Source organism: Pholcus phalangioides, unplaced genomic scaffold, assembly GCF_987345545.1.
Source record: "Pholcus phalangioides strain wild (caught in Gottingen) unplaced genomic scaffold, Ppha-v1.0 ptg000015l_1, whole genome shotgun sequence".
NCBI lineage: Eukaryota > Metazoa > Arthropoda > Arachnida > Araneae > Pholcidae > Pholcus > Pholcus phalangioides.
This window is the reverse complement of record NW_028301608.1, coordinates 33,311,574-33,599,931: the sequence shown is the minus strand read 5'-3', so window position 1 is coordinate 33,599,931 and position 288,358 is coordinate 33,311,574. Positions and strand designations below refer to the sequence as shown.

Here is a 288,358-nt window from a genome sequence, read left to right as displayed (position 1 = left end):
TTTTTAAATAAAAAGTTGAGACGACCAAACAAAATTACGGAAACGTCCCATAAAATATGAATCATATGGTCACAATATATACATACATCATTCTGACTTGCGAGCCGAAATAATAGCGCATATCTAGCCAGTGGACTGAAATGGCCGTGCGTTCCTGCTATAGTCTTGACATCCACGTCATTAAAATTGAGTATCTAGAAATTTTATAATAAATAAATTTAAAAAAATCCACGAAATATTCTCTTTTTCATATACTTTAAGCCGTTTGTCTCTATCTTTAACAGCTTATATATTTTGTTTTTCAAACTGGTGAGGACTTCTGGATCACCCAGTATTATTCCAACTATATATAAACCGAAGAAAGTACCATACTAGTCGAAAAATCTGAAACTTTAGTTTGTGGTTTCAGCTAAAGTTTATTCACGCATTAATTTCGTAAGGTGAGTTCGGTAGGATATAAAAACGAGAACTAGATTTCACCGAAAGGATTCCCGCCGTTAAAGTTTCATACTTTCGGACCTTCTGTATGTGCTTATTCAGTGCATACGGACCGAGGGCTTATCTGACTAGCACATTTCAACGTTTTGTATCCTGTGCAGGAAAGATAATGATTTTTTGATTTCCTCTTCCCGGGGCATAACGAACTGTAACGTGGGTCTCACAGCCGTCGTCTCCTGACAAAAGTCGGGAAATGAAATGTATTTTCACTGTCGAGGGGTTCGGTGCAGGAGGAGGGATTTTAACTCAGATCTCTCTGGGTGTGTGTTTTATAGAAACATCTGGGGATGATGTGTTAGTAATGAGTAGAGAGAGAGAGAGACTCGGGACCGTTCGAGGAGATACCGATTCGCACGCACAATGACACACGCACGACCATCGGAATAACGGGTGGAATGAAATTAGTACAGTAGACAGAGAGAGAGAGCTAGGTACCTAGTAGCATGCGTAATGAATTTCTGTACCGTTCTCGCAGTTTGGTGATGACTGTCCGATAACACCCTGCCGTGCTTTTGAAAACTCTGCGTCATTAGAGCGCAGGTTCATTTCGTATTGTTGAAGGTAATGAGCGAAAATACTGCAAAATTATTAAATACCTATACCGTCGAACGTACACAACACATAACCAGCTCGTATATAAATATATCAATAAACATACTAACTAGATGCTTATGATTTAAAAGGTCAACGATGTCTTGTAGTCGAGATACCAATATTCAGTTTGTAATATTGGCTGAAATTCGGATTCGGAAGATGAATTAAATTAGGAGAACGTGGGTGAAGAATGAGGGATAAATGATGAGTTGGACAGGGGTAAATGAATCTACATTCATTTTATTTTATTGTTCAATTTTTTGTTCAATTTTTATATTTTCTAATTTCATCGTCTACTTTTAAACACAATTTTGTGTTAATATCTGTATAATATTTTGCTACTCATGCAACTTATCATATCTTGTTTGTAAATTTTGTATTTTTTCATTCTTGCTTATTGACTTCCAAAGCTTGTTTATCGCAAAATTGTCGGGGGAACTGATGGTAATTTTATGCCTATTAGGCTTACCATCATTAGAGACATTTTTGCAGTTTGGAGCAATGTGGGGGGTCTCCCCGTTGAGAACGACCTCCTCATTGATTCATATTTTTCCAATTTTTTAATCTCTTCTAATTTATTTTTTTCTCCATTTTTCTCTAATTTTATATTTATATATATATGTCTTCAACTTTTTCCAAATTTTAAACTAAAAAAATCAGGGCAGGGGGTGTTCCCTATACACGAGGGTTTTACATACACGTTAAAATACGGTAATTGCCCTTGACGCATTTCACCGGCCACCATTTTAGTGTCGAAGTACTAGAGGAAATCCTAGAGGAATACTTCCAATTAGGAAAATTATGCAAATGACATGTAATACTCAGATATACGTCATTTATGATCCCAAGAGTTGTATAGTTACTTTTTTTTTGTCAGGAAAAGGCCTTTATTTCTATGAATAAAAATAAATAAAATGACATAACAGAAACAAGACAACAAACAACAACATTATTAAAATATACAATTGATAAAACTTCTTATACGGAAACTATCTTCAAAAACATACTAGAAAGTTGCCCTGTTTTCCCCGAGGCCAACAAAAAAAACTTCCACGTTTCGAAGTGCAATATTCACTGAGATATTTGAATTGAAAAACGGAGGAAAGTTTGGAAAAAACCACATAAAACAACCTATAAATGCTTATTTTTCTTAATTGTGCTGTTCTTTCTCAACTTTTCCCGATTTTGATTATCGCGAGAGACAGGACAACAGTATTGATTATTGGGTTTTTAAACCCAATAATCAATAAAACCCAAGGGACAGGGTGTCCTTATAAGAAAAGTTAACATTTTTATTTTAATAACTGTACAAGAAACACCCCTTACATCATGAATGACGTATATCTAAGTACTACACCTTATTTGGATACTTTATCTAATTAGAAGTATTATGCCTCTTGCATCAACAGTTGAGCAGTAAAATGTTCAAGGGGGAATTAAGTAATGACCCTGTATAAGCATATCTATACGATATATACGATATTAGAACTTACACACGTTTACGATAAGAAGGAATACAGACAAAAGACGAGAAAATTAATTCCGTAAAAAAAATATTTATATTAGTAAACAAAAAAATTTAAAAATATGTATTTTTTTCGGAAATTTTTAATTGCAAAATTTATATTTATATCTCAGTCATTTTTACATCATTACTAAATTAAACTTTAACACCATGTTTCTAAATTTAAAAAAAAAATCACAAAAAACCAATCGTTATACAGATTTATTGTTTATAAATAAATTCAATAATTAACTACTGAGTGTTTGTTATGTTTATTAAAAAAAATACAAGTATAATATAAAATTCATAACTTCAGATTTTGCCTTTCTTCTATAATATTTTGTGTACAAATTAAAAATATTTAAAAAAAAATCGGAAAATCTCTTATCCAAGCCACATAAAATATTGAAGGACATATCAAATAGTTAAAATCCTTGATTAACTACACTATCCTGAAGCTATCGGGTACAGAAAAGTGATATCATTAATATCACCGAAAGCAAAACGATGAAGAAAAATTACACGCGGAATAAAAAATTATACCAATTTTTTTTTTCATTATAATATAGTAACAAAGGGGAAAAAAACAAATACTCAACTAATATTCCATTAGTAATGCTGGAAAAATGTATTTTTCAAACCAAAAAAAAAGAATACGAAAGGACATATAAATGAAATTACTCCTTCATATCGTGTAATTACGGAAAAAAGATAACGAAATATTTATGAAACCAAAGAAGAAAAAAAATTAATAATAATGGAAATTGGAAAATAAATTAAGAAAAGCATACTAATTAAGATGAGTTGAATCGTATCTGAATATAGAAAAAAAATCTGAAAAGTCTCTATGTATCAGATTTTTCTTCAAATAAAGTAAAAAAGTCAATACAATTATTTACTTCGATGTGTTTCCTTTTTGGATATTTAATGCGGAAAGAATGGTTTTTTTTTTAAATTTCTAAAAAAAAAATTGTTATTTTCACAATTTTATTTGTTTTAATATGAAAAAAATATTAATTTATCTTCACAAATATGGAGATTTTAATCTTTTGATCTTTTCGAACATTCACTATTCCCTTGATAAAAAAAAAAATAATAATTAAATTGAAGTTGTTTTAAATAATTAATAGTTTAACGGCGAAGAAAATTCCCTCTATTTTCTATGAAATTTTTGTTTTGTTCAAAAAATGAATTTACCGTTAATACGGATGAAATTTTATGTTGCTTCTCGATATGATTTGGGTTATATTTGTTGTTTTTTATAGGTTATTGTCGAGAAACTGTTTGTGCCCAAATATTCTTTTTTTATGAAGATACTTCAATGTGGTAAAATGAGCAAGTATTTATGACGGCCTCCTCACTAGAAAGCACATGCTCATCAACAAGCGTGTAAGATATGTTATTTGCTAAAACTGAAATTGAGCTACTTGAAATTTTAACATTGTCGCACGAGCACGTATTTCTTTTTACACGGTGTCTAAAATGTGCTCAATACGAGTAAAGTTCGAGATCACATAGGGTAATGACTTCTTGATTCCCCTTGCTGCATTTTATTGGTGAACCGTTGACCCAAAAGCATATTTCCAATTAGAAAAAGTTTCAAAATAACGTGCTGACCTCAGATACGTCATTCATATTGCAAGGGGTTGTAGAGTTATTGGCATTAAAAAAAAACTTTTTATATGAACACTTTGTTCCAGAAAATCTAATTAGAAAGTTGATACTCAGTCTGTCCTGAGGCCAACAAAAAAGATTGCACGTTTGTAAGTGCGATACTCGCAAAGATATTTGAATTCAAAAATGGAGGAAAGTTAGAGGAATTGGTTTTTTATTGGTGCAAGGATAATCAAGATTATGCTTTGCGAAACAATGATCAACAAGTCATCATATGACTTGTGGTACAATTTGCGTTACCAGGTTGCACCCATGAGAAGGCCTAACACATTACAAAACCCTACACTCCTTGAACGGTTGACTTTCTTGATACTATACATTTGTTTGACAGAATAGCAAGTTCAGCTACAAGCGTATCAGCAAAATAATTATGATGAATCGTGGTCTAAGAATCAAAGTCTAAATTGATATTATAGCGTCATTATCACGTCTGGACTCGATAACAAAAGTTCGGTTGGTGGCGGCCCGTCCGCGTGTGTGTTGAATGTCACAAGTTGTATCCGTTTAGGCCGTACAGCGACAAATCCACGTCACGTCTTTGTCACATGGAGTCCTGGTCCAAGTCGGGCATCCAGGTGTTTTAACTTGCTCTAGGCACACACTGCTGTTTCATAAGTAACTTACATCTTCATTCTCCTGGGCAGATAAGACAATTCCATCATTCCCGAAGCTACATTGGCTGGCTAGTTTGGTTATAGGTGACATTGTGATTCACCACGTTCATATGTCAAATGTTTATTATTTCGCCCATAGGAGTTCGCCATTTCATTTGATATATCATTTTCTTGAATTTTCAGTGGCCGCAAGTTGCAAACTCTCCCTGGTATCAGCTTTATTGATATGGAATAAAGCTGAAATTCACCCTGCCTTTCCGTAGTCCACCCGTCTTGTCGTGCAACAAATATAGGTTACGGTCTAAAAATTGAACCAAATTTTGAATCCACGAATTTTTCATCGGACTTTTTAGTACTTTTCCGTCATCTGGCTTTCTGACATCTGGCCAAAAACGTAATGCAGATGTGTGTGGACGTTGGCAGACGTAGTGTCATAGCGAGCCTGTAGGCACCTTTTTGTGATGATAAATAAAATTTAAAAAAGAAAATAATAAACATTAAATTTTATCGCTTTTTTGAATTCACTTAAAAAAAACGGCTGTAAAATCCAAATATTTACTTCTTAAGGAAAAAAAAAAGCCATTCATAACCGTATGAGTGTCATAAATTGTTTTCTTTACTATTTAAAAAAAAAAATAGCAAAAGAAAGTTGTACCTACGGTTTGTATCGTAGACTTATGTGTGTAATTCCAGACAGTAAAGTCAAGAATAATACCTAAATAAATATAGAAGAAAAAGAATAATGGAAAAGACTGTAGACTATACATCAAGTCAGATACGGAATCCTTTTTTGAAAGAAGAAAACAAGGAGCAGATTCTAGAAGCCGGTTGGGTTTCTTTCGCTTTTACGGGTGGCAGTCATCGATATATTGATTTCCCACTAGGCACTGATCGTGATCGATGGTGTTAATCGATTTTACCCGGTTTAAGAGCCGCAGTTGTTCCTATATTTATTTATTTTTTTTATATTCTTTTTTTTTATCTGCCAACTCACATACACACAAAACTCTTACTTACTGGAATATATATATATATATATATATATATATATATATATACAAAAAAAAATCTCTTCTTTGTTTAAAGACAAAATGAGAGCTTTTTTTTAGTTTTTCTTATCGATCCATGGGCTCGAATCTTGAGCTTTTCACGTGTGTTGCTTCAACTTGCGAGAATATCCCTACTTAACTTACTTCTTCGGGGGGGTTCTTAGTCTTTCTCTTATTTCAGCTATTCTTTACGTATCTTGAATATGGGTTGTCGAAGAGATATGTGTCACATGCAAAATCGCAAGTTCTTCCTGTGGAAATCGATCCGAAAATTTAGAAAATAAAATGTTTTGTTTGGAAGGTGAATGAAAAATTGCCTGAAGAAATATAAGCGCATATCAAACGCTTTGAAAAAAAAAATGTAGAAAAATGTGAGATGTTTTATCCCTTTTTTTTCGCATTGGATTCCATCACCTGCATACAAAACGAAATAATCCGTTTAACTTGAATGCTAATTTAATTTCAAAGTGAAAAAAAAAGAAAAAAACATTCTACGCCTACATATTTTGTGAATGGAAATTTGTTGATCGATACAAATCTATTTTTGGGATGCTTTTGTGTAATAGATGTATCGGATTTCTGGATAAAATGGCAAGAATATTCTTTGCGAATGGAAGAGTTTTAATTGCTATTCAATAAAAGGAACTATTAATCTTTGAAAATAATTGAAATTAGTAGATTAGTATTTATTTTGTATCTAAATGTCAACACGCGTATATAAACAGAATATATCAAGCTTTAAAATATCCAAATAATTATTAGCTTACAAGTTGCGCATTTGCTATCATCTCTACATTTTATTCAGTTTCCAATACATGTAAGTAGAGCTCCTTGAAATGACAGGTTGATTTATCCGCTACCATTGAGTGAAATTTTGACGTCAGTATTATCGCTATAGCCAATCGCTGTTCACCATCCTGTTCTTTTTTTAACGATTCGACGTCATTTGGAACTCCCCCCCTCCCCCAAAGATGGATGGACGATGAGTTCACTCTGGCTTACCTTTAGTGGAGGGTGACAATAATCTATATTTGAATTATGTACTTGTTGCCAATAAACGCAGCTGTAGAAAAAGAAAGTACTACAATATATGTTCTCGCCACACATTACCAGAATAAATTTATATCCCATGTACAATGGAACCTTCAATAACGGACAAATTCCATTACCGCTTGCTTTTTGTTGAATCACGTAAACGTTGCCTATCAACGGTCACTCCCAGCTAACAGACAGAACATTCGGTCACCAGGATGTCGGGGATTGGAAGATGCCACTTAAATTACCGCTCTCTCGTATTCTACAAAACGCTACGTATTAGAAAAAAGTTGTAGGATGCTTAGAGCCCCTATTGAAAAGTTGTTCGATTAAGACAGTACTTTGACGTTAAACGATGATGTTCATATTCAATTTCTTGGAGATTATATTTTTTTGAAACGCAACTGAACGTGAACAACTCAGTTTAACCATAGAATATTAACTAAAATAAACGCTGCATGTTCAGCACTTTCCGACTAAGTTTCTAAAACGTATAGTTAGTGTTTTAAGGTTAAGCAACAAACTTTTAACCTCTTAACGATTACGGGCGTCATATTACGTCGAAACACCGATGGAATAAATTCAAACAAGTTTTCTATGTTTTCTTTCGTCCCTCTACACCATCTGAAGCTTTATAGTAACTCTATGTATGAAAGTTGATTTTTCTTTCCCCTCCTTTCTTTCTATACTCCTTTTGCTGATTTTTTTCAACACATATGATGTATATTTCTATACATGTAAGAGCAAAAAAGAACGCGTAGGGTTGGATAGAGGACTGTAAAAAACTCTCTTATCTACTTTGTCTATTATAATTTTTCCTTTTAGACTTTTTCCTTTCCCCTTTCTTCCTTTTCTAACGGACCTTGTGAGGTTAGAATAAGGCAAGGTTACCCAGATTTATATCCGATCTCTTAAATAGAGATAATCCAAATTTCTCGTCAAAAGCATGTGTTTTAAAGTTTTTAAAGTTATATAAACGAAACTAAATAGGCTAAAAAAAATTAGTAGTTCAATTTAGGAGGTTGGAAATTAATTCTTTTTAATGTTTTCTCAAGTTGCGAGCAGCTATTTTCATGCCTGTAAGCGTGTGAGAATATCAACTGCATTTACCTAAGCTCTTAACTCCGGTGATAGTGCCATAGGACATTTTCCAACCGGTGGAGTTAGGTGGGAAATGAAGGAACCACCTATCGTTCGCCACACGAGGCTCGGCAAGTAAAGAACTTGTTTTCGCTGTTCTTCTCCCGGATTCAATCCCGTGGACCTTGACGGTAACCTTCATGGTTAAAGACGAGCCTAATGCCACTGCACCATTCGGGCATTTTATATTTTATACTGGGTTTCATCGCACTGGTATCACTTTATGCATTTTGTAGTCCTCAGTTTAAAATACGTAAAATTATTTCACTACGCTTTTTATTTTCTCGTATAATATTCATTTCACGCAAACCAGTATGTTTGTTACATTGTGAGCTAACCTGACTCCACTTATATAAATTATTAAACTCCGGTATTGGATATAACGATTCTTGTTGTGTGAGTGGAATGTAGGTCACACATACCGTGAAAGGGAAATGAAATAAATGCTCATCATATCGACCTGAATTTCCCAAGTTGAAATACTGCAAATTAAAATGAGGAAGAAAAACATGGGAAAATAAAAAAACGGAGTCTCGTTCATGTATCTTCACTCAACACTCTCGAAACATCGCTACACTAATTTCGCATGACACGGAATTCCAGATTTTTCTACAGAAAGAGATGGAGGGAAATATAAAGATAGGGGGAAAAAAATGAACAAACAACTAAAGTAGAAGCGACGGAAAACACCAGAAAACAATTAAGTCTCGCATCAACACAACAAACAAATTAAACTAACAAACAAACATTATAGAAGAAAAAAATTACACAGGAAAGGGCAAGGAAACTAAAATCTCGGGAGATGATGTTGGAAAGAGAGGGGGAAAACTAAAAATTCATTTGATGAGCAAACTCTTGCGGGTCTTATTAAAGTTAGCTATTGTGGTACAGCGAAAAGTGTATGTACGAGTACATGCGAGCAGCTACGGCAAGATTAATCACTTTGCTTTAATCGAAAAAGTAAATTGGCAACTATTTATCTTTTTTTTAATGTATCATGTGGTGAAATTTTAAATTTTGGTTAGACAAAATTGAAATACCTTAGTGAACGTTTCGTAGAACACAGCAAACAATGAAATCTTTAAGATTAGATTTTTCCTTTAAAATTACGATATCTTATCAATAGTTGATCTGATTATTATGGCTATAGGAATGTTCTCATTTAATATATTTTCATTTTATATATCAGTGATCTGGATTTTGTGATAGAAATAAACAACATAATACGGCGGATGTGAAATTTAAATGTGAAATATTTCCCTTTCAGACCCTACATGCACAAATGTGCGGGTTACTTAAGCTCTGACTTAAAGGATTGTGTTAATCCTGACGTAGGAATATAGTGAATATGTACTTTCGGTTTTTTCATCAGAGGGCAACGTTTAAAGTTGAACTCTCGGGGGGTTTTTTCAAAAATAATAATAATAATAATAATAAATGAATAAAATGAAATAAATAAATCAAGAGCGTGTGCCGTTTATTATATATAGTATTTTTTTTTGAAGCTCTAGGATGGACCAAATGGGTCCCTAAGAGCTGCATAGTGTATGTTTTGTCTTTTGTTCTGTTGTCTTTATTTATTTTATTTTCTATATTATTTGTATTTTGTATTCATGTGTATTATGTGTGCTTTTTTGCAATTTAAAAAAAAATTCTGTAAAAAATGTGTGTGCGTGAATATGAATATATTCTGCATCATCTTGGCTTAAAAATTTGGGCAAAACGAATTATTTATTCACAAAAAAAAAATGAATAAATAAAGATTTGCTGACATTTATGTTTTTAACGCATTTTTGGAGTATCATAAATGCGTTAAAAAATTAAGAAATTTCAAGAAATGAATTTTCGATTTTTCTTGTTTCTGATTGGACTATAGATGATATTATACCGCAAGATCAGAATAACACTAATCAAAACTCGCATAATAACATACATTAACTTTAAGTTTTGATAAGTATATTATATTTAATAAGAAATTACTTTTAGATGATACCGATTAGTGCACACATGTGTAAAGTTTATACAATAATGTGATCAGCAAGTATTCCCAAGAGATCGTTACGATATGTTCATTGAATTTATTAGTGTTACTAGACATCCATGCCCAACCCGCGTAATTACAATCCCTACTGTCTTAGTAACACAGGAAGCATTATCACGCCGCTGATTGGTTACTGCGAGCAAAAAAGCTAGCAATACGTTTCTAGAGGCGGAGTTTTGGGTGAAACTGAATTTCAAAGTTCATTGACGAAAAATGAAAGCATTTTTTATTTAATCAGTAAATGACAGCAAAGATGGAAGGATGGAAAAAAAATCGGAGGGGATTTCAGACCGAATCGAACACACAACCTTCGGTACGGAGTCTCGTACTCTAACCATTATTCCAACGGTGGATGCCGGGATCAAGCAGAATTAAATGTATCTGTCGTTAAAGGTCGCCATCAAAAATTTCACCATGAGCGACGTAATGGTTCATCAATCATTTCGGCCAACCACGATGTGCTAAATTTCTACACTGTAGCTAGAATTGGGTACTAGGGATTGTTTATAAGCGACCCGGGAATCGAATCCAGACCTGCACAGTCAGAAGCTAGGTCCCGAACCACTGGACTGCTTGTGGCAAGTCACATTTAGCTGATTTTTCAGGAGAGCATATTAAAGTTTAGTGTTGAATAAAAATACATTCACAGCACATCAGTGAATGCTAAAAAAACTGAGCTTTCCTCTCTACTTATCACTTACCACATTTGTGCATTACAATATCTGGAACTATGGCTTTTTTAACTCATACACTTACTCTTTGTTTGATTATTCCCGTTGCAGTGCAGGCTCCTTGTGAATTCTGTGTGTGTGTGTGTGTATTGCATATTCTGCAATTGGACAGGCAAAACTGCTCAGCACTGTGGACGGAAGCTTTGTTTCTTCGTTTCCCGTCACAGTCGAGGCGCTGTATATATGTAATTTGTATACATTGTGTATTGTGTATTTTGATCATTCTCAAAGCTCTCCCACTTCAACTTGCCAGCTTCTTCCTCTTCTTTCTTGCCCACAAGTCTTTTCCACATTTCTTTCGGAATCCCAGGCTGTGGTCTCCGGCCCTTATGTGCCACTGGGCGCACGTGCAATTTTTCTCCCTAGTCATTGGATTCAGTCACCCATTTTTGTCAGATGGCTTGTATGTTGCATTGGTTGATGGCTGTCTTCCTGGGGAGAACGACGCGAGTAATTCGAAACTTGCGGGCACGGGGCAAGGGGAGCCACTACTATAAATCTTTGCTAACTTTTCCGACACAACTCTGCCTCTTTTGAGGGAACGGAAGTAAGGTGCTTTGCATCAGTCCGGGGTTGTGAGCGGTTCTATCTATCTATCTATCTATCATACACTTACTGCCTCACTCCAATTTTGCAAAAGATGTCACTTAGCACATTTGTGCACTAAACTATCGAAATGTTATTACATGGATTTTATGACGTGATTAACTAAAACACTCAGGGGAATTTTAGGCTAGCCTTACGGCAGGGCCGTTGCCGGAAATTTCTTTTGGACCAGGAACAAGGACAATTGGTGTTTTGCGGACAGGGACCAAATTGATGGAACAATACACTTAACCATGTTATTTCATATATATCAGTAATTTTTCAACTCTTAAGGGGTTGGGGTCTTTAATCGTATTGAAACGAATATTTTAAAGTGAGATAATGGGAAGTTCATAGTCTATTCATATGACCAATCTGCGAAGAATTGCATGCGAATATTATTGCAGTTCAGTACGGCAGATCGAAAGTTTATATAGGTAACAATTGAATTAGAAAAAAATACAAACTCTCTCTAATGATATGATCAATTTTTTGATAATTTTGCAAAGTTATAAATCCTCGTATTTCAGCTTAGAAGATGATGACACGAGTCGATGATCTATTGCAGCAAATAACGATTTCTAAAAAATATAAATCGAACCAAACTACACCATTTAAAACCTAGTAGGGATTCTAAACATTTCTACAAATACAGTTCATGAGTATTTGGTTAAATTGGTTGGAGGTAAAACGGCTGGATTAATTTCAAGTATGTGGATATTTTGAAACATAATGGGAAAGAGTAACTTTAAAGGCCATATTTTGCCCTGGTCACCATATCAACCAAGGACAGTCAAGGCTACATCGCCTATCGGCAGTAATCAGCCTAAGCTTATGTGCAGGACCGGACTGAGATTTGGGCACCAAAACCATATCTCATGAGATACACTGGGGTGTTATATCACACACATAATATTGAACAGCCTCTATGGCGTACGCTAGATCGACTTTTGAGGGTGTCATAAAAGGCTTGGGGGGGGGGCACAAGTAGTTTCTTCCAGAGAAAAGTTTACCAACCTTCAATATTTAAAAACAAGTAATTTATATATAAATGATGTTTTCTTTTATATTTTAATTTATTTAGGAAAATATTCGAAAAAAAATTATATTTTTTTGACAGCTTGGGGGGAGGGAAGCATGGCCTCCCTTTCTCCTCCCACCCAGTGCTTAAGCCTCTGGATAGATATCTCTGTATATCATTTTTACTTTTATTGCTGCCATAAGAAATCTATGTAGAAAAGTCGTTGCTGTCAAACGCTACATGGATGATCAGCGAAACTCCAAACGAGAAAAGAACACCCAGAATTTTTGCGAATTTTTACTCTAATAACTTCTGTTGCCATATTTGCATTCGATTAATTATCCACGACGCTCTGCATCTTCAACATCTTCCCTCTGCAATAGACATTCATTAGGCTTTATCAGTCGGTACATTTGTAGTAATTTGCATTTGGAAAATAGTATAGAAGGAAGGGCATTTTATCAAAATTGTTTTGCATGTTATGCCATGAGACTACCCTTTTTTATTCACTCAAGTAATGAAATGATGTTTTAGATGAATGTTAGACATCAGAAGGAGGAGCCAGATATCTAAAGTGTGAGTATGCTTCATATTGACACCAAACGTCACTCATGCTTCCCTACGTTCGATCTTGTGCTCCCTCCCCTTCCTCCTTTCTTATCTGAAGTCCAGCAGCCGGGATTTAGAGCTTTCAAACTTCGCTACTCTACGTGGACTCCTGGGTGGACAATAAATGTCTTCCAGGCCACATTGTACAGTAAGAGCGGGAGTTGGAAGAGAACGGAGGGAAGGTCGGCACAATCGAGTTGTTGGATGTATGGATCCGAGAATGTGTTCAAGGCGTGATATCGGATTCTCGAGAGCATAGTAACAAAGCACGGAAGTCATCGGCACGAGCACATAATGTATGGGTCTTAGTGGATTTGCATAACGCGTTCGGGGTTCCATATAAATGAGGTGTCGTTGCTTCTTGATGGTATACTCTTGAAACCACTCAATTCCACTAACTAGTTGATTCTGAGTATATTTCTTATTTTCAGTTATGCACTTAAAGCCATCCCGACTGATATCTTCCTTAAACAAAAAAAAATTTGAAAAGACTCCAACCTTATTTCGAAGCCACTGAAAAACAAAAATGTATATGAGGATGGTTTTAAAAATGCAATCTCAGTATATCATTCAGAGTGAATAATTGAGTAAATAAATAAGAGAGAGAGAGAGCGAGGGGAGTAATTCTGGCTTCAGATTTGTGGGACAAGCCACAAACATTAGGGCCAGAGTTTGAACACAACCGGCACCACAGTGGAGCAGATCATTGCCTTTGTGGTGAAATCGACACTCCCATTCATTACTTGACAACAAGTAAATTAACTACACATCTAAAGCACATTGCTGTGCCCATTGCTAAAAATGCCACACTCTGGATCAGAGAGATTTTTAAAAACAAAAGTAGAACAAATAAAGTCAAGAAAAAATTAGATGGATTGAGGACAAAATGAAGACAAAGTGATCCCACAGATCAGCCAATAGCACAAGTATGAACTACACCAACTCGCCGTTCACAAAGAAAAAAGAAATTGATCAACTATAAAGAAAACTGACTGATGGCACAAGAACAGTATAATGCCGTGGAAATCGAACGATTTAAATTGAGGATGAAATCGGTTATGAATTTTTTATGATTTATTATTGATTTCAATATGCGATTTAGGATTTTATATTCGAATTAAGATTTAATATGTAATATAGGATTAAATGCTTGATTTCCGATTGTATACGTAGATTATGATCTCGCAACTGCTATAGATTACAAGCAACATACTTAGATTATGATTTTATAGTTGTTGTGATTGTAATGTATATTTTGTAATGTATGCTTTTTATGAATAAATTGCCAGAGGTATCCAGTCCGTGGGGACAATGAGGCAATATTGCCATATGGCGATGTGGCCTGGGTGTCTTTCGATTTGACGGTACCACAGTGATGGTCAGCTTAAGTTTGTTTTCTGTGGTTACATCAACTTTGAGGCACGAATGCGAAACGATCTACTCGTTAAAAGTCTCGCCACAGAAAGCAACATGCCAACAACGGTGCAATTATTCAATCATTACACTTCCCTCATATTCAGAAAAAATTATGGCAGATGGCAGCACTACACACACATACCTCCCGAGCGGTACGGTGGTACGATGCGCAGGTTGGGTTCAAAACTTCGAACCAGCAGGGAAAGGGGGCATAGAAAACATGTTATTTACCTACCGAGCCTGTTCGACCAAAATAGATGGTGCCTTCATTTTTCACCCAACTCCAATGGTAGTAAATTGCCTTGTGGCGATATGACCGGAGTGCTGCTAGCAGCACTACACACAATAACCATTACACGGAAACAAGCTTTACAAGTTCGCATCGCATACACGGACAGCTTTCAACATAAGCCCAGGTTCTCCTCTGCCAACTTCTGAAATCCCTTCATTAATACAGAACGGCGGGCCATGCTCTGGTTAGGAGGAACTGAAATTATGATACACGGAGAAATGATCAGGAGGTCCTCCAGTGTTTGGGAAAATTTTTGGTATACGGCATGCACGTGGTCTCAAAGAAAGAAATCGCACGAATTTAAATCCAGTGAATGCAGTGGCACTCAATCTTTCCTTTGATTGAAAGACGTTTATTTAGAACATCCCAACCTTTTTTTGTACCATCTCGCACCCTCTTCAGAAATTTATTTCTCCCATCGCCCCCCAACGCAATCTAACCCGTAGGATCCTATGCTTAAGCGATCCTATGCCCGTAGGCTACCCATAGCTTCTACCACCCCCTGGAACATTCCATCGCCCCCAAGGGGCGTTAACGCCCACGTTGGGAATCACTGGTTTAGAGAGATGAAGCATGCATCAATGTTTTTTGGCCCAAGAAATCGTTAAGTGTAGCAGCTCTACGATGAGGTCGTGCACTATCTTGCATGACTTCGGATGTCCTGGTTACTAACGCAATGCAGCTAAACCGCTGGACCGGTGTCTGTCCGAGAAACATTTCGCCAAAGTCTTAAATCCCCTATATGATTGCCGAACTGCATTGTTACTGGGTGACAAGGATGATTTTGAAACTTATATTTGTGTGGAAATACTATATGTCAGACGGATCAGTAAAAATATACCAAACAGAACAGACTAGAAACTAAACAGAAGAATGGAAGTTAATATAATGCTTCAATATCACAGAAATAACACTAAATTACAAATATGATTTTTTTTTACAAAGAAGCAGCGGGTGTTTAACTAGTAGATATTTTTGATTCGGTACAACATGAAATTACTTGCTGAAATTCTGCAAAAAAAACTTGGAAACATAATAACCGAAAAAAAAATAGTAACCATAAAATCTACACCAGTATGCAGAATTAAAATTAATTTTTACTGTGATACTATTATATATTATTAATTTTCTTGCTATACACCATTTTGAAACACGAGCCAACATCACGTGAAGAATTACAAAAATGATTTTTTTTTAATACGTGGCAGCAGCGGTCGAAACGTTTTATCGCATGTATGTTGTAATAATGCATCATGTTGTTGCTACACTGGAAACACTAATGTCATAAACAAGAAATAGAAAAAAATATTCATCGAAAAATGCGTTACTAAATATTTTTCACCTTCAACTATGTGTGTAGTCATATTCGGCATGAAAAAGGTGGTTAAATTCTGCGGCAAATAAAAAAAAAAACATAACAACCCCTTTATTTACACAGATATGCAGCATGAAAATGCACAATATATAAAATCATACCAAAATTGTCCACTTTCATGCCGCTCACACACACAAGTTTTAAATCTACAATCAATATTATTTCAAGATTCTATAACAAATAATTTTTTGTACTCGATAGGTGGCAGCAGGGTCCCAACAAACTACGTTGTTTCTTACTTGTGCAAGGCAGTAGAGTATAAATATGAAATATATAATACTCAAAAGGTTAGAACATTTTCCTCCTACACCTTCTTCTTTCCCGGTGGCAAAATGTTTCTGCGATTTATGCCGGTCCGCGGAATTATTCACTGAAGTTCACCGTTTCGCAAGTACAAAAAATTGGTTGAAGAAAATTGATCCAGCGCATTATGGATAAAAAAAATATCCATCACAAAGAAGGCAGAAGGAGCCTGTAGCGCTACCTACAGCTAAGAGTAATAATAAATCAAATAAATCTTAAGAATAATTGCTAAATAAATTTTGTTATTTTCCCTAGGAACTTACTGTTAGAATAAATTTTTTTTCCAACACAGAGTTTTTCTGACGTGGATTGATTATTACAAAACGATCATTACGAAACTGTGGGCTTTGGCGGATTTCATGAAACTTTAATTACACAATGTATGACGATAACATGAGGATTTATTTGGCAATAAATTTGTAATGGAAAAGTCAAAAAAGTCGGGAGCTCTTTGAATGAAACCACTTAAAGATATTCACAATATCACTAAATAATTAATTTTCTTGACATAATTACTTTTGAATCTTTTGAAAGGTATATCGCATAGTTTCACACAACAAGTTCTAAAACATGCAATGGAATTTCACAAATTCCTAAATGAACTTTTAAGCGAGAAATTTCAACATGGCAATCCTCACTAAAGATTCCTAGAAATGTTAGAGTTGCCCTGCAGTACAAAGTTTCTTCAATGCACGCCTTGATAATGAGAACACAACAAAGTGCACTTAAGGGATTCGCAGGAATTGTTGATCGTAACGGGAGCTCCTCACTGGTGCAGGATGGGCGGACCGACAGGCACAGACAGACAGTGGCGTAATGAAATCTCTTTTCATTTCGTTGTCGTCTATCGAAGTGCGGTTGACCCGCGAGCGTTCGCATCTGAGTCTCTTTCATAATTAGATTGCAAACAATCTGAAAAGGAAGCCGCATCTGTTGCAGTGCTTTCCCCTCAACGTGCTTTAATCAGAGTTGCTTCCCACCCCTTAAAGCACAAGAGAGAGGAGAAACAGGAGGGAAGATGCAAGCCATCATGAGTTATTGCCGCCAGGAGGAGGGTGTCTATAGCCTTAAGCAATGCCCTTAATGAGGAGTCCAAGTTGTTAATCAGTCTTAATTATCGTGGTTCCGAGGTCTCCATTGTGCTGGGATATTATCATGGTCTTTTCGCTCATAAACTTTCCTGTTCATAACCCTCTCCTTTTGCGTTCTAGCTAATTTGGTCGAACCTTGATACGAGGCATAAAACACAATCGCAGGTCTCTTCCAATTTTGAAAAAAAATTATTCCCCAAATACAAATAAGTTTTATTTTTTCCATTTTCTTAGTCTGACTGGCTAGCTGATAATTTCGGACTCTCCAAATACCTGCTATAGCAAGCTGTCAATCGGAATGGATGGTATAAATATTCATTTGTACATATATGCCCTACGCATATAAATGTATCAATTCAATTTAATGTCAGAATATAAAACAATTATTATAAACCCCCAAGTACCCTAAATAGTTGTTCGCGAGATGTTAATGGTGCTCCCTAGAGTGTGTAAAGTTGGCTTTTTTTACGGAGGAAACAAAGGCTTCCTCCGGGGAACCCCGTATGGTGTATTTGTTATATATTTGCCAGGCCGAGGGTTAGAATCTCTTAGCAGTTTCATTTTCGTTTTCGTCATTATTGGGTGGAATGTTTTTCAACCTTGTCAATGCGGCAAAAAAAAAAAAGTTAAAAAGTAAGATGTAAAGTAAGAAATGACGTCATCTTAGTTTACAATGCAAAAAACTATGAAAGGGACATAAATGAAGTTCTCAGATAAGTTCTTCTTAACCCTTCGCTTACAAGCAAGTGACAAAAAGTTCGAATAATCTCTGTTTGATGAATGGGTAATAAATATGGTAACCTTGTCCTAACCTAACCGTACGTTAGAAGAAGGGGTGAAGGGAAAAAAAAGAAAAGTGGGAAAAAACAAATGAAGAGAAAACAGTATAATACATAAGTACAGATAAGAGAGAGATAAGAGAGTAGATAGGTACACGAAGTAAATTTCTCTTTTCACCCTCACCCTACCTGTTCTCTTTCACAATTATATGTATATAGTAGAAAAATATGTCATATGTGGGAAAAAATCACTAATAATTGTGTTGAAATAGGGTGGAAGTAAAAAGAACAACTTCGTAGAGAGGAAAGAAAATTGACAGCTTGTGTTTGAATACATTCCACTAGCATTTGGACGCGATTTTACGTCCTTGATCGTAAAGTGGTTAATCCTTGATTATGTTCCAGACCGGTTTTTCTGGTCCTGAAGATGTTGGAGGACGTAATAAACACTTTGGCAATTTTTCTCCACTGTTTTGTTATGCTATCTTGCATACAAACAGAACTGGAAAATATGATTGTACGTGCAGAAAATTGTCCTTTTTTATTATAAGTTTATCAGAAACAATATCATCCCCATGGTACTCCAACAGACGTAAACTAGTATTGCGATAAAAAATTGAACTTTCAAAGTTTAAAATACAGTACCGCAAAATGAGGTACATGGAGTACATGCGCTATTTTTTATTTTATTTTATTTTAGATGACGCCACAAGCTGTGAATGAAATAGAGAAATGATTCCAGGTCCAGCTGCAAGAGTAAGGTTCCAACATTCAAAATTGTTCTGAATCTCCCATAATTATCCCATCTGTTTTTGACGCCTATTTTCACCACATAACGTGCGTTTTAAAGTTTCGTACAACCATTGCAGAGCTTTGTTTACAAAACTTTGTGGTTACATCTTGCAGTCCTGACAGAAATTTGCTTTAGTGGGTATATTTATTGTTTCGATATTATAAAAAAAATTCTTTTTTATCAGTGGTGGCTCTTCACCGAAAATTGTGGGCGGGGGGGCAGCAAAATCGTTTTGCGTTTTATGATAATGGGTTTTTTTTCAAATGTTTTTCTGTCTAACCTTTATAATCTAAACTGCATTAAATACCTAGATTTATTAATGTATTTCTCTTTAGATAGTGAATGGCAATGCAATAAAACCATTAGAAAGCATAGCGTTTGCTGGAAGTGCAGTTTTAAGGTGCAATGTTTGGTGGGCTTTTTCCGTGGGGTTTTTCAAGGGTTTTCGGTTGAACAAAATCCGACCAACCCTAATGATTAGTGAAATGTTTGAAAATGGCGATGGACTTGAGAGCAGTATTTCATATTCATTGCAGGCACACACATTTATACAGATGCTACGAACATATAGGAAAATGTTAGACTCAGACCCTATAAAAATTACATGTAAGGTCATATTATTTTTAAATTAATTTATGAGATTTTTATCACCACTTTTAAACACAAACACCAAAACAGGCATCTTCGACTAGGCAGATTTATATTGTAGGCATAAAAGAATAATTCCATGTATTTATATTTGCAATAAAAACTAAATATATGTAATTTATACATTTTTTTTATTTGTCCTTAATTATTTCCAGTAAGACCAGAATGAAAACACGCTTCGAAAGACGAAATATCAAAATAATAGAGTAGTGTACCCAAAGCGTCCCCACCTGAACGGGTGACTTGGGTACGACTTTTAATTCATTTTTTCCATTTAAAATCGCAAAGCAATTATGCTTGCATAAAAACATAGAGGAAAAAACTCTTCTTTCTCTCTCTCTCCAGTGATGCAACTTTTAGCAACCAAATATTAATTCGTGTGGAAAATAATACAGAAAATGTCCGAAATCTGTACCCATGTCAACCCAGTTTACGGTATCTTATTTTCATTATTTTAATCACTTGTGCATCAAAGCCAATAAGATACTTGATCGGGTCGTACGAGATCTAAATTGCTTCTTCAAGAGCCAAATATATCAAATGGAAATACTGGAGTGATATAAATTTATGTACCACAATTTTCATTAATGCATCATTATCATTACATCAATGCCATAATTAATGGCAATAATGCAAAAAAAAAAGTAATAACTTCATCTACGTACATATAGGATTAAACTACACGTTCTATATCATATTAAATTGATTCGTCGTGGGTCAGAGTTCATACATCCACTGCACATAAAGATCAAAAACAAATAAATATCTTGAAATTCTTTTCCATACGATAGGAAGCCGTACGAACCAAATAGCACAGTATTCACAACGGAGTGGAATTTCGGTCACAAAATTACTTTTACTATCATGTATACAAAAATGTAATTTTTATGCCATAAGACGTTGGTGAAAATTGAAATTCTGAATAAAACAGAAATAGAAATAATGAAGTAATTTATATTCATTTTCAATTTAAAAATTTTAATAAATAATCCATGTATCAAAAAAAACCTGAATTATCATTTCACAGTTAGGAAAATTTATACAACAAAGTACTAATAAATATTTTTCCGAACTTCCCATTTTATTTATAAAAAAATCTGAATAACAAAATACATTAATATTTTATAGATATATATTTTTTCAAATATAATCAATGGTTATCTCACCTAAGAGACCAATTCAAAACACTTTCCCTGTGGCAACCGATCTTAAATTTGAAAAATAAAAATAATAATAATAAAATTTTGAAATTTTAATGCTCATGCAATGAAATTGCTATTCGTTTTTACTATTATTTTAATTTTTAGTGTCACTAAATTACGATGTCAAATTGATTTCGATCCATTCCGATTCCTTTTTTTCTTTCGAAACCCGTTTGCCATGTGTTTTTTCAACCTTTAAATATTCTTTGCCGAATCCATCTCAATGATTTGCTCGTTTGTGAACAGAAAAAAACACTAAGACAAGTATCGTTTTCTTACTGTTGAAAAGAGTAGAAGGCGGGATAAAAAAAGAGAAGAAATTTCAATATATACCAGCGAATACTAAAGAAAAAAAAAATTGGAGTAAGGGTAAAGTGGAATTAAAAGGGTCATTATCAAGTGGAACAATAATTGTTGATCTTCAGTTCCATGTGTTATTCCTTTAATTAAGCAAACTGTCTGTTAATTGTTTTGAAACTTTTTTCCCCTCTTTATTTTGCTCTTAATTGGATAATGGGAGTTCATTGTACATGTCTTGTTGTTTAACGATATACCTTATTTCTTTTTTTCTCTCCTATTAGCCTTCGTGACAAACGACAATAAATAAAAACGTTATTTTTTTTTTATCCCGGGACCAAAGTTTGTGACATGTAGGCCATTTTCAATGACATCGAAGATACGAACGATTTTTACTTATTTTTATATGTGAGTCTTACGTTTTTATGTGAGTTTAAATCACTAGATGACGATTTTTATACTCAATTTTTGGTATATACATATATGCATGGGGTGGACGAGAATTGGTCACATTTTAAAAATGTAATGATAACAAATCAACCAAGTGACATAAAAAGATGTGGTTCACACTAAAATACTTATCATGGCCTAGGTATTTTTTTGATACATTAAAAAAATAGTGCGAATAGGTGGCACTGTAAAACAAAAAAGAAAAAAATCTCTAAAGAACACATAAAATGCAATACAATAGTACATGGCACCGTCAATATTTATGTCAATTTGCGAGATGAGAAACCTTCCATCCGTTTAGATGCATCCCGGCTCTCGTATTGAAATATGCTAGTTTTATGCAACGTACATCTTCCATAAACATTAATTATGCATCATTTGTGTTGCATTTGATGCGCTGTGCCGGGTTTTTCGTTTTACCGCGCCACCTGTGAGTGAAATCTGGATTTTTTTCTTAATTTATCAAAAATAACCCTTTTAGAAAGAAAGAGAAGAATGGTCATGATAAGTCTTTTAGTGCAAACCCCACCTATTCATTTGAACTGGTTATTAATTTTCAAACTGTGTCCAACACTTCTCGTTCACACTGTATACTTAAAAAAATTCAATTTTTTATTGTCTCATAAATAAAGTAACTTGTATAATAGTATGATACTGTGTATTCAGCGTTGTAACTGGAAATGTAGATGTAATGTTATAGAATAAAAATGAAACCCATGAATTTCAGACAGTGTCATGTACTGTCAAAAACCCATTTTTATAAGACTGAAATGAATTGTATCTGTTAGCAAAGGGTGGTGGTAGTGAAGTAGTGAAAGCAACAACTAGTATCAATACATCATTGCAGTCACCCCACTGTGTTTATGATTTATTGTTACACTACTGACGGGGAACTTTCTTTTTTGAAAAATATACGGTGACCATTTATTATTAAAAACGTCTGATCTTATTTTTATTTTTTTCAGTGGATGCAGGCGTTTTCCAGGTTTGATTCTCAGTTTAAACGGTGTCGAAATGACGCCTGCGTAAGCGTAAAGGGAAATGGAAATTCTAGGACGCAACTGCGTGTGATAAGGTAAAGAATTAACACTAATTTTCAGACCGGATCTGGCGATTTGCCATCTTGCAGGAGTCAAATGGTAAAAATCACATGTCAAATCTGTCAGCCATGGAAACACCGGAGAAGAAATTGGAGTAGACAATGTTTGGTGAAATTCATTTATTATCTGAATATAACCAAATACAGTACAAGTACAACGATCTTTATCAAAGATACAATCACCTAATAGAATAATCCGTCAACCGATGCATAATGTTTGGTATAAAGATTTTCCTGACTATTATTTTTGTATTATGATGTTAGTTTGAATAAACACAATGTTTATGGTTTGGAAAACAACATAAATGTTCGGGCTGCTCACGCTAATTAGACTCGTACGTATCTTTTTTGTTTTGAGAAAAGCGGTTTGGGAGAAATCTCAAGAGTAATGTATATGAATAAATTTCAATATCATTATTCTCATCTATGAACTTCGTTTTTTATCTCAAATATATGAATTCATTGAATCTCATTTTATGCAAGGTGATTCCATAATTCCTTTCACCGCGTTTTACTGGTGAACCTTTGATTCCAGAGGCATACTTTTTCAATTAGCAGAAATACTAAGTAACGTGTAAAACTCAGCTACTTCATTCATATTGCACGAGATTGTACAGTTATAGCTTTTTAAATTGGCACCCCGTCCTCACACACACAGGCTCACTTTGATTTTCACATAATGTCTATGCAAGTCTATGCAAAGTCTATATTTTAGTTCATACCTACCCGCAATCGGTAATAAATATAAGTTTGCAAGTCGAAATCTAAAATTAAAAGTTTACGTCGTTAGTGATCATCATTTAATGTTGAAGAAATTTCCAAGTCATTTATTAACAGGGGTTGACTCAAGAGCCATTGAAATAGAATTGAAAGTTATTTCCCACAAGGCTGTATACGTGAGCATTTGTTGTCGTCCTTCCAGCATATTTCAAGGATATAAGAACTTATAAGGACCACCCATATTATAGCGACCATTCCATTTTAACGACTTACATGACATGTCTCATATTTTTCGTCGTTTCCAACACGTTATTGTATCCAATATAACGACCGATGACCATAATTCAATTCATTACAACGACCGAATTCAATTTGCCCCCCCCCCCTTCGTCCCCGTTTTGTTTGCAAAGAAATTGACAAAAACATTCTTTAAATGGGTTTCGCATTGACCTTTGATACTTGGAGAAGAAAGGGTAAGAAACATAGATGATTTGAAGCAGGGGTTCTTAACTTATTGCTCTGGCGACCAAAACTTGGGTCTTAATTAAGGGGTGAGTTTGGCACTCCAACTAGTATAGCGCCCGGGGCATTCAATATTGATCATAAATGATCAATATTGAAATTGATCATTTTCAATGATCCGTAATCATTTGAAAAAGTCGGACATTTCCTGCCGTCAACAGGATGCCGATCCTCAGGAGGATCGTGCGGAAAGGCTACAAGGGCACCATCGACAGAAACGCATATCTGATGTTTCACGGCATCGTGGAGTACGTGGCCGACGAGCTCTGCGAGTGCCCTTTGTGCGCTTGGAGGTATCTATGGAGGCTCCAACGGAACTGTCAACCTGGAAGACGTCGCGACAGCTGTCCGCGACGAGACAAGGATCTGGGGCGAGTTTTCCAGAAGTCCGTCGATTTGCACATCCTCCCTGAGCTGGATAAGCAAAAGAGAGGTCATGATTAAGATGTTCATCGACAAAAATTCTACGAACGACCCTGAAGTCCTTTTGATTTATCCCGAATGAGGAAAAAGATTATTGAAAACACGTAAACGTTCGATTTCTTTTTGTAGCAGTATCTCAGAAACATATTTTATGTTCAGAAATATATTTTTTGCGTAAAAGAAATATATATGCCTCGTCTTTCAAATTACATTGTCAAAAAACTTTTTTCCCTTTAATAACCGTGAATTAATTAACGTGTATATGATTATATTGGGCTGAAGAAAGATCGATCGGGTGTACGTTCGTAAATGTGTTTTACATTTATCTTTAACCACTAATTAAACTTTCTTCGGAAATCGTTTATTTTCAGTGCCTTTGCGAAAACGAATGCTCTGGAAAATCAATAACTAAATGCGATGACATGTTTTATCAACATGATTTTTTCTATGCGAATATGTAGTAATATTGGATATGTCTTTTTCAAAACGGTTGATGGACAAGAGTTTAGAATATCAAAAAAAATCTAAAAAACACAGTTTAAAATACAGTTGACGCCGCTTATTAAAATCAAGAATAATGTTATCATTCTGGTATTTTTATCACTTTCACCAAGTCCGGAACGGACCAATGTCATAATACAGGAAAAATTACCAAGACTCCCGTTTATGTTGTAAGTTTTTTTCGTCAAAAGTTTTTTGTTGTTGTTTGTTTTGTGTGCTTATTTTGAAGCAAAGATTGAACCAAACTAATTCTTTCCCCTCCTATAAGTTATCTTTATCAATCCGCAAGACTACGTAGAAGGTTAGACGGCTCACTTATCGACTGTTTCCGCACTCAGTTCACAATGTCTAAATCTGAATAGTCTTCATCCCAGTTCCCGAGTGGTGCGATGTCCGCCTTTCACCATGAACGATATCGTCGAGAACCGTAGCTAGGGTGACCACCGATAGATGGCGCCTTCATTTATCACCCCATTCCACTGGTTGGAAATTGCCGTATGACGATATACGACCGGAGATGTTGTGCAGTCAAAAGAGCCACCTTTCTTCCATTCCGTCTGGATACACATTGGTCAAGGAACGCTTACAATCACCATAGAGCCAATTTCCCCATTGAAAATTCTCCCAACAGACCTACAACGATACATTTATTCAATCATTGCACTTCACTCATACGAAGAACGGATGATACTGGGCGATGGAAATTGGAAAGGAAAGTGATATTCCTCTGTGGGGAATCGAACCACCAACCAACCTCGCACTTACTAGGTGCGTGTAACTTAATGGTACAGCGCGCGCCTGGAAAGTGCGAGGTCGATGGTTCGAATCTCCACAGAGGAATGCGAATTTTTTCCCCTAATTATCTTTGCTTGGTATCCAGTCGAGGACATATTAATAATTATATTATCTAATAATTATTTTAACTAATAATTATATTATCTAATAATTATATTATCTAATAATTATACTTCGTATAATAATTTAAAAAAATTTAAAAATTTAATTAAAATTTTTTTAAGAAGTCAGGCATCCCTCCCTTTCTTTCAAATGTGTCTTAATAAAAGAAAATTTGTGGGAAAATAATTAAAGACATTATTTAGTGGAATAATTGACAGATGAATGAAGTCATGTAAAAAACCCATTGCTTTTATGAAGACTCTTTTCGTTGGTTTTTAAAATGCATTAATACCTGTTGGGGTCAAAATGGCCACTCGACGACAGTTACGCACAGAATTTCAGCAAGTGGAGGCAATCACTGGAAAAAATGTTTGCGAATGATTATTGGGACAGCCTGGACACGAGTGTGGCCGTAATTAGACTACATCGAAAATGATACTCATGGTCAGATATTATATTTCTGAACTGTCTCGCGAAAGACTATTAGATTTATCACGTTTTCCAAGGACCATTCAAAAATCGATCAGGACATATACAGGTCATTCACGAGACGTTTAGTCACTGCACGTATCTAAATATAAAAAGCTCAGCTAATAACCAATTTCCAGGTAAATTTCCATGCACACATTCATTCTGTTTCCGAGACATTATTTTATTGATATCCTTAAACCTTAAAAATCACGAATTCTTTTTACAAGAGATAAATCGTCAAACAAATAATACTAGATAATAAAAACAGCGAAGGTATAAAATGGCTGAATCTCATTACTTTCATTCCTATAAAAATCCAACCTGGAATATATACGTAAATATTTTTATTATATTTTTATTCTCTCTAAGAATAAGGTGAGAATCCATTGGAACGTGACTGTTTATGTCACACGTGAAATAAAAAAAAAAAAAAATAAGGATAAAATAAGATAAGTTCTGACAACGACCATCTTGCTATGGCTTCCCTCTTATGATCCGAATCCGGGAGCCAAAAAAAATCTTCACAACATTTAAGGTATTTTTTCCTCTCAGTAATGTATCGAAGGATACGTAGCATTTTTTCTTCTCTTATATGTCCTAAACACTCTTTTTTTTTTTAACATATATGTATTTTTCTTGAGGGATATTCGCGTACCGTCTTATCGTTGCTCACAGAAGCTTGAATGCGATCGATGATTTGTCTACTACGTCTTTCAACGTTCGACTCATCCTAAACACACACACACACACACGCATATATATATGTATATAAAGATGGCGAATCATCTGCACACGCCATCCTTACAGCAGCGTCAAATTTCTGCTGAGCTTTGACAATGTTTCCTTTTCCTTTTCACATTTTCATAGCATTATTCTTTGACGAAACGACAACGGAATTTTTAACATTTCATCAGAAAATAAAAGCGAAGCGTATCGCGTGTTGTTATTTTTACGTATGTAAGCGAAATTTCGCGCTCGTATATGACAAGAATTGCGATGTAAGTAATCGTCTCGCGCACTTTTGTGGAATATACAAATTTATAGCGTGTGTGCATATATATTGACGTTCGCTCAGATTCGTAGCGGAGGTTTTTCGAGATTTCGTCTGATAGTCAGAGATTAAATTCCGTACCTAAACGTCGAAACTCATCAGGAAAAGAGGATTCTTTGTTTACAAATCTTGAAATAGAAGATGAAGTGTTTACTTTATTTATTTATTTTTAAAACATAAATGGATAGAGTTCGTGTTAGTAATTCGTGATTTGTTTGTAAATCCAATTAGGAAGCTGTTGATTTTTCCCTCCTGATGCCAAAAAAAAAATCACTTTTCTAACAAGGAAATTGTCCCTAGGTGATTTCTTCAGAAAGTTTTGTAAGAATTACCACTGATTCTGCTCATGTAAACATGCACAAAACTATAATAATAATAAAAAAATCCGGCAGAATTTAGGTCACTCGAAACAAAAATATAAATAATAATATTTTGAACGCCAATACAGGCCAAGAATTAATTCAAATATCCAGTCATATTAGAGTGTGAGAGTGACGTCATTCAAACAACACATGATCAAGTACAGGACAGACAAAGAAAAAACAAAAACTAGTTTTCTTTTGCAGAACATATAGAAGTTGGAGAAAAGAAAGTGAAAGAAGTTTTTCTTATAGATAACGCCAAGACGCGCAAGAAGTGATGAGTCACTGTTATAATTTTTAACTGTTATAATTTTTAACAATTTTTCACGGCTTTAATAATTATATTCCTTCGGCAATTTTTTGTTTTTATGTGTTTCTTGGTGAGATGAATGTACTGAAATTTTTTTAAAGTGCAAGTATTCACTGAGCTATTCAAAGGGTATTTAATGCTATCTTTTCTTGGCTTCCTTGCCAAAATGTTTCGAGATTTCTCCTCTCTGATACTGAGAGATTAAATTTCGTACTGGAACGCCAAAACTCATAAAGAGAGAGAATTCCGCGTTTACATAACTTGAAAAAAAAATGAAATATATATAGTATTGCATTTAATAAAATGTGCAATCATAAATGTGTTTTTAAAGTTCGTGATGGTAATCCGCCTGTGTTTGTTAACATTATAACTTACTGTATTTACAATGTTAATGGCAAATCGATACGATTTTTGATTCTGTTTCGATAACAAATCTGCATTTTTGAATAAAAATACATAATTTCACCGTACTTTTTTATTTTATTTTAAAGATTTCAGCATTTGGTTTCTCACAATGTCCAAGCCTATGCAGATGCAAAAATGTCCCGTTTTCCTGCTCGTAATGAGAAGATAGAATTGTTCTCGATTTACATACATATACAAACCAGGAAAGGCTTACAACACCTATTCGACCGAGATGATGTAAATTTGAATGAAATTTCATGTCAATCCGTTTTTAGTCAGATATTCTAATTTTTTCACACAAGTTTCAAGATGTTCTAATTTTTGAAACAACTTTCGAGATGAGTTATTAACGGTTTTCGGGCTTTTAGGGCCCGGTCTAAGGGACTTTCTTCCTGACTTTTCGGTCAACTTTGTGGCAGGCGACTCTTGAGGTTAAACACACGTAGTTTTCTGGGACAAGCGAGAACGGCGTCGTAGAAACCAGGTGGCATTCTCCCCCGTACCAGAAACCGACTTGAGTAAAAGATGCCTGCCCATCTACCTCAGAAGATGTTTGCCACAGATGTGGGTGAAACGTCAGGCAGAAAATCCCTTAGACCATGGCCTAATAACCCGGGAATCGTTTGTAAATCACACAACGCCGGCCATGAAATCCTCAGACAATACTTCAACGTTCGAGACGTTTTTTTCTTTTTTGAAACAAAGTTTTTTTCTTTTGAAAGGAAAAAAGTAATTAGGCATTTTTAGGACACATTCAATCTACTTTATGCAAGTTTTCAAAAGCAATATGTCTGTGAAGAACCGGTTAAGAGACGGAAATGATCACTATACTGTAAATTTCGGCTTTCTAACTTCAGCATTTCATGAAACTGTGCTCGTAATTTTTTTTAAACAAACGTGTAAGTAATTTAGGAGAGAATCAATGGTTAAATAATAATTTTCATGATATTTCTACTATAACGTAGTCTTTGAAATTTTTTTGCCAAAAAAAGAGAAGAAACTCATGTTTCCTCAATTGTATTAATCATAAATTACGTGTTTGGAAATAATTTTCTATATCGCAGCAGATTTGTTAATGTACGAAAAATCGAGTAATTATGCCCACGCGTCATGATATTAAGATTCAAATATTGTAGTTGAATATTTCATCTTTTAAGTGCTTATTTGTCTGCTTATATGTGTCTAAGTCCTTATTTTATAAGGAAAATTTGTTCGTAATTGAGGGAAATAAAAAAAAAATACTTGAGGACAGAAATAAAAAAAATAGAAATTGATGAAAAAAAAATGAGATTGAGGAATTCAAGTGGAGTCAAAAAGATAGGAAAAAAAAAAATCTAGGAAGTGTATCCGGATTTCTGTTTTCCCGAAGATAAGACGAAATGAGGCACCTGAATTTCAAAACAATTTATTTGAGTGGCGTAGGAAAATTGTTTCTTTTCAAAAATTTATTATATTTTTTATTGAGATATGACACATTCAACTTCCACTATTATTAAAAAATAATAATGGGGAGGGGGGGGGGGAAAGGGAAATTTGATATTTTTTTCTTTTTTTTATAAGTAAATATTTGACAGGAAGAAAATTATCATAAGGTATTGAAAAAAAAAAATGTCACAGCTTCATATTCAAAACCGAGTCAATTTGTAATTAATTTTTTTCAGATTCAGTTTTTTTTTGTAAAAAAAAAAGTTGAAGTCAACTCATGGAATTAGGATTCACAGAGTTTATAAATTAATGAGTTGACACATTTTTTATGACTTTAAATGACAAGAAAAGAATTTTTTTTCTCCTTCAGTGAAGCGTATTGATTTCTTGATTTTCTAAGTGATATTTTGGGGAATTGGAATTCCTGTGTTAGTTTGACGCGTATTGAATTCAATTAATATATCACTTCGTAAAATAAAATTGTTTATAGATATGTTTTCGGGGGTCGTTACGATTGAAATTTCTCGAATCATTTCGATGGTTTCTCGTTCGAAAATATATTTTGATACCAGTCGTGAATGTTGAGGGATGAGTGAATTTTTAACGAAGGCATTTCGAAAGAGAAAAGCATCAAGTGAAGCAGAAGTTACTGAAAGGCATGAATTTGAATGTTTCAAGATAGAAGTTAAGCGAAAAGTCATCACTTATTCATGGCGCTAGGTGTGAACTAGAATTAAAATTTCTTCGGAGAACTTATATCGTGGATATTCTCTGAACGTGGAGGGGAGGTACATATACACATTAAAAATGCAACAAGACATCAGTCAACATGGAACATTCGAGAAATTTGATTGAAAATTCTGTTCATTGGAATTTATAGGCTACATGATGTCACTTAATTATTTATAATTACAAATGTATTAAATTTATTATATGTCATAATAAATTTAATTAATTTGTAATAAAATAATCGTTATTAATTACTTCATAATCTACATTTTCCAGAGGAAATTATTCTAATGTCATTGTATATTTATGATTATAAACTGCATTGTTTGTACCTATGTTTTCAGAATTTCAACAACAAAAATCTGAAAATACGTTCAAAGTCATACCAATAAATACCCTTTTCTGACGGCGGAGGGAGGGGATTCTATTGCTCTATGGAAGAAATGAAATTTTCTCTGGACCTTTGTCTGTGCTCCCCCCCCCCCCGCATTCTTCTGATATTCTGCTCCGAATTTTGAATTATTACCCTTTCCCCCAGACTTATTTTTGATATTCTCTCCTCTTTTTTTCTACGTGAAAATTTCCACTCCCCGGATTTTTTCTGATATGTTTGCTCCACTTTCTGAATTTTGTAACACCCTTTAATTTTCGGTTTGTCCCGCATCATCACGGTGACCAGAAAAAGCTCACGCTCATAATCAAAGGTCAAGCATAATATCATTTTAGCTCATGGTAGCAGAGGAATCATCACGACAGAGTAGGTGTATCCTCCGATACAGTCCAGATACTAGTTCAAAAGATTTTGACTCATTCTAGTACTAAGTTGAAGCAGCCTGAAGAAGTACACCGTTTTCTCGTCCCGGGAAGGATATTTTGCAGAGGGTTCCCTATCCATCTAAGAACGTAACGAAATCAGTAATCTCAATGGAATAGCAAATCTCTGAAAACGTTCAAACAAATCATCACTCCATAGCAAGGTGACCATATAATTTACGTGTACATTGCGAAAAATCACTGCCTATCATGGGAAATAAATTTAATAAAAGAGGTAGTTTGCATTTCTTATGAAATCGACTACGTGTGTCAAAATACATTTCAAAGTATAATATTCTCTGATAAAGTAAGATAGTGGCGTAACCTTGAACCTCCTACCTTCAATCGTATATCGGATGCAGTAGATGAGACTTCAACAGCCCATATCATCACTCTGACAGTTATACGTAGACCACGCATTGAAGCCATGGCTGGTATAAAAGAATAGGGATGATGATGCCAATTTAAGTCTTCTCGCACCATCTCTAAGATGGCGAAAATTTTATAAAATAAATGTGGTTGAAGGTACATCTTAAACCCAGACCTACCTCCACAGGAACTAATGGATAACATGTATTGATTATAATTGATGCAAATTAAATTATATGTGGTAATATCATGCAATATGAATAAATGGTGCTAAAGTCACCAGATTATGAAGATGCAACATGCTAATAGTGACGCGATTAACACCATATGGATATGATAATGAAGATATGTAAGTAGTAGTGAAATGTGCGTTTCTGGGCCGTAGAAGCTCCTATGGGCGAACCCTAATTTCTCTATGAATTTCTCTATGAAATTAGGGGGTTCGCCCATAGGAGCTTCTATATCCCAGAAAAGCACATTTCACTACTACTTATGTAAATAATGATAAATAATATTTCACTTGAAGTTAAATAGGGAATGTGATATGTGTGGTCATGAAGTATTTGCAATGCCATACATGCAGTGTATCAGTTCTAGTAGTATCCGAATGGAGATAATTATCTCTATAATACAAGTGTATGTTAAAAGCGGAACATTGGCTCTCGAGGAAATGCTTAGGCTTTCTAAATCTAAAAGTATCAGTGCTTATATAATCGGAGATTTCGCGAAGATGATCATAGACAAAGTTGACATGAGAATCAGCAATTTCTGGAGAACCTTTTGACGTAATCCATGATTATTTCATTCTTGATATCTCTTCGGATATGTTTATTTCTGATAAACCAGGGGGACCTACTAAAACTTGTTAGGTTTTGGAAACGTTCAAGACTAGTATTGTTAGGATTTCTAGTGCATACATCCAGACAGGAGCTGTGTAAAGTAATACAAATACAAATACAACACCACAACAGGCGAATTGCCCAACGAGGTGGCTGACTTAAGAACATCACGGATCCCCGAGCCCTTTTTTACCCTACCTACGAGCCCTACCTACTACTGCTACACCACACATGCACCCCGCCCACAACCCCCCGCGGAACCCCCAACGAATCGGTATATGCGGAATGTGCGTGTACATGTAGTGAAACCTGACGCGGAGTTTTTTTTTTATAAGACGTTTATATATAAGACGTATGATCAATTTACACACAATAAGTATGTTGTTGAGATATGAGGGCCGTGTATTCAACGTGAAAAATTTTTGCTGGGGCCTCCTGCTTGTTTGGCATTTTTAATACCTTTGGAACAGTGATGGGCGAACGAAAGAACCTTCATCTAAAATTTAGTGGCGTAGAAGTGGGGATACTTCCAGCTTTTATGAATTGATATATTTTTTAAAAAGAAAATCATTTGAAATTAAAATCGTACAAAAATGTGTTGAAAGCAGTTGTTCTATTATTTTTGCTTTTCTCGTTGAACGGAGACCGTCTTCGAAATTCACAAGGGAAATAAAAAAATAAATAAAATAATTTTAAATAAAATTTTAGAATTTCGTGCGCATTCGAACTTCACAGGTGTTCCTGTGTGTGCTTCCCTTTTATCTCCTCGTTCTTCGAGTTCGGAAGCAAAAACAATGGATTGTTTGCACAGGAACAAGTAACTTTGGATTCTAGTGGGAAAAATAATTTTTTTTGGAAAGGAATCAGAAGAATAAAAATAAATAAATGAAGTAAAAATCTCTCGAGACAGAAGAAATTCAGTCATTTTCTGCAAGGCTGCGCACTACGAAGTTCCGTTAATTAGTTCAAAACAGTTATTTTCGGATCATTTCAGCAATTTCACGGAAACCACTCGAATCACCCCCCTTCGTAAACTATTTGTACACCGGTTTTTTATTTTATTTATTTTCAATTTTCATTTTCTAAGAATTCCTTTAAAAATCATTGGAGGCACCAGTTTAATAATTACGCTTCACTGGCTTCTCAGTTTTTTATTTTTTATTTTTTTAGTTTTTCTTTCGATCAATGTAAATTCATCAGTCATTAGCTGCGTTTCCAAGAAAATGGAAATTTCTTTGAAATCGCGGCTAAAATACGCTATTAACTGGAATATTATTAAGAACGATTTTTTTTAAGCAATTTAATTCTTCATTTAGAAATTCAAACTTATTTTAAGATGTTAAGTATAAAAATGAATTTTCACCGAACGAAATGTATATCTGCGGTAATTTCTGGTAAATGAGCCGCAATGCGAAAATAGACGACGAAAAAAGCTTCCTCTGGAGATTTCCACCGTGGTTTTGAACACTTGACAACTTTATATAAGCCGCAGGTATGTTCATTCATTCATAACACTAACATTGAAATATAAATCAAATGTTTGGAACACCACTTATTTTTGGGAATTTTACAATATATTTTATTTTTTGGATTGGCGAAGAAATTGCGTAAAAAATTACTACTGTTTGCGCAACAAATTATTTTTTTTTCAAACTGTATAACGAATTACATATTTTTCAAAGCAATGTGACGACTAACCAATTATTTTATCTCAAATAACGTTTTTATAACAATATAATTTTTTTTAACATTACTTTTTTGGTACGTACAATTTGCTTAGGGAAACATACTTTCTGTATATTATGTCGAGATGAACTCGGAAATGAAATTCATTTGGCCTCCGAACCCAGGCCCCTCGAACCGGACAAGCATGTTGCCATCTATACCCGTCAAACCGAAAGATACCCAGGCCACATCGCCATATGGCTATATCGGCTCATTGTCCTCACGGACTGGATATACCTCTGGCAATTTATTTATAAAAAAAAAAAACATACATTACAAAATATACATTACAATCATAACAACTATAAAATCATATTCTAATTATAAAATCAGTTTTTAGATCACAATCTACGTATACAATCAGAAATCGAGCATTTAATCCTATATTACATATTAAATCCTAATTCGAATATAAAATCGTAAATTTCATAATGAAATCAATAATAAATCAGATAAAATTCATAATCGATTTCATCCTCAATTAAAATAGTTCGATTTCCACATTATACTGTTCTTGTACCATCAGTCAGTCGTCTTCTTTATAGTTGATCAATTTTTTCTTTGTGAACGGAGAGATGGTGCAGTTTGTACTTGGGCAATTGGCTGATATGGTGTCTGTGGGATCACTTTGTCTTCATTTTCCTCTGTCCATCAAGTTATTTCCTCGACTTTATTCACTCTACTTTTGTTTTTAAAAATCTTTCTGATCCAGAGTGTGGCATTTTTAGCAGCGGGCGCAGACGTGTGCTTTAGATGTGCAGTTAATTTACATGTTGTCAAGTAATGGATGGGAGTGCCGATTCCACCACAAAGGCAATGATCTCTTCCTCGTTTTTTGAAGCGGTGAAGGTAATTAGAAGGTCCGTGATTGGTTTGTGAAAAATACAAGTTCTCTGCTCCAATTTTTTGCGTTGTATGAAACTTTTAGTACTATTTTGTGGACACTTCTTCCAGTTTTGGCATCATTCCATCGGGTTCGATATAGATTGAGTATTTCTTTTCTTGCCTTTTGTTTTGCTATAGATGATGGAAATGATAATTTAATTAATTGTGTGGTACTGATTATCACTGATATGGCTATTGCATCGCTTCTTCGTCCCTCACTCACCCACGTGCGCTTTGATCCAAGATATGTGAATTTATGGTCTCTTGTGGAAGACCTGCCGACCCCTAGCCATGGCATTACTGGTCATTGGGTTATGTGTTGCATCTATACTCGAAAGGCTATCACTATAGAGCCATCGACACCACTGCAAACAAAACCCTACCTTCCTTATTTCATACTTGACTTTCTTTTAAGCTCACGTCGGCATAATATCGAGAAAGTATACGTTTCCTTGATATATTGGGCGTTATATAATAAAGCCGCCTATCTCACTTCCGGTCCACCTTGGGCAATTTGTGGAGGTTAAGAGGCATTAGTAGCCTCTCTTAACCTCAGGGTCTTGTCTCCAGCGATGTAGACGGCAGCATTCCAGTCCAGTTTGGAGGAGGGCCTGTGTTTGAGTTTCGGCGGAGACCAAAAAAATTTTCTTTATGAGTTAACCTAAGCATAATATTCAGAAAAAATCTGCTTCCTTGTTATATTGCACTGAGAACAAAGCCGCCTATCTCTCAATTCGCTTAAGAGATTGTTCGTGAAAACCTAATCTTAAAGGAAGTTTTTACATCATCGAACGAGGAGCTTATTCCACTATATATTTTGTGATAGAGTTTGTCTCAAAAGCAATGGTACGATAAAAACATAATAAATCATGATAGTTATCATAAAGTTGAAGAAATGACAGTGATATAAGAGTGAAGCAAAACATCATTTTTGCAAGTTACCCATTGCACGACTTTGATAAAATATTACTTTTGGATTTTCTCAAAAAATCGTTAATGCTGAATGAAATGCTCAAGGCAACAATCAATGTATAGTATTGAAACAGATTCTAAATAGGAATTGACATCAAAGTTATGCAACAGAATCCAAATGCACATATATATATCTATATCGTGCAGTGCTTATCACATAGTGGGATATCCACATCTGGCTCCGAGGCACTGACTAATTGGTCATAGTACATTGTGTACGACAGAATGTGTCTTCCTGAGTGAAACCATTAGCTGCAGCGTGCATCGGAAACGTTCTCTAACATGTTTGCCAAGAAAATGTATTGAGGATATACATTGCATGAGGATTAGTAAGAGATTTCACTGCGAGATTGTGGTTATTTCTCAAATATACACCGTATATTATGTACCAGTATGTGTACAGTGGTAAATGATCTTGGGAAAAGTATTTCTATCGGATCAGTATATATATGTTTATCACGGATTAGAATTTTTTTAATGTACCAACGTTTCATAGACCCCTTTTGGAAAGTCTTCCGGAAAAATAAATTTGATTCTGATCAATTGAAAGAAACTGATCAAGAACTAAATAAAACTGTTTTTTTTTCCTGTGATACATCAGGCTTCACTACAACAAGGTCATTGCCAAATTAGCTCCACACGTACACGGATCACAATGAACACTATGTACTGATTACAACACCAAAAACGGATATGTTTATTAACGAGAACACCTATCAGCCTACTAAATAAGCTTGCGGTCTGATAATAATAACTTACAAGAAGAGAAATAAAATAGTTTTGTTTAAACCTTAGCTTCGAATGGCCAAAAAAAAAAAAATTAATAAAATAAATAAATAAAAAATAAAACTGATGGAAAATAATAACATTATCCGACGTCCCGATAACTATAAACGAATTTTTTCATGCCATGATACTGGCCAGTTATGTTCTATGAAAAAGTGATAACAATATCCTATAGTAGTATTATCCCTGATTCTAATAAGCGGTGTCGACTGTTTTACTATAGGAATTTTGCATTTTAAACTATTTTTATGGGTGAAGAATGGTTGAAAAATAATTGAATACCTTCCTCTTTTGTATGTTCTGAAAAGCATCGCTTCATTTTGAGTATGTTTTCAATTTTTATGTAAATAAAATTTGCTTTTTTGGAATTTTTATAACCTCTTCCATAATAAACGGAGAGCAGAGAGAGAGATAGGGGGTCTTCGAGACTCTCAAAGCTCTCTTCGAAACAGATGCATATGTTTATATGTCTAGAGTCTAGTACATACTATGCTTTGAGACGATCATCAGGTTTTGGAGCTCACGAAAAGGTACTAAAATGATACTTATTTAAAGCGAGGCCACGACTAATATCACATTTACTTTTATGTTTGTTTTTTTTTGAATCCAAGTGTGGAATTGCAGCACTTCCTAAATTGAAGTTCGCTTTCGTAAGAGCGGATAACGGAAAAAGAAAATAATAATAAACAGAAAGACAATCTTATTTATTCTGGAAACCTCCGAGTGTCGTTAAGAAAAACAGTTTGGCGAGTTTAAAAGCCGGAGAAAGAGAGAGGTTCTTCGAGAGGGTGTTTATTCTCATTTCGAACGTGAGAGTTTGAAGAAATTCCAACATTTCGAAACTCTTGTGGACTCGAGGAAACGTTTGAATTCGATTCGTTGAAAAGGAAACAGAATTTGAGACTCGAGATTCGACTTGAATATCAAACTGAAGTTGATTAATCTCAATCAATGATCTTTAAACTTGAAAAGATAAGTCTATCATCGAACAAAAGGTTAATCAGACAAAATCTCACGAATCTAATTAAAACTTTGAAAGTTTAAGAGTGAAACTTAAAAACTATAGAGTTGATTGTGAAGTGTTCAATGTTGAAAAATCATGCAAGAATGCGTACTACTGTTATTTTTTGTTATCTTAAAAAAATATTAAAATAAGTTTATAGTAGATGTTAGAGTGAAATATGTGATTAATAAGAAAAATTTCTTTGATCATCTTTATCACACCACGGTTATTCTTTTGCATACGAGGGCTAATTAGACCGGGACTTACAATTAATTGCTGATTCCGAACTGCAGCGTTCAATATATTTGCCTTTTTATGCTCGCCGATAGGTTGCTGGATGTCTTATTTAATTTCAGTGACCTCCTGAAATATCCCCAAGGACCACCCCCACATGGTAAATGTCCGTGGACCCCTGGCTAAGAACCACTGGTTTAAACTGACAACTCTCAATTTTATTCCTAGTGTTTTTTGCGTCAGGACCCCTCCTAATTGTGTTAGTTTCGTAAATAAACAATATTCTGTTCATAGATGGTATCAGTAATAACATCATCAAGCTTATCCAGATAAAACTATTTTTCAAAAGAACTTTTTTTTTTCGAAACGAAAATTTGGATTTGGCTCTGCAATTACTTCGGTAGCTTTTGTAGTTAGTGAAGTGTGACTCTCGTAAATACCAATACTATTGAATTGACTCAAACTACTTACCTCCACCTGATGACGATAAATTGATTGTAATTTATTCCTGTTAAACATCATGAGAATGGATAATTTGTTAGTGCTTTTCTTCAGATTTCAAAATAAGTGGACCTATTTTTTTGATGCCAAAGATCTCAAATTCATCGAATGACTATCTCGCAGATTCTAATTGAATAACATGAACCACATATACAGAATATGAATTGAAGACATCTATAAAAATGGACGATAACTCTCTTGTAGGAAATAATTGAAAAAAAAAACACAATAAAGTGTCCTGAATAAACACGAGCAATAAACATTTTTCGAAGAACTCGAGTAATTCAATAAGCTGCAGATTGATCAATATCATTGGAATAGATATAAACGGTTGGTACAATCGCTGTATAAATATAAAAGTACACCCCGAGATGTTTAACTATGTTTCTACGGCCCATATTTTTACATACATATTTATAATATCTTTTACCTCAGTTATGTAGGGTATCAGCGAGTAGAAATGTCTATGCTTCATATTTGCAACTATTGTACAACTGAAAAATTGACGTTTAGATTAAACAAATTTTAACAAACATAGAAAGTATGTTTCTAAATTTAACAGCTGCAGAGATATCTGATGTGCAAACAATTTTAGACAGCATGTATTTCATAACACAGTATTCACAACAACGAAAAAAACAACAACTAAATAATATTTCATTAATATTTTTTTTCGCCAGATATTTTTGTTTATAATCATTTCATTCATAATTCAAATATTCGGTGTAAATACATGATTTCAAAGAAACGAAAGCCATCCATATAAGAGCTCTTTTTTTCTTACTAAAAGATTTTCAACTTTAAAGCAACCAATTAACATCAGAAAAAAGTCAATGAATAATACAGTTTAATTAGAACTTGGGACATGTTGCAGAGCTTTCAGAATATGATGCTTATTAAAACAAATGAAATGGTTGAGTTTATTCTAGTTATGAATAAACTAGTTTAAATAAATAAACATTTATAAAATTGAAACTTTTGAATCATACAAGAGCTATTTTTTTTTCTAAAAGATTTTTTCCTGAAAATAACCAATTAACATAAGGAAGGAAAGTTAATTAGTAATACAGTTTAGTTGCAACTTATCACATGTTACAGAACTTCTAGCAAATGATGCTTACTCTTTACTTTAAAAAAATAAAATGGGGGAGTTCATTATATTTGTGTACAGTCCCTGAAAATGGCAAATTTTGAACCAATGAAAACTTTCCAACACAGTGATCAGTCACCAAAACATAGTGATTAGTGAAAAAAAAATTCAAATTACGAACAGTCATTTGAATTTTTTTTTTTCAATTGAAAGTAAGTTTCTAAACTCAACAGTTGCAGAGATATCTGCTGTGCAAAGAATTTGGGACAACCTGTATTTCATAATGTTTCACAAAAAAAAAAGCTACACCCTTTCTCCAAGTACTCTCATCAAATAATTTTCAACTAAATTTTATTTTATGAATTTTTTTTTTTGCGTCAGAATTTCTTTTTTATAACTTCTTTCATAATTCGAATTTTCAGTACAAACACATGATTTCAAAGAAACGAAAATCATACATAAGAGCTATTTTGTTCCACTAGAATAATTTTTTTCTCTCTCGAAAACAACCAATTAACATAAGAAAAAAAAAAAACGTCAATGAATAATACAGTTTAGTTACAACTTGGCACATGTTGCAGAGCTTTCAGCAAATGATGCTTATTCTGAAACACAAAAAAAAGGAAAAAAAAGAAATATTTGCTAATCTCTTGCATGTAATAATTAAAGAATAAATAAGAAAAAAAATGTGATCATTAACTGGATCAATTGAAGCGTAAAAAACGTCCATTATCTAATTTACAGTAAAAGTCACCGTCATACAATTAGGACTTTAAATACAGTCCGTTTGCTTAATTAAAGGGTTATCACATTGAATGGGGGAATCGGCAATTATTTCACTTACTTCCCCATTTCTCCATTTCCTTTTTTTTCTACATTTTTTGTCTCTCTCTCTCTCTCTATATATATATATATATGTTTTAAGTAGATTAAGATATTTGTTCTTTTTTTTCCCTTCTTTTTAGTACTTTCTCCCTAAAGTGCGATACGATACACAGTTTACCATCTGTGAAAAGTAATCGAGCCGGAAATGGTCCAACAAAAAAAAAAGTCTTAATTTAAGCTAAATAAAAATCGCATTTAAAGTTGTAATTAAGTCGAATTCTAAAGAATACTGAGATATAAGAACAGGAGGGGAAAAAAATGATAATAAATGTAATCGGTACATTGAAGAGCAAAGAGAACAGTAGCTTTTACATACGTGAGTGTGTGTGGTCGAGAAATTTATAATTTACTGAGCGTGAATTTTAATCGCTTGTGCCTGCTGGTTCTTAATGTCTTAAAAAACATTGGAGAAACAACCGAACCGTAAGATTATGGTTGGATTTTTATGTAAGTATTCATTTTTTTCTTTTTTAATAAAAAAAGGTGAATTAGAAAAGCATAATCTCTTTTGTATTTGTTCGTTTAGTTTTCATTAACTTGAGAGTTTTCATATTAAAAATAATCGTTATGGAAAATTGGCTTTGTAATAAAGTTCTATATTTTTGAAATTTTTAAATTTCTTTTTGCCTGTAATTTATTTAAAAATAAATATTTTGTATTCAGAATTAGTGTGATTTCGGAATTTTTTTTTTTCATTTTTATTTGATCATTTCTATTTGATTTTTTGACCAAGATTGTTAGAATTAACTAATTTTTTAAATTGCTAATTTTTAATAATTGTTAGAATTGTAATTGATGTTAAGTTTTTAAAGTTTGGACACATTTTTAAACCTCATGTACCAGAAAAAAACTCTCACTGCCGACAAGGCCAATCAGATGGCTTCATGTAAATACCAACCACCACGTTTAGTGTACCGCCGTTTCAGTTTCTTTGTTAGTCACACCAACAAATTACTGTTAAAAACAAGCAAAAAGGAAGAAAGGACCATCAACAAGAGAAGAACATGTCTATCGAAGAATTAGTAGAGCTTTCACAACTTGACGTTAGATAGACGTGAGAGCGATGAGCAGCGTGATGACGTATACTTGGAATATATACACAAGAATGAGATGACTAAGGATATAATAAACATTTCTTTTTCAACAAGCATTTTTCTGCTCTCTATAACCACCAATAATTTCTTCATCTACTTTTAACGTAATTCATCTTACCATCATCTCAAATATCATAATTATTCAAATTTTATGCAATGTGTGTGTGTTCGGTATCAGAATTCTGCTCAAACTACATGTTTATGGGGATGAACTCAAGCCAAAAAAAATTACACAGCCATTTTCTTATTTGCTTCTTGAAAATAGTTTGGTTTGAGTTTTACGAAACATACACCATGATATAAAATTAAAATAAAGTTTCTATAATTGTAATTCAACCAGTTTGCATCTTCTCCGTGAAAACTAAAACCATAAGAGAGCGAGATTTTCGTAGAGATCATTTGTGAGACAAAACTATATGAAAAAGTATTGGATACATGTTTTGAAGGGAATTATTAAGCTCTTCAACATAATGTCGGTGAAGAAAAATAGAAAAAAACAAAAAATCGTGGTAGAAACTAAAAAATTGGGAAAACTTAAGGAACCGTCAAAGATTTCAAGATTTTCTTCTCGCCAAAGGGTCCCCTAATCCCAACCCCGAAAAACAAACATTTCTTTATATGACCTGACGATCATCTACTTTATTCCCTTATAACACTTTTAGTAACACGATCCGTGCCTTTCAGTCTGGGACCTTAAGATAGCAGTGCAATGTACTCAGGCTCTTTGCCTTCTTTAGAATATCTTGGTTTTTCGATTTTTAATATTTTATTATTATTATATTACTCAAATTAATTCAATTAAAAATGTAAATATGTGCATAATTATGCAAGATATATCATTGCCAAAAATGAATACCCCAAAATCCCATGAAGCCAATCTATTCAATACACTAACCTTTTCTTTTCTATATAATTAAAACTATTTTAATAAGTTAATGTAAAGCTATGATGAATTTGACAATTGAACATAACAGGACAAAGTGCTGTTCCCCAAATGGTTGTACGCAGGCTGCATACCGCGGTGTACACTAATGTTCTCCAACATTAGTTTATTCAACCATAGATAAGGAGTGATGTCGTTGTAAGCAGTAGGGAGAAGTAAATTATGTTTATAATATATTTTCATGAATTTTTAATGGGAGAAGCATTGTTCCCTGAGTAAAATGTGCATCGCTCGAGATTTAAATTTTACATTATTACAGACAAACAAACAAAATTGTATGGAACTCAATCGATATTTCCGGCTTGCTGATGATCTTACGGATATGATTTCAGATTAACTATAGAAACTTTTTAGATTTTTGAAACAGGTAATAAATGTACACATATGCTTAGAAATCGTCCTTCAAATTTAGGAATATTTCAGAAACGACAAAATATAATGTTGATCTAGCAATATTAATTTTGAAAATCTAATTCTCGCCAAAAGTTTTAATCGTTAATTCCGTAAACACCCTACAAGCAAAAATTTACCAAATACTACTACTGGTTGAATTAATCGGTAATATTTGCTATCGGTCAAATTTACCAAAAATCTTGTTCATTGCACCAGCTTTTGAAAGATCCTACAATAAACCATACCGGTATTTTTGTGGTTTGGAAATTTAGCCTTTCGTTCGCAATGCATCACTGAAGTCGGCGTTCGCCGAAGTAGATATTAGATAAAAGTTCGGAACTGGCGACAATTCAAATTTTGGTGACAATTTGATTTTGCAGAAAAAATCCTATTAGTTGACACCCCCCGTCTATCAGGATATCTGGATCAAATGGCGAGCTACAAGCGTTGAGAGATTGCTGAAGTACAAAATCGAATTTTCGCCAAAATCTACTAAGATATCTACTTCAAGAACGCCGATTTCACTAATGCAAAGCAAACAAAATGCTGAATTTATCCTGAACTAGAACACCAATATGGTTTATTGTGGGCCCTTTCGAAAGCTGGTGCAGTGGAAATTTGGTGAATTTGGCCGGTTGCTGTTAAAAAGCGGTATTTTTGCGGAATTTGGCGATTAAAACGTTTGGCGGCATTACGATTTTCAATTTCGATAACCGTTCAGCACTTGCAGCTTGCCATTATATACAGATATTCTGATAAAAATGATATCACCTTATAGGATTTTTACTGATCTTTTCAACTATGAACTTAATTTCTGTGTAAGCATTATAGAAACTTCACAACTTTGGGTTTTCCAGAATCACACATATTCTTCAATAATCGAATATCCTTGCAATTTGAAAACGGTTCCAAATAGGACAGGGTTGGTAGGGTGTTTCATAATCCACTTTTGATCGTCTATCACCCCCTTCCATTTGGCAGAACAGGTCGCGTTCACCCTGTATAAGGAAGAAATTTTACGAGACAATTATCGTAATTTTCTGTTTTTTCATGCTATAAATTCACAATTGTGGCCCATGAAAAGTGTGGCTTGGGGGCCCGTCAAAGAGGCCGTGGCCCAGATGTGGGAGCCATGGAGAAAATATCGAAAATATGGTAATTATTTTTCCGAGTTAAAAACCTGGTGATGAAGGCGAATAATGGATGAAATATGGAACAATGGACGTGTGTGCAATGGAAAATATAATAAAGAGGGATATGGGAATAATAATGAAGGAAATCCTATAATTAAAAAAAAATTATAACTCGAATTTTATTTTGTGTAAAACGTCTAAATATGTGACTTATACACTAAAAGTTATTTACCGCTTTTAATGTTATTATCAGTGCCAAAAGTTCTTTTTTTTTATTTTCAGTATTCTAGTCACCCAAGGAGCCAATGGTAAATGACGAATTAACAAACGTCAATCTCCTCACCACAAAAAACGAAGTTTGAGGGAGGAAGGGAATAATAATCATTTTCATGATTATCCAAGTGCACAGAGGGAACACAGAAATAACAATTTTAACTTGAAAATCATAATTAGTGATACGGAGTTCCGATGTGTAGTGATAAACCCATCAAACCCGCTTCATTATAACTCTGCCGATTCCATTAGCAGTAGTGCGCTTTGCAATAACTTTAATAAATAATAATGTGGGTGAATACATATGTTCACCTAATACCCAAAGGGGTTTTACAGAAGAAGAATTGTTTAAGAATAACAGGCACAGTGTCTCATGTGCTATGTATAGTTTAGTGTGAGTAAATACGATTAAAATAATGAGTAAATGCGATTATTGTGAGTAAATACGATTATTGTGAGTAAATGCGATTATTGTGAGTAAATGCGATTATTGTGAGTAAATACGATTATGCGATTAAATAGAATGCATTTACAATTTATTTACACCAACCAGGAAAACCAGGATCATTTCAACAACTGCAGTTTAAAACCGAAAAGAAAGCCACACACAAGTCAGCAAGAATAATAATATATATATATTTTTGATTTTGTGTGTGTGTGAAAAAAAAAGGAATCTTACCAGGGCCATTGGTGAAGTTTACCAATCATGATAATAAGCAATTTTAACCCAAGGACAAAGATAAAGGTTATTTTTTTTCTTTCGTTACATAGTGTCTTTTATCCGCCGCTGTGGTGGTCGAGTGGTCATAATGACGGACTCTCATCGCGGGGACCCGGGTTCGAGCCCCACCGTCACCACAGTGGTGGTCGGCTGAAGTTGGTTTTCTGTGGTTCCCAACGTCAAGGCCGATCTCCCCGTTAAAATGTCTCGCCACAGAGAGCAACAGTTCCTCAAACAGTACAAATATTCAGTCATTACACTACACTCACTTCACTTCTGAGATATAGATGGCAGCACTAAAAAAATCATACACAACACTAAATACGCACTCAGACTGTTAGGTACACATACTTACACTTCCGGCACAACTCACTAGGTAGTAAATTACCCATGGCGATAGACCTGAGTTGTTCTCGGCTTCAAAAAAAAAAGTGTATTTTATCCAAGTAAAGAAAATGCCAAATACTATACGATATAATCCTACACATGTATCATTCTTGCTTCAAATAGGCTAAATTTTCTGTAAATTTCTACAGAAAGCGATCTTAGGATTGGATCACGAGTTTTCTTCAACGCCATATAGATGGTGCCCCATTAACAACATGTACAGTTGATTTGTAGCCCATCTGTCTCTTAATCCTTTCTGAAAATCAGTTTCTTCCTACTAATGGACAAGTGATGTTATTGTCTTGTAGTCTTTCACGAGCATTTCTTGTTAGGGTGTGGAAGAAAAAAAAAAAGGTAGGTCTTGTCGTATTTGATCATCTCTCGTGTTAATCAGAGAAAACAATGAACGATATTGATGTAGACACTGCGCCAATTTTTTTCATCATCGTCTCTATATCTCTCTCTCGCTCTCTTTGATGTCACGATTTTCCTACCGTTTTTCCATGTTTCGTGGATCCGAATAAGCTCAGTGCACAATGCTAAGATTAATCCATTGTCGATGAGCGACAACAACGAACATCAATAATAACTCCTCGGAGATGATATAATGGTGAAACAGATTCAACTGACACATTCAATTTAGAATTTTTTGTTTTCAGTCTGAAAATGTTATTAAGATATTCCTTAGGAAGAAGAGTAAGAGACTTATTTCGTGAGTTCACTAAAAATTATAAATTTATGATGGAATATTTTCAGTTGTGCTCATACGAAAGCGTATTCAGTTTCCAGTCTTTTCAATTTTGTTGATTTATCAACGGACGGAAATCATTCTCACATCAAGTTAATCGATCTTTAAATTGTAAAACTATTCCTTCTGAATTAAAAAAAAATGTTTTCATCCTATTATTTTGCTGGATAGAAATTAAATTTCTTCTCTAATTAAATCCTCAAAAATGAAAAATGTTTTCTGTGGAATTTTTAAGGAATCGGTATATGCCGGAACGTGTTGCGTTGATGTATGTATATGTATAGGCCAGCTTAATATCATAGGTATGCTTGTTGCGTGCTCTTGCTGGTGATTCAAGATCGGAAACCGAACCCACATAGACCTCACCACTAAATAGTTATTTCTGCCGAAAGTTTTTGCTGGTGCTGCCACCTGTCTCCCATATTTTAAAATAAAGGTGGTAAATGTTTGAACTATCGTGTTGAAGGTCTGCCTGCTCTCTCAGAAATGTTTTTGCAATCTTTGGTTCGTCTACAAGCGGTAGTTGACCATGGAATTCTTTGGCCCTTGAACTTTATCGAACTGGCCAACCGTTCCCTCAAATAGCATTTCAGTTGAGATAAACTGATGCTCGATACGTCCGACACATGCACTTAGGAATGTTTAGTAAATTCAATAAACAAACTTTTTATTTGAGTTTACAAATTCATTTTGCTAAAAAGAAATGCTCACAATCCTTCCCGGAATCAACAGAAAATCACTTCCGCAAGTAACGTTGGAAGTTTTCGAAAACTAAAAGTTTATGCAACATTTGCACTTTATGCCACTTGCGATATGACTCATTATATAGTATTTTTTGGTGAGGAAAAGGAAAACAGCAATCACATTGTGGATATTTCTAGTCTAGAAATATTGATAGAAAAATAGTATTTGGGGGGGGGGGAAGAGTTTGTTTCGTTCGCGCCCAGCAGACGTTCAATAAAACAAATTCCGGCAATCCTTTGGCCCTGCTGCAACCTCTACTAGCAGATAAACAAACAAGTAAACGGACAAAAAATATATATAAGAAACAAATACGTATATATAAAGAAAAAAATAAATCCAATATTTTTCCTAGAAGTTGCGGTGATTTCGAGGAAACTCCGTCAGTTTTCCTGACACATTTCACACAAACTGCTCCGCTTTTATCCGTTTTTTTTCCTTCTTCTCTCCGTCTTCTTTGCGAAGTATTTCTTTTGTGTACATATATATATTTCCTTAGAGTCTTTACGCTTCACTACAACATGAAACGATTCCTTCTTATTTTATTTTTTTTTTTTAAAAAGAATCTTTTCCATCGTCAAAGAAATTTCTGGAATCGCCAGTGATGGCGAGGAAATAAAGTGAGATGGTAAGAGTTCAAAGAGCTTTGTCGCTCACAGGTTATCAGGAAATAAATGTGTTCTAGTTTTATTTCCAAAAAAAAAAAAAAATGCGATTTTTATATTATTTTATTTTTTTTTGGCTATTTTAAACCTTGTTCAAAGTATTTGAAGGAATTTCAGGATTTAAGTCCAAGTGGAGGAACTTGATTTGTCGATTTAGAACAATATTTCGATATTTCAAATCCTTACATTGGAATGATATTTTCCTCCAAACTGTATAGTGAATGAATTTTCCGTCGGAAACACTGGTTTTCGACATTTATTGTACCTACCTCAGTAAGTTTCAATTCTGCGCTCAGATGGCAAAATATTAAAAGTTACTATTAAAAAAAAAGTTTTTTTTGTATTCTTTGATGTAGTTTACTAATTTTTCAGATTGTGAAAAAATCTCGTCTCTTTCCCTTTATAAGAAAACAACGGAAGGCAAATTGTGATAAGTCAAAAATCCGCTAAATCGCATGTGACAGTAACGACAATCGACATAAACGACAATCTTCCGGTTTCAACACCTCTTCGCTGGTCCGCTGCCCTTACGTGTAAAATATTATTTCACGCTGTCTTGGGATGCATATGATGAATATAGATCTTGTTGAGAAAAAGTTACAAAATATCCTATACAAGAAAAGGCAACTTTTCAAGTTTAATTCCCAAAATTAATATGTCTCATTGCACTGTAACGATGAATAAAAAACATATTCACGTTTAAACTTGCGGTTATGCCATGACACAGTCTTTACCATTTTTTTTTTAGTTTTTTAAAGAGCCTTTTCCAACCTCAAAGAAACTTCTTGAACCAGCGATGGTGAGGAAATAAAGCGAGATGGTAAAAGTTCAAAGAACGTTTTCGCTCACAGGTGATCAGTGATCATCTCTTTTTTTTTCTTTTTTGTATCCTATGCATGGCATGTGTAAAATAACAGATGAGATAGCATGGGCCTCCCTTCAATTTCTTTTAAAATATACCTCCATCCTAATATGCGGACATTCATCCGTCTTAACGAAACTCCGAAACTTTTCTCCAACTCCCAACCCCATCTCGTCTGTAATCACCACAAAATTTATTAATCGCGACAGTACCTAGTTGTCCGGGGAAAATATGTTGTAAAAATTTTGTATGTTATTAATATTTTTTCTTTTTGACACAAAATAAAGTGTTTCAGGCTCTGGAACTAAGCTGAGCTGGAAGAGATCTCAGCAACGGGATAAGTCCAGTGGCAAAGTTCTGGCGTTCGCTCATTCATTCAGTCAGGTGATCAGGGAATAAATGTAAACCAATTTTATGTCGAAAAAAATTATTTGCGATTTTTATATTATTTTATTGTACTTTTTTGGCTACTAAACCTTGTTTAAAGCATTGGAAGAACTTGATTTGTCGATTTAAGACAATATTTCGGTATATCAAATCCTTACATTGAAATTATATTTTCCTCCAAAACTGTATAGGGAATGAGTTTTCCTACGAAAACACTGTCTTGCGACATTTGTTGCATCTTAGTAAGTTTAAGTTATTCTCAACTCGAAATCTATGTGAATATTTACCTCTTCACATCTTCACATCTGTGCCAAATCCGACTATTAAAAAATGATTTTCGATTAATGTATGTAAAACTGCCCATAAAAATTTAAAAAAAAACAAGTAGTTAATTTATTTAGGCCGATATCTTTAGTTAAACCATTTGATTTATGTACACGTGTGTACCCCTCGGGATTTAATTTGGAAAAAAGAATCATCAAAAACCATTTAAAACCGTTTTGGATATGTGTACTTCTGGAATGAAGAGTGTATGGCGTTATCTCCGTTTGGAGGAAACATTTTCTTACTGTCTGGTCATAACGCCGTATTGATATACTGCAGCAGTTTTGGATGATTTCTAGGCAATTAACGCGATTAGCAATTATCTTTTTTTTTCTGTCAACTGCATTTATTTAAGCAATTAGGTAAACGATTTCAAAGAGCTTTGTTTGTCACTCACAGGTTATCAGGAAGTAAATGCGTTTCCGTTTTCAGTTTTTCGGAAAAAAAACGAAAAAAAGTTGTTGTTTTTTTTCAAATTCATTATATTTTATTTTTTTTTACTATTTTGATCCAAGTTCAAAGTATTTGAAGGAATATCTGAACATAAATCTACACTGCTCAAAACAATTAGGGGAGCACATGGTTTTAACAAAATTACGCAAAGATGTATACCGATAAGCAACATAAAATGAATCATCCATAATTTAAAGCCTAGCAGGAAACGGAAGAAGAAAACTTCATATGCAAATCAAAGTTCATGACGTCAAAAACCAGAAAAAGGAGATAAGGGCAGAAATCGGGATGTTGCAGAAACGTCTGTTTTACTGCCGTAACTGTGAAATTCGATTGCGCAGTATTTTTTTTTGAGACAAGGTGACTTGAGAATGTCTCAACAACGTGATTTACCGGAATCCATGGCATGGCGTGTTATAGGCAGACTGGAATCCGGGCAAACACAACGTAGTGTCGCGGACGCTGTTGGAGTCGCCAGAAGTGTTGTTGCAAGGCTGTGGAATCGATTCCAAGAAACAGGAAATGTTAGACGTCGACCAGGGCAAGGTCGTCCACGTGCCACTACAGCAACTGATGACCTGTCTATAAGGTTAACAGCCCGTCGAAACAGAACAGAGAATGCTACGCAGCTGCAAAGACGGTTGCTCTTGGCAACAGGACGAAGGATGACCAGCCAAACAGTACGTAATCGGCTTCATGAGGGAGGGCTCTATGCACGTAGGCCAATGGTCTGCATTCCGTTGACCCCTCGCCACCGTGCGCCCCACGCCACGAAGATGGGCTGCTGAACATCGAGATTGGGAGCAACGTGATTGGAGCCAAGTCCTGTTTACAGACGAGTCCCGATTCAGTCTGGAGTGTGACACCCGACGTGTTCTGGTATGGAGGGGCAGGGGCACTCGAAATAACCCCACATTCGTTCGCTATTCAATCAGCATAGGCGGACGTACGGACCTGCATATATCATTCGGAATGGCACTTTGACGGCCCGAAGGTATGCAGACGAGATACTGCGACCTCATGTCATCCCTTACGCTGGGGCCATTGGAGATTCCTTTGTTTTCCAGGATGATAATGCCCGACCGCATAGAGCTCGTCTGGTGGAGAACATGCTTGAAGCTGAAACAATACAGCGTATGGAATGGCCAGCGTGCTCTCCTGACCTGAATCGCACCGGACGACGCATTGCTGCGCGACCAAGGCCGCCTGTTACTGTCCGAGACTTGCAGATTGCACTTCTTGAGGAGTGGAACAGTATTCCCCCAAAATCTGATCGATAACCTCATCGCATCCATGGCAAACAGGTGTGCAGCAGTCTTAGCTGTTCGAGGAGACCACACGCCCTATTAAAACTCATGCATCATGTCTGAACAGTACTTTTTTTATCGTTTACATGTAAGCAAATTGTTGCCCTAAATCATCTTTTCATGTTTTTTCCATATTTTCAAAGAATTAAAGCTTAATTCCAAATTTTTTTACGTCTTTTTTCTGTATTGCGCATTGATACGCGTGTACTATCCATTGTATGCCAATACGTGGCTGTCTCGCACGGTTTTCTTCACTTTTTTGCTTGCTCCCCTACTTGTTTTGAGCAGTGTAGTTGACAAACTATTTGATTTGTCGATTCAGAACAAAGAAAAACATATATAGGTTTTTCAAATCCTTTCATCGAAATATTTTCTGCGAAACTATATAGTGAATGAATTTTCCCAACGAAAACACTTGTTTTCGATATTTATTGCAGATCAGTAAGTTACAATTTTTCCCAACCATTATGCGAAAACTATATTAATATTTACGAGTGGAGGAAACATTTTCTTACGAAACATGTCTAATCAGAACGTTGCAAATTGATGTTTCGCGACGGTTTTGAATGACTTCTGTAAGTAAATTGTAATAGTGAATATTTCAAAGCAAAATTGTGAAGGAGTTGACTAATAAGACTGTTTCAAACAATATGTTAGTATTCCAGAATTCAAGACTGTGATCAAAATACGGAAGATACTAAACTGGTGGGAATATACTTGAATGCAAGTTTTCGTATGACGGAATCCTCCATTTCGAGGGTTAATGTCACTATCAACTATTGACTTCTGGCATTGAATAAAATATGAGTAGTCAAGATCTGATAAAATAGCACGAAAAATAAATAGAAAGAATGCAATGTTTGCCAGCAAATAAAATAGTTGAGATATAAAACTGAATAAATAGCATTTATATGATAAGAAAAGCTTAGAACTTCGTGTTGAGTAGGTTCAGCTGATAGCCTCTTGAATATATCTATGCTGATTTGAAAGCATAGTATGAACCATTTTAATAGGATAAAATAGAAAAAACTAAATTTTCTGTCACATTTCATTTTTTATGCTAGAAAAAACAGAATGAATCCAGTAAAATCAAGTTACACTGTAAGGGAGGAAGAACCATGACCTTACCAAGTACAACATTATCATAAGTCACGTAAGTAAGAAAAATGGTGATGATGATGATATTATGGGATGATGAACGTAAATGATGCAGGATAGAACTCAATGTATAAGCGATCTATAAGAAGATTGGATATGATTGATTATAAACAGGGTGCATAGGAAAGTCTCCCATGCCCCGCACATTACTATTTCCCATCCATCCTAGAGCCATCCTTCCAATTAGGAAAACATATCCATATAACATTTAGACTTCAGATACGTCATTCATATCGCAAAAGATAGAATAGCTATTAAAATATAAAAATTAAGTTTTTTATACTCACACCCTGCTCTCAAAAACCCATTTCAAAAGTTGTTGCCCTGTCTCTGCTGAGACCAACTAAAAGTTCCAGGTTACTAAATACAATTCACTGAAATATTTTGATTGAAAAATCGAAGAAATGTTAGGAAAAAACAGCATAAATGGAGGAGTTGGGTCAAGCATTTTCCGTTAGTTTATGTTGTTCTTACCCAATTTTCTCCGTTTTTTTAAATTAAAATTTCTCAGCGAATATTGTACTTAAAAACTTTTTAAGTGCAACAAATGAAGTAAATAAGAGGAAAAACAATAATAAATCGTGAAAGATGAGAAAGAGAATGACATTCCAAATACAGTGTGGGCAAAAAGTCCGTAGAAACTTTAAAAATTAATAAAAACCGAAAAATAACCGAAATAAAAAGCGGTTTGCAGGGTTAGCATCGCTGTCACGGGATTTTTTTGGCAAGAGAAAATAACTCAAAAAACAGCCGATAGGTGGCGCTGATGTAAACAAGTCAAAGAAAAGATACGCAAATAACGAACAGAATGTCTCCAAATCGTTTATTACAGCAGTATGTGTTTCACATGACCACCACCACAGGGGATAACACATTGCAGGCGAGTCCCAAAATCCAGCAATGGCAGAGTGTAGCAGGTCTACATACACGGTTCACAACGGTAAACTGATTGTGGATTAGGAGCGCAGGTTCTTATAACCGTCTCATTTGCATGCTTCAACCGAAGTCGCTCGTACCAGCGTCTTCTATTGGCTGTTTTTTAAATTGCTTTTTTCCTGTCTTAAAAAAACTCTCATGACTTAGCGATGCTAACCCTGCAAACCCTTTTCTATTTCGGTTTTCTTCATTTTTAAAGTTTCTACGGACTTTTTGCCCATACTGTAAATATAAACATTTTTTTTTGAGATAGTAACATATTAATTCATTTGTGTTTATAATTAGTTTAGAAAACTTTGCAATGCACATTCACGTCTACGGGCCAGATGCCATGGACCGTACATTTGTGTAATTTTGGAAGTTCAAACTCTTTATAAGAAATTTTCCGTTCTCTCTTATTTTCACTGAGGTCTGGTCGAAAAATCAAGAATTGAGATTAAGAAATCAAGTATCAAATGAGGCACTGGTTATAAAACATGCTATATGTTAATGAGCTTTTGTCCAATGGAAGCAATTGCAAACCTGTTGCGTTATTCCAGGGCACTTGCATTAAGTTTGATTGGAATTAATGAGCGACGGTCATTGAACGATGTAATCGCAGAATGTAATCGTCTTTTTTCAACGAAATCAGTTAACTTCGATGAGATTAAACTAGTCTAGCTGACATTGATCAATGACCATAACTGGCCATCCTGCCTCAAATCACGATTGGGTACGGAGTCTTGAGTACCTCTATTCGGGGGATAGTACGGCTCTGAGTAGGGAGGGACTAGACAGTAGTTGATGGGAAAGGTCTGCGAGAATCATCTCAGAAAAAAAAATCCCGGAAATATCAGTTTTATAAGTACATGCATTTATACAATATATATGTATAATACACACCATATTTTGTGATAATACATGCATTGTCTGTTTTAGTTGAATAACTCTACAACCCCGTGTGTGTGTGTGTGTGTGTGTGTGTGTCATACACACATATGAGTGACTTACCTGAGGTCTACACGTTATTTGGATACTTTTTCTAATTGAAAGTATGCCTCTAAGATCAATGGTTCGCCAGTAATTTGGGTCAAAAGGTACATTATTTCCTATGCATCTTTTGTATATGTATACCACCACTTAAAATGTTGTGAAGATGATGAATACCTACGTTATCAAAATAAACTGTGAATACTAATAAATGAATGGATCAGCTATTTACACATTATAATACTGGTATGTCAAGCCTAATGACCACAAGAAAATGTTTCTCCCTCTCTTTGCTTACAGGGATATGTGTGTGGGATAATTTCCATCAAATAAATCCAAAAGTAAAATTTAAAAATAAAAATCAATTTTATGAAAATGAAGCCACAAGAAAGTCGTTGATACATTTGATATTGTATTTATGGTACCATAAAAAAACTGTCAATGGATGCATTGTCTCAATTAATTTCGATGAAACCGTTAATTGCTAAATAATCGATTATTATGTGATTATATAGCTTGGTGTACTTGCGATAAATGAATTATAAAACGTTATTTACTTGCGAGAGTGAAACTAGAGTTTATGGGGGTGATTTACTGCAGAAGGATTCACGACGACTATTGTATTATGACGCGTCACAATAGAAAGCAGAGACCATCGATAGATTTCCACCATTAACATTTCCCTCATACTTGGAAATACCCTTCGGTTCTCATATATTCCGGTGATCTGATAATGCAAGCAAGGCGCTCAGAAACGGCTATTCAAGTTTATCTACGGTTCAGTTATAATCAAACGTTCCGATAAACCGACTAAGAAGGAGGGTGAACCATTATCGGGAAGCCAATACAGGCAATATAACCCCCCGGTGCTTTGCGTACCATAATTAGCTACTATTATCTGAATAATATCCCGTAATTTCACTGTCGATGAGAAGGGCAAGACATACATTCTATAGAGATTTCCCTAATTAACATTTGTGTGGAACCCTTCGGGATTACTTTGGCTTACATAACACTGTACTCTTCGAATCATTTGGTCTTAGGGAGAGGAAATGTTTGTACGTTTATAAATAATGAAATAAGTATATGTATTTTCATTAGGGAAGGACTTTTACCGACTTTTTCAGCTTATATCATGATCTAATTGAGGACATTCTGGCTTTTTTAATTTCAAATTACTTCCTAATTTTTTGGAATATAGAATATAGAATACAGTCAGTAACTGATGACTTTACATGAATGCAATTCTTAAAAAAAATGTTTTTTTAAATCATACCAAAATGTTTCACACTCATTTTCAGAGCTTAGAAATGTGTTAAGCATCTCGTGTTTTGGTAGAAATTACAGGGTGACTCTAAATTCATGGGACAAACTTTAAGAGGTGATAGAGGACTTCTAAACAAGCGTTTATGGTCAAATCACACACGCACAATAGCAAAAGGCAGTACAGGGCATTTTTGGAGAGAGTGCACAACCACACTCCACCAAAAGCATAATATTTTTCCGATGTATTTGCTGTAATAAGTGCTATCAGCCATTCGAGGGTCCATACGTATATTCGGATTATTGATGAAAGGATCATCAAGGTTATGCCGTGCCAAACAATGAACAACAGATACATTGGTTTGTGGTAGAATTTGTGTTATCCAGGTTGCACCGTAAGAAGTCCTGCCACATTGTAATGCACTGCACATCGCGAATGGTTGATTGCACTTATCCGCAAATATGTCGGAAAAAATACACATCTGCGTTTGGTGAGTGCTGTTGCACTCTCCAAAACACTCTCTGCCGCTTTTGCTATTGGGATTCGACAGCACATTTTACGACCAAAAATGCTAAGGTATGTCCCATTATGTAAGGTCATATGAATTCAGAATTCACCTATTCAGAGCTGCGTACAGCCGAGCAACCACTGAGAACATCTGAAACATTAAAACGTTGATTTTTGATTGTGTAAGTATCCAAACTAATAATTACTGATAGTATCATGAGCAGAAGATTACGATGCGAAAATAAATTACGATTATTTATCAGTACGGTTATTATGTGATTTGTTTATATTCGATTGCATATGTGGTATCCGTACTTGAATATATACAATTCGCCATACTCGTTGGTGAAGATTATATGAAGATTAATTAAGTGATGATATATATTGATAATGCGATTTTTATACAATTTTAAAATGATGTAATAAAGTTCCGCCATTGGCCGTCAAAAGATTAAATTGCTGATGCAACACAATCCCCGTGGGAACTTATGATCCTGGTCCATGGTCGATATTCAATGGTCATTGGCTTCCTTTCTCCGCCTTGTATTATTAAAAGGATTATATTGCTGTTAGTGTTGTGATCCTGATGATTGGTTAGTATTTTTTATCCGATCCTGTGAATAGCTGCAACTATATATTCGCTAGAAAGTTGTGAAACGTTATAAATACTTTTATATGAGAAACGATTGAAAAAACTGAGTGCAAAAAAAAATATCAGTTCCTATATTCACCACGAGAGGGTGTTTTCTATGCAAATTGTACAAGTAGTTAGCATGTTAGTTTTTTTGAAAACATGGGACCAAACAGCTCAAGATTCGTGGCAGGATATCTAAACATCTCCAGCAGCACAACATTTCCATTCCACTTTCTTCGCCAAAGAGTGTGACGTTCAGTTTATACAAAAATGCGGTTTTTTTTGTTGAAAGTCTTTTATGAAAAACGGTGATCCAGTGCAAAAATCTATGCGAAGATTTTTTTTTTTGTTCTTTAGAAGAGCTTCGAGAGAAAATTTTTCTCACCCCATCATTAAGACGTTGCTGAAGTTTCATAATTTTCTGATGCTGAATTAAGGCTATGACTGCTCAGAAAGGAGGATCTTTAATTATGTAAACCCTGTATTTTAGCCAATTCAGTCACTTAAAATTTAAGCGATTGACATTCAATATAACAGTTTCAGCCTTTTAAGGTGATACTTATGTGATTCTCGGTGGCCGGCAGGCTCCTTTATATCATGGTTTAAATTTGTCAACATATTTTTTTCTTCTTTACACCAAGACTCTCAACTCCCTATGATTCACCCCATAAATACGTATTGAAAAAATATATATAGTAAAAAAACGGATGTAAATCGATGCAGCATATTTCACTTGATACAATATATTAACACATAAATTTAATTAATATTCCAGTGAATATTTTTAATTTCTTAAAATAGTTAATTAGGGGCAAAATGTATATACAGTTTGTAAAATCTTGCTGCGCAACGTTGTTTTTATCTTAAACTAGTTTTCAATCCCCTCTAACTTGTGTCATTTTATAAATTTTTGAACACGTAAAATTTCAACAACTTTCAAAAAAAAAAAAAAAAAAAAGTTACCAACATGGAAATCAACTCTCTCTAAATAAAAATAACACTATGGCACCTATGTAGCCGTATTTTGCATTGGAATCATATTAAAAGATGTCCTTTCTAAATTAGTTATGAGAAAATAATTTTGTTTAATGTGTTTTTGATCATGTGTTTTCCATGTATATTCGAATATACACGGGATCTAGAAGGTTTATCAAATTTTTCCAACAAAGCATCATACATAAATTGCGTATTATAGCAAAAAAATTCCTCAAATATATTTTTTTTTCAATTAAGAAGAGGAAGAATCCTTCGCTTTAGAAAAACACACATTTTATTGACATCAAGCACTTCTTTCAAACAAAAATACTCGAAATGAATCAAATACTGCAACTGATTATTGCATAATTATCACAATATAGTCAATTTTATATATTCAAGTATTACATCATACATTTACAATATGTTGTGTGTGTACATATACATATGTATATTATATAGACTTTTTTTTTCCCTCAAACGAAAGTGGTGGTGGTCCCGGGACGGCATCAAACACACATTTAGTTACACTAACAACATCGATAATTACATGAGATAAACCCACACAAGAATCAACGATTCACATCGATGGCTTTTTTTTAGGGAAAACATCATTTACAACGGATGAAATCAGAATTGAAATCAATCGAATTTCTTTCCCCTAATCATTCTAGAAACACATAAAATATTTCCTTGGAAAATTATTATTATCTTTCGCACATATGAATTTCTATAATACTTAAATTATGTAAGTTATTAAGAGAGAGTAAAAGTGAAATTAAGTAGGGATAGCTTATTTTATATTGAATTAATTATACAATTTATCAAATTGTATAACAATTTGTAAATAAATTAAATTAAATTTTCGTGAGAGATTTTTAAATTTTCTAAATATTGAAGGTTATAAACAGTGTGTATTATATGCTTGTTATCGACATTAGCACATAAAAATTTGAGTATGAAATTTGAACAGGCACAAAAATATTATAGAATAAGAATCATGCTGATTTTTTCTATTACTTTCTTTCTGTGTGCCTTAATAATGATATTAAAATTTGGAACTTGTGTTATTCTCAGATTTTTATATATTTTCATTTAAAAAGTTTCTGTAATGCGATCTTAATTAATACTAATTAATGATATTATGAATTTAAGGTATCACTAATATTATGACTTTTACATGTAAGCAATAATATGACTTTTATATTCACACTAGAAAGACCACGCCAGTCATTTTGACCGTTTCTGATCTTTTCTCACGATTTCCATGATGAGCCAAATCATTTAGAATATTGGATTTTGATGACTTATCCTAAAAATGCTTGAATATTTCGCTGTCCAACTGTCATAAATTTAAATATAAAATCGGCGGAGATATTTTTAGTTATACCTAGAAGGACCATATATCACCGTAAAACCATGCATAGCAAATATTTCGTCGAATTATGACCAAATTTTTACTAATATAGATATTCTCACTTAAGCTAATTAAGAGCATCTTTAATGATCGAATAATTACAAAATAAAAATAATAATACGGTCAGAATTATAGTGATTCAAATCAATGACACTTATCTGAAAGGTAGGAGAAATTCGAGCACGTGATGATTGTTTTTCTTCATCAATACTTGCTATAATAGTGAAGCACACAATAACGTTACTGGTACATATAACAATGAAAGATGGAGAATAAATTTCCAGTGAAATTCATCAGGGACTTCTTTATATGAAACGCGTTTGTACATAAAGATATTATATTGTATGCTTTCTGGGTAAGAAAAAGGAAACATATATTATCCAACTACGTTCAATGCATTAAATGTAGAAATATATATTCTCAACGTGAGAAACAATTTCTGAAACCGTCCAGTTTCTACGATGGAACGACGTGCAGTATAGTGTTGATGAGATGGTTCGAAATCATTCAGTGCGCATATCATTTATTTGCCAGTGTGCGTTTTCTGAAATATTTGGCGTAGCTTCAAGAAATGCTTGGGTGATTTGTGAAAAATAATAAAACTGGGAAAACCAATTCACTTCTTGTTGAAATTAGCTGAAAAGCTTAGAGAATCTCATTTGTCCAGAAATCAGAATTTTGTGTTACGAATACAACAAGCGCCACTGCATCAGGAAAAAACTTCGATGCCAGGTCCGGCTATGCAATAACAAAACAAGCGGTAAGCTTTGAATGCGTAAAATGTGTTTCTAATGTAATGAAGGTATTGAAAAATGCAGAAAGTGTGAACTCCGAATACAATTCCAAGTACAATATTCAGAATGTAGATATTTTTTTATTAGTTATGCAAAGATAACTTTTGGGTAGGTATTATTCTCTTCAAACCTGAGCCAAAACAAACCATAAAAATTGTTTTCGATTGATTTGTTTTTATTGAATGTCGAAATAACCTCTAAAAATGAAATAAAAAATTTCAAAAATTAAATTTAATTAATTAATTATTTAATTAGGTGAACTTGAAAAAGAATCATTAAAAACCATTAAAAACCGTTAATAAAGTGGAGCACATGTGTGCCTCTGTAGCGAAAAGGCTAAAAAAAAAATTTCATTACACAATTTTATTTCGGAAAAGTCCGAGTTTTTATATTCTATTGCTTACCAACACTGTATTTAAACGAAAGAAAACCAATAACAACACGAATACATAATCAACCTCCGGTCATTTTTACCGGCATCGGTCCTTCTAGGTAGAACGAAATACGTCGGTCCTAAGTGTTAAGTTAATAATATGACTTTTATTTTTTTAAAATAATATGACTTCTATATTTAAGTAATAACATGATTTTTATATTTAAGTAAAAATATGACTTTTATATTTAATTAATAATATGTGACTTTAATAATATGACATTTAAAATTTAACATGACTTTTATGCATAAATGTTAATATGACTTTCACGTGTAAATAATAATATGAATTTTATATTTAATTATGACTTAATGTAAAAACAATATGACTTTTTATTGGGGAAACTGTAATATAGGCCTATAGTTCCAGAATTCTACTTTTTTGTCTCACTAACATTCACAATTTGAAAATCCTATCAGGAATCCCTCAATTTTTTGCAGTCAAAAAATTATTTTTTTAAACAGGTGTCCTGTGGAATGGAATTCTTAAGATTAGTTCTTTCTAGATGTTCTTTTTTACCTGAATTTTTTCATTTAAATTAAAAATACATTAATTTATTATTTTTGATTTGGTGCCGGCAAACGATGATACATGTTATATGCATGTGCGAGTTACTCAGAAAAAAATATCATAATTGTAATAATCATAGCAATAATAACCACCGAAGACATTTCTACATTTTACAGAATCATCTACCACGTAACACCGACTCTAATTTACTTGACATTTATTGCGCAAATATAACTATGCGTCTCACATCACAATTTACAACGTCCTTTGTCGTCTTCATGTAAAAAATAAACAAGCTTTCCTTTTTTCATTTTTCTCAGAAATTTTGTATAAAACATTTAATTTCTACAATATTTAATGCAATTGTTTTTATTTTTATTTTGACATTGATTGTTCATCCACACGGACATACAAAAACAAGCGCTTTGCGCATGCGCTTGGTTTATACTTTTTTTTTTTTTAGCTGACGATGACTGACGAAAGTTGGATATAAATAGTTTCTTATTTATACAACATTGAATTTTACACGCGTTTCTCACATCATGAGTGTAATATTTTTCTTATAGTCCACGATATTTTTCAGAAGTACAAATAAATCAGTAAATTAAAAATAAAACATCTGCGTAATTTTTAGACCTCGAATAAATCGTTTAATTTTTGATTTTACTAATGAGTCTAGAAAATATTTCTGTAAAAAAAATGTGATTTATACGTTTAATTTGAACCAGGGGTGCACAAACCTTTTAGTCCTATGGCCAGATATGCGGTATTTCTGGGTATGTATATCTGGTGACCATGCTACCCGTATTTTACGAGCTATTCCCGTAAATTTTGCCGTCTGACTTTTTTCTTAATGAAATGTCTCGTTTTTTATAGTATTTCCTACGAGATATGCTTGAATTTTCATTGTTTACTGAAATCAGTTAAGATAATTTTCATGACATAAATTATTCTATGATAATTACGACTAATTATCAAATATACTTGTCAAATATAAAGTTGTCATATAATTATCAAACATACTTTTTTTTTTTTTGGTGAATTACATTGCGAATTGCAGTAGCACCTATTTTTCCGTCAATGGTGAATTCTCAGAATTATTCAGTAAGAGTTGACAACATTACAAATTTTTGAGAATTTGTTTGGCTATAATTGACACTTTAATTGCATCTGCTAATTGTATTGTATGAATAGTAAGTGGCAGTTTTTCTTGTATCTGACATTTTTTTTTTTGTTCTATAGTTATCGGTAACTTTGTACTTTTGCCAATTTTTTTTGCCTATAAGAAGCACCTCTATTTGCATTTGAGAATTTTTTTAGCTATACTGTAATTGGAAATTTAACTTGTTTTTGTGTGTGACAGTTTTTTAGCTATAACTTGCAAATTTACTCGAATTCGACATTTTTTTTGCAATTGGCGATGCTGCGTATGGATACAGATTTCTCGTATTTTTATAGTCAGCATAGGTATTTATCATGGCATGTATTGATACTAAAAAGTCACTAAAGAATAAGGCAAATACACGAGATATACAAAAATTCTAATTTCGATACCAACTGGTGTCGTCTTCAAAGGAAAAATAAATTTGGTGTATTTGCCTTATTTTTTGGTGACTTCTTAATATTCTTGAGCAGAATTGATCAACTCTTCCATGTATTGATACGTTAGAATGTGATGATACTTTTTATCAGAACACCTTCTGCGGGCCGGGTGGAACCCCTTTGCGTGCCAGAAGGTTGTGCACCCCTGGTTTAGACAATATACGTGACCGCTTTTTGTTAAATACATGGCAAAGGGATTTATATTTAGGATGTAAGAACTCAAAAAATGAATCAAATAATTCTAAGAAAAATCAAAACATGCTATTCAATGAATTATATCATTTTCTGCGGCGATTGACTTTGGTAGATTTTTGTGTATTCGATAATTAAATGGTTTTGAGGAATATGAGAAAAAAAAAAATTTCTTCGAGGTGATTTCATCGTTTTCAGAGATTTTTCAACAGCAGTCAATGTTAGTCACTAGCAGTCAACTTTGTAGCAAAGTTCCACTTATGTACAAAAATAATGAACCAAAAAGCACCGATCTCAAAATACCCTTATTTTTCTTAAAATTCTCACAGCATTACATTCACTTACGAGACACATCGCGAGCACGACACACACACACACACTCACAAACAGTTTAACGTTTCTCTCTTTCACAATATTCCAAGAATAACATTCCAAAACAAAGACGATACGATACATCAAACAATTCCCACACACACACGCACTAAATGCCGCGAGTTGTTGCGTTCTCTGAATTTTTCCCATCAGCAGGTATAGAATAAATAATTCTTAATATTGTCTATCTACATCCATGTGATTCATAGAATTCACCACTTTCTTTTTTTTCCAGTTCCAAGCTACAACGGAACTTTTTTGTAATGTGCTATAACCAGAACCTTGGCACTATAAATTCCAGAAATAAACAATGAGCAAAATAACAGGATTTATTATTGATTATTATTATTTTCAATCTTCTGAGCTTTTTCAGGTATTGTCATTATTTTTGCTTCTTTTTTTTTGCAATGTCCGGATACTAATAAATGTCCTTTAGCTGCAGTCCTATTTTTTTGCACGGCTTAAGCTTTATTTTATTTTATTGTAGATCCATCACAAGCGTCGACATTTTTTCCCGCAGTCATATGCCTGGGAAATTATCTGTGGATCTTTCACGCTATATGCGTAAACGGCGAAGATTTTATGGAACTTATAAGTGAAAAAAAATCTCTCCTTGAGAAATCGATTCCATTCATTGATTGAAAATAGTGATTCTTCTCGACTGGTAACGACGACATCATTGGAAGCCACAAGAAGGATCAGACCACCAACATCGTTCGCTTGTTTCAGCAATTATCCGCCTCTGGAGTTTTTTCATATTGTCCAGGAGAATTGTTGGTGACGAATCCAAGTTATAAGCTTCTTGATAGTGTTTCTTGGCGGATGTATAATTGCCCTAAAGATTCATAAAAATAAGGAAAAATCGCAAATCATTATTAAAAGTTGTTGTTAAACACAAATACAAGGAGATTATAAATAAACTGACACTATTCAGATGTATATAGCACTTTATTCTGATGGAGATGTTTTGATAAAACTTGGTAATATAAGATATATGGACCGTGGGTAAAAAGAAAGACTCAATTAAAAAAAGTTGAATTTTTGACCACCAGGGTGAAAAAGGGTTGCTTTTTATTTATTATATTTTTCGCAATTATATTTATTCCACGGTCTAAATAACGTATATACCAAGTTTCAATATACGTTCACCGCATTTTAAAATCTACACTACTCAGTTTAATTACATTGACACTACTCAGTTTAATTATGTTGACACTACTCAGTTTGATTATGTTGACACTACTCAGTTTAATTATGTTGACACTACTCACTTTAATTATGTTGACACTACTCAGTTTAATTATGTTGACACTACTCAGTTTAATTATGTTGACACTACTCAGTTTAATTATGCTGACACACTATGACCTACGTAGCGCTCGTACGTTGGGCTTATTTCATTGAAACTTGATATATGCGTTATTTGGACCATGGGAAAAGCTAACTCTGCGATCAAAAAGCAACTTTTTCGCCTGGTGGTCAAAAATTGAACTATTTCTTATTAGGTCTTCCTTTTCCCTCATGATTCATATATCCTATACCACCAAGTTTCATCAAAATTCTTCCATCAGAATGGGTGCTACATACGTCTGAGTAGTGCCAATCAATTTATAACCACTCTGCATGTGTTGAAATATTCACAAAAATTTCAAAATTCTTATTTAGGTGTACAGGGTGTCCTATAAATTAGTAAATAGTTTAAAAATTAATGAATATTGAAGGAATCGGTACATTTGAATGTGGTTTGCATAAAGTTATTCTCATGAAGAGGGATTTTTTTTCGGTACAGAAAAGTAAAAATTTCGTGCAAAAAATAGAGAGAGCACTTCACGAAAGTAAATCAGCGGAATTTTACAAATCAGAATCCTATAAAATGTAGTGTGTACAAATACTTAACAGCTCAGCGGTTACATAAGGTTATCATTTCGGCATTAATGGCTTGTTGAAGCGATTGTCGGCATCATTTGCGAGGTTGTTTCACCTCAGCGATAATTCGCCGAGTGAAGATTTACGAATGTTTCGGACTAAAGCTGTATCAAGAATTTACTTTAAACCAGATTTGTTTCGGACACAGAAGATATTGAAGAAATGCTCCTGTTCAATCACTACTGTTGAACTTTCATGTAGCGCCCTCTATCGAAAAAAACTGACCTTTTTTGTTCGTGGGGAAAAAAGTTTCGTGAGAATTACTTTTTCGCAAACCCAATTCAAACATCGTTTGTTTCAATTTTTATGAATTTTTTTAAATTTTACGAGTATATAGGACACTCTGGTTTTATATTTAAGAACAAAAATCAGGAGCGTGTATAAATTCTATGGGGGTCTTATCTCAAATTTTGTGGACCAAAGTGGGTGTGGGACACCAACTCAAGAGCAGCAGTATTTGAAATTATTAGATTTATAAGGACGCAATGCCAAGTATAATGGCGAGTAAGCTAACGGGCCCGGAATTAAACGGGGGAAGGGGGGGGGGACGGTGAAATTGTTTCTCCCACCAAATATGAATTTTGAAATTCTTCTCTTTTAACAAATACGGATTACCCTATTATAAAATTGTTTATTTGATTAAATATGCATTTATGTGTTCAAAAATGATTTATTTCATTAAATATGGATTTTCGTTTATTTTGAAATTATTTCTTCACCGAATCTGAAAAACAAAATTGATTAATTTCTTTTATTAATTCAAAAATAGTTTTTTTTTTTCAGTTGTTCTAGAATTACGTTTTCATTAATCGCAAAACTATTTTTTTCCACTACTTATAACATTAATTTTTCATATATGAAATTTCCCTGGTAACTACATTTTTTAAAGTAACTCAGATACCATTTTTAAAAGTAACCGCGGAAATCTCTAAAATCTCTAAAATTATATGTCACTTTTCATGCCGACATTTCCCTCCTGGAATATATAAAATGGGGGGGGGGGCAAAAAGTTATTGGCCCCAGGTTTCCACAGCGTTATAGGTGAAAGTAAAAAAACTCATAGTTCTAAATACTACAGTATATCCTCCCAGTGACCTTCAGACTTTATCAAAAAATTGTCTTCGTTGAATAGTCTTTCTCTGTTAAATAAACATTGTTCTCGAACTGGTCGGCGACCACTAGCGAATGCAACATGTACACTCGCACAGGGCCCTCTTGGAAGTGGGGGCTCAGAATGGGCCTAAGTGGGCCATTCTCAATCTCTCTCTCTTTCTCTGGACCCAAGAATGGGCCAGAAGAAGCCTAAATGCAAATTCTCGCACAGGAATGGCTAGTTATGGCACTAGCGGCCACGACCAAGTCGCTCGGTCAAGAACCTCGTAGAGCCACATTTGACTCACGAACTATTGAATATTCGAATATCCCTGATTCACATGAAGCGTTCATGAAACCCAATGTTTCATATTTGACCACTTTATCATAGGAGTGAATTTAGGTAAATTCGTGCAGTTAAGAAAGAGAGGTTTAACAGGAACACTGAATAATAAAACACATCCGTGTTCCCATCTCAGATATAGATCTCTTTCTTAGATATCGCATCAGAAAATTAAATTCATTTACCATCATAGTAGAACACAAATTGAAAAAAAAAAAACTAATTCCGAATTGAATTACTAAAATTAATCGAAAAAAAAATATGCGTAAAACACTGCAGTTAATTTACACGAATTTTAAATCATATATATCCATGTATAACAATTTGTAAATAAATTAAAATTAATCGGTGAAGAACATGGAAACAGGTATAAGAAGAACATTCAAAATCGATTATGTTGATAAATTGTTTCGCCGAATTCTTGCGGTAAAAGCCAATTTAAATGTTGGAAAATTAATCTCGAGTCCACGGCAACGCCCCGTTCAAAAAAATACCCCAAGAAAATGAGAAAAAAAAGTTAAACTAAAAGAAAAATACACGAAGTATGTAAAGTTGAGTTTGAATATTCCACGAGCATAAGAAACACGCGAATAAAACAAATTATTCTGATATCACGGGATTAGAAGAAAATTTCATTAATTAATTCTTCATTACCGAAAAATTTCTCTTTCTATTTTTTTTTTTTCTGTAACTTATCGATCGATTATTTTTCCCCCCAAGGAATGAGAAGAAGAATCCGATTACGCACATTTATCGATTTTTGAATTAATGATGACTGATGTCATTTGCAGTTCGGATCATATTTAAATAATCCGAATTTTCCTCATCAGAGTGGGCCGAGATTTAAAATATATATACATCAAAGCTATTTGATTTAATTTGAGATATTAATTTGAATAACATAAATTTGAATTTAATTTCTTTAATATGGATGATAGTATAAGGGAAAAATACTATTATAAGAAACAATATAAGGGAATTTTATTAGCATAAATTCGTATCGTACTGAATCATACTGGATACGGGAAGAAATATTATCACAAAATAAAATAAAAGTGAAGCATAATTGCAAACCCCGTGAATACGTAAATCTTTTAAATATTCATAAACATTGAAGGAATCAATATATAACTAATATTTGAATAAGGTTTGCGAAAAAATTATTCTTTTTAAAGGGGATTATATTTTTTGATATTTTTATTAAAGGAAATTCTTTTTTTTTCTTTCAGAAAAAAAGTTATTCAATTTTTGGTTCATAGAAGGCACTGGCCGCAATAAAATCACTGTATATCGAATATTTTCTATGATTTTTATAAATTTCATTGAACATTATAATAATGTAATTTTTATATTATCTATCTTGTCCGATGTAACAAATACAATGTGGATAATCCTAGACTTTCAATACTACAATTTTGAATTTCCGAAAAGTTTAAATTAATTTTTATATTGATAAACTGTTTACTTAGTTTTACATAAATTTGATATATGAGATTTTTGTATTGTAGAATACTTGGATACATTAATATTGCATGGCACTCACCTTTATATGATAAATCACGGCCAGATTTAGATGAGCTCTCGCAAGTGATGGATCCAATGTTAAAGCAAGTTTATAACTCTGTGAAATATAAATTAAAATGAAAATTTATAAACGATAAATGAATCGTAGAAACAAACACATACCATTGAGTATTTTGTTCATAATTAATTGATATATTTTATTCCTAAATGATAATAAATTCGAATTATATTCTATTGAGTTATATTCGGTGAGGATATCGTTTGTAACACGTGTTTTTTCAAGTTCCACAAAACTCGTCTTAATATAATATTTAGTCATCATTATTTTCATGCATTTGTAACTAAATACAATTGATTCATTACATTACATAACAATTGATTGTCAAAAATGATTCGCAAATAAACGTGGGGTTTTAAATTGCAGAAATGAACGTAAAGACCCGTTTACACGTGTAAAGTGGTTTAGAGTTAACTAAATTTCAAGTCGTCAAGTACTTTAAACCCCGCCGTAGTGGTGGTAGGCTGAAGTTGGTATCGAGCACTTGACGACATAAAGTTCACTTAACTACTAAACTACTAAACGCGTGTAAAAGGGTCTTGGTGCATCAACCATAAGACGCAAGATTGTTTTATAAGTTCCACTGAAAAATATGGGAGAACAGTTGACACCCGTTATAACGATCAATGCATTTTACGGAAAACAAACGTGATATCTAGTGATTGGCGCATCTGAAAATTGAAAGAAATCATATATAAAAAAAAAGCTTTTAAACAAAATTTCACTTGGGACATAATGAAAATTTTTATCAATTTTTGTTATATAGTGTTGTAGTGAAAATACAAATGAAAAATCAGAAGCTATAACAAGCAAATTTCTCAAGAAATAGACTGGGAAATGATAATGAAAGCAAAGGTAAAAAAATATCAATACACATCTAGCAGATTAGGAAATGATAAAATGTATATTCATAATATACACACTTTAGATTTTTGAAAAAAAAAATATCACGTAAATATTTTCAATATTCTGTTAATTTCTCGCAAAAACTGGGGTGTGAAAGAGTGTATTTCGGACATTTTATTGGATTGAACGATTTTTAACATCGTTATATTGGATAAAAAAAAACATAGAATGATTATGAAAACGTACGGAACCTATCTCGTGCCTGTCGTTGTAAAGAACGATAGCTATGACACATGGTCGTTATAACGAATATCGACTATTTTTAAAGCATCAAGTGAATTTTCATAAGCTCCACGTTTCTTGTCAATGGCTCGTAAGAAACACAAACACAAATATAAAGGCCACAACAGGGAAATTGCCATAAATTTGCAACAATCTCCAAACAAGATCAATGCATCAAGTTACTAATAATAATGAAGTTTCACTCAATGCCCGAGGGATGTCCCTTATTTCCAAGGACAGATAAGAACCATTTCTGTGTGTGTGCGCGCATACACATACGTAAAAAAAGAGAAGCGAAACATATATATATATACATACAAGAAAGTGCTAACATTAATTTACCAGAGAAACTGTTTTACCCTCGAGACAGGACCCAGAGGTAAACAACTCATACTGTTAGGCGTATGCAATGTATGTGAGCCATGCACGAAAACCCTGCAAGTCTTCTTACCGGAAAAAAGCAAAAGAAAAAGGAAAAAAAAGGATAAGGAAAAGTTGCGATATACGCACCGGGAAAAAGATCTACGACTTCGGGCGAATTGGTCATGATTTATGGATGTCTCAATATATATATACATACGCCACAAGACCTAGCTAGACCTCACGAGACAGTCTCTGCCTAAATAACGATGAAGCTGCTGCTCCTGTTACTATCTCTCTGACAGTGTACCACTTTTCTCGAGAACTTTCTTTTAGCATGCCAGGCGTGTAACTCCCCCCCCCCCTTGCTATCCCTGCTGTGTTATCCTTTGTGCATTTTTCTTAATGATTTCAGTCAGTTGGGGCCCGAGCTACACTTGTTTCAACAAGAAACAGAGGTTCTTGATTGGATTGCTGCAAGTTGCAAGTGATTCCATCCACACGAAGAGCGAAGCGTTGTTACAATTGCGATTTGTTATAATCTAAACTTGCATGTTGTTTGCTATTTTAATCATCACCATCAGCATTAGTGCTACTTTACTATGAGAAACGTAGAGATGATAATCTACACTGTGTTGTATAAATATAGTCGTGGTAGATTGCCTCACTTTACCAAACTTCCATACCATACAAGACTAAAGGAAGTACTAGATTATTGGTTGAATATTAATGTACAAATTAAAGTGATAAATAACGTGTCCTATAAAACTGTGAATACAGGGTGTTTATAAATAAACTGGCACTACTTAAACGTATGTAGCACGTATCCAGATGGAGGTATTGCAGTGCTGCATCTTTGAAGTGAAGCAAATGTCTGAAATTTGTTTGGATAACCTGATTATTAATTGTATATAAACCTGAAAATCATAGGATATGTCAAGGGAAACCAATAATTCCAATAATTCACAAGCAATTGCGCTTATTTTGTGAAACCTCCTCATCAGAAAAGCTCGCCGTACAGTCTGGCAACTTCGGCAACTTCTGTAACAAAAGCCGCGAAATTTCCATAAATAGCTTGAATAATTAGCAGACACTTGAGAGAGAAAGTGTAAGTGCTATTCGTGGTTCCCGATGAACATATATGAAAGTTTGCACACATAGATTCTTAATTATTTTAGTTTTAGGTAAAAGTTTGGATTTTAGTTTTAGGTAAAGTTTCGTAGCCGCGTGAAAGTCTTCCAGATAAAAGAGGAACTGCACTGCATAGACACGCGTTTCATCCCATGTTGTTGCATAACCGATAAAGACTGTCCCATGAGTGAAATTAAGTGAAAATCTCAAGATCACCGATAATGAGGTAATAAGACGATTCTATGGATTCCATGCATATGTATGTTTGCGAGACCGTGATCATTATGACGCGAGACGATCATTCATCATCATTACGGTGCTTTATCATTCTAATGTGCGAGAGAGTTGCTTACCTCTTCAGCCGATTCATAATCCTCCATGTCCTTCAATATGTCACCGTGCTCAGCATAATACCTCCCACATGACGAATCAGATAATGAACATAAATCTAGAGCTTTGATTATGGATTCCAGGGCCTGCAAAATATTCCGTGCATTTTCATTAGCGACAATTACGAACGCTTACTGCATAAACTTTACTAGAAATTGCATAAGCTTCACGCGTAATAGAATTTTCATTTTGATACATATTAGCAAACTTGCCCAGCATAATCCATATATATCATGTGAACCCAAAACTACACATATATTCTGAATATCGGTGTAAATTACCCATTTCGTTACATTGTGCACATTGTGCCACAAATGTGTGGGTTGCTTTTTCTTACTGTAGATTTTTTTTACCTTAGGGTGTTGAGCTCTGACCTCAAGGATTGTGTAAGTTTTCAGTTAGAATTTGGTGAATATGAGTTTTAGTTGGCTTTCATCAGAGGGCAGCAAGTAAAGTTGCAGTTTAAGGGGGTTTTTAAGATGGCTTCTAGGAGAAGTGCTCCCAGGAAAAATATGGTTTTTTGCATAAAATTTAGCAATTAAATTCTGGAAAAAATTGTATGTGAAGATTAATATAGCCTGCATCATCTCGAATGAAGTGAATTATTTATTCACAAAAAAATGGGAAAAAATAAAGATTTACTGACACATTTATGTTTTCAATGCATTTTACAGTATCAAAACTACAAAATAATTTCGAAAATGTCAAAAATTAAATGCGTGTGTCTGAAAAGTTTATTGTTAAATCTACTGACATTTAGAAGATCTTCGGAATTTCAGTACAGAATTTTTTTTTAATTTTGTGAGGGATTTTCCGATATAGCTATTAATCGTTTGTATACGGGTACGTCTAAAACTGCGAGCTAAGTTTTTTCCTTGAATGATTTGCTGATACTCCCATCATTGGGTATGGATGTCACGAAAAATTTCATTGCGAGCCAAGCAACGCACACTAAACGAGCGTAAAACTTGGGAGGATTCATGGATGGTTGGTACATCAGATTGGTCGTGCCTCTTTGATTTTGTATTGCGGAGGCTATGGCGCTGCGATCACAACAGAGTTGTGCGTAAGAGGAAGAAGAAAAGAAAAAGAAAGCAAAAAACTTTTAATCTTGATGAAATAAACGAATTTAGTTAATTATCGATTATCCCGCTGTCAAAAAGTACGCACGATTAGACTGTAGTTTCACCTTTAGACCATTTCCAGCTTTAAAGTTTCAGCTTCATAATGTTATTTGTTAGCTTCATAGTATTCGTTGACAGTGAATTATAAGAGTGGGTTATAACGGAGGTGAAGCACATACTAACCAAAGACTCTTTGTTGTTCTTGATGACAAATGCATTTAACCTAGTTCAGACACCATTGGTAAATATGAAAAGCTCGTTGCGGATGCTTGCAAAAAAATCAAAGAGCAATTCTAGTTCAGACAACAAGGTCTTACCTCAGCTGTTCTGTTTGTGAAACTGTACAATGAGGCCAACAAATGGAGGACATCACGACTGAGCTTATCACTGGAGATTTTTAGGGACATTAGCAGAGTCTCTGCCTGTTGGTAGCTCCTTTCTTGCATTAGTAGTTGGGCCTGAAAAATTATCGCAGAAAGGTATATATCTTTAAGAAAATATATTTCTAGGAACACACGTGCTGACTTTACATTGAAAAAAAAATCGAATTAACTCAATACAAAATGATACCTAATTGAGATTTTATGAAATTTGCTAATAAACGATTGAGTGGCATCGCAGAAAAATTCTCACGCATAGATAAGTCTTTTAGATAATGATGAAGAACAAGGAGTGTTGTTCTAATCTTACATTAGCAGAACATCCGAGCATTTTCAAATACAAAGGATACAGCAGGCAAACTGTCATATTGAAGATATATTATCATTGAAAATGAATATTCTAAATAATATTATTTAGATGATTGCGAATGGCAGTGAATACACAGAGAATATAGTTTTATATAAATTTAATTCATCGTTCTACAAATAATAATTAAGATTGCTTGTAATAATACTCTAGATAAGCGCTTCACATCAATAAATTCTAATTATTAACTTGCCTGTTGGTTACAATTCATTAAATTTATTCAATTATTATTAAAACATAAAAAAGTTTATTATACTCCATTGGTACTTCGCTTTAATTAAGAGCAATATGTGAGAATATTGGAAATGCATATTGAATGAAGAAGAAGTTATAATTAGAAATTATTAGAGGAAGATTTTGCGGAAGTTTACATAGTACAATTTAATTGTATTAAATAAATATTGGTTCAGATTTTTGAGCGATATTCTTGGAGTCCTTGTGCCATAATGAACCATTGGTTGACTTCATTATGATAGCAATGAGGTCGTTAATAAATGCATGATCATGAAATAAAGCATTTAAGAAGACAATACCGAAGTTATACATTCAAAACATAATATGATTGTACCGGTCGATACGGTGAATCAATTTGAGTATACGAACTGGAAAATTCTAATTCATTTTTATTATATTTTCGGATAAGGTTACCACGTGTAGAAAAATTAGTTCGTTTACCCAATCAGGTTTCCATGGCCGTCGTTAAATTGATGAATGGTTTTTCGAAACGAATTCAATCAATTCTCTTATAATTGTTTATGTGTGAATTGTTCTTCCATTTGTCAATATGTATAGCTGGATGAACTGATCCTGGCGAGACACTGGCAAATTATGGATGAATTATAAACCTCAACAATCAATTTTATAAAGCACATTGGGTATAATCATGGCATGTCAGTTTCCACTCAAGTCGATAAATAAATATGACCATGAGATTCCGAATGGACCATTTCGTCAGTTTCAACGAGAACAGAGAGTATCGGCTAATGATAGAGAATAAGGCCAAATATATGGACTAGCTGTTGAATGAGCAAGTGTACACCACTATATTAGTTTTGCGAATACACGCAACTTTTCCGCGGCATACTTTCGCTCGTTGTAACTTCCAGTGGGTGACCGGCCTTTACGGTCAAAAAAATCTTGAAGAAGAGGCATACAGTCGTCTCTCGGTATTCACGAGGGTTACATTCCGGGGGCAAACGCGAATACGGAAAATCCGCAAATAACACGAATCATGAACTTTTGTTTATACTTATTTTGTGCAGCAGAAATGACTTAGGCTTTGGGTTAGGGTAAAAATGGGGATGCCATTTACCTTGATTTCCAGAAAGCATTCGATCCGATCTAACATGGTAAGCTCTTCAAGCGTTTGGGATTCCGGGCAACTTGCTGAATTGGATAGAATCGTGGTTAAGTAATAGGTCACAACGGGTTGTGGTGAACGGGGAATTTTCTGATTTTGCAGGTGCCACAAGTGAAGTCCCTCAAGAAAGTGTACGTATACCCTTTTCACTTTTTATCAATAAACTCGATCAGGGTATCGATAGGATTGTTAGCAAATTCGCAGATGTTAAGCTAATGAGGATAGTCGGGAATCAAAGCGATAGAGAGTTGCTCAAGACCAACCTATACAGGATTGCAGCGTGGACAAATGAATGAAGCATGTCTTCCAGTGTTGAAAAGTGCATGGTCACTCATTTTGGTTTGAACAACCTACGTTTCACTTACAAGTTCAATGGTATTACTATCCCGGATGCAACCGATTTGGGAATTCTCATTGACGAGCGGCTTAGGTTTTCCGAACATTGTTCAGCGGTGGTCAAGAAATCGAATGGAATGTACGGTTTCACTCTCAAAATTTCATTCTCTTTGCGCTCTCTTTAAGTAATCCTTCCACTTTTCCGGGGTTTAGTTCATAATTTTTTATATTGCTATAAGGTTTTGGGGACCATACTTACAGAGGGACATTGTCAGGGACAGTGGTCGAGGGGTGCAAAGGGCCACGCGTGCTCCTGATGGTACACGAGGCTTAAGCAATAAAGAGAGACCTGATATTTTGAAAATGTTTGCATTGGAAGAGTATAGATGTCGGGGGAGGTGGTATGACTGAAGTACATAAAATTTTCAACGGGATGGATAAAATGGACCATGGGTTATTAATATATCGTCAATCAACTGCTTCGACAAGGGGACACCAGTACCGATTGGTGAGGGACAGTTCTAGATTGTGGCGCAGCAGGAAGTTTTTCTTCAATAGGGTTGTGAGTAAATGGAATAACTTACCTCCGGGGGTCGTGGATCCTAACACAATTGGCACGTTTAAAAAGAAATGGTATAACACATTGGGATAAATCGAGAAGCTATCCATAGTTAGATGAGACAACCATAATATCTTGTGGGCAATATATTTATATTTTATCGTAATTATTGGTTTTTATTGCCCTTATTGGGTTGCTGTATTCTGGATATAGTTCAGATACGTATTCGACATACATATTTTTTTATGGACATCTTTTTTCAGCACACCTCGTTGGACATTTTGTCTGTTGTGGCATTTATATTTCGAGTAGAAGGGGCCGGACAGGGATTGTCGATGATGATTTCAGAAAGAATATTATAATTACTGTTTGCCATTTCTTCTTCATTTCAGTTAATTTAATAGAGTATGGTAAGAAGACTTCGTCTAGAATTTTTCTAAATGTCAAAAACTTACCATGGATGTCATGGAAACGAATCTATTGCTAATTTAAATTTACGAAGCGCTTGAACTATGGCATTCACAATGTACATAGCGAGCAACAAATGTTCGGATAACATTCGGTCAAACATGTACTTTTCTTATTTTTGAAAAATTAAAAAAAATATTTAAATATTTAGTTTAGGGAATTTTATCGAATTTATACCAAAATGTTCGGTGATGATGCATAATAACCGGACTTATTAGACTTATAGGTAGTAAATTCTAACACGAAATTGACACGTTTGAAAAGAAATACGATAAACATGTTGGGGGTAAATCGAGAAGCTATCCATACTTAGAATGAGACAACCATAAGTATTCTTCATGGAAATTGTATAATATTTTATCATGTATATATATATATATTGTTATAATTTCTGTGATTGTGTTTTTAATTGTGTTGCTGTATTTTTGTAATATATGACATCCATATTTGTATGAGCATCTTTTTCTCAGCCACCTCGATAGGGCATTTTACCTGTTGTGGCGTTGTATTTGTATTTGTATATCACATTTACCTCAACATATACAGTATAACTGGCCAGACTTCAAAATGAAACATTGGACCCATATTCGGACAATCTTTTCTGACGACCACCGAAGATAGAGAAACGTCTAGAAAATAATTTCATAACCGATCATATTCGATTTACCTCGATCAGATTACACTGATCATTCTTATTCGAAAGCCAGAGTACTCCACTAATAACTCTGAAAACGATTTTTTTATTCAATTTAAGAAAACCTAATACATATATTTTTTTTTCGATTTGAAAAATTAAAGTAAATATTCACATCGCAAATGCTTTAAAACAAATTAAAGGACACAAGTACATAACTAAAGATTATTATTATTATTATTATTTCAATTTTTTTTGAAGAATACATAAATATACGGTTGTTTTTTCCTCCCTCATCATTTCATTCGCCTGTCTGAGCACGATTTCGAAAAATCGCGAGGCAAATGGATGTGCTCCGAAATAGAAGGAGAAACCCAAGAAAGTGAAAGAAAAAAAGAATAAATAAATTTTTCCAAGGAAAAACGGGAAAAAGCTGCGCGTCTTATCTCCGGTGTCTTTCTTGGTTCTCTGTTTTATACTAACGACACGATAAAACCAATATCTCTTACGCAGTCAGATGTTTCTGAAACAAATAATTTTTTACCTCCTCGATCAATTTTTTTAACGGTTAATTTAATTTTTTTTTCCTTTTTCTCGACGTAAAAAAAATAAATAAATAAAAATGCCTTGAATTTTATTGATTTTTACTCCGGTTTTCTTCTAGCGGAAAATTGTCTTCGGGAAATTGCTTCCGTCATTTTCCTCCTTCACTCATTGTCCTTGTGTGTTATTTTCTTTTGATATATATATGTATATACGTGTTTTTATATTTATTTCCTTCTTATTTAGGCTAAATCCTTGTATTTATGGATACTAAAGGGGAGAAGAAAAAAAAAAAAAGGATGGAAAAACTGGATTTCCAGTCGTTATCGGAGAGAAATTTTCACAGTAAGCCATTTTTCCTTAAAGCAATTTGTTTTAAATGTTCGCGAATAGGATTAAATTACACGTGAATGCGAAATTTCAAAGACATACGTTCGGAATTTTGTACGTTGATTGCGGCGGCTCTTAGAAAGTTATTCGACGTGACGTTCTCCGACGATGAGATATTAATCTCCGGCTCAACAACCTATACTTATTGCGTGGATGTTTCACTCATTGTCGATGGCGAGAGGCCGCGCGTCGAGCAATTCGTTCGACATTACTTAATGCTCGAGTTCTGCGAGTAATTGGCGAAATTTAACGAGTTTCCTAGCTGCGCATACTTTAGAAAATTATAACTGTTCAAACCAAAATCAATCGTTATGTTCTCGTTGGAAAACAGCCCTTTCCGTCTACGTACATGCATACATCGTTGAACAATTTGAGTCTCTGATTCATGGGTACTTTGGTAATTGCCGAATGATCTGGAATGAGTATCGGTATGCGCATCTATATCAGGCTAGACTAGAGTTGTTTTTTACTACCAGGAAAAAAAAATAGTAATAATAAAATTACTCTGAAAGCTATCATGGTTACCATTCATGCTCGATGGAATCAATGAAAACCAATATGGGTATATTTTCACACATTATATTTTCAAAAGACACATGATACAAGAAAATTCATTCTTTATTTTTAAAAATGGGAATGACATTTAATCATTTATGTACACACTATAACTATTATTTAGTGAGATTTTCTAACGAATGATGAAATAAATTTGTACAAATAATAAATCGTTGTTAAATATGTAAGCTTTCAAACTCATATGTGAATTCAAATTTATTCTAGCATCCTAAAAAATGTAATTTTTGCGTTCTCAATGTATGTTTCGCATAACATTTATGATATTTGATGGGTTTTTTTTTTGTTTTAATCAAATTAGCATTTTTTTAATATAATGTATGTTTTTTCATCCCTCTTTATTTTTGAATATGAAAAAGTGTGATTAATCTAGAAAAATATGAAATCACGTGAGACATGGAAATATAAAATTCAGAATGTTTTTGACCTGCTGAACACGAATATCGCAAAGTTTTACTGGCTCTGGCTTTGGAGATATTACCAAGTTAAAAGTTGAAAAAAGTAATTTACGAGTGATATCACACTGAACAACAATCAAATTGCGTCCGATATGGAAATATACATTTCTGAATAGTTTCTGAATATTACTTTCTGAATACTTACCGAATATTAGCATGAAGTTTTGTTTGCTTTTGTTTTTGAGATGCTGACAGTTAGATGGTGCTTTTCGAACATTGCTGTGTAGTAAGTGGTAAGAGAAAAGGTAGAAATCGGTAAGATCATAGAACAATGTTACCAGGTAAAATGACCGACCTCGATGCTGGCTAAGTGCTTTTGGACAATTGTGAGAGATGCTCGTTATTCCAGTACAAAGGTGATGCAAAACGAAGTACGTCTTAGACGTCGATAAGTGAACTATTGTGCTGTATTTGCGTTCCTATGCATTTGTGTTGGGTTTTTTGAAATATTTATTTTGCTTTATATATATATATATATATATATATATATATATATATATATATATATATATATATGTGAAATAATGTGTAACAAATGTGCAATTTCATAGAAAACCGTAGCCAATCCGGCCTCTTTTTTATGATCAAATTTGTGTTCAGCACACCAAATTACATAAGATATGACTATTTTTGTTTCAGACGGAGAAACTTTATCAAAATTTGTTGTTCACTGCATTATCGAAGCTACCCAATTAACATTAACAGTTAACACTGTATAACACGACTATACCTTATATCGACTGTTTCGATACAGGCCCAAATTTTTTTCCTATCATCCCATGTTATTTTTGTTATTTTCACCCAGAAAAGCGGATTAGTCCGAGTGGCATATTGGTAAGAGATGCTCGTCTTCAACTAAGAAAATGACCGTCAAGGTCCACGGGTTCAAATTCGGCCTAAGAACACCAGAAACACGTTCGTTACCTATCGAGCCTGGGCCGACCACCGATAGATGGCATCTTTATTTACCACCCCTCTCCACTGGTTGGAAATTGGCGTATGGCGTATGTATGACACTGTAGTCCGTGTGCGGTATAGTAGTATAACGACTTACAAAAATCTTCAGTGCAATAGATCGTAACGTCCAAACTCATCTCTTCTTCGCCTCTTTTTTGCAAAGAAGTGTAATTGTAAGGTATTGGAGAATTCGTTAAAAAGATGAGTGTGATAAATTATTACAATTTTATCATTATTTTCTGACTTGATTCATTTCGTACATTTGTTAGCAAAAATTTATCACATACGTTTTTTTATTTGACCGCATGTCAATTCCTTTAGGGATTTTTTATTATATTGTTCTTTATTGTAAAAGGTTTGATATAACTACTTCCCGATAAAATGTCTGTTTTCTGCGAAAACAGATCAGTGTTATATCAAACGTTGATTGTATACAACAAACGTTTGAAATACGGTGTGCTTCGAAAGTCCATTAAAAATTTAAAAATTAATTAAAAAGGAACGAATGATGATTTATCGACTGCTTTATTTGCATACATCTGAATCGCGAATAATTCATCTCAACGATATTTATCATTGACTTCATGAACTTTTTTTTTCTTACCCAAAAACCCATTCTACCTCTGATTCTACATTCATGCAAACCATATATTTTTTTTACATTTACTCTTTTTATTTAATTTTTTAATTTTAACGAATGTTTGACGCACCTTTCATGTATGATAAATTATAGAAATAAATTATGAAATACTGTACGATCAAAACTTTATGCACGTTACTGCCAAAGCACGAAATTACCAGCGAATCGACCAATTTCGTTGTAAATTGACTCAGCCAATGTCCGAATACCACGCTGTGGCTAGCCAGTTCGCAAAGTGGCCGGACATCCCTAGCCAAAGTCCACTGACAAAAAATTTATTCGGGGAAACCACCAAGTTGGGCTATATTTTTCGTGATAAGTATGTCCACGTCAGCTATGGGAACGTATCAAACCGCAATCACGATTCGGTGATAATTTTTTTCTTGAGATTTAACAGAAAAAACTGTGTCTATATTTAATTTTAATCGATTTTTCTCACAAATTTCCATTTTTTTTGTCTCTCGCTTATTTCATACAGCTAATATATATAGCCATGTATCACACGTTGGCTATGAAAGAAATAGGTTTGACACTTACCGGACCATCTTACATCAGCACATTGAACTTTGGCCACGGATCTCCAGCCGCTTCGTGAATCGGCGGCACTTCGAGCTTTTGCAGTAACATGTATTAAACACTCGGTAGAATTCGATAATGTATATTCATATGAAATACAGTACTTAACTTTTAACATATATCGGCACTTCTATATTTAAAAGTTTTATTTAGAAATGCTATTATATATATAAAACAGAGATGATGGTTGATTTTTGCTCAGCTAAGACATATGAAATGGACATTACACCGAGGTTAACAGGAAAAAAAGTGTCACTTTACACTCATACCCTAGAGAGAGGGTGCATTTTTCCTTAATACACGCATAGTAGCATGACTTGAGGAATAGAGACATTTTAGTCTTTCAACTTCATCTAACGGCTCCCATGGCTGAAGTTATGCACTTGTCTTGTTTGCAAGAGATCCTGGGTTCGATTCCGGGTGGAGAGAAATGGTATTTTTTTAATGTTCAACTCGGCATAATATCCAGGAAGCCTATTGAGTTCATGTATCCTAGCAGACCAAACAAATCATCATCCATCCGCCGCCTGGTGGCCATTAGATGAAGTTAAAAATAATGCAGTGTCTCTACTCAGCAAGTCTCTCTATGGTATGATGGTCAGTGCGCTTGCCCATTTGTTTGGTCCTGGGTTCGATTCCCGGTGCAGAGAAATTACACTTTTTTCTTGTTCAACTCGGCATAATATCCAGAAATCCTATCGATTTTTCAGACTATTACAATATTACTTTATAGAAAACATTTTGATTCTTATTTAAAAAAAAAAAATTATATATGTTTTCGAAACGTGTATCTTTTTGCAAAACAAACAAATTAGTTCGCGAAGATGAAATTTATTTCATTTCCCTACGACGTATATGCAAATAGTTTAAATAAATTTCAAAGAAGATTTCAAATGAGGAAGAAAAAGTATCACAAAAAACATCATACAACAAACACAAACGTAACGGTGTAATCTAATTAGAGAGTTCGTTACTATATTTGTACATTTTTTTTGTTGTTCTTTTTTAATATTGACGGATATGTAAATGAATAAATAAACGCATTCGTGACTTCAGTTGGAAATTTAATAATTAAGGACTTTTTTTTTTCCTTATTGATCCAACGTCTAAGTAAAAGGAACATGTTAAACTTGAACCGAATATTACGATGTAGAAAATTCTTAATAATCCGAAGAAGATTTCGTAATTGCTTTGCAATATTTAATTTTCTTCCTTTCGAAGAAAATAAATATACAAAGTACCATTCATTCCTCTCTTCTATTAGTTTATCTATTGAGTCTTTTTTTTTTTTTGAATAAATTGGTGAAATATAAAAATAACATTTCAGTTTTGATCTTATTCGTGGAAAATGTAAGCTGTACACTGTGTAATTCAAACGTGAATGGCCACCATTGTCAATAGAGGCTCAGTTTCATTATTCCCGTCGCAGTGGAAGCGCTGTGTATATTTTTTCATATATTGTGATTTAGACCATTCTCAAATCTCTCCTAATTTAACATGACAACTTATTTTTCTTTCTTGAAAACAAGTCTTTTCGACGCTTCTTCCGAAATCCCAGGCTGCGGTCTCCGGCCTTTATTTGCCACTGGGCTCACGTGCAATTTTTATTCCCTAATCATTGGGTTCAGCTATCCATTTTAGTCAAATGGCTTGTAAGTAGCATCGAGTTGATGGCTGTCTTCATGGGGAGAGCGACGCGAGTGATTTGATGCTTTCGAGCTTGGGGCAAGGGGAGCCACCACTATAAATCTCCGCTAACTTTTTCGACACAACTCTGCCTTTTTTGAGGTAACGGAAGTAAGGTGCTTTGCGTCAGTCCGGGGTTGTGAGCGCTTCTATCTATCTATGCTATACACCTGCTTATAAAGGAAAATCAAAGGTTACGACGTTTTCAATTTTAAACGTGACTTTTGCTTTTGTCTCCAAATGAATTGTAATTTTAGGACTGGAAATAAATTAAGAAATCCACGAATGCACGTTATTAAAAATATTTAAATCGATCTATTGCGTTCTGCTACTCCAGTTAACCAGTAATAGCACGGATTCGAATTCGCGACGTCCTGTGTTCGAACCCTACTGGCGCCACAGTGGTGGTCTGTGGTTTCCCACTTCAAGGCGCGAATTCGAGCCGATCTCTCCGTTAAATAGTCTAGCCAAAGACAAGAAAGCAACAGGCCTACAAACGGTACAAATATAAATACAGCCGTTGCACTTCCCGTTTGAAATATAGATGGCAGACACGATACTAGATACGCATCCAGACTAGAGTGTTAGGTACACGTACTTACATTTTTAGTACAACCAACTAGGTACTAAATTACCCATGACGATAGACCTTAGTTGTACTCAATTTGAAAGAAATAAAAGTAAAATCACTGGCAGACATTTCACAATGCACTCACGAAAATTCGAATATTCAAGCAACAGCCGTTTCCTTTTCTTATGTTGAAGCTAGATGACAGCAGTTCTCAAGCCAGAAATATTCATGAATAAAAGACCAAGATACGGCTATGAATTTCGGACGTCTGTATATACGGGAGTGAAAGGCGTACACCAGTGAAAGGGTGGATTTTTTTATTGCATTTAGAGATTTTAATTAGTTTCAAAAACGGAAATCCTTTATTTCCGGGAACATTTTTCTAATTTTAAGAAATTTCATGAATCTATGACATTCATGCAGATTTTTCAGAATTTTGCTTCTATTGAAAATTTTAGCGTCCCTTTTGGCTGTAAAGAGAACAAATATAATATGAAGCAATTAAAAGGTACGTACTGATGACAACTTGAATTGTTATAATTCTTAAAACTTTTTATGTAATAAAAATATTATGTACGTAGTGGTTAACATGCATTTACAGTTGCCGTGCCGTGTGAATCATAGTATTTGATAAAAAAAGTAAGAGGAAAACCCAACATTGTCGTCATAAGAGAAATTTTGGTTTGCGGGTGGTCTTATCTGTTACCCGATTAACCGAGACGGACAGTATCTCATTCATTCTTTGATTACGCATAGGAAAAAGAGGGACAAATAGGCGTCCCGAAATATTTTTTTTGGGACAGTGAATTTAATAATGAAAAACCGGGAATCTGGACATCCAGTGTATAGCCCAGGCACGTCGTTCGGGGGAAGGGGCCGTTGTCCCCCACCCCCGGCTTTAGAAAATGCACTAGAAATTATATACCGTATATACTCGTGTATAAGCCGACCCCTTCCCCCCCCCCCCCCAATTCAGGACCACCAAAACCACAATAAATTTTGAAAACCCGTGTATAAGCCGACCCCAAAAAATCCGTGCATTTCAGAGAAAAAAATGTTATATTTTCATGCAAATGCTTACGGAATTGCTTACGGAAAATGCTTACGGAAAATGCTTACGGAATGCTTACATTGCTTACGGAAATTTACAATAGAAAATGATTCAAACTATTTAATCCGTTTCTTCTGAGTATCCAAGCTCATCGTAATCTATCAGGTCATCATAGGGTGTAACGTCTTCGTTTTTATCTTCATCTGGGCTGTCATCGTCATTGTCACTTTCAAAGAGGATATCATCTTCAGTTCCGTCCATCGCATTGCTGATGCAACACTTTTTGAAGGATCGGATGATAATTTTGGGAAAAAACAGAATTCCCCCCCCCCCCCACTTAAGGAATGAATATTTCCACAAAAAAACTAAAAAACGCGGCTCATACATGATTATATACGGTATATATACACACACACATATTGATTACATATTCCATATTCTTTGCCCCCCCCCCCCCCCTCAGAAAAGTTGAAATGACGGACCTAGTATATCCACTGAATATCTATGTATATCCCTATTTCTCAGTTGCCTTAGACCATGGGTTCTCTAACTGCTCGTCGGCCTTGATAATGGTTCGCGGAAGCAATTCTCTGTTCAGACTGCTTTAGGGAGCCACGGACAAGCGTTGATTAGGGGTAGGGCTCCGACGGGGTAAATAAAAAGTTTCAGAATCCCTGCCCTATACAATGATTGCATGTTGCTGGTACGTAAAATTTTCATGTTAAAAATTGGGAAGAGCATGTTTCAAAAGAGAACTTGATGATAAATTCAGTGTATTATGTTTGTATAAATTTACACTGTATTAAATTTCAGACCAATGCGAAATATCAAAAATTATTTTTCAGTCATGCTTATCGGTTAACGTGAAAAATTTCGGAGGAACCTTGACTTTCACGTTAAAGAGGTTCGACTGTATTTGGTAAACAATTTTTTAATTAACCTCATGTTTTATACCATATTTTAAAATATTTTTCTATCACTTTACGGTCGGATTAAAATTATTTAATACACCGAAATAAGCGCATCCATGCTCAAGTTGTCTTAGATTTAGATGGCAGAATTACCCTGTCTAGAAGATTAGTGTAATTAAAAATTATTTCAAAATCATTTCATAGAGAAATCGTGACATTCATATGCACCTCGGTAAGATTTAAAACTCGCAGTACAATCTATATCTGCAGCAAAGAAATAGCATCATGAATGCCAAATACGATAAAAACATCCCAAAAATTCGGTGTGTTATCTCACATTGTTGATCGATCGCGGACGTCTTTATGTATATCTCCGCCTGCAAAGTCACTAAGATATCATTTCGTGAAATAAAAATGTTAAAAAGAGTGATCTCCATGAGATAATTTAAGATGTATGTATTTCATTAATTTTAAATTCACAGTACATCCGTGTGAATCTAGTATCTGATAAGTAAGTTAGATATATATATATACATACGGCTCACGAGAGGAAAATAATGAAAAAGAGAAAAAAAAAATCTTTTTGTACGACGAGAGCTCCATAAAAATGATAGGAATGTACGGATTCATTGTCTTCTCCTTGGGATGGGGGAGAAAATAAAAGACTGGTATAAATTAGCTGACAGAATGTTATTAACGGTTTACACAATGATAAGGAATACGGAGATGGTTCTTCCTTTTCGATTACTTAACAAGAAAAAAGACGGGAGTGTAAAATGAAAAAAAGAGGTTCAATGCGACGCCTTTTCTGTTTTGATGCTCATTTATTTAGGAAAGGAACTTGGTGTGTAGTTTGTCTTGATGCAGAACTCCAATTCACTAGACTTCTGAAGTTGGAATCACTCGCATGTAAGGATTGTATGGAAAGACGAGAGGGTAGGAAAAATGGGAGGTTGCCATTTCCTGCACCCATCCCCAACGAACCGAGAAATGAGATGCGAGTCAAGGTGCCGGTTGTTTTCCGGATTCCGGATCCGGCTCTAAATCAAAACAGCCTCAGTTCCGGGTGAACCTTACGTACGTACGTAGATGTACGAAGGACGCCTTCGAATTCCTTCTCTTCGCGACGCTTCACAAGATTCACAGCTGTGCTGAGGTGTTCTTCTTCAACATTCACTCTTATCTTACCTCCTCCTCCACCCTTTGCTATTCTATTCGTATCTAGTAGTAGTAGTTCTGTGCGAAAGTTTTTGGTACAGAATGGGGTAGGATTTATGTCGGAGTTTTGCCAGCTTTGAGAATTTCGACCAGAAAGATGAATGGTCCTCGTGCTCTGAAGCAGTTTGCGTGAAATTAAGAAAAGGGTGGAGAAACATTCGGCGAGTAAAATGGGGAGCGTATTCGCATAAGTTCTGCAGGGATGCGCAGATTTTTTTGGTTTACGTAAATCATACATTCCCGAAACTCAGGATTTCAAAAAAGAGTTAAGCTCAGCTACATTCAATTGAATTCAGTTAGGGTGATCCGAACTGATACAATTCAAATAACATTGTAACGTACGCGCGCACACATATCTTCCTAACATTTTAAGTGATTTTAAAATTTCCCAGATCCGCATTATAACTGCCACACTGGAAATTACGAAATCCTCTGTAAACTGCCACCTGCTTTGAAGAAGAACATTTTTTTTCTCGATTTTGCTCAGCTGTAAGTGTTTTCCCCCAGCCACGAAAATAATATTGTAATAATTAACAAGAAAGAGAAATGCTCTATCTTTATTTATACTACACATATTCCTACACTACCTCAAAAGGAAAGAGAAAACACAATCTTTCTCCTTCTGTTATAAATACAAATACAAACAAATAGGCCACAATAGGTGAATTGGCCAACGAAATGGCTGGAAAATGGTTCGCATAAAAAAATATGGATGCCAAATATAATAAAAATACAGCAAAATATGGATAGCTTTTCGATTTATCCCACTATGTTTATTGTAATTCTTTTTTAAAAGTCTCCATAGTGTTGGAATTCCCGACCTCTCTAGGTAAGCTATTCTAATTATTAACACCCTGTTAGAGAAAAACTCCCTGCGACACCAAAACCTAGAATTGCCCCTTTCGAATCGACACTGGTGTCTCCTGGTCGAAGCAGTTCATTGACGGCGTATTAGTTACTCATGGGCATTATCAATAAAATGGAGGGAAATATCGCGTTTCTTTCTATTTTGGGAGTGTGTGACGGAATGAAACCCGTTTCCTTTGAGCGAAAGCTGACCCCGCCCACCGAAAGTTTGTCTGACAGATTGAGAGAGAACTCTCCAGCATGTCCTGACCCACAAGGGTAAAGGGCTTATACCCCGGAACGGACAGAGCTTGGACCTTGTCTGGTCCAACACGTTGAGGGAGAATGGAAAACACGTTAAAGAACTGCAATGCAGTAATTGGACTCCTCGTTGCCGAAATAAGAGGATTTTAAGAAGGCGAGTTAATTTCGTGATTGCCAAAATAGATGGCACACCAGTTTAGGAGAAATATCCCGTCATTGCCGCTGTAAGGGTAGTAAATATTATTCATAATCGTGAGGAGTTACAAAACAATGCAATGTAGTGTGAAGTATAGAAGGATATTTCATGCGAGTACTGTTTTTCTAATCTTTTGTGCACCCATTATATGAAACTATTTGACTATTGGAAAAATATTATATTCCAGAGAAAAGGTGTATGCGCCACTGGGTTGAACCATCTCAATTCATTAATTAGTGGAATTTCGTGGAAGTACTCACGTAATGGAGCTTACTCTCGTTGTGATGAGGATATCGTTCGGTCAGGTCTTGGTACAGGTGTCTGGCTTCCCTGTATCTGCCAGAGCCATAATACAAGAGCCCAAGATTGTCCAGAACCTGAGGATCTTCTTTGATTTCCAAAGCTCTGAAAATTCCGTGAAAATTAAGAAAACATCTCAACACAATTTTGTGTTAATTAATAATGAAAAAACATAAATGGCCAAAAAATAGACTTAATTTTTACTTATATGATAGTAATTTATTTTTTCCCACGTTCACGAAATTCATTTTCTTATTTGATGTTTCATCTTTATTGCTTTCAAAATGCTAGCAAACATTGGAATTTTGAACTATGTAAATGTGGTGAATGGCAACTATAGATTTGTGTTATTAAATTACTTTGCTCACAAGCAACTGTGAATCAATCTTTATGATTGAGATACTACGAGTGGAAAAATGTGTTCGATCATGAATACCAAAACGCATTATCAATGGTGCGTTTGAAACGAAAAAAAATACCCAGGAAAAATTTTTGGAAATTCAATCATTCTAAATATGAAATACACGAAAAAAATCAAAAATATATTCCAATGTGACCTTGAAAAATGAATTTGGTTCATGAACTGGCAACACCCGGGAAAGAAAAGTATTCGATATGCGCTTTGATGGGAAATAAGTGTTTGATCACTGTTTTTTTAAAATATGTTGACTCGAAATATGTGAATGAAATAATGTTAGCGCAAGAGCAGAGTAACCAGAAATGTATAAAAATTGAATGGTACGGGGTTTTCGTAATTATAACTTCCGTGAAGCACTAAGAGATATCTCCCTGAACACATCTTTCTGATGATCTCAAAAAGCTGATTCTTTCCATGTTTCGAGACAAGGTTCCTCAAAAGAAACTTTCAGAATTCTTTAGCTGTGTTTGTAGTATGGTGAGCTTTCTTTAGAAAAAATATTAGGGGACACTTGGACATTTCGCACACTTGGAATCTCAATGAGAGGCGATAGAAACTGACTTCACTAACCAAGAACAATCGTCGCGCCACCCCCGAAATAATTGAATGTGGAGTGGGTTAACGTCACGGTTTAGGCAAGGTTCGTGTCTGAAACCATATTTTACGAATTTTTTTTACGAGAGGAAAAATAGGTTATTCTAATGAATACTTAAACTTTAGTTAAATTTGCAGCAGAAGAGATCTTGGTTGTAATGGTGTAAGAAAACACGTCAGCTGGAAAATGGATGGCAGGAAAAAGATGCCTGGACAGACTCTCAAGAAACAGTTTGAAAACTGGAGATGGCTACGATAAATTCATATATAAAAGAACAAGACAACAGCTTAATAATGAGTGCCCTGATAAGAATTACAACAACTAATGTTTTTTATGCCATTTGTTTAACATTTGGACAGGCGTGACAGCTAACGGATTACGAAAACTGTGCATCTTGAAGCATGATGAGAGTTCAGACATCTATATGAACATTACAGGAAAAAATGTGATTCCTTAGAGCCCATAAGTGGTTTTGGGATTCAACTAACTTTACATTACAAGACGACACACCATCTTGCTATCGCAGCAAAAACACCGCCAGTCCTCTGATAATTTTTAAAGAAAGCATATTGTACTTTGAACACAGTTGAACAATTCCGAAACTTCCTTTTGAGGAACTATGTCTTCCAACATGAAAACTATCAGCCTTTTGAGATCATCAGAAAGATGTCTTTTGGGAGCCATCTTTTAGTGCTTTAGAAAAGTTGTACTAATGAAAAACCACTGACAATTATTTTTTATACAGCCTGGTTACCCCTACTCCTGCCAAAACATTATTTCATTAACAGTTCGAGCCAACATATTTATGAACAGTGATAGAACGCCTATGTCCCAAAAAATTGCTGCACATTTTTCCCGGGTGTTGAAGGATCAGGAACTGATTTTGCAACATCACATTGGAATAAATGGAGTTTTTCATGCATTTCATATTTAAAATGATTCATTTTACCAAACAATGGGAGAATTTTTGTTCCGTTTTAAACGTATTATTTGTTGTGTATTCGTTATATGATCACACATTTTTTGACATTGATAGTGTTCGTTATAGCTTTGACACCAAATTTTGTCGTTTCAATTTGACTCGCTGAAAGAACATGTAATCGGAAATATTGTGTTAGTATTATAATATTGTTAAATTATAAAATTACCGAATTACTTTGAATAACCACCGTCGGGAGTATGAGCCGCGACTTACCAGGATAAAATTTAACTTCGATTTCATATATTATTATATTAATGCTGTTTTTTTAATATATATATTCTACAAAGAAGTGTGTCCGAGAGGGCTGTGTATCAGAGAGTGTGAATTGTGTCAGAAGTTTGTGTCAGAGAGTACTTGGTAAATGCTCAGAATAATTCATAAGTGCATACATATCTGAAATGAAGTTGAATCGACTAGTTTTAATTTGAATGTTCGCAGTGATTTTCTTGTACATTGTGTTCTTTGAATAAAAATTAAAGGAGGCACCAGGTGAGTGTACCGTTAATTCTCCAGAATTATAAATTTTTAAAAACAATACCAGCAATGTGGGATAGGCCAGAAATACCTTACCCGTAGTGTAGTATGTCACATGGGAATGAAATGATTAATTACCTTTTATAAAACTCTTCGGCTTTTCTGCCATGTTTGAGCGATTTGAATGACCTCGCAGCATTTACTATGGCTACAGTGTGATTAGGTTGTACTCCGATAGCCTTTTCATACATGGACATCGCTTCATTAGTACGACCTGAAACATTATAGTAAACAGCACATGGTTGTATTTAGAAAGTGCGAGTCGTTGCGATATCACTAAATTCTGGCATAGCATATTAATTAATTTAGCTGAAAGATAATGTTTTCTAGAAATTATACAAATGCAAATACAAAGGCCACAACAGGCAAATTGCCAAACGAGGTGGCTGAAAAAAAAAGGTGTCCATAAAAATATGGATGTCAAATATAGCTCAAATATAGCAACTCGCAGCAATTACTACGAAAAAAACTACAGTCGAATCCCGTTATAACGAACGCCAAGAGGCCGAAGAAATCATTTAACTATAACGAAATTTCGTTATAAAGGAATAAAGGAATTCCAGGTTTATGCATTGTTCCTATATAAGCTTGTCTGGGGAATTAGAAAAGTGTTCTTTATAACGAGATTCCACTATAATTATTAATAGCATATAATACACTGCCCATAAACAAATTATGGTTCCCTTATTCTAAGTATGGATAGCTTCTCGATTTTATCCTACTATGTTTATCGTAGTTATTTTTTTGGGTGTTTCAGCACAAGGTCGATAAGATACTCGCCAAATGATGTTCAGGTGTGTCACGAGTTCTTTACCCGGTTCATCCTTTTCAGAAACTGTCCGGATACAGGGGTACTGACATGACCACAAAGAAATATTGCTACCGCAGAGAGTCCTACACCGAGGAGTTAGCCCACCAACTCTCGGTGAATATAAATAAAAGCAAAATGTCGAACGCTGCCGTTCGGAATCGGCAATAAATTGTGGGTCCCGGTCTAATTGGCCCTCGTGTTGAAAAAATGACCGTAGTGCGACAGAAATGATCAATGATCTTACTTCTTTTTAAACGAGTCAATTTAGAGAAAAAATTCACGACCTAACTTCTATTCCATTTATTGTCCACCCTATGACAAGAAAAACATCTTGCAAGAAAGAACCTGAAATTGTCCGTTACTAAACGATTTTGGAGAGCCCTTGTCGAAGTGGTTGGTTGACGGTGAGTTAATAACTCGTCGCTGTATTAATAACATCTTATCCATCCCGTTGAAAATTGTTAAACACTTCAATCATACCTCTACCCCGACTTCTGCGTTGTTCCAATGTAAACATGTTCAATAAATCAGGTCTCTCTTCATAGCCCAAGCCTTTTGTACCAACAAAAGCACGCGTAGCTGTTCTCTGCAACCCCTAACCAAGTGTACGTACCTCTGCAGATATGGTCTCCAAACACTTATATGATAGAAATATAAGCCACGGGAAAGCGGAAGAATAACTATAGGAGAACGCGAGAAGATACTTTTTAAGAATGAAACCGAACATGCATTTTATTCGCATTTCTCACCACCACTGAACGATGTGCAGAAAACCTGTGCAGAAAGCTCGTCAATGAGAATTCCCAAATTGATGACCCTAGTTGCATTCGGGATAGTGATACCATTCAACTCGTAAATGTAACGTGGATTGTTCGAACCAAAATCAGCGTGTAGCAAATATAATGGGGTTTTTTTTGGTATCTAAATGTCATAATATTTGAATCACATGTCATAGCACCGAGTTTCAGATTTTAAAATACTGAAAACACACTACACTATGTATAATGAGATAATATAGATGATTCTATGAAAAATTATGAGAGAGAAAAGAAGTCTCACCAAGTTTCTCTAAGAAAGTTCCGTAGTTGTTGAGGGCATCGGCGTTGTCGGGTTCGAGTTTTATCGCCCACCTGTGCAACCTTTCGGCTTCTTCTGTTTCCCCTTCGACTTCGCTGTACATCGTCGCGAGAGCGGTCAGTGCGGCGACGAACTCTGGATCCAATCTGATGGCTTTAATTAGGAATGACTTGGCCGTGTCGTAGTCGCCTCGTTTACTAGGAAGTCAATGGAGCGATTTGGCATCAAATTTCACCAACGATCACCATCAATCACATACCAACATACTCGTAAAACGCACATAATTTCGAAATCATACGCAAACATCCGTTTAAATTTACGTTAGTGGAAATTCAAGAAAGACAGATGCGTTTAATGTGTAGGTTCTAGATTGAATATAGAGAAAATCTAAACGATATACAGTGACACCTCGACATAACGATTGTCTTGGACCAAGAAAAAAGTAAAGAGGTTACCGTTATATCGAGAGGTGGTATTGCCATCAGGTGCCGTCAAATTTATGCTAATACTGGCATATTTACTAAATTAGCGATATTAGTACCACACCATGAAATGAATTTATTAGTATTTATTCACAGCAAAAAAAATGTAATTGTATATGGGATGAATGAAACTCAGTTATTACATACTACTCTACCAGACATGCATCTCGTAAACATTCCTCCGGGGAATTTCTAACGAATTGATGCATGTCGGAAAGTGTTGTGTGTATCGAGTGGCTCGAATAAGTTAATGATGTCACAGTTTCTAAAATTGGCGATATACGACAACATCTAGCCTCAGTGATTGCGGCTGTGCGGTCGTGTGAGCATCGTGCTGGATTCTCCACCTGAGAATCCAGGTTCGAATCCCGGTGACGGCACAGTGGTGGTCGGCTGAATTTTGTTTGCTGCGGCTTCCAGCTTCGATTCGCGAATGCGAGCCGGTCTCCTATTTGAAAAAGTCTCTCCACAGCGAGTAGACAGACTCACAACACGATGTTGCCAAAACATGAAAGTTTGAGCATTTCCATCTTTACTTCCGAAAATGAAAGACAGATGGCAACAGGGGCACGAAACAAGCGCAACTCGAAACGTAAATACGTTAGGGCCACACATACACTCAGAACACGCATTCCGATGTGTGCCGATTCGTTAGAAATTCCGTCAACAATGTGTACAAGGTGCATGCACGGTTTAGTAGTAGTAGTACCCTCAGTGGTTCCTCTCTTCTTTACATCTCTCAATGCTCACACAGGCGCTGCCAATTCATGGCTTCTGTATCTTTCAGCTTGTCGTTGTTCATTCAACTTGTTCCTGTGTAGCTGTCATCCTGAAGCCGCAGCACGTATGTTCGCTCTCGATCTACACCGAGTAACAGGGGGTGATCATTCCATGCTGTTCTCTAGAGTAAAGTCGTTTACCGCATAACATTATTATGTACTACACGCAAAGTAGCTTTACAGCAACTCTATTAACACTTTCAAAGTGTAGATGGCGGAAAATGCCGATGGTATATATTGGACACCTTCAAAAAACCGAAAACTGCCGAAAAATTCGAAAATATATTGAAGATCATTTTAAGTGATATATATGAATATCGCTGTAGCAGTTTCCAAATCTCCTTGAAAAGTATCGGTATAGAGAGATTCATGATCGTAAAGGTTACCGTTATATCGAGAGGAGCGCAACATTAGACTATATGACAAAAAAAGATGTCACTCTTCCCCCTTACTATAATATCCCTAATACGACAGATACGGAAAACTACCTGAGTGAGGAGATATCGATGTTCCAGGAAAAAAGGAAAATTCATCTCTGCCCCGTAAGGGAAGAGATGAATATATATAGCTTTCCGTATATCTGTCGTATTAGACTATATACAATTTCTCAAACACGATTTGAAAAAAAATATATAAATATATATATATATGTATCGTTGTAGAGGGATTAATCTTTACATCGAGTATTGATATAGTGAAATTTCACCGTGTGTGTGTGTGTGTTGAGAGAGAGAGAGAGAGAGATTATCATATCATTTTAATCGATTCCTTAGGGATGTTATGACGAACGAGATGGTAATTTTTTGTGATTAAAAATATATGAATTGCAATGCGTTTGCTGAACATGAAGCTAATTTTATAATAATACTAGCTATAATACCCGGCGCTGCCCGGGTTTTCTTCAATGAGGCTTTTTTGGATCACGTGACATGCCCCTCTTTCTTTGAGGGACATACAAACTGTGTCTAAGTTAACCAATATAGCGACGTCCTGCGCGACTCATGAAATAAACAAATCTAAATTTAAAGAAACATAGAAATGAATAGTCCCCCCCCTTTTTTTATGGGTGTTAGGTATTTCGATTCCCTCCCCCTGAACTTCAAGTCATCCATCTCTGCCTGTTTCAGCTTCCAAAAATGCTTAATTAAAGCTGTGGAATTTTTTCGATGCACTTTACGGGGCCCATAACTAATTTTAAAAACATCCTGAACTATATGAATTTATGCAAATAAATATCAAAAGACAATACGGAGACATTAATTTTCATGCTTTAGAAGATATAAATAAAAAGTTGAAATCAATGTTATTGCATTGGATATTCAACTCAAAATTAGGTCCGGCTAATTACTTCATACTTAATTTTCTGGGCTTCGTATCTCCAAGCGAATTCAATATTTCAAAAATCGAGAATTCAATTTAATTTTTAAAATTATTGATGTGGCAGGAAACCCCCCCCCCCCACTAAATTTCCGTATTTATGCAGTTAAATCGGCAATTTTAATACTGATTTCTATGAGGATCACCCTTTTCCTGACCCTCAAAGCGATGATGGTGATGATTATAACGTCTACTCAAAAAGCCTCATTACTGAGAGTATTGAAAATGTGGCAAACCATTATAAAGGCATAAACTATTATACATAACTGGAGCATTAAAGAAGTGACAAACCATTGTAAAGACATAAACACGTCTGAAACTCATCGCTAGGGAACCACGGTAACCAAAGTAAACGTTCGGGAAGTGATTGTTGAGGCCCAAAAACCATTGTTGCCGGACAGTTTTTTGCCCATTTGGGGCATTTGCCCTAGTCTGACGAAATTTTAAAGTAGCCTATCGTTCAAGTCGGGTCCCATTTGGTATATATGCAAAATTTGGCGACGATCGATCTAAAATTGTAGATTTGTATAGAGAACATACACACACACACACACACACACAGACACACACACAGAAAATCAATTTTATATATATAGAAGATTGTGAATATATGTCTGTTGTTTAGAATATGATTTCATAAAGTATGAATGACTCGAACTATTTTACAAAATATAGGATCGTTCCAGATTCCTCATACTCAAAGGACGATTGCAGTCAAGTGCTTATTAGTTTAAGCGATATAGCAGTGACGATTTTCGTGAATTCTGCACACGAAATTCACTGGGATTCACACAATAGACCTACTGTGTGTCCTCAGTATTTCGTAAATATTGATTCGAATGGATTGCGCTGGATATGCAACACATACCCGATGAAGTCAAATCACATATTTGCTTGCGGTGCACGTCAAGGGACCTATTCGAAGCAACTTAATGAGACTGCAATGTAAACTTTGCACACATTCAACCGGGCAGCATAACTGGTGAAGACCCCAATTCTGGAGTGAAGTAATGCGATATAACCAGGTCGTAAATTATGTTTGCTTCATATCATAACTTGCAAGAGCTCACTATCTGTTAGATATTTCAGTTTGACTTCGGTTTGATATGCTCCATACACATACATCTGATCGTATACATACCTGTACACACTGGCGAGGTTATAGTGAGCTTTGGCGTGACAAGGATTTATTCTGAGAGCCTCTTTGAAATGATGTTCCGCTTCCTCGGAATCGTCTAACAGCGTGCCGAGGTTGTTGTGTGAACTTGCGTGTTCCGGCCATAGACTGCGAAAGCAAATATTTATATTTAAAGTTCACAATGACTACATACGTAAATATATGTAAGGTGCAAATACCATCCCCTCTAAGCAAAATCAATAATTCTGAAAATTTGTTTAGAATTAAAAATAATTAAAAAATTGATTTAAGTAACTCTCAACTCCATACCTAATAGTGCTGCAAGTGTGATTACACCAAATAATGTTTTTCTAATTAATATAAATAAATAAATGATAATAAAAACAACGCAAATTTTGTATTTTCATCAAAGGTGTGTGTTCTAAATTCGTCCCGCCTTTCCAGATGTTATCTACACATTTATTTTTATTGGAAGTAATCTAATATTGATTATATATGATGTTGCAGACTGATATTTATTTTCAATGATGAGACTTTTCTTAGTCTTTGATTAGAATTGTTTCTCCTTGAACACTTCCACAATGTTTTCTTTTCCCATAGAGTAGTTTAAAGATGTTTTATGGGAACTTCCTGGCATCAAGTATGAGGTCGCGGCTCTTTAAGTTATTAAAGCTAGATAACTGGAAATTTCTTGACGTCTCTTGGAAGTACACGTTGGAGGATGCCTCGCAAATACATTATATGAGTAAACCCGTCCCTGGGACGTATTTGAGATACTAATAGAGGACGGATTTAGGAATACAGATATAGAGAAAAAATTGTGACTCCTGCTTACTATTATATAAATGACTACGGCGATTGCATCGCAATATTCACGTAGCGATCTATGACTAACAATCGCTAACTGATGAAAAATTTACCGTAAGGCAAAAAAAAAGCAACTTTGTCACTGCAAGTAGTTAACTGAATAGTTCTGAACAGTTTCCTGGCACTCTCGCAAGATAGCATCTCTGCACATGCAATTAGAGAGGGGAGGGGGCTTCAATTTTTAGCAGGACATGGATTTCGCTCATTTTCCCTTATGTCAAACGAACGCGAATTAATCCCATACATTCTATCCGACTTATATTATGTTAACAGATTTTGAAAATCAACATCAATTTCGATGAATTTCCATTGATATGTGCATTAAAAACGGATATCTATAAACCCAAAATGAGATTTTTTTATCAGTTTTTCAAGACATTCAATCACTTTTTCATGGTTAATTTGTCGGAAAGAACGATGGCGATATGTCTAAGGACTTTCGATGTTATGACTCTAATTTGTTTCATGCAGAAACGTGTTGTGTGTGTTCATATGCGTGGCTCCGCCGTGTTTATGTTGTCAGAATTGTTTTGTGTCGAACTTGTGCTGCCATCTGTCTTGTGAAGTGAAAACATCAGACACCCGAATTTCCATTTTATGTTACTATCGTGTTGAAGGTCTGCCTGATCACAATTAGTGAACGAAAACGAATATCGAATGAACGACCTACGCTTAATGCTGTTCCATCTGGAACTAATGTGAGGAATTCATCGTTAAAAACTGAAAAACACATTCATCAGTATTGAAGAAGGAAGAATATTACCTATTTGTGTGAGAAAATATAATATTACCTCTAGAGATACAATCTCTTAGTCGTTGACTATCGTGAGTAATATGATCTCGCGATAACTACGCAACTACTCCATCACGAATAACATGTTTTGACTCCCGATAACTAAAGAGTAAGACGTCGCATTTATTTATGACAAACAAGAACGATACTGACAGTTTTGATTTCCAGAAGAAAAGAAAACGTAACAAAAAGGAGTAAATGATGAGGAAAAAAAATGCGAATGGGGGGAAAAAAAAGGAAGATAAAGCAGATGCTTTTCCACGCGGGGCTCTGCTGGGACAGTGGAAAGTGAAAAACGCGAAAATCATATTTGAGTTACATCGAATTCGCATCAAGCTTCTGATGCTGCCATCTGCTTTAAAATAAATATATATTGTAGAATGAAAGATAAAAATCGAGTTTCCCAGGCAAAAAAAAAAGCTTCATAAAACGGTCACGAGTAGAAATATGTGCCGGAGAAATATTATTTTTTATTATTTTTCTTCTTCCAACGGAGTATCTGATTCCAAGCATCAAGTTATCTTTTGCATCGCACGGTCGCGTTTTCTCTTTGTTCTTTTCTAATATATATATATATATATATATATATTTGACATTTCTCGTTTGAAAATGCATAAAGGAAGGAAAGAAAAAAAAACTACACATATGTTTTTAAAGAAGATTTCTAGTGCATCAACTTTTAAAAATGCATTTAGAAGCAAATATGACCGACCGTACTGAGAATTCCATACACTATCTAGTAATCACTGTTTACGTGAAAATTCAACGACAGCAGTTCATGGGCGCGTTAGCCCAGGTCGATAATATACTCGCCTAAAAGTACCAAAGGGTGTTAAGAGGTGTCGCGAGTTCGATACCGGGTTCGTCCTTGTCAGAAAACTTTCCTGACACAGGGGTGCAACAGAAAAGCGAAATGACCGTAGAAAATAATTGCTACCGCAGGGGGTGCCCCATCGAGGGGTTAGAGTGCCAACCTCTCGATGAGAATAAAAAATAAGCCTGCCGTTCGGAATCGGCAATATATTGTAGGTCCCGGTCTAATTAGCCCTCGTGTGCAGAAAATGACCGTGGTGCGACAAAAATGAACACACAGCTGTTCATCGATGAAATACTTAACCGTCCATGCTTTTGTAAACCGGGGAAGTTCTAACGAATTGCGGGAGCATTTTGTACTTGAGTGCGTATGCGTGACAATATTTATATTAGCAAAGTTATTGCAGGTAGAGAGCTTGTTTTACGTTATATTTATGCTGTCATATGTCTTCTATATTTTGAAGTGAAAATGCTGAATTTCGAAAAGACAAATTTCAATTTTTCATGTTGTATATGTATCGTGTTGAAGGTCTGCTTGCTCTCTGAGGAGAGACTTTTTCAAATAGGGGACCAGCTCACATCTAACCTCAAAGTTGGAGGGGGGGGGGACTGCAGGAAAAACAATTTCAGACGAATCCTATCCTGCTGCGCTGCCAACGGAAAGACACGTTAACTGACGAACACGTTAACTGAATTCATCAACGGAGCATTTTGTACTTAACCGCAACTCCGGCCATATCACTGTACGGGAATTTACTATCATTGGGTAGGAAATGAAGTGCCATCTATCGGTGGTCACGTCAGGTTTGATAGGTAAAGGACTTTTTTTATGATATTTCCTTTATTCAAACCTGCAGACTTGACGGTAACTTTTATAGTGGAGGGCGACATTCTTACCACTGCACCACTTGGACGTGATGGAACATTCATTGACGCACAACTAAATTCATCGACGAAACATTTATTGATGCACAATTGAATTAATTGGCGTAACTATCCATTTTTATCCGGTTGAACCATAGATTGTTAAGGTTGCCTTGGCAGACAAAACCAATTTTCAGTGTTCATGAAAATGAGAAAATTAAAATTATCGACTGTTTAGTATATAGATTGTGTTCGCGTATGGTTGCAAAACCACAATCATGAACGGAGGTTTAATATTCATGTAGAATGTCCAACTCATAAAACTACATACAACTATGAAGATTTTGTTTCCAGAGTCCTGCTGTGAGGACACACAATAATTTCTAACGAAAGACCAAACACAAAACTCTTTCCCATTTACTTGAAATGTTTAAAAGAAACAAATATTAAAAGCACTCGCGCTAAGATTTCGCGAAGCAATCTGTTATGTAGTGAAACTAAATACCAGGATAAGAGATTTCTCCGCTTGATCCTCTTTCCTGGCTTCTAGTGAGGAGAGGAGGGAAAACAAAACTTTCGTGTGTTTGTGTTTAACTCGTTAAGCTCAACCGATGTTGAATTTTTGGATCCATTCCAGCACAAATGACATGCTGTACAGAATAAAAGAAGAAGAAAATAAAATAGAGAATTTTTTTTGTGTGTGTTTTGTGCCTTCCATCTCAGTAAATACTTGAGGGGAAAATTAAAGCTGACCATAATGAAACAAAAAGTAGGATGAACAACATCCAAAGCAGAAAAATAAAATGAGGAAACTGTTTGTGTCACTGGCGTAAAAGCGCACCGTAACAAATCCGTCGGACTCAAGTCCAACTGGCTTTGCAATCCCCGTAAGAAAAACGACCCATATTAGTGAACCGAATCTCAGTTGGGGGGGGGGGTGGTTTCTACCGTCACATAGAGAATCCTGTTTTCGTCTCCAGTAAATCCTATAGAGATTAACCTTGTTCAGGGTGAAATACAAAAAGAATAAAAAATTCTGAACATTATTTATCCTCTTTATATGTCTACGCTAAGGGACTTTTCCTTTCCATTAAACCATGATGAGTTATTTTTCTGTTGAAAAGCAACTTCTTCCCATGACCTTTTTTACTGGTACAATACTCCTACTTCTGACCGCATTTGCACCTCGTACACATTACTGCGCGGAATTTGTAACGAGTTGCGACATGCAGGAACGTGTTTTGTGTGTGCGTGCGTGCGTGTGCATGCGAGGTTAGAAGGTTTAAGCCGGGAGGGGAACCCCAAGGATATGTAATAATAGCTGTCTCACGGGGGCGCTTTCGTCGGTACCAGCTGGCGTCATTGCTCAAGCAGAACCGAGAGTGCTCCCGCTTTGCTGCCCTGTAAATTATTATGGCTTGCAATAGCTGTACTGCCCATTTTACAGAATTATTTCCAAAATTATGTTTTTGATTACTGCCATTATTATTTGTATATTTATTGGCTACTTCGTCCAACCATTTAAACACTAAAGAAAGAATGTATTTGTCTTATGAGGTAACTTCCACAGATAATATTTTTCTCCGATCCATTTCAGTTGAATCAAGTGCGTTAGTTAATTTTTATTGGGTTGATTCAAAGCTATCTCGAGACATAATTTCAATTATTTTTTCAACTTTCTATATTTTTTAATTATCTCTTTTCATTTTCATTTGATTTAGGTGTAGGTTTTAGAAGTGTTATCAATACAATTGAAAAATAAAATCATGAGAAGCAAATATAAAAAAAAAAGTTATTATAATAAAAACAATTATTATTCTGAATGCTAATATAAAAGATATTGTAATAACATTAGTAAATAACTGTTTCATGGATTTAATCCATTTGCTAGTTTTTTCCTTGCTTCCCTAATGCAGTATTTATCCCTAATGAAACTTTCAATTCTGATAAAATTTCTTATCCTTGAATAAATGTGTGTATAGCTTGTGGGCATACATGAGGGAAGTCCTTTGTATATCTCTCTTTCAGCTCTTTAATAACACTTTTTCGTGGTTCAATGTCTCATGGTCACCATGGAGAGATTTAAAAACTCTTTTGAAGCTATCAACCGTTCTTTTTCCATGTCTTTGATGGCACTGTTAATCCACCAAAGGATGGAGTATTTATCCACGAGTCAAATATGAATGTACTTACAGTTTATTGCTCGAGCCTTTTTATTTAGCCACTTATATTTTGTTAGTCTCTAGATCTTTAGGGAAAGTATGATAAGTAACTTTAATCCCAAGATTCTTTGTCCTCCGAGTATAGATCTTGCACGTTACAATATCACAACAACTCATAGTTGTTTATCACTCATTTTCCCAATACTCGCAAAAAAGTATGAAAACACCACATGCGCATACTTGTGATACTAAAACATAACCATAAACGGGAGACTACTGACTTGAAGCAGAAGAGAATTAGCAAATGAAATTTAAATAATCCTGTGGAATACAGTACGTCTCTTTGCTCCGATGCCATCTGCTACAAAGTGCTTGAGCAGTGACGTCACGCAGTAGCTCCGAGACTAAGCCCATATGAGCCAAAGTGGCAAGCGCGTTTGTAAAGACATGGAAAAGCCCTTACTATATATATATCCCCTGAGGGGCCCCCTCCGAGACAATCAAAAATTATATATATAAGTTGGTAATCAAGAAATCTCTGGAATAAATTCATTGGGCCTCATCTAAACACGGTGTGCCCTACAAAAATAAATCCTGCGCACGCCCCTGCAAGGCTCTAGCGTATTCATATTTGTCAAAGATATGAATGTTTAGTGTTCTAGTGTGGTACTGTTATCCGTCTTCCATATTTTAAAATGAAAATGGCAAACGCTTAAATTTCAACGTTACGTAAGTATCGTAATGTGAGCTCTACAGAGAACAATCAGACCATTAAACATTAGTCAGGCCAAGAAAACATTTACGCATGACACCATAAGCAAAAAAAATGACCTGCTGGATTGTCTGTTTCCGAATTGAGAAACCAGATGGCAGCACTTGATAAGCAACAAACAACCAGAATTCCTCAAAAACGAACCTCACGGCAGGTTCACAACACAGACATGCACATTCCAACATGTAACCATTAAGTTAAAAATTCCGTAGAGGAATGTGGACGAGGTGCATGTATGGTTAAGAAGTGTAATGTGCTCTAAATGTATACTCTGCCGCTGTAGTGGTCGAGTGGTTATAGTGACGGACTCGCGATGCGAGGATTCGGGTTCGAACCCCACAGTGGTGGTCGGCTGAAGTTGGTTTTCTGTGGTTCCCAACTTCAAGGCGCAAATGCGAGCGGATCTCCCCGTTAAAAAGTCTCGCCACAGAGAGCAACAGTCCTACAACGATAAATCATTCAATCATAACACTTCACTCATAGTTAGAAAAACTGGTGGCAGATGGCAGCACTACACTTAACAAGCATTACAGAGAAACATAAAACTTCACGTCAGGTTTCACTACACGTACCGGCACATTCTCGCATGTACCGATTCGTTGGGGGTTCCGCGGGGGTGGGGGCGGGATGCATGTGTGGAGGTAGGGCCTCCAAAAAATGGCTCGGGGATCCATGATGCCATCCAAGTCAGCCACCTCGTTGGGCAATTTGCCTGTTGTGGCGTTGTATTTGTATTACAATTTCAAATAGCCGCACTTGATACTTGCTCCTGAAATCAACTTCACCAATGTAGAAGTATATGCAATTTAGGTGGGGGCATAAGGAGCGCGTGCTACGGTCGTAACTTAGTAAAACTCGTTTTTAAAACAAAAAATGAAAATATTATCAGAAAAATAAAATAATATCATAGGATGTTTTCAATTCTTCCTCTTTTTTTAATTAAAAATTCAACATCTTTTAATGTTAGCGAACTTATCTTTCACATATTTTCTGAAAGTGTTTTCCGCAACTCCCCCCCCCCCCACTCCATTTCTCGCCAAACCGTCGGTGCCGTCCCTCCACAACGGTGAGTCCTGTGTTTACGCCAATGATCACTAAGCCCATCATCAAAGGAACTTGAAAGAGACTCAGTTCCCCGTATTAGCTACAATTAACTTCAAGGTTAAATTACAAATCCTTTGGCATATACGTGCCTTTCCACAATGGTGGGATTTCTAGAGTATGCACGCGTATATACGTTCTCAACCTTTGTTACTCTGCTTAGAATATGATCATAAACACCGTTGGCCGAAGCAAGCAACATTGTAGTGACGCAGATGGAGTTCGTGCGGCTTGAATTCTATTGAATCTTAATATTAGGAACACAAAAACAAGGGAAAAGCTTTGAAATATTTTTGTTGCATTCGTTATTCGTAGACAACTGTACTTTTTATTTCATTGAAGAAAAATATACAGAGAACGATTCAGAAAAGATGAGTAATGATAAATTTGATGATAATTGTAAGTTTTATGAAGGGATAGATGACACCGAAACATTTTGAAAATATGTGTTTTTTTCACACACATAATTATCCTTGAATGCCTTTAGCATGAAAAGCTTTCAATAGCTTCCAAAAATCGTTCATCTCATGAAAAAGAAAATAATTATGAATAAGTAACCGCTTCTCATGCAAGGGCAAGATATATCGACCTAGAGTAGATAAAAGTACATTTGAGCTCTCTTTCCCTTCTTCCATCTCCACATAAAGACACTTCATTGGTTCATGATATTCAAGAAACTGGTTGTTATGGAAAGATGATAATTGGAACCAAAAAATTCACGTCTGCCTCTACTGGGTAAGTAGTTCGTAGTAGTAGTTCGCTCCCGTAGTTCGGGCGAGTGTGCTTTTATTATGCTATAAAGAAATAAGAAATTTTCCCTTGGGTCGTATATATGCGGAACGGTACCGTGCGACAGACAGTGGCAGCAATATGAGCTAATGGCCCGTAAATAGCAGCAGAGCTACCGGTTTCCCCGTACATATCTTATATTCACAAGTGAAGAGGACATTTTCGTCTCTACATATATCTCGCCATCTGGTGGGTTTTGAAGTCATTTACTAGACACTAGCTGATTACTGCCATCGTTCACATCGCGAAGTATTTTTCAGGATATATGTGTTACCGGTAAAGTTTAAAATCTGGTATTCTATAGAATGTCTGGTCGTTTTACGCAAAGTATGAAATACCAGTTTTATTCGATACTTTGCCTAGAAAACCAGACAAAGTATTAAACTCTTCTTCCGCGCGATACCAAATGCGTCAAATAAAGAAATAAATTTATTAAATTATATAAATTTCAATAAATTTTTAACGAATAAAGACGCCCGATCCTTTTTGGGTCCTGGAAATATTCCCTTTGACAATCGTCAGTCAGGATTTGGTGAGGAACGATATGAAATATCATTTCTGTCGAGTGTTGAGATATCACAATTACAACGTGCATTAGCGGAGGTGAGATATGCAAATGATTAGAATTTCAGCGCAGACGCACATCACGCGCGCCTGTGGCGCCACTTCAAAGCGCTATGTAAGGCTTGGAGATTTCGACGATTTGAAGTACGGCAATTGTGTTTTTCTTGTGGTTTTTTTAAAAAAACGATCAATTATGCCTCGTAGAAAACAGCGATCATCTTTTGATCAAGAATCCGAGTTCGACAGAGGAAGGATAGTGGCCTACCGAGATTGTGGATTATCTTTCAGGGAAATCGGTAGTCGTGTTGGACGATTGGACGACGCATACAAACAACTGTAATGCGGATATGTGATCGTTGGATGCAGGAGGGTACGACGGACCGACGTGTTCGATCGCATCCACCTCAGTGCACCACTTCACGTGATGACAGGCGTATTGTGCGTCTGTACCGCATCATCCAGTGTCTGCGCGTACCATTCGACGCCGTTTACAGCAGAGTGGTCTGTCCGCAAGACGTCCATTGCTTCGTCTACCCTTGACGCAGAACCACAGACGTCTCCGCCGCCAATGGTGCGATGAAAGAAGGATGTGGACGGCACAATGGAATGAAATTGTCTTTACTGACCAGTCACGCTTCTGTCTGCAACACCACGATGGTCGGATTCGAGTCTGAAGACACCGTGGAGAGAGGATGCTGAACAGCTGCGTTATGCACCGCCACACTGGTCCTGCACCGGGTATTATGGTATAGGGCGGTATTGGATATCACTCTCGCACTTCTCTAGTACGCATTGCCGGTACTCTAAAAAGCCAGCGCTACATCTCCGAGGTGTTGGAGACAGTTGTCCTTCCTTACCTTCAGGGCTTGCCCACAGCCATATTTCAACAGGATAATGCGCGACCACACGTGGCACGCATTGTGCAAAGGTTCTTCGTCAATCGCCAGATTGAATTGCTTCCCTGGCCAGCTCGCTCTCCGGATCTTTCGCCGATAGAAAACATGTGGTCCATGGTTGCTCAACGATTGACCCAGATTACATCCCCAGCTGCCACACCAGATCAACTTTGGCAACGCGTGGAAGCTGCTTGGTCTGCTGTACCCCAAGAACACATCCAAAGTCTCTTTGAATCAATGCCGAGGCGTGTGGCAGCGGTGATCTCCAACAATGGCAGCTACTGTGGCTACTGATTTTGGCAGGAACCACACTTCACAGAAGTCTATAAATTTAATCATTTGATGCTTGGTCAACATGTTATCTACAAAATAAATATTGTTGCGATATCTCTTGTCTTTCTTGGTGTTGCAATTTGGGTGGCCAGCAGTGTATTTATTTGGTACATTCGGCATCGTGAGGATGAAGAATTTAATACTTTGCCAAGTAAGTCTATTGACATTCGATAAAATGTCTAGGTCCAGTTGAAATAAAACCGGTATTTCATACTTTGCCTAAAACGACCAGGCATTCTACCGGCCTGTCCGACTGTTCTGTTATCCGGCGCACCCTTCAAACACACGTAGGCTGAAAGTCTACTGTATACTTGACCACACACCAACTCCGGTCGCCAATATATCGCCAATTTCCAACTAGTGGAGTTGGGTGGGAAATCAAAGTTCCATCCATGGTCACCCCCAGGATGGTAAGTAAAGAACTTGCTTCTGATGTTCTTATGCCCAGATTCGAACCCGTGAACCTCAATGGTAACCTTCATAGTGTCAGACGAGCATCTTTCCACTGCACCACTGATTATTTCAATTTGTACAACTGGTTCTTGAGTTAAGCATGGCCCACATTTATAATCAAAAACCTGTACGTGAAAGGGATGAAGTAAGTGTTTCAAATAATAGCCACCAACTTGTAATAACCAACAGTAACGAAAGGATTGGGGGAATATTACGAGCAAAGCTACAGCAGTGACCCAAATTCCAGCTCATCGAATTCATAAGGAATGTTATCATAGAAACCCTTGGGGGATTTCCCAACAAAAACAAATTAATCCCTTACGATCACGGACGAAATATTGCGTCCAAACTCTAATTGAATAAATTCAAACAAGTTCTCCGTGTTTTCTTTTCTCTCGCTTTATTATCGCGAAGCTTTATAGTAACCCTATCAATAGTTGCTTTTCTACCCCTCCTTTCTTTCTATAGTCCTATTAATGATTTTTTCCCCACATGTATACACAATGTAATTTTCTACTATATACATGTAAGCGAAAGAGAACTCGTGGGGTGAGGATGAAAAGAGAATCCAAAAAAAGCTCTTTTATCTATCTCAAACTTTACATTTTTTTCCTTCTCGCTTCTTTCATCCAAAGTTCGGTTATTTAGGACGAGGTTACCAGATTTATCACCGATTCGTCAAATATACATAATCCAAATTTGTTGCCGAAAGTTTACACGTGAAGTGCTTGATACATACACGATATATCAGTCGGTTTCTCTCAGGGCCGTCATTTCAACTTTTTCCAGATGGGGGGGGGGGGGGCCCACCTGGAAAATCTATCAAATCCGCCCAATCTATCAACTTTTTACAAAGACTAGCACCTTTGTTGCACTCTCGATCATACCACTCTATGATATAAAATGGCTTTTTTTTGGTACGTTTTAACGTCCTTTAAATTTTGCTCATCTTTATGAGTTATTCAGTATTTATCGCCGAAAATAATGCACACATCTTGATGAATCTCATTTCATGAATTTCCGAGGTAATAACATTTGTTCCTGAAGCAGACATTCATGAAAAACAAGTCTTGATTTTATTTCTCAATTCTATTATATTATTATCATCACTGAAAAAAAAAAGTCCCATTAGCCCAATACCCCCTATTACCTCTAATAAATTTTTCATTGAGATATAGTTGGAATATTATTGAATCGCTTTTCCCCTCTCAGAAGCGTGTCGTATCGATCGTTTTTCTTTCACGTTTAAATGCAAATTGTTGAGAGGGAAAAAAAGTGCAGCACAAAGTAAAAAAACAACATCCCAAATTGTCTTGTGTGATGATGGGCTACGTTACTAAATCCTCCCGTGCGCAATAAACACGCGACGTGGCGTGTGTTTGGAAATTACAGGAAAAACACCATTTTTGTGGCAATCTATCACATTTACTATCGGTGCTAAGTTTTGCACTAGTCAAAACATTATCCGTGAAGAGAGCGTTTTGTTTCTTCCTGTCCAACTGGTATTCATAGAAACTCATGCAGTTGTTGCTGTTGTTTTTTTAGGGCATTCATCATACAATTTGCACGTGGATAAGGCGCCCAAGTGGTTTGTTTAGCAATAGTATCGTTGTTATTGACCTGATTTATAGATTGGAAATTTTGTTTTAAAAGTAGTTTCTCTGATTCGTGCAAGTTTATTGGAATGTGGCTATTTAACCTGGGCATTGTATTTTTTTGTTACTCGTTCCTCAAGTTGATAGAGTTCTTTCGCCATGCTATATAGCAGTTTCACAGAGGTGGTCAGCAAATTCATTCAGGTTTAAGGAAAGCCGACATTATTCAGTCAGTTTGATACGTATAGTATCTGCTATTATGCATCGACAACACTGTGAGGAATCGTGTAAATATGAGCGTAGCACCTGAATTAACACAGAATACGGCAATAAATTTACCATGGAACATTGTTCAAAACACAGAAAGCCTCAAATGAGGCAGAGTGGAACCTCGATATTGGACACTCCCCGTTAGCGCACACTTTCGAAGTATGTGAATCAGGGCGTCAATGTATTAGCGGTCTCTCCGTCAGTGGACGAACTTTCGATCTCCCGATGCCCGATACCGAGAGGATCCACTGTACTGGGCTATAGTACGGTGCCTAATTTGCATGTGCAGGATTATTGGACCATCTTATGACATCTTTCGCGCAATTAATAACTTTACCAACTTATTTCCATTACCGATTTCAGTGTTGTTATCAACTTCAAGGAGGGCATGCGAGCAGATTACACCATTGTACAGTCTCACTACAGAGAGCTACAGGTCTACAACGATATAAATATTTAATCATTACACTTTACTCATAGTTGAAAAAAATAGATGGCAGCACTATGGCAAGAATTACAAAAGAAACGAAATCACGCCAGATTCACAACACATGCACGTACATTTCATCATGTACCAATTCTTTAGAAGTTCCATAGGGGAATGTAGACGAGATGACTGTGATTTAGTTGCAGTAGCTACTGTCACGTCCGGCATCACCGTGAGAAAAAGTAAGGAACGATGTTTCCGTCCATATGTGAATTGCACTCCATACAATAACCTTGCGCCCATCATGAATATACCTGTAAAGTCAATGCTTCTGATGCCCCCCTGACCCACCCGCAGAGAGCATACAGATTAAAATTTTTATAGATTCAACCGTCATCCGTCATCATCCTACTTATCCAGTACGGTGCGACAGAAATAAATCCCGAATCGAGTGCCGGTGGGGATGAAGTTTGTGGGGGGGGGAGGGGGGTGCCACCCAATTTATGCCCGTCGTTGTCTGATTTCTTGTTATAGATACAAATATATAGCCCGCAAAGTCAAGTCACTTTAACTCAATTTTTCATCATCACCACCCATTAGTTTATGCTAAGGTCGGAATTAGAGCGGGAGGGGGGGCAACTGCCCCAGTTTCAAAATTTAAGAGGGGGGGTGGCCGTTTGAGGCGGGAACAAAGAATACCGTAATAAAATAATCGAATTTTAGGGGGGGGGGCCCAGAGAATATTAAAGAATAAATTATATTATTTGAACCATTCTATGGAATTTTTACAGGTTGCGACTCGTATGCATTCAAACTCAGTGACTATACACGGTGGTTAAGCTAAACCTTCTCAGACCTATGTATGAATTGTTAGAAAAGTTACGCTGACCATGGGGTTGAAAGAAAACTGCAACAAAAAAATAGCAGTTCCAATTTCGGCGACCAGGCGAAAAAGTGGTGCAGCAAGAACAGGCACTCAAATCAGAAGTATAAAACTTCATTTAATCACATTTGTTCAATGGGTGTTCCCTATTCGCTTCAATTGCATGCTCAAAGAGGGGTCTTAAGAAGTGGCTCTCAAAAGCGGACCTTCACAAGTGCCCATCACCGGAAACTTCTACAGGAGCCAGTCTTTCTGCCCTTAAAGTGTTGGTGACGATATATATATATATATATATATATATATATATATCGCCTCTTTAAAATTGCCTCATGTTATCATCGACAATTATTTTGTAAAGTTTTGTAAATATTTTGTAACGTTTATTTCTCAATATATATATGGAACACTTTTCCCTTATTCCCCCTTACTGCGAACTTACTGAAAATCAGAAGAAAGCCTAATTCCTTAAAATATATCTTTTTTTTTGGGGGGGGGGGAGAGAGGGGCATTATTGGTTTTTTTTTTCTGTGCCGCTTAAATGATAAACAAGAACGAGAATGCTTAGAGACTACTGTCTTCATGCAAGATGTCAGACTACTAAAGGAATCGCTTCGAGCTCACTTTGGAGATGTTCGGGTAATTTCGGGAAATTTTTTCCAAATACCTAGGCAAAAAATACTTGACACTTCTGGTTGTGCAGGATTCTTGAAAAATCATGTCGATGAAGGAATCACACGGAGTTTGCCTTAATCGAAAGCAAACATACTGTTTACAAACAAACTCTATTGCAAGAGTTTCTTAAGAAATCCTTCGCGCTAACTGTGGAACATGCTATAACGTGCTTTGAACATGTGATTGACACAAATGTAATGAACAGTACACAAATACTGCAATTAGTATTTTTAGTATACAAACAAATACTGCAATTGGTATTTTTAGTATACAAACAAATACTGCAATTGGTATTTTTAGTATACAAACAAATACTGCAATTGATATTTTTAGTATACAAACAAATACTGCAATTGGTATTTTTAGTATACAAACGAATACTGCAATATTGTATTTGTATTTGGTTGAAGTTTTGTGTTTCATATTAGTGTTTCTTGTTCTTCATGGATCGCTTTTCACCTATTTGTTGAAATCCCAACTTCTACTTTTTATTACAGTTTTGTTCTTCTTCATGGTTCATGTAGCGTACATAACAAGTTTCAGCGGAATATGTCAACCGATACGGGCTCTACACCGGTCTGAGTAGGGTTAGTTTAATTATAACCACTCTGCACATCCACGCACAATTTTGAAAATTTTCCTAAATCAATATCTGCATTTTGCATAGACATGATACACAATAAATGTGTACCTATTTAGAGAAATAGAGGCCGGAAATACATGTTTGTTGAGGCTTTTTCAACACAGTTCAATATGATTAAATATCTAGATGTGAAACTTCTGTAGGGAATCGAAAATCCAGTCTTTGTATCTAATTCCATTCCCATGGATAGACGGAGAGATATCCGTAAATGTACCGTGAATAATGTCCAAGAAGAATCCTCGACACCGGATCGAGAATTTTCGATGTTTCACCGTCAAAACGTATTTCGAAAATTTCTTCATCGATCTCTTATGTACATTAAACTATGATTAAGTGTGGAATGTTACGGTCACCGACTTGAAATACCCGCGAATGCCGTGAAGACGTCTCCGATCGATACTCGCAGCAGCAGTAACATAAATTAAATGAAGCGTATGTCGTGGCAAGTAGTCATTATACAGGGACGACGCCACAATTTACGGAAAAATATATTAGCCTTTCGTATATATATACTGTAGTAGATAGATGTCTAGTGAGAGGAGAAGGAAGAAATAAGCCAGGGAAAAGGCCAATCACATTTATCTTAGGGTGTGAGAAATATCTATGATAAAATGACCAATTACCTTAAAGCCATTCTGTAGTGTTTAACGGCTGAATTCTTGTCACCGATGTCTTTTCTGTAATTGGCGTAGTTGTAGTGCACTTTGGCGTTGTTAGGAACGGAGTGTAGCCCTGACCTGGAAAGTTGAAAGATTTATCGAGTTTTACTCGTCCGATCGGAGCGAAGATAATTTACACACGGCGCATACGCCATATAATATATAAAGACTATCATATATAAAGCAAAAAACGTATTTTTAAAACTCACTGAAATAGTGACTCCCTTGAACTCCAGGCGGTATTTCTCGTCATCGTCTTCAACACGAAGAAAAATATTAAAATTACCGCGCATGTCCTCGCGAACCAGGATAGTGCCGGCCCACGCTGCATCAGTTTCTGAAGACCGTGACTGACCAGGAGGCAGAATCCAAGGCTGAAAGACAAACAATAAATGATATACTGTACAGACACACAAAAAATTTACATCGTGATGATGATAATAATAATAAAGTTCATTATTATGCGGTTCCAAAATTTAATAAAACCGCAATGATTAAACATCATGGGAAGAGAAATGGTTCTCCGCTCTTATAAGAGCCGTGGTTCCGCACATGTTGAATTTCAAGATGTTTTGTCCACACTTAAAGATACCCTTCAGGACGAAGCGTCTGGAAGTTCACATTTGAATACTACTACTCCTCATATTTGCTGGAACTTAGGGGTTCAGACTCTTTGAGACCCCCCCCCCCCCAATAATTCATCAATATACAGTACATTCCGCTTATAACGTTTTCCCGCTAATACGACTAATTTTTATCATCACTACCCTTTCTTATGTCATTCTCATGAATAAAGCCGGGATTATATAGGGCCTACACTAAAACAGACGGGAAATATGATAAAAAAATGTTTAAATATGTACTTAAAAATGTTTAAATATGTACTCAAAAATGTTTAAATATGTACTTAAAAATGTTTAAATATGTACTCAAAAATGTTTAAATATGTACTTAAAAATGTGCACTTAAAAACATCTTGTAAACTTAAAAATTCTGAAATATATACCGAAAATGAGAAAACGTGAATTTTTAATTGGGGGGTTGCTGTATTTTAGAAATATAAGACATCCATATTTGTTATTGACATCTTTTTCTTCAGCCACCTCGTTGGGCGTTTTGCCTGTTGTGGCCTGTTATTTGTATTTGAAAAAAATCAACTTGCAAAAAAAAAAAACATGTTTTTAAAATGCATATTTTCTATTTCTTAATGCATATTACAAAAAAAATAATTCGAGGGTAAAAATATGCCCCACATATGTATACACTGGATATGCGAATAAAAAAATGTTTAACACTAGTAAAAACACTTTTATCTTTTATTTACGCATTTTTAATTTCCAGTTTGTTGAAGCTGTTCAGTAACGAAACGCCAGTAACAAAAGAATTTCGACACTGTTTTATAACAAAACTGAACACTTCCGACATGTTTCTAGAAACAGTGTTACAATAAAATGGTTGATATTTGGAAAAAATAATATATTGCAAAATATCTCTATTAATTCACTATAAATCCCAATGAAGGAAACAGGTAATTTTCTGGATATTATGGCAAGGTGAACTCGGAAATAATAGTTTGAATAAACGTTATATAAGCCGATCCACTGTTCAAGGCAACGATATCCTCCCCTCCTTCGTACAGGTTTGAGTCCAGCATATACGGAATGACTGACACAACTTTCAGCTCTAATCAATGTTTTCTTTATTACTCCGCTGCTGCTACTACTTAACCACGCATGCACCTCATGAATATTCCTATGAGGAACTTCTAATGAATTGGAGCAGGTCGGGTTGTGCCATTCTCAGAAATATATGGTATCCATATTTGTTATGGGCATCTTTTTCTCAGCCATCTCGTTGGGCGTTTTGCCTGTTGTGGCCTCTTGAACTGTGTCTCCCCAAAAATAAGACCCGTTCTTATATTAATTTTTACTTCAAAAAATGCGTTAGGACTCATTTTCGGGGTGGGGCTTATATTAGGGTGCATCCTGAAAAATAACGCTAAGACTTATTTTTTGTAGAATAACTTTAGCTTTCTGAAGGCATTTTTGAATGATGGTTACACAAAAATAGACAGAAAATTGCAACTTCATGAAACATTTCTCATGGGTGTCATCGTTTAAAGTAAATACGAGTTCTTTTTAGATTTTCGGGACCAAACTAGGCGATGCGTCCTTGCCCGCAAGAAATGCTCGTCGCTTCATTCGGGCCTCAGCGTTGAACTGTACCCGTTGTTTACTTATTGCCGGGTTTACACTATATAAGTCTGATAAAAGATCGTTTACGAAATTTGAAAAAAAAAAACAACCACAATAAACCTATTGGTTACATTCGCTCGAATGTAATAGATACACTTATTGGTTGCATTTTAAGGTTTTTTCAAAAAACATTTACAAAACGTTTATAGTGTAATCCCGGCCTATGACAACGGCATTTATTGGGTAGCCGCAATATGTCATGGTCCTGGATTACACTTAAATGCTTTGAAAAAGTTATTTTGTAAAATTTGAAAAATTACCCATAAGCCTATTTGGTTACATTTGCTTGAATATAACCAACACACTTATTGTGGTTGCATTGTTTAAGTTTTATAAAGGAACTTTTCTGAAACTTTGATAGTATGATACCGGCCGTATGTTTTTTTTTTTTTTCATCATCAGAAACGCTGTGAGTAGAAATTTTCTTCGTTTTGTTTGATAAAAGTCGAAGTCCCAAACTTATCGTCTTACTTAGGGGTTCATTTCTCGTCCAAGGAGACCTGCTTGGGTATTAACGAAAATCAAATTATAATTTATATAATAATTTATTTTTCAAGTATTAATTTGGATTCTATCATTGTTATTTGTATTTTTATTTGACAATAAATAATAATAAAGCGTTATAATTTTGTTCAATACATCCGTCGTGTAATGTAACGACATGAATGTGCCTGATTGACGATTTTAACTAGGGCTTATTTTCGGGGTAGGTCTTATTTCCTAAGAAACACAGTATTTGAATTCGTACAACGTGAAGTTTCTTTCTGAGATCGTCTGTCATGTGTCTAAGAAGTGCTGCCATCTGGCTTCCGAATTCTGAAGCAATCAACCCGGTAGGTTCAATTCAACTTAGGGTTATCAGATTCGAAAACAGATGGAAGAAGACGCTTTCTGGTTCACAATTCGTAAGGTCACTTTTCTTAATTCTCACAACATATATATAATATGACACCACTATACGAAAAACCCGTCTCTCTCTCTCTGTGTGCCTCTCGACACAATTAATTTTTGCCATAATAAATAAATAAATATAAACAGAACCTCTAAAAAACACAAGAAAAGAAAAGAAAAAACAAATAACGATCCTTCTCCCCCCTCACTTACAATCTGGTCAGTTTCATAACTTTGCCTTGAGCAAAGAGAGAGAAGTTTTCTTTCTATATTTTCAGAAGGTTTTTTTTTTTCGTTTTTGGAAAAACAAAATTCCGATGCGTTTTTTTTTTTTTGTTTTTTTTTGCCCTAGGTGATTTCTCCATAGGAATCAGCATTGAGTGTTGTTTGTGCATCCTATCTTCTTCATTTCTAAGAAACATCCCCATCCCCCTTCCCACTTCATTCATTAGCTGTTGGTGAGCAAGCAATGATATTCTCGGGCGTTGTGGTTTTGTTCTTCCAGAGCGGTTTTTTTTTTGGCAGACTGTCTTTTTCATATTATTCTGGAGCAAGCTGCGTCATGTTTGGGGGCAACTTGGGTTCCGGTATTCTGGGAATTTTGACGTAGATTGATCAAAGCATGGGAAAAGCAAACGGGCAGGAAATGCACAAGATATAATATACTGCTTGTTTCAGTATGAAAAAAAAAGAGAAAAATTCTGGAAACCTGAAAAAAAGGAAGACCATGGGGCGAATTTTCTAAAAAGTAGGAGGATGCTTGAAATGACATATAAAGGAGGACGTCTGGTAACCCTACTTACTACAACACGGTACCTTATCGGTGCAGAGAATTATTTTCTCATGAAATCCTAGATTTCTCTACCAATTTGTCTCTGTTTAATCTGAAATGGGAGTGTACCATCATATACCATGTACCATCGTCTCATCTATAGATATACCACAGGTTCGGAAGATATGACCGGTACGCAAATTCGATTCAACTTTATTTTTTCGTCCTTGGCTTAATAAGAGTGTTCTTAAATAGAGTGTAAGAACTGATTGTTCCTGTTAAAAGCAAGAAGGCGATACGCCGCGGTTGATAATCCGATTATCTGCCAACTCACCTTGGAATGTACAACACTCTTTCCGCTACCACGAATCCCACAGTCACGAATAGGTTCGAAGCCGGCAGAAACGGGAAGAGAAGCAAAGACAGCGACAAAAGAACTCTTTTTCTTTCTAAGCTCTGTGTGGAAATGAAAGCAGGGGGAAAAAACAGACACTGTATGTTTATCGTGTAAGACATGCGGAAAAGCAAAATGAATAATACACATTCAAAATTTAGCAACAGAAAATAATTGTTATATTTAATCTCAATTTAATAATTTTGATACTTATTTGAGAATTATTGGAGAATTCGACAAAAAATAATAATAATGATAATGAGTGAGTGCAATTGTAGGCCGGAATAACCTACCTTCTCTTACCTGCCCGTCTTTGTGTTGGAAGTTCCCTGCTACCAGCAAGACAAGAGTCGCGACGTAAGTTAAACTGACGAGATTTCGAGGATCCCATATCGTCTCGACGAGGTGTATGCTTCCCATTTGCCAGTCGTACGACAAATTGAAAGGACACAGCAGCAGCCAGAGGTTGAACGCCGGCAGGTACACGTACGTCAGGAACCTGTTGTGAAAAAAAATGAGTATCAATGACAAATATATACCATTTTATATAATATTAGTATTATTTATTGAAACGACAGTTGAAAAAGCTGTCTTTACATTCTGTGGATCGTATACACTGTATACATTATATACAGGGTAAACTGCGAATAATTTGCCAAATAAAAATGGATGATGGTCCAAGTGGAACATAAAGCAACCCCGTCCTATCTTTAAATGTTTTCGAGTTATGCTGGAAAATGGATTTTGGAATAAGAATGCATCAAGTCTGACAAATCGCAAATTTGCGCACTTTCTGACAGACCTACACGCAAGCTAACCACATATTTGGAAAAAGAAGAAAAAACGTGTAAAGCGTCACCATTTCTATGAGGATTTAATAGCGGGGTTACAAGTGTAAAAGTTTGACGAAATTCGAAATTTAATTTTTGCAAACATTTTAATCGCCAATTCCGCAAACACCCTTTCAGCAACAATCAGATAAACTTACTAAGAATTTATCCATCGAACCAGCTTTCGAAAGAGCCTACATTAAACCATATCGGTGCTCTAGTTCAGGAGAAATTTAGCGGTTTTTTTTTGTTTTTTTTTTTGGAATACATCACTGAAATCAGCGTTTGTCGAAGTGAACATTTGTGTAGATTTTAGCGGCAATTCGACTTTGGACTTCGCCAATCTCACATAGTTTGTAGCTCGCCATTTAATCCTGATATCCTGATACAGGCGGCGTCACCTTATAAGCCTTTTGCCTGCCGCGAAATCTGTAAACGCCAATTCTGAATTTTCGTCGGATAACTGCTTCGACAAACGCTGATTTCAGTGATGCATTATGAATAAAAGGATAAATTTCTCCTGAACTGAACTACGGTTTATTGTAGGCTCTTTCGAAAGCTGTTTCGATGGGCAACTTCTTAGCAAGTTTGCTCGATTGTTGTTGAAAGGATGTTAGCGGAATCGGCGATTAAAAATTTTGACGGAAATTCGATTTTGTACTTCGCCAATCTTTTACTCTTGTAGCTCGCCACTAAATTCAGATATTATGATGGAAATACCGACACCTTATAGATTTTTTTGTCTTTCCAAATACGTACTTCTCTTGCATGTAGGTCTATCAGAAACTGCACACGTTCATGTTTTTCAGACTTGACGCATTTTATTTCTATGATCCTTTCCCCACCATAAGTCGAAAACGGTTTTTTGTAGGACAGGGTTGCTACGGTGTTTTATGTCGCACTTGGGCTCGACTATCACCCATTTTCGTTTGGCAGATTATTCATAATTCAGCCTACATTTTTACATCAGTGTATGATCCAAATACTTCGACTCAGTCGACTTACCGATCGAATAAAAGTGTTAAAATCACAGCTTTACTGGTGACAGCTTTACTTTAGAGCTGTTGAAATCACAGTTTAACTGGTGATTCAAAAAAGTAGAGCTATGAATACTTTCAGCCCCCCCCCCCAAGCACTAATTTGTTTTAATTACTATAAGTACTGTAATTCCAAACCGTCGGTATAAGATTCTCCGTAGAAAGTGATCTCACAACTGAGCAACACCGAATGCTTCACTGCACATTTTTAATGCTAAATTGAAGTACTAGAAAGGCATTAATTTCAATCTGTGTAATGGCCAAATAACTTTTAGTCAAAATAATGATATATCGTATCAGATATTTCTGATCCGAATTTAAGAAAAATAAATAAAATAGAGATACATCATTTGGAAGATGGACGGATATACACGTTCGTAACAAGTTGGAGATCTAGACAGCATCTGTGAGATAGGTTTTTTTTTCTCTTTTTCGCGGACAGCACATTGCTTTTCACACAGGTTACATCGTGTAAAAGATTTATTTTTTTTCAAAAGAGGTTCTTCTTCTCGCCTTTGAAATATGGTAGGTACCATTACCTGAATCACCAGGCCGTAACATTTGGGAATAGGTATCGCGCTGACGAGACGTTTACTGGGAACACTGGCTATTACACTGATCGTTAGATGGGAACGAAACAGCAAGAAAACGAAATCTTTTCGATCATTCTAACGATCTTACTCTCTTTTTTTTCTTTTTTTTTTTTTGTCTTTCTTTCCAGTTAACCAGGAAAAAGTAGGAAAAAAGAGGGAGGAAAAACCAACCACACGCAAGTCCCATTTTTTTTTCTCCTGTTCTTTGGCTTCGTTTCGTAGATTGCGAAAAAGGTAGAGAAAAAAAAATATCGAAAACTTCAAGCTTCGTTATATCTGATTGATATATATAGAAAAAAATTTCCAGTTTTTTTTCACTCCCGTTCCTTTCTCGTTACTCTCTTATGCGAGTTCCAGTTTCCGGTTTTTCCCCCGGATACTTCCGTTTCTAATTCCTCTACCTTTCGACTTCTAGTGAAATCCATATAGTACTCTGGTTTTTCTCACTTTTCTTCTCGCTTCCGTGTACGTAACGAATCGGAGGTAGAAAAAACTCTCAGCTTCTTTTTCTTTTTCGCTTCAATGTGTGAATGAGCATCATAAGGACGTCTGTAGAAAAAGTTCCCGGACTAAATGTTTGATCGTATAATTTTCTTCGCTACGCATTAATCGATTTCTTGACAAGGGCGAGTTAACTCGTTCTACTACTTTACCACACACCAACAATATGGTCCTATCGCCATACGGCAATTCGCCACCGATGGAGTTGTGTTGGAAGTGAAGGTGCCATGGATGGCCGTCCCAGGCTCGATAGGTAAAGAAATTGTATTCCCTATATTCTTACCCCGGATCGAATCTGTGGACCCTGACGGTAACCTTCACGATGGAGAACGAGCATCTTGCCATTGTGTGCACCACTCGGACGCCGTTAACACGTTTGGAAGCTTTGTTATTAGTCCTAACCCTGAAACTGCTAACACCTATCGAATCCTCAATCATTACACTTCACTCATAGTTCGAAAAATAGATTGCAAATGGCAACATTATAATAAGCATTGCGCAGAAACAAATTTCACGGTAGGTTCACAGCACGCACATTCCAATACGCGCCAATTCGTTATACGTTCCGCGGAGGAATGTGGACGAGACGCTTGTGAGCGATGCCATTTTTGGAAAAACATATTCACCTCTGCCTCTACGGCGAGTAGAACCCACTCCCTCTCGCATTTCAGATGTGTGCGCTACCACTATGATACAGGCGCAGTTATAATATATCTCTTTTGTAGTGTATATCCACTGAAAGGTACAGTGTGATGGAGGTGACAGCAATCCTCTAAATCAGTGATTCCCAACGTGGGCGTTAACGCCCCCTGGGGGGGGGGATGAAATGTTACAGGGGAGCTACGGGTATAGCATAGGATCCTATGGGTTGGATTGCCTTGGGGGCCGTTGGGAGAAAAATATTTCTGAAGAAGGGGGCGATGGGACAAAAAAAGGTTGGGAAATTATGCTCTAAATGCTCGTAAATGAAAACAAGTATTAGCTAGAGGAAATGACATCCTTCTGTTTATGTATATCGCCATCTGGTGTCATTGATATAATTTCCGATTCGATAGATGATTGCTATTGCCGTCCAACGCACGGTAGATTTCCGCATGTATCCGTTTCAAAGAAGAAAAATTCTATTTCTGCTTTTGTAGTGTAATAGTAGCGCATCGGAATGTAGGAGGGCGCGGTTCGAGTACCCCGTGCATGTAGAGATTTTTTTTTTCCCCTCGAAAAATCTGCATCTTCACACAACAGTCACTTTCCTGTAAATACTTGAAATGAAACTCCCGGAATGACTATGCATGAAGTTATGGATGTTCTAATTTTTATTATTATTTTTCTGACATCCATATTTTTTTATGGGCATCTTTTTTCAGCCACTGGTCAATTTGGCCGTTGTGGCCTTTGTGTTTGTATTTATTATTATTATTTCTTTATTTCCTTGTTACGTTTGCTTCTGCTATATTGAGCCCAGTGTTTTTTATGATACATTGCACGATTCTTTAGCAAATAAAATGCGGTTTTAGTATTCATATTTAGCTTAATTGTTCTATACATGATAAACGAGTTATTTTGTAATCTTCGGATGAGGCGAGGATTAGTAAAGAGACAGATATTCCAACAGCATTCTGCCGATAAATAGGTTTGTGCCCCCGTGTGTACAACTTGTCTGAACATGGCGCCTGAAGGACCTTCGCATTTACTGGAACGAATTAATCTTCGACGTGAACGAATTTAGTTTCCTTCGCAAATCGTTTGGCTTCATTCCATGGAGACACATACACAGAGAGAGAAAGGGAGAAAGAGAGAGAGAGAGTGGTCAGTGTCCCTATCTCTAATTGAATTTTCATCCGTCCAGTGTATACGGGGAATGGATACAAAGCCTTTACTAATTGAATGTGATAGAAAACTTTTACTTTAGAGAAGTAGCAAAAAACTCGCAAAACACAAGAAACATTACCTGGTGGACAGAGATGAAGAAAAAGCGGCCGGGTTATCTTGCTCTGTGAACTGTGGAAGAGTACCATGCAGCAGGCAACCTCGGATATACAAAAGCAACGCCATCTATAGACACAAGAAATAATTAGGTGATATACAGAATACGCTCGCTGTAAAGAGTACGGCTTTTTAAAACGAGAATATTACTATAAGGAAAAATTCGCAAGCGAGTATCAAAAAGAGCTAATGTTGAAGATACAAAAAATATCCACTTATAGCGAGTTCATGAACCGAAACCAGAACACATTCGCTATATAACGACAACGGAAATTCTATAGTAAGGCTTATTTTTTCCTCCCATTTTCAAGAATTATACATAAAACTGAGACTATAGAAAGAGAGGCATTTTTTTTTCAAATCTCTTCACCCTATTCGTTGGTGATTATGAACGTTGGCATGTCAGTACCTTCCTACAGAAGAGATGACCACATGGTGTATCTTATCTTCTTGTTATCTACAATATGATTATAATTAAAGTTCCCGTACTCTGAGTACTACTCATCCGAATACAGCCAAATTTGCAGGGCATCTTAATTTGACCATGGGGAAGAGATATATAAAATGAAAAACAGTTAAATTTTTGACTACCAGGTAAAAAGTTGGGGCATTTTAATGAATTCTCGTTTTTTTTTCATAGGTCCATATATAGCCTAAGGTCTATACAGGATAAATCAGAAAAGATGGGAAAAACTTTAAGAGGTGATAGTACAATTTTTATAAAAGAATTCATTTTCTAACATTAAACGCAAACGCGCTAGCACGTTTCGAAACTGCCGCTCCGCAAACATTAAAACGGCATTCCTGTTGAAATTTATCGGGACAAAAAGAGCACCATGCATGCAAATGTAACCTGGGAAAGAAGAAGAAACCGTATGCAAGTCCGTTCTGGCAGTTTTTGTACGACTCCGCGTCAAACTGAAAAGTAAGAAAGGATCCCGTTTCGCACAGCTGCCGATGCAAGTACGGGAATGTTTTCGGATTGGGCAACCGCCTGTGGAGAAATCACTCACCGTAAATTCGTGCGTCCCCCGTGGTACTTCCGTTTACAGCTCCGTAAATGAAATGCGGGTCTGCCTTTTCACTATTACTAAAGTCGCCATTATCCCGTACGTTACAACTGTTAGAACGGTTGCATGCTGGAATAACTTCACGGGCCGTACCACCACTCAACTACTCAACTTAATGCACTTAACCGTGTATTTGAAACGACTTCGTACATGCCGGAAAGTGTGTTTTAAGTGTATATTTGGCCCTAACAGATTTATGCTGACAGAATTGCGCTTGTTCTGCGTTCTTGCTGTTGTTGCCACCTGTCCGGTAATTTGAAGATGGTCCGGAAACTTGAATATTTCATCTTATGTCAGTCTCGTGTTGTAGATCTGCCGACCTACAGCAGTTTCAGAAACTGCTGCATTCCACAAAGTGCAAAATGTTGTTATACAATCAACAAATGTCTATTCATAAAAACAGAGAGAGAGAGAGAGAGAGAGAGAGAGTTTACTCTATCTATCAGTGTTTTTCAAAGTGTGCGTCGCGGCGAGCTGGAGATATGGATTTGTATGCCGATTCATGGTTTGAATTGGGTTTTTTATAAGTAAAAATATCTAGTATAAAATTCTGGGGAACCTCAGGTGAACCAGGAGCTGGGCAAAGGAGCTGCAGGTGACTAAAGATTGAGAGCCACTGCTCTAGATGCATATTTCAGCAAAAGTAGTTGAAAATAAAGTTGAATTTATCTAGTTCGTTGCGATTTTTTTTTCGCCATTCATAAGTTACTACAGTGAAAAAAATTAATTTATAACGACAGATTTTCCCTGTGATTGTCGACTGTCGTTATAACGGACTTCTGCTGTCTGTATTATCAAAACTGTTGCCTTAGCAACTTCGTATGATTAACTATTATCGCTTATGAGAATAGAAAATACTGTCGTGTGTCCAACAGGACCAGTATTCATAGTCATATCATTAATATGACTATCGAGCTCGCTAACAGATCATTCAAATATTAATGGGTATTTTGCGTATGTGATATTGAATTCAAATATCCAATTCATTTTTTTCCGACTAATTCCTCTAAAATGATCAGCAGAAACGAAATAAATCGTTTCCAGTGAAATGAAAACATTTAATTTCCGCCGTGTTTTTAAATTGAAATGGATTTCAGATCATCAAATTTTAATACGAATAACTTGAATTCAATTACGTTCGTTTTTTTTCTTCTTTTGGAACCTCACGTTTTTACATTTAATGGATATTTCATTCCAAAATTTTTCTCTCATTCTTTTTGCCTGTATTGGTGGTATTTAAACTAACAAATCGATGACTTGGAACGGTATGAAAACTATTTTTTGAAATATGTATCTGATTGAACGTTCTGAATAAATAGAACAAATCTCTCTCTCTCTCTCGGACTTATGAATAAAAAAATTCATCTTTTACATCTTTCTTCGCATTTCTCTTCGAAAATCAATTAAGGGGTCCATAATGGCAGTGGAGAAATGACACAAATGTCAAATAACTTGGATTGTTTTGAAACGTGGATTTACTAATTATCGTCAACATGATACCGGGGATTCGCCACATAATCTTGGTCTTCAGCAGGTCCTGGGGAGCAAAAGTTTTGGCAAAAGCCCAAACCAATGGGGTTTTTTTTTCTCTCCGAACACCCCCCCCCCCGGGTTTTTTACGAAACGAATTCCTTATAAATTCATAATGGAAAGAAATATGAGAAAAAGAAACCGGTTATCAGTAACAGAGCCTGGAATCCGTTGGTGGCACAGTGATGGTCGACTGAAATTGTTTTTCTGCGGTTTTCCAACTTCAAGTTTAACGTTCCTATTCTAAAAAACGCAAAAAGCAGCGCAGTCAACACGATACTTACGCAACATGAAAATTCAGGCATTTGTCATATTCACTTCAAAATATTCAAAACATATGGCAGTTCCGACAAGACCACGGAAGAACACGAAAACCCAACAATATCGATGAGTTGGGTGGGAGTCACGCAAATACTTATTCAACATGTACCAATTCAAGTATGCACCACTTAATCAGAAATTCCGCAGAGAAATGTGTATGAGGAGTATGTACTACTTTACCGCACACCAACTCCGGTCATATATCGCCATACGGCAATTTCCAACCAGTGGAGTTTGGTGGGAAATGAAGGCTCCATCCATCGGTGGTTCGGTAGGTAAAGAACTTTATTCTGATGTTCTCATGTCCGGATTCGAACCCATGGACCCTGATGGTAACCTTCATAGTGGAAGACGAGCATCTTTACCACTGCGCCACTGCGCAGGAGTATGTACTGTCAAGTAGTGTGGCCGCTATGGTTACCGAGTGGTCGGTGAACTCAACTGAAGAAGAAGAAGTTGGCATGTTGAAGTGGGAGAGATTTGAGAATGGTCTAAATACGCAATATGTACAAAATACGTGCACAGCGCCTCCACTGTGACGGGAAACGAAGAAACAAGTCCTCCATCCACAGTGCTAGGCAGTTTTGTTTGCCTTTCCTTTTACAGAATATGCAATATACACACACACACACAGAAAACACACAGAGCCTGCACTGCGACGGGGATAATCAAACAGAGCCTCCGTTAACAGTGCTGGGCATTCACATTTGAATTACATTTAATTATATTTACATTTGAAGGCAACAGTAAAAAAAATCAGACATTACACAATATTGCATGGGGTAATAAAACGCTCAACGATATTCAAGTGGAAGACGTGGAGGTCCTAAATCTTCTAAGAAATGTATGTGCAAGCAAAGCACCAGGACCAGATGATATCTATCCCAGGGTTCTCAGGGAAGGTGCTAATGAATTGTTGGGGCCAGTCGCACAGATATACAGGAGTAGTGTTGCTGAGGGTATCGTCCCGAGAGATTGGAAACTGGCTAACGTTGTTCCGATATTTAAGAAGGGTAGTAGAGAAGTGGTGTCTAATTATCGTCCAGTGAGTTTGACGAGCTCCCTCTCGAAAATTTTGGAAATTATCATCAAAAGGCAGTTTGTGAAGTGGATAGACGAGAATAATGTATTGTCGGATAATCAGCATGGGTTCAGGAAGGGGAAGTCATGTGTAACTAACCTCCTTTGCTTCTATGATTACGTGACTAAGGCTTTGGGTAAGAGCAAAAATGTCGACGTTGTTTACCTTGATTTCCAGAAGGCATTCGATCGGGTCCAACATGGCAAACTCTTGAAGCGTTTACACGAGATTGGAATAGGGGGCAACTTGCTGAATTGGATAGAATCGTGGTTAAGAGATAGGTCGCAACGAGTTATGGTGAACGGGGAATTCTCTGGTTGGACAGACGTCACAAGTGGAGTTCCTCAGGGAAGTGTCCTTGGCCCCATACTTTTTTCACTTTTTATCGATAAACTCGATCAGGGTATCGATGGAATTACTAGCAAATTCGCAGATGATGTGAAGCTAATGGGGGTAATCGGAAATGAAAGCGATAGGGAGTTGCTCCAGACCAACTTAAACAAGATTGCAGCATGGGCAAATGAATGGAGCATGACGTTTAGCGTAGATAAGTGCATGGTCGCTCATTTTGGTTCGAACAACCCACGGTTCTCTTACGAGTTGAATGGTGTCACTATCCCGGATGCAACTAGAGTCACCGATTTGGGAATTCTCATTGAGAGCGACTTAAGTTTTCTGAACATTGTTCAGCGGTTGTCAAAAAAGCGAATAGAATGCTTGGTCTCATTTTCAAAAAGGTCTCTTCGCGTTCTCCTAAAGTCATTCTTCCGCTTTTTCGAGGCTTAGTTCGTCCTGGACTGGAGTATGCTGTAAGGTTTTGGAGACCATACCTACAGAGGGACATAGACTTGGTTGAAGGGGTGCAGAGAAGAGCTACGCGTGTCCTTATTGGCACACAGGGATTGAGTTATGAAGAAAGACTTCATTTTTTGAATATGTTTACATTGGATGAACGCAGGTGTCGAGGAGATATGATCGAAGTGTTCAAAATTTTCAATGGGATGGATAGGATGGACCATGAACTTTTAGTACACCGCCAATCGACTGCTTTTACAAGGGGACACCAGTATCGATTGGTGAGGGACAATGCAAGGTTATGGTGTCGCAGGGAATTTTTCTCCAATAGGGTTGTTAATAAATGGAATAGCTTACCCCCGGAGGTAGTAAGTTGTAACACAATTGACACGTTTAAAAAGAAATACGATAAACATGTTGGGGTAAATCGAGAAGCTATCCATTCTTAGAATAAGACAACCATAAGTATTCTTTATGGGCATTGTATAATATTTTATCATGTGTATATATTGTTTGTAATTTGTGTTAATTGCATTTTTAATTGGGTTGCTGTATTTTTGAAACATATGACATCCATATTTTTATGGACATCTTTTTATCAGCCACCTCGTTGGGCATTTTGCCTGTTGTGGCGTTGTATTTGTATTTGTATTTGTATTTGTATAAGAACTCAGACTGCTAAATACTCATACTTCCGGCTCAACTCATTCGGCAGTAAATTGTCCATGGCGATAAACCGGAGTTGTGCTAGTTTGAGAAAAAAAATATGAAAGTAGTATTTGTCTCGGAGCACTTTCAACTGTCCATGGTCACCCATTAAAATTAAGGTTCAGTAATGCAGTATAAATGTCATTGCCGCTTTGGTGGTCGAGTTGTCGTAGTGACGGACTCGCATTGACTCTTTACGGATATTAGACGCAACACGAATCGGGTACCCAGTATGAGAATTCGTTAGCATTTGGTTCACAATGCTTGAAACACATTTTTCTTCTCAATCCGCGGTTTTACACAAAAACGGGTAATTTCAAAAATGTTCTAAATGCGATAAGTATTCCTATCATAGTACATTTGCATGGACAAGTTAAATATATGGGAAAATGACAAAATTTAACTTTATATATTTTCCCTGCCCCCTCCTCGTATTTAGAAAAAGTGTGCCTTTCAAGAAATTTGTAAAACAAAAGAAATTGCGTACGACAATTACCTACCGAGTTATTTAATTATAAAGTTTGAGAGAGAGATAATTTAGGGGTCGTTTACAAATTAAGCAACAGAATATCGTAGTCGAACTTTTACTGACCAAATATGATGAGGTATCAGTAATAAGTAAGTCTCTGCTTTTAATATATTGATTGATAAGCTTACTTACTTACCGAACACGGCCAGGATCTGTCGCTTGCGCAATTTAAGCATATTGCCCACATTTAAGCACATTCGGTTAAGAAGAAAAATTCCTGCTTAAAGACTTTCTGAACACGCTGTATAATAATTGTTGGAAAGGAAGCAACGTACAAAACACGGCCATTTAGATAATAAGAAAAATATTAGTCCTATACATCAGGGGAGGGGGTGCACAACCTTTTCAGTCCTCGGACCAGATATGCAGTACTTCGGTCGCTCGCGGGAAAGAAACTCGTATATACAAAGTCACCATATGACCCGTATTTTACGGGACGTTCCCCGTGAAATTTTTTTTTATAATATCAAGTTTTTCATCTTATTTAAGGCCAACTTAACTTTTTGAAATACAGAATTAAGATTACTTTCATGACATGAATTTTATCATGATAATTATGACTTTATCATAATTAATTATGAGATGTTATAAATATATAAATTTCACATTTTTGTCAAACATACAGTTTACGTTTTTTTGTGAATTACTTGCCTTTTTGAAAATTATTTCGTTTAAAATTGAAAACTTCCACTTACCTTTAACATTTTTTTTGTAAAATCTGACAGCTTTACCTGCTTTAGTCTGTTTTTTGGCTATAATTGGCTATTTTTTTGGCTATAATTGGTTATTTTTTGACTATAATTGGCTATGTTTTGACTATAATTGGCTATTTTTTGACTATAATTGGCTATGTTTTGACTATAATTGGCTATTTTTTGGCTATAATTGGTCTTTGACAATGCTTGTTGCTGTAATTGCCAGTTTTACTTGTCATTGAAAATTCTGTTGACTATGGCAACTTTATTTGCCTTTGACAATTCTTTGGTGATAATTTGTGATATTCCGTATGAATCCCGTATTTTGATGAAATCAATGTGGTCTATCTGTATATCTATCGTATTGTATGTATTTTACCGGAACACCTTTCGTGAGCCGGATGAAACTCCTTGACGGGCCGCATTTGGCCCACGGCCTAAAGGTGCGCACCCCTGCTCCACATACGCGTTTCATACAGTAAATGGAAATGCCTCAAACTAAAACATTTCTTAAGAAATGTTTGATCGTTCGATGCAGGTGCAGAAAACTTCTAGCCACCTTCTTGGTATTTATTATTCATTCAAATAACGTATGAGCATTTCTAGAGAAGCGGAACTCTTTGGCCAATTAGGAATTTTACGCTACGTCATCGATACGCTCAATCGACGAGTCTAAGTCCGTTCGGGAACTCTCGGTATTAATTAGGTTCAGACGAGAATTAGTCGAGGACGAAGCCCAACAAGTCCCGTAAGATATTTGGTATGTCATCTATCTCGTTTAAGGTCAGTATTTCTCAAGCCACCGCATTCAAATAAATGATTTGTCGAGCGAAATTAGTCAAGAAGTAATTGCTTATTCATGACTCTTCTGCAGTGGGTTTATATGGTCTGTAATATAATCGTTACTGGGTGAATAATTATATTTTGAAACTCGGAATGAAACTTTAGAAGGAATTAATGGACACACGATTTTTTTTTCTATCTGATGTAAATACACTGTTTCAAATAATGGGAGGATCAAGTAGTTTATGACCCATATTCAAATTCAAAAAAACTTAAAAGAAGCCTAACTTATTCGTACGTACATTAGAATGAAGGCTCGTCATTTTGGTGATGAGGTAATTTTTCACGAGGTGCATGTACAGCTGAGAAATAGTAGTATCACCCATCTTAAGTCAATGCATAAGATTCCGCGTTGTACCCACCGCTTCAAACTGGTTCTTTCCAGAACCCTCCTCCAAGTGGCATACCTTGGAAACTCTTATCCAAAAGTAGTAGATACCGATTATCTACTGATTCAAAACTGAACTCAACGTAAAAACGAGGAAAGGTGGAAGGGGGGGGGCAGCATTAAATGCGGGTAAAACAGTTTCCATGCATATATTTTAATGCTGTTTTTTCACAATTTTACTCCATTTTTTGCATTGGAATATATCAATGAATATTGCACTTAGAAACGTGGAATGTACCGACAGCTTTATAATGTTTCGGTGATGAGGTGGGGCAAAATATCGATATAATTAGATGCTTTGAAAAAAATATATAACAAGAATAGAGTTAAAAATTATATTGAAGGCGATTTTAAAGGTGATATACAAGTTGTCCAGGTTAAAGCTACCCAAAAGAATGACCTGAGAGTCATGCTAGTCACAAAAATGTGCAATACTACACCATAGCTACAACTCGAAACATTCCTTTGCGGGATTTTGAAAGGATAGGTCCATGCAGGAACGTGTGTGTGTGTTTCTTGCGGGTGTTGCCATTTCTGGTCAGTGCTTGGATTTTTGTGTTATATAATAGTATCGTGTTGAAGGTCTGGCTGCTCTCCAAAGAGAGACTTTATCGAATGGGGAACCATTTCACATTCACGCTTCGATGCTGGAAAACCGCAGAAACCAACTTGTTCTGTCAATGAGGTTCCATCCTCACGTTGCGAGAATGGAACACAACGCCCACACGACCGCATACCGGTTTTATGTACATGCCACATTGTATGCTAAGTGCATGCTTTAGCCACATAATGTAAGTCAGTTAACACCTGTTAAATGATATTTGAAGACCGGAAATGGTAAACGCAGTAAGGGTCGAATCGCAAATTTTACAGTAGAGCGAAAAACATGTTTCACGCGCCATAGACGAATGTTTTAAATGGCATCTATTAATGCGTTTTTCAACTACTTGGAGTGAGGTGAACTTTCACATTGTTCCCCAGGGTGACAACCTTGGTTTATCAATATTTACTACGTTTCGACACGAAAAAAGAAGAAAAAAAATGGTACTGAGTTTACCATTTCTGGTCTTCAATTATCACCAGATCTGGTGGTGCGATGCTAGCGGACAGTCCACCTGTGCTACTTCTTGACCGACGGGGGTTTCCGGGAGCTTCCCGGAGTGTTGCTGCTGCTGCTTGGAATGGAGTGGGGTCCCGGCGGGGGTGGACCCGGAGGCTTGCGAGTCGGGGGGATGTTCGTCGGGCCCGGATGATAGGAGAGTTCTTCGAGCATGGCCCAGCCGCAAGGTAATCCGCTTATATCCCGCAAGGGACAGAGCGGGGGCCATGTTTAGTGTTATGGGTCTTCAATTATCCATGTACGAACTGAATAGAATTCTGAGCTTCCCACATCCGTATCAACAGCATATTCTATGAGATGGGAAGCGGGGTGTGTCCGGTCTTAAATGGTCAAAGCATATATATTTGAGACAGTGATTCAATAACACATCTAATGCTAATAAACACTTGGCAATCAATCAAATACCATTTTCAAAGCCGCAGAGCCGCTAATGTAGCTCATATTTAATTTTATTAACCTGCTGATGTTCTTGAGTAGTGTTGCTTTCTTTAATTTAACTAAAATGCATTACTAATCCTGGGTGCTTCTTCAACAATCAGGTTAGGAAAACAATTAACGTAAGCTCACCAACGTACCAAATCTCTAATGTAAAAGGTGAAACATAATTTTGGCCAAACAATTTTTTTTAAAACATCTGAGCAAGAAAAAAGAGGCTTAGCTTGGCTGAATTGGATTGAATGATATTTTTAAGTCGATAAAATTGGACGAAAGCAATATAGGCTGAATAGGAAGAATTTTCAGACATCATACCGATCGTTATAATGAAATGTGATGCATGGCGATTTGAAAAAAAAAAAAAAAAATGTTGTCCAAGGATTTATCGTTATATCGAGTGGCGTTGTAGCGAGGTTTCACTGTATTTTACTTCAATTTACAAAAAAATCAACCTTAGAATTTTTATTCCTTCCGCTATATAAATATATCGCAGCGGAAAAAAAAAAAAAAAAAAAAAAAAAAAAAACTAGTCATAGATTGGTAGGTATATTGTTCATTTCAATCCAGGTCTCGCACACAATTTAAGGAGATATAATAAGAATGCATCGGGTCTCGGGAGCAAAGATGGTGGATTCCAGGTCGGAGGAAAAGAAGGGTAAAAAAAGAACACGTATATACAACGCGAACCTGGAGAAAAAAAATAAAAAAGAAAGGGACCAGGAAAATCATCTGTCTGTCTGTCACGTTCTACGCGAATTCCATTTTTTTTTCTTCTTCTCTCCCTTTGCTGTTCTTCTTGCGCTTGTCTTGCACACAAAAGGGATGCCCGGTATTCCTTGTTCGTAGGGCATGTCGCCTTTCCCATGCCATTACCTTGATGAGGTAAGTCTGCGAGATGGCTGCAAAAATTGAGAGACATCCTCCTGGAGGTGAATGCGGTAGAAGAAAAGGGGGCAAAAGATTTTCTTTTTCAGAGTTTTTCTTTTATCTTCTCTCTACCTACCTACCTACCTAACATAGCACTATCTTTATTTCATTCCCCTAGTAGTTGCTGACTTGGCTTAAGGGTTAGGATCGTGGTCTTTTCTCTAGATCTCTTTTTTTTTTCTCATCTCTTGAACTGTGGTAGAAGAGAGAGAGAGAAAGAAAAAAAGATACCATATTGTATTGCTTTTTTCTATTTTCTCGACTTTCAGGGGTGAGCGATTGTGGTTTCTCAGTATTGAATTAGGGAGAATACTTTTATTTATTTATTTTTTTGGTTGAAGAGAGATAGAGATAGAGAGAGAGAGAGAGAGAAGAGGCATCGTACTTGATTGGGTCCAGGAATATCCTCGGGATTCCTCGTTATTATATTCCTTATCTTTGAAGAAGTATTTCCTTACTTATATTTATAATTTTTCTCATAAGACGTCCCTTTTCTGCTTCGGCGAACCCGCTTTGGTATCAATTATCCGAACCACAACGTACCGCACGCATTTATGTGGGATCAGTGAGAAGGTCCCTTTCCTTGCCTCCGTCCAATTCCTGATACTTATATGGTGAACTCACACACTCTCATGGGCGATTTACTCTGAAGCAAGATCTTTTCCTTACATATTACGATGTAACTACAGATCTGATGATATATGTATTATTACCTCTGTTTTGTTTCTTACGGGTATATCACATGTATCAAGAAAATGTGAAATAAATTTTTCTGCCGGAATTGAAATCAATATTTTGACATGTAAATTTGAGTTGAAGTAGAGAAATTTTAGTGGATTGAGGTAATTGCATGCATTTCACCCTTTTATCAGCGTAGCAGATATCATTAAAGACCCTGCAAAATATTATTTTTTTTTATGAAATAGGCTTTCTTTCGATTTTCAGCAAGTGGAAAGTAAGGAAGATAGGGAAATGTGTTACATTAAGAAATGGGTTTTAGAAAATACAGGTGGGCCCCGCTAAATCGCATAACAGATAAACGGATGTCTTGCTTGAACGGATAAAATCCTCCGACACCAAACTTTTTCCCATAGAGATAATGTTAAAGTTCCCCCGCTTGGTGATAATTTCAACGACTTTATCCGCTTGGTGATAATTTCAACGAATTTTATCCGCTTAATCGATTATTACGCTTCACAGGTCAACTCTTAATACATATCAACCACTATACACATATTGTCTTTATTGTATACGATTTAGAATTAATTAAAAAATATGTTACACTAAGTTAAGATTAAAAAAAAACTACAGGTACTTGCCTCCAAGTATTCTAGTTATTATAAATATATGCATTTGAATATTTCATATTTGTTTGCTGTTTTGTCAATAGAGGGCAGTAACTTTCTTAATGAAAAGCAAAAATCTTAGGTATTGTGATCATGGTAATTGAATATAATTTCCATTTCTGATGTCTGATTTATTAGAAAAGCTTTATTAATATTGATCATTTATCCTGTTTGCAATATACAAACAATACTAACGTTGCAAAATAACTATTGAATAGTTCCCCGCATAATCGGATATTGTGCGCTGGAATCGTTGATATCCGATTAAGTGGGCCGACTGTGTATGGGTGTCATTGCCTTAAATAAAATAATTTAAAAAAAGTGAGATACTGATGTAGTAGCGGTCCTACATAGTGGTCGCCATCCCGCCAAATTGGGACTCGTATATGTAACAGATGAAAATCCAATCTTCACTTCAAAATATGGAAGACATGTGACGACACCAGCAAGAGTACGAAACAAGAACCATTCTGACATCATAAATAAGTCAGGGGACATACATGCACGCAGAACACACATGAACACACATTCCGGCATGGATCGATTCATAGGAAGTTTCGCAGAGGAATGTGTACCAGGTACATGCACGGCTTCAGACAATATTCCTTCTTTTCTTCAATCACTCGAAGTACAACGACTACTACCACTGCTTAAACGTACATGCAAGTCGTGCGCATTTCTTTGCGGAATTTCTAGCGATTCGTTGTATGCCGGGATGTGTGCCCGCTAATACGCATCTAGATGCACGATTCATGCATCAAAATGCAATTTTGCTCCTCCGAATTTCCTTGAGAAGTGAAAGTACTCCAAAACCAACCTCCTAAAAATGTTAAGTAACTTTTTTGATAGTTACATATTTCTCACTGATAAAAAAAACTTCCCTCTTTATACAAAAATACCCCTTAAAGTTAGGAAGCAGAATAAAGTTACTCCTAATAATTTTTTTCGGATAACACTAGTTCTGAGAGTGAATGCGTGGCTTTTTTGTTTTCAGAGTTGTGTCGATTTCTGTGTTCTTGATGGTGCTGTCCACATTTGTATTTCACCTGGCTTCCACATTTGTAGTGACTTCTACCATTGAACCGTACACATGCTGCCACTAACCATTACACTGAGGAATTTCTAAGAAAGCGGTACGTGCTGGAACGTATTGTACGTGTAGCCTTTCGTTTCTGTGATATCTGAAGTATTCATGAAGGCAGAACTATGCGGTTTTCGTGTACGAGAAATCCTGCCATTAAGCAAAATGATTGGTTTTGTTTTCATAAGATAATATGACATTTAACCAACTTATCCATTTGATGAGTTTTAAAAGTTTAAGGAATGAGATGAAAAGTGTGATAAAAAAAATTATCTCGATTTTTCAATTCGATTAATTGTTAACAATATTCATCCTCATATGGGATTATCAGTATGTAAACTGGATAATTAAATGACTCAATTGAGTGCTGAAAACTAATTTTGTGAAATAGTCAATTTCTTTTTCTTTTATCAGCTGTATGATGTGAGTTTTCACAATTTATCAGGTAAAATGTGAAATTTTATTATCGAAATCAGTCAGCATTTTTGTAACTCTGAAGTATTTTCCGTCAAAACTGATTCGATAACATATTTTGGTGCTACGGAATGGTTATGCTTTTTTTTAAGGGTATAGAAATTCTCATCTCTTCGAAATTGAATCGCAATAATGACACCAAAAAGCACGAAACCGAGAATTTGAATGACTAAAATCAGAAGTATTTTTGTACGTATGGAATCCCAAGAAAATCGCTTTCTTTACAAATAGGTAGTAGAATATTGACAAGCAATATTTTTGGTTAAAAAGGCTCCGTCTTTCTCGCTCTCTCTTAGGCAGGTAACGTTATTTTGGAAGTTTTCGTGCCGTTTCAGCCTCCAATCGACCAAACATTACCGCTTCCGCAAAGCACGCGAAAAACCGATGACGAAATCAGTGCGGAACTCATTTAACCTGGGCAATGCCTAAAACATTAAACGCGTGCCATCTTTGTGAGAGGCAAAAGCAATTTTTGAAAGAGAGCTAGCGAGTTTTCAGTTTTCAAAATTTTCCACTTCCTCATTTCCGGTGTACGCTTTCTGGTCGCGTAAACTACCAATATGCTTGAATATTTGACGAAAACACGCGCAAACGATATCGTTCTTGTTCTGTACTGCGCTCTTTTCGGTTTGGTTCGGCTCCTTTCAGTTTAATGAGCCGTCTTTTCTCCAAAATGCCAAAACAACATCCAGAGCTAATGGTCTTTCATTAATCTTCGTTTTACTACTTCGATTTTGAAGTAGGAAAATGCATGCAGTTAAGTTTCTTGGATGCCACGACTCAAAACATCTTCCAGTACGAGCAAAAATGTGAAAATTTTACCCGTGGGAATCACTTTATATCGGAGCAACATGCAATTTAGGACCTATCGCGAATCATTTTATAAAGAAATTTCAGATATATCAGAAATTATATTCAATGTTTTTTTGTTTGTTTTTTTTCAGTTTCAAACGTTATAACAAACGTATTACTTACTGCTTTTTACATACTTTTAATGATTGGTTATAATGTTTTTAATATCGTATGAATTGTAATTCGTCGATGCATTCATACTCACTGTGATCATAATTATGGCGATACGTGTTTTTATGCGAGCGGATGTTAGCTCCTTTGGCGAATGAGAAGAAACATCTTCGCTTTTTGCTCTGTAAAACAAGTAAGAATCAATTATAGTCAAGCTAAAACCCAAAAATATTTAACATCGATAGTAATTAAGACATTATAAAATTTAAATGGATGGAAACGAAATGAATTACTGCATAGCGATTTTATATCTACGAAAATGGGGAAAAAATATGCTCATTGGTATTCATAAGTAAACTCAAGAAAAATAAGAGAAATATCAATACTCCTCGTGAAAAAGAAAACTATTTATTATAGAATTTGAGAAATAGAGTGAGACAAAAAAAAAATAAGTAATGGCAATAAGAGTAAAACAATGTAATTTTGTTTGTGATCGTGAGGTAAGAAACCTGGTGTAGGCAATTTGGGATACCCAGTCCCGGGTAGGCCAGATTGGAGGCAGGCAGGATTAACAATGACTTGATCGTTATATGCAAAGTAATCCATGCTTTATAGACCTTGCCAAAGATTTTTAACTACAGATTTGGCTTCCCAAAAAACTCAGCAAAGAAGATCTGGGAGGAATGCCGAAAACAGGATAATTGCCGAGAATGTATTGAATACTTCAGTTGAGACTTTTATAAAAACTTCGCTTTCTTTCTGAGCAACTTCTAAATCGGTTGATGCCATTTTATTACGGAACGTTAGTGTATTTACAAGGTGTTGACGAAGCTAATGTGTCTACGTCAATTGGACCCTTTCATTATTTATATAATTGATAATTCTCCAAACCCGGAGAGAAACATTTTAAATATGAGCTACTAACTATTAAATATGTAGTTATTCTGATGAAATCGAGGAGCGAATTCTTCAATATTCAATATTAATATACAGTCGCCCTCATTATAACGACCACAAATTCCCCCTTAATATTGACGTTATATTGGAGATCGTTACGTCACAAGTTTGGAAAGAATCAAATTTTCTGTATGTACTGTAGTTATCTGTTGTAAGTTAAGTATGACAAGGGGAAAATGCATACATGCTATGCAAAACATGTCGACCGTCGAATTATTTTAGAGTACAAACTGGTAAAATTCTGAGCAGGTTTACAAATTAAAACTTTTGTTTTAAATAAATATGTAACGAAACATCCGAAATGACATTTCACTTTTTACTTTATTTCTATTCATACGCAACGGAAGTGCGATAACAAAAACCCAATGCAAAATAAGAAACACGGTGTGAAATAAAAACCCAAAATAATGCATCATTTCCAATACAAAAAATATAGTTTCAAACAAGGATGCACATGCTCAATTTCCGGACCACCGCGTACTGCCCAAATGCGGCTCGTCAACATGTTCAATTCGGCCCGCGAAAGGTGTACTGGTAGAAAAGTATCAATACACCCAACACGATAAATACCTAAGCTAAACATATTTCCTTCATAAAAATATGGGAAATAGAAAATTCATGCGATTCAAAAAAATATTCACTATATAGTAATAAGTATCGTGACATAACATTCACGATATAGTAATAAGTATCGTGACGTAATATTCGAATCGAAAGTGCGAATCGTTGAAAGCAAGAAAAAAAACGGGACATTTTCTAAAAAAAAGTTGGAACGGCGAAAACTATACGGAAATGTACCGTGTTGTACAGGCCATGTGATCACCTTATACCTACACGTTTCTGGCCCGCGAGCTGACGTAATACTGCATATATGACCCGCGAACTGAAAAAGTTGTGCATCCCCTGGTGTACAATAAAACGATGTAATGATTCAACCAATAACGAAAAACGGTAAAAACACGTTCCAAACTGAATTTATAATCCACTCTAAATCTGAACGCAATTATATTTTCATTAGACTGGATCAACCGATAACAAATCAATACTTTGAGAAGTAAAAATAACGTGGAATATAAATGAACCATATATATAAAACAAGAAAGTAAATGGCACAGGAAAAGTTAATCAGTCCATTTCAGAATAAATTAAGGTTTAAAGAGAAAACGAAATGAATTTACTGTTCCCACACTTAAACGACCAAGTACTTGCAGAAAAACAATTCCAGAAAACACTTAAAAAAAATAGGAAAAGAAAATCCGTAATATCCTCATTTGAATTTCGTCGGTAAATGAGAAAAGAAGGGCGTAACATAAATTGAGCAACAAAATTAACACGGACTCGAACTGCCTTTTGCTTAAGATTGAATGAATGAATAAATAAAAATATATAATAACAATACTAATAACTAAAATCTACATCATGCAACTGAGCCATTTACGCACTAAAAATTCAAAAATTTTGTTATTCTTCTACCCTCCCTCCCCTTACGCTCAACCCCCTTCCGCCTTAATGTATGAAATATTAATGATATCAATTTTCCTAAACCTTTTAAAAAGATTGAGATTGTAATGGCATAATAATGGCGGACTATTAGAGAGGCTTCAAATTTTTACTCTGTTCTTTTTTCCCTCGGAGAAATTTATATAATGCTCAGGAAATGGGAGGAACCGGGAGGACTAAGTAGGTTGGTAGGCAAAATCTTTAAGGGCAGTTAAGTCCCGTGTGCCATTACGGGCATTTTAGCCGCCTTTATATCTTACTCTGCGCAAATAGTGTGAGAAATTTCCTACTTCTTTTCCCCTCGGGGGAGGGGGGCTGTGAAGAATCTGTCTTAATGAAGAGCTGACAGCGCAAGAACGAATTTGAATTTTAATGATCCTCGCACGGGAGTGTTGGCGACATCCAAAGATTGAACGGAGATGTGACTTCCATCCCTCTTTTCTAACACACCCGTGAGAGAGAGAGAGAGAGATTCTCACTTTAAATGGATTCTCAGATGAATGTGAGTGTGATGAAAGAAGATTATTCTGCACCCGAAGAGATAGATAGATATACGTACAACGCGTTAACGTCTCTACGTGACTACATTGAAAGATACTTTATCTAGAAAATTTGACAAAGCTCCAGGGCGACATGTCAGAGATGAAAATTTCACTGAGAGCCAAGGCTGTTAAATGCGTGATATCGTATATTAAGGCATTTCCTTTTAACCTCCTACATAATGGCGGGTTAATGATAATCTCGTGTTGTTAAATATTCTAGTAATCGAATAAATCATTTTTGATGCTCTCGGTAATGGGCACTCCCTCCCCTCATTTGATACTTTTCATCTACAATGCGTCGATTGATTGTTCGTGAACGATATTAATAAATAATACTACATATTAGAGTAACGACACATACAAGAACGTGCAGCCACATAAAGGTAAGAAATCTGCAATAGATGATGAATCTAAAAAAAACTAACAAGCATTGTTATACAGGGTGTCTGTGGTAAATTAACTATCCTGAGTTGTCTGCAGTCGAAATAGTGTTCATTGCAAGTCTTTGAAAATTCGGGATAATTTGCTGTCTTTGTAAAAAAGGGTTTTCAAGTTTTTTCAAATGATTTCACACTAAAGCATTCCAGATATTTTAAATGATACTCGTATGAATAAAAGGAATTATAAATTAATTGTATAGAATGTTATTTTCTATCAAAAAATTGCCGTGATTTTTGATTGTCTCTCTTTGCTTTGTCTTTCTTTCGTGAGAAAGTGATTCACATTTTGCAAGTGGACAAATGTGTGTGAATCTGCTAATTCTATTGTTAAGTTTTGAATTCTGTTGCAAAATGTTGAATTATATTGCTAAACGCTGAATTCTGTTGCTAAATACTGAATTCTGTGGTGCTTTTATTTATAATTTATAATTGCTAAATGCTAATTGCTAAAGCTAATTGATAAATGCTAAACTATATTTCTAAATTATATAGCAAAATTTTACTTTTTACATTTCTGTCATTCCGGAAAATTTCGAGTTACGGGAAAGTTTTAGCAGTAAACTATGGAAAAAGTTGTGGACCTGAGTGAAAATTTCAACTTAAACAGGTATTCGAGTTATCGGAGTTCGACTTATCGCAAAGTTGACTGTATACGGGATGACCAGAATTCTACTGCTAAAATTATACGGCGATAATACACGTCAAAGTCAAACAAGTTTTGGGAGGGGAATTATTAAAAAAATGTCTTCTCTCTCTCAAGTAACGCTAGGAGGAAAAGAGAAAAAGTTAATTTCTCCCCATACGCAAAATCCTCTTTAGGAAGAAGAAAGAGACAAATCCGTTTGCTCCGTAATTGTCTATGACTCTCTGGAAGGAATTTCCCTGTCACGCCTAAACATTATCTGTATTGTTACCATTTTTAGAGTTAGGTAATACATATATCCCAAGAACAAGAGGGGTTGGACCCTAGGTTTATTTGGATAAATTTTCTGTCTTACATGCGCTATCACTCATTTTAACAATATAGTTTTGAGACACCCTATACATACGCATATAAACAGCTATGGATGTAAATCACAATCACAGCAACCCAAAATAGACACAATGAAGGCACAGAAATGAATTTGCGAAACTAAAACAAGAAATAAGCTAAAAATAAAATGCAATATGAACGGCCCGTAAAATTATAATGATCATAAATTAAGAATACAGATATCTTTCCGATTGTGAATCGTGGTAGCATTCACGACAACCGAGGCTAAGCTATTCCATTCGTGCGCAATCCAATTAGAAAACAACTCCCTGTGGCACCACAACCTGGTATATATATATATATATTTCCCATGCCAACAGTTACGGCTGGGAGCAGCTCAGAACAGGAGAACTTTGAAACTTAAATGAGCAATTTCATGGTTGAAGTTGGATTAATATTTTCACATTATTTCAAATTATTCTTGAAATAACAGCGGTAAATAATATAATCAAAGATTTCTCTACTGGAAAATTTCAATGATAGAGTTCGAATTTCCTTAATGTTTCGTTTGATGATTTCACGCCCGTTTGTGTTTGTTTAGTGACATTACCTTGCGATTTATATCCATCATCTTTAACGTAATCATCAGACCGTGCGTTTAGCGACCGGGGGTTTATATGGTATGAGAGACATGTTGTGAATATCGGAGGAATTCATTCACTATGACTGATCGAGATCGGGTCGCGTTCGGTAAACAAGATCAGCCGAAACTGTTTCGGAATAATTGACGTGGAAGCGAACTCACGCTAATACAGCAACGACGTCCGTACCTTAGTTGAATGCGGCACGCATTTCCAGCACACACATATATTCTGAACATATTGCGTATGCTGGACTGTGATAGAGCTCGATGGCGGAGTTTCTATCGGTCATCGTCGACATTTTCGTCGAGCGTGTTGCCACACAAGCACATGGCAGTTCTATAATAGTTGCACGGATTAGTGCTGCGATCATGTTATCATTTGATGAACTTCACGTCAATGTTACTTTTTATATATTGCGATGAAAGAAATCTACAGCAAAGGGTGTCCCATAAATTCATGAATAGTTTACAAATTTATGATAATTCAAGGAAATGGTATACTTGTATGTAGTTGCGGAAAAACCTTATTCTCACGAAGGGGGGGGGGGCAGGAGGAGGAGGAGAGGGGGGGGGGTCCTAATTCTTGTCGATAAAGGATGCTGCATGATAGCAAATGATATAATTCCGGATCTAAATATTTGTTAAACCTCATCTGTGTCCAAAACGTTCGCAATGCTTTAGCCACCTTATCCTTCTAACCAAATCATGTTCCGCCGCTATGTCTAAAAAAAAGAGCTACAGCCGGCGATTCGTGACCGAGTTAAAACGACATATATTTTTTTTTTATTCGATATAACATTCACATAGAACAGGACAATAAAACGAACAATGAAAGAACGAAAACCGAAAACAAAGAAAAGAACAAAAACCGAAAACAAAGAAAAGAACATTGATCACATACATTATGTGCCCCCAAGGATCAACCGTCTTTCCAGGAGGCCAAAATTGCTAAATAATTGACATTGACATTCACCGCACCGTTCGATAGATCAAGTGCGTAACATATTTGCGTATTTACATGTATAATAATTATCAATTGTTTCATTTTTCCCTGAGAAGCATGGAAAAAGAAAAAGTTGCTTAAAACGAATAAATATATATTTGAAAAAAAAGTTGTTGGTACACATAACAGTTGTGACACAAATACACCGTATAAAAACATTAGACTTTGTATCGTAAGTGAACACATACATACATTTAAGCAAAAATTATGTTAATATGTTTTTACAATTTAAAATATATTTTTGCATAATTATACACTTGGATCTTATTGAACGGATTATTTGCCATCTGCTGTTTCAACTGAAATTTATTCATTAATTTGGGAGCAGTGAACGTAAAAACTGTTTTTTCAAATATATATTTATTCGTTTTTGGCACTTAAAAAACAGGCTTAGCTCTTATATCGCTGTTCTGCCTTTTTTCAATGATAACCAGTCGGCCTTTTCGTATCATAAAGTTAGTTATTTTATAAATATGCAGTAAAGCTGACGGCTGATCACCCCATTAAAAAGTCTCGCCGCAGAGAGCAACAGGCCTACAACAACGAAACCATTAAACATTGTACTTCACTCATAGTTCAAAAAATACATACCTGTATATATTAATCGATGTGTTTGCCACGAGAAAACAATTTTGGTGTTATTTTCATGGATCTGCCCTGGACGGACATGGGTCCCTTGGGAGATCACACCCTTGTATACAATTTGTGTGTAGTTCATGTGTTGCGTTGTATTTTGGTATGTTGTTGTAATTAGTTTATCCATACAAATAAACCTTTACTCTCTCTCTCAAAAAAAAATGTGGTAGATGGCAGCAAAATATAACAAGCATTGCACAGAAACAAGTTTCACGTTAGGTTCACAACACGGACACGCACATTCCAACATGTACCAATTCCTTAGAAGTTCCGCAGAGGAACATGGACGAAGTACATGTGTGGTTGAGTAGTAGTATAGCTAGAGCATGGCACTGCATATTATTGCTGTTATCACTGTCTATATTATCATGTCCCTTATTTTGTTGTAAATATTTCAACTTTTAGCTATTGTTAGCTATTGGTCTGAAATGTTCCACCCCCATGCACAAAATCCTTCTCTAATACTTTTTTATCTATACCAATGATTAAGATTAACATCACAAAGGAAAAGCGCCAGTGATAGGGGAATTCAGAAATGAGCTGTTAATCGCACATTCTGGATTATGTAGGACTCTGATATGCATATTTCCGGTAATTTTCTGTTGTGCTGTGTCCTCTATCGACAAAAAAGTGCACTGATATAATTTGGTTTTTCTTGTACCAAAAAAAAAAAAAAATCCTTTCATGAGAATAACTTTTTTTACAAATCGCATACAAATATTCCAATTCCTTCAATTTTCATGAATTCGTGTAAACTACTTACGACTTTGTAGAACACCCGGTATAATGAAGTTGTTGTTCTTGTTCGAATCAATAAGTGAAAAAATAATTCATTGAATCGCTTTCCCCCCTCGGAAAATGTTATGTGGTAATAAGTGATAATTAGTTTCAGATTAGTTTTGAATTAATTTTCTAAAATTGCCAGAATTAACAGTTAGCCATATTCCAATAAAAAAGAAATTAGAAAAATCATAAAATATTCCAGAAAAATTAATCAAAGCAAATAATAGCAAAAATAAATAAATTTCACAACAAACAGAAAACTCATTATCCAAAGATATGCGGAAAGGTAGATTGCATCGCACTGGGGATGCAGGAGGAAAAAGTGGTTAAGAGCCAATGAGATGTAATGGAATTTTTGACCATGTATTTGTAATATACAATATATTCAAATATACACCGAGCCATAGAGGATAAAGATTCAAAATTTGTATGGAAGAAAACTTTCATGTATATCAGTAGAAAACTAAACTGTAGAATAATCTTTTCGAACTGAGTTTAAAGCGCTTTTCTCGTCTATTTAGATACTTAGATGGAAGTGCGCTAGAAATTGGCCGTAATCAGAGCTAACCAAAAAAAAAAGTAGAACACTTTAGCATTTTTCTTTGCTTAAAGAAGAGGAAAGTCGATATAGGATAACTTGTGTTTAAGCACCTTACATTCTTTGGTAAATAATAAGCCCCCCTAGTGTTTGAGCATATGTTGTTCGTTATCTTTGGCTTTAAAATCGAAAACAAGCACAATAATTTTCGAACGAAGGAAGCCTCTTAAAACTTTACCTGTCTCGAAGCTTCGACTCTTCATACGTTTGAAGGGCTCCAAGGCCCAACTACTACCTCAATTTTTATCTGAAATGGAAGTTTGCCAAATTTTAAATCGATATGAAAATATCCTACTTAACGTCATCGTGTGGGATAACTATTAATCAACTTTTCTCTTTCCCTAGATGGCAACCAAGATGGAGTCAGGGGTGGGTTGGAAGAACCAATGGTTGAAGGGAAAAGAAGGACCATAAGAAGAAGAAGAGGAAGGAAATCGCATATATCGATCATCAGGAATAGCTGTCTACAACGGTGTTATAGATTTCTTAAGCTGGAATCTCTTTCTGAAGTCATCCAGGTCGAACCAGTTTAAGAAGGAACGGAAAGGAATAATAAAAAAAGGGGGGTCCCTTATTGATTTTTCTTCGAGAAAACGGCCATTGTTTTCAACCTTTTCTTTCGTGGATCAAGCGAGAAGGCGGTCCAAAAAGAAACCAAGACGAAAATAGAAAACGTCCACAATTCTATTTCTCTAACATGTACTCTTGATTCGGGCCTACGAATCATGCAACGGGAATAAAATGGTATAAGTGCTTTGTTGTAATCGTGGAAACGTTTACAATGAATAATGCTCTTAACAAGAGCTCCAGTGAATGAAATTCGAGAGATTTGCAATATTTGTTGGCATAGCAATCGCTTGACCAAACAAGCATTGTCAAAGAGAAAAAAAAACAATTCTTTTTCGCATATGCATTTTCTTTCTACAACCGGTTATTAAGGAGATAGAATTTATTTGTATTTGGGTTTTTTATTAATACCCATATCGATTATCAACTGATTCATTTATCCGAAATTTAACCATAAGAGTTTCGATGTCAGCTTTAAATAACATATTTAATGAATCTAATAAAACTTTCTGATAGCGAGATTTCCGATAACTATGTTTCGCGAACACGGAAGGATCTGAAAAAGCTTGAACTAAATCAAATATTGTGTTTTGTGTAGTGATAATTCATATTATATAAGCCATACAAACAAACAAAAGAAAAATGTCAGGAACATAATATGCTTGAATCAACACACATATGCTATAAACGTTATATAATTAACTCTTTAGTCGCGGGGAATGCAAATATCACATTTTACGTACGCTATGAAATTTCGTAGGTTTGGCTATTATCGCGTTCCAAATACATAGCGGATAAAAACAACCCGCAATTTTGTTCAGAATAATTAAAACAAAATGCTGCTAGAGGGTCAATATACATGAACTGAATTTCATTTTAAATAAAAAAATGGAAATAAAATATTCAGATTATGTTCGTTTAAATGAATTCTTATTACAATATTTATAGTGTTAATAGAGATAGAAATATCACTCATGATGGAAAAAAGCTATCATTCTGCTAAGTACACTAGCTTGTGAACTAATTAAGACGATGAGGATAATTTTTTTATTTCCAGATATTTTACGTATATAAGAATATACGTAGTTTTATACGCATGGTAATAACAAAATGCAAACTTTTTACCAGTTTTGGTGTTTATTAAACCAGTGTAATAATTATGTATCCAATATCCAATTTCTTCATCATGGTGAGAATTGCATTTTATAAATAGGTTTATAATTTAATATTCTTCTGTATATATATATGTATTAGGTTATGAGAATATTTCAAACTAAATTAAACTCATAATTTTAATTCCAGCGTGAAAATGTTTTTGACAATCTTCGAATTGTTGCACGTTATCAAGTATGGTACAATTATATAATCAATGATTTGAATAATATTACATAATTACTCATCACAACAGGGACGGAGTTTTAATTACCATCAGCTATAACCCCCCACTGACCTTCAAAACACTTGCTTTTCAGGTAACTATACTGTTTGTCAGGCACATCTACGTCAGTTACAGAAACCCGTTTAAAACTCAGCCACACTAATTTCTATGATGGTTGTCATTGATATCTAACACGTAATAACAATATCCATCTACCTATCTATAATCAAATCTATCTATGATCAATTTTCATAGATATACTAAAAGTGCACCTTAGTCCTTCGAGTTACAAAGTGGATTTTTACCTTAACTATGCATTTTTTTGGGTTACTGTTCTTCGTAACTATTGTTTTTTCCTTTTGTACAGTTTGTCATGTTCTTGCCCGATAGAAAAAATAATAATTTGCACGCTATTGTAAATGTATCTGTAACACATTAAATAAAGAAAAGATGCTCAAAATTTTGTCCTAAACTGAAAACAATTCCTATTTTCTTCCCGGTAATACGCAACCCATATTCCGGACTTCAGGGGCGCAAATGTAGCTTCATGTCAGGATACTTATTCTCAATATCACACGCTAAAACATAATAAAGAGAACACGCCACATAATTTATCACTATCTCTTGATATATTTTTCAAGTTTTTCTTTCTTCTCTCTCTCCTTTTCGCATTAATTTCTCCTTCGGAATTCATAATTCCTCTCACACTGACGGTAAAAAAAAAATTAAAAGAGTAGCAACTTTAATAAAACCCATTAGTATTTTCATAGCGCGCTGCCGGCATTATCAATCTACCTGCTCTTTCCCCTGTACCCCCTCCCTTTTAATAATATATTTCATTATTTTATTTTTGTTATACCGGAATAACTAGTAATTCCTTTTTTTCCCCCTTCAACATTTCCTGCACCCTCTTTCTCCAGAAAAAAAATATATTTAAAAGAAGAAGAGAGAACCCTGTCTTCGATGAACAGGTTTTAATGAGTGTTAATGAAGTGCATTGGAGTGAGTAATGAAGGAGGAGTAGGAGAAAAGGAGAATTATTTTTTTTTAAATTATCTTATTAGTTTTTCACTTTGCACATCTATATAAATATTTTTTTTCTTCGTTTTTTTTACTTCATTTACTTCGTTTCCATTTTCGGGGGAAAATATGCCGTTGAAGCAGATGAATTAAAACCTCCTAACGTCTCATTTGCAGTCACCTTATCCGTATGTTGCATTCCTCTATTCATTTACTTGTTATTATTATTATAATCCTCTATTTCTCATTTGGAAGTTTCTACAGTTGAGAAGATATTACGTTTTTACTATTGCCTGTTTTACTATTTCTGTCATTATTCCTCTGGCTACGAGCCCATTTTTTTTTTTCAAGTTATTCCACCCTCTTGGTTTTGCTTGTTATTAGTTATTCGAAGCTTAATGATTAAGCACCCAAACTTTATTTTTTTTCCTCCTAATAATATTATTTATCAAGTACTTGCAGTATTTGACGTTTTTATGGGTATTTCAAATAATTCTAAAATATTTATGCTTGTTGTCCATTTTCATACGTCACTTATCGTTGGGGGAATAAAACTTCCGTGAAACCTTAATGATGGCTTTCTATCAATAGTGAATGAATTTATATATTGAGTTGCTGAGAAATTCGTACTGTTATACTTTTTAATATATATTTTTTTATTAATTTAAAATATAGAATGTGTCCCTTTCTTTATCGCGTGACTATTCCTCATTATTTATTTTAATGCGTATATTCGGTACGTTTCTCCTCACTCATTTTTGTTTTGATTCCGTTTGTGTGTTTTGGTATTTTTTGTTTTGGTTCCGAATAATCTGGGGGGAAAAATCAGTATTTGAATAATTGATTTTATTGAACGAAATTATTATTTTTCTAATAATCTTAGTTTTCCACACTTTTTTTGGATCGACATAAATATATTTTTTTTCTATTTCTTTTCTTTCATTTTTTTCTATTTCTTTTCTTTCCTTTTTATTTATATCTTTTATACTTTTATTTTTATTTTTACTTCATTCATTTCGTTTCTATTTTAGGATGAAAATAAGGCGTTGAAACATGAATTAAAACGGCCTAACATCTAATTTTCAGTCATCTTATCCGCATGTTGCATTCTTATATTCATTTACGCGTTGTCATTATTTTTAATCATTTATTCTTCATTTGGAAGCTTCTTACAGTTGAGAAGAAACGTGATATACAAGAAAAGAGACGTTGTATTACGTTTTTACCATTTTCACTATTTCTGTTATTATTTCTCTCTGGCTACGGTCCCATTTCTTTTGTTCAAAAATATTCCACCCTTTTAGTTTTGTTTGTTATTAGTTATTCGGAGCGTAATGATGTAGCACCCACCTTCATTTTTTAATCTTTTATCATATCATTTATCAAATTATCAAATACTTCCAGTATTTTGACGCTTTTATGGACTGTAGGTATTTGAAATAATTCTAAAATATTTATGCTTATTGTCCATTTTTATTCGTGACTCATCATTCTAGGAAAAGAAAAACTTCCGTGAAACCTAGATGATGGCGTTCTATCAATAGTGGATGAATGAATATACCGAGTTGCTGCAATTCGTGCTATGTATACTTTTAAAGCTGTAGCGACGAATGAAGAATGTAGAATGTCTCTTTTTTTTTTCATCGCGTGACTATTCCTCATTATTTATTTTAATTCGTACAATTATTGCTCTCATTTTTCATTCTATCGTGTTTTGATATTTTTGTTTTGATTTCGAATAATCTAGAAAAAAATGAGTATTTCAAAGATTAATGGATTTTATTAAACGGAATATATATCACGGGATATATATAACGGAATAGTATATCATACGTTTTTTTTTTAAATTTAATGAATATTTTCTTGCATGTAAAAGAAAATATGAAAATACCGATAATTCATGGTGATATAATGTAAACTCCTGGAATGTTCAAAATTAGGTAAAATATAAAATATTATTATATTTGATAATTACACATTATATCATGTGATCTTGCGTGTTTTTTTTTAGAGAATGATGTAATATTGGCATTAATAAATATTCTACATGAGCTCTTAATAACATTATGGAATTTGGTTATGATTAAAAAAAATAAAATAATAAAATATATATACAATTTTTACAATGTTAAGGGGGTAGGTGATAGATCCTGGCTTCCTATGCCTTCCTATGGGGGAAAATCACCTGCCTTTAAGGAACAAACAACTTTCTTCGAATCATTTTAATAAGAAATCCTCTTGTTGTAGCTTCAGGGTCAAGTTTCAATATATAAACCAGTTGAGTTTTGAGAAATATCTGCCAAAAAAAAAACCCCCATCGTTTTGACAAAAGCGCGTTTGAACGGATAACCTCAGCATAAACGATGTTTGAAGCAGTTTATATTAAATTATTTAAAAATACCTTTGGTTTCAGGTAGAACCAAAACTGGAATGCGGTCAGGCGTAGAAAAGTTAATAAAGTTGAAAACAAATTAAAATGCGTTTTTTTTGCAAACTTTCACGTACCCTTAAAAAATAAAATAATCATCCTTATAATATTTAACATCCTTAAAGTACGAAATATAGATTGTGCTTTGTGAATACGTTGATACTATCAAGTGGATATTGGATTTCGTTGGGACCGAAAGCATAATATTCACTCAAGTGCATTAAGTTTTGTATTATGCCGACTTATGTTATTCAAATATGCAGTCATGCAAGATAGAGTGACGCAGCTTCACTGCATTATTTTCACTCTGTCAATTAGCATCTTATGCAAATAAAGCATATCTTCTCACATGTGCACGTATGCTCACTAGAAATACGCTTTGTACAGAGCTTATGCAAACAGGTGAAGAATAAAATCCTTTGCCCAGTTGAGAATGTTATTTATATAGCGTTTGGTGATTTTGCACCAGCGACATTCAGATCAATAGTTTTATCCACTAAAAAAATATTTACTTATCAGAAAATGTTTTCAATGAAAAATAGAATTGAAAATATTATTCATAGGCTTCTCCTCTTCTCTCGTATCCATCTAAAGAAAAAATGAAACCTCGAGTATAATCTGTATAGTTTCATCAGCCCACGTTGAAATGTCCTTGAATATTTTTAACAAGAACAAAGTGGAATATGATTTTCTGATCACCAGTACAGGTATTGACTACGATACTCACTGTGAACTTATCATGTATAAAAAGAAGTAAATATAAAAAACAATATTTTTGCATAATCATCCTCTCGACAGCTTCAAAGCTCAAAAAAAAATAATAATTGATTCAAAACTTTCACAGACTAATAATCACAAGCGAAATTTCATTATAACTTTCTAACTTTTCGATAAGTAAAACTTTTTATACTTTAAAATGAATATATAAGAAAAGAAACATTTTTTTTTTCCAAAAAGAAAAAAAAATGGAAAGCAAAAAATTAAGTCTCTAAGGACATTTCTAAATAGAAAATTCCAAAGAATAGATATGCATATAAAATATGTAAAAAAAGAAGAAAGAAAAAGCTCTTTACTTTTATTTAATTATTTCCGCACTCGCACCAGGGAGTAAATTGTGGGACCTGAATTACGGGCGGCCATCGCGTATTACGACAGCACAAGCAGCCATTTCTCGCAGCCGCTGATTTTCATCGAATATTAAACATGGGAAATAAATAAAAATAAAATAAGAAAATCTTTAAGGGTATAAGGGAGGAAAGAAAAATGCTCATGAAAAATTCATATATATATATATATATATATATATACATATATATATTTTTTTTTTCATGTTGCACTACCCGTTAGCTGTCCGACATCTCCGCTCAAGGAATTTATATAGCCTTCCCATCAGATTTCATATTTAAAAGAATTCCCCCCCCCCTCACAAAAGGCAATCGATTCTTTTCAATTCGGAAACTCTTCATTTTACAGTTTTCGAATATTAAAATTTAAACTTACACGTATATATAGCAATGCCCCCCACCCCCAATCCACAAACTCCAATATTTGCTATTTTTTTTAAATATTATTTTCTTGTCCACCTTTTTTTTTTACCATCTCTTTTGAATTATTCTTGGGACGTTCATTTGCATTTTTATGGCCCTTGGAGTAATTTTCAATCGTAGAGGAGAGAAGAAAAGATCTTTCTTTCTTGAATCTTATCTTCTTATTTTTTAGTTTCTATTTTACTTTTCTATTCTGTATTCTTCTCTTTTGAAAGTGTTTGTCATTGTTTGATAATTATATTTTTATAGCCTCTTTCTCTCTCCAACCATTTTCTCAGCAATTCCTTTCTCTCTTTCTATTTTGTTGGTTTTCTTTAAATATATAAATGTATATATATTTTCTATTCGTATTCCATTTCGGACACGGAATACCCACGTTTCACTAATGTATGCATACAAATGACCCGAATTTGCATATCCTGGATCGAGATTTCTTTATTTTATTTCACGTGCATTATTTCCGGATTTATGTTGGATCTTATGGAGCATGATAATAGTTTCGCAATAGAATTTTTTTTTTCATCCCGGATGCCCTTCAAAGATTATGGAATCCCATTAATCTCGTTGAAATTGTTGCTTGGAACTTTGAAAGGAAAGGAATTATTTATATTATTTCATAGATGTTGGGACTTTTGAATAAGACAGCATGGGATCACTTATTCGTGGCACATTTATAATATGTGAAATTAAAAAATTAAATTGTTTTTCAGTGACGTGTAACCCATAGATGAACTAAACTTTATTCGAGATTTCATCGAAACCATGTTTGGGGATTTATTGAGACTAACTAAAAGCCATATGTGACGGTGTGGTGGGATTAAACAACGCAATCTATGAGGAAGCCATAATGGATTTCCGCTGATTAGAAGTCATCGAAAAATATACACGCGTCAAACTTTTCAAGAAGCCTTCTATGTGGATACCGTCCTTGAAGAGAACGTCGGTCGGTTCGTAAAAACGACGCTTAATAGGCAAGCTACCTAAACTTATGATAACTGAGAGATTCGGTACGCTTTCACGATAATGCTGGTTGTCATGCGATGGTTATTGAAATCAAAACTTTAAAAAAAAAGTAATAACTGTGTCAACTAGATCCGGTCTTTTGTACAAAAACCGTCGTATCACACATCGAAAATTGGTATAGCTTGAGATTCCCGACCTGCTATCGTTTTATGTGAGCTGTCGTTGGATTTGTCTTGGAAAGCTCAACAAGAATGAAGTGAGCCAATAAGGAACGTGTAAAAATAATATGGTTGAAAATTTTGAGAATTTTTTTTCGAGACATCGAAAATGATTTAACAGGATAGATCGACACAACTTGTGGGGGTTCCACAAAAATAAATAAATAAAAAAATTCAAATCCGATAAACTTCATAGCATTAAGCCACCTACCTGCTCTGTGCTTAATGCTAATCCTTCACTAATTTACGTATCCAGGTTGAAAACCTGCGGCCGTGTCTAGAGGCAGCAATACGCTGATTTTTTTTTCTGCGAAGGAGGGGGAGGGGATGTCAAAAGAAAAGAGTTTTGAAGACTGATATAACCCCTCGATCTGTCACAACGAGACTCTCGTCTATTCTAACCTCTGAAAATACTTCAAAATTTTACGTGGAGCAGAATGAGGATTACTAGAGAATTCGCATAAATGTATGACACCAAGCTTGTTAGCTTGCATTATTGATACCTCTTTATAAAGACATCTTGCCCAATGCATGGGCCGTCAAACCGAGAGATACCGAGGTAACATCGCCAGATGGCAATTTTGCTTCACTGTTCTCACGGACTGGGTATATCTGTGGTAATTTTAGGGGCTGATGTACGAATCAAAAAATGTTGTTTTCCATGAAGAACATAAGACATTCCCTCAAGAAAACAATTTAGATATGTTTCTTTCTTTTTACCGACCGCATCTCCGGTCATATCGCCGTACAGCAATTTACTATCGATCGAGTTGGTTCGGAAATATTTTTCTCCCAAAAAAAGTGAACCTTACTCGTCTTGAGCACGAAGGGGACTCTTTTCAAAGCCATATCGAGAAGGTTTCATCAATAAGTTTCGTTTCAGGTTCGATCGGGAAAGAACTGCCAATCCCGGACCTACGGACATTACGATTGCTTTCGTGGTGATAGACGAGAAATTCATGCTGAAGCACATCTATTCAGGGCACGAGTAAGATACCCTGAATAGATGTGCTTCGGGATGAACTTCGATGACTTATTTCAACGTAAGCATGTGCGTTCTGTCTTCTGTTTAAATTATTTTGTTTAAACCCACCAAAGAAAACGATGATTTTTTTCTCACATATCTTAAGAAATCCCCACCACAATCATATGATCCAACCCCAAAGTAATATGAAATCAAATTCTAATTACATTCTGCGTGATGAGACTTGTTTTAGAACAACGTCCATGATATACATAGGTAGCCAGTTTTGAGATATTCACTAATGCGTTCAGAAACTCCTAAAAGCTCTGGCGTCTCACGCGCGTTCACAATAATATCCATAGAGTCGATTAACACAGATAGATGTAAAGTCATATGTATATGAAATACGTTGTTATATAGTTATCAATGTGAAGTCACGTTCTTTTATACACACGTTATAATATCAAAAAAAATGACTGAATGCTACGTGATTTCATTTTCCCTTCTAAATAAAAACGAAGTGTTTTCGTCATTGAAATATACCACTTCAAGTCAGTGAACTAATGCACATTAATGGATAACCTATATGGTATTATTGGAAATGCGTGTGACGTGTTACCCGACTTAAATGAACGATTTGAAAGGGTATATTTTAGGTTATTTCGTTGAGGAAAATAGGTGATTTCAGTCTATAATAGCAAAATGATTTTAAATATCCAGAGAGAGATGAATAATATCCTGTTCGGTAGATTAATTTTCCTCGCGAAATTAAGAACGAGGGTGCTGTTGCGGATTTTGAGACCAACGTGGAAAAACCCTTTATGGCAAAGTTTCCCACCCCTCTCTCTCTCTCTCTACATCTTTCCTTGGCTTTCCCAACGCACAACGTAGATGAACGAGGGGGGGGGAGCATTTATCGTAGAACTGTGCCAGATATAACCACTAATGTATTTTCCATTAAACGCGATTAAAAGAGAAGGTCTCTGTTCGCCCATTTCCGTGACAACAGAGACTTTTGTAGAAAAGTCCGGTATTGGTTAGGGTGGGGTGCACCGAGCACGGTATTGAACCCGATCATTTTCAAAAGGCTTTCACTAAAGGCAAGTTTTAATGGTTTTTCCTTCGTACCCTTCTACCTTACCCTCTCTTTGCTGGAACAAACGGTGATTGTTTTCGACAACGCTTTTGATGGTCGAGTTCTGATGTTTAATGCTATGGGGGGCCACGGCGTTTCCCAAATAAGCATGTTCTGTGGGCATGTGGGTGGGTAAACGACTTTTGAAGGCTTCGAAATCGAGATTTCCAGTTATAAAAAGAAAATATTCCACGACATCAAAGTCCGTCTATTCCACGGGTGAGATTCGTTCATTTCCATGGCCAGTTCCACCGATAATAATATGTGGCCACCAGCTTTATTATTTTTAAATTTTCTTTTTCACCTATCTATACGTATTTTTCACGAGATCGCCCTTTTTTTTTTTTTCAAATACGTCAAAACCCATGTCTTTAGTTAATCAAGTTTTGCAATTAAATTATAATATTTTAATAAAATCAGAATCAAACTCAGAAGAGGTTCTAAAAATCGTTCTATTTCCGGAAGTATTTAGTAACTCTGATGATTTCATGTCAAAAATTACGTTAACCCTTTATTTGGCGGATTTGCACTCAAGCATAACATGAATTTCTTATATTCTTCAAATAAAAACATCTTATATTTTGAGCTCGTTTGGTATTGACGATTCTAAGCAACTCCTAAACATTCGTTTTTTGCTTGCGAGTTGTTCATGAAGTTTCTACAATCGCCAGCAGAATGGCTCGAAGGTACACAGGTCTCTGCTATTTCTTGACAAGTAAGGATGATTTTTGCTCCTTGCATTTTGAAGAAAAATACCATGTGCGGAGGATTCTTCAACAATGATAGAGAAAAGTAAGTTAACCAATGAATGCCATTTTTAAACCATTCAAATCTACGTAAATCATATAAATACAGTATTATAAGGGGACGTCGAGTCGGAGGTGCGTCTCTTTTCCGTGAGGTGGCGGAATATCCCCAAGCTCTTGATATTGGAGGGGTGTCCAATTTATACACGAAACTACGGAACTTAACGAAGAAGCCTTTATTTTGAAGCACACTCAAAACAGACAACCGTACAGAACGGAAGCCACATTCCAACTCACGTTCTCTTCTCTTGGAAGATAGATTTTCTCGTCTCACCTTCTTTTAGCAACGCATAAACAAACAAAGCATATTATGTGCTGTAAAGCCACAGAGTTAGTAAAAATATCCATACATGGGAAAATAGATTCGTTACAATCTCCCCCTCTGGCTCCGACGACGTCTCGGCGAGGAGCCAGTAAGAGTCATCTTTCCTTTGGGAGTAGTTCCTGACGAACAGAACGGGAAGCTCCGGGCAACTGCTGACACTCCTGTCTCAGGTCGAAGTTCAGTTTTCGAGTCACACCGGTTCTGGGGACGTCGACTAGGGTTCGGATGCACTTTTGAAGGACGCCACTCTCTTGGGTTCCGGGTAACCACGGTTGTGGTCTCAGCATCTCGTAATGGAGTCAACTCCCCTTGGAATCGGTACTGCGTTACGGGATTCAAGACGAGTTCTTGTTTCCTCCCGTTCAGGAAATCTTCAGCTTCCTGAGTAGATTCAACGTTTTCAATGATCTTATCCAAAACATCATTCCCACTTTGGGACTCGCGGAGAGTCCGTGAACTCTTCTCCACTACAATGAAGTTCAACAGCTCACACTGCTTGGCTCCTTTACCAATCGGGCTGGATAGCTTATCAGCGTGGCTACCTGGACAGTTACGGGCAATATGACCACGATTTTTACACTGGTAACACACTATCTGATCCCAACATCTTCGGGCAACGTGTCCACGTCGACCGCAGTTATAGCAAGCATGCCTTCCTCGCAAGGTCGAGCGAGAATTTGAAGCACTACACTTTTCGTAGCCTTCTCCAGGGCCACCTTTACAGCGGTATACCCCGTCATTACCACTCTTGTTGATCTGGTGCTTGAGGAAAGGTCTTCCTCCCCCTAACTTGGAGCATCTATGGGATTCTTCTGAGAAGGAATAAAGTTCTCGCTGCTCGATGAAAGGTATCGGGCCTCCCCCTGGCTTGAAGCATCGCTTGAACTCCGCCGGGGATGAGTCAAGTTCTCGTTGCTGAGAAGTAAGGTGGGTACCTTTATCTTCACGAAGTCGACACGAGGGTGACTCAGCAGGTAGTGCCAGGAGGGCACTGCTTTCAGATGGGCTTTCGACGAACGGATGTCGCTTCTCAGGAGCTTCAGAGAAGTACCACTTTCCTTGCTGAACATCCAGGACGATTCCAGCATCACTGAGAAAGTCGGTACCGAGGAGGGTTCGGTTTTCTCTGGCCTGTGGTAGCACCATCATCTCGGTGGGAATCACTTTACCTTGGACATTAATGTCCACAGTCGTAGTTAGGACTTCGGCTCTACGAGCATATCCATCGGCTAGTCTCATAACGATAGTCTTGCGGGAAAAGGGCAAGCCATGTTCTTGTAGGAGATGGTATAGCTTCTCCCCTGCCACTGAATGTGTGGCACCCGTGTCAGCACACACTGCTCCGCGCCTGTTACAAATAATCACTTCGATAGCATTTTTTTGACGTCTCTCAGTTGAGAAACTGTAAAAGTCCAACTCGTCGACACTAACTTCTGGGGTGTTCATGGCAGGATTGCACATTCGACATCGGGACTTGACGACACCAGGTTCTCCGCACCCGTAACATCTTAGGATATGACTGCTACTGGCATCTTTCGATTCCATATTAGGATGGGATGATAAACTGTATAAGTCCAAAGCGTTGACACTGGGTCCTGGTCTATCCGTTGGAGGATTACACGTTCGGCATCGGGACTTGGTAACACCAGGTTCCCCACAACCATAACATCTTAAGACAGGATGACGTCCTGCATCTTCCGATTCCGGATTCGCACGTTGATTAGAATGAAAGTCTCTTTGTCGCACTGGAGACCTAAGGGGTTCATGTTGCTTTGACTGCAACTTCTTCCTCTCACATTGTATCTCGCTCTTTTTGTTTCGAAGGTTATCATAAGCATCAAGCTTCTCCACGATTTCATCAGGGGTAGTCCACTCACTCCAAACATCCAGAAAATGTTCTTTTACTTCGGGTGGAATCCTCTTCTTCATCTGATCCGAAATCATCAGATCTTTCAGCTCGTCAAAGTTGCTAATGTTCAGTTCGGACAGCCAGCCTTCGAAATAACTTTGGATTTCAAAGTGATAGTCCTTCCAGGTACTTCCAGGTGATTTTCTGTGCGTAGAGAAGAGCTGCCGGAACCTTTCCGCACTCAGCTTGAAACGGCGTAAGAGAACCTCCCGGATGTGGTCGTAATCATGGGCCTTATCTTCAGGTTCTCGAGCAATGAGCTTAGCAACTTCATTCGGCAAAACTCCCAGCAGATACGCAACCCAGTTCACCTTCTCCACTTTCAAGAATTTTAGCTGTCTTTCAAACAACTTTAGGAATAGCGACATATCATCTTCACTCGGATTGAAATTCGGGATCAACCTCTTCACGTCGAACTTGGGTTGATCGATGAGAGCGACGGATGGCTCTTCTGCCGGTTGCGAGAGTCGTTGAAACTCAAGCTGCAACCGCATCTTTTCAAGTTCAAACGAACGTTCTCGTTCCTTTTCTTCTGCGATCCTAGATTGTTCCTCAGCTATTCTAGATCGTTCTTTTTCTTCGTCGATTCTAGCTCTTTCCTCAGCTATTCTAGCTCGTTCTTCTTCTCCCTCTCTTTCTCCGATAATAGTAGACATCAGGGATTTCACGAATTCTTCCTCATAACCGGAGGACTTTGTTATTATGTGCTTGAGATCTACTACACGCGAATCATTCGGAACTTCCTCTCCTAATTCTAGAGCGAGTAGGATCAAATCACGTTTCTTACCTTTGGCCAAGTACGCCATTTCGATTTTAGGAGCTATCAGGAACCTCACAGTTGAGATCGAATGTCCGTTTCGTACTGCCTTGAGTTCGAGCCACGACGTTGGGCGCCACTTTTACAAGGGGACGTCGAGTCGGAGGTGCGTCTCTTTTCCGTGAGGTGGCGGAATATCCCCAAGCTCTTGATATTGGAGGGGTGTCCAATTTATACACGAAACTACGGAACTTAACGAAGAAGCCTTTATTTTGAAGCACACTCAAAACAGACAACCGTACAGAACGGAAGCCACATTCCAACTCACGTTCTCTTCTCTTGGAAGATAGATTTTCTCGTCTCACCTTCTTTTAGCAACGCATAAACAAACAAAGCATATTATGTGCTGTAAAGCCACAGAGTTAGTAAAAATATCCATACATGGGAAAATAGATTCGTTACAGTATGTTATTTGAGGAGCAACATTCCATGTCTTTATAAATAATAACAATAATTATTTATTATCGTGCAATAACATTGAGGGTACCTCATTTGCTTGATAGCCCCCTCAAAACTTTTTTTCCTCCGGATATTCCACTGCTTTTCAGTTAAAGGGTTAAAGTGTAAGATCCTATCCATAATGGATGGTGTAAAAACCACCGATATTGATTTTTGGACTCGTGAAATGCTAACATCCATGGCTTACTATATTCGATTGCGACGAAAGTGGGACACTAAGATGGTTTGCGCACAGCAATATGTTGCAAACCTGTGATTTTGAAACTTTTTCAGTCCATGGCTTCCCCAATTCGTGACCTCCACCCGTCTTATCCAGGGATCCTTACCCTCATCCCAGAATGAGAACATTTCTACTTATAGAACTGAATTTAATGAAAACTAAATTTTCATGAACGACAATATTATAAATAAAGTCGATCTCTTGAGCCATGCATGTATTCATAAAATGGGTGATTATCCATCTCAAGATACGGAATAAATGTGGAAAATAGGTCTGCGTAGATTCTATACAGGTAGTTTACCGTTAACTACTACACGATCAAGGATGTAATATTGCGTCCAAACACCAATGGAATAAATTCAAACAAGTTCTATGTTTTCTTTTCCTCTTTCGTTTATTTTTGTACATATAGGAGAACAAGGGTTGGCATTTTTAATGCTATCAAGCATAGCCACCCTTCAGAAACGCTTGCACTTTTCGAACCATGCCTGGGGTTCCCCCAGATGACGACCCATGCATAGGTTCTATTTCACGCTCTCATATATAATTCTTTTTTTCCCCCTTTTTCTTAAAATAATTATTTGTGTGTGTGTGTGTGTGTGTAAATATATATAAGTGAAAGAGAACAGGTAGGGTGAAAAGAGAAATTTACTTCGTCCCTACTGTTTTATCTACTTATCTATCATACTGTCTCCCTTTTTTTCATTTGTTTTATCCTCCCTTTTCTTCTACTTTTTCCTTCTTTAAGTGCGGTTATGTTAGGACAAGTTACCATATTTATCACCGATTTGTCAAACACAGATCATCCGAATTTGTTGTCAATGGATTGCATAAGCGAAGAGGTTAAATATCATCACACTGACCGAGCATCTATATTGGATTAGTTACCGAATTCGTTGTTCAGCAGAATAGAGAGTATATCCGTAGAGGTCAGAGAGTCTTGTCAGAAGGAAGTGATATAATTAACAGCCACTTGAGAACCACACACGCTCCCACGTTAACATCCCAACAGGAACTTCTAACGTATAGGGTACAAAGTACTACCTCTAACGTAAATGTAGGAGCACCGTCAGATCTACCACGGAGGCCCAGAGCACCCCATCAGGCGCAGAAACTCAACCCATTCCCCAACAAACATTCACTGCAACCACGTAAGCAAAATTACTTCGAGTGAAACGGCATCAATTTAGGACGCGGTAATTTGTTGTATAAAATGGAATTAGCTTCTTATTATTCGTTGTTTTGTGTTGTATAAGTTTACAACTTTAATCACGATTAATTTTTTTTTTTTTTCATATCGCATGAGTCGGGTATGGGAAGTACCATCTATAACAGGCCTCCGCGCGGAGCTCGTGACGTCACTTGAAGAAGTCTATTCCACCTATAGCCATATTGGATATAGCAGGTCGACGCATGCGGTATCTTTAACTTTTTTGCAGTATATCCAATGACTATAGGTGAAATGACTTCTTCAGTGACGTCACGAGCTTCGCGCGGAGGCCAGTTATAGATGGAGTTGGTATGGACCCGTTGGAAGGGGTCGATGCATGTTGTGTTTTTACACTCGGGCATTTCGCTTATTTCATATGTACGGCACAAACGCAGACATTTTTTTTATGGATTATCTGTGATAAAGACGGACGAGTGGTCTAATAGAAATGTTTGTGTTCTCACAAAGAATCCTTTACATCCAAACCCATAATTTCGCTGGATATCGCCTCGAATATTTTTGCGTGTATTTGGTTGGAAAAGAATCGGAATGACAAATGGCATTTCAATTAATGAATTAGGATTACTCTCACATTTAGCGGAAGGGGGGGGGGAATATCCCTCCAAAAGAACAGAGCGTAGATTCTTTCATTTTTTTTTCAGCGAAAACGAATTGCCTCAATTAATCTCGGCAACAGATTCGCAGTAATGGTATTCATTTTCGTTAATTAATGCAGCGATATTTTCTGCAATTTTTCATGCAATGAGTTGCTTGTTGTGCTTTTAAATAAGCCGTGGAAAAAAAAATACGCACATGTATATAAACACGGAATATTTATCGCAACGATGTCATCAGTTCATTTCGCCGATGAATCAAAATAAAATTTCGAGTAAATAAAATATCTCCGAACATTATTTAAAACTATATACCGTTGAATATTTCATTAAACTTGGGCTATTCGATCCGAAATTTTATAATCAGTATTCGTCCTGCTAATTATAGATCTAAGTGGGTCTTGACAATTTTATGGAAATATGATTTTGGTTTGTTATGTTTATTATCAAACATTTTCGCCGCACCACGGTCATTTTCTACACACACATGGGCTAATTAGACCGGGAGCTACACTTTATTGTCGGTTAAGCACGGCAGTATTTTTATTCACACCGAAAAATTGGTGCGCTTACCTCTATGTGGGACTCCTTGCGGTAGCAATCTATTTCTGTGCTCATGTTGTCACTGTTTCTGTTATACCTCCGCGTCAGGAAAGTTTCTGATAAGGAAGAACCGGGTTTCGAACTCGCGACATGATTTTGGTATTTTAGGAGAGTATCTTATCGATATGGGCTGTATCGCTCCCTCTGTTACGTATTGAATGAATCAAATTCGGTATATTATTGTAAGGCAACCAACAGCAATTAATCGATTTACACGACAACTAACAGCAACTATCCAAGGATGATGTCACCCTCCGCTATTTATACGAAAGTCTCAGCACTAAGGAAAGATTAGAGATTCGTTGCCTTTGTGTAGTCTAGTGGTCTAGGGAGTAGGTTCAATTCTCCGTGAATTTCTCTCTTTCCTAAATTCATCTTTGCATTAGCCATCTGTCGTAACGGCAATTAAATGCCCATTACATGATTTTGTTAACACTATTTTATTGTGTAACAGGAGTAAGAAATGAAACATATTCGTGCCTCAAATGCGACAATTTCATTTGGAGCGAGCAGATGCAGTTCCAGAAAATGCTTACATTAGATATGGATGTCATATATTTCCAAAAAAAAAATATAGCAACCCAATTAAAAATGCAATTAACAAAAATTGTAAACATTATATACACATGATAAAATATTATACAATGCCCATAAATAATTTATGCAATTTAAGATTTTATATATCCAAAAAAAAAGTCTCTATTAATTTTTAGGTAAGAAATTTTCGCGAGCGCGTAAAATATTTTATTATTTAGTGCCTAAATTATATGACCCATAACCACCGGGAATATGGAATATGCCCATATATCAGGCATTAAAAAATATTCAAATTATTAATGTTAATACACGATGTAGACTCTTATTTTGGTATTTAAGAAAAGGAAAAAAAAAATATCCACCTGGTAGGTTTGCCATTTTATAATTATAAATTAATTCAGAGAAAGAAACTTCCATTGGTTTACGTTGTATTGTAAATTAGTTTTTTTAAAGGTGTTATTTATTTTGTATTTTTATCTGGCATTAAGAATGTTATCTTATTTGCTTTGTGTATGTTTCTGTTTTATTTTCGTCATCCTTTACTCCATATTTCTAAAAAAAAATTCAACTATTTTTATATCGTCTGTGCAAGTATTTATCTGCATTTAGATAATAGATGTGTTTCACCAGAATTGATTTTTTTTTCTCTACAAAACAAAGCTAATTTTACTTGACGTGCGATCAAAATACAAATTCTAGATTCTCACGTATCCGAGAGAATGTCTGAGTAAAATATCTAACAAGACAATAATTTTGGGCGAAGTAACATAAAGTAATCCACACCACCCTCGTGGTAGCTTGAACTAATTCTTAGTGTACTTATATAAAAATTTTTCGCTTTGTGAGTATTATCAGTAAAGTTCGTTATAATATTTCGAGCTCTTAATTAAAGCTATTAAAATTTAAATTTTCCTCGTGGGCTTGAAACGCTTCAACTCCTTGCTACGCAGAGTTTCTACAAGTCTCATATACACACACTTTTAATTTACTTTTCCTGCATCTGTTAAATAAATTTTCCTGACACAATCAGAGTGTGTCAGACAGAGAAGGAGGCCTCTGTTTCTGTCTTTCTCTCTCTCTGCCCGGCTAACTTATTATTCCGGGCTCGCTTTGGCCAGTGTTTGTTCGCGTTGGTGTAAGAGTTATTTTCTGCCTTAGGTACGCTAGTAGCAAGTATTATACAGATACACACACACACACATATATATATGTATGTATATATTCGCACTGAACGATGTCAACGAATCTTTGCTCCGGGCAATTTGTCGACATGCTCCGAGCAAACATTTACTCAGTGAATTGAAATGCTCGGAGATTCGCCATAACTTCGAAACGATCAAAACAAGACAAACAGTTTGAACGTTTTCCGAGTATCCTTTTATGTTGGAGGTCGATTCTTTCTTGGATTCAGTTATGGCTCATTACGAATTCGCGGTCACGAATTTCATGTTTAGTTTCGTCGCAACCAGAATCGAGTTATGCTTCAATTTGATATATACGTCATGGTGTATATATATATATATATATACACCATGACGTATATATCAAATTATATATATATATATATATCTATATATAATATATTATATATACAAGAATTCTTGCCCCTTATATATATATATATATATATATATATATATATATATATATATATATATATATATATAAGGGGCAAGAATTCTTGTTTTCATTTCTGTATTATTTCTTCTTTTGGATGGACAAAAATCTCGCTTGGGCGATTGCGATCTCAACGGTCCGTTCCACTTTTGTTTTGTTTGCGGAAAATATCTTTATATCTCCGAGATATTTTTCCCTTCAATTTATCATATTTATTGTGCAGAAAGTGAATTTTTTCAGTGTCGATATGGTCCACTCTTTATTTGGTTTTAAATTCGCCTCAGTTCATTGAAATTGAAAAATATATACAGGGTGTTTCAAAAAGAATCACCCGATTTGAAATGTGTATATTACGAAAAATATTGAACACACATAGACACTTAAGATTAATTGTGTAACCTAATTTTATAACCTAATTTTGTAACTTTCTACACCCCTGACATTCAACAAGACCAGCTGAAATCGCGGTAAATACTGAGGTTATTAACGAATGTTGTCATTGCTGTAATAGTATCGTGGGTGTGTACCACATCCACATCTTTGAAAAGAATGCAGTCTCCAAGTACTTAGCTAAAGGTTGGAAAATTAATTTTATTTGCAGAACTGTGACGAATTGGAATGTGAAAATGTGACGAATTGTTCTTATCGTCTTACCACTGGTTCAATCCCGATCCCGTCCCATCTGCTCTGAAGAAAGAGCAGGGGTCACAGTCGATGTGGTGTTGTTCCTATCTGAGGGACAATGTACCCTCCCAACCCCCATGATCTGTATCTAATGTTTCTGGTACATCATAAAATCACCGACTTTCGTATTTTCTCATAAATTAAAAAATAAAATATATCGGAAACTTTATATATACATATAACGTTTTAGGGAAGTCCAACGAGCAGCTGTTGCAGGAAATCGTGATTCTGGGCACATGCTCATTCATTACAGGAACACATGTGTGCATTCGTGATGGACTCGGCGGCTCTACCACCCCCACTCGCTGACAAATGATACGCTAGATTATCTCCACCAACGTACATATAACAAACTAGAAGAGGCTTTCCAGAGGTTAAACTAGCGAATATAATAAACAATGCTCAGCACAGCACACTAATGAAGGCCGGGTTTAACAAGAGAGGGAACACGGATATGATTTAATGCGGCATGGAACCCACTAACCTCTGCGCAGAGTTGTCTTCAACTGCCTAAAACGAATTCCGGGTATGACAAGATATGTGCTTATACAATGCACCATTTGAATTTTAAAGTGATTTATCCTTTTGGCCGGCCTTTCCTAGTCCCTCACATCCATCTCAACTGGTACTAACTATATCGGTATTAGGGAGGCGGTCTGTTTTGAGTAAACTCTCCTCTCTCTCACCTCCTGGTAGCTAGCTACACGTTGTTACTTCGCAAATTAATTCCGGTTCCAGGTTTAAACAGCTGAAGAACACGCATGCAAATCGGAACGTTTTCGCTTCCTCCTCAAAGCTGCGAAGCATCAGAGTTGTTCACTTCAAATCTTAATTATGTACATTTCGGTGACGTGATTAGGTTTCGAAATATTATAAATTGATAATACTCTACTGTACATGTGTGAGTCTCTACTGCTCCGCACTCCACATTCCTCTTCTATCGCCATTGCGAATTGTTCTCACACGTTTCCAGCAGCAGCAGGAAGCTATTTGAGACTGAGCTGCCAAACATCGTTTCCAGGTCGTTTATCTCTTTCCAATAAGCTAACATATCAGCGGGAACGATGGATGCGTGAAATCGTCGGACGTTTTCAAAGGAAAATCTCAGTAGCGAATTAGACCTCCAAATGTATAACAAACTTCTACTCGACTCCTACAAGACGTATGAACATACAAATAAATACTAGTATAAGTATCGATAGGCCTGGTCTGAATCCCACATCTTTAATGGCAGCTATTTTCTAATGATATTAATCAGATCATTAGCAGAACACCTTCCGTGACATATTCAAATCATTGTTCAGCAAATCCGACATTTGAAACGACGGAAGCTTTTCATTCTCTTTATCGGAAGGTTTTAGATCAAATTATCACATACGAGTATGGGGATGAAACTATGAAGTGATGGACTGTTTATTAACATGAAACATCTTTTATACAAATGATATTCCAAATTGACTGTTCGTTCTCAAAGTAAAAATTATGGGTGGAGGTTGGGGCAGCTGCAATGTTTCAGAAAAATAAATGTATGCAGTCTTTGTAAGAATATATCTTCCAGCAACATATTATCGTTATACATAGATCGAAAGATTAAATGTCTCCTTGTGGGCCTTGGGAAATTCTATCATGCCATTTTGGAGGCTTATCAAAGTATAAACCCTTTATCGCCATTGCATCCAAATTTTCCGAATTCTATGTATGAGTAACCACTAAGAACGTAAATATATGTAATCATTTATCGGTCGAACTGTTAATTAGCGATGGGTGATGAATCCCATATATTTCACGATAACAACAACGCGTGAATAGCAGCAGATCTACACCAAAGAATATGAATATAGGATAGCACATAGAATCGAAGTATTGATTGATTCTCATCCATCATTAGAGAAGGATTTGATACGTGTATTCTAGAATCAAATAGTTAATTGTTGCCTCAGATGGGAAAAAAAACTGCTTGCAACAGCTGTCGATCTGGAAAAATTTGAACATGTGATTCTTGGAATAAATGCCATCATCAATACTGATGACGAATCTATTATCACCAATCAGTTTCAATCAGTTTAGAAGTAATCACCGAACTGCCAATATATTTTTTTCATGAATTAATAGATATTATTTAATGCACGAATTAAAGAACAACTTTACTCAGTAGTTGAGGGCATTGAAAACATCAGTTATTTTAGTTGCAGTAGGAATATCATCATTAATACAAAGCGCAATCTCTTATCACCATTACGCTCTAGTGACTAGATACTTCTAGTCTAATGCATTGTGCCTGGCCAAAAGAAAAAGTCTCACGCATCAACGCTTTGTTGGATCATCTTTACCAAAAACTAAGCACGTATCCTTCGTGACATTAATTTTAAGTGATCAAATTAATATGTTACCACTCATTTTTAGACAGAAGAGCATCGATGTTTCGCGATTATCATTCAAATATCCAGCAAGAATCGATTGACTCCTCTCACATCTAGGATAAATTTGCCGTTCCTTAGAACTTGCTACCTTTGTATCAAAGCTGGTTAACCAGCTTTGCTTTGTATATATCACGCTACCCCCCCCCCGTAAATACACCTATGTCTGTCTGCTGTATTTAGAAGGTGACTTCCACTACGTTAATCCAAGAGACCGACTGATGACTCGTGCTCTTTCAACCACTCTTACACATTAAGAAAAATAATAAATATAATATCACATTGCTGTTCTCTGCTGTGTCATTATTTTTAGAGAGCAAAATACCCACTAAAGAGGTATTTATGGTTATTAAGTATGCTAAAATAATAAGAAGACTCCATTTCAATGCTGACCCCCCCCCCTCCAATCCAGTATAGCGAATATATTAACTTCTCTTTCTTTCTTTTCTTTCAAACTGAGCACAACTCAGGTCTATCACCATGTATGGGCGATTTACTACCTAGTGAGTCGTGCCGGAAGTGTAACTGTGTGTGTACCTAACAGTCTGAGTTCGTATGTAGTGTTATGTTCGATTTTTCAGTGCTGCCATCTATATTTCAGAAGAGCAACAGACCTACAAACAATACCCGCGCCCCCCCCCCCCATCCAACACAACCCCGGACTGATGCAAAGGAAGTAAGTAAGTCCGGGATTGGGTGCGGTTCTATCTATCTATATTTCAGAATTAGTGAAGTGAGCAATGTGTTATGATTGAATTATATTTGTATTGTTTGTAGGTACATTGCTCTCTGTGGCAATACTTTTTAAAGGGGAGATCAGCTTCCATTCGCGCCTTGAAGTTGGGAACCACAGAAGACCAGCTTCAGCCGACCACCAATAAGGTGACGGTCGGGTTTGAACCCGGGACCTCTCGACACGAGTCCGTCACTATGACCACGACCACTCCACAACCACAGCAACAAAATAACAATCCTAGATCACATAAGCTTAAGACTTGCATACTAGGTTGAGTGAAATATGCTTGATTGTTTTTTTTTCTGGCCAGAAGCATTTACAGTGTACGAATTCAGTTTAAAAACAACCACCAAAAGTATATGTAATCATTTATCGATCGAATTGTTAATTAGCGATGGTGACGGATCCCATACTTCACGGTAACAACGACGCGTGAATAGGAGCAGAACTACACCAAAGAATATGAATTGAGCGCACATAGGGATCGAAGTATTGATTGACTCTCATCCATCATTAGAGAAGGAACGATTTCTTTCACTACGTTTTCCTATCCGATTCAGGATTTTTCTTCCGGGCGCTAATTACACGTAATATATACTGTACAGACATAGAAAAAAAAAATTGAATAAATTCGGAGTGTGGAGTAACGCGGGACAGCAAACATTTGATGTGTGCGGCCGCATTCATTTGACTCGAGAGAGAGAGAGAGAAGAAAAGTTGGAAAAGACATCTTTCTCTCAATTCTGTTTTCGTCGCCTTTTGGACGCGCCCCCTTCTTCTTTCTCCGTCACGTCTTTTTCCGCTGTCGGCAGTTTTCCTTCAGTAAAATGCTAATATACGGTTCGTTAAGATCTTGGGTGTTGCCTTAATTAACTCTGTTAACTTTTGAAGCTCCATCTGCGCTGAGACAGAGCGAGCGAAAGACGGACATCTCTCGCTCTCTCCTCTTCTCCTTGATGTTCAAAGTACTCTGAAATGTACGACCTTCTTTCCCTCCTGCTTTTAAGTTGGTTATGCGATGTTGCAAGCACTCGGCAAAAGTTAAACGGATCTCTCTCTCATACATTCTTTGCTCCGTGTGTCGCTCTTTGCAAATTAATTTCACGGACACACAATCAGTGTCGCATGTGCTTTTCCTTCTCCTGCTTCTTCTTTTGTCGCGTTTATTATTATTATTATTATTATTATTATTCTACGCGTGTTTCAGTCTTTTTCTCGTCGTTGGGACATTGTTCTGAAGTTTTCTTTTCCCCTCCTAATTATTTTATTTTTGAGGCTTCATTTGATTGCTTCTTTGTAATTTGTAGATATCGTGAATAATACCAAAACTAATAGAAATACAAACATTCAAATGTCTCACGAGGTGGCTGAAAAAAAAATGCCCGTGAAAAGTATGGATGTCAAATATAACCCAAATACCGCAGCCTAATATAAAAGCATGTACCATGAAATGAAAAATGATAATTGATAATATATATAATATATGGATTAAGCCCATAAAAATGGGCTAATCTAAGTATGGGTAGCTTCTCGATTTAACAAATTATGTTTATTGTATTTTTGTTAAAGTGTCAATTATGTTAGAATTCACGATACCCCAGAAGTAAGATATTCCATTTATCCATAACCCTATCAGAAAAAAATACTCCCTACGACACCATAACCTGGAGTTGTCCTTAACTAAACGATACTATTGTTACCTTGTCAAACAGTAGATTGACGATGTATTAATAACTCATGGTCCATCCCATATAGCCTGTTGAAAATTTTAAACACTTCGATCATATCTCCCCCGAGACCTGCGTTCCACCAGTGTGAACGTATGATAAGACCATAGCGGAGGGGGGACGTGGAGGTCTGCCCCCCTCCCCGAAATGTGAGAAAATGACCGAAAGAAAGAAAAAAGATGGCCAAATTTATTGTTGTATCACTTTGGTTCCCCCCGAACGAAATTTCTGCCCGATGAAACAGATCATGGCTTCCCTCATAGCTCAAACCTTGTTTGCCATCAAGAGTGCGCGCATAGCTCTTCTCTGCACCACCCCCCCCCCTACCAAGTCTACGTCTCTCTGTATGGGTATAGTCTCCAAAACCTTACGACATATTCCAGTCCAGGACGAACTAAGCCCTGGAAAAGTGGAAGAATGGCTTCAGAAGAACGCGAAGAGACCTTTTTAAGAATGAAACAGAAAATTCTCGCTAATACAATGTCATATTTTTTTCATTATGTAATATCTGAAGAATCAGTAACCCGTTCAGTAGCACATTATGAAAAAATGAAATAATTACCATGGAAAAATTTGGTAGGCCATTTTAGTTTTAATTAAGGCATAAAAAAAAAGACGTTTTCGAAAAGTTATTTAGTAAACGACGAATTAAACAACCTGGAACGTTGATTGACCTGAAAGTTTCGTCACCGCTGTACGCTACAATAAAAATTAAAAATATCAATTGAAATATATTGACTAACACATAATAATGAATATTTATTCATTTTTCCATAAAAGGAAGCCATAGTTTGTCTCAACGAATATTTTGTAAAAGCAGTGTTTTACTGCATTATATTTTTGTATAACGCAGTAAACTCTTTTACGGACGAGGGTGAAACATCTGAATGAACTTTATTAATTAACATATTACAAAAAAACCAATAGTCCTACACTTGTGCTGTCATCTGGTAATCGTATAGTAATTATACAGCCCTTAATACTTTAAAATACATGGCGCCAGCAACGTATGTAAGGGAAGTTAGGGAGGTTAAAAAGTTGATGTTACTCTAAAGTACCGTCAGTACTGAAAGGGTTAATGGTATTTAAATTCACAGTCCATTTTTAGGGCATATAAGTTTAATTCTTTCAAAAGGAAAAACTTTTTCACAAAATTTTAGAAACTTTCAAAACTTTTTCTGATTCAACACTAGCGTTACCAGATGTTATCCGCCTTATAAGAAATAACGGTGAGATCAAAATGAACGCTGGGTATTCTTATGTATTAGAATGCTTTGCTTATGTATTTGCTCGGTATTCAAGTGTAGTATAATGCGTGCATTTTCTCGGTATTCAAGTGTAGTATAATGCGTGCATTTTCTCGGTATTCAAGTCTAGTATAATGCGTACATTTTCTCGGTATTATAATATTCTAATATCAATGCACATTAGAAGGAAGAGCAATATCTATCTAACCGGTGGAAGGGCTGCACTCCCGCGGTAGAAATTACTTGTTCCTGACCTGTAGACTTAAATATTGGTGCACCGTCATTTAAATAATGTTTTTTATGCTATCATTAAGTAATTAAATTCCGATAGATGCTTTCATATATTCTTATTACGCTCATAAAATTAAATATATACGTATACTACAGCGTGTCCTGTAACTGCTACACGGCCTTTATCTTATCAACTGTTCTTCGTAGAGTTATGATTCCAATTTAAGAAATGCTCAACAGACTTTCAAAACTTACCGTGTATGAGTTTTGAGATTGAAAATAGAGTATGTAGCAAAATAAAAAAAAAATCTAAATTTTTTTACGGTTCCCTGTGCTCTAACTTCCAGTTAGAAAGTTCCCTGTCTCTCCTTATCGTCGTTGTACGGCCTACACGACTAGTGACATCCAACGAACGCGGACGGACCGCCACCAACGGAATTTGATTGTCGAGTCCGGACGTGCCAAGGACGTTATAATATCAATTTAGATTTCGATTCTTAGATCACGATTTATCATAATTATTCCGTTGATTTATACTTCTGTAATTGGACTTGTTATTCTGTTATACAAATTTATATAGATATATATACATATACATATTTAATAAAATTCCGGATGCACCCATCTTTCGGGAACGCTTTGATATCTCCTTGAGATGGGAAGCGGGTTGCGTCCGGTCCTTCAATGTTCAATGTTCAATGTCTCTCCTTATTCCAACCGAAAAAATCTATGTTTCAAAGTGCAATATTCCCAAAGACATTCAAATTCAAAAAACAGGAAATTTGGAAAAAAAATCAGCTTTAAATGCAGAAAAACCGTTTTACCTGTATTTCATTACCACTGTTTTTTTTCCCAAATTTCCTCCGTTTTTTGAAATCGAATATCTTTGTGAATATTGCATTCAGAAACATAGATTTTTTTCGCATTGGCATCAAGAGAGACAGGGCACCAACTTTCTAACTAGAAATTACAGCACGGGGGGACCGTTTGAAATTTTAGATTCTTTATTTTTTTACATACTGTATTTTCACTGTAAAAACTGCTACAGGGTAATTTTCGAACGCCTGTCGAGCATTTTTTTAAATCGGAATCATACCTCTACGACGGACGGTTGATGAGATAATGGCCGTGCTAGCACTTACAGGACACCCTGTATAGTCGGAAACCATTATACTGCATATCTTCACATTTGTAAGCACAAAAAGAATTGTTTCCTCAGTTAAACACACACTTGAGAAATTTTCAAAAATAATTATCTCTCTCTATCTCTCTCTTATACAGACATAAATGATTTCTCTCGGCAGGAAACTACTCGCTTTCGATACCCCATGCATTTTGTTTAGTTCCGCAAAGTTAAGTCTCAATCATTATAATGCCCAACTAGCGTGATATGCAAATTATCTGATAAGAATTACTTATTACGAATTGTTCGAAACAGCACGTCCCTCATGTTTTTCGCCGCGAGCCTAGGAACTCCGCCAATGGACATACACAGAACACGCAAATACACACAGATAGGCAAATACACATTCAAAACAGAGAGGGATAGAAATGGAGAGATAGAGATGGGTAAAGGAGAGTTTTCGTTGAGATGGCCTCTGGTTCGTCTTCCCAATTTCAACTGAGCCCCGGGGCTTCTGCAAAACGCCATCATTAATTACACTGACAAATCAAGAGAGATAAGGAATTCCTTTCCCCCCCAAAATACATTTTGCTCTATATGTATTTCGTTTCCCCACTCCTTTTCCCATTACTTTCTGGGGCTTCCGTTTTCATTTATTACGCTTTTGGAGCGCGTTAGTTCTGCGAAATTTAACTAATTTGACAGAGGCCATTACTTTCGGGATCGCGAATCCGTAAACTATCGTTCGAATCATCTCGTCGTCATCATCATCATAGGTTGATGCGAGGGCGAAAAAACGTTTTCAACCTCTGTGATTTTTGAAATATTTGCCGCGTTCTGTTTTCTGTAATTTGTTCATCGAACTCACAATATTCAGTGCAAGTGAAACATTGGTGCAGTTCCTCAGTTCCTCTAATGGTGCAAAATCTCGATTCGTTTTTTCTTTTTAATTAAAAAAAAAATGTTTTACTCAATCGAGAATCAAATGCCAAAATTTCCACGTCAATTGGTTACATGGTTCTTTCAAAATAAAAGAAAGAAATAACGTATATGACAGTGTAAAAAGTATCCAAGAAACAAACTTTGCACGCGGTTTTTTTAGATCAAATTTTCCGTAAGTGTCTGCAGATAGCTCATTTGTATAAAAAAGAAGAAGAAAAATGCTACCGTATCAAAACTGCTGAAATTTGTAAATTTTTGTTTGCTATGTATCAGTAAAATGATTAGCAATTTTCCAATGGGGAGAATTTTAAAAAAGGAAAATGTTGAAATTTAACTTTATTTTTTCAACTTCATGAAATATTAATCGAATGGTCAGGAATCTACATTTGAGGTTGATTTTACTGGCATATGGGTATAAACATTTTTACATAATTTCAGTAATTTTTTTGATGTGGTTTTTGTTTTTATCTTACGGGCAAGCACCGAAAGCTGCAATCTGAGAAAAACGCCTTGAAAATTTTTTTTCCACATTGAAATTTTAAACTCTTTCGTGGTCATTTGTTTCTTTTTTTTTTTTCTATTATGAAAGACAAAATTAACGGATTGACATGAAGTTTTTAGCATTCGATTTGCAGTTGAAGATAACATTTTGTCAATTTATTTTTTCAAAATAGGCTATTTGAAGCCTTTGAGGTCGGGCATCTCACGATTCAGCGACGCTAAAAGCCCACTTTATTCCAAGGGACAATTATGCTTGTTTCCGAAGCTAGATGTGAATTCTTATAGCGAAAGCAGATTTACAAAGCGGACATTATTTGAAAATAAGCAGGTATGCAATGCAGAGCTACAAAACCTTTGAATTGACAAAACCAACTTGAATTCATTCGAGACGCCTCCCTCAAAGAAACCTTTGGAGGTCTGATCACCCGCCTCTCATAGTCAATGAGAAATAAGATTCACCATTTTATAATATCATGAATTTAACCATTCAAGGGCAACGCATAGAAGGTGAATGTACACTTTACAATGGATTAGGACAGTGGTATTCAAACATTTTTAACTCGCGCTCCCTTGCCCTATTCATGATTAAGCTGCAGATGCCTAAATTATTAATTAGATATTGAGCATTCATAAAGCAACCACTTTAAATCATAAATAGGCACAGACATCAACAATCCCAGCTATTCGCGACGCCTCTGACAAAGGTTGGTGACTCCCTCAGGAGTCACAACGTACACTTTAAGGAACGCTAAATTAGGGATATCAATAGTCATTCGCCCTTCTAGGATCTCCTAATGCTTACTACGTACCAGCGACGTATCTATGTATGTGGTGGCATACGTATTTTTGTTACTACGTATCTGGTGATGACCCATAGTGTCAGAAACAAAGTATTTTTCCCCCTAATGATTTCCTTAGATTCCTTAGTTTCCCATCACTGGGAGGAGAGATGCTCGAGACATCAGAGATAGATCTCGAGTAAAAGACCCATCCATCATGTTCAGTGTATTCAAAGCATTTATGTATATATCCCTCTCATTAGACTCGGCACATGACAAGAAACCTCCCAATATCGAAACATGTTCTACATGGAAGTTCATATTTCGTGATCGTAATAATTTTGCCCGAGGGAAAATAATCGATCAGAGAAGTTCAGACTCGTGATGAAACTGTAAGATGATAAGGAGGAGTACAGGAGGCGCTTCTTTTGACAGATATATAAGTTAGATTCCCGTGCATTACACACAGAACTCGGCAGATGTGCGCAACACTCCCTTCATTAAATATGGAAAATCAAGCTTTCGTTGCGTATATACCACCGAGTTTATTTATAAAGCATTTGGAGATCCCGGATCGTCCTCCAATTCCGCTCCAGATGCATCATTTGAAGTGTAGATATACAACTATATTGGATTAGATTGCGCATTTCAGAGAAGCAATGCCTTCATATTTCGGAGATTATAAGACTGAGAGAATCAGTCTTGACGTAAGATCTTTCCCGAATTCAAAGCTTGACCCACACTCTCTGGATGGATTTCAGGAGGGTGATCGGTAACCGCCTTATCCGAGGGTGTTTCCGAACATCGACAGCAACAACGTACAAACTCATTACAGGGAGCACCTTGCACACACACGCGTCACCTACTTCTACCTCCACAAACTAACTGTCCACGAAAATTAACTAGCGAGTGTGTGTGTGTGGGGGCGAACAGAAGGATGATGATTATGTCGGCGTAGTCTCATGAATATAGAGAAGCCAAAGCCTCCTTCCCCACCGTCCTGTACTTGTGGCGGCGGCCACTATGAGGATATAGCGTGTGCTTTCGGATTCCCCAGCGAGAGATAATTAAAACGCGCGTAAATTCGTCTCTCTCTCATCGTCGTCGTAGTTCGTCGTCGTCGAACTATATTTGGTTCTGCAACAATTTACTATTACATGGAAACAGGTTTCGAAACACCCATTCAGATGCAATTTACATGCTGCTGTTGTGACTGGAGGAAACTTGTTAACGTACAGCTGTCGAGTTATTACCACGTATTACAACTTGTTGAAAGGCGTAATACAGTGTACGATTCATTAAACACCTACTCAACTCTACCACCAACTCACTTACTTTTCTCTATAAACTTCTGGTCGTTTTCAAAGCATATAAACTCCCAATATTGTTTTCTACACGCGTGTAACACTTTGAATTCCTTGACTAATGTTGGACAGCGTTTTATAATAACAATGGTTTTTATTGAACAATGCTCTTATTTACAGACCCCCATGTGGTTATGAACTTGGAAGAGTAGATCAACTTCGCCTTTTAATTGTGAAGCGATTTATAATGTCATTAGAAATTTTACTACAATCGTGGTTCGTTATAATAACCAACCTCGTTCCATTGAAATGGACATTATATTGGGAGGTCGCTATTTCAAACGAAAAAAAAAAAAGTTGTCCCTTCAGAAAATTCATATTTGGATGGAATAATTATATATTTGGAAGGGAAATAATTGTACATTTGTTGCAATTATAATTCATTTTGTAAAAGTGTCAGTCAGCAGCTATAGTAACAATAAACCAGGTTAGAAAATTCAATTAAGATTTTAATAAATCATTGTATGAGAGCAATTGCGTACCGAATTCTTCACTATCAAAGGTTAACCCTTAACGGGCATTGTGAAAATTCTGCGCGTAACTAGCGTAGTGGGGTTATTTTGACTCCAGAAAGTATGAATGCATTTTAACAATCAACAAAAGAAATTTTAATAAAAGCAATGGGTTTTTTACACGACTTCATTCATCTATCAATTAATTCACTAAATAATTTTTCAAATTTCTTTAATAATTTTTCAAATTTCTTTAATAATTTTTCAAATTTCTTTAATAATTTTTCAAATTTCTTTAATAATTTTTCAAATTTCTTTAATAATTTTCTCAAAAATTATCTTTTATTGAGACACATTCGAAAGAAATGGAGGGGTACATCCCGTTTAGATCCCTATAAATTATATATTAAATTTTTGAACGCAATTTTCATGACTAAAAAATGAACATATATGATTAAAATATACTGAGAGAATAAAATTTACAAATTAAAATAATATTTACTATATTTTCTTAAGCACCAAAATTAGTCTTATTCCAAGTCGGAAACAGTCCTTGCAAACAACACAGTATGTTGATCACACAACACACTTCACTGACAGCACTAACCTCATGCTCAACCTCGGATACCCGAAGTTTCATGATTACATTGATACTATTATCGAAAAAACTGGTGCTCTTCTGATACGCCATTTCAATCTGAACACTCCGGTCGTCAGATACAAAAAAGACCAGTTTTGAGCGTGAAAATAGAGTGTCACACAACAGAAAATCTTGATTTTTACAAGAGGTCCTCCCTGTATTTTAACTTCCAGTCAAAGAGTTTTTGTGCTGTCTCTTCTGAGCCCAGTAGAAAAAAGTTCCACGTTTCCAAGTGTAATATTCGCTGAGGCATTTGAGTTCAAAATCAGAAAAAAGTTGGAAATGAATAGCATAAACAAACGGATAAAAAAATACTCTTTTCCCTCATCTGTGTTGTTTTTTCCCGACTCTCTTCTCCGATTTTCGAATTCAAAAATTTCTCTACGAATATTGAATTCAGAAACGTGGATTTTTTTTGTTGGCCTGAGGAGAGACAGGACAACGGCTTTGTGATTAGAAGTTAGCAAACAGATGAACCGTATTAGAATTTAGATTTTTATTTTTTCTATTTTCACTATCAAAACGGGTGCAGAGTGATTTCTGAACATTCTTAGAGCATTTTTTAAAATTTGAACTATTCCTCTACGACGAACGGTGATAAGATAAAAGCCGAGTTAAGACTTACAGGGTATTACTATGTAAAGAAAATATGTACAGTTGAAAGCCACATAAGTGAATTTTTCGCTTGCAAACAAAGAAAATTTTATATGTATGAAATTTGGAAATTGACCGTGAATTTTAGCCGAAAATTGTACAAAATGATCGTGGGATAGCTTGAAGAATCCTATTAAAGTCTGGAACTTTTTCCCTTCGTTCGAAAACTTACGAAGCAAATACTCAAAACTTTCGAAAAGACTTAATGCAAATGAAGCATTTCTTTTCTTTTATTTATCAAAGATGAGTGTAAATAAATAAATAAATATATATATTCATTCCACACTAAAGACTTAACGTTGTAAGGAATTTCTCAAATTATTCAAGTCATTACGATTCACGGGAAGTGATAGAAACGCCCGAAGCATGGTAGAAGCCTCAGCAAAATAGTAATAATTAATAGTGACCAAAACATAAAACTTAGCCAATCACTCCAAATGAAATTATCTTAACTATCAAAGTAATGGACAAAAAAGTTTTGTCCCTTCCACGGCTTTAAGTATAAGCAGTATACGAATCATAAGAATAATTATATCGCAGCAAAAGCTCTGATTATGTAGTCAGTCCACGCACTCATTTCCGCTACGTAACAAGATTTATCCGTAAACAAACGAAACTACTTCAAACGCAAACAAACCAGCAAGCAAATATTCGCGAAAAAGCCCTTTCGTTAGAAGAAGAAGAAGAGCAAGAAAGACTCGAACGAAGGGATTGTTTGGCTGTTAACACTCGGAGCCGTTGATTAAAATGCAATAAAGGCAACACACTCACAATAAACAACAATAAAGTTACTTGAAAAAAAAAAGAAGTGTACTGAGAGGATAGTAAAAAAAAAAAGAATAGCGACTTTGTGTTCGCTTTCATAATGAAATTTTCGTTACCATCGTAGTTTTTAGAAAATCTTGTTGAGAACTCATCATCACACAAGTTTTCGGACAGGTTCGTTAGTGGAATGTCCTCGTATGTGTGTGCATATACATATATGAGTACGCGTACGCACTCTCAGAGAGTTCCCACGAGCGGAAACTTTCGCCCGGAGGAATACAGATCGATAGCCCGGGCTGCGCTCCAGCGAGCTCATTATTTATAATTTCTAATTATGTTTGCTCCATATATCTAGAATTTGCTCCTTAATTGCGTTTGCGGAAGAGCAAAGACATTGATTTCGCAAAAGTCCTTCCAACCACCTTCTCTCTTTCCTACATTTTTTTTTTTCTTTGCTTTCCTCTCCCTTGACTAAAAACCTCCATCATCATTCTCCGAGTCAAAATGCGAAGTTCGTAAAGGGAAAATAGCCTAATAAGCGGGGCAATAAATTCATTCGCTAATTTTTACGACTGCCTCCGTAGTACTTTTATTTATTTGTTTTACTTGCTTTTTTTTTTTTACTTTCTTATCATCTCGGAACTTAATGCACTAGCGTATACCGTACGCGAAACTTCCCTCTTGCCAAAGTCTTTTGCTGTTGGCGAAATGGCTATGGCGTGTTATTATTATTTTTTTGCCATTTCTTTTCATCGAGAAAGATAAGGAAATCTCATTACGTTTTCGGTGCATATGATTAATTATAAAAAGACTTTACGTGATCAGTTAGATGAGAACTCTCAGGAATGAAACTCTTTTCTCTTATTTATTAGTCGAAAGATTTTTAGGTGATATATTATTTGAATCGAAGCAGAATCTCACTAATCTCCTGAAAGAAGAACAGAGAGAGAGAAAAAAAATAAGCACATATACTAAATTACTGAAGTTTGGTCAAACAAGAAACTTCTATTTCAAGTTTTTGATCTTCTGCCAAATATGCTTCTGGCCGGTTATTTCTTCTTTTTTTTTACGAATTCTTTCTATACTTTTATGAATTGCTTTTGTCAAAGGAGAGGAGTAGGGACATTAAAAGGAAAAACAATTACGATTTGACGCAAACGATTTTATGTCAGAAATTAGCTACCATCTCTAGCCTCACGGAGAGATGTCATCATCATTTTGGAGGACGTATCATCGAAACATTTGGTCTTGAAGACATTAATATGTCCGACTTTTATCATTAAAATATTAAATCAGTAGAATCCATTTAAGTCGTGTTTGAATCGGCGAATTCACTTCAGTCATACGACCGAGTCGTCCCCAATGTTTTGAGTGTTTTATGGATCGAACTGTTTCAGCTGCTGCTTCTTGTGAGTGTTTTTTTTTATCATAAAAATATACATTTAATGGATGACAGAAAGATAGAGTTTACACAGTGGGAGTTTACTTAAATGTCCGGTTTCGCTTTACATCCTACCCTGTAAATTTCGGAACATTCAAACAGGGATGTTCAAATAGCTGATAAAGAATTACATTTTGGGAACTTTTATTTCTTTGCTGTTCAAAATATTTTTGTGCAAAGTTTTAGAAACATGTCTGAAGACTGTCGAATTAATGCTTTACATTAGAACCAAAGCTAGCCGGTAATCTACGTTATGACCTACTTATATTTTGCCTATCAAAAGTCGACTACTATACCCTTACTATTTCATTTACATATCTGTATACCGGAGGTAAAGAGCACCATGTCACAAAAGGGGAATTTTAAAGGAGAGCTGTTAAAATGATTTTTTTAGTATGTCTTTCTATGGATCTCGCTTGTTTCATAAATTGAATATATCTGTTATTTATTGAAATAAGGCATAGTGTCATACACCTATGTATAGTGCAACGGAAATGCAGTAGACTTCAGACTATCCGGCCTTAATGAGGTGGAAGAGCTGGCCGGATAACAAAGCCGGATAGGCTGGAGTGATATAGATACTCACTTCCTCACCCTTTCACACAATTTAGAAACACCCAGTTCGTTTTAAAACCAATACTTATTCGTATTTCCTAACCTATAAGTAGAGGCCAGTATTTTATGAGTGTTTGTTATGCACTGTATTGTACGTTGTAAAAATTTATTTCAGGAAAAGTACGTCCAAGAAAAAACAAGTATTGTACACATTGTAAGATAAATTTTAAAATCTAACTTAATTGTGTGCTGAACCTAAAATCGTATACATTGTACAGTATGAATATGCACACTTTCAAAATTAACAAAATATAGTGAAACGGCTACAATGATACTCGATGTAATTATAACGATTAATCTCTCTATAACGATATTTTTTTTTTCATATCTTGGTTGGAATCTCCCATAGCCTAATGTAAAACTTCTCTCCATGCAATATCCCTCACAGCGATAAACCCTGCTATAACGATATTATTCTTAAGATTTTGAAACCACTAAAATGATGGCTTTTACCCCCATTTTTCGCTCGAAATACCCTTCAATATATTTTTGAACTCGTCACATATTTTAATTATTCCGAGGACATCCAACAATATCGGTAACTGGCACGAACTGATCACCGAAAGTATTGATAAAGTTTTTTTTGAAAAATAAAAGTTGATCATCAAAATTTTTAAGAGATTCTAAATATCTGAAGTAATCGAAAAAAGAAACATGTATCGATCGATGTTCAATGTGGGACATCTGAAACTCGTCAAAAGAGCCCTTGTTTTACATCGGTCAAAAGAAGTAACAAAAAACCCATGAAAGAGTGGGTTTTTTATTCACCTCCACCACACTAACTAGGCATAATGATTTCGTTTGCATGTTTAATGTTTCAATTAGGCTGAGCTGGCAGTTGTTGGCAGAGACAACTCCGGTGTAACTTATGAAACAACTACCTGAACTCCACAAAATAGGAATTTCGGGAACATAAAACCAAAAATAAAGCTCAAAAAGTTAAATTATAGTTACAGTAAAACCTCGATAAGTCATCGCGCGAGCTATCAAGAAATTATGACGGCCTAAACAGAGTGGAGACTTAAATGAAGTGTGTAAATTTCTATGTTTATATATTGAAATTAATACTCCATTTATCAAAGTATCAATTAAAACTATTATATTGATCAAATTTATAGATAATAATATTTGATGAATATTTGAACTTTTTAAGCGTTCAGTAATCAAGTTATATTGTATTATGGTTAAATACACCGGTAAACTTACGATTTATACCAGTATTTTTTGAGTAATCTCGAACAAATTGCTAAATTTGGACTTGAGTGTTCCCTCGGCAAATCAAAACATTCATTAGAAAGCCTCCTAACTGGGGAAAAAATGTCTTAATTATCAACAAAGATATTTTGTTTTTTCAAGCTCTAAATTAACGGGGGCCCCCATGAGAGAATTAGATCCACCTCGAACAGTCCCTAACGTTTCAAGAACTTCTGTCCTTTTGTCGGAAAATGAACTTCCTCGGTGTCACTTTCTTTGTTTGAGCTGTTCTTTTTTTTGTACATAAGACTTTTATGGTCACTTCAAACATACACCAGTGTTGTTATCAACATTTCTCTTCAAAGGAAATCATAGAAATCATCTGCTCATCTCTCTCTCAAACTTTTCCATAGTGACGAGTTAATCGAAATTAGTGACGAGTAACCGACGGTGTAATAACATTGTTTTCTATGGAAGTCAGACGAGACCGAACGAAAATGACGATTAAACCGGAGTGATGACTTACAGAGATCCTACTATAGTGAGTTCTTAATTACTTTCTTTCGCTTGAAACGTAGAAGAGAAACACTTATAACTTTTTTTTGGGGGGACGGCAATGTTTTGATTCTTTCCTTAAATAACTTTCAACAAGAGTCGGTCGATTCCTCAGAGGGAGTTTGTGTATTCTCCAAAGATGCAGCTGCGAAAACAAAAATGCTAGACGACAACCAGAATATATTTCTTTTCCTCCGGTAAGAATCTTCCGCTCTTATTTGCTTTGTTTCAAGGACATACATCAGTGTGATTTAGGGTGTTTTTGGGAGAGGGGTAGGGATTCCCACGACCGATGGCTCGTAACACCCTGCGGTCAGGATGGAATCTTATCCGGTAATGGGTTTGTTAGCACATTAGCTGATTGAAAGCGAGGAGACCCATTTTATGATCATTTCGAAAGAGGCTTCGGATTTTGAGGTGAATCATTGAATGGGAAGGAGAATAACTTTGCGGGTGGATACTCTCTTTCTCTCTCAGACAATGTTCCTTTTGAAATACATATACACGCAAGGGATGCGCTATAGGAAATGCGTGTGTTACGCAAACATGACTCTTCTTAATCACCAACGGCTACTTCCCATGCGTATTCTTAACTTGAGTGCCGGGGTATAATTTCAATGGCATAATACTGAATGGTGTTAACGTGAAAGTCTGATATCGCACAAGTTTGGCTCCCCTTCATAAAGTAATTAGTGGTCACATATGAAAAGCTCCGTTTAAATATATTCAATGAGAAATTCGCTGGTAGATGAAACCACAATCTGATGAAACCTCTATCACAAAAGAGACATTGAAAATATTGGACGGGACTCTTTTCTCGTTCCATCATCTCTTCTTGACAAATCTCAAAAACCTATGGACCCTAATGGCATAACCGTTAGTTTTATTAGGGAACCATTTCCTACCGTAGACTTTTTCCAATTGAGGTACATATTTAAGTGAGGGGCTGCATGTGTTGAATATTGTTAGAACTCTTTTATATATTGTATGGCGAAGAAGCAATTGCTCTCTTTCATCAATAATGGCTGCCGGACATCCAATTCAGAAAAAAAAGTAACGTCACAAGTTTATTTACATAAGAGTAGTATAATTTGTGAATTTAAAAAAAAAAAAAGAGTATCAATACGTACATTCTTAACTTTCGTTCCTGTAGGTGGAGCCACTGATACAATATGCATATGCCTAGAACCGTTACGCCAGTTTCCTTGGCGAACAGTGCTAGAGATGCGCATATCAAACTGACGACTTGAGAAAAAGTAGAAGTTCTGTAAAAGAGAATGTTAATACTTAAAACTTTATACTGAATAAAACTACTTCAAAATATTGTAGATAATTTCTCTAATGCATAAGGTGAAATATATTCTCATTTGGAACCGATACACAAATTTTGATGACAGAGTATTTTAAAAGAACAAATTACTTTCTAATTACTAGCGCGCATATAAGACCCCCCCCCCATCCTTTTTTGTATCTTCAAAATAAATGTAAAAAACGTGTGTATATCGCTTTCTCTTATGTGCTAACATTAGGTGTTTGATTGAAGGCACCATACGTGGTCTGAAAGTAAGGGGTATATTTATGTACTAACAAATAATGTGGTAACATTTACACGTTCATTAGCTAAAAACGTATGGATTCTTACAATCTTGACCGATCGTCATTTGTTTTGTCTTTAATGTATCTTTTACTCTCGCTATAGTATAACTATAACTACTTTAACTATATCCGCTAGAGCGGATATTTTTCTGAGTGAAACATATTTCGACTTTCTCTTGGAGAAAATCACCAATCTTCGCCAACTTATACGACGATTCGTTTCGTCTAGACGAGATTTCCTTCTGTATGGGCTCGTGACTAGTTTCAACACAATCTACATTAATTGAGTACAAATTGTTTTTCCAACTCTCTTACTTCGATGCTTACTTCAAAGACGATACGAAATAGCTTCGTGAGTGAGAACAAAAACCAAAAAACTTCTTGTTCGTTCTGTGAATAGGGTTGGGTCACCTTTTATACATCATAATTTTCAGCAGCAGAAGATAAATTGAATTTTTTTATATTTAAGACTTATTTAAGTCTTAATAACTCAAAAATAAATTCGAGAAATTTCAGGATAATACAACGTAACATTCTTGCCATGACTTGAACAAACCTCAACTTCAAAATCCAACGAACATCATTAACCACAGACATGGAAGTCATAGTTTCCGAATGGCTGAAAACAAGGTCGTTTTAACTCCAACAACGAAGGATTTCTACGTCGAAACATGTATAAAGATTGAACCACGAACGTCGCAGTAATCGATGGGATTATTTTAGATTTCGAGAGAAACGTGTAGATATACGAAGCGTCAAAGGGAGAAGTCATTTCACGAACTTACACTTTTCCGATTCGCAATTGGAATTTCGTACGGCAAGTACAACAAACACACGTTCCACAGACTTCGCTTCGCCCTCTTTGGAAATGAGTGCCGCGAGTGGTGGGTGGTCCGTCGTTATTCTCTGAAAACCCTCACCACACAATTCACAACTTCACCACGTTGCCAGCCACCGTGTCGATAGTCTGAGGAGGTGGGGACGAAGTTATTAGATTGACTGATAAATTAACGAGTTTCGGGGACAGTGTTCAATTCCATTATGTATCACCATAGTGCTGCCGTAGCGTCAAGCTGAGAATGAGTTACGGTATGCAAATGTTTGGCGCGGGACTCGGTGCGAATGAATTAGCGAGGCGATGATTGAACACTCTTAGGTTTATACGCATATACACGCACACCCATCATCCTCTTTTAACGTTTAGGGTATGGTCGGCTGCAGAGAGCTCTGTAAACGGCATAACTTTCTCCGGTTGCTAATTCTGCGAATGATTAAAAAGAATTCATTCACTCTCTTTCTCTCTCTATCGACTACAACATGGGAGGGGTTGGCTAACATTTACTCAATGATAATTCAATATATCGCTCGACCTCAGCATAAGATAGCCTTCCTTTCTCTTTCAGGTGACATTGGATATCGATTCTGGAGAGAAAATGGGTATCGAATACTGTTATCATTAAACGAGTTTGGGCTTGTCTATCTTTATGATATTTTCTATCGCATCGAATTAAATGAAACATACTAGATGGATTAAAATTCAGGGTGTTAAAAACTTGTACGAAGTTTTAAGAGGTGTTCGTTGAATTAATTTAAATTGAAATATCTCTCATACACAGTAAAACCTTTCTTTTTCGAAAAACATCATATCTCGAAGAAAAATGAAATCCTGAATTTACTGGAATTAATGAATGCGTTCTTATTTGTCTGTGTTGAAGATTTTTTTTTTTAGTCCTTTTTATGTAGAAGGCTCAGTCACGATGATAGTAAAAAAGTACAAAAATTCGTTTTTTTTTCCAGCATAGATATGGCTTACACCCGCTGGTGAAAGAAACTAACAATAAAAAAAAAATACGTGATGATAGATATACTGTCACTCAATAGATACGACTATATAATTAACGGGACGTACACCGGTACGAGCACATTCCTCGGCGGAATTTATAAAGAATCGGCAGATGGCGGAATGTGTGCTCTGAGGATGTGTGTGTGGCCCCTAACGCCACATTTACCTCGTTCGAGTTGTGATTATGTCGTGATCTTACTGCCGGTGTCATCTGTATTTAGTATTTTCAAGTAAAGATGGTAAATGATTGAATTTTCGTGTTATGTAAGTATCATATATACGGAAGACAAGATAATGGAAGACAAGAATCATATTGAGGGTTAACATTGAACTGACTTGGACACAGATGGAGGTCAAAAAGTACGATTCAACCTGTAGGCAGAAAAAAATCCATAGCCTCTTATCACTTGTAGTGGTGAGAGGTTATGAGCAAATACTATTCATTTGTTAGTCAATTACTGTGAGCAGCTGAAAACTGAATCTTACAACATCGCACTTCCAATAGGAAGAAAAATAGATTTAATGTTTCCTAACGTAAATTATTTCGCGAAGTCTCGGCTAACATCGGAACGCACCGCATTATACTTTCAACAATAATCGGAAACGGATAAAGACCACCCGAGAACACCCTGCATAGAAGTCTTACAGAATTGAACTAATTAATTGTTGGGGAAAATTATCTTGATTTATTTGTCTCTACGATCCAGGATGATCTTTAGAAAATTATTCAGCTAAGATAATGATCACAGGACTTCAGTAGAATATTCAGATTTAGTCAAAAACGTAAAATATATGTTGAAAAATTGGATTTATCTTCACTTAAAATTCATTTGTTTTTTCACCCATGCAAGAATAGTTATGTCTATAATACATCATAATTATATTCTGAACACTAGAAAGACAGATGGAGTCTGACCCCGCGTGCTCGTTTTGCTCCCATACCTCAAACATGAATGATCCAAAGGGTTGGAAATTTCACGACTTTTCCTGAATTATCATCTTTTTATTGCACACGGAAGCTTTTTTTCATCATCTTTCTCAGCGACAGAGATATGAACGGATATCCCTAGAATGACGGAAGGGGGTCACACTGACCCTGTCTTATATTTTGGAGCACATTCATCGTATTATACTGCTAACGTTGTCAAAATTGATTTTGCGAGACCAAAAGACCTCTTTGTGCATCTAATATGTTGTGTAATCCCCTATTCGTGAGACTTTTTATTACCTTTATTCTCGTCAGAAGCTTAGAATACAGTAAAACCGCGTTAAGTCGTCACCCTGATAAGTCGTCACTCCCGTCGTCATTTTTCTTCAGACCCTTCCAGCTCTCATAGATCACAATGTTATTAAACCCTCGTTTACTCGTCGCTAATTTCGGTTAAGTCGTCACTATGAAAAAGTTTGAGAAAGAGGAACAGACTATTTTTATGGCTCCCATTAAAAAAAGAGCTTGTGTTAGCAGCATTGCCATATGCTTAAAAGTCACCATAAAATCCTATATACCCAAACGGAACAGTTCAAGTAACGAAAGTTACGCTGGGGAAGTTCATTTGCCGACTATGGTTTTTGGAACGTTGGGACTATTCAAGCTAGATTTAATTTCTGCCTGGGCTCCATTGGAGAAACTGGACAAACCGCGAGACACCCAAGCTCTGTCGCAAGAAGCAACGTAAGCACTTCGGGAGGGGGGGGGGGGGCAGGGCATCTCCGGCAAAACCAAAATTTATTGATATGTCAAAGATTACATATAGTGCAAGGAAATCAAAAATTATGTGAATCGAAGAATCAAATTAATCAAGTTAAAGCCAAAGTGCAACGCGGGCACGGATAATAAATACTCATAGAAAGCATGGACTCTACTAATTTAGGGCTTGGAATTTGAACAAAATATCTTTGTTGAAAAAAATTTGACATTCTTTCCCAAGTTGAGGTCTTTTGTTTACTTTTCCCTGCCCAGGGCCTCTCCACCAAGTCAAAAGTGTTCGAGATTACTTTGTAGTTGCATCATGAACTACTGATGAAGAATTCAAACACTAAAATTATATTTCAGTAAATATAATTTTTATCATGTGTATATATTGTTTATCATTTTTATTATTTGCATTTTTAATTGGATTGCTGTAGCTTTGAAATATATGACATCCATATTTTTATGGGCATCTTTTTCTCAGCCACCTCGTTGGACATTTTACCTGTTGTGGCGTTGTATTTGTATTTGATTTATATGTAAAATTAATGTGCGATAGTTATGAAGAAAAAATACTTATTCAAAAAGTTGCTCTGTTAGTCTAAATTTAAAATTACGAGTATAAATCAAAGTGTACAGTACATTTCTCCACAATTATTTAAGTAATAAGAGATAAAAAAAAAATAAAAAATTGGTATTATTTTTTCTTTCACAATCTATAAATTTTATTAATATTGTTATTTTGATTCATACTTTAATAAATGTCATATTACTTTAAATTTATACGATTTTCATAACATTGCACATTAAAACTGACTGAACTCGCTTCAAGTCGTCACTCCGCTTAAGCCGTCATAATTTTTCGATAACTTGAGGTGACGACTTATCGAGGTTTTACTGTATTTCATATCTTCAAAAATGGGTGGTTGATGACGTTCGCAATCTTTAAACCCCCCTTCCTACTTGTCATCAAAAGTCAGCAAATCCGAAACCCCCTCCCCCCTCGATGCTGATGTAATACTTGAATGACCCCAAACCTAGAGGCGATTTAACACTGAAATCCTATCGGCAGTATAGAAAATACAAATTCCCCGGTCTCGAGTTTCCTCTACACTGAAACACATCGAGAAAGTTTGCACAAAATTCTTCAAAAATTAAATAATAATAAAAACATATTAGTACATCTCAATAGCTTCCCTCCAAATAAATCTCTGTGTTATAACTCTATTCTATTATAAAAATATTATACCATTCTCTAAAATATATAAATGTTCAAAAATTTCCGGAAAAAAGCTATGGTGGTCATACTGACCCCTGCCCCTTTCTTTCTATTTATAGTCTCCCGACCTATCTTTCTAGTGTTAAATCTAAATCACTCTCGGTATAACAATCGCATGACACGCAATAACCACATACGAGGAGGGGGGGGGGATATTTCAAGACTCTGTAATTAGTCGAACGATGAATCGACAAAACTATTGATGAATTATTCATACCCATACGTCTAATTACGCTATTAATTCAAAACTTTCGCCACTTTTTTGTATTGTTTTTTTCGTGGTTATTAATTGTTGTAGGATTCGTGCCAATAACACGTGATGTGAAACATATGCCGAGGCAATTAATTTCTTAATCAAACGGAGAAAAAGGTCAGAACTATTTCATAAACCATACATAACTATTTCATATATCATTTATACTCGATTTTAGTTCGTTTTAAGTAGGTATATAGTCCATATAAAATATGTTAATTCGACTCTTGCCAACGAATTATGTATAAAATGGAGATAATTAGTTACTAAGCATATAATTGGAACATAGAAACAAAAATGCACATATATATTTGAGAAATGATTGCGAATAAAGAAGATAAAGAAGACCTAATAATATTTAATATTCAGTGTATCTTGTAAGATTTCATTCCGATTTCATTCAGATATGAGAGTAATATAAAAATATGATGAAAAATTGAAGAAATGTGTCGAAATAAATCGAGCATTGGCGTCAAAACGTAGAAACTTGGAAATTTGCCGAATATATTTTTAAATAGAATTATATCCGAATTTTCATGACTTCTTTGAATTATTATGGAATACTTCATTCGCACTTTTTTTTGTAACGCATTGTATGAATTCCTTACAATACTTTATTAACTTGGGTAAAAATGTTGAATCTGTCTATATTTAAACCGTAAGTGAAATTGTGCAAGGGTTGTGCGTAAGTGCTTTGTCACACAGCCGATGACAATAACTATCAGTGTGATAGTGGTATTTGCAATATAAAGCGAGAAACGTACCTAGAGCACGCAATGAGAGAAGTGATGTACAAAACGCAGCACAGAACGTCAGCTCGTCCGACTATACTGCAAACCTATGGGAAATAAAATTGTAATTATAGATAAAGTACAAATAAATCGATACGCAAGTGAAAAATAAGTATTATCCGCTTACTTTTATAAATATCAATCATAGAACATATCACAGGTAATTCTTGATTATTTATATTTATTCGTTTCCGAATAAATCCAAAAAATAAATAAATAAAAGTAGGCATAAACGTCTTTTTCACGTTCTTAGTACCTAAGATCCGAAATGGAGTTATTTAATCATACTATTGTAGAATGTTTTCAATATTTTCGATATGCTATAGTTTCATTATTTCTCTGCATCATAATTTCATTATTTCTCTGCATCATAATTTCATTATTTCTCTGCATCATAATTTCATTATTTCTCTGCATCATAATTTCATTATTTCTCTGCATCATAATTTCATAATTTTCCTCTATAGTAATTTCATAATTTTCCTCTATAGTAATTTCATAATTTTCCTCTATAGTAATTTCATAATTTTCCTCTATAGTAATTTCATAATTTTCCTCTATAGTAATTTCATAATTTTCCTCTATAGTAATTTCATAATTTTTCTCTATAGTAATTTCATAAATTTTATGTGTAATTTCGTAATTTTTCTCTATAGTAATTTCATTATTTTTATGCAATATAATATTATTATTTTTTTTTATTTTATATCTAAATTTCATGAATTTTATGCGTTACAACTTCATTTTTCTGTGTTATAATTTTATTCTATTAAAATGTTATATTTACATCATATTTCAATGTCATATTCTAATTACTTTTCGACGTCATGTTTTAATAATTTTTTGGTGAAATATTTCTATGCATTCTCTCTCTCTCTCTCTCTCTCTTGAAACATTTTGATCAATAATTAGCGAATGCTATTAATTTCTCTGTGAAAATGATACAAAAATTGTTTAGAAACAAAATTGTATTACAACTCGAATTTATACATGCATTTTCATCGGTGCGTATACGAATTCAATATTTTCTATATTATTTAACTAAAAATTTCTTCACTCTGGAAACAGAAAAAATTCACTTTTTCATGATGAGCACCATCAAATGAATATCGAATAAAATTGGAAAAAATAAAATAAAACAACAATTCACACAACGTTAAAACATACAAGTTATATTTCGATCATTCGGAATAAAACTCACAATGGAATTCGCAACCTGTTACGTGTTGTGAAATTGAAACAACGGCAAGAAAGAAAAAGCTGTTCATTACACGCCGTTGTTTTACTTCACTTTTACTTCTTTCTCGCACATCTTCGTGCATAAAATCGAGTTTTCACGCATGATTAATTCTTTATATATTTTTTTTTGTAGAAATTTCATTTTACTTTGTTTTTATTCTGTCTGTTCGGGACCGTTTCTGAAAATCGTGTTGCCAGGCAACAGCACGAAACTAATGCAACACCTTCCCTCGCGCCCTCCTCACCATGGAACCTTCATACGTACATACAGAATGTATAGCAGGGGGGGAAAAAAATGTTTATAATAATAATAATAATCCATGGAATTTTACTCCGAGGCTATTTTGTTATAGAATTTTTCAGGACGAGAACTCACTGAAATTTACCAAGTGCGATAGTTGCGAAACTTCACGCTGCGAGAGAGATACGAGAATTTCCGAGAGAAATAAAGCGGAGTATATACACAAAATAAAATTACTGTGTTTACTGAGCATAGAGCGGCGGCTATCGAATTTCGTTCCCTCTTGACGTGAATAATTAGAGCTGAATTTTCCCTAAGCGGATATGAATTTCAGCAAATAAGCTGTATGGGTGACCATAAAAGAGGCTGGTAGGAAAACATGATTCGTCTCAAATTATTTTACCCTCAATGTGTTTGTAATGTTGAAAATTTCCGTATTATCCCGGATTTTGTCAATGAAATAATTAAATTCATTAAAACGGGACAAATGAAATTCTACCAAGTTTTATACATCTCAGGAAAAAAACGTCATGTTTGAACGCACCGATTCAAGTATCCAATAATTCCAAATAGCCTATTCACATCTAATCTGACTACTGCTATTACTGACCCGTACTTGCGGCTCGGAGTAAATATTGTGCGGAATTTCTAACGAATTGGTAAATGACGGAACGTGTCGATATACCTCGTGGTAAAAGCGTTGCCCCTACGTGCTTCTGTTGTCAGAGTCACGCTTGTTCGTGCTAGTGTATGTTTGAAAGTTCGTGTTACGTAAGTATCGTATTAAAGGACTGCCTGCTCTCTCTGCAGGAGGACCTTTTGAAATCAGAGACCGGATCAAACTTGCACCTTGGAGTTGTAAAACAGTTAGTCTGACTACTACTACTACTACTACTACTAAACCATAGATGCACCCAGGGCCGTCATTTCAACTTTTTCCGCCGGGGGGGGGTGGTAAAGAACATGTACTCAATGTATTTATAATTATACAGCTGTATATATATACCATTTTTAGCGTATTTTCAAAAGCCAGGGGGGCAACGGCCTCTCCCTGACCCCCACAAATGACAGGCCTGGATGCACCTCGTCCAAATTTCTCTGTGGAATTTCTAAGAAATTGGTGCATGATGGAACGTGCGTGTACGTGTTGTAAAGTTTGTCAAAGTCTAATGCTTGTTATGCATAATGATTTCTTTCAAACCGAGCACAGCTCAGGTCTATCACCATGTATCAGTGATTTCCTACCTAGTGAGTTGTGCCGGAAGTGTAACTGTGAGTGTGTATACCTAACAGTCTGAGTGCTTATGTAATATTGAGTTTGATTTTTCAGTGTTGCCATCTATATTTCAGAAGTGAAGTGAGTGATGTGTTATGATTGAATTACATTTGCACTGATTGTAGGTCTGTTTCTCTCTGTGGCGAGACTTTTTAAAAGTAAGATCGGCTCACATTCGCGCCTTGAAGTTGGGAGTCACATAAAACCAACTTCAGCTGACCACCACTGTGGTGAGGGTGGGGTGCTGACCCAGGACTTCGCGACGCGAGTTTGTATGACCACTCGACCACAATATATGTGTAGGGCTGCCATCTGCCAGCAATGTTTCTAACTATGAGTGAAGTGCAATTATTGAATAATTGTGCCGTTGTACGTACAGGCATGTTGCTCTCAGTGGCGAGATTTTTCAAAAGGGGGGGGGAGATCGGCTCGCATTCGTGCATCGCCATTCTTCTAATTTGATTGCCCAACTCTCTTCAAATCATGTAGTAACCGGACAAAAAGGTAGACCTCCATGCAGTATCCAATAAGACAGCCACTAAACTCTTTGAATATTCATACGGTGCAGTTTTCTCTTCTTGACATTCGATACGAAATTGATGCTGGTCTGGTCTGCTGGTGAAATTGATGAAGAATTTTTTATTGAAAATTTTCAGCACAGCAATTTCGTAGGATTACAAAGCGCAGACGATATCTAGGGCTGATCCTTTTTGTGTCTGTTGGAATCTTTTCATTCATTCATTTTTTTCGTTTTGAACCATTTGAAGAATTCGTTTTTCTTTACTGCCGATTAAAGCGATTAACAATGTTACATAACACTAGCTCCATTTCATTAATTTTATTCATATCGTAGGAACACAATCACATTTTAGAAAATTTTAAAAGTCATAATTTCTTCCTACTTTTATCCGCATATATTTTTGTGACCTACTTATACAACTGACGCGCTTATGCATGAAGTCATGTTTTTATGCTATGAAAGACTCAGTCTTAAGACGCGAAAATGAGATTTTGAGATGTGCCAGTAATAACCTAGGCACCCGTAAAGGGGAGCGAACGAATCTCTCATTTTTGAATAAAGAAGAGGTTTGCTTTCCCAAGTTTTGAACCAGAAATCGTTGTAAAAAGGATAGGGAACAGTGACTGACTATAACGATAACGTTACATTTTTGCTGAGATGACGGATTTTGCGTTATAGTATTACATGGAGCACTAGTCCTTGCCAGCGTGTCGCCCGAGTGGCATGGCGGTAAGATGCTCGTGTACCAACGTGAAGGTTGCTGTCACGGTCCTAGGTTCGAATCCGAGATAGGATATAGATAAGATATTCTTCCTACTTGAGGCGACCACTGATAGACAGACGTTTTCAACCCATCTCGTTAATTGCGATATGGCCAGAGATAGTGTTTGGTGAAGTAGTGCTTGCTAGCAGATTTGTATAGAACCCGAGTGGCAAGATGCTCGTCTTCCACTATGAAAGTTACCGTCAATGTCCACGGGTTCGAATCCAGGTGAAGCATCAGAAACAACTGCTTTACCTAAGGAGCCTGGGGTGACCACAGATAGATGGCGCCTTCTTTTCCCACCCAACTCCACTGCTCCGAAATTTTCGTATGGCGATATATGACCGAAGTTGGTGTGCAGTATAAAGTAGTAGCAGATTTGTAGATGATTGTTTAAGCGGGTATTCTGGAAGAGGTTTTCCTTCATAAGGAGAAGAGCATATATTTTTTAACATAAATTAATCGTATCTAAATAATCTTTAAAAAAATTGAAGATTCAGTTTGATCACATGCTAATAAAATGCAATGACATTTTCAAATACTGAAGTAGTTACAGCTCTTCTGTATTATGTTTTTCAGGACTGTTTTTCAGGTGTGCAATCAAACTAAAATTAACGACTATGGTGGATCTCTTTCAACATGAATGCATGCACCTCTCTTACTATGCTTCATTAAGAAATATCAATACATCATATTACAAAAATTAACGAATAAAAAATTTAATACGCGTATCGAAAAAAAGAGGGTAATAATAACACAAATTTAAAAATCCTAGGCTTGTAAAATTGTGGGAAGAAATGGTGGAATATATTATTCCTTCTAGAGGCATTGAGCAAGTGTATGACGTTTCTTGCGGGAAGAAATGGATGAAATAGAAAGATAGCGGGGAAAGAAAAAACGAACACCAGTTGTCAGTAACTGTCATCCCAGCATGAAACTTAGCAAAGAAAAGGGCGTCCAATTACTAAGGGATTACGACGAAAAAGCGTCGGTACCGAATGCAGTGGTAGTGCAGACAGTCACAAGGTAATGATTTGCTTGTGGCTTCTCAATGAAAGGCAAGAAAATTGGGGAAAAGGAATTCGAAGTAAAAAAAGATTTCAGACGAGGAAAGAGTGGGTGTCTATAGGCCAGAACCTAAAGACATGGACATGAGTACTGAGTAGGAAAGTGATGGGATCGTGGAGAAGGACGGATAATCCTCAAAGAAGACTAAAGATTTGACGAAAGAGACAGGACTACTTTCTCAAGCATGTGGGACATTCAACTAATATATATATATATATATATATATATATATATATATATATATATACACACACACACACACACACACACGCTCCAAGGTTGAAATAGTCAGTTTCCATAGCTTAGATGGTAGAGCACTCGTCCGGCAAGCGAAAGACCAGGGATCGAGTCCCCCTGGGGGCAGAGATAAATTTTCTTCCTTGTAATCTTCATCTCCACAAATAACAAGTCTTTCAATGAATCTTGTAAGAAAGACGTGCCGTAACATGGGGCTGAATTTGAGAGTTTATTGAGAAAAACTCATGAGACATAGCAAACATGTACAATTATTTTTGAAAGTGATGCTGATAATTCCAAGATGATGTGAGAAAACAGGTATATTACCATAAAAAGCCATTACAATTTTTTCTTTGTGTAAATTTTTGAGCTTTCTGAAATTGGTCCAAAGTAACCCATACGAGCGGGTTACTTTGCACCACAGATTATGATGATTATTTCAAGGCAAGATAATACTTTGGATCAATGTCGACCCAGTTAAAATTTATTGTATTAGTACATAGTACCGTGTTTCTCCGAAAATAAAACCCGGTGTTATATTAATTTTTTCTCCAAATAAGGAATGCACTAGGGCTTATTTTCGGGGTAGAACTTATATTAGGAGCACCTGAAAAACCACGTTGTTTACTTATGACAACTTCATTCATTGGGTAGCCAAAATACATCATATTGCTTTTTTATTTATTGTTAGACAGTAAATCGCTGTTAGCAAACGATCATCAAGATGAATCCGTAATCTAATGAAGCCACGAAGAAATGTTCAAGATCTTCAACAGTGCTCAAGAGTGAATTAGACTGGGTGGATTGAACTGTTCGAGTGGAATGGAATGCTCCTCCCTTCTGCCATACAATCCTTGGTCGATCAAACTTCAGATTGTGCCTTTTGCGATTAGACTTTATACAACTTTCTACGATTGTTTAATATTGGGGCGCGTTGCACTTTATTTTAATTAAGATGCACAATATGCAATCTTTGACATATGAATAAATTTTGGTTTTGTCAGAGATGTCCGGGTTACCCCTTGGGTCGAAGTGCTTACGTCCCTTCTTTCAACAGAGCCAGGGTGTCTTGGGGTTTCTCCAGAAATTTTCTTCATTTTGCTTTGATAAAAGTGAAAGTCTCAGATCTGTCTGTTTACGCAGGTGTTTATCGCCCGTCCAAGGATGCCTGATTTGGTACTAACGACAATTTAATTATAGTTTATATTATAATTTATTTCAAGTGCACAGTAAAACCTCTCTTGATGCACCCCTTAGATGCAGTAATCATTTTTTAACGGCAAAATAATAATTCCCCCAGTATAATAAAAGCATGGATTTTAGATCCCTGATTAACGGTCACCACTGTTTCACATACGAATTTTTTGATACCTCCGGTTCCTACAAAAGAGAGGTTTTACTGTATTAATTTGAATGAAATCGTTCATTACAGCATTTTTGCGTCTGATTGACGATTTTAACTAAGGCTTATTTTCGGGGTAGGGCTTACATTAGGAGAATCCTGAAAAATCATGTTAGGGCTTATTTTTCGGGAAACACGGTACTACAGGAAACTGAGAGGAAATGGATTTTCTTGGTCTTGATGAAATCAAAATTTACCAAAGTGCAACTAATCTCATTTAAAGTGTAAAATAGGCAACTAATATCAATGGAATCTGATAATATCAGAAAAAAAAAGAGACAAGCAATGTTAATTTTGAACGTAATAAGATTGACGTTGAATTAAGCATAAAACGAAATTAGAAAAAACTACTTTCGATTCTCACGATATTTCGGGTGGTGAAAATTGGCTCCAGTTTTCCACTACCATCAAATAATCGAGCACATAATGTAAATAATTATTCACATGCCGATTATAATCTGTGAAGGGGGCGGTAGCCCAGGTCGATAAGATACTCGCCTAAAGTACCAAAGGATGTTTAGAGGTGTCACGAATTCGATACCCGGGTTTGTCCTTGTCAGAAACTTTCCTAACACAGGGGTGCAACATAAACGCTGATATAACCCCAGAAACTACCGCAGGAAGTTTCACATCGAGGGGTGAGAACACCTACCTCTCGGGGAGTATAAAAAATGATGCCATTCGGAATCGGCAACAAATTGTAGGTCCAATTAGCCTTCGTTCGTGTGCAGGAAATGACCGTAGTGCGAAAAAAAATGATCAATGATAATCATTAAATTACACATTTTATAGGTATGATTTAAACGAAAAATTATTTTCTTATATTTTTATAATTTTAACGATAAACCTGGGTAATTTGTACAACCTATTTCTGAATGGAACACGTTTTCCTATCGTACTTACTTTGCACTAGCTAAAAATCGTAAGAAAGCATATTTCACAGATAAAAGATATGGCATTTTACTAGAGAATTAAATAATATATGCGTGCTGGTTAAAGAGTTCAAAAAGTAGAAAAAAAAATCGGGAGTGCCTTCCTTCTAGGAATTATGGTATTTACGCACTCCTCCATCTCGATGTCGAACATAAGTTATATTAAGAAAGCATTGGAGAATTCTGAGAATAGCCTTTCTTCGAATTTTAACGCTTGAAAACCGAAAATACAAAATATACAACTCTTTCATAAACCGTGATGATTTACTTTTGCATACAGTTTACATAGCAGGTAAGTTATCGTTTACAAAATCACATACGATCCATCTCAGTAGTGAAGAGAACTTCGCAAGCGTAGTTACTGGGGATATGTCCACCAAATTATCTTCCCCCACCATAGAATGATCATTATAATCAAGCTTGTACACAAAACTTACAACGAATTTTCTTTATTTGGTTTATCCCTGAATCAAGATAGAGAAAAATAAGAAGGACATTTCTCGAGACCGTAACACGTCGGTTTAAGCAACCATGCTACGTACATCGATAAATCAATGAAAATAAACGATTTGAGACAGAGAACCGCGAACACCCTTCTTTCCAACTTCGTATCATGACAAGGCAAATAATGATAAATCCATGTTGCACATGAAATAATGTCAATATCAAAGGTTTGCATAGTAGGAACCTCCTCATGAATAGCGAACAAAAATGCTCGATCAAACACAACGTACATAAACGCGCACGGATAACAACATACAAAGAGTATATTGACGGAGTAGCTCTTTTTTCGGGAGACACATATCGGGACGCAGTTGGATACGGTGGAAAAAAAAATGGCGTAAAAGGAATCGGTGTTGACAGGTGGCGATGAAATATACGGAGTATTTAAGCTAGTGAGCTATTGATTGCAACGAAAACAGTTCAACATCTGTGAACTTCGGAGAGAGAGAGAGAGAGAGGGAAAATCCGAGCCAAAACTTAAGCGGACAAACTTTAAAGTAAATCGATATAGAGTCGAAAGGATTAAGAAAAGAAAACGAAAAAATAATAAGAAAATTGGAGTGCGAATAACGAAATTGAGTGTCTGCGTTGAACAAATTAACGTGAGAGAGTTCAATAAGAAGGGAGAGAGAGAGAAAGAGATTTATACGAAACTAAATTAAAGGGATCCGAAGGGAGTAATTGAGAAGTTAAGATCTCCTGTGCCTGCCTGCCTGCCCTTGCAACGTTCGCTGGCAATGACTTTTCACGAGAAGAAGAACGAACGAACGAACCAAGTCAATGTTTCAACGAGTGAAATTAAGTGGCAAGTGAGAAGTAATTTTCTTATTTTTACGCCTTTTTTTCCTGCAAGAAAATGAGTTAGAAGGATAAAAATAAAAATGTACAAAATGGTACGTTTCTCTATCGTGATGTCCTAATTTATCTCGTTATTTGTAATGAAGGCTGAGAAAAAAAAAAAGCACTTCGGAGAAAGATAAACTGTGCTCTTTCTTTTATGCTGATGATGGTGATGTGATGATTATTGCACAATACGATTATCACGGGTTTTGTTGTAAGAATGTTATTTGTGTATTTCTTTTCCTTCCAGGCGCTGGAGGTAATTACTTGAAATTTGCCGATTTTTCCGAATTAACGTTTCTAATCGGAATGCTTTGTATTTTTATCCATGTGCGTACTAGGTATATTCTGAGATGATGAAAAATTGGCAGATAAATTTTTATTCGAAATATTATTTATTGATTAATATGCACGGGGAGGGTCAGATAGAAGCTCTGCCGGCTTGTGAAGGGCCGTGCGGGTAGCTGCGATGAATTAATTTTTACGAATCTCGGGAAATCTGATTTGTTTTCAGTATACGTGCTTCATATCTGCTTTTCTGCTGTTTTATATGTGTTTTGGAGACGGGGGGGGGGGGGAATGGTTGGTCTCTATGACGTTCTGTTACTAATATTACAGCACTATCTAACCGTGCATGCACCTCGTTAACATTCCTCTATGGAATTTCTAACGAAATGGTTCATGCCGCAACGAGATGCGTGTGCGCGGGCTCATGTATGTGTGGTCGCAACGTATTTCTGTTGTCCGTGCAGTGCTTGTTTCATGTCATGCTGCTGCTGCCATCGGTCCTCCATATTCTTAAGTGACGATGGCAATGCATGAACTTTCATGTCATGAAAGCATCATGTCGACGATCTGCCTCCCTGCAAAAACACTTTTTTTTTTCAAATTGGGGGTAGTGTCGCAATCTATCCTTACAGTTGGAAAACTACAGGAAACCAACTTCAGCCGACTACCACTGTGACACCAAAGGGGTACGAACTTGGATTCTCGCGATGAGAGTCCAGCAAAGAATCCCACGCTACCGCACAGCGATCGCAGCTTCGCTATTATTATTTACTACTCAACTACACATTGTACGTGCAGGAACATGTTACGTGTAACCATGGCCCTAACATTAAAGTTAAGAGTTTAAAGAATGAAATGGCAACACCTAAATTTCATCGTGAAATCGCAACAATCACAGAACCACCAATAGCGCAAAATTTCGTTTCAAATATAGATCTGTATAAAATTCCCCAAAAATTCGCGAAATAAAACATGGATAAAATAAGGTTTTCACGGCAAGTGTCCCTATTGCCAACATCCACCGTAAATTTCTCGCAAAAATACGAGAAAAAACGCTTTGCAAACTTATCTGGCTGGAAATAATCGTTCACTGATCTACTGATGCCAATACAGATCAGTCTGAGTGAGTGTTCGTCAATTTTTTTACAATTGTGGACCGCTGAAAGTAATTGAACAATTTCGCGAACAGGGAAAAAAGTAAATGAGATAAATAATTTTATATAGGCAAAAACTTAAATAAATTGCAGAAATAATTTGAGAACGTGTGAAAAATAAATAACAAATAGAAGCAATAATATTTGAGGACATGCAAAAAATAAACTAATAGGGAAAACAATCGTGAACCAAATAAAAATAAATGAATAAGGTAATTAATTAGAGAAAGCGCAAAAAATAAATAAACATTAGAAATATTTTTTTTATATACGACAAAAAAAAAAAAAAAAAAAAAAAAATTAAAGGGAGAAATAATTCACAAATCTGCTCACACACATTTATAAGATCTAAACAAAATCCCTATATAGGAGACTGTAATACTTATTAAATCTAAGTTTATGTAGCGACTGTATTAATTGGGTGAAATATTTCACGTACCGGCTCTTCTCCACGGACCAGCGGGTGGAAAACAATGGTCTAGATGTCGGAATCCAGCTTCTCTCATTCATATAACCACTTTTCAAACTGGACGTTCGCTCTCCGATACTGTCGTCGTGAAGTCATGTCTTACTAAGAAATATCCCTCCAAAACACGCAAACTACAAGCTAACAAGCCCGGAGAGCATTTGGGGCAGCAAAGCAAGTAGTTTTACGCTCTCCCGTTGCAAGTTCTAACCAAGTCTAATAAATAATTCGAAACGTATCTCAACCCTGAGGAAAAGATCTTTCCAGCAGAGGAAAAATAGTTCTAAATACCTCTCTAGACCATGTTCTAGACTTTTCCTAGAAGCTCCTTCAAACACCTTGTTTACACCTTCGGCACTCCGTAGACCACGAATATTATTTCAGAGGTTTCGCCTAAACGGAAATGTGGCAAAACCCTGCCAAGTGTTCTATTAAATTAACGTGAAAGGAAGCAGTGAAGGAAAAGTGTGAAAATGTTTGGTTACCACTTCTCCATAATTTCGGAGAGTTATAGAAAATTGTCCGGCTAGTAGATATTGCTTATTGTTATATAAGGCTTGTAATAGTAATTTTTGAATTCAGTTCAACTGCATGGTAGTGCAGGCGACTTTTTATATCCCGTATTCATTTGCGCGTGATCTTTCAACAAACTTGCGATTTTCATGACCAAAGTACTAACTGGTTTTTTCTCTCTCTATGCTATAAAATAGAGGTATTTGTTCAAGTTTTTGTAAACGGTTATTTCTCCATGCAAATCGAAGCTCTCACCAATGAAAAAAAAAAAGAAAACTTTTGAAAGAATATATGCCTGAAGTTGAAAATCATACGAGTACTGAATCAGGGTTTGTAATAATGATTTTTACAATAATGATAAAGAAATTAAGTTGCAAGCAGAATTTCTTTACTTTCTTTAGTTCCTCTACTTCAAGGAGAAGCAAACAATAAAAATCTATAGTACAACATTTGTATGCTTCAGTAAAATGTCTCTCTTGAAATTTTCTGCTTGATCTTACTATCAGATGCTTCGATAGAAATGTTATGAAATAAGACGCAACACACAGAAATCAGATCAGCTTTAAATCTAAATATTTGATGATAAAGTTAAATTACGAACTTTCCCAGACTCTAAATATCGTTTGTGAAAATTGTACATCGGGCGATCAATTAGGTGTTGGCACCTTCGAAATTGTAGAATAGCTTTAGGGTATTAAAATACAAACAATTTGTACAGCCCAAATACACTTGAGCTGAGACTTTGCATAGCAAATATATGGAGTAAAAAATTGAAAAACAAAAAGATTCATCCCTGGGCCCACGACTTTCTATTTGTACTACAGTCAGATCTAGGTATAACGTCATACGTGGAGATCCAATAAACATGGCATTTGCAAGTATGACTAACGTGTTATTTTTAAGAAAAAAACATTTTCAAAAAACCGACCTTATACGCGAGGTGAAGATAAATGTGAAAGTACAGCAGAGTTGAGAATCATTTCACATGATTAATCATATGTATGTCCAAATAAAATTTTTTGTGCTTTATGTTTCACGGGAAAAAAATAATATATATATATATATATATATATATATATTTTTTTTTTTCTCTCTAATCACTGGTTGAATGTGAGCGGAACCCAAAATTTGTATGCGTAATATTCGGTAAGATTGATCGCTTATCCTTACACGAAAAAGAACTTTTAATATTGATCTCAAGGACGAGAGTAACAGAAATTACAATAAAGACGTTGAGCTCGTTTTTCTATACCGCATTATAGAACATCGCATCGGATTCAAGTAAAAGATTCTTTTCTTCTCTTTCTCTCCCCGATTCCGAACAGCACAAAGCACATCGAAAATACTATACGTATATATGTATATAGCGCATCCATACATAACAGAATCCTCCAAGAACTTCCTCCAAGTATAGAGAAAGCCAAGATCAAAATCAGATTAGGAGCACATCTCTTCCCTTGTGTGTGTGTATGTGTGTGTGTGCTGTGTTGGAATCGGTTGGGCAATATGCCAGAGAAGACCTCCGCCACATAACCGATACCATTTACATGTCTTCTGGGGGCATTTACTGGGAGATGGATTGTGGCAACCGATGCGGGATCAACATCCGTGGAACGAAGCAGTTTTCCTCCTTCTCTTCCGAAATTGAGGCTTCCGGTTGGCTTGTCCCATTTCCAAGATAGTAAGTGGCAAGTTTGAAGTTCCGAAGCAGTGGCGAGTAATGCTTTCCTCCGAATAAACCTCTCCTTTTACAATAGTGCCAGACACAGACAGAACTTAATAAATATAAAGCAGCATATCGAAGAACGTGATCCGAAGGACGAGTAAATGTCACAAGTAATGCCGTATTCGGTACTAAAATCATCCAAGTGTTTGTTTGTATGGACGTATATATATATATATATATATATACAATTTTCTGTATGGTATATAGGTGAAACCTCAATGAAACGATACTCGATACAACGATAAATCCCTCCAGAATGACATTTTTTTTCCTTTCAAATCTTTTTCGGAATAGCTAATAGTTAAATGTGTGAAACTCCTGTCGATACAACGATATTCTCTACTATGACAAATCCCTGCATAAATGCTTTTTTTTTGACGATATTCGAAAACCGCTATAATTTCCAGTATATGTTGGAATTCCTAAGCAGTTTTTTGTTCGTTTGACGGTCTTTAATAACACAACGGTATTTTGCAAAAACCTACTCTCCGAAAATGTTAATGAAGTTGCGGGAAGCTACTTTTTATGTAACACGAAAAAGTGTTGTACTATTTTACAGGGTGAAATAATTCTAAAAATTATTTTCATCAACTAAAATCAATTAGAATATTTTGGCGCGAGTCAATACAATGGTGCCCGAGTGGCATGGTGGTAAGATGCTCGTCTACCATCGTGAAGGTTGTTGTCAGGGTCCCGGGTTCGAACCCAATGGAGGATATAGATACGATATTTTCCCAAACGAAATCGAGGCGACCACCGATAGACAGCACCTTCACTTCCAACCCACTAATGGCAGTAATGGCAGTAAATTGCAATATAGCGATATGGCCATAGTTGGTGTTTGGTGAAGTAGTAGTCAATACAATGCAACTTAGATAATTCCAATTTCGGATAATTCGAACCTTTATGAACTCTCCTTGAGTTTTCCACGTAAACTAACGTTAAAACTTATTGATTAATTCGAACTTTCTAATTTTTGACCAAAACAATCATAATTTTTGTATGAGGAAATGTTAGACGTCGACCAGGGCAAGGTCGGCCACGCGCCACTAAAGCAACTGATAACCGTTATATACGGTTAACAGCCCGTCGAAACAGAACAAAGAATGCTACGCAGCTGCAAAGACGGTTGCTCTTGGCAACAGGACGAAGGGTGTCCAGCCAAACAGTACGTAATCGGCTTCATGAGGGAGGACTCTATGCACGTAGGCCAATGGTCTGCATTCCGTTGACCCCACGCCACCGTGCGGCCCGAAGAAGATGGGCTGCTGAACATCGAGATTGGGAGCAACGTGATTGGAGCCAAGTGCTGTTTACAGACGAGTCCCGATTCAGTCTGGAGTGTGACACCCGACGTGTTCTGGTATGGAGGAGCAGGGGCACTCGAAATAACCCCACATTCGTTCGTGAAAGGTCACAATACAGACGAGCTGGTTGGATGGTATGGGGTGGAATCAGCATAGGCGGACGTACGGACCTGCATATCATTCGGAATGGCACTTTGACGGCCCGAAGGTATGCAGACGAGATACTGCGACCTCATGTCATCCCTTACGCTGGAGCCATTGGAGATTCCTTTGTTTTCCAGGATGATAATGCCCGACCGCATAGAGCTCGTCTGGTGGAGAACATGCTCTGCTTGAAGCTGAAGCAATACAGCTTATGGAATGGCCAGCGTGCTCTCCTGACCTGAATCCAATCGACGCATTGCTGCACGACCAAGGCCGCCTGTTACTGTCCGAGACTTGCAGATTGCACTTCTTGAGGAGTGGAACAGTATTCCCCAAAGTCTGATCGATAACCTCATCGCATCCATGGCAAACAGGTGTGCAGCAGTCTTAGCTGTTCGAGGAGACCACACGCCCTATTAAAACTCATGCATCATGTCTAAACAGTACTTTTTTTTATCGTTTACATGTAACCAAATTGTTGCCCTAAATCATCTTTTCATGTTTTTTCCATATTTTCAAAGAATTAAAGCTTAATTCCAAATTTTTTCACGTCTTTTTTCTGTATTGATACGCGTGTACTATCCATTGTATGCCAATACGTGGCTGTCTCGCACGGTTTTCTTCACTTTTTTGCTTGCTCCCCTAATTGTTTTGAGCAGTGTAGTTATATTTAGTCTACGACAGTCGTAATTTTATGGGCTTTTCTTTCTGATACTGTTTGCTTTTATTTCTCCTTTTACTTTTCTTCCAGCCACCTTGTTGGGCAATTCGCCTGCTGTGGTTTCTGATTTTGTATATATGTATTTGCAGTAATTTAACCCTTAAAATAGCTTTGCAAACTTGCAAAGAATTCTTCAACGTTCATTACTGCAATTGATCATTTTTGTCGTACCACTGTCGTTTTCTGCACATGAGTGATAATTATACCGGGACATGCAAATTATTGCCGATTCCGAACGACAACGTTTTTTTAATACTCACTGAGAGGTTGGTGCGCTAACCAATCGATATGGGACTCTCTGCGGTAGAAATTTGTTTCTGTGGTCCTGTCGACGTTTCTGTTGTACCCCTGTGTCAAAAATGTTTCTGACTAAGACGGAACAGGATATCGATCTCGCGGCACCTCTAAACATCATTTCTTACTTTAGCGAACATTCATACGAACATCAGCTCAGCTGCCTTTCTTTAACACACAGTACGAGCAACAGAAATGGCGTCTGTTTCGGTCGCTATCGAGAGGTCCGTAATCGAAGAGAGCAGTATGTCAGTCAATAGACACATTCAAGTGTCTACAGCAAGCTTGTTGGTTCAGGATGCTGGAGAGCCAAACCCTCTAGAGTCTAGACCACGTCCGACCGACCTCGCACTTGTGTGCAAATGAAGCAAGAGCATTCACGATGTTATAGTAAACACCATCGCCCACTACAGGCAGTTACCGGTACACACTGATGCCTCTTGGGCCAGTCCTCCACTGGAAGCTACTTCGAGCTAAAACAAGCCGCGTGCATGCGCAATACTACAAAAGTAATCGGAAAATAAAAATACATGAGGAAATGCAAGATTGTTTTGTAAAATGCCGGACACAATACTCAAGCTGTGAATTGGTGATGCTAATGAATTGTTTCAGATAAATAATTGCCCTTGGGTACAGGAAGGTTGAGAAAATCAGCTGTCAGGTACATACTTTGTTTTAATACGTGTCTATCTTTCAGGAACGCTCTGATATCTATATCAGATGGGGAGCGGGACGCGACTGGTAGTAAATTAATGTATATAGTTTATATTAGTTGTGTGTGTGTCCTCAACGTTTTTACACCTGCGGACCGATGGAAATAACTGAACAATTTCACAGACCAGCAGAAATGAGATAAATGGTTCGCAGACCAGAAGATAGGGTGCTATGCACATGAAAACCAATATTTCTGTGGTGTTTGGTCAGAACATGATATCTCCAAAAAATGTCTTTTTTAAAAATTTAAAAGTAAGTCTAGCTAATTATTACTAATTAGAAGTGAGACAAATGAGGGAAAGTTGGGAAAGACCATCCATCAAAAATTAACGGAAAATTCTTCTGTTCCTCCGTGAATGGTGTTATTGTCTAACTTTTCTCCGGTTTTTGAGTTCGAATATCTCAGCGAATATTGCACATAAAAAATAGTATTTTAGTTGTTGGGCTCAAAAGAGACAGGAAAATAGCTTTGAAATTGGAATTTAGAGGACGGGGTGGGGGCAGTATACAAATATAGCTTGTTTTTATTTTGTGACAATTATTTTTTCTCTCAAAACTAATATAGGGTGATTTCTGAATACATTTTGAGAATTATTTACAGTGAACTATACCTCTGCGACGAACATTTGATGAGATAAAGGTCACATTAGCACTTATAGGACACCCTGTAGAATGTCTCATCAAAAAAATCTCCAAATTTCTTCGATTTTGATGAGGCTGCTTGTCCGTTTTGGCTCATAAAAGAAGGAAGGCCAGAGCATTAAGATGTTTTCTTTATTGAATACAAATTATCTATAATCTGTGGATCCTCTATAAAATTTGAACTTCTTAATCTTTTTCAATATTAATTTTTTAAAATTAAAAATTTCTATATGTGATTCATGATAACATTTGACAAATTTTTATTTCATTTGGTTGTAACGATAAGGGAATCAGACATTCGATAATGATAAGAGTGTAGATTAATATTTTTATACTCACTGCTTCTGTGTGGATTGGATGAGAGGCAAAAAGGAACGCGGCCAGAGCCGTAGTTTCTCGCTGCCATGAGAAAACTTCTTTGCAGAACTGCATCAGTAGAACTACGACTAACGAGTGAAGGACCACGTTTGTTATGTGAAAAGACACGGCGTTGTCTAAGCCCCAGACAACTGCGTTCAGTCTGTAAATAAACGAGACAAAAAATATACATATAGATATATAAATAACATTCCTATACATAGATTCTTCAAAATCTCATTATCATGTTACAAGACGGAACATGCGGAAAAGTCATTTCACTGAAGCGTTTTTTACGAAGTCGCTCGAGGGATTTATATCCATGTTCGGAATGGAAATACAGTTCCCAAAAAAACCACAACAACATATGCTTCTCATAATTGGTTTCTGATAGCACATTGAATGCAGTTTCTTTCTGAATACCTAGAAAGCGGTTGCAAGAAAAACAAAATTTATTTCGCCTCGAGACGTTGATGTCGATTGAACCGAAAATTCACGGTAGAGATCGGAATTTTCCTATAAACTGAAAGCATACCCAAGTCCAATATTTTCTATTCAATGTTATTTTTTTTAAGCTTTAATGAAAAGGGAATAAGATCTCATCTTGTTTTCAAAACACCTGGGGTTCCGCCTGTCTCCTTATTCTTCCTCAGTCCTTTATCGTATTTCAGTCACGTGACATTCAGAGATATGTAAATTTTTAAACCGGAGCGTAAACTTTTCAATCTGAGTTGAATACTAATGTTATCCTTTGTCTTGTCTATATTATCAACCCACGAAGGAAAAAAAAATGTGGAACCGAATCCACGAAAGAAATTTTCTATTTCAATCATACGTGGATGAAGCACAGATGCCAACTATACACCTACGAATTCGATCTGCTTTGAGAATTCTCTCATGAGCAACAAGCACGACAGTTCTATGTTTTTCATGAAATAATCCCAGTTTCTTTTCCTCTTTATCTCGGAATTTTATACAATATAATATATAATATGCGGAACACATATGAAATGTTTTCCTTCATAAGTGCATCTCGTCCATATTCCTCAGCGGAACTTCTAACGAATTGGTACATGTTGGATTGTGTGTGTTCGTGTAGTGAACTTGAGATGAAGTTTGTTTTAGTGTAATGCTTGTTGTGTGTAGTGCTACCATCTGTGATCGATTTTCCTTACTATGAGTGAATTGTAATGATTGAATAATTGTATTGTTGTAGGTCTGTTGCTCTATGTGGCGATGCTTTTTAACGGGGAGATGGACTCGCATTCACGCCTCGAAGTTGGGAACCATAGAATGCGCTAATACAGTGAAACCTCAGTACAACGGTAGTCCATACAATGATAAATCCCTTTATAATGATATTTTTTTCAAATTTCATTTGGAATTATCTACAGTCTAAACTCCTCTCAATACAACGATATCCATTACTATGATAAATACTTCTCTACAACGATACGTTTTTATAATCCGCTTAAAATCATCTTCAATATATTTTTAAATTCCTTACCAGTTTTTTTTTAAAGTCTAAAAGCATCGATATTTTGCACTGTCTACCTTTTAAAGGCGTCAAAATGAAGTTGCCGTGAAGTTACTTTCTGTGCAGTACAAAACAGTGTTTTACGGTAAACTGCATTGCAAAGAAATTAGGAGAAGAGTGACTAAATTTTGCATAAATACAAATGCAAACACAAAGGTCACAAGAGACAAATTGAACAATGAGGTGGCTGAGAAAGGATGCCCATAAAAAAAATATGGATGTCAAAAAAAAACCCAAAAAATCTAAACTACAGCACTAAGAGCGTGAAGAAAAATTTAAAAAGCTTACTTCTTTCTAAAGGTAAGCCATTTTACTTGAACCAACCAGTAGCTATTTCATTTAGCAACCCTGCTAAAGTAAAACTCCTTGCTTTACCACAACCTGGAATTGTCCCTGACTAAACGATACAGGCGTATCCTTGTCAAAGCAGTTTATTGACAATGTATACCCCCCTCCCGCTGACACATTCGTTCTTCCAATGCAAACACATTCAAGAAATCAAGTCTATCTTCATAGTTCAAAACTTAAAAACTTGCGTGCCGTCAATATGAGCACGCCTAGCTCTTCTCTGTACCCCTCTCAGCCTAGTTTATATCCCTCTGTAACTGTGGTTTCCAAAATTTTATAGCATACTCCAATCCAAGCCTAGTTTGTCTTGGACTGGAATTTTACGCTGGAATGTAGCGTAAATGCAGCATGAATGTACCAAACAAAAAAAAATTCCGATATTATAACCACATATTCGTTTTAATGCTGCATACCAAAATAAACAGCCGATAACATTTTAAGAATTATAACAAACAAATATTTTTTTATTGGATAGATAGCAGAAAAAGCCGAGCTCAATGATGTTTTTTAGCTCAAATTTTACAACAAACATAAAAACACAGTAAGCGGTAAAAAGTTGTATAGTTGTGTAGCATTACAAAAAAAAAAAAAAGGTATTACATCATATGTTGTAATATATACACTGCACTGGTTTCGAAAAAAAGAAATTACAATTCGGAATGGTGGGAATAGTTTTCTATTTATTTTATGTGACATCAAGAGTCTAGGAACGTACACTTTAAGCTGCAATGAGTGAAATAAAGTCGCGGAATAATCCTCGTGTATAAGCAAGACCGATAGTAGTATCGTCTGCGCACGACCTGTTTCTCGACTAATATGTGATTTCAAAATATTAATGTGTGATTCCAGAATCAGTTTTAGTTGTTATAGAATCATAAATTAGTCCCTTGGGGCGACATAGTGTATGTATTATATGTGTGTGTGTTTTGTGTCGTGCAACATATGTTTGTATTTGTATATTGTATTATATATTTATACATTGTAATTTGCTGTTTGTTCGTTTCAATAAAATATCTATATATATGATTCTATATAGAATCTAAATATATGTGATTCCAAATCTAAATATGTGATTCCAAATCTAAATATGTGATTCCAAATCTAAATATGTGATTCCAAATCTAAATATGTGATTCCACAATTTACCTAATTTTACTAATCCCGGAATTAATTCAAGTGATTCTAGAATCATAATATAATCAGATCATTTGATCATTTTTTGTCGCACCACGGTCATTTTCTGCTCACGAGTGATAATTAGACCGGGACCTACGATTTATTACCGATTCCGAACGGAAGGCTTATTTTTACACTCATCGAGAGGTTGGCGCGCTAACCCCTCGATTTGGGACTCTTCGCAGTAGCAATTGTTTCTGCGGTCATGTCGCCGTTTCTGTTGCAAACGTGTGTCAGGAAACTTTTTCTGACAAGGACGAACCGGGTATCGAACTCGCGACACCTCTAAACATCCTTTGGTACTTTAGGCGAGTATGTTATCGACCTGGGCTACAGCGCCCCAATATAATCAGATGCCTTTAATTACAAGAAAAGAAGGACTTGGAATTCGAGAACCACTGTGACAATCGATGGCTCTGGTAACTTGGCGCAATAAATTTTTGAAATAATTACAAAACTACGTTAACAGAAAATCATTACAAAAACAAAATAAATAAATAAATAAAACATTTTCCCTCTCCTTTAATTCGTTTATGTCATTTCTCCTCTTTTTTCCTTATTCCTCGCGGATCACGTCAATACCCATAACTCACAATTTTTCCAACCGCTCGACAAACAAAGAAGAAAAATAGCAAAAAGGATTTGAAACGGGACACCTCCCATCACATCATTTGAAATGACATAGCGACGATTCCGATGCAATTTTTCAATTCCATAATAGAAAGCGAAGGACGGGGAAAACAAAACAAAACAAGAATTACATAGAAAGCAGAATATGTGTGAGACTGAACAACAAACAAGCAAACACGGATCCAGGAATTGAGACGAACAAAAAAAAAGAAAAGGAACAGGAAACGGTCCGATGAACAACAGAAGTGATCTTGGCATTTCGCCGGCAAAAATCCCGATTCCTTTTCATGTTCTGCTTTCTTTTCACCTATAAACCTATATCTACCAGAGAGAGAAAAAAAAGATCAACATTGCTTCTCATTATTTCTGCTCGATACAAAGTTCTTACGTTGTATATTACATGTATTGTGCACAGTCTAGGACCAATTGATTAGGATTTCGTTTCGTTCCAGAGGTAGAATTACCTGTTTTTAGTTTCGAAATTTTATGCTTGTCAAAGAGTTGCTGATTGCCTATCAACCTTCGATTCTACACGGCTGTATATGGAGGAACTAGACCAATCTTCGATGATTTAGGATTTTAACCCTCCTTAATATTAGAAGTGAAAGTATAGCCTGGATCTTCGGGTTATGTAAAAACAGCCGGATATGTCATCCTACATTGTTTAGTTCTTATTTACAAATCTTGACAGCAAGTGCCTTACAGAACCCTAAATTCAGCTTGGAGCTTATGTTTTTGGTCACATAGTGTTGCAAGCACACATTTTGAAAGCTTTGACATAGATTACAGATGACACATATTCACTAAGTGACCAGTGCTTGCCCTGGAATCGTTTTCATCCCGTTTGCATTTCACCTCCTTTTAATTTTATGTAAATTTTTTCAGTGTTGGTTTAATGATTGCCATTGGTTATGGTATGCTCAGGAGATTTTTCAAACGTTCACACTAGAAATATTCATAGTCCCAGGATCATATCATTCATTTTACATTGATTCCTATGAGAAAAGTCATTTTGGTTTACGAACAGGCGTTGGGTAACGAATTAAGTTTGTAAATCGAGGGCTGACTGTATCACAAAAATTCAGATATCTACCACTTTGACTTCTAGTATATAAAATAGACGGCACCGCTACTTTAAAACAAATACGCCTAATTCTGACATCCTAAATACGATAGGACCGCATATACATATACGCACAATCACTTCCGGCATGCATTAATCCGTTAGAAATTTACAAGAGAAAAGTTTACGAGGTGCATGTACGGGGTGAAGTATTCGATTCGGCAGATGTCGGATGAATCAGTCACATTAAACTGTAGAAATCAAAGCAATTGGCGTTAATGAATCCTATTATTCCCGACTGAAACGGCGACATGACCGCAGAAAAAATTGCTACAGCAGGGGTTTGAGGTTCTTTCGAGATTTGCATCAATCCGGGGTTGTGAGCTGTCTATCTATCTATCCTCAACCTCCGATTTGACAATGTTGTGTACGATTCAACCACATCAGCACATGGAATTAAAAAAACCACATTAATTTTCCGTTTGGCACAACTGGCTTAAAATTCATTCTCAAATCGACTTTCGTTTCGAAAGATGTCAGTTCAGGTCTAACAAACCACATAAACATTAAATTAGACGAAGTTGTGTCCGAATTGGGCAGATTTCCGTACAAAAACCTAACGGCAATCTTCAGTTCGACAGACGAAATCAAGAACATCGCCTTCGTCCGATATTCCTGAGTTCGATTTAACCACACTAGCCATCACCTCCTAAAGGTAGAAGACCTCTGCAGTGTTTGCCATAAACGTCATTCAGACTACGTAGCAAGTTTGCCACAAAGCATCGTATTTCGTTTCTTCTTTTTTTGGCGTCGCATCTTCCTGCTTGCCTCACAAAAGCCGCATAGTGATTGGATGTGGGGCATAGAAATCACCAATCCATCATTTCTTTTCCTCACAACATTGATACTGGCACGAGCAGGGAATTTTTTTTCCCTGAATATTTTAAGGGAAAATAGACTACTTACTGACGTCATGAGCAGAGTGCGGGAGCCTTCTATCGCTAGGAGGTGATGCAATAGCCCGTTCTAACCATCTACATCAGCACGTGAACTCATATCAACACACGAGTTCTAATCAACCGCAGCAGAAAGAGAGTTCTAAGTAACCTTATACCCACGCAAGTTCGAATCAACTGAAACAACACGTGAGTCTTAACCATCTACATCACCAAATAATTTCTAAAAAACCAAATCAGCAAATGAATTTCAATTAACCGCCTCACCAAGTGAATTCTGATCAACCGCATTAGCCCCTAAGTCGACTCAGCCACGTCCATTTTCGTTTTGAAAGACCTGTGTTTACAATAAACCACATGTATTTTCGGTTCAGCAGATCTTGCTTTCAAACAACGACATCCGTATTTGGTTCAGCAGACACATCGGTTTGAATCAACCTCATAGACCTCCGATTCGGCATCACGGTCCGAATCAACCACGTCGATCTTCGGGTTGAGCACACTTAGGTTTGCATCACTGATGTGGCACATCACGTGTGTCAATGTCAGTTCAAGAAGAAAAATCCCTTGTTTCGATTCTCAACGTTTTACGAGCGAAAAATTTTACTTTTATTTCTATCGAATCTCGAAATAATGTAAGAAAATAATTTTTTTTCAGTTCTTTTAGAGAGAGAGAGAGAGAGACATATATCTGAATGAGGGTTTTATATAGAGTGCAAGTGGAAGTGTGTCTTCACAGACATTCACACCAGTAATCCCTGTACGAAACTGACTTCCAAATCCCCCACGTTGCTGGGGATTGTGCAACGTTGTGATATCGCACAAATCCTGTTTGAGCCCATACCTTGCAGATGGGTAAACACTGATAAGAGTTCAACCTGAACGACCAAAAGCTCCATGTTTACGATGCCCCTCTTCTAAATCTTCTCTGGTACAAAAAAAAACGGAAATCCACGTTTCGTGTTCTTTTCCATCCCCCCTATTCTTCTTGTAGCGCTCTCTTCCTCGAAATTTAATGTCGTACCGTGTTTGTTTTCGATTGAGGCTGTGCGACAATATATTGCGTACTCACAAGTGTTTCATATCCCTCGAAATGAAATGATGAACATTCAATGTGGAAGAATGAAGTGATAAACATGACTTATAACCAAGAAGATTTTACGTGAAATGACGAAACCTGATCAATAGAGCCTATGTATTTCAAAATAAAATATTATGAGGAGAAATCCTGGATTGAATCTTTTTTGGTGCCATACTGGCATGTGTTTTCGTATGCGTTGTTTGACAGCCCCAACGCCGGATGGCGCAGCGAGTCTAGACACGATCAATCAATAACGCTTTATTTTTCGAAAATCGGTCTCGCACCAAAAGTTTCGAGGGAAATAGTTTCCTAATCTAAAGTACCACAAATTATCCCGATAAACATTTATTAACACTGAATGATATGTTTTCAAGGGCAAGGCTGTTTTTTATATACATCTAATCGTATATGACTTAAAATCAAATTATCCAAGATTTCATCGGCTATTATCTCATAATAACGATGACGATATTGAATGGAAAAAGATAATAATGACAGAAAAATATAGGGTAAATTTTTGAGTGAGTTAAATGTCTGCTCACGGTATTCAGTAGCTGCAACTGATAAGTTGATACAAAGATACAATGCAATCTAAAAAAAAATACACACAAAAATAATTTTAAAATTGAAATACTTGGTAAATATGCACCGATAGGGTGCGTTTTAGAGATACTCGGATAATAATAACTATAAAATAATGCTGTGAAACCACATCTTTTTCAGTATCAGATTACTGATACTTAAGTCATCTGATTTAGGATCAATATAAAACGTTTGTTTTTGTTTGTTTTGGAGAAAAGAACTACCACTACTAACAAACCTTACATGCACCTCGTACACATTGCTTTACGAAATTTCTAATGAATTGGTACGTGCCGGATCAGTGCTGCCATCTTCCGTCAATTTTATAACTATGAGCGGAGTGTAATGATTGACTAATTGTGTTGTTGTGGTCCTGTTGCTCTTGGTGGCGAAACGTTTTAACTAGGAGATCGGGTCGCATTCGCGCCTGGAAGTTGGGAACCACAAAAAATGAGGAAAAATACACACTAAATTTATTGATAGCGCACAATCACCCATGACGTTTCGCACATGCAGCGGATAGATAGGGGGTATCCCAAATTGTTTTCCCTGCAGATATCTCAGCAATCGTTGATTTTAGCAACATGATTCTAATTACAAAAAACATTTCAAATGGATTACAGTTACTTGAAATCTCGAACTTTTTGAAATAAAAAGGTAAGCAAAGTATTTTTTTATACAACAGTCCTCGTATTCTATAACCTCCAGTAATTCAAATGTAGATACCGCTCTCAAAAGTCATTTCCACAAAAAGTTAAATTTGTAAATGTAATATTTGTTTATGAATTAAATGCAAGAAATGTTTTGGCAACTTATCAATGGGTTGGCAAGTTTTTATTGGCTCTAAATTTGCCATTTTTAGGGGGAGCGTACACAAATAGAATGAAACTGCACCATATTATATTTTTATTCACATTAAATAGCAATTGCATTTTTACACAACTATTTTGATACAGAGTATTCACGATTTTGAATCTAATTTGCAGATATTTCCGTTAATATTGCAGTGAGAAGTATGCAGTTTCTTTTATATGGTTTCTGAGACCGCATTTACATTTCACTAATTGTAAATTTTAGCACACATGGTCTGCATAAAAAGTTCATTTTGCTATTTTTTATATATAAGGTACCTTGGAAAACTTAAGACATCTTAAGTAACCAAATGCTATTTTAAAACTTTTCATAATGAAAATAACCTTTTGAAAGCATGTTCCAAAGTCAAAGATTGCAAGGATATTTGCTGTACAAACAATTTGCGACAGCCTGTATGTCTTTGGTGAGGACTGATTCGTCATCCGTCTTTGAGCAAATGACAGGGTTGCTGCTCAAAATGAAATATTTAAAAAAATGCAGGGTAGAGAACAATGTGGCTATAGTGATAATAATTACGTCGTACTATTTTTATTACTAAACGATTTCAGATAAGCGAATCGGTTGTACTTCAAGGAACTCTTTGGTTCTGCTATATAATGTCACTATTGTTTCCCGATACACTGAATAACTGAGGTATTCCCTGTACTGAAAATCGCATGGGTTTCGATTTTGAGAACGTGAAACATTCGACTCCAATCTCCCGAATAGTCAGTCATTCCTGAAATGTTCACGCAAAAAAAATTCCCAATGTGAGAAAGGGCATTAGTATCGTGAATAAATATGCGGAATAAAACTGTTTGTCTGCTGTTTCTGAGGTATTCCGAAGAGCGAGTACACACTGGACAGATACGATAAGCGACACAATCCGCATCAAGTTAAAATAAACCTGAAATTCTGGTTTTCAACCAATCCGTGTCGAGTTGTGGGTTGTACCGCTTATCGTATTGGTCCAATGTGTACCTGGCCAAAGTTTTGAAACATGTAGCAATATCTGATCGCACCATGATTTTGGTAGTCATTTCCATGATGAACGAGTACGGGAATTCACACCAGACATACATGAAGCGTCCTCTATTATTGACTCTTGTACTTTTTTTTTTCAATTGTAGAACTATTGAGTACATCATTTGAAATAGCTGTTCTATGAATAAAGTTTCTAGCATCGATCCGATCATTAATTACTGTTACAGAATGTTCTGAAGAGGTCAGTTCCGTTCAGAGAATTGGCCTTTTCATATTTTCCAAATTTTTATGTTCACCTTCTACATACAAATTATCTTAAACCAGATTTGAGAGATATGATGATGCATATGTTACGATAAATGAGATAAATCGGTTATTATACATAATAACCCGGCTATATTGTGCATACTTACCAATCGTCTTGGTAAGTTTCATAAATTCATCACTTTTACCGGCGAATATGTATAATAATCAAGTGTTATTGGCAAATTTGATAAATACTTGCAATTTATTGCCTTTTCCTGTGATGATGCATGATGCACTTTGTAATTGGCGAATTTGGCAAACATGAAAAAAAAAATCCAAATGATTATGCGTATTATGTTTGATGAATATAGTCGGAGCCCGATATAATGATAACAAATTCCACAATCGTACCCAGGTAAAATGATACAATTGATGTATGAATTATCATATATATTATATCATATAGTACGATTTATCACATTACGACGCGATGCTTGGGTATCATGAGTATTATGCATAATCACTGGTAAAAGCGATAAATTTAGGGATATTTATCAAACTCAGCGAAAATTCTCATCGACTATGCATAATTAACCGGTTATTATGTATAATAACCTGATTTATCACACATTGAAACCTATTTTTTTCAATAATTATCTCGAATTAAAAATACAAATATCGACAATACCTCATTCCAAATACCGCATGGTAATTTTTCACCGAAAAAAAAAAGCAATATGGTGACGCCCACAAGCGATATAACATCAAGGGAAAATATTCGTAAAAGTTTACCCAGACAAGAGAACTTAGGTGGTGAGAGCGAGAGATATTTTGGGTCGAGAGAGAGGTGCATAACGTATTGATTTTCAATTTGCCTATGTATTTCAGCACTTGAATAACCACAAAAATATTCTCGAAATTTTCTTTAGGCCACAAAACGTTATCTTCGAGCAGCAAAATCTACGACCACGTCTCTCTCTCTCTCCTCTTTCCTTAAAAAAAAAACGGGAAATAATAATAATAGAAGAAGAAGAAAAAAGAATCGACATGAAAATGAGCGGATTCAGGAGATGATGGACGGCTATCGAATGATTGATGAATGCGCCTCGCTTTTGAAAAGCACGCGGGCGATACTTCCTGACAATAACAGCGGATTTATATTCGAGGAAATTTTTCATTTTCCATCATCATATAATGGCGGGGACCATTTCTCGTAGTTAGTATCGTGAATTACATTTATACGTTGAACTGGTTGCATGCACAACGAGATGAATACGTGGAGAAATATTTTATAGTCGGTTCTCCCAACATGTATTTTCCCTACTTAAGTGGCGATGCCGCTATAGCCTCGATGCTTTTGATTTTATATGATCGATAGGGATACGTGAATTTCGCGAATAAAAAATCGATATTTCGCAAAAAATTGTTTTGAAATCGCAAAAAAAATTGCATTTGTTTGCTATAAAAGCGACTAATTTTTGTTTTTCCTCTCAAGTATAATTACGGCTGTTTTTTTTAAGTATGGCACGTTTTTAATTTGAATCAATAGCTGGCCTTGAAGTTTCAAGTACCAACATTTTTTTTTCTTTTGCATTTCGCATTTTGCAGTCTAGTACTAGAATTACTTAACCATACGTATAATATGCAAACTTTGCTCTGAGAAACTTCGACGAATTGGTACATACTGAAACATGGTATGCGTGGTCCTAACACATTTATGTTGCCTAAGTTATGCATGTTTCGAAATATGTATACTAGAATAGCATTTGGAATTTGCATGACAGCCTAAAGTCTGTCGGTTTACCAATACAAGTAGTTGTGTGTTGATATGATCGTTCCCCCCTCCCGTGTCAAGTGTTTGAAAAATAATTTTTGCAAAGGTTTCCAGTAATAAATTTGGGTACAAAGATGATGTAGGTGCTGTTATTGCTTCAGATGTCAAAATATCTATTGCTGATAGGTTTCATTCGTAGCGTTAGTTCAATTCAGTTATCTGCTGCTGTCTTTAGCATCATATTTTGTGCCTTTCTTCAATTCACTATTTTTATTTGCCAAAATGTTACTGTATTTTCTCGAAAATGACCTTACTTTGGCACTCGAAAGATTTCACAAGACCATTTGCTCACTCCACAAGGCTTGCGCGAATAGGTTGTTTGGTTGTGCCGAATTGCCGATAGTTCCGTATTTTTCTTAGGCCAGTGTGAACCCGGTCTTACAAAACTAAAAAACACAAGCCAACCGAACACATTATACGAGTTAGAGCATAATTTTCAAAACTGAAGGAAGATTGGATGAACTAGGCATATTTACAAAACAATCAACAGTACATATTTTGAAAAACAATCTCATGCAAGAAAGGTGATCTATTTTTTAGAAGAGAGTATTGGCTTTGAAGCACATGAGGACGCAAGGCCTAAGTACTGAGCAAAATTATGACCAGTTTTCACTTTTGAGACTGCAAATTATTAATATTTCACGGAAAAGTAGTAACAAATCAAATTTTTGAGTATTTATTCATCAAAATTCACAAACTTTTCATCGCATCTATTGCGTAAATACGAAATTTACATATCTCTAATGATCGATTGTATCAGCCTATAGTGAGTGATTTATGCAATTTAATGCCTACAAACGGGAAAGAAATGAATGTACGCCGTGTTCGGATACACACCTAAAAATGATTTATGAGCCGAAATCCAATTTTTGAGATTTGGAAATATTCAAAAAGCGGATAAGAAACTCATCTTAACAGATTTGTTTACAGGGTGGATCCGTAATTCCCTTGCTCATTTTATTGGCTAACCATTGATCTTAGAGGTAGAATTACAGTTAGTAAAAGTATCCAAATTACGTGCAAAACTCAGTTACGCCATTCATGTTGCAAGGGGTTATATAGTTATTAAAATTAAAAAACAAACTTTTTATACGCACGCATTATTCTAAAAACCCAATGAGAGAGTTGTTCCCCCTTTTCCTGAGGCGAACAAAAAGTTTCAAGTTTCTAAGTGCTGAGGTAATTTTCACTGATGTATTTTTCAACTCAAAAATCAGAGGAAAGTTAGGAAAGAACAAAAAGTTGCGTAACGCTTCTTTCCATTGGAATATCAAAATCGGCGAATATTGCACATTTAGAAACGTGGAATGTGCTTGTTCGCCTCAGGAGAGGCAGAGTAACAATTTTTTTTTGAGACTGCAAATCTTTGTAGGTTTCTTATGACAAAGTGACCAAATAATAAGTTAATTTTCTTTGTTTTAGTAACTTGACAACCACTTACAACACGAATGACTTATCGTAGGTTTACACATTGTTTTGATGCTTTTTCTAATCGGAAATATGCCTCTAGAATCAACGGTTCATCCCTGATTTGCGGCAAGAGGAATCACCCTGTATAACTAACTTTTAAATGCGTGGCTTTAAATGCATATGTGCGAGAAAGGTCCTTAAAATATCCATTACTTCAGCCAGTTTGAAGTTTGGTTCACAAATTGGAGGAGCAAATGCGAGCCGATCTCTCCTTTATAAACTCTCACGAGAGAGAATCAGGCCTACAACGGGACGGTACAGTTATTCGATCATTACACTTCTCTCATAGTTGGAAAAATCGATGGCAGATGGCAGCATTACACATAAAAAACATTACACACAGAAACAAACTTTACCTTAGATTCACAACACGTACACGCAAAAAAATTGCATGACACACATTTTAATTTTTTTAAATCAACCAATTAACATAAAATATTGGGACTACATCAAAATGCTTATCATAGCGTAGATATTTTTTTAATAAACTTAAAATAAAGTGTTCATATTTACATAACGTAATATGATTCTTACACACAGATGGAGCCGTATAACGAAATAATTTACATAACTCATAAAATTTGACGTGAACAGTGAATGTAATGTTTAAAAGGCTTTGCGTTGTATAAACTACCGCATTCGATATGAACATTTTTTTAAATTTATGAATTGGGCTACATGAAAGAGACACTTGATATTTGCTAATACCTATTACGTAATACAGTCGATCACTTCCGTGATTCTTGACTTCACTTCCTCGATGTTGGTTACACGTGAAGTGTAAGTTATATATCCCCCGTTGTGGCATATATCCCCCCCCCCTTTGAGGAATCCAAAGGAAATTTAATCTAGTGAGAAATTTTCTTTGAACTGGGATAGCAGATTTTGTTTCGAAAAAAAAAACAAACCTATGCATTTCGATATGCATAGTATATGTGAAAATATCGTCATAGTATAGGCGATATTTTCAAATAGCATTCCATTGTGCTTAGCAACTAGCTCCAGAGAAAAGATGCCAAAATGCAAAACAGCTGACTTCTGGAATCTGAAAAATAAAGTTTGCAAATGTATTTGATATTACGCACCCACCTACTACTATTTACGTAACTTTTTATAGGCTAAGTATTGTAGTGTATTGATATTATGTGTCAGTATTTTCTGAGACTGTGACATCTAAGAGTGAAATTTCGATTTTTTTTTTCAATTTTATCAAAAAAAAAGACGCACTGTTCCATGTTCCAATTTGAAAAGGAGAAAGTTTCACTCCAGGAAATTATTAAGGAAATAAAATTTCGTTGTATGAGATATGTATTCATCGAAAATTCCCAAGTAAAAGTGAAATCGATCTAACGAGTATTTATTTCATGATCAAACATTTTACTACGGTTCGACAACGTACGTTGTCACACACAAGATTCGATTAGCTTTAGCTTACTTCGAAGCACGTTTAATGACTTACTTCGTTACATTTTGGTTACCTCTTTCTACTTCATCATTATTCGTTCAAGCAGAAAGACATTCAATATGGAGTTGCTACATTTTAATGTCAATGTTTCTAAACTTTTCAGTTCTCTAATGAGACCGAAATGGAATTCGGTTTCACGTACTCTCAAACGAGTTTTACTCATTAACGTCCAGGGGCCCGTGCTTCTCCAGCTTCAAAATGAAATAACTTACACCGTTTAAAATACAGGGTGATTCTAAACTCATGAAATTTCGAAACTTTAAAACTTTAAGAGATGATATAAGGCTCCTAAACAAGCGGTTTTGATCTCAGAATGTACGGTCGAATCACAATAGAAAAAGTAGGAGATCGCCACCGCTAATGAAAACACCGTTAAGGAAATCCCAGCATTTAAATAGAAAAGAACCTTCGCAAAGGAATTGGGAAAAAGGTCCACTGGATGCGCAGTGCCACCTTGATTATCATGAGCCTTTGAAGCTTCTACAAGCTTTCTGCATTTGACATTAGTTTCACCCAAGTGCTATCATTAGGTCCCTCGTTGGCCGGGACGCGGTCTTTCATTGACTTGAGATGGCCATGGGTGATAAGGGGATTTTGTATAGCTTGGGCAGTTAATACATTAAATGTATAATATTTACGAAGAAGTAAGGAAGAAACAATATAGGGCGGGAAGGCTTTTCTCTATCCATTCTGAATATTTGACACATATTTAATTTTATTATTCTCAGTCTGACTCGGTATGTAACTGTTTAACCCTCAGAGCACTCCCATCATCCACAGATGATAAGCGTATAAGCCTACTCAATCATCCTGCGATGATTATAATTTTTCCTTTTTAAGATGTAGTTCTTTAAATGGCGTATACATGGCGAACGCTTATGAAGAATAGTTTTTTTTTTCTATTCTCTGACAGATTTGCTTGTACTGACACAACAAGTACTCATAAAGGAGGACGTACATGGTACTGAGTAGTGGTATGAGTGACTGGCTTTAATCACTATCATGTAGATGACTTCGGGTTCATACCCAAGATCTTGCGTTTCTCACATCCCGTTTTTTTTTGATTGTATTGAATTGTCTGAGTTTCATTGTCATTTATCGCTCACAAAAGAAAACTGAAAAAAGAAGGATTTTTTTTTAGACTTCCGCGGTGAAAGAATCATATTTCCGATTATTCCCGGAGCCAAAGGGTTAAAGATATTTTTTACTCCAATTGAAAAAAAAAAGTCTCCATACATCTTTAGGCCTCGGGCAACGGAATTTATTCCGAGATCCCGGAATCATGAGGTCTTCAAATTTTGTGAAAAAATACTACGTTCAGAAAACGTCTTCCGTCCATCCGATTTTTTAGCTAACTTAAATAGGATCTGGTCCAATCAGTTCGGATTATTAGTCACGCATACATTTTAGATGAACGAAACAGAAAAATATGTGCGCACATTCGCATTTCATAAAGCTGTTATACAGCTAGTTCCAAAATAAATTATTTGTATATTAGTTTTTTTCTTTCCTTTTTTTTTCGGAAAAAAAACCAAACCTATTGCGCCTGTGATATGCACGTATCCCAATGGAATATCCGAAAACGACTTCATTACTCACTTATATTTCATTCAAATGATCTGTGACCATAACCAAATATTATGGAAGAAAAATACAAGCATAAATCCATCATGGAAATTGATGTAGAGTACTAATGGACAACACACGTCAGAAATTCAATCACTGAATTATCAATTCCCTGAAGCACGCGATCTTATTATGGGTGAAACTCGACGAAAAGAAGAACAATTTCAAAATAGGAAAAAAAAACCACCCAGAAACATATATTTATTTATACCCTTGATATAACGTCATCTGACTGAACGTACGATGTCGCAGAAACTGGAAACTGCCCAAAATACACCCCAGACCATCTCAACAGCTAATAAAAAAAATAAATATATATCTATCTCCAAGTATCGGGAGCTTTCAGTTGACTATTATTTTTGCAGCTGTTCTTTCACGGCTTTTCCCGAAACGATATCGTTTTAGAGAGACGTGACGGGAATCTAACTCACTATAACCGAAAAGAATATGGGAACTACGTGATTGCTACCGTAGTAAATATCGTAGCTGGCGAGCGAGAGAGAGAGAGAGAGAGAGAGGGAGAGAGGAGAAATCATCTGCAAAGGACATAAAAATCGAGGCTTTCGATAAAGTATTTAGTACATACAACACCAATGAGAAGAAGCGGGGTCGGTACCTGAAGAGAAAAGGAATCCAATATGAACTATAAGTTCTGGACGTTGTCCGAGTAGCCATCACGACCACCACCACGCCGGGTGTCAGTCCATAACAATGTTTTCAATGAGTTGAAAAAAAATATATATAGCACTTATATATTGCCGACCTTCTGTAATCGATCTTTGAAGTTGAAAGAGTCGTACTGACAAACTAAAAAACAAACAAAAAAATCAAACTGCGACTCTGTCTCCCTCCCCGCAGAATGTCCAATAAGAACAAAACTGTTCAAAGTATTAGGTTCCGTCAAAAAAAGAGAAGAAGTAAAGGAAATGTATGTATTTGTAATGGATATCACGTACGAAATGAAACGACGTGTAAACCCAGTTAACGTTCAGATGGCGTGATAGGATCTAGAAATCATTTTTTGCTGCTTACAATTTTTTTTAGGGGTCTGCTATATGAGCTTACGGCTCGGTTTTTTTAGTGTTTCTGATGGACAAAAAGTGAAAACTGTTTGCCATTTCTTGTTTTTCGTAGTGATATTCCTTGAAAGAGACATGCTTCCGTTGTTCATGATCGGTTTTAACCTTATTAGACATTACTGTTAGAACTCCAAATAAAAGTGACAGAAGTGACACTTCTATGATCAAACCATTAGTATAATGGATTTTTTTAAATGTATTGTCAGGGTGTGACGTTTTGGAATGAGTGTAATTCGGAGGTATTGTTTCGCGTTGGAAACATTAATGCCTGCATATGTGTATGCAAACTTAGGATTAATTATGAGATGTATTTCCAATATCTTGCTTGTGGCAACTAATAAAATAGGAAAATCAAATTAGGCCTTTTTAAAAAAACATTTAATGTTTAATGAGAATACATAATATATATCGATTAATGTTATTACTTCTCTTGGTCAACATGGAATCAGTAGCTGTAGGGCTGCTGCTCTCTGTGGCGAGACTTTTTTAAAGGGGGAAGGTCGGCTCGCGCGTTCGCGACTCCAAGTTTGGGAACCACACACTATTCACATAGTCAACAGTGTAGACATACGATCATGGCCACCAGCTTATAACAAAAATAGCGATTTTGTGTGGTATGTGATGCAACTAGATGATGTGGACGTCACATTTTAAGACGCTAAAGGGTTGTCACAGGAAAGTGAACACAGAAGCAGATAGCCACGAGAACACACACTGTTGAATATCCATTAAGCGAACATTGCCATCGAATTGATTCTACGTATATTAAATTGAGTCAGAGTCTGTGCGGGAATCAGGAAAGCAAGTGCTTAGAAATCTTGATCATGCTCATCCAACCGGACATGCCTGGTTGTATGAAATGTCAGATTATAGTTCTGGAAAACCTCATGCATCTCAGGGAATTCAATTAACATTTATGAATGCATATGATATGCAAGGATGGATTCATAACCATTTCTGGAAGTTTGGGCGAGCACAGTTAATAGCATAATAATACAGGGTGATTCACAAAAGAGTATACCGTTTCTAGATCTTGCAAAAAAAAGAAAGTTCGTAGACACAAACCCAACTTCTGTGGAAGAACTACGTCTTCTAAGTAGTCTTCTAGTTAGATATATGTGCCCCGCCACCGAGAGAAGTGCGAGTAGGCGATGGCGTATGTGTCACGTGACTAGTCAGTCAAAATTGCTCCGTGTGTTCTAAGAAAGGTGTATTTCGTAATTGAATGCAGCAACATAAAATTCGTAACTATTGTGCAATGATATTTCTATTCTAACTTTAAAGTAAAATTGCCACTGTTCCTGCGACTGTGGCAACGGAAGACATGAAATATATTGAAAACAGTTCCCCCATGACCGTTTTCTCGTCCAAAAAGAAGGGCAGTATATTTTTCATAAACACAGAACACAACCCTAATACAGACTAATCACGTGACAAACGCGCTATACGCCTTCGTCACTTCCTTTCGGAAGAGGGACACAAACTTTGTGAGACACAACTACATGTAACCTGATCGCACTTATGGTCCGCACTTACCGCTTTTCAGCATCTGGAAAGTTTATGCATATTTCTTTACGGATCACCCTGTGTTTCACTTCTACAACCAGTAAATGCTACTTCTACAGTATAACCAGTTTGTCTCCTTTCAGTAGTAGTTGAGGTAGGGCGTTTGTTCTCGTACATATGTTGCCAAATTACACAGCAGCCATACAATCCACACAGGATCCAATGTGGCTCATCGGATTAGACAATACTTTACCATATTTCACCAGGAGTAAAAATATAAATAAAGGGTCCTGGGGAGAAACGACTTTACCGCAATTTTTTTCGAAAATGAGATAGCAGTGTCTTCTTGTATTTTTCGAAGAATACTGTCCCACGTTCTTCATTTTTTGGGTACAACAATTTTAAAGCCGTAAAAAATAGCGATAAAGTTGTGGTTTAAATGACGAAAACCATTACTGTATAACCCAAACTTTCAAACTCATTTTATCTCAAAATCTAATTTTTGCTGTAAAGTCGTTTTTCCTCTGGACCCTTCAAGTGATTTTAAGAAATGCAGGTTTTCACATGTCCGGTGCCATTATAAAAAAGTTTCCGGGTGTAGAACAGTGGCTAAGGTGAAATAATAGCACACGAAACTTAAGGGTTTTCTTTCACAGATATTTTGAGTTACTCACCTTCAAGAAGCATTTTAAATTGACGGAAGTTTATTCAAATGACATGTATTACAGTGCTGCTGTGTAATTTTCCAGTTTATGGTTTTACTCCCTTTTTTGAATTCAAATATCTCAGCGCATTTTAAAACGTTGAATTTGTTTTTGTTTGTCTTAGGAGAGACAGGGACAGAAATTTTTAGTTGAGGTGTCGGTATAAAACGTTATTTTATTTTTATATATTTCGATAATTATACAACCCCTTCAAATATGAAAGACTTATCTGAGGTTAACACGTTATTTGTGTGTGTGTGGATAATTATTCTAATTGGAAGAATGCCTCTAAGATCAATGATTCGCCAGTAATTTGCGATGCCTTATATAAAATAAACTTTAAACTATTTAAACTATTAAACAATATTTTCCCAGCAATGTTTACCGTTCACGTTCATCATAATAATAACTCTCAACAATTGAAGAATTCTATATCTAATACCCGATGTTAATGCTTACTTCTACTTTTCACTAAATGTTTATAGCGTCACTTGCGTTTGTGTCCACCTCATGATTTAAAAGTAAATTATAGTAGACTTTAGACATTTCTTCAGGGAGAAACACTTTGTAAGTGTGTGTAAAATATTATCAAGACCACTTTTCGAAGGAATTTAGGCGGGGGAGGGTATAGGTTTGCGATTCAAGAACTTCTTATATAAATCCGGGTAGATGGAGGAGCGGCAACATCGCACTTTGGCGAGTAGCAGCAGCATCTCTCTTGGGATCAGTAGCAAGGTTTTTCTTACCCCACGTTAATCAGATCGTCAGATGTCTACAGGGAGTTTAATTCCACGGTATCTACGTGCCACTTTCGGGGGGAAAAAGTTCCAATCCTTGATAGATCTTTCGGGCTCTCGGTTAGTTTCAGGCCCTTCAGGCAAAAGCCGCTTATCGAATTAGGTTAACTAACTAAAATTCTCTCTATTTAGGTCTTTTATTTTTTCGCTTCTTTTCCGCCTCGTGGCTCGTTCCAGGTGCTCTGGATGGGTAATCGAATTGTTTCTTGTGTGTCTGATGCGATATAATAATGCAACCTCAATAGAATGGAAGTTTTGTCTACTTCTCTTCTTTAAACCATCTCCTATCGGCTGTGTTATTGAAAATGAATTATGAAAGAGTCGGCTTTGACCATCGGCGCAGTTGATTACCTTAATTTTTCCACCTAGTTTGTCAATTCAATTAAATTAGAATTTTGATTACAAAATTGGAATTTAATTGTATCGAATCAAGAAAATGCTGTTTCTAACTAGTCTGAAGCAATTCAAAAACTTTTGAACTATAGTATCTCATGGTTTAGAAGTGTTCGTCTTTGAATTCTTTTTCAGCTAGAACAAGAAACTTTCTTCTGGCCATGGATACGAGGGTGATTTCGAAAATAATGCAAAAGTATTACAATTCTGAAGAAAAAAGAGTAATCTCAATGGAAATGAGAACGATTGTTGAAGATTTTAAGAAGCCGGACATGTTCTTGTAATGTAGTATTTCGGTGTTAGTGTACAAAATTCTGCATTGAAAAATATCGTTCGCAATTTTTCGGGTATTATTATTATAGTCTGACTTGACTGACATAGATAGATGCATTTTCACAGGGCGTACCGAGTCTATAGGGGCCCACAAGCTTCCCTGTTCGATGTTGGTCCGTACGAACTGGACGAAGAAGATAGGAAACAGTTTGTATATGATAGTTGAGATTGTGTACGTGTATTGTAGTTGGGAGTGTACGTGTATAAGAGAATGTGTCAATATAAGATAATAAAATATGCAGCCTGAGCTGTACTAAGAGAGTCAGTATAAATCAAATCAATTAAAATCCTTTTAGAAAATTGAAAGTATGAATTCGATAAATTGTGGCTTACTTATCATAGAAATTTGGAAATTGCAGAGCTAAGTCGGAAGGAGTTCGAGAACTCTCTATTAGATGTTATAGGATTATGATGGAGAAGGGTGCTATAATCTACTACAATCTCTAGGGAAGGATGTTATAATCTGCATAAGAAACCTGGGAACCCGATTTTTTTGGGTTCTTTTAAATACAACCCCTTAGAATTTTAATATTTTCTAGGGAAAAACTCGTATGTTCTTATTGCAATTCTTACTGGAATATCGAACTTCAAAAAAGCCGAGTAAACTCGATGCATTTTATTGGCTAGACCCATGATTTTCATATGTAGTAACAGAACTTAACTATCAGTTACCTGAGCTAATAACTGATAAATATGTGTGGAACCCTCCACTTAATGGTAACAGCAGAGTGTATATATATATATTAATAATAATTTCAATGAATTGCGGGATTAAAAACGATATACCTGATTGCATGTGGATACAGGATTAAATGCGATAAATACGGTACTAGCGTTTAGTATATATGCAATACTATAGCTTTAATCAATGATAGTTAAGGATCAAAAATCACTTTGATACTGCAACTTTCTGAAAGAAACAATTGATATTTGAGGTCAAGCATTTTCCCGTTTCAAATCATTTAAATAAATGAATTGCGTGTCAAAGACTTTGAACATCAGATGAAATTGCAGATGACTAAGTGGAGAAGTTCATCAATTCCATGACCCCTGAACCTGGAAGACTGGATACAACCCACCTCGTATATCCTTAGGGAGATATCGAGGTGTTCACAGAATATAGGCGTATATTGAGCAATATGCTTCCCAAGAAAATATTAATATGTTTCTGGAACATAGTTGCTGAAAAATTCCCTGGAAGGTATGTCCTCGTATGTATTAACTCGGTGTGTCCAGGTTAGCCATCTGCAAAGATCAATCATGCGAACGTCCTTGCCGCTAATGAATTGTGCCCCCTCTTTTTTTGAAACAATAAAGTTAGCGATGCAGGATAATTATATCCTGATCTAATCAATCAAACAACAGTAGTTGGCGGAGAAATAGAGAAATTGCAATTGTCCTGCAATGAGCTTCCTTATTTCGCTCCTAATAATCACAGGAAACTCACTATAATGGACAGAATTCCATGATAAATAAAATAAATACGTGAAAACACCAATTTTTTAGGCATAAACACAGCATTACATCTATGCACGTGCCAATTCATTAGAAATTCTCCAGAGGAATCTTTATGAGGTGTATATACGACCGGCTTTCTTGCCCTATAGGTCGCGACCCAAACTTGGGTCGCAGGGAGACTTCCGAGATATGTCGCTCAAGTTCACTTAGTCCTGTTATGAATGCACTTATAGCGTCACTGGTTTTAATCATTTCGAAAAACCGTTCCAATAAGTTACGAAGCTGGTTTTGTTGTCAATTTGGGTCAAGGTTAAGAACCCCCCCTGGTGTATGGTTAAATAGAAGTATCAGGATAGCATCAACAGTCCCTCAGGAAAATGTACAAAATGAACCAGATTTATAGGTTAAAATATCTAGAAAAGAAGCTCCATTGCTAGTTTTCTCGTGGAAAAAGAAGGGCTGTTTACTTTCTTTAAGGGCATACTGCTGCAAGAGACTAGTCACGTGATACACACACACACACGCGCGCGCGCGCGCGCGCTTTCATCTACGTCACTTCCCTCAGTAGCGAGACACACATTTTACCAACTGATAACAAGTGTATGTCTGTTGCCTTCAACTTTACTTTTTATACAGCATGTGGAAACTGTGTACTTCTTTATGAATCACCCTGTATACTACATAAAACGGAATTCTAATTTATATACCAGATAAATTTTATTGCAAAGTTAATTGCTACTTCATGGATGCATTTTTTGTGATTTTTCCTTCATTTACTGTATCTATTAGGTAGTTTGAAACTAAAACAAGTAATTAGTTATACAGCTAAGAAAGTGGTAAAAAAAATGTCACTTCGTAGATGGTCAACACAAAAGAATGCTCGTTGAACTGGAACAGCATGACATTCCATGAGTAGAACGATCTACTAAAGCCTGCTTCTGCCATTAATTACTACGAGGTCATCATTCGCCCCAAAAACAAAGCTTATCTTTTATTAATTAACGCTGATGAATGTATTAATTACCCACTTTTCCGGTAACAACAACCAGGTCCCCGTGTTTCCCGCGATACGACAAAGAAATAAATTGACTGTCCCAGTCACTTAATGTGTTACCGATGCTTTCCGCTGCTTTATACAACGTGTATGTATACACGATATATATACGTGTATGTATGTATATATATGTGTGTGTGTGTATCGTGGGAAACAGGTGTCGCCGATGGTATTCGACTCGGTACATCATTAAAGACGCTCTGAAATTCACCATTTTTCCGCTTCAAAGTAAAATATTTTTACCATCCTTTAAGAGTTCATTTACCATGACGTACTGGCACACACAAGTATGTATTTCTCTCTGTCTTTCCAGTAAAACCGAAGCGACATGCTTTAGAGGACTCCACCCCATCCATCATAGCGATATCGCTTCGGGTTCTGATCGATTACCAGAGGAGGTATGATCGATTAATCGATTGTGTTTATGAAAGTTATTATCGAGAAAGAGTTTTCTCACTGCAATGTTTCATCTGCCCCCCTTATTGTCCCATCTATTCCCCACTTTCAGTAATAATGTGGTGAAGACAAGAGAATATATGCAGTTGAGAGAAAGAGAGAGACTGTCCCTCTCTTTCCGACCACCTCTGTTTCCAAAGCCCTTCTTGTCTTCTCTATGAATGGTGGAAAACCCTCATTAACGAAGTGGCTTTGTCAATTTTTCTCTCGGATTCTATGTATTTTTGGATTCGTGAGTTCGACTTTAATTGGAAGTTTCAGTTAGTTCCTTAATGAATAGGGTGGAGAGGAGAAAAAAAAGGCAAACATCGTAAATGACAGCTTTGTCTGCAGATGATAAACAAACCTTTCATGTTTTAAAACACAAACACAGATGGAACTCTTTTGCGTTTGTCCTATTCTAGGATGTCCTATATAATTCTCCCCCCCCCCTCCCCATGATGTTTTATGCACAGTTTTACAAATATTTCCTCTCATTTAAGGAAGAAGAAAACCAATATCAATTGAGAGAGAGAGCGACCAAAAATGCATAATTCAAGGGACTACCATTGCCTTTTGTCCGGTGATTAAAAACGCATCTTTTCTCTTCTTGGCGCGTTCTTTGTTATAAATGAGGCAGATATAAGTTTACAGTATCAATTCATTATCATTTTTCGTGTCTTTTATATAAAATACGAGAAATAGGGGGGTTCGTATCGAACTTAATATAAAGTGTTTTAAAGTGAATTAGAGATGCAGTTTTATCGGTGATTCGTTTTCAGCCCCACAGGACATGGCAGAGGACACGGAATCGAGTATTCGCGAGAGTGTCGCTTGTTCAGCCACGATTGTCGATTTTGCCACTTGTACCTGAACATACGTATTTCCTGCACATATAATTAACGCTCTTGAGTTCATCGGTTATTGAGTATTCCCTCAAACTATTTGGTTCAACGAAAACGCGTTGTGTACCACTTTAGAATTTAACAAATAACTGCATATCCGCTGGAAGAAATTTTATGTGGTTGAGGCTTATACGTGTATTTGAATTTAATATATGGAAATGTAGAGATGTGAATTTGTATATTGCACAGTTAAATAAACGGAGTTTTATAAGTTACTGGAATAAATGTTTTTTAACTCTTCATCACTTTTTAAAAATGATATAATTATCATCTGAATTTTCGGTAGGCCATTCAATTTCTAATTGGAGCCTAAAAGCAAAAATAAAATAGGGTGCGTGCGGAGCCCAGGTTGATAAGATACTCGCTTAAAGTACAAAAGGATATTTAGAGATGTCGCGATTTGGATACCCGGTTGGTCCTCGTCAGAAAATTTCTTGACGCGAGGGTACAGAAGAACCTGGAGCGACCACCGATAGATGTCGCCTTCACTTCCCACCCAACTGCATCAGTAGGAAATTGTCGTATGTCGATATGACCGGAGTTGGTGTTTGGTGAAGTAGAAGGCAAAGGGTTAACAAATTAAAAATGTTTTAATCAAGAATTATGATAGGTTTTTTAAAAATTGTAATATTTTTATTTTTTATATTTTAAATCACGTAAGGTTTAGCAACGCTCTTAAAAATATGTGCATAGTTTTTTCCAGGTATGTATGGATCACAGGACGACTTTAGTGATGCAATTTAAGTACAGAGTGATTTGTTATCGATTTAATTGGTTTAGAATTATTTTCTAGAGGAGGGTTTCTGACCCATAAAAACGTATCCTAATTTACAGATTACATGCACTAAAATACATTTCCAAAGAAATTCTGGCCCTTCCACTTATAAAAGAAAAAAAAATAACCAGTTCAGATCAACCTATGGTTCAGAACCTCTGCTTTGAAGAAAGTGGTTATACAATGAGAGTACTTGGTTGACTACAGTAACACAGCTCCCACGTATTTATAATTTCGGGGCGCAAATACGAGTTGATCACTTATTTGAAATAGTTTCTCTACAGAGAGCAGGCAGACCTCCAACATGATATTTACGTAACAATGAAATTCGGGGAGCCGTCATTTCTACTTCAAAATATGGGTAGCAGATGGCAGCATCAGTACAACACGAAACAAGCATAACTCGTCAACATAAATATACACTATTTTCGTTCATACACACGTACAACACGTTCCGGTGTGTACAAGTTCATTAAAATTTCCCCAGAGTAATGATTTTGAGGTACATATAAGGTTAAGAAGTAGTACTAATAGCTATCAAACCTATGAGACACTGTAGGTAACGAACTAAGATTAAATTTCCTACTAAGCGCAATTTGTATTCAGAAAGGGTTTTTATTAATTTGCTCTCTAAATTGGAAATAATTTTTCTTCCATTAATATTCTATATAACGAACTTCTTTGATGGGACGCAGTAGTTTTCTTATAAAGATATTCATCAAGCTCCATGAACACTTAATCTCATCATATAAAGTAAAGTAAACATAAATTTTCAAATACGCATTTCCTTTTACTCGGATCTTAAGCGAAAAAATAAAATATTAATCCGAAATGACTCGGGTTTCTAAAACGCATTCTTCAATGAATCGATGCCAACAGTTCAATGGCAAATCTACGTGTTGGATACAGATCAAAGGTTTTAAAACTAATGAAAGGGCAGTGTCTTTAGTTTAATACCAGAGAAATACTATTTACCTCCCACGAGAATCTGACACCATATTTCTTTAATTATAATTCAAAATCAGAGAACTACGGAACACCAATAATTACAGGGAACCAATCTAAAGACATGAACATTCATTATAAGTTTAATGATTATTCCTCGAGTAGCATCTCACGAGGGAAAAACAAATTATCGTCAAATCTCATTTCACAAAACATCCAAAATTATTTCCATATATATATTTCTTGAAATTTTTACATCAGTGAGATTCATTAAAAGAACCAAAAAATGCCTTTTCTACGCATCTTTAGAAATGAATAAATTATTTTAATTTTTTGAAAAAATAGATTTTTGCGGTAACTTAAAGAGAAATTTTCAATTTATTTGGGAATTTTCTCGGTTGTGTGTTAAACATATAATCACGTAGTCGATTTATGACTTTTTCAGACTTTTTCACGTTTGAAAAGAAATACTTTTTTTTCTGAAGTATTCGTATCAAAGACTTTCACCCTTTGGAAAATAAAAGAATAAAGTTCATGACAGATTTCATGGAATGATTTATGAATTGAAGACAACATAAAATATGAAAAAGATCTCTTCTTTCTCTTCATTTTGTATTTATAAGTTAAGTGCCGCTTATTTTCTGGGATTTTAGTCTATTTATTGTGTACCACACACGCACACGCACGCACACACAAACAAAGAAACAAACAAATACCTTCGGCTTAAATAATACAGTACTACCCCGTAGTACGCAATAGGTGGGACCGGCACGTCGAATTCGAGTAAGTCGGGGTGCAATTTTGCATACAGATACATTGAATAGTGTTTAATTGGAACCAATATTTCTGGAAAAAAATATATTTTGGAAAAATAAAATGTTAACAAAATGCAGATTTTTGTTCATGTAATTAAAAACATCGTTATTTTTGACTTGCTCGAAAATGAGTCATGTGTAGTGCAATAATTGGGGATACTTTGGTCTATCGAAATAAATGAGCTTCTTCTGTTAAAGCAGTGTAATTTGTTTTTGCTTCTTTGGTAATGTAAAACTTTTCTATGGAAAGCATTACACTATAACACTTTTAGAAATGTTATTTTATAAAACTTGACTTAAAATTCAACTAATGTACGCATCAGTTACATTCGAATGAATGCAATCAGTATGCTTATTTGTTGTTTTTTAAAGTTATATAAAAGAACTTTTACAATACTTTTATAGGCTAATCCCAGCATAAGTGAAGAAAATGCCAAAATTAATTAGAGCTTCATTGTTGATGCATTTTCAAAAGCGTCATTTTGAACTCAGCGTATTAAATGCGACTAAACCATTCTTTAAAAATATACATGTACAATATGTTTCCAAATGGTTGTAATGGTCTAAATTGATTTTAAAAATCATCTGTGGTCAAATCTACATCTTAAGCTGCTTCCGCGGTTCCTACTTTTAGGAAAATATAGAACCAGCTCAACTCTCTCTCTCAGATAAGTGTTCCCATTGAATCGACAACACATTTTTACTTGATTATAACATCATAATTAAAATATTATTCCCATCTCAGCTATAATTCTGTAACGCTATAGAATTCAAAAACCGAGCATTTTTCACAGGAAATTACGTAAATCGGGATAGCGTAAGTCCGGATTATCACTGTACTCGTAATCTATGTATATTAATGAAATCAGATATTTAATTTTATATATTTTGTGCTCTTCCCTAATGAATTTTCCCACTACCCCATATACTATACGTTAAAATCCCTTTTAAATAATTTTTGATTGGAATGTTCCAGTTTATTAACTGTACCAATTAAATTAGACTGAAATTTGAAATGTAGTTAATCGAGTTACTCTGATGCAATAACGAGTGGTTTTGAACAAAGTTTCCTTAATCAGAGCACTATGGAGGAGGTACTATTCGGCAAAATCGCACCGAATTTGGATAATATGCATTTAAGACTATGGGGGGGGGGACGTTCAAATCATTGATTAGGGCAATTATGACCCAACTTTTGCTAATTTATTAAGCGTAGCGATAAAATGTGAAACCATGTTGAAAATTTGTGACGTGAAGAGCCAGCAGAAAATGGTTTCATAACATTAAATATATCATTTCATAACATCATTCATTAATGGTAATGTCGGTGACGTTGCGTGAGGCAAATTGTTTTACAAGAACGTTGAAAACATGCAATATTTCTAGATTTACAGTTCAAAAATTTACATATTCTTTTTAGCACTGCTCAGTGTATTTGATTTGTATTTGTATTTTCCTTTTTTCCTATATTATTGCGTTACTGCTCAGCATATTAGTGTGGGTTGTGTTTCATCGTATAATTTCGTGCCTGCAATCTACGGCGTCACATAATCCTCGATCGCAAATTTTACCACTTTCGGGAAAAAATATTATGTAGTCCGAAGCGGCTCATAATCTATATGCAGATATATTTCATTCATCAATTTCTAAATTATAATACAAAGAAACTTTTTAACACGTTTCAAAGGTAAACATAAAGATTGTAATGAAAAATAATTAAAGAAAAAATTCATCACTAAAAACATTAATAAAGAATTTCATCAAAATTTTAATGAAAAAGTTTGATAAAAAATTTGACGAAAAATTTTGATGAAATGAAAAAAAAATCTTTTATTTTCAGGACTTATTTTAATAAAGTGAAAAAAATGTGATTTTAATGAAAAAATAAATACAATTTTAATGAAAAAATGTGATTAAATTTCAATGAAAAAATGTGATAAAATTTCAATGAAAAATTGTGATTAAATTTCAATGAAAAATTGTGATTAAATTTCAATGAAAAATTGTGATTAAATTTCAATGAAAAATTGTGATTAAATTTCAATGAAAAATTGTAATTAAATTTCAATGAAAAATTGTGATTAAATTTCAATGAAAAATTGTGATTAAATTTCAATGAAATATTTTATTTTAATGAAAAACTTTCTACAGTGTGGAATTTTAGGGAGTGAAATAAGTTGTTTGACCCGTTTTTGTTTGAAAAACGTGCCGATTCTTAGTCATATCTATACGTCATTTATGATGTAAGTATTTCTTACAAATTAATTTTGAAAATATTGTCTATTCCAACCTCTGAGATTAAAATGCTGCAGCTTTCAAATAAGCACTAAGTAATCGCGATGATTTTCTTCATAATTTCAAGGATTATACACTTGAAAATATGGTATCCAAATCTACTATCGCATTCGCTAGTTCATGGTCCAGGGAACCCCGAACGGGAAAAAGTTACATACAACCGCCCAGTAGATGTTAAAACTTATTTAAGCATCTGCATTTCAATCTCGTACTCACACACATATCGTGTAACGATATACCATACATAATAGATTAAATGTAATATCCGTAGAAACTCTAGTGATGGGAGATATTATTAGGAATGAAACCATTTCTCTCTCTTCTTAGACCTTTTACGATCAATTATTGAGATTTCGCGTTCCTCGTTTTCCTACATTGGGATCATTTAGTACCGAAATGAAGTCGGACATCCAGCCGGTCATTAACCGATGGCAGTAGTATTATGTTTCTTGACAATAATGATCATCAAAGGTCACTTGGACACAGACAACATCGGACACGATTCTCTGTCTCGCAATATAACATGAAAGGACATTCATGTCTGACGAAACGGACTCCAGACGGGGGGAAAAAGTATAAAATACGTAGATTCTATATTTGATTGAGTTGAATATGATTTGCCAACCGGATAATAATTTGGATTATTTCATTCAGAAATTTAAGACTTTTTTCTTTTGTTTCGTTACGATATACAGTCCACGCCACTTAATGTGATCACATCGAGAGTCAGGGTTTCTGATAACCATAATCGAATGGAAAATCCCATTTGCAAGAACGATGAACACACATTTGTTTGGTCAAGCGGGATGTATGGTAAACAAGTATATGTAAATCGGGACAACTCTTTTTCTTTCCTACATAATTGGTTGTATGTTCCAATAGTTCTTTTCTTTTTCTAATTCTGAAACGAGACTTTTTTCTGCTTTATGATGAAATCCTGCATTTTTTTATTCAGCCGTTGTGAGGCGTTAGAATTGAACTGTCTAATGCCAGGGTGCTCTACTTTTCGGAAACTGCGGGCCACTTTCGTGAGTTTGAAAACGGATCGCGGGCCACTTCATTGAGTGATCAAGGAGAGCACTGCGGGCCATTCGAGTGATCTGTAAATGTTCCGCGTGTCACTTGAGTAATTCGGAAATATGTCTCGGGTTAATTATAAGTGATCTAGAAATATGGCGGAAGACACTTCAGTGATCTTAAACAGTGCCTGCCTCAGGTCACTCAAGTTATCTATAAATGTGCAGCGGGCCGTTTGAGGAACCTGGAACGATGCCAGTGGGAGTAATAGTGATGTGCTTATGAGCCGCCGCATCTCACTCAAGTAATCAGTAAATGCGCTGTCGTATACACCGGCAGACACTTTAGTGATCTGAAACAGTTCCCAGATCACTTAAATTATCGAAAAATGTGGCGTGAGTCGCTTGAAGGATCTGGAACAACACCACAGGTCACTAAAGTGATCTGTAAATGTGCCAGAGGTCACTTAAGTGAGATAGAAAACGGTCGCAGGCTTTTTTCCTGGCACTAGCTCCAGTATTGCGCCGCATGTTACGCAGATGATATGCAAATCTCCCGCGGTTCATTTTCAAGAGATCTATTTATATTCCGCTTAGTTCATTTTTACAAACTTAAGCTTGAGGTCGGAAGCCACATCAGATGACTCCGAGGGCTAGCTTTGGCTTGCGGTCCATGGGTTGAGCATAGGTCTAATGTATATCACGCATTACGATGGTTTTCCAATGTAAATGAGAAAGTATTTCGGATACAAAATACGGAACAACAACGGAATCGAAAGACACTGAAGGGAAGAACATTTTTTGTAAGTCATTTTTTGCCTTCACTATGAGGAGGCTATTGCAAAAGCAGCTCCACGCGTATATGGATCACAGAGAATGCTACGAAATGATTACAAGATTAAGTACAGAAATGTTTTTCAACAAGGGAGTGGGAGATAGAACACCTTAAAGCCTCTTACATAGCCTTGCAGCCTGATAACTTACAGAAAAATAAAATGTTTTAGTAAACCTTAGTTTCAAAATGCGTAAAGAAGAAAAGACTTTCGACGGGAAAAAAATAACATCATTCGAAATCCCGATGTCTATAAACGAATTCTTCCCATGTTTATAATTCTGATCCACTCCGTTCTTTTCAAAAGTGATAACCATACCCGGCTGATAATATTATCCATGATTCTAGTAGTCAGCATTTACTGTATAACAGAATATTTTCCGATTCAACCTATCATGTCCCAAAAACTCTTATTGAAAATTTAAACAATAAAAGATCATATAAAAATGATACCATATGAATGAAATATGAAAGAAAAATTACTTGGAGAAAAATGTTTAATTAAATTAAAATAATTAATTATAATAATTAGTTAATCATTATATTTATTAGAAACTTTGAATATATTATATTACGGCAGCCAGTTCAAAATTTAGGTACAACAACCAAAACTAAAAATTCAACTGCTTAATTAGAAATGAAAACGATCTTCCCATAATAAGGGACAACGGTAAACAATGGATACAAATTATTCTGAGAGTACCCTGATATTAAATATTTGAATGTCATCTTTAAATGTGTAAATATATTCTAACAAAACCAAATCCCCGGAATAATATAAGAAGAGATCCATTCAAAACCTTACGAATTTTCCTCGTCAATTTTTTTTTTCTTACTTATGTGAGACATATACACGCAACATGGGAAAAAATATGGATATATTTTTGTGTGTCAGCGAGACATCGCTGTTCTCTGGAGTTCTCGCATTCTGACACGAACGTCATTTCTTTTTCTACCTCGACGGCGGTGGTGGTGCTTACACTTTTATTGAGGAGAATTGTATATGTGTATGTATGTGTCTACTTTCCTCGTATATGTATTTCTTTTTCGATCGAGAAACCTTTTGAATCAATATCACTGACGCTATACGCATCCCACTGATCCCCCAGTTACAATGCGTGTCTTTCCTAGACCTTCGACCTTCACCCCCTTGACGAACCAGGAATGTGTAACTCTTTTTTTTTTTTGCTGAGAAATACCACAGGCGGCTCCAAATCTCCAACCGTAGCAGTCGGTGGTATAAAATAACGATAAAAGAATGGAATAAAATATGCTGTTGATTGTGTGGAATTATTGCTTCGGGCAGCGCGCATGTTGGTAGTGTTCGCTCTTATTTTATGTTATATCGCTCGCCGAAAGTCCGCTGAGATTGGAAATCAACTGCATGAAAAAAAAGTCAATAAATATTCGACGGGAGCTGTGTATTTTCGCACACAAATGAAACTTTGTAGTATTGTTATGATAAACAAAAATTATTATGGATTTATGAACTGTTTGACCTCATTGAGTGAAACCGATCGGACGCATATAATGATGAATAACAGTATTTGTCAGTGTGTTATATTGATGACATAGAATTTGTGGGTAGATAGATGCCAGTTAGGAATGTGAATTTATCGATTTATGTGGCCAAAATATTCGATGAAATGTTTACGAAAAAAATTATTCTATTCGAATTTCAAGAATCGAAGATGGTGATATGCAAATAGTACGCCGTTTATATTTATTGGAATAGTAGAAAATCATTAAATTACCATTGATATTTTCTTTATAATTGAGATGGAGTCGTATTCATATGCCGTCAACTGGGGTGACTTTACCTAATTTTGAAAAATAAAAGTTTTCTGGAGGTGCAAAACTTACTTATCATGTGTGGTGCTGCAGTCTTCAAAGGATCTGTTTTTCTTGTAGATGAGGTGACCCGAGGTTTGCGGGTGTTTCCCGGTGAGCGTTATTGCCAACACGGGCCTGTTTATCAGGTAAACCAACTTCGGTAGACCCAAAATAATAAGAAAACTGATTTTGTCTTCTAATTTTGAATCTACCGAAGTTGGTTTCTCTGGTATATTGTCTCACTAAAATGGTAATTTTCATTATCAAAAAAAAAAAAAAAAATTAGAACCTCAAACTTTCAATTATATGCATCCTTTCTGAAAATCAGGGGAGTCCCATAAATTATTGTTACTATTAGTAGATGTGATGAAAATTGTGAAGCAATTCGGGAGTTTTGGTTCTGCACCGTAACGAAAGATTTTTATTTTAGCGTACCGCATGTGTTATATGCCACCCCAGGTTCCATAGGAAATTTAGGATGACTATGCCCACTTTCTAATTGTAATTTTTTGTCTCACAGTACCAATTCAAAAAGTATAAATGAATAAAATCTTACAATTCTAATATGAATTGAAACTATTCAACAGCTTGAAGAAAAACAAGTGAATTTTAAACACGAGATTCACTCTTATAGGAACCAATATATAAAGAAAATTGCTTGACTTTATTCATTATTTATTCCAGCGCGGACTCGTGAAATCTCTGTGAGAACCATTTCGCCTGTGTAACTTTTACTGCCTTAACGCGTATGTGGTTTCCTTTCGATTCCTGATTTTTTTTCAACTCTTTCAGAAATAGATTTAACGTATTTTCTAAAGGTAATACGTGCTTGGAGCTCTGAACTATGTTACGTTGTTTTCTGCGCATAGTCGTTTATATTGCAGTGAAATCATTGGTTTTGCCGATTTTTATTTCTCAGTTTTCTTTCGTTATCTTCGAAATTCGAATATGGAATTCATGTTTTCTGAAAACTTACTTCCTTGTAATATCAAATTAATTTTTAATATATATAATTTACTTAATATTGTGAATTTAATGTGCACTTTTCTAATATATCGTAATGATTCGTGTGTGGTCATATCGTAATATTCATGCAGGTGCAAGTGCCTGAGATAAAAAAAAAAAACTTGGTGTTGAACGGCATTAACTTTGCTTTGGCTGGACCGTGTTCGACACGAATGTTTATGTTTCAGGCGGACTCTACCCATGCGTGAGAGAAGACGAGAAGAATTACAAGTTTGTTTGTCATGTATTGGATGTATTTCATGTATTGGATAGCATTGCATAATTGTAACTAACTGATTCCTGTCATTAGTTGACGCCTTGGCTAACCCAGGCCATATAGGAGTCAAGAGGACTCTCGTCCTGGGGCAAATACTATATTCGGACCCCTTTTATTCTTTTACACCATAAATGCACTGCAAACAACGATGGCAATTTTTTTAGGTATTTAATACTCCATTGGATTTATCAGAGACACCCCCTCAGGATCAAGTGACAGGGGCAGTCACACCGGGTCCTGTTCTTGATGTATATGTTCTTATATGTGGTGATATGAATGAAAAAAATAAAACATGGTACCTGTGTTTCAACTATAAAAATTGATAAGGAATTTTCCTAATATCGCAACAAATAAATGAGAATCATTCGTAACTCAAAGGAGCACACAATCATTTCCTCTCCCCCATGTTGGACTGGTGGAATCAACTTATTCCTGACAGACCACAAACAATTTATTTTAGCATGAAATCAATCTAGTTTTGAAAATAATGCACTTATTTCAAGTTAGAATCGAAACAGAAAACGGAGTTAACGCAAACCATTTTTTAACAGTTTTCGGACACTTCATAGAGCTAGGCCTTTAGTTATTTTTCCTTCCTTCCATTAATTATAAATGCATTTTTTGTGTCTATTATTAGTATTTATAATACCTTTCTCGTGTATCTATTTCCTATTTTTTGACAATTTTTAGTCCTAAACTTCCGGGCTCTAATGATTGCCAATGGGATTATAACGAATTCTCTGTAGGAGGAAATTTAATAACGCTTCAGACGTGACAAACACATCCTCGAACTGATCACAAAGTCTTTGGGCAACTTGGCAATGGTGAGAAGAAGGGCAAATAACATGAAATGTCGATGACACGCTACAATAACTGACCGCATTACCCAGCCACCAAACAATAGCTGTCCCGACCTGACACTTGATATCATTCTTCCGAATGAGCGGAACCTTCCGCAAAGCAGCAGCATTTTGTAAGTCTTCGTGACGAATATCTCACCCTAAAAAAAAAAAAAAAAGACTATCTCCCATATTATGTATCGTCAGCATCGTTGCCACACAGAAATCAACAATAATTTGATCAATGGTTCTTGCCGCGTCAGCTGTATTCGATGTTTTCCTGGCAGAATCTAGAACCGAAAAAAAATAAATATATATATATATATATATTTATAGAAATAGCGAAAGAGGGAAAAAAAAGTAATTTTTCCCATTTTTCCCCATTTTGACATTTTTCTTTCCAAGTTTATTTCAATTCGTTTTTTCCCTAAAAATTTTTTTTTTCTGTTCAGTTGAGGGTTTTGGAACTTATTGAGCTGTCAAACTCTATGACGAGCAGCTCGAGGTTTGTTCTGAGGAGTGGTCGGAAATAAGGTGGAAAAAATAAGTAAAATACTTCGGCACAAAACGAACAAAAAAAAACATAAATATAAAAAGAAAATAAATTCCATGAGAGCAATTCTGGAATTTTCCCTTGAACAGAGAAATTCTGTTTAACATGGCTTCTCCACCCATAGTTTCCTACTCCATCAATCATAATCAAACTTCCCTCGGAAAAAAAGAAATACAAGAAAAGAAGTAAAATCCGAAAGGATGTTCAAACTCATCTGAATAAAATCCGGTGAAATATTTAAATCGTGGCTTAACCAATCGATTCGTAGGGCGTAGACCGAAAATTTTCTAGTTCAATGAAGAACATGGTTCAAAGAAACTTTTAAATTTATTCAGATGTATTGAGATTGGATGAGTGCATGGGAAAAAGAAAGTGAAGGGAAATATAAATAACGAAAGGCTTCAATGTATGTCCCGGAAATTTTTACTCGTTTCTCTTCTTTTTTTTTTACCTTTGAATAGCAGCTTCAAAATTTCTGAAGTTGAAATACATCAACCGAATAAAAATGCAACGAGACGGTCGTTTAAAATTTTCTTGTCATTAAAAAATTGCGATATCGTGTAATATTTTTCATTTGAAATCAGATTTTCAGTCTGATATCGACTGTGACAATATTTTTTTGATGTCTTTCACGTGGAAGATACAAGACGTGGAATTACTATGGAGACAAGGTATATACAGGGTGTCCTGTAAGTGCCAGCACTGCCTTCATCTCATCAACCATCCTTCTTAGACGTATGATTCTAATTTAAAGAACGCTCAACAGGCATTAAAAATTTACCTTGTACCAGTTTTGAGAATGGAAATACAGTATGCAACGAAATAAAAGAGACCTACATTTTTATACGGTCCGCATGTGCTCCAACTTCCAATTAGAAATTTGTTGCCCTGTGTCTCCTGATGCCAACAAAAAAAACCACGTTTCTACTTGCGAAATCAAGTGGTTTAAATGCGGAAAAACCGTTTTATCCGCATTTAACGCTGTTTTTTCCGAAATGTCCTCCGTTTTTCGGATTCGAATATTTCTATTAATATTGCATTTAGAAACATAGGATTTTTTTGTTGGCATCACGAGAGACAAACAGGGCAACAAATTTCTAATTGGAAAGTAGAGCACGGGGGGGACCATACAAAAATTTAATTTTTTTATTAGGTTACACACTGTATTTCCACTCTCAAAACACTTGTTTACTAAACTAAAAAATTCAATTTGTTGCGTTAAATATGATTCGCTAAATTATTTCTGCTGAAATTTTTGAAGGGGTGAGTATAAAATATTGCAACAAATCGCAGTAGAAAATATATTTCACGAAAAAAATATGCAAACGATCTTATTACTATATTTCATTGAGAAAAAATGCTGTAAACTGGAATGTTAAATAGTTAAATACAAAAAATCGGCAATTGTGATCAAAAACGTAGTCAAAAGTAGGTACAATCACTAATAGTTATCAAAATTTCGGAAAAAAAAACCTGATTAATATCTGAGATGAATGTTTATATTTTTTGTTTACAATTTATATACTATGAAAACGCTTTGCACTCACAAGTTTAGTAAACATTAAAAATTCAAATAAACTGGAAAAATGGGACAAATCTATGAAAAAATCGGAACAAACAAAGTAATGTTCCGTAACATGGGAAGTAAGTGGTCCGTCAATTTGTATTAGACATTTTTCTGGTCCTTGGGTTTAAAACATGTGACGATTCATTCTAAGGCTATTTACTTTAGAAAAATGATATATTTTACAAATCTCTAAATCTACTGTAAGTTCCCGTATGAATATTACAAGAGTGTGCGGGAGGGGGGGGAAGTAAGTTACCGTTTGCAAAAAAGCGACCCGTGTTAGAATAATAATGTAACACAAAAGTGAATGCGTCTGGAATGTGAATGATAAGGGTATTAAGAACTTGCTGCCACCTTTACAATATACTTTATATCAGCTGTAAGTAAATATGATGTAGAAATAGAAATAAATGCTATTTTTTTATTTTTGTGTTCTATTCAATTAAATTTTCAAATTACATGTTAAGCTTAATTTTTTTTCTAAATATTTTAGGTAATTCGAAGTTTATTCAAATATGTCATTTGCAAACTGTCTCTTTTCTCAGGATTCCTGGCTAACACTTCTTTCATCCTTTTCTTTGTTTTGTGATTCACTACTGATCTGTTTCAGAATATGCAGCCTACGTTAGACGCAAGTAAGACGTTAAGACGTTAAGTAAAACGCATTCCATTCTTTCATCTAACAAAAATAAAGTACAGCCGTTAGAGCTTAAAACATGTGCACTACTCAAAACAATTAAGGAATATGTATCACTTATTCAAATTTATTAAACTTACTTATTTACATTTACTGAATTTATTTATCTAAATCTATTAAAATTTAGTTGATGATTATACCATCTTGTGACGATTATATCACTTTGTGCACGGCTAACAATGTTCTTTATCAAACTTTTACTAATCAAAATATTTAAAGATTTTTGATTAAACTCTGTGGTTGAATTTCAACCGGATAACTTAAAGGCCAGTCGTAGTCCAGGCTCTGTCCCTTATGGGATGTAAGCCATTTACCCAGGAGGGTTGCACCACGCTGATAACCGGATAACTGGGTCATTCTACAGGCCGGGGTTATCCGGCCTGTAGAATGAGATGAGTGATAGGGTATCTCACGAAATCGTACGCTTTTGCGCAAGTAACATTTAAGATCAATTCGCAATGCAATAAAAAAAATAAAACGAATGCAATAAAAAAAAATAAAACGAATGCAATAAAAAAAATAAAACGAATGCAATAAAAAAAATATAAAACTGAATAAATTAATAATTGAAATTATATACAATTTCGAATAGCGCAGTACGTACTTTGAAAACAGTACGACAGTGAAAAAACGGTAATTCATAGAAATCAAACCTTAAGTGCGATTTTAATGAATCATGAATTTAATTACGCATTGTTTATATAACGAGAGGAATAATGAGAAGTAAATAAACTAAACCAAATTAAATTATTTAATCATTTAAGTCAAGAAATTTTGTTTTTCCCGGTGAAATTCCGAAAACATTTTCTCTACAATATACCTCTAAAAACATCTAAAAAAGAATGCTTTTTCTTCTGTTAGAGTTTATAATTTAATTCATATTATCTCCCAGAGAAAAAAAAAACCGTCCGGGAATGAGATATCAGGATTATTTCGTTACGATCATTAAATATTTAGAAACAAAATAAAAGACATTCTTCTTATCTTCTATCTTTAGAATCTCTCTTGCAAAATTAAACTTACTATTTTTTTATAATAAGAAATGTACACCCTGGTGAATATATTTTTGTAGAAACTCTTAATTAATTTCTATTCTGAAATCAGAGGGAGTTTGAAAGTAATATTATACGTCTAAATTAATATTTAGTTATTAAAAAAACAATGAAGAATTAATTTTTTTTCTATGTGAGAATGATGCTATTAATCAGAGTTGGTGCACATTTATTTTCACATATTCAAATATAATTTTCTTAATTGACTCGGAACTTTTTCATCATACTGATAATAATGCGTATATATACCAGGGGAGTTCTGAAGTCACTGTTCGAAATTGAAGGGGTGATGGAATATGTAAATTAATAAAACATTTTTGCCGCAAAAATAATGGGATAAAGTAACACGTTTTATTTCTGGTGGTCATTTAGACGCAATGGAATATGAGTAGCTGAAGATGAATGAAGTACGACGAACTGAAATCCTACGTACAGTATTAGCTGTTATCCGTGGCTCTGTTCACATCGATTCTGCAATCTGAAAATTCCCCCTTATGACCCCTTCAGTTGGTGAATTTGAGAAAATTCCTTCTTAGTGAGTCTCTAAATTGAAAAAAAAAACCATAACACTAACAGACAAATTTAATATTTACAGCTTCAGCGTTTCGGCTCGTTGATCATATCTCCCTATAACCTTTGAAGCCCCCTTTAGGGGTTTTTGATAAATCCCTTCCAATCTCCATTACGAAATGAAGCTACAGACCAAATTTCATATTTATAGCTTCAGCGGTTTTGACTCGACGATCAATCAGTGAATCAGTCAATTACTTATAGTCAGGACGTTATTTTATATGTATAGGTGTATAGGTTAACACACAATATAATATTAACAGTGTGGTTTTTCAACCGATAGATGACACTGTTCGACTTGGAGTGTTTAAAAAGTTCTACACTCTGATTGAATATTCGTCACGGGGACCTGAACAAAGAGGTTCTTAACACTTTGTGTTACAAGGACCATTTTTTCTTATAATATGAAGTCCGCGGACCTCACTGTGCTAATAACAGGAAGGCCGCAGACTCCTCAGAATAAGATTCCGTATACAGCAATGTACCAAAGCAAGCCAAGACCGCAGCTGGTGAAGGTGTGGTTCAAGATGGCTCGAGAATAAATAAAAAAAGCTGGTTGATCTAACACGATATATGGGAAATGAATGCTTCGAGAAGCTTCACAGAAGAATAGTTGACTTAAGACACCAGAAAGTGACGATCGAGGGGCCCCAACAAGTAGGTTGGAATCCAGAATGACCATAAGAGACTATCAGGATACGACCCTAGAATACCCTAAAGTTCTCAGTGACCCGGACATCGAGCATAAGTGCATTATCACACGGATGGCGTCTCCGAACCCCTGGTTAAAAGACTCTGTCGAAGGTGCTTTAAATGATCATCTAAAAATAATGTTCGGGTCATGATGGACATATTTATGGGCAAAAATATGATACACATTATTATTACCTTGTCAGGGGTCGCACAAAATCACCTCGCGGGCCTCATGCAAGCAACAGGCCAGCTGTTGACCACTCCTGGTATGTTATTTATGTAAAAGAAATGAAAGGAAACACTGCTAATAACTGGAATGAAATATTATTTCTATATTATTTTCCATTTGACTTAGTATTCCCATCAGCTAGTCTGCGAAACATTTATCCAATTTCTGACGGTCCGTGAATTTAATCAGCTATTTCCACCGGTCCGCTATTTTGAGAGTAAATTTCAAGTTAGAGTTGAGAGAGAGAGAGAGAGAGAGGGAGAATGTTTTAGAAGAGAGAGTTTTTATAAAGTTAGATACTTTTAGAGTTTATTCAAATGCATGATTTTTTTCGAGCAGATAATTTTTTCATAGTTAATAACACGTTTATAAAATTCCGGGAAAAATAATTTAAAAAGAGGATCTATTTCTAATTTTAATGCGTATACCGGACCTTATTGAAGACATGCAAAGCGTAAAAACAAAATTAATGAATTGAAGTAATATTACTTTCCGAATATATAACTACCTTCTTTTTTGTGATTCAAACTACAGTAAGAAAATAAACGTTGATTGGGACATGTGAATTAAAAATATGAAATGGAAAGAATATGGCCTCACCCTATATAAAAAGGGGATTCTAAATTTTTACTTTCAAACTGGTCTCAGTAATGAACGTTTAAAGAATCCTTTGCTGGCTCTTTAAACGTTCATAAGCAAAACTGCGCATTTACAGTTTAAGTACACTTTTGAGAAATCTGCGAAACTACAGCTTTCAACTAAGCACTCAGTTCCGAGTTAAGAGTTGAAGTGAACCTTCTTTCTCTTGCTCAAAGAAATTTGTGTATATATTTGAAATTATGATAATAGACGACGTAATGCGGACTTCCCTGGGTTAATATTGTATACGTGAGCCCGTTCGCATGTATTCCTCTATCCTCATCACCCAGAAATATACAGGGCGACTCAGACGTGTAATTTTGTTTCCCAGCAGCAGCGGCAGAATGAAAATGCAGCCACTCATTTGCATTTCGATACCCTCCACCGTTCAATTATTTATAGTTTACGTGCAAGGAAGGCCGAACGAATACCGGGGGATGGTCGATTCCAGAAAACTGTTATCACCTACGGGGGGCACCCGCAACAACAACAGCTGGGAACAGTGGCTGTTGGAAGCCATGAAACGTGTGAAATATGCAATTCCCCCATACACATAAAAGAATGACTCAAAAAGATGGGAGAAACACGCGGGACATTTAATAAGAGCTTTAAGCTCCGAAAAAGGAACCCGAAATGCTTCCAGTTAAATTACGGACTGTTGCCACCCGTTGTCGGACTTTTATCGTCGTGGGCGTGCCCAGAAAGCATATGTGAGAGATCGATCATATGTTATATAATTACATATAGAGAGAACACGTCCAAAAAAAAAAATGAAATGTCTACGGCTGGTGTTCAGTTTGTGAACCATTCGGTCGAACGAGCTTGGTTCGATTTCCTGTAGCGGGAGTTGGCTGGAAGGGGGACATACTTTCCTCCTATCAAACAACCCCTGGGGCAATCTGAGTTCTCTCTTTTTCAATGGAACCCAATGGAAGAAGGGAGAAAGAATAGTGGGAGCAAGAGTATGTATGGTCTGAGTGATATCTCGACCACATTGGTGACCATTAGGTCGCATTCGTAGGGTTTGCTTTTCTCTCTTTTTTTTTCTTGTTGTACTTCTTTTGTACTTTTATGTCTTTCTTTGCTTAAACATGGAGAAAATAGGGAGATCTTTTTTATTTTATTTTTTTTCCCGAAAGTCCGGAAGTGCATTTTTTTCCTCCCTCTTCAGCCTGGAGCAATGTTGAGTCCTGGAAAATACTAGGGAAAAAGGAAGTACTGCGTCCAATGAAAGAAAGTGGAGAAGGACAAAATATATATATAGTTTCCTGTTTGAACTAAAAGTTTCGAAACTTTCAGCTTGTAAATTTTAAATTTATGAAGGTCTGGTTATAGATATCTTGCCAACATTGTTTGCTTTTGTACTTACATAAATACGGTATTTAGTTAAGTATTTATATCTCAAAAATAGTAAAAATGAATTTATGGCAAGATATATATTTAAACTTTTTTTTCTTATGCCTTGGTATCTACGGGCGAACTTGTCTAATTCGACATTAGTTGATAAGATATTTTTAGAAAATTGGAATGTTTGGATTTAACCTTGAGTTTTCTATTCAATTAAATTTTTAAATTACATGTTAAGCTTAATTTTTTTTCTAAATATTTTAGGTAATTCGAAGTTTATTCAAATATGTCATTTGCAAACTGTCTCTTTTCTCAGGATTCCTGGCTAACACTTCTTTCATCCTTTTCTTTGTTTTGTGATTCACTACTGATCTGTTTCAGAATATGCAGCCTACGTTAGACGCAAGTAAGACGTTAAGACGTTAAGTAAAACGCATTCCATTCTTTCATCTAACAAAAATAAAGTACAGCCGTTAGAGCTTAAAACATGTGCACTACTCAAAACAATTAAGGAATATGTATCACTTATTCAAATTTATGAAACTTACTTATTTACATTTACTGAATTTATTTATCTAAATCTATTAAAATTTAGTTGATGATTATACCATCTTGTGACGATTATATCACTTTGTGCACGGCTAACAATGTTCTTTATCAAACTTTTACTAATCAAAATATTTAAAGAAATAATAAATAAATAAACAAATAAAATATAAACCAGAAATTAATATTTACGAATTAAAATTTACCACAATTAATTAAAAACTGCGCTTTCGCAAACTATTTTCAGCAGTGTATTAGAGTTTTGAATAAAGTTTATTATACCATACGAATTTTCTAATTTAATGTCTCGTTACTCAGTTATTATTGGATAAAAAGTATTCGACGAAACCCAATATCTTTTAGAAAATGTTTCATATATGCATAACATTCTATTCCGCTCACTTCAATCTATTTAATCATTCTCTAAACTAAAATATATATTTTTTTATTTCCGATAGTATTGTTTCGATGTACCGAGTTTCCTCTTATATCAAGTTATTTGAAAACGAAAACATACTACTGTATATATATCGTCTAATTTATATTCCAACTATTCCTGAGTAATTTCAAAGCAAGTGATCGTACTTACATTCGTACAATTTCTTAGAGATTTCAAGAAAATGAGTTATATGTGTTCGAAACATAATGAAAACGAGAGATGAGTGAGTGTTTCGAGTGGCAATACCAGAATGACCATTTATTCGAAAATGCATTGCAACTAGTGTTTTATCGGATCTTGGATGACTTTATTTCACCCTCCAATATCAGATACAAATGCTACTACTCAGGAAACACGAGAGCTAATGTGTGTACGTGTGTGGTAATCCACGGATGGAATGTTTTTAATCATAATTGCTTTAATCTCTATCGCTCTCTCTCTCTCTCTCTCTCTCCCAGCCTTTTGGCTGGGTAAAATGTTTTAGAAATTCATTTCGAAACTCTCCAGCATAAGTGTCCGTTTATTTTGAAAGATCACCGCGGCTTAGTAGCGTTTTTCAACATGTACAAACGAAGTTCGCTCACCTGTTCACATCTGCAAAGTTGTAGTTGACCTACGGAAGCTGACATTGGTGAAGAAGTAGAGAAAATAAAGTCACATCGAAACTTCCGATAAAGATGACAAAAACGAATTTAAGAAAGAAACTGAGGTCTTTATTCCAACATCCGTAGTGGCTGGAAAAAAATGAGGCTGTTGGAGCTCGAAAATCACACATTTTTCATTCTTTAAATTAACTTTGAAGATTTTGGGAAATGTTTAAGAGCATCCAGAACAACGTAAATGAAAATTACAATTTTGCTAGTGAAATAGCTTTCGTGATTGTTCGCGTTTTATGCAGAGACGAGAAAACTGACATAGGATGCATATATGTTACGGTGAGTGTGATAAACCGGTTATTATGCATACGTGCCAATCGTCTCAGTAAGTTTGATGAATTTATCATTTTACCGACGAATATGAATAATATCCAAGTGTTGTTGGTAAATTTGATGAACACATGCAATTAATCGCCTTTGTCATCAATTATGCATAATACTTAGTAGTGAATTTAACTATGAAAAAAATTCCAAATGATTCTAGTATGTGTAATGAATGTAGTCGGATCCCGATACATTGATAACAAATTTTAAGATCATACCCCCGGTAAAATGATACATGTATAGATTACCACGCATATTACATAGTGCGATTTATCATGTTTACCAACGGCTTGAAACTTGGATATTATGCATAATCACCGATAAAAGTGATTAATTTAGGGAGATTTATCAAACTTACCAAAATCAATAGTAAGTACGCATAATAACTTGTGACTATGTATAATGACCTCATTTATCACATTTGCCGTAGCATGTTAAGTGCTAGCATTCGATTAAATGTTATGATTATTAAGAGCTTTTGATTATTTTTAATGAAGTTATAGCTATCATATATTGATTAATTCGATGACTCGAATATTGAATAATTTAATTTTTTGCTGTCTTCTTGAGACTCAAATTACCCTAGTTCGACTCAATTAGAAATTTACAGCATTTTTGTAATTTTATTCAAAATAATGCTGCCATCATCAGATCCCATCACCGCTTCCTCCTCTTGCATAGGACTCGGCCAAATGATATTGTATAAATAAATAAATAAATCGTAAAAACGAAATATTATAATTTATTCCTATAGAGTATTATGACATTATATTTTAAGAGGCATAATAGAAAATATAATATCTATATATATATATATAATTGATTTTCTGTCTGTCTGTCTGTGTGTGTGTGTTATTTATACAAATCTACAATTTTAGATCGATCGTCGCCAAATTTTGCATATATGCCAAATGGGACCCGACTTAGACGATAGGCTACTTTAAAAGTACGTCAGAGCAGAGCAAATGCCCCAAATGGGCAAAAAAAATGTCGGGCAACAATGGTTTTTGGGCTTCAACAATCACTTTCCGAACGTTTACTTTGGTTACCGTGGTTCCCTAGAAATACGTTTCAGACGTGTATATGCCTTTACAATGGTTTGTCATTTCTTCAACGCTGCCAATGTATGTATAATATTCATGCCTTTATAATGGTTTGCCATATTTTCAATACTTCCAGTAATGAGGTTTTTTGAATGGTGTCATAATGATCATCAGTATTGCTTTGAGGGTCAGGAAAAGGGTGATCCTCATAGAAGTCAGTGTTAAAATTGCCGATTTTAATGTAGAAATGCGGAAATTTGGTGGGGTTTTCTGTCACATCAATAATTTTAAAAATTGTATTAAATACTCCATTTTGAAATATTGAGTTCACTTTGAGAGGTATACGAAGCCCAGGAGATTAAATATGAAGTAATTAGCAGGATCTACTTTTGAGCTATCCATGTGATAACATTAATTTCAACTTCTTATTTACATCTTCTCAAGCATGAAAATGAAGTTTACCGTATTGTCTTTTGATATTCAACTGCATAAATTCATATAGTTTAGGTTGTTTTAAAATCAATTATGGATCCGTAAAAAGTAAAAAGAAAAATTCCACAGCTTTAATTAAGCATTTTTTGAAGCAGAAACAGGCAGAGATAGATAACTTAAAGTTCAAAGGGGGGAATTGAAACACCTAGCACCCTTTAAAAAAAGAAAAATATATATATTTACTTTTTTTACGTTTCTTTAAATCTAGATTTGTGTGTTCATGAGTCGCGCAGGAAGTCACCATATTGGTGAACTTAGACACGGTTTGCATGTCCCTCAAAGAAAGAGGGAGATATCACGTTATCCAAAAAAGCCTCATTGAAGAAAACCCGGGCAACGCCGGGTATTATAGCTAGTACCAAATAAAGAAGAAAATGAAAAGTTTTATCTGAATAATATTTCTATAAAATTCAGTGATTTTTTTCGAATTTCTTTTGTTGGCTTGAATTCAAAACAAATAATATCCTTTTATAAGGCTTTTTGTTTCACGGAACTTATTTTATTTTCCGCAGAAAAAAACACCAATATCTTAATTAGAACTATTAATTTAAAATATCAATAAGGAATTCATACTTATACAAAACATGGAAATATCTATTTGTTGATGCAATACGTTTTGAATCGATGTACAGAAAATTTCAAGAAATTCAGTTCGGTATTAGTGTGGAAGTTATTCAAGAAATTACGATGAGAATACATTCAAGTTGAATTGCAGAAGGAGTAATAAATGAATATTCTTTGAGATTTCAGACAATTTCGGTTCTAGCTACGACGAGTGTAAGCGTACAGGAATTATGGGAATTGTTTATTTTATTTCGAACGATATTGTTTGCGGTTGTTTTACTCTAGTTATAGATATCTTATCAACATTGTTTGCTTTTTTCTACTTCCATAAATACGGTATTTAGTTGAGTATTCATATCTCGAAAATAGTAAAAATTAATTTACGGCAAAAATATATGTACTTTAAACTTTTTTCCTATGTCTTGGTAGGTATTATAAATTTATAAAAGCATTCACGTGATTTGATTTTATTCGAAATAATACTCTTATCCTGAATACGAAATATAATTTATTCATGTACTATTTTGACATATTTTAAGAAGCATAATAGAAAATATGTCATACAAAGAAAATATTTTATCTTAATAAAATGTTAAGAAATTCGGTTAATTTTTAGAATTTCCTTTTGGCTAGAATCCAAAACAAATAATACCATTTCAAAAGGCTTTTAGATGTACGGAACATATATTCATGAAATGTACTCCGCAAAAAAAAGCAATAATTGAATTAAAATAATGAATATGAATTGGAAATTTGTACTTTTAGAAGAGATGAAATATATTTTTGCTTGTGCAATATGGTTTGCATTATTGTACAGAAAATAAGAAGAATTTCATTTCAAATTTCGGTATTAGTATGAAAATTATTTCAAAAACTACATTTGGAGTCAATTTAACTTGGATTGTGGAAAGAGTAAATAAATAAGTATTCTGTGAGATTTCAGGTAATTTCGATTCTTGTTCTGGAGAATATATGCTCCCAGGAATTATTTATTGTATTTTAAGCGACAAAGTTGTGTTTTTTTTATTTTGATTCTTGTATAATTTTCATGATATAAATGATATACGTATTTTGTTCTAATAAAATGTTAATTTTTTTTCAATTTTCGAGGTCATACAGTCATTATACAAGGAAGATAAAAACAATTGATTTCGAACTGTAAATGTAGTTTAATATTTATTGTAAAAATCACCATTGCTGTCAATTTACATTGAATAGGAGCATCAAATGAGCTAGAACTCAGAATAGATTTCAGACAATTTCGATTCTAGTTGTGAAGAATACGAATTTAAGTACAAAGGCCAAAAACCGAAAAATGCCCTACGAGATGGTTGAAAAAAGATGCCTAAAACAAATGTGAATGTCAAATATATCTAAAGCACAGCAACCAAATATAAGAGTAACTATCGAGAAAAAAAATTAATTATTATAATAAAATATAATACACTGCTCATAAAAAATAAATATGGTTATCTTATCCATGTGTAGATAGTTTCTCGATTCATATCATATATAATATTATGAATAAATCGCATACGGATATACGTATACATAAATTATAGGAGTATTATCGGAATTATTTACTGTATTTCTATAAGGATATTTTGCTCTAGATTTCTGTTTGTTAACCAGTAATTTTGTATAATTTTACCACGTAAATGAGATGTTTGTTTACTTTCTACTAAAATGTTAAAATTTCTTTATTCCTAAAGTCAATTTAGTCAAATTATTTTAAACCTTACGGTATGATAAAAGAAAAGCAGTTCTGTGACTTATTGTGACAAGTTTAGATGTCTTCAGTTGTATGGGGTCAAAATTTGCAAAATTTTCAAGTTTGAGAATATTAAAATACCTTAATATATATCTGATGACACTTTGCACAAATAAGTGGAATTGAATTTTCTCACTGGCAATGAAAATTTTCAGTTTGTTTTCCCTCCTCTGTTCCTTTTGGTTGAAACAGATGGTGTTTCAGCAAGAATAAATTATTTAACTTGGCAATAGTTTTACTGAACTTCCTAGTTAGCTAAAGCTCCCCTTGAAATACCTGGCTCATTCAACGGCCATATTTGAACAAAAGTGTGACGTCAGTATTATCCGTATGACTAACGCTATTTCTTATTTTACTCTCTTTTTTTCACGATTAGAGCGGCAAATCAGTTTTCTTATGAAAGGTAGTGAATGATGAGTCCGTTCTCTGCTATATGTCAGTCTTGCCTGAAGGCAGTAAAACACCATTGAACCAGAACGCATTCGAACACCATATAGAAAGTCATTTTACAAACTTTAAAGCATTCATAATAATCCACAAAGTGAATAATCCAATAAGTCAACTACACTAATTGTCAGAACCAGGCGGCGGTCCAGTTTTAACCGTATTAGCGACCCGGTGGTTGTGGCTGGAGTTAGTTTTCTGCGGTTTTTGAACTTCTAGGAGCGAATACAAGCTTGTCTCTCATTTGAAAAAAAAAAAAAACTCTCCGCAGAGAGCAGGTAGACCTACAACATGATACATGTACTTACATAACATGAAAATTCAAGCATTGACGTACTTCACTTTAAAATGTGCATGCCGGATGGCAGCACCAGCAAGAACACGATACAAGCGTATCTCTGACAATATGTGCATGTGTGTGAAGTGAATACGTTAGGGGCTACATATACACCCAGACCACACATTCCAGCATATACCGATCCGTTAGAATTGCGCAAAGGAATGTATGCGAGTTGCATATACGGTAAAGTAGTAAGTAGTTGTCTTCAACCAGCAGAAGCAGACGTGACGTTTTAAACGATCGTTATAAAAGTCAGGAACGTCAATAAAATCGCAGATTGTATTTTTGAAGTACTTCATTGCACTGTACTCTGTGACAGCGGTTCCCAAATATTTTTAGTCGTGGAACGCCCGGATAACTTGGTATCTGCCAACCCTCCCCCCACCCCCACTTTCAGTCGTGGACCCCCGAAAATCTTTGTTGTGCCATGGGTCTCCCATTTATAGCAGCGAAATCTGCGCTCATGTCACAGCGAGACAATGGAGGGTTGTCTCGAATAATGTTCTCGAACAATGGAGGGCACTCTATCCAGTACTGGTAAATTTGATACGTGATAGCAATGGCAAAATAACTGAAACAGTGTTTCATATTCCTATCGAGAGATGTCGCCAAACTACAAGTTTTGTCAAATCGTAACACTATTACTAGTACAGTCTCTCTACCAAAGTTTCAGCGGTGCATAATGTGCTTTAATTTAATTAGAACCTTTCTTTTAGATTTATACATACAGTAAAACTAGTGAGTGGGACACCTCTAAATCCTGGACACCTCCCAACATTTGACAGTTTTGAATGGAACTACAACCATGATCCTCTTATCCAGAATGTTCACAACCATATACCTTTTATCTTCGACATTTCTCTAACTTGGACACATTTTGATAGAATCTTAGGTGTTCAACTTGAACCGATTGTACTGTATATACATACAATATATTAATTTTTTTCAAATTCTTGGCGTTATTTTTTATAAATAATTTCGCAATTGGTGCGTTAACCCCCCACCCCTCCCAGTCACCCACCGATTCTGAACCTCTGTTCTATAACATAGAGAAAACACTGAAACTGCGACTGACAGAAAACATTATTCTGCAAAAACTTCTAGCCCTCGATTAGTCATATTTATATAGTTTGACTACATCCATCCATCAGCACTCATCATCCACCAGCCACAAGAAAACAAAACAGCACGAGATCCATGTAGAGCCCATATTTATAATAACGCCCAAGTCCAAGAACGATCCTGTTTTACGTGCATTTCACTTTTTAAAGGAGACTGATGGAAACAAGGCCATGGAAAGAGACTGCAACCTACTATATATATATATGAATTACCGTGAGGCTTTCTCTTCAGACATCATGCAGCTGGCAACTGCAACATCACGCGAGGACCCCCCCCCCTCCACAGTCTCCTTTTCGAAAACTTTTACTACAACTACGCACGCAAACAATCGCACATGAACATGAACATATGTACAGCTCTTGAGAAAGGTCATGGCACACGCAAAGGAAATTAGATTTGAAATCTCACGGGAAGCAAGTTCTTTCCGAGAGAGTCATATACACACATATATACACACACAAGACCAAAAAAATATATTGCTATAAGTCAAAATAATAACGTCCCGATATGAATGTATTTTTAATAAGCAGGTGTTACAGCACACATATAAATATGGGCCCCCCCCCCCTTTAGTATGTTTGGCGTACTTGTATCAAGTATTTATTCGGGCCATTTTATTATTCACCGGGATTAAATTTATGAATAAATTACGGTACTTTAATATGTTTTAATATGAAAATTCCAGTGTGGTTTGCGTGTGTGGAATGTAAATGGGAACATTCCTCTATATTTAGTACACTTTGATAGCAAAATAACTTCATCCAATTTGGGTGGGGCAAGATGTTAAGGGGACGTTCTAACTATACGGCAGTCGATCGAGAATATTTTGCTTTCTGGATAGGAGGGGATATTACTTGCACGTGAAACCTCAACAGTCACGTGCTATCCTTGCTTGTTTAAACCGGAAAAAAAATATATCCGAGCTATTTTCAGCAAAGAAATAAAGGCCTCCAACGAGAATTTATAACGACGAAATATTTACCTTGTTTCTGGGGGTGAATAGTTTTTACTTTAATTTGAAGGCGATTTGGGCAATAAGTGTGTAGTGTAACAAAAGAATTGAAATTTCGATGGTCTACTATATAGTGCTGAAGGGAAATATTAAAATCTAATTTCGGCAACACATATAAATAAATAAAACGATGGTGATAATAATTTTATTTTTGACAATTGTTATCCATGCAAAATGATGATTGGAGAAAGTATGGAAATTAAAAACTTTCATACGCTCGATAATGTAGAATAGAGATGTTATAAAATCATCATATTCGATCCCTCGATCCCTAAAACGTTATACCGACGTTTGTATGTGTAATATGTATATATATTGACCCGGGTGATCCGGCCAATGTCCGAAATTCTGGCCATCGCCGGTCGATCCCTATACAACCCAATCACTAAGATATCGATATTGAGATTCAGATTCTTTTTATCGTTAGGGTTTTGCCATAGATAACCATAATAATTATGAAATTATGATCAGCTATGGTTAATTATAAACGTCCATAATTATCGCACAAAAAATACGTCAACGTGTGATTAACCCGAATTATAACTTCAAAACCAAACCATTCAGTTCGAAGTTGGCCACTTTATGAACTGATATATATATATATATATATATACATATCCCATGCATATACTTGTCTGTTTCACATGTTATGTAATGAGAGTAAACAAATTTTGCAGACGTGAAAATAATTCAAAATAGTTTTCTAGGGAATTTCATTTTGTGATCTTTGGCAACAAAATATGTAGTGATGTGTGTTTTTTAAACGGAATTATGTTAGTCGAGATCATTTCCGGAATTAGCTTCTCCTCACGATTGATTTTATTGCGAGGAAAACAGCTATACAGGTTTATTCTTTTTCTTTTTTTAAACTATTGCAGCTGTCATTTTACCCATTTGTGACCGCTCTTACAATTCGAGACCAAATCGCACAATTTTTTTATATGATGACTATCTACATAAATAACATATTTTCGAGGTTTTAGAAAATTGGTCATGAATTTAGTATGTTTCTCTTCGCAATTAATGTAAACTTCCAATTAATTAATTTTCTAGTTAAAGGTAATATATGTAAATATGTAAATTAATTATCTTAGTTTAATCAAAGTTATCAATAATTATAATTTTAGGTAACCGCATGTACCACGTGACAAAACAAATTTGGGGAAAAAATATCCCTTTTTCTCTATTTTGAAAAAAAAATATTTCTGTTCAGATCATGGACAAGAAAAAAAATTGAAATAGAAAATCGGAATAAAATTTCTATACACTTTTGAAAAATAAAAAAAAACCGAATTTCATTGCAAAAAATTTGAAAACAAACTATGATACTCACCAATTCGTGTCAAGAAAACATTCATTTAATACAAAAATATGAATGAAAAGTGTTTGAAATAAAAATTACAACGAAGTGTCGCTCAAATTCAACGTCAGTCCAAAATCCGCCATTGCAACCATGAAATATGAATGTATCAAACAGATAATGTTTCGATATTGTTTAAGTCTGGCTAAACCAGGACATAAGATCGAAAATTTCTTTACCCAGATAAATTCTTAAACAGGAAATATAAACAACTCATAAAAGTAATTAAAACTCAAGTGATTAAAACTCATAAACGTCCGATAATATCATCGATTTAATTACAGCTATGAAATGCCGGAAATCGGATTTGTTTTAGGAAATATTATTCTAATTATCAAAAGGGCTCTTGATAAATAACAAGGTTTTTTTTTTGTTCTTAAAATTTCTGATTAAAAACAGAATAAAAATAAAGTTCACAGCAGGAAAGATGCGAGAAATTTGAATATGAAAATATGAAAATGAAAATACGGAAATATTTTAATATTGCTAATTTGACATTTCAAAATAAAGTGTTCAGTAAAAGTACGCCAGAGCAGCATTTTGAGAAATATTTTCTGGAATTTCGCAGGTTTCAAATGACTAATAATCATGAAACCATTCAATACAAATATATTCGGCTTGAAAAATAGTCATTAGGAAAAACCCTTTTCCGAAGCAGTAGCGTAATATATGAGAAAAGATTTCCGTCGTAAAGAGCCATGATGTAATGAAATGGGAATTCATTCACGTTTCGTAATCATCTAGGTTAGCGTAATTACTAATATTCTTCTTGGCTTCACTCCTGAATATTTATTTTATTATTATTGAACCATTCATTTCTTAACTTTGGAGATGGACTCAGACACGCTGTGTATGAATCAAATCTAAAGTTATTGAAATATATAAAATACTCATGATTTCGTAAGTGAGAAAATTTTGTCATGGTTGTATAATAATGAAACTAAAACCACATTTGAAATTACTTTTCACACCATCGGTTCAAACATTTTTCAAATATAATAATTTATTATGGTAATAAAATAAAATGTAGCCGTTGGAGTTTTTAACATGTATTAGATTTTCAATCAAATTTTGTCATACCATGTGAATTTTGTAACTTATAGTCTCATCGCTCAATTATTGTTGAAAAAAAGTTATTCGATGAAACCGAAACTTTTTAGGAAACTTCTGATACATAAAATTCTATATTCCGCTCACTTCAATCTATTCAATTATTCTCTGAACTAAAAATGTTTTTTTATTTGTATTTCGATAACATTGTTTCAACGTACTAAGTAGAGTTCCTGTTATTCAAATTTACTTGAAACAAAAATGGATCATATGTCGCGCGTCTAATTTATATTAAAACTATTCCCGAGTAATTTGAAAGCCTTCGCATGATCGCACTCGCTTTCCTAGTATTTACTTAGAGATTTCAATAAAATGTAGTCATATGCATTCGAAATATAATGAAAACAGGAGATGAACGAGTACTTCCAACGGCAATACCAGAATGACTATTTATTCGAAAATGCAAAATGCACTCTACAAATTTTCTGAGCACATGCATGAACAAATAACGTTCTCGAGAAATTTCCAAACATTTCGAGGAATATAGAATTTCGTCTATCGAGAAATTTTCTCCTCTTTCCAAAAACGAAACTACGATCGCAAGAGAGAGAAGGGAAGAGTCTGCCACGAGGGAAACTTTAATGACAAAATATATTATTAAGATATTATCGAAAAGATAACGTGAACTCATTATCAACGTGTTTGTATTTTCGGTTTTGTGATTATAGAATCGCTCGCTCAGATTATTATGCAATAAGTTTCCGGCATTCTCCACCCATCGGGAATTCATGGCACGATAATAATAATAATAATAACGACAATGATAATGCGTGAATATTTCTAGAAGCTATCTTAATATCACGGAACAGTTTTCTCTTGAGAAATTATCAATCCGTGACGGTGGGTAATTAGAATCACTTGCTATATCAAAAATATACTAAATATATAGTCTTGAATAATTTATGTTGTTAAAAAAAATTAACCCTTTCAGACCTGAATTAAATTTTCTGGAGCAAAAAATATTTTTCTATAGCAAAAATGAATTTATATAGAGCCTATATATTAACTATATGCAAAGAAAATGAAGCAAATTTAATTTGTAAAACAAATTACAGCTTTGTTCATTGAGATGGACACGGTCTCAACGGTTGCAAAATGTCTGTAACCTTGTTCTCGATGTCAGTTTAAAATACTGTATTCCGAAATGTAGATTCAAAAACAGTTTTATCTGAATTCAGTTTATATATACATAGTTGTAAAGACTACAGTTATTTCATCTGTGAAGAAAAAGTTGTGCTATTGAATATTGAATCTGTTTTTACGACCATATACTTTCAAGAAAATAGAGAGTATCTAATTTTTTTCAGTACAGATAATATTTTTTATGAATTTAATGCATTAACGGAGAGAATGAGGGTTGGTGCACGTTAATTTGCCAAAGAATACATTTTTCTGTTTTTCAGTTTTAAACACTATGAAATTTCCTTCATCTGATTCCTTTGGAGATTTTGTTATACCTTCACTCTAGAAGTATTTTTGAAATATTTTAATATAATCCACACTGACAGGCATTATTTATATGCTAGTGTTTTCAATTGAAATGGAAATATGTTTTTCACTTTTCTCAAAACAATTTTTTAGGTCACACAGAGAAATAATATATACTTTTTAAACATATGGGGGAGAGGAACTCGTGTCTCAACTGCGTGTCTTTCAGCACCAGAATGTTTCATACTTCATATATACTACATATATCATTCATACTATATATAAACTCCTGAAGGTTCTAATTGAGTTGTATAAAAATAGTCACACAAAATTTGAGAAGAAAATGAGGGTCTATATAAAAGTGAATAGAAATATTTCAAACTTTTCTCAAAGGCAAGAGAATTTTGAAATGGGAAAGCACGGGAATCCACGATAGTGGGGACCAACCCTCCCTCCTTAAACATGGAGTTCTCAAAAGATGGTTCGTGGCATGTTTTTCAGTGATAAACCATTCACTATATTTTCACTTTAATTTTATTTTTGATCAGGGGGATCAATAATCTCTTCAGTGTTTGACAAATGGGTCCTCAGGTAGGGGAGAAATTAAAGCACTTCATATATTCACTAAAAATAAAAATATTTGACTATAATCTCAAATTTCTCAATGTCTTGCATTATTGGAATAAATGTTTTAAAAATTGATCAGGACTCACCTGAAAGTCAGAATCGTGAGAGGACGGTACGATTTATGGCTGGATGGATCCGACATGGGTTTACCCCAGAAGTCATTCCAAACCAACTTTTCAATGGAGTTTTTGCCATTCACATCAGGATTAGATGTCACGGCAACAACGTCGTCGTGCACAAAATCTCCATGAAGGGAATTGATATAACAAAATATAGAGAATATAACTACAACGGTTATGAGGTTCCAATCAGTCGCGGTTGCTGAACACGATGATGCAGTCTCGGCACTGGTTTTCACGTTACTAGAGCTGTCCTTTAATTTACTAGAACTCTGTTTAAACGTTTGGTTTGTGCTGTTGCTATTATTATTATTATTATTTGAGCACGTAGTTTTAGTTTTTGAGTGAGCTCTCTTAGTTCTCCTGGACAACGTGCCGTTGTTGAAGTCCATCGAATCCAAATGCGTCGCCGATGCGCAAAGTTTCGAGTTGGAATCGGAGTTCTGGCAGAGGTATCCGAAGTGCTCTGCTCCGTGGTATCCATCGTCCACGACGTGGTCTTTGACGGTAGCGGTGATTTCGAATTTTCTAGTGAAGTATATATCCTCTTTTTCATCCTGACGTATATTATCGTTCCCGTCCAGAATTTCACGGGACGTCCCTCTGCCGGAGATGCTACACCTTTGCTGCTTGCCGTCACCTTCGAAGACGTATCTGAGTAATTTCATTATGTGTCGGCTGGCACTTCCTTTACCGTGTGACCCCTGCGCTTGCTGTTGTTGATGTGCGAGGGACCCGCAAGTCACCGGGACTTTTATACTGTTGGGAGTCGATGATCTCCATGACATATCGGAAAGAAACGGGAGTGGAAGGGGGAGAGGACAAGAAGGCGATCGTCAGAAGGTGGGAGCAGGGCAGAAACTCAACAGTAAAAATGGGGGGTAGAAAACAGCCAAGAGTGTTAAGAGTGACAGGGCGCGAGAGTTTGCGAGAAAAGATCCTTTTCCCAACTTTTCCTCGACGGCTCCCGGTAAAGGAATAGCCTGGAAAAGGAGAGAGGCACCAACCCTGGCTCGGTGGTGTGTGTGTGTCTGTTCTCCGCCACTTTCCGACTCCCTCTTCCCTGTCGAAGGTGGATGGTTGGGAAAAGGCGCCCCACTGTATCGATTCGTAGCAAAAGCGTGCGCGATAATTGGAGACTTGGTGGGGCGCTTGCCCCGTTTCTACGTCCGTTTGAGGTGCTGTCCTCTTCTTCTTATTCTCCTTTCTTATTTTCGGTCGTTTCTTTCTCCTCTTGGAACGGAAAGAATCTTCTCTTGGTCAAAGCTCAAACTCCTTCCTACTCTCCCGCACAACCTCTGTACTTATACCTATTCGCCCCCCCCGTCGTTGAAGTTGTGTGTGTGTTCGTTTCGGGAAGTTTCTGGGATGAGGAGATAGAGAGCGAAACGTCGTCGCATACAAGAGACATTTTCTCTCGACTCTCCTATTGTCTGTGATTGATGGTGTATGGGAGGAGTACTACTTGTCCTCTGCGGTTTCGAAGGACAAGATCTTGATCACGAGAATAAACATTAATCAGCTTGTTTTAAACAAGACATCGCCTCTTAACAGCTGACTGGTGCACACGCAATGAGCTTCATCCTAATCTCGAACTTTACGTGCACACACACACACGCATATACATTCTAACATTATCTATCTTTGTGCGTTCAATTTCTTTTGCTTTTATCTGTCCTTTTTATCTCTCTACCCCTTTTATATATCTCTCTCATTAAATGGCTGGTGTTAACACATTTGTCCCGCAACCAATAAAATTTAAATCCTGTGCGTGGATGGGATTTTGTTTGGAATGAGGTGATAATGTCCCCACTTTTTCCTTCCCAAGTGGGATCATAATGACCAAATAATAACAAAAGGAAACAAAAAGCGCGGGTAATTAAATGTACCTTATAATTTTCGGTTAATACTTTTCAAATCCGAATTTAAGAATTTACAATATTTATTTTAGGTATTATCCTCTTAATACGTAATCATTTTTTGAAGAAATTTGTGAATGATTGAAACTGGTGTTTTTTTAGGAAGGTGTTAGAAAGGCATGCATACAGGGTCAGGATTACCCCGACGGATAATCTCCGTTACAGGGCAAATATCTTTTACCTGGTCCCGTGGATTAGGACATTAATGTATTTCACTTCCCGTTAGCGGGAAGTGAACACTCTCGATAGCGGACAATAAATCCCTGCAAACTCCTTTTAAGGATTCAATTCATCTCAATTTACAGACCATATAATGCTCTAGGACGGTGAATTCGAATGGTGATATTGGTTTTGTTTTTGATACGTGTGATAAAAGCCAACATTACAAGATTGCAAATACAAATACAACAACTACAACGCCACAACAGGCAAATTGCCCAACGAGGTGGCTGACTTAAGAACATCATGGATCCCCGAGCCATTTTTTGGAGGCCCTACCTACTACTGCTACACCACACATGTACATTGATTCGCAGTACGTATCATTTTCAACGACTGGTGATTTTTCAGCAATTTCAGCAGTAGTTGAGAACTTCCCTTGCCTTTGACAATTTCTTTAACTGTAATTGACTGACAACTTTACTTGCATTTGATCGTTTTTTACTGTACTTGGCAACATTACTTGAATTTTGACCTTTTTTTACTGTAATTTATTACTGCCGCTGTGGAGGCCGAGTGGTCATAGTGACGGACTCGCATCGCAAGAATCCGGGTTCAAAGCCCACCAGCGGCACAGTGGTGGTCGGCTGAAGTTGGTTTTCTGTGGTTTCCAACTACAAGGCGCGAATGCGAGCCGATCTCCCCATTGAAAAGTCTAGCCACAGAGAGAAACAAGTCTACAACGTAACAAATATTCAATCATTACACTTCACTCACAATTTGAAGTATAGATGGCAGCACTGAAATAGCAAGCACAACACTAGCTACACACTCAGACTGTTAAGTGCATTCACTTTGTTCCAGACTCTGCCACGAAGCTGGGCTGGTAGAGATCTCGGCAACGGGATAAGTCCGGTGGCAAAGCCCCTGGCGTTCGTTCATTCATTCATTCATTCATTGTAATTGGCAACTTTACTTACATTTTGATATTTTTTTACTGTAATTGGCAACTTTACTTACAATTTGATATTTTTTTGCTGTAATTGGCAACTTCACATACATTTAATAGTTTTTAGCTGTAACAGTACTTTACTTGACTTTGCCAATTTTTTTTGGCCGTAATTGGCAAGTATACTTGCATTTGATCATTTTTCTACTGTAATTGCGGCTTTACTTTACTTGCATTTGAAAAATTTTCGATTGCAATTGGAAACCTTACTTGTATCTGACAATTATTTTGGTTATTACAAAAGGATGTTCCATATGGGTCCCGTATAATTGTGAAGTAAATATGATCTGCCTAGGAATTTATCATATGATTATTAATACTTTTCCACAGGAAAACTGCTCGCAGGCCGGATGAAGCCTCTTGGATGGCCGCATTTGGCCCGCGGCCTGAGTTTGTGCACCCCTGGTGTAAAGAGTGTTACTTCTTCCAATTGAAATAGCGTCATCTATCAATCATCAAAACTATATAATAAATATCACATCGATTTTCTCCAAATTATTCTATACACTGATGATAAAATTTACTTATTTGTTACTTTTACGAATTTATTTATATGTTTTGAATCTTTTTTTATATAATTAATATTTTATTGAGTTAAAAAGTATGAAAATAATTTACAATTTTGTTTCAACAAGTAGTCTGTCCATGAAAACAAAAATTTTGATAAGTTTACGCATTAAATCGGTATCATGACCCATCTCAGTAAATTGCAATATAGCGAAATGACCAGGTTTGGTGAAGTAACTACTGCCCGAATGGAATAGTGATAAGATGCTCGTCTTCCACTATGAAGGTTGCCATCGAGGCCCATGGCTTCGAATTTACGACCATGCGGAATTCATGACAGAATTATGCGTATTTTGCATGCTACTGGTATTTAAATCTGTCTTCGATATTTCGTTGTGAAAATAATAAGTGCCTGAATTTTCATTTTATGTAAATATCGTTTTGAAGATCTTCCCACTCTCTGCAGACAGACTTATTTCAAATGTCGACCGGCTAGCATTCAAGCCTTGAAGTTGGAAACCCGTAGGACCAACTTCAATTAATTGAAATATTCTCCAAGGTATTGATAAATATTCGAGTATTCGTGAAAATTTTTTATCTTGTTTGCTTGGTGTTTCCAAGCAATTAAGAAAATGAAATATTTGTGAAATTCATTCAGCTTTTGATTTAATAACTACAGCATTTTTCAAGAATCTAAATTATACAATTAAAAAAAGGGAAGAAGCGGATATCAGAAACTGAGCTTTGTTTTACTAAAGTTTGTCTTATGAACATTTCTACAAAATTTTAGAAATTATGGGGAATCATTAGGCAGTTTTATTATTTTGATTGTATACATAATTCAGCAAACAAGCTCTTAAATATTTTTCGCGTTTAAAGTTTTCCATATGATTAATTTTATAACTTTCTTATAACTTAAAAAGGCCAAAGAGAATATTTCAATATTTGAAATATTTAATATTTCAATATACAGTTTGTATTGACTTGGATGCTGTCTATAATCAGGTCAAATCTCTCCAAGCTAAACTGCATAGCTTTTATTTTGAATGTTTCTTTCGAATTTTCTTAATCTGGTGCTGTTCTGTGCATCTTCGTACACGTAAAGTTCAAGCAGCTCTCAAAAAATTACACCAACAAGAAGCCAACTTTTTAATAGTTAAAAAAGTATTGTACGGATGTAGCTATATTTTGTACTACAATGACAATAAAAGATGTACTTCTCTCTAAAATATAAGAAAAATTTGGAAAAGAAATTGGTATAATTTTTTCTTAACCACGTATTTGCCATTTCTATTCAATAATACATAGGATAAGGAAAGTCCCTAGGCTATATTCATTTTACTGGTGACCCGTTGATCCTAGAGGCATATTTGCAATTACAAAAAGTATACAAATAATGTGTAGACTTCAGGTACGTCATTCATGCTGCAAGGGGTTGTAAGGTTATTAAAATACAGAAACTAACTTTATATACGGATATCATGACCTCAAAAACCCGCAGTCAGAAAGTTGGTGCCCTCTCTCTTCTGAGGCCAACAAAAAACCCCACGTTAGTAAGTGGAATATTCACTGAAATATTCGAATTCAAAAATTGAATAAAATTGGTAAAGGACAGCATAAATAAAGGAAAGTTGCTCTAATTGCGTTTTTGAGGACAGTTGTCCGTATAAAAAAGTATTTTTTTTCTTTTGTATTTTAATGGCCCCTTGCAACATGAATGACGTACCTGTGTCCTACAAAATACTGACTTATTTGGATACTTTTTTCTAATTGGATGTATGGCTCTAGAATCAACGGTTCACCGTAAAAATGTGGCCTAAGGACTTTCCTTACTGCTCTGCATACGGGACCATGGAGTCATCGCCATGGTCGAGGCAGAAATACCTAAATAAACTACGAATTTACATATAATACAAATACAAAAAGAAACAAAAAAAAAGCCTACAACATATTACAGCTTCACTGTACTAGAACCATAATTTCTGAAAGGAATTTTTCAATGTATTATAAACATTTATCGACCTTTATATTTTTTACTTTACTTTCATTATTTTTCTACATTTTTTTTTTCTATGTAAGCGAATACTCATTAAAGGATAAAAGTGATTCGAAAAGGCCTGGGTTCAATCCTGCCTTTGTGTGTGAGGTATTCCCTCTTTTCTCCCTGGATATCTCTTGTTGAATAGAAATTCGTTTCGCTTCAAAGAGTCGCTTTGGGTTGGGATGGACGCATGATCGGATATCAATGGACGTAAAAATTCCACCAAGTGTCGATACAGTAAGAGGTGTTAAATGGCCTGTGAGGATGAAAAGTGACCGTGTGTTATTCACGATCATAATGGTGATGGCGAGTCAAACCCTACGAATTACGCTTTCTGATGATATATATTGCTGGGAGTATTAGAGTCTTCCATACAATCAGAATGACCTTGTGCGTTTTTGAAATACTGCGTTGGTGATATGGTTCTTCTGTGCATTCCATCCTTAAAAGAAATACTTCAATCGAGTTACTCCAATTATCCAAAAAATCATGCGCATAATTGAAAAAAAATAACTCAAAATTCACTTGTCAATCAATCCAAAAGTAAAATAGAAAGACTTGCTCACCAAAAATGTCATAAGGATTTGAGACTGCTTATAGCAAATGTGTCATATAAATATACAACCTCTGACAATAAAGTTCTGTGAATGAAGTCAGAACGGCCGATCTGGCAACGCTGGCGAAGCAAAACGCTGCACATGCATAGCGGCAGGTGTTGACCAGCTGCCACCACTGTTGTTCAGTTGAGCGTCGTTTGTGTTCTGTGAAAGACTCGTTTTGCAAAGTGCTTGTTTAGTGCGTTGGTTCTTAACTGAGAACAGGAAAATGAACGAACAAAATATCAATTTAAAGTTTTGTTGGGAACGACGATGAATGCTGCAAGGTACATTGAAATTTTGACCCGTTTCATGAAACTTCTACGCAGGGTACGACCTCAGTACGCACAACAAGGTTCATGGTTTCTTGTTCACGACAATGCTCGCCCTCACACAGCCAATATCGTCAAACAGATCTTGGCAAAAAAGGGGGTGGTGCAAATTGAACATCCACCATATTCGCCAGATCTCAATCCTCCAGACTTCTTCCTATTCCCACGACTCAAACTCGCTTTGAAAGGAAAGAGATTTGACGATATTCCTGACATCCAACGAAACGTGACGAGGCTTTTGAACTCCATCCCAAAAGAAGACTTCTTGCAAAGTTTCCAGGACATGTATAGGAGATCTCAGCGGTGCATTGTAATGGGAGGTGACTATTTCGAAGGACAATATATAAGGTAACTTTCGTTAACATTTCATCTACGTTAATGTTACAGGAATATTCACCGAACTTTATTGTCAGAGGTTGTACATTATATTAGTTAAAGTTAAGTCCTGTTCCTTGTCACTTTTGTGTGTCAATTAAATATTTTCTCCTCGTGGAAATATTTGAAATATTCAAGTCCCATTTTCTTTCATATTGTGATACAAGATAGCTCGGTTTTATGAGATAGTATTGACGAGTATTTTTGGCTTGTAATTTTTACTTGCCTCTGGCATGGATGTGCTATGGAATAATTTTTATTGAGCTTAAGGTGTAAATACTCGGTGGAGAACGAAGTTCTTGACAAAAGTTTATTGTTTGGAAAAAAGTATGCAAAAAAAAATATATTTTTTGGACATCTTCGAAAGTCTTATAAGATTATTCCCCCGTGATCCCACCAGACAGACAATATGACCACCTTCTTTCGTGTCAGTGTGCGTCTGGCGACCTTTTTTGCCCTCGCACCGGCCAATTTACAGCTGGATCTGGCACTTACACTGGACTCTTCTAAGACGGAATTAATCACGATTGCAGCCCTGACAACACAAAGTTCCGGATTTTAAATGGAACCAAATGATGTGATGAATTTTAGATTTTTCAACAGACATTTTAGAAGTCTCGTGCTGCACCTAAAAGTTGCAGACAGCGAACAAAATTTTGCTCACTAGTAGAACGCACTTTAACATTTAAAAAACGATCGCGATTATAAGCACGACTACTGCAGCTCGTCTGGCGCTGCCTATGATTTCCCCGGCAAGAACTTTGTTCCCCACCCAATACTAAAAAAAAAGTAATTGATTTCAGATTTTGACACTTCTCATGCAGGTGATTTTCAGCTCTAACGGTAAATGTGTTTTACCGTTTCTTCCAGTCGCAACACTGGTGCAAAATTGCAACCCTGTAAGAAAGAGATTATTCTGTTCACACATCCTTCTCTAGCTTTCGTTTTTTCCCGTATTTTTAAAAATGCAACAAATATTCCACATTCGGAAACTTTCGGCAGTTGAAGAACGAGTTTTAAATTCCAGTCAAATAAATATGGACTGAGATGTATCTCATCTCCACCTTTCGATGCGTTAATGAAAGTTTGCACAGTATGGATTTTTTTGAATGAAAATAATCAAAAAGTTATGATTATATATACCTTATTTTTGGACGTATCTGCTGTGTCACTGAAGATTTCATTGGCTTGCGGTGCTTTTACTGATGCGTTTACACTTTTTTTTTCTTTTCCATACACGAAGGAAATCCGGAAAATTGGCTGCGATCATTACTTTACATCGGTCATACATGAAATGTTGATTAAATTGCATTCAAACTATTCTGAATTGGTTCTCGCAGTAGCAGTTATTTTTCGAAGTTTTCATTTCATCGGTGCTCAGTTATTACTACTCAGTTATACTCATTATACGGTGCTTAGTTACGGTAATCAGGTAAAAATGGTCATTCTGATAAATGTAAAGCATTGTTAACACTTCTAATGCAGGCGAATTGCAGCTTTAAGGGTAAAAGTGTTATATCTTTTCTACCATACTCAACACTGGCGCGATGGTATGATTTCACAAACTTTTTATTCCGCGAGCAAAACATGTGCTATTTCCGCGGTTCACGGGTCAGAAACCTGTACCATAGAATCTCATTTTACTGAAAATCTCCATCTATAATTTCGGCCGTACCAATTTTCTTTTATAAAATGTTCATTTTTCCCTTAAATAACGAAGCTTAGTTGAATTTTTTAAATAAAAAATTACGATTATTTTTTCATCAATTGCAGCCTTTTAATTCTCGCCACTGGTTATTTTTCTGCAATTTTAGCCATTCAGCTACTTTACTTACCTTTGACAATTTCTTTTTGCCTGTAATTGGTAATAGTACTTGCCTGTGACTTTTTTAGCTATATTTGAAAAACTACATGCATTTGATAATTTTTGGCTATAATTTGCAACTCTACTTTTATTTTACAATTTATTTTGACAGTAATTGGCAACCTTACTCACATCTGGCAAATCTTGTTATTTTAATTTCCAAATTAATTTGCCCTTTGGCAATTTTTTCAGAGTACTTGGAGGTATCACGAATGAATTCTAATATCCCATATTTTTATAAAGGAAATATGGTCAGCCTAGCATTTATCGTGTTATGCTAATTGATAATTTCCTCTTAGGTTATATATCCACGGAATGAGGATTAAACACATCGTTGGGTCGTAAGTTGTGTAGCCATGCTATAAGAGATGAAATTATTCCCTACGGCACACCCTCATCTCGCTCGCGTTCTTGCTTTCTCTATTCTCATCTCTCACTCTCTCATCAGCAGATCTATATCTAAGTATTGTACACCATATATACTTATATTTTTTCATCAACTTGAAATAGAAAAGAAAAAGAAGACCTAATCCGAAAATCAGAAAACACGTTTCTTTCTCTCCCCCCCCCCCTCGTTTAAAATATGAGACAAAGGATTCTGCACTCGGCAACTTTCTGCAGCTGAAGAACGAGTTTTAAATTCCTGTCAGACGAGATCTCAGTTCCCTCGCTGGTGATAAATTTATGTTCACACACATCCAGAATTTGTAAACATATTATCCTTGTTTAGTTTATTTGACTTTGTATATATATATATATATATATATATATATATATATATATATATATATATATATATATATATATAATAATATACAGGGTGATTATAAAAAAACTATCCCGACATATGGGCTCCTAACTATCATACCATTCACAGAAACTGAATGAAATTTTGGCATAAGGTATTTTGAGGTATGCGCTCCAGAATGATATGGAAAACAACAGTGTCACTCTAACAGTTACGGTTACAGTGAGAAAATTTCGAAAATATCAAATGGCAACACCAAGTTTTTTGTATTGGAATGTGATCTCCATTGTGAAAAACCCTAAATAGCGTTCGAACGGCAACTGTAGCATGAAAATCACCGGCGGTAGATAAGCTGAAAGTGAGGACAACCAATAAGGACAGAGAAGCAGCATAAAATAAAGCATTTTATTGTGTTTCACAAATTTTCCACATGACCTTGTGGAGGACTAATCAGACTGGGATCTCAGCCGAAGAAACGGTCTGACGAATGAAACGAACATTAATGCTCTGGTAAAGTCACGGCAAAGTCCTTTTTACTTTTTCCTTGCCTAGCTCCGGGGATTTTCGTGCTATAGGTGCCATTCCAACGCTATTTAGTGTTTTTCAGTATGGAGATCGCATTCCAATACAAAAAACTTGGTGTTGCCATTTGATATTTTCGAAATTTTCTCACTGTAACCGTAACTGTTAGAGTGACACTGATGTTTTCCATATCATTCTTGAGCGCAAACCTCAAAATACCTTATGCCAAAATTTCATTGTTTCTGTGAATGGTATGGTAGTTAGTGGCCCATATGTCGGGATAGTTTTTTTATAATCACCCCGTATATATATATATATATATATATATATATATAATAAATATCGTTGTATCGAATGAATGGATGGGACAAAAAGTTATATTATTCATTTTGGTATCATATAAGCACAGCAGCAATGAAAACGCATTAGGTTCGAAAATGATAATGGAATTGTAATGAGTAATTACTAGTCGCAAATATGTACCAAATTTTTTAACATCAAGGGTTGAGGTCAAACGCAAATTTTGCTAACGAAAAAACAAATATTTTTTAATATTTCTTTGCAGAAAAGAGAGAGGCGGGCCGAGCCAAGTTCTCGGACGTTAGATTGTTGGGATATCGTTATATCGGTGTGATTGATTGTTCGGCCATCGTTATATTTGAATTATATGAATATCGTTGTATTGGATTATTTGAATATCGTTGTATTGGATTATTTGAATATCGTTGTATTGGATTATTTGAATATTGTTGCATTGAATGCTTTGAATATCGTTGTATTGGAACTCTTTGTATATCATTATATTAGATGAAAATTCACATGTGATGAATAGCAAAAAAAATTGGGACTCATCATACCGTCGTAATAACTGGTCGCAATAACGTGTACTGCTTTTATAACCAACGTTGGCTGCATCAGATTTTAAATATAACAGTAAAACTCCGTTACAACGAGTACGGCTAATAACAAGAATTTCGATATAATGAGTTGTTTGCAGGTGATTTCCAGAGAGATCATGTTGCAGAAATACGTTCGCTTAAAACGAGAAGTTATAACGAAGAAGAATATAACGCTTATAACAACAGCGGACTTCTGTATTCCATGTGTTCGTGACATATTTTTTTCAAAATCATGGATAAAAAGAGATTAATTAAGATAGACTATCAAAAGTTGAAAGACTATTTTTTTTTTTCACACGCATAAATATAATACAAAGACATACCAAGGGCATCTCTCAAGGGACCTATGTCCGTCTAAGGCAGGTCCATGAAAACCACACTATGAAACGTTCATTGATAATTTTTTTCAAACAACAATCATTTTTTGCACGCGAGACCAATCAGATAGCGACCTACAGTTTATTGCCGATTCAGAACGTTAGTGTTTGACAACATTATCATTTTTTCATGTTTCTCCGAGCTATTAATTGAACAAAATTTCGATTATATTTATAGTATTTGTTAAAAAATCCCAAGATTTAAGACGCCATAAGCGAAGCGTCCACAAGTCGTTACAGCAATTAAGAACATATATTTCACGGCATCTGTATATTTTCGTATTGCATTCGTTTCCATCCAATGGTGCTTTCAAGCGGGAGATCTCTGTGGGTACATCACGTGGGCGGAATCGCAAGTTTTTACCCGATGAATCTGATGGGTTTGTGCTGATGCTGGCCATCGATGTTAATGTTATAGATCTCTGGTGAGTTGTCAGGGGTCCCTCGGAAAGGTAACAGCAGCTCTTCGATTTCCCATTTTTCTTCATGACTTACCGAACTTACTCATTAGACCCTTGAGAGCAATGCAGAGTCGCCATCCTCCATCCCTATCATCTCACGTTTCCCATCGTTCCCCCACACTATTTTTTTTTCTCTCGCTTTCTATTCTTTGCCATCTGTAGGGGAATGAATGAATGAATCGAGGGAATTCCCTACTCTACCAGCCAATGTGGCTGCTGTGAAAACGACAGAGGAAAAATCTACACTGGGTGATGGGAGTTTCATTCAAAAGAGCCAATGTCCCGAAACACTTTTTTTTTCCAAACGGTTTCCTCCCCGCTTCAAAAAGTCAGGGCACTGAACATTGCTCAAACACTCGATGTCCTGTCTTCGGCGTGATTTATGCGATTATTCTCCCGTGAGGTTTATTCGTGTAACCAAGCTCACACAAAGATCATGAACTATACTTTATTCAGAAACTTACATTTGCTTACTTGTTTTCTATTTGATTCAGAAGTGAACAGTTTCCAACGAAAACTTTGGATATATATTTTTCAGTAGTAGCAAGTTACACATGAACTCCATGCATGCGAGAATTATCTACTTTTTAGGTATCACAGACTAACTGAATGAATTCGAGTGGATATGTAAATTATAATACCGTAAGGGAATGTATGCATAAGCATAGAGTAAAAAATCGAAACAAATAATAAGCGAAATCTCTACAAAAAAAAGAAGAAGAAATAAAAGATGCAGTGATTACCTTCGTATAGTCCGCAGGTAGAAATTTAATTTATCAATAATGCAATCTCAAGTAATGGAAGGTGTTATTTGTCACGTTTTTGAAGAAAAAAATGCCAATATTTCTAGTCGCATCTGTACACCATCTATGTTTCTTGTTTTGTAACCAATTTTTTTTAAATATTTTTTTTTGTATTTCAATATCTCAGGAAAATAAGCAAAACTGCAGATAAGATATGTAGTGATATACAGTATCCACAATGACAAGAAAAGGGTCCCAAGGTTTCGTCCTCCAAGGTAATAAAGCTGGAAAAAATATTAAAAATTATAACAGTCGGAATCTCATCGCCTCTCGCGCTTCTTGGCGATATCTGTAAAAAAAAACTTTTTTTTTCTCACTTCATTTTTCTTTCTTTCCTCCAGCGTCTCTGTTCTATGAAAAAAAAACTATATAGTTATTCTTTTTTCTTTGTTTTTGCTGTACCCGATCATGTGTTGTTTGAATGACATCACTCTAATTCATGGGTTCGAACCTATGGATCGTGACTCAAACGTGGGTCGCTGGGGCTTCCGAGATGGGTCGTTGTTCAAATACACTAAATTAAACAGAGACCCTGAGCTATGGGTTCCGACTCAAGCTTGATTCGCATGGGCCTCCGAGAAGGGTCGAACGAATCCACACTTACAGCCAGGGATTCTTGAGCTATGGATCACGGCCAACAATCATTCGCAGGGGCTTCGGGGGGGGGGGGGGTGGATCGTAAAAATTCACTAACAGCCAGGTGATCATGAGCTATGGATCACGACAGAGACTCGATTGGAAGGGACTTTCGAGATTTGTCATATAAATCCTCTAACAGCCATGGATTCCTGAGCTACGGATCACGACCCAAACTTTTATCCGCAGGGGCTTCCCGAGATGGGTGATAAAAATTCATTTAAAGTTCTGTTTTAAATGAAGTTAGACTTACTGCGTTTCTGGTTTCACTAATTTCAAAAAACAAAGTTCCATGGGTCGCGAAGGTGATCTTGTTGCGGATTTTGGGTCACGGCTGAAAAATGTTAAAAACCCAAGCTCTCTCTCTTAATCGATGGTAATTTGCTCGAAACTTTTTGGAAACGTCACCTTGGGAACCTCTTCTTGTAAGTAATTCCGTTGTTACGTTAATAATGCGGCGTATAATCCATAGATTATAATTAGTATTAAACAGCAATTTTGTGAAGAGAAGATTTTTTTTTGTTTTTCTTTTCCTGAGAAACAGAAAAATAGTTCTATTCAAAACAACTCTAAAATTTGAAGGAATATTTTTCACTTCTCAACAAAATTTGCAGAAGTAAAATTGCATTTTTATGCGTGAATCACACACACAAACATCTAGATACGTATATTTCAGAAGTGAAATGAGTGAAGTGTAATAATTGAATATTTGAGCAACAATGAGAGCAACAAGGCTACCAACAAGCCTTTGTAGGCCTGTTGCTCTCATTATCGAGACTTTCGAAAGGAGGGATCGGCTCGCATTCGTTCTGCGAAGTTGGTAACCACAGAAAAGTTTAGCCGGCGGTGGGGTTTGAACTCGGGTCCTCGCTATGCGAGTTTTTTAAATCGAGCTGAAAAACACAAGTCCAACTCTACGGACCTCATCGAAAACTTGGGAAGTAGACGAGACGAGGCGAGAAAGCAGGCCAGCCAAAGGAAGGGGAGATCCCAGAGCGTCCAGCGAGCAGTGCCGGAGAGACAAGTGTCCAAGCTGCGGAACTGATCAGTAGAGAACCCGAAAATATACCACGCGAAGAAGTGGCCCGAAATTCGGACGACGAAGGATCGGTTGCAAGCTCAGACCCAGCAGACGAACTCTATGAAATTGCGAAAATTTATATGAAAAACTTAATACAGAAAAGCTCGCGGAAGGAAAAAAAGAGCTCTTCAGGAATTTCAGAGAGAAGCAGGGCAATTACTCGCTCACTAAGAACCTTAGAGCAGCTTACATAGAAGCAGCGAGTGTTCAAAAGAGCTATTAGAAGCTCTTAATTACTCGAAAACTTAAAATTTCGGAAAAATTCTATCTTTTTCTTCACTTCTCTTAACCTTCTTTTCAAAAATATTTTCTCAAAAATATAATAAGAAACAAAAAATTGAGGCATTACTGATTATTATCAGAAATGGCTCTGAAAAATTAAAAAAATTTCTCTCTCTATTTTTCCGAACTTGCTAATAATACTAATACTTTTCTCTTATTTTTTCACCTTCAAACTAATTTTTTGAATTAATAAATTGCATTTCATGTTTTTTCAACTTTTTCAGCCAATAGAATCTTAGTCACGAAGCAGATCACTTTTCCTGCCCAAAATATTAACAAGTAATATTACTAACACGTACGTTCAGACATGTTAAGTTTGCAATTCCTGGTTAATTAATTTTAATTAACCGTTGGTCTCCTGATTAAGACAAATTTACCGGACTCTGACCAAATTACATACACTTCACAAATACACATACATTACTCCCTTGTCTAATTCTTCACACCGGTCCCCCGCGGGCCTGATATGAGGGCAGCTAGTGTCCAAAAGGATAGGTACTGCCATAAATCCCCATTCGTTCGTTCGTTCGCTATGCGAGTCCGTCAATATGACCACTCGAATACAACAGCGAATGCGCGCACTATCTGAAAAATAAAAAAGGATCCTTGGTACTCCTGAAATAAAACTTATTATTCAGCTCAGCCTCAGCAGGATTTTTTAAGCGGGCTGATGTTCAGTACTTTTTTATATTTCATGTATAGATGACAGCAGAAGTTCCAGTGTGCAACGATATTATGTATTATTTACGTGCTCAATATGCGAGAGAAAACTTAGAAAAGTAGGGTTACCAGAAATTCTTAAACTTGGATATGAGGATGCATGCGCACGAATCTTTGGCTGTGTTCCTTACATGTGTTTACAAGAGATCACTGATAATGAACAACAATTGTTTTCCGCCCAAAACAGAACCACGCCTGCGCTGCTTTTGAACGGAGTATATTTATCGATTATCAAGCATTGAGTGTTGAGCGCGGTAGCCCGGATCGATAATGTACTCGCCTAAAGTACCGAAGGATGTTTAGAGGTGTCACGAGCTCGATACTTTGTTCATCCTTGTCAGAAACTTTTCTGACTCGGGGTTATGACAGGAACCGTGGCATGACCACAGAAAAGATTGCGACCTGCAGGGATTCCCCCACCGAGGGGTTAGCGCACCAACCTCTGCATGAGAATAAGAAAGGCTGTCCTTTGCAATCAGAAATAAAATGTACCTCGTGGTCTAATTAGCCTAGGTGTGCAGAAAATTATTAAAGTTTCGCTCATTTTGTTTGTTTCTGAATTCAAGAAAGAAGATATTGCCTGATTATTTAACAAACTGCCCTCAGAGAAATCTCAACGCCTGGTTCCGCCAAGCACGGCCCAGAGACCCTTCTCTGGTATATAGGGGCACTCCACGATAATGAGATCCGGTGCTAAGACAAATAATTGAACAACTGCCCCATTTTTCTACTCGGAAATTCGAGTGATTCACAAGGAAGCACATAATTATAGGGTCCAATGATGGTTTTTCCCGGGTGGAGGGGGGGAAGCACCCTTCAGAGGCGGGTTTATAGTTTTATTACCTGTGAGATATAAAAATAATGTCGCTAAATAATGTCTACGTTTCTTGACTTCTCATTCCTCAAAATTAGCCGCCCTGGACTTATAAGTCCGTTTAGTTATCCCCCCCCCCCCCCTCCACACCGTAAATATGCCTTTGTTTCTAAAAGTCACTCTTTCGGTCGCCCATACGCATGCATACACTCTACGTCACGGTTTCCGTCCCTCGCTCAGCTCGTCATATTCTTTCTTTTCGTCAATCATCATTCACAAGCACACTCTCTAGGTTAGTCATTCAAATGCTCCGGACTATTTTTAAAACGGCACCATCTCGTTAAAATTAAAATTTGAAAAAAAAAAAAAAACATCTTAGCGAATATCAGTAAAAAGAAAATTTTCTCCTTTGAAAGCTCTTCGGGGTGTGAGATTTTTAGCGGTTCCGTGGCGTATCATGTTGAAGGTCCATCTGTTTGATTTTTGCGGAGAGACTTTTTCAAATCAGAGACAGTCTCGCATTCGCATGTTGGAAAACTGCAGAAAACCAACTTCAACCAACCACCACTGTACCGTAGGTGGTCCACATTTTCACGGACAACACAATAAGCAGCGACTTTTACTCATGTTATTCACTCGAAATTAAAAAGTCACCCCTCCCCCTTCTTGTTTTGATGAAACATCAATTTCCTTACGCGAGAGTACTGATTTCTATATATAATAATGGGTTTCTTTGCAAAAATTGTGTGTTTCGTGATATTTTTAATCGCCTTATAATTTTTCCAGCAGGCTTCAAGACCAGCCTGTATGCATTCATTACCGTCATGAAACGGTTGAGACACCGATCTCATTCCTAAAATCAATATACCTCGGTAATTCTCGGTATCCTAATCCTTCTTTATACAATCAATGGATTGAAGGAATCGAGAGCAGTTTTCACCTTTAATCGTATATCTTTAGATGAAACCGGATTCCCAGGACGGTTTTCGTTTGAGGAAACGAATCGATATTCTAATCGCAATCGGAGTAGCTATTGCGGTTCTCCGTTTATGAGCTCTATCCGATAAGAGAGAGAGAATCGCTTTTAAACGCTCACCACACACATACTCTCTCTCTCTCTCTCTCTCTCCCTTCACTCTTCCTGAACAAGATTCCAACAATAATGGAGTCCTTACGAGAACTAAATAACTGACAAGATAGATGATGGCCCTCGTCCTGAAGACCCTAATGATGCCATTTTAGTTGCCCAGACCTCCCTGTTTATGGTAGTCGTCAATTTATTACAAGGTGGGTGGAGGGGGGAAAGAGCTCTTCTCTTACACATTTTGGGCACTTGTTCTTGCCTGGAACGTCGTAGTATACATCGTGTACGATGTTTTCGGATAAATGATATAGAAAATCGTACCGAAAAACCATATGAAAGAAATCACAACAAATTCCATAACACTTTTTTGGTATCAAATCGAGATCTACAGTAGTGAATAACATTGAAATTCGGGTAGTAAAATTACTTTCAAAAAATTCAATAACTTGATTTAAATGATATTTTTGCATTAAGTGCACTAGTAAATGATATTTATCTCAAGTATGCGAATTTGTTTTGTGGAATGAATCCGTTTCATGCGAATATCACCCTTTTGCCGGGATTACACTATAAAAGTTTGATAAAATTTATTTTATAAAACTTGAAAAATACCACCAATAAGATTATTAGTTACATTCCAGAGAAAATGCAACCGATGATCTTATTGGCAGCATTTTTCAAATTATAGAAAACAACTTTTATCAAACTTTTATATTGTAATCCTGGCATAAAGGACTTTGTATTATTCATCTAAATACAGTGAAATCTCGCTACAACGATAAATCTGCTAAGATATTTTCACAAGTTTTGGGCATTTTTGAACTTTAATGCTAATCTCGTTCTCGACATAACGATATCCTTTACTACGATATGATGATATACTATGACAATATCATTTTGAAGATATTTTGAATCCCTACAATGATATTTTTTCATCTTTAGAAATCGCCTATTGTATATTTTTGAACTCGTCATTTTTTATTGTTATTCCTGATAACATTAGTTTTTTTGCGCTACCCCATCACCGAAAGTATAGAACTTACTTTCATACAAAGAAGAACAGTGCGGTAAACGACTTTACAGAATAGAATCATTCAAAGGGTGTCACGACCCCCGAAGCCGATTTTTCAAAAATGTCTTTAAAAAAATATTTGATTGAATTACAGTTTTATTTAGTTATTTTGTTCTTTCGAAAAAAGAGAAAGAAGCAATGAATTATAGTGTGAATGTATACAAGAAAATAAACTTTGAACGCGGCTTTCTCAGATTGCAATTTTTGAGCTCATCTGTAAGATTAAGAACAAACAAAGTATGCTGCACCAAAAATTCTGAAATTTTGCAGAAATGTTTATTCGTTATGTGTTACTAAAATGAACCTCGAACTTGTGAATATCTGATCATTCGTTAATATTTAATGAGTTTTTAAAAAGTTTGAAAAAATATATAAATTTCAAAAATCTGAATACAACATTTTTTTAAAATACTTGCCATTGATCAATTACTGAATCAATTATATTGGGTTTATTTTAGTCGAATAAACATTTCTGCAATATTTCAGAGTTTTCAGTGCAGTATACATTTTTTTTTATTTTAAATCTTACTGGTGAGCTCAAAAACTGCAATCTGAGAAAATCGCATTCATAGTGTTTCTTCTTGTATACATTTACACTTTAATTCATTACTTCTTTCATTTTGAAATAACTAACGAACTGCTTAATTTGGAACAAAACGGCACCCTTTCTTTTTTGGGACTTCTCTTGGAATCAGAAATTGATATTTTTGTGAATAAATTTTACCAAATTGGGGAAAGAACAACGTAGGTGAGGGAGTGGAGAGGAAGCGTTGTCCGTTAGGCTTTTCTGTTCTTTCATAAATTTACTCCGATTTTCGAATTGAAAAATACGTCAGTGAATATTACACTTAAAAACAGGATTTTTGTTGTTGGGCTGAGAAGATACATCAGCTACAACTTTCTAATTGGAAATTAGAGGACGGAGGGGACGAATAAAGAATTTAGATTCTTCTATTTTGTGTGACACGCTCTATCTTCACTCTCGAAACTGGCACAGGGTAGTGTTTGAACACATTTTGAGCATTTTTAAAAATTGAAATCATACCTCTACGACGAACGGTTCATGAGATAAAGGAAATATCATCACTTACCTTTTATAACCATGCAATTATTAACAATTCATATACCCGTGTAATATTTGCAGACTAAATAAATTTAAGTTTCGATTTAATTTGTGAATGATTTTATCATAATAATGAAATATTCATGGAATTTTTTCCTTCTTTTTTTTATTCACCTGGCATTAAATTGAATCAACATTGTGTAATTTGATCTATGATTCTAGCGGTTAGAGAAGCTCATGAGATATTGATCGATTGCGACATGATATTTCACTTGAAGGATGAAATAACCTTTTGCTTTTTCTCTTCGAAGCTTCTGGCAGAATATTTTTCTGACAGCTATGCTGAAGAATGGCGATTCCGCAAAATTCATTTTTTTTCCACCCCATCAAATCGTGATAAAATGATGACTTGAAAGTGCTTTTCTGTTGCCACACTGACCATGACACTCCGTTGGCTTATATATTATTTTATATTCCGTTTTATTTATTTTGAGTATCTATCGCACAATGTGATTTATTATTTTTCTTAATTATGCCTATGTAACCGTTTCAGATTCTGGTGGCACAAACGTCTGGGATGATTTTTTCACACTGAATTTTTTTTTTTCGTTTAACCTCAGATAGCTAAGCTCTGACTTGTGAAAGGATTGTGTTAGTTTTGAGTTAGAAATATGTTGAGAGGGTAGCACTTTATCTTTCGGGGTTTTTTAAGATGGATTCTAGTAGACAGTGCCCCCAACAAATGCAATTTGTTATATAAAATTAGTAATAAAATTGCGGAAAAAATTGTATTTGCAGATGAGAATACACCCTGTATCAGCTTGGCTGAAAAAATTTGAACGATAGGCATATTAAGTCTTAACGAAAATATAAAAAAATGATAATCTGAAGATTGCTGGCTATATAATACTCATAAAAGTCCATTTTTATGAGTATCAAAAATGCAAAATTATTTTGAAATTTCCATAAAATTTTTATTCGGATCTGAAAGAGTTAACAAAGTATCGATGAATTATTTATTAAGTATTAAGGATTGTTTTGCCTTGAAAAAACATATTTTTCATGTCCGCAGACTATGATTATGCCGCACCAATATTCAATCATTACACTTCATTTACAATTTGTGGTATAGATCACACCACTGGAATTCACGCATGACATTAGACATGCACTCATATACAGGGTGGGCAAAAACGTCGTAGAAACTATAAATAACGGTTTGCAGGGTTAACATCGCTAGGTTACATGAGTTTTTTAAGACAGGACAAAATAGCGCAATAACAGCCGACAGGTGGCGATGATGTACACAAGTCAAAGAAAAGATACGCAAATAACGAACAAAATCCCTCTGAATCATTTATTACAGCAGTATGTGTTCCACATGACCACTACCACCACAGGGGATAATGCATTGCAGGCGAGTTGCAAATGCAGCAACGGCAGAGTGCAGCAGGTCCACATATGCGGTTTACAACGGTGAACTGCTTGTGGATTAGGAGCTCAAGTTCTTATAACCATCTCATTTGCATATTTCCACCGAAGTCGCTCGTACCAGCGCCACATATCATCTATTTTTTTAGTTATGTTTCCTGTCTTAAAAAAATTCCCGTGACCTAGCGATGCTAACCCTTCAAACTATTTTTTATTTCGGTTATTTTTCCGATTTTGATTCATTTTTAAAGTTTCTACGGACTTTTGCCCACCCCGTATTTCACATCCACACTTCCAGCACAACTCACTCGGTAGTGAATGTCCCATTGTGATACACGGGAGTTGAAAGAAAGACTGCTGTTCTTGTCTCATTCATAGTAGTTATTGTTAAAACGAGAAACAAAGAATGTGGCATAGGTAACCAAGGGAAATTTACCAAAGGCCCGTCTTTCAAGGCCAACATTGGCGCATGCACCAATTCCATCAATCACCACATGATAATTTACCATAATTTTAATCTGAATGTGTCTTAAGCAAAAAGAGGGATTCGTTAGTATGTATGCCTCCCTCTCCCCCCCCCCCCAACCCAACGTGGGGCTGACAGGGCACCTGTCTGAGAGCCCGGAGCAAAATCATCGTCATCTGCATTCAATATATAGGGGGGCATATATTCAATATATTTGGTTGTACGTCGATGATATGATGTTTCGAGTTCATTAGCCCAGTGGTTTTTTTTTTCAACCTTTTTCAGTTCATGTCCTTCTCTGGACCATATTTTCTTCTCATGCACCCTCATACCGGAGCGAGATCCTTGCTACTCAGCTCACATATTTACATACATACACTCGAAAATAAATGCACCAAATCTCATAATGTAGACCTACTATGGACATAAGGCCCGGGAGGGGGCATACATGAGAGAAACGAATTAAGATGGTTATTGTTCCATGAACAGCTCTGCTGGATTCAGAAAGTGCAGTCGAATTTTCGTCCCAAAATGTACCACTTAACCACTTTATTTCTTCACAGTTATCTGTGCCGCCCTTTGCCAGTTGCCGTAGCTCCCATTCCATTTCATTTTCACTCGTGGCCCCCTTATAATATTCAAGGACCTCAAGAGCACCACCCAGGTTGAGAACCGCTGCTCTAGCCTATGATCACAAAAAATACCCGTCATGTGAAAAAAATATCCTTCTCACTGGTAAATTGATGTGGTTTTCCTCTGTTGTTATTTCTATTTAAAAAAAAAAAAAAAACCACGAAAGCAGGGAAAATGATGATAAATATAATTTTGTCTTTACATTTTTCCTTTTCCCGCTCAAAGATAACACCCTCAAGCATGACCGATAGTGTAAGCCGGAAAGGTAGCGGATATGTTTCTGCGGATAAAGAATCATCAGAGAGCGATTTCGTGTTACATCGCATTGGTCGCTGTATTTTAAACAAGCCTAGATTAGGCGACACGATCGACAGGAAATCTTATGTTTCGGTGGAAGAGGAATGTTTTTTCATGCCCCATGCTATACCATGGATGCATTCATGGTGTGGAGGAAGGGAACAAATAAGGAAAAGTTCTTGGAAACCATCCACCACGTACGTCCTCTGCAATCGCATAGTTCCTCATTGCAAGAGAGAGAGAGAGAGAAGGAGCCTCTGCCGCCTGGTCGTAAAACGACCCCATTTATCCTTGGCTCACCTACCAGTGCTTGTGCTAGACATAAAAATATATTGCTCAATAAACTACCGTTCCTTCTTAGAGACAGATCGAAAGGGAACTTCTCTCGGATCCTAAGAGAAAAAAAAAATGGGAAAAGTATAAGGAGTCAGTGTATGTGTTCGCTCCTTACCCTTTTCATCCTCTTCCTGTAAAAATGCTGTCCTGTTTTCCATCTCATGATACGAAATTACTTTTTTTTTTTTTGGCGTAAGAGATCTCCTTGACCTAAAAAACTGATGATGTTTAGTGAAGCAATAAAGACATTTCCTTTAAATTCATATCTCAATGAATAAGTTCCGATTACATCGAATATATTTTCCCCGGCGGAAATATTTGAGACATTGAGGTCACATTTTCTCTCACATTGTGATACGTGATGGATAGGTTTTATATGATAGATTTTGATGACATGAATGTGCTCGGAAATGATTTTTTTCAGAAAGCACTTAAAGTGTATCGCTTTGCTGGAGGATACTTGAGAAAAATCATTGATTTTCGGTTTAAATTTTTGGAATTCGGGCATTATTATTTTTTTATATGAAGAAATAAATGCAAATTTATTGTTACCATATCTTTTGGAAGAACGGCTGTGGCGGTTACGTGTTTCGAAATCTAATTTTTGTGGTTTGCGGAACTTTCACTGATGCGGTGAATATAATGATTTCTTTTTGTTACAAAAACGAAGAAATTTCGAGAAATTGACTATGAACATTATCGTATAACATTAAAATATCAAATAATCAAATTGAGTTTCAGTTATTCTCATTCGTTTCTGAAAATCGCAGTAAATTCCCCCTTTCTTTTTTGTTCAACGTTTACGTCAAGAAAAATGATATATTAGAAAATAAAATGTATTCTATTAAATTGATTGAAATGATTTTAGCAATTTATTCATGAAGGAAACGATAATTCTATTTGTTATGATTATAATTCTGTTAGTTATGATTATAGCTATACTGCACCACTCAAAAATTATATTTAATATAGATTAAAATTATTTAGTAGTATATTTACTTATTATACTATTTAAAGAAAAAAATTACTTAATATAGAAATATTACTACACCACTTCTTTACCACACGCCAACTCCGGTCATACAACCATTCAACTACTAACTACAAATCGAGTTATTTCGGAAATATTTCTCTGTTTGAAAAGTCATGATACATACTCGACCTCGCTTAAAAGAATATCAACGATTCCAGAATTCAATATCCGATTAACAGGGATATTCGTTTATGCGGGGAGAAATTCAATTGTAATTTTAGAATGCTAGTATAGTTTTTAAAAAACCGATGGAGGATCAATATTAATTAAGTTTTAGGAATAAATCATACATCAAAAATGAAATGATGAATAATTACAATGATCAAAATATCTAAGATTTTCACTTTCCTATTAGGAAAGTTTTGCGCCATCTATTGGTTTAACAGAATAAAATTAAAAGAATTAAATGTATGTATTAAAGACAACGTGAATACTTGAAAGCCAGCACCTAACCCCATATTTTTATTTTATCTTAAAAAAATATTATTGGAGAATATTATAAAATAGTTTTCATTAATTACACACACATGTTCCATTCAATAAATGCAGTGTGTGTATAGTGGTTGATTTGTGTTAGCAGTTGATGTGTAAACCGTCATATTCCCCTTTCCTAACCAGAACGTGCCCCTTCACTATGTCTCAACGAAGGTAGATGATAAAGCAGGTGGTCAAAGACCTGGGCTGTGCTGGAATTGCGTAACAATCGGTTAAGCGAGGAAAAGTCGTCATATTAAGAGGGGAACCTTAACTTTGTCTCTATGCAAAAAAATTTTGATGCCAGAGGATTTTATCCGATATTCGCGTTATCCGATCAAGCGGGGACGACAGTACTTCTGTACGCGTCTTAAGTATTGAGGGGATTTACGAAAACATACTGAGAAAGCGCCATCTATTCAATGTTACCTCGGGTTCAGTAAGACCGATGGTTGTTTTTGAGCAGCCATTTTGCCATTGACTGATCAATATCTTTACCAAAGTAGAAAAGACGAGAGCACAGTGCCCGGTACTTCGCATCCACTAGCAACATTTCAATAATCACGGCACGTTAATATGATATTCGATCTAGAGCATAGTTTCCCAACCTTTTTGTCCAATTGCCCCTTCTTCAGAATTTTTTTTCTCCTGTCGCCCCCGAACGTAATCTAACCCATAAGATCCTATGTTATACCCGTAGCTTCTACCGCTCCATGGAAAATTCCATCGCCCACGTTGGGAATCACTGATCTAGATCATTTGAAAAATTTTGACATATTATTTGTTATGAACATGTAATTCTAGTCGACGCAGGAAACTCCTCCAGAACCAGTCTGGTAATTACGCCCGACAAAAAACGTTGGCGTCGGACGTGTCAGAACACGTTAGGAAAACAGTCATGCTGGCTTGCCCACTGGTGAGTGGGCAGTGTGTCACACTAGAATGTGTCACTTAGAGAATTTTCAACACCTCTAGAGAATGTTTTCTAGTGGGTGTTGGTCATACTGGGAATTTCACGTTGTGCGCAGTGCTGAAATCCTGCTCTTGTAGGAAAACATGACTCAAAACTGATTCTCCACGGAGCCAGAAGGAAACGTTTCTAAATGCAAATATCAACTAGTATTAACTGCTCAATAATTATTTTCGAGTTTAAATTTTAATCACGATATGCTTTCCCCATTCCCAGTAATTTTGAATTCAAATATCCGGTATAATATTGCATTTTTGGGGGACTCTTTTGGGACTCAGTAGACCAATAAAATAATTTTCTTCTCAAAAATTAGATAACAAGGGTACCATATAAAAAACTAAATTTTACATCTCAGCTCGTTGTGAAACGAATGATGTATCTGAAATGCGCACGTTATTTGAATACTTTTTTTTTGCATCAAATCAATTTCATTCACATAATAAAAGTTATCCTTTTATTATGTGACATATTATGTGATATTATTATGTGAAACGACACATCGACACATTATTCTTAATGAACTAACATCGACCAAGGAGGAGACACCGAAGTCATATGCTCGTTGTTACAATGAATAGGCCTAAATTCAGTAATAATAAAATATAAATATTTTTATGTGTCTATCACGCATGGTTCAAAAGGTAAAGTATGTTAAAGGATAGACTTAATATAACCTGTACAATAGTGCTCATTTTATTACTATATACCCTTAAATCTGCCTGAAGTCATCCAATATGTCTGAAATACGTATGTTTAACCATCAGAATGCTTCCATTCTCCACAAATGATCAGTATATTAGCCTGCTAAATCATACTGTGATGATCTGATTTTTTTCTTTTCATATGAAGTTCTTAACATGACGTTCTTATAGTATATATTATATAGTTTATCATTATTTCTGTATTTTCTAACATATGTTCTTGTACTATGTAAGAAGACTACTATTACTACTAAACCGTACATAAATCTTGTACACATTTCTCTACGGAATTTCTGATAAGTTGGTACCGGCCGGAATGCGCGAGTACGTGTGTTGCATACATAAAATGAAGTTTGTTTCTGTGTAATGGTTGTTATTTTGTAGTGCAGTCATCTGCCATCAATTCCAGGCCTCTTGCTCACTGTGGCGAGACTAACGGGGATATCGACTCGCATTCTCGACTCGAAGTTGGGAACCTCAGAACACCAACTTCGGCCGACCACCACTGTGGTGACGGTGGCGTGTGAACCCGGATCTTCGCAATGAGAGTCCGTCACTATGACCACTCGACCACCGCAGCTTTTATGTACGTAGGATGGCTGTACGTTGTTCAGTTGTGGTAGTTGAGTGCCTGGTTGCCACCAATCCATTTTTTGCCCGCGATTTTGGGTTCGAACCCAGATTCTCTATTTGAATCACACCTTTTCTTTTGTTGTATTATACAGTGAAAACTGTACGAAACGAAACGTCAAGAGACTGAAATAATATTTCTAGGTTTCCGTTTTATAAGGGAGCACATAAAAGCACTATTTTTTTATTCGTTTTTTTCTCGTTTCTTACTGTATCCGCCTTAGATAGGTTTCATTGTATTTGCAATGTATGAGCTTGAGTATCATCTATTTTTCACAAAAGCCAACTGAAAAAAAAAATACACCGCCGCAGGGCCGTCATTTCAACTTTTTCCGAGGGGGGGGGGCAAAGCACATGTACTCAATGTATGTATATATATATAACCATTTTTAGTGTATTTTCGAAAGTCAGGGGGAGCAACGGTCCCCCCCCCCTCCCAAAATGACGGGCCTTCACCGCCGTTGTGAGAGAAGCATTTTGTAAAAAATAAATAAATCTTCATCACAAATTATTAATATAGTTATGGTATATGTACGATATATGTATGATTCAGTATAAATGTAAATTCACTGTGTTCTCTTCTTTTATATTTTTGATACTTATCGTCTCTTCGGAAATAGGCAGGGATTTTCTGTGAAATTTATTAACAGAAAATTAAAAGGCTGGATCTCTTCTGTTACATGCTAACAGCTAAATAAATAATAAATACGGCGTACATTGGTGACATTCAGAAATTTCAGATGAAATCAATAGAAATTGAACACATATGTTACGATTAAGATAAAAATTATAATAAGAAAAAATTAAAAGCAAATAGAGAGAGAGAGAGAGAATTTTTTTTGTACAATAACATTTCAGAAGGTTCAGAAAATTTATCTCAAAACGTAATCTGTTCTCAAACATCAACCAGTTCATGTAACAAGAGGAATTCTAACTGTGACAGTGAAAATCGAATGCCTTTCAGCGCTGCACAAGACTAAAACACATGAAAAAAACATGGGGCGCACTCTCGCTTACAGAATGGACATGTAGGGCGGGATTTATCAATCCCGTTTAGATTTATCGGATAATTCTCACCTTTCTATGCAAAGATTGCATTGGGGAAATATCGAAGTAATGCCGAAGTTCAGTAAACAGTTACATATTCATACCATTAATGAATCGCATTATGCGAGGAATTTCGTAAAAAAAAAATCGTCATCGCAAATGATTAAGTATGATACAGTAATC

The 288,358-nt window shown here is 35.7% G+C and overlaps 1 protein-coding gene across 2 annotated transcripts; it reads right to left on the bottom strand.

Annotated features, from left to right (window-relative positions):
- Window positions 1-63,357: 63,357 nt before the first annotated feature.
- Window positions 63,358-261,824, bottom strand: LOC149075845 (protein O-mannosyl-transferase TMTC1-like). 2 transcript variants are annotated; one of them, XM_089243364.1, is made up of 18 exons: window positions 260,761-261,824; window positions 204,886-205,066; window positions 187,529-187,602; window positions 181,234-181,368; window positions 134,719-134,806; window positions 120,284-120,387; window positions 115,678-115,873; window positions 115,315-115,436; window positions 111,272-111,436; window positions 111,027-111,140; window positions 95,510-95,653; window positions 91,713-91,927; window positions 89,921-90,056; window positions 87,274-87,418; window positions 72,347-72,487; window positions 70,869-70,991; window positions 67,858-67,935; window positions 63,358-63,788 (listed from the first exon to the last, which is right to left on the bottom strand). In XM_089243364.1, the coding sequence occupies exons 1-18, from the start codon at window positions 261,579-261,581 to the stop codon at window positions 63,630-63,632; spliced, it is 3,141 nt and encodes a 1,046-aa protein (XP_089099490.1). In that variant the 5' UTR covers window positions 261,582-261,824; the 3' UTR covers window positions 63,358-63,629. The 2 variants fall into 2 exon arrangements, 1 of the variants encoding a protein (XP_089099490.1); XR_016194023.1 differs by lacking the exons at window positions 63,358-63,788; window positions 67,858-67,935 and having other exon boundaries at window positions 87,288-87,418; window positions 260,761-261,669.
- Window positions 261,825-288,358: the final 26,534 nt, after the last annotated feature.

Excerpts from the sequence above, each read along its gene's own strand:
- LOC149075845 (XM_089243364.1), bottom strand. The coding sequence starts at position 261,581 with ATGTCATGGAGATCATCGACTCCCAACAGTATAAAAGTCCCGGTGACT. Across the intron at positions 134,807-181,233 it reads CAGGAACGAAAGTTAAGAAT|AGCAAAAAGCGAAGATGTTT; the intron begins GTACGTATTGAT and ends CTTGTTTTACAG. Across the intron at positions 70,992-72,346 it reads TCACAAACAGAACAGCTGAG|GCCCTGGAATCCATAATCAA; the intron begins GTAAGACCTTGT and ends AATATTTTGCAG.